At 40.1% G+C, this 259,406-nt stretch overlaps 3 protein-coding genes and 1 non-coding gene across 14 annotated transcripts; 3 read left to right on the plus strand and 1 right to left on the minus strand.

The window, feature by feature from the left end:
- The first annotated feature begins 30,733 nt into the window (after positions 1 to 30,733).
- Positions 30,734 to 145,720, plus strand: Lrrfip2 (LRR binding FLII interacting protein 2). 8 transcript variants are annotated; one of them, XM_042666459.1, is made up of 30 exons: positions 30,734 to 30,983; positions 32,292 to 32,350; positions 56,459 to 56,603; positions 69,864 to 69,950; positions 72,943 to 72,993; positions 77,550 to 77,606; positions 77,707 to 77,751; positions 84,486 to 84,524; positions 86,791 to 86,856; positions 88,648 to 88,722; positions 90,057 to 90,059; positions 90,437 to 90,484; positions 90,563 to 90,607; positions 91,692 to 91,739; positions 92,002 to 92,058; positions 94,438 to 94,506; positions 96,412 to 96,501; positions 102,100 to 102,144; positions 103,487 to 103,603; positions 105,622 to 105,693; positions 109,021 to 109,191; positions 118,960 to 119,052; positions 122,041 to 122,133; positions 128,718 to 128,819; positions 129,082 to 129,214; positions 131,621 to 131,670; positions 138,968 to 139,088; positions 142,033 to 142,112; positions 143,973 to 144,077; positions 144,478 to 145,720. In XM_042666459.1, the coding sequence occupies exons 3-30, from the start codon at positions 56,514 to 56,516 to the stop codon at positions 144,586 to 144,588; spliced, it is 2,163 nt and encodes a 720-aa protein (XP_042522393.1). In that variant the 5' UTR covers positions 30,734 to 30,983; positions 32,292 to 32,350; positions 56,459 to 56,513; the 3' UTR covers positions 144,589 to 145,720. The 8 variants fall into 8 exon arrangements, with proteins under 8 accessions (XP_042522393.1, XP_042522394.1, XP_042522395.1 ...); XM_042666460.1 differs by lacking the exons at positions 72,943 to 72,993; positions 84,486 to 84,524; positions 86,791 to 86,856; ... (7 more) ...; positions 122,041 to 122,133; positions 128,718 to 128,819 and having other exon boundaries at positions 30,749 to 30,983; XM_042666461.1 differs by lacking the exons at positions 72,943 to 72,993; positions 84,486 to 84,524; positions 86,791 to 86,856; ... (8 more) ...; positions 122,041 to 122,133; positions 128,718 to 128,819 and having other exon boundaries at positions 30,750 to 30,983.
- Positions 76,421 to 76,552, plus strand: LOC122096162. The gene has a single exon (XR_006145257.1). It is a non-coding gene; the product is annotated as a small nucleolar RNA SNORA44 (small nucleolar RNA).
- Positions 145,721 to 147,405: 1,685 nt separating the features above from the next.
- Mlh1 (mutL homolog 1) lies at positions 147,406 to 199,098 on the minus strand. 4 transcript variants are annotated; one of them, XM_042666518.1, is made up of 19 exons: positions 198,930 to 199,098; positions 196,416 to 196,506; positions 192,335 to 192,433; positions 189,633 to 189,706; positions 185,966 to 186,038; positions 183,953 to 184,044; positions 182,268 to 182,310; positions 182,058 to 182,146; positions 180,804 to 180,916; positions 178,119 to 178,212; positions 173,967 to 174,120; positions 165,432 to 165,811; positions 161,991 to 162,139; positions 155,630 to 155,738; positions 153,481 to 153,544; positions 150,405 to 150,569; positions 149,835 to 149,927; positions 149,439 to 149,552; positions 147,406 to 147,719 (listed from the first exon to the last, which is right to left on the minus strand). In XM_042666518.1, exons 1-19 carry the CDS (start codon positions 199,043 to 199,045, stop codon positions 147,552 to 147,554), a joined length of 2,280 nt encoding a protein of 759 aa, XP_042522452.1. In that variant the 5' UTR covers positions 199,046 to 199,098; the 3' UTR covers positions 147,406 to 147,551. The 4 variants fall into 4 exon arrangements, with proteins under 4 accessions (XP_042522452.1, XP_042522453.1, XP_042522454.1 ...); XM_042666519.1 differs by lacking the exons at positions 189,633 to 189,706; positions 196,416 to 196,506; positions 198,930 to 199,098 and having other exon boundaries at positions 192,335 to 192,428; XM_042666520.1 differs by lacking the exons at positions 183,953 to 184,044; positions 196,416 to 196,506; positions 198,930 to 199,098 and having other exon boundaries at positions 192,335 to 192,423.
- Positions 199,099 to 199,426: 328 nt separating this feature from the next.
- Positions 199,427 to 206,668, plus strand: Epm2aip1 (EPM2A interacting protein 1). The gene has a single exon (XM_042666396.1). The coding sequence runs from the start codon at positions 199,525 to 199,527 to the stop codon at positions 201,349 to 201,351; it is 1,827 nt and encodes a 608-aa protein (XP_042522330.1). The 5' UTR covers positions 199,427 to 199,524; the 3' UTR covers positions 201,352 to 206,668.
- Positions 206,669 to 259,406: the final 52,738 nt, after the last annotated feature.

Raw genomic sequence — 259,406 nt, forward strand, 5'->3', positions numbered from 1 at the left:
AAGAAAATGTGGTACATGGGCTGGGAAGTTGGCTCAGTGGTAGAGTGCTTGCCTTGCATGCATGAGGCCCTGGGTTTGATTCCTCAGCACCACATAAGCAGAAAAAAAAAGCCGAAAGTGGCACTGTGGCTCAAGTAGTAGAGCATTAACCTTGAGCTGAAGAGCTGAGGGATAGTGCCCAGGTCCAGAGTTCAGGCCCCATGACTGGACCAAAAAAAAAAAAATAATAAAATAAAATAAAAAAAATAAATATGGGAGGGGCGGGGGGAGGATGGGAAGGGATGGGAAGGGGAAACAAAGGAGGAGGCTACAATGCTTGATAAGAAATGTACTCATTATCTTGCCCATGTAATTGTAACCCCTCTGTACAGTATTTTCACAATACAAAAAGAAAATAAATAAAAAAGAAAACATGGTACATGTACACAGTGGAATTCTATGCTTCCATTAGAAAGAATAACATTGTTCCACTCATAAGGAAATGGAAAGACTTGGAAAAATTATATTAAGTGAAGTAAGCCAGACCCAAAGAAGAGTAGGTCACATTTGTAAGAACTAGAATATGTATATGATATTCTTTTTTTTTTTTTTTTTTTGGTTGGTCATGGGGCTTGAACTCTGGGCCTGGGCGCTGTCCTTCAGCTCTTCAGCTCAAGCGCTCTACCACTTGAGCCACAGCACCACTTTCAGTTTTCTGGTAGTTTTTATTGGAGATAAGCGTCTCACAGCCTTTCTTGCCCGGGCTATCTTTGAACCACAATCCTCAGATCTCAGCCTCCTGAGTAGCTAGGATTACAGGTATGAGCCACTGGCACCCAGCTGTATATGATATTCTTATCAGGGGTTCTCAATAACCCCTGCTTATTGCTTAGTGCATAGGACTATATATAATGAAGTACATTAACCTGAACTCCAACTTATGGAAACAAGAGGGTTCTTATTAAACCATATATGTAGGTTGTTCTTTTTTCTCTATTTTTTCTTCATTTCTCTTAGTTTTTTGTACCTCGTGTTTTGCGTATTAGATAATACAATATGTAGAAGGGAAAGGGAATAATAGAAACAGCAGGACAATGGATGAACCACTGCAACATTTATACCTATTTAACACTATGTTGGATATGAACATACAACTTGGGGGGGGTTGGGCAGGGTAGGTAAGTGAGAGATAATGAAGGATTGGGGTAACAATGATTAAAAATGAATGTACTATTGCCTTACTTAAGTAATTGTAATCCCCCCCCCCCATTACCTTTTCAATTTAAAAAAAATTGAGATTTTAGACTTAAGCAACTTAGAAGGACTGGGTTACCATCAACTGAAGTTTAGAAGACAGGTCAGGTCTGGAAGATTTGGAGGGAGGAATGCTTTTTTTGGACACATTGAGTTTGAGATGCCTGTTAGACATTTAAACAGAGAAGTCAAGTAGGCAATTGAATATGCAAGTCAGTATTTCAGAGGAAATATCTAGGTAGGAAATACAAATACATGAATCTACCTAAAAATTAGGTTTAGAATACAATATTACTACCTTGAGATTTAAGATGGAAATACGCAGTTGAATCGATAGCCTGTTATTCATGCTTTTGTTCAGGCTGGTTTTGTTTGTAGACAGCTACCAGTTACTTAATATACAGTCAGATCTTATGTAAACTTTACTGTTTACAGTTCATTTGTGTTCTAAAATGTTTTTATATTTTAATTTTATTTTAAAGGGTATTATTTAACTCATCACTTTGCACTTACTAAAGCACTTACTACTGGAGCTGCCTGCCACAAGAAGAAAAAAAAGTAGAAGGAGAAAGAGGAAGAGGAGGAGGAGGAGAAGAAGGAAGAAGAGGAGAATTATTATTTCAGTACAATTCCAATTCCATGTACAATACTAATTTTTTCTCCCCTAGAATCAGACTGCCAGAAATTTAGCTGTTATCATATGTGAATGTCACCAAATAAAAATACATCAATATAAATTTTAACGAGCTGGAAAGATCAGTGCTTTAGCTCATCACTTTCCAGGGCACTCCCACTAGGTATTGCAGGTTGTTTCTTGTTCTTGTAATTCTTTCCTACAGTCAGTTTTCCTGAAACCTATTCATTTGCCCCCATGCCCGGGGGCAGGGTGGCTATAAGAGGCTTGGGAAACCACTACAGAAGCAAAACACAGTGAATCAGCTTCTGCTAGAACCCAGACACAGAGCCCAATCCTGAAAATGCACTTATAGATTTGTGTTTTCACTTGTTTCACTATTACCTTTTTATACTAATATGTTGTTTTCTTCACATATTAGACCTACCTCATATAGCATTATAGTTTAAAAATTTGCTGCAGGATGTATAACATATGTGTAAAGAGAATGCTGACTCCATAACTCTGGAATTTGGGATGGTTTCCTTAGTTTACTGCTTCCTTGGACACCAAACATAAAGGTTCTCTGTTCTAGGATATGCTTCAAATCATAAGTCATTTGACTGGCAGAATGTTAGGCCAAAATAAATAGTTGTTATAGTTACTCTCATGTCCTGGAACTGGACATGTCCTGGATATTTTCCATAGACAAGCACAATTCTGATCAGGATTACTGATTCTAGATCAGTTCACCAGAATTTTGTGTTGTGGAACTTAGGTTTGGGTCTGTAAAATATATAAAATAGTGCAATAATCATTAAGTTTTCTAGAATAGGAGAAAGTGATACGGGAAAGTTTACCATGTATTTAATGTAAAAGGAAGGTTACTGAACAATGTGCTTTAGATGATCCCACTTTTTTTTTTTTTTTTTTTTGCCATTCCTGGGGCTTGAACTCAGGGCCTGGGCACCGTCCCTGAGCTTCTTTTGCTCAAGTCTAGCACTCTACCACTTGAGCCACAGCACCACTTCTGGATTTTTCTGTTTATGTGGTATTGAGAAATCGAACTCAGGGCTTCATGCATGTTTAGGCAAACATTCTACCACTAAGCCACCTTCCCAGCCCTACTCCCAGTTTTGTTTAATATATGAACCAAAATGCTAAAATAAAAGATACCCAACTTGTTAAACTTAAAAGTAGAATTTCCAGCAATTTTAATTGTCTAAATATTTCAAAATGAAATGTGTCTATAATCAGATAGATTTGTTTTTTTGTTTGGGTCCGGTCATGAGGCCTGAACTCTGGGCCTGGGCGCTGTCCCTCAGCTATTCAGCTCAAGGCTAGCGCTCTACCACTTGAGCCACAGCGCCACTTCTGGCTTTTTTCTTTTTGCATATGTGGTGCTGAGGAATCGAACCCAGGTCCTCAGGCATGCTCAAGGCAAGTGCTCTACCACTGAGCCACCTTCCCAGCCCAGATAAATTTGTTTTTAAAAATAAAATAGTTGATAGTGCAATAATGGTGTAAATATTTGTGGCCTTTCAAAACTCTTACATTGAAATCTTGATCTCCAAGGAGATGGTAACATACTATGGAACATCTGAAAGGAGATCATATCATGGGGGCAAAGCATTTATTAAAAGATTTTAGCCAGGTGTTGGTGGCTCATGCCTGTAATCCCAGCTACTCAAGAGGATGAGATGTGAGGATCACGGTTCAAAGCCAGCACATGCAGGAAAGTCTGTGAGACTCTTATTTCCAATTAGCTACCAGAAAACCAGAAGTGGTGCTGTGGCTCAAGTGGTAGAGTGCTAACCTTGAGCTGAATTGCTGAGAGATAGCGCCCAGGCTCAGAGTTCAAGACCCACGACCTACCAAAAAAAAAAAAAAAGCTTTTATAGTTGAGTGCCCATGGCTCACACCTGTAATCCTAGCTATTTAGGGGGCTGAGATTTGAGGATTATGGTTCAAAGCCAGCCTTGGCAGGAAAGTACATGAGACTCTTATCTCCAATTAACCACCAGGCCCTGAGTTCAGGCTCCATGACTGAAAAAAAAAAAAGTCTTTATAGAAGAGACCTAGGAAACACCTATTACCCTTCCACCAGGTAAGATTACAGTAAGGAAATAATGGGAAATGGATCCTTCCCAGACACAAAATCCTACTATGCCTTAGACTGAGACTATTTAGCCTTTAGAATTTTGAGATTTATTTATTTTTTTGTGGGGGAGGTCATTTGTGGGGCTTGAACTCAGGGCATGGGTGCTGCCCCTGAGCTCTTTTGCTCAAGGCTAGGTGCTCTATTACTTTGAAGCACATTGCTACTTCCAGTTTCCTGGTGGTTAACTGGAGATCTCAGCTACTTGAATAGCTAGGATTACAGGCATGAGCCACTGGCGCCCGGCTGGGAGGTTAATTTTTTGAGCTCTAAGTATATTTTAGGTATGAGACCCTTGTCTGATACATAGCTAGTAACAACCTTCTCCCAATTTGTGGGCTTTCTATTTATCTTGCTACCTACATCCTTTGCCAAGCAGAAACTCTTTCAGGCAGTCCCATTTATCCAATCTTTCTTTGATTTGTTGGGATTCTAGATCTTTACTCAGGAAATTTTGACCTGTGCCTAGGAGCCCTAGTGTTTCCCCTACCCCTTCCTGTAATATTTTCATGGTATCTGGCCTTATATTGAGGTCTTTGATCCATTTAGGATTGATTCTGGTGCAGGGTGATATATAAGGATGTAGCTAAACATTCACATAGTGAGACCAAAGGAGTATATCCTTAGGAAAGAATCACAAAGGCTCAATAGCTATGTTCATATGATCATTTCCAATGATGTTTATTGAAACAGACTTCAAGAAATGGACACAAGAGGTCTTTTGTTACTTTGCTTTTATTTTCCTCCTTTGTTACTGTTACTGATTTCTGTGCCTTCTGTATGTAAGTTTATTTTTTGAAGAAGGTAAGGGAGAACACAGAAATGGTGGGACAAAGGGTAAATAAATGCAGCAGTGATACTCACTAGACATGTTAAAAATGAACTATACAACTTGTCGGTTGTGGGGGATTGGGAGGGAAAAACTGGGAGAAAATGAGGGAAGGGGTGATGTTCTAAAAGAAATACACACATTACCTGACATATGTAACAGTAACCCCTCTGTACATCACCTTTCTAATAACAACAAAAAAAAAAATTCTCAGATCATAGCCTCTTGAGTAGCTAGGATTACAGCACCACCAGGGCCCAGCTAGTAAATTTCTTTTATTTATAAGCCACACAGTCAATGGTATTTTGTTACAGTAGCTCAAAAACATGGAGACAAGGGGCTGGGAAGGTGGCTCAGTGGTAGAGCTCTTGCCTTGAATGCTCAAGGCCCTGGGTTCGATTCGTCGGCACCACATAAGTAGAAAAAAAAAGCCGAAAGTGGCGCTGTGGCTCAAGTGGTACAGTGCTAGCCTTGAGCTGAAGAGCTGAGGGACAGTGCCCAGGCCCAGAGTTAGGCCCCACGACTGGACCCCAAAAAAACAAAAAACAAAACATGGAGACAAATATCGATAGTCAAAATAAGTAATAAATACCAGAGTCAAAATAAGTTAAAAAAAAAAAGGTCTAATTATGATTTTCTTGTTTTTTTGCATGCATTCATCTCAGTTAAAATCATGTACTAGATGAGAGGAATAAATGAATATATATTACTCCTGACCTCTACAAACTAGCTAATATCTAATAAGCGGACAGAAACAATCCATCATGTCACAGTTGACAGCAGTTTCATTGATTCTCAATCAAAGTACCTAAACCCCTTCTACACATGATGCTAGTAGCTTTGTGGTCCACACACGGATCACTTGTTGAACTCTCGCACAGTGGTGCTGGTTGTTAGGCATTGCCTTAGTTTTAACAGCATCTCATTGCTGTTCACATAGTAGCCTTTAATTATCTGAGCAGTGTTTAAATATTTCTTTGCTCTTGAGTTATGAAAATACTTATATGAGTTTCAGGAAAGATTAGTCTCAATTTGAATAATACAGGATGGAAATCTTTACTGGGTGTGCCAGAAGGAGTGAATCTTTAGCCACAATCAGACAACCAGACATTTATGAAGTGAAATCAAGGAAACTAAATGAAAAAAAAAAAGAACAAGTACAGAACACTGGAAATACTAATTTTTAGAGGTCATGGCTTTAAAGTATAGGTATGTTTGAATTTTTGTTGTTGTTGTTGTTCATGGGGCCTGAACTCTGTCTCTTAGCTCTTCTGCTCAAGGCTGGCGCACTCTACCACTTGAGCCACAGCACCATTTCCGGTTTTTTGGTGGTTTATCAGTGATAGTTTCATGGACTTTCCTGCCCGGGCTGGCTTTAACCTTGATCCTCAGATCTCAGCCTCCTGAGTAGCTAGGATTATAGGCATGAGCCACCAGCGCCCGGCAAAGATGACTCTTTTTAAAACAATTAATATATTGTTAGACTTTTAGGCACAATTTTTAGGTACACTTTTTGAAATTTTGATGGTACTGGGGATTTGAAACAGGTTTTCACATTTACCACTTAAACCACACCTCTAGTTCTTTTAGTCTGGTTTTCAGATACGGTCTAACTCTTTTGCCTAGGCCAACCTCATACCCTGATCTATCTGCCTCCATCTCCCAAGTATATAAGATAATAGGTATGTGCCATTACACACCTTGTTTTTTTCTTTTGTTTCGTGCCGCTACTGGGGCTTGACCTCTGAGACCTTAAAATCTCATGGGGCTTTTTCTACTCATGGCTGGTGCTCTAACACTTGAACCAAACTCTATTTCTGGCCTTTTTTGCTGGTTAATTGGAGACAAGAGTCTCTTAGATTTGTTTGCTTGGGCTATCTTCAAACCTCAACCCTCAGAACTTAGTCTCATAAATAACTAGGCTTATCAGTGTGAGCCACCAGCATTCAGATCAACATTTTTGTTGTTGTTTTTGCTATTGTATTGTTCCTTATTGTTGTTTCTGCAGCACTGAGGATTGCTAGACATGTACTCTACCACTTGAGGTACTCCTTCAGCTTCTGCCTTAGTTTTTGGAAAGGAATGTAATTGGAGTTTAAATTTAGTTTCCTGCTTGTTAGACAGGCACTCTAACTTTGCCTCTAATCCCATTTTTGCCAGTCTTTTTTTTTTTTTTTTTAAATTCAGTCTCACTTTGTGTCTAGGTGCACCTGGACTGTGATCCTTCTGTCATAGGCTTCCTATTTTAACTGGGATGACAGGTAAGAACCACCTTGTGAAGCTACCTTCTATGCTGATATAATCTCTCTCTGACATTTTGGCCTGGGCTCGCCTGGAACCACAATCTTCCAAATTTTAGCTTTCCACATAGCTTGTTGTACCCTCCCCTACATCCAGCTAATGGGTTGAAAAGAGGTCATGAGAACTTTTCTGCCTGGGATAGCCTCGAACTATGATTCTTCCATTCTCACCCTCTCAGGTGTGGGGACTGGTGCCTGGCTTACTTTATTTTTCAAATAGAGTCTTGTGGTCCCCCAGCCCCCCAAAAAAAGGCTGGCATTGGCCCACTGGTTCCTACTTCTACATCTTTCATAGCTGGAATTATAGACAATCATTACTAATGTCTAGCATTTTTTTTTTTTTTTTTTTGTCGGTTGTGGAGCCTGAACTCTGGGCATTGTCCCTCAGCTCTTCAGCTCAAGGCTGGCACTCTACCACTTGAGTCACAGCACCACTTCTGCTTTTTTTGCTTCTGTGGTGCTGAGGAATCAAACCCAGGGCCTCAGGCATACAAGGCAAGCGCTCTACCTCTGAGCCACCTTCCCAGCCCCCCCCCGCCTTTTTTTGGTCAATCGTGGGGCTTGAACTCTAGGCCTGAACACTGTCCCTCAGCATGTCAGCTTAAGACTAGTACTCTACTACTTAAGCCACAGCAGCACTTCTGGCTTTTTCCTGTTTATGTTGTACTATGGAATAGAATCCAGGGCCTCATGCATACGAGGCAAGCACTCTACCACTGAGCCACCGTCGCAGCCCTGGTTATATTTTCTAAAAATTTGTAAATATATACTGAATTAATTCTGAATTATTTAAGGGTGGAATTATGTACATGACCTTTAGTATTTCCTTCACAATATTTCACAATGGAGAGGGATGTGGTGGGCATAAGAAGCTAGATTAAATGAGAGTTGGTAAGTAAAGGTATATACTGAGAGGAGATAAGTGGGGTATAAAATCATATTTTCTACTTTTCTGTATTCTTGAAAATGTCTATTAAGTAAATAGTAAATTAAATTTTCATACAGTGCTCTGGGAAGAATCCAAGGGAATAAACTGGAAGAAGATAACACTGGAATCCCTGAGCTAGTGGGTCTTGAGTGTACTTGTCTAATTGTACAAGACTGAGCAAAGTTTAGGCATCTCTCTTTCTATTTTGCGGAACCACTGAGGGGAAATGCACTAAATTATCCATGGTGAGGGAATAAAGCTCAATCCAATCCTGACTTTTCTACATCACTTCCTTCAAATAGACTGCAGCAAGTGAGTTATTCAAGTAGTGATAGCTGCAACTTGGGTCAGAATTGGGCAGCAATTATTTCAGACTGAGGCATTATAAGATTTAAGATCACTAAGCTCAAATCCTGTGGGCAGCAGTGAAATTGGTAAGAGCATCTCATTTCTCAATGGCATAGTTTTGACAAGTGTATTGTTCTAGGATGTTCTGAACTCAGTAGTGACACCAGATTCCCAGCTTCTACAACATTTAGGATAACATCTTCTAGAGCTATCAGCCAATCGTGGTTGAAATCACTCAGATTTGTAGATATATGGAGAAAGAAGAAGAGAAGAAAATATCTGGATTTCCCCTAATTAGGTACATGGAGCTTGGCAGAGATGTCCCTAACAGACATTGGTGTGCTCCTCAACATGTACTCACTTCTCCGGTTTTTGAATTGTTAACTGTCCCATATATATACATATATATTTATTTATTTATTTTTGGTCAGTCATGGGGCTTGAACTCTGGACCTGGGCACTGTCCTTCAGCTCTTCATCTCAAGGCTAGCATTCTTACCACTTGAGCCACAGAGGCACTTCTGGTTTTCTGGTGGTTTATTGGAGATAAGAGTCTCATGGGCTTTCCTGTCTAGGCTGGCTTTGAACCACGATCCTCAGATCTCAGCCTCCCGAGTAGCTAGGATTATAGGAGTGAGCCACCGGCACCCAGCTATACCATGTATTTTATGGAAACAACTCTATGATTCAGTGGTATTCCCACTGCCTTGTCCCTTGTGTAATCAATTGTGGGTAGGTTTCTTCTTGTTAAATTAAGATAATAATACCTTGCCTGTCTATCTCCCAGGTTGTTATAAAGATCTGAGATAATATATGGACCTATAATTTTGTGAGCTATCAAAAGCTATGCAAATATAAGGGATCATTATTACTGCAAGCAACTAAATTATGTGCATTATAAAGCCCCTTATTTTCCTTGATTGTATATTAACAATAAGTGTTCAATTAGAATTTAATAAAACTAGATAAGAAATGACTACAGAAGTTTAAGGTATAGTACATTCTGAATTCTCGTTATATAGGAATTCCTGGGAATAAGAAAAATCTTACCTACTTTATATTTGATAACTATATCCTTGGATGTATACTCATCAATTTAGGAGATAATAGTTACTCTATACTCCATTAATGAAGTAGGGTGTTGGTGGATCAGTTTTATAATCCTAGCTACTCAGGAAGCTGAGATCTGAGAATCACAGTGCAAAGCCAGCACATGAAGTACAAATGTGATCATTTATGTAAATTACTTAATATAGTAAGAAGAACATAGTTAATGCTCTGCCCTGACAGAAAAATCTGAAATTACTATTGTTGTACTCGGACTCGAGATCTCCCTCCCCCCCAAGACCACCAGAGACCAAAATCAATGTAAATGACAAAAGAGTCATTTATTACAAGCTTGAGCTTGGTGCACTCGGTAACTGGTGACTGTAAGAGGCCCTGAGCATAGAATCAGCACAGTTTTTATTCTTTTAAAAAATTTTTATTTTATTGTAAAGATGCTGTACAGAGGGGTTAGTTACATGAGTAAGGTAATGAGTACATTACTTGTCAAACATTGGTACCTCCTCTTTTGTTTTACTCCTACTATCCCTTCCCTCCCCACTTCCTCCACCCCCACATCCCAAGTTGTAAAGTTCATTTCCAGCATAATGTCTTTTTTTTTTTTTGTCGGTCGTGGGACTTGATCCAACATAATGTCTTATGAGTATCATTGTTGCAAAGGGTCATCCTGTGTCCTTGTTTCATCATTTGTTATTCCCCTTTCCCTCGCCAAATTAGATAAATGTATATACAAAATGCAGGGTACCAAAATCAAATACAGTGACAACAGGGGATATACCATAGGGGCAAGAACGTATAAGAAACCAAAAGTATGTCGAAAACAAACTTTACAACTTTGGTGGGGGGGGGGGGGGAGGGTTGGGTGGGGGGCAAGGGAGGAGGATGGGATGGGAAGGGGAAACAAAGGCTACAATGCTTGATAAGAAATGTACTCATTATCTTTTTTTTTTTTTTTTTGGTCTATCGTGGGGCCTGAACTCTGGGCCTGGGCGCTGTCCCTCAGCTCTTCAGCTCAAGGTGAGCGCTCTACCACTTGAGCTACAGCGCCACTTCCAGTTTTCTGGTGGTTTATTGGAGATAGGAGTCTCACGGTCTCTCCTGCCCGGGCTGGCTTTGAACCGCGATCCTCAGATCTCAGCCTCCTGAGTAGCTAGGATTACAGGCATGAGCCACCAGCGCCCAGCTTGTACTCATTATCTTGCCCATGTAATTGTAACCCCTCTGTACAGTATTTTCACAATAAAAAACACATAAACACACACACACCACATACACAGATTTGGAATATTATCATATTAAACAGAGGAAATTATCACAAATAGTAAAAGTAGGTTAATGTATTAAATCATAATATTGCTTGAACTATTTAAAAGTTTAGTCGAAATAAAATAGTCACGATATACTTGGATTCTTTTTTTTTTTTTTTTGGGTCCGGTCATGGGGCCTGAACTCTAGGCCTGGGCGCTGTCCCTCAGCTCTTCAGCTCAAGGCTAGTGCTCTACCACTTGAGCCACAGTGCCACTTCCGGCTTTTTGCTTTTTGCTTATGTGGTGCTGAGGAACTGAACCCAGGGCCTCATGCATGCAAGACAAGTGCTCTACCACTGAGCCACCTTCCCAGCCCCTACTTGGATTCTTATAGATGAAGTAAATTGAAAATTAAGAAATAGAAGACATGAGAACCTTTGCAAAGAGTTTTACATAATAAACATTTTGAAACATGAAAAAAAAAAGAAACCAAAAATATCGCATAGTACATTAAAAACAACGAAAAACCTCTTGTGTCCGTATCTTGGGCTTCATTTTGCTTATGAAATTCTTACTGCTATTTAAAAAAATTTTTTTTAATTGTGAAAATACCATACAGACGGCTGGGAAGGTGGCTCAGTGGTAGAGCACTTGCCTTGCATGCCTGAGGGTCTGGGTTCGATTCCTTAGCACCACATAAGCAAAAAGAAAAAAGCTAGAAGTGGCGCTGTGGCTCAAGTGGTAGAGTGCTAGCCTTGAGCTGAAAAGCTGAGGGACAGTGCCCAGGCCCAGAGTTCAGGCCCCATGACCGGACCCCCTCCCCCCCCAAAAAAGAAAATACTGTACAGAGTGGTTACAATTACATGGGTAAGGTAATAAGTACATTTCTTACCAAGCATTGTTGCCTCCTCCTTTGTTTTCCCTTCCCATCCCTTCCCATTTCCCCCCCTCCCTATTTCCCCCTTCCCCCCAAAGTTGTAAAGTTTGTTTTTCGACATAACGTCTTGTACATCTCATTGTTTCAATGGGTCCACCTTTATCCCTATTTAAACAATTTTGAACAAACAACTTTAAGGAACCTTTACATGAGAAATTATGATTGGTTAACACTGCTATTGATGTGCTATTGACGGGAACTGTCTGACTACTGGGGCACCGTGTCCTGCATGGTCACCCAGTGTCTGATTGATGTATCTGTAGGAAATTCCTGAGGTTTTTCCAAGGATTATTTATGTCCCTAGTTGCCCGGGAATTGTTTTCCTTTTTGTCTCATTCTTAGGTCAGGCCCATGGTTATTTTCATGATTCATACCTCACAAGGTGGTTACTAGCGTGATATGGAGTCACTCGAGGCCTTCGGCTCTTTAGTCCCCCCTTTCTGACATGTACCTTAAGGGCCAATCATGGTCCTTATGAGCGCACAGCACATTTTCCATCGGGAACCAGTTGATATTTTTTTTTTTTTTTTTTTTTGGGTCCAGTTGTAGGGCCTGAACTCTGGGCCTGGGCGCTGTCCCTCAGCTCTTCAGCTCAAGGCTAGCACTGCCACAGCGCCACTTCCGGCTTTTTTCTTTTGCTTATGTGGTGCTGAGGAATCGAACCCAAGGCCTCATGCATGCAAGGAAAGCGCTCTACCACTGAGCTACCTTCCCAGCCCTGATACTGAGTTTTTAAGACCATCAGCTGTATGGTGTTAATGCATTCTCTAACAAACATCACTAGTTGGTTTACAACACAAGGTCCGACTGTGAATACAAGCACCGGTATGATGATGGGGCCCAGTAAGGTGAATATTAAAGTGGTTAACCAAGGAGAATAATTGAACCATGACTCAAACCAACCTTCCTGTTGTTTTTTGTTTTGCTAGTCCCTCTCTTACTTTAGCTAAGGATTCCTTTACCATTCCAGAATGATTAACATAGAAGCAACATTCTTCCCCAAGGGCAGTGCATAAGCTTCCTTGTTGTAAGAATATTAGGTCTAGCCCGCGCCTGTTTTGTAATACTACCTCCACTAAGGAGTCATGCGACTTCTGAAGGTAGGCTATGGAGCTTTCTAAATTTCTGATATCCTCATCTATGGCAGCTCGGAGGCCAGTGTAAGAGGTCTTTTGGGTGATTAGGGACGCCACTCCAGTTCCCAATCTAGCCAAGCCCACTAGGGCTCCAATTGTTACTGCTGTTATTATCTTTTAGTTTTTCGGGGCCAATAGATTGCTGCAGACATTTTTATCATCGTCTTCCTGTGAATGATAGATCAGTCGTGGGATAAGCTGTACTATAACACAAAAGCCGTTAGTCCTATTTAAGACTTCTAGATGGACACAGCGGGTGAGGCCAGTTGAGCATGCCCACCATGCATCTTGGGGAAGTAATAGATACCCTTCCTTTGAGGTCCACTCTTGGGTTTGGTTGCATAAGTGAATGTATTTAGTAGGTACTCGTCACACGCATAACCCTTGTACTATAATTGCCTGTGGTGAGTTTTACTTCTTTTTGTTCCCATCTACATGATTTACTTGTTTTAAGAGTTAGTCACATTCTGTACTACTGCAATTCCCTTGTAAAATGGAGGCCTTATATCATACCACATCCAACAAGATTTTGTAATGTCAGGACCAGACTATTGATCACATCATAAGTTTGGACTAACAACTGCCACCGGGAATCTTCTGGAAGGGGGATGCCTTCCCTGAGGGGGTCTGGCTCAGTTAATGGAGGAGAAATGGTTACTGTGTCCTCTGGCTGAAGAGGCTTTTCCTTCTTCTCTGCCTTGGGTTTTATGCTGGGGACTGGTTTTAAAAACGTGTTTGGGCCCACAGCTGAGGGAGCATAACTAGCAGTGGCCATTGCTTGTAGAGTTAAGAGAATACCATCATGTGTCTCCCCTGGTCTGTGCAACCTCAGTCCCCTGTTTTTCCCAATTCCCATCCAAAGCTTGTTTTCCCTTATCTGTGAAGCGGACCTCCACTTGGGCCTCGGATTCCTGGGGTGCTCTAATTCCCCTTTGATGGACCAGTAGGCCCCTGACTAGTATGCCTCTGGATACTGGTTTTGTGAATGTAATAAGGTCTCCTCCGTTTCCTTCCCAATTCTCCGAGGTACTAGTTTCACAACCCCAATTTTTACAATAGAAATTTTCTGGTCCCCCACAGTTATGGGTCCTTTCTTCCCCCAGGCACACATACCAATGCCTCCATCTACATTCTACAAGCTTGTTTTTTTTTTTGGGTCTGGTCGTGGGGCTTGAACCCTGGGCCTGGGCACTGTTCCTGAGCTCTTCAGCTCAAGGCTAGCACTCTACCACTTGAGCCATAGCACCACTTCTGGCTTTTTCTCTTTTTGCTTATGTGGTGGCGCAGGAATTGAACCCAGGGCCTCATGCATGCAAGGCAAGCGCTCTACCACTGAGCCACCTTCCCAGCCCTACAAGCTTCGATCCTCCCCATACTCCGTCAGCAAGCTGGCATAAGTTAAAAGTAAGTTTGCCTGGGAATCATAGGGATGGCCCCTCTTTCATGGCCAAGGGGAAACATTTGCCCGTTACTTGATTGCTAACAGTCCAGGTCCAATTATATGGACCTATACTAACTACTATACTAACTAACTACTATACTAATATAACTTCCAAGTAAGGCATGCAACCAATTCATAATTAAGTCTTTTTGAGGCTCAGTCTGAGCTTTAAAAAACTGTCTTTGGAGCAAGACTTGCCACTCTGGGTCCTTGTTTGGTTCCACGAAGTTGCTATGGGGTATGCAGGTTTTGCATGTGAATGGTGGATCCAAGTGGCGATGCTGTCGATTTTGAGGGCAGTTGGAGTTGTCAAGATGACCATATAAGGTCCTTTCCACTGTGGCTCCAAGTTTTCCTGTTGGTGTCTTTTTACCAGGACCCAGTCCCCGGGGCAGAAGTGATGTGGAATTGGTGGAGGGCTTGACTCGTACAGCACCCTCAGTCTAGGCCAGAAAACAAGATGGGCCCTCTGCAGGGCCCTGAGGGAGAACAAAAGTTCAGAACCATCATCCTCTCTAAGTAATTGTTCTGACAGGTTAGGAATTATGGGTGGTGACACTCCAAACAGAATTTCATAAGGAGTGAGACCAATTTTAAAAGGGGAGTTGCGTACCCTATACAAGGCAAAGGGAAGGAGAGTTACCCAGTCACTGCCAGTCTCCATGGCCAATTTGGTCAGGGTCTCTTTTAGAGTTCTATTCATTCTTTCTACCTGTCCTGAACTTTGGGGTCTATAAGCACAATGTAATTTCCAATCTGCCCCAAGAACAGTTGCAAGTCCTTGACTCACCTTGGACACGAAGTCTGGTCCATTATCTGATCCTATTATAATGGGAAAGCCAGACCTGGGTAAGATGTCCTCCAGTAACTTCTTAGCTACCACCTCTGCCATTTCACACTTTGTAGGAAAAGCTTCTACCCATCCTGAAAAGGTATCTATAAAAACTGGCAAATATTTATATCTGAACTTGCCAGGTTTTACTTCAGAAAATCCACTTCCCAGTAGGTTCCTGGTCTATCCCCCTTACCTGACTGCTGGTCCTATCTGGTTTTTTCCTGCATTGGTTAGCTGACATGCCTTACAGTCTCAGTCTCTGACAATCTGTTCTCTTTTAGCATGAGCATTTCTGATTTTGAGTCCGTATGTTTTACCAGATCTTGCATCTTCTTTGCACCCATGTGGGTGCTTAGCTGTAGCTTGAGCAATATTTTCTTCCCAATTGCTCTGGTAAGATTATGTTGCTCTTAGAGTCTTTCTACCAATCATCTAGGCACTGTGCCATTGGCAGTTGGTTGATCCACTTTAAGTCCTCCTTGCTGTACATAGGATTATCTGGGAAGGTTCTCACACCACGGTCTGGGAGGTCAATCATTATCTGTTTCTTTGCAATGCTACTTCTCCGGTGGCCAGGATATTGCCTCGAGTCACTGTATCTTTAGGCTTTTGATGTCCAGGGCAATGAACAATGACTAATTTCTTAGGCAACCAGGGCGGTGATCAAGGCGAAGATTTCATCCTTATTTTTAATAGTTTTTCCTTCAGTTGTCAACAGTCCCCTCTCCTTGTAAATAGCCCCCTGCACATGAGCCATTGCAAATGCTATCAGTTATCGGTATACACGGTCAGCTTTTTTGTCCTTTCCCAGTGTTAGAGCTTGGGTCAGGGCAACTAATTTGGCTCTCTGGGCCGGCATACCTACTGGTAGAGGTTCGGACTAGATTACATCAGTCTCAGTCACTACCGCCGTGCCCGCATACCTCTGTCCTTGGTGAACAAAGCTACTTCCACCTGTAAACCACACAAGTTCAGCGTCCGGTAGTAGCTGGTCTTTTAAGTCGTCTTGGATACTATGGACTTGTGCCAGAATCTCTGAACAATCATGCAGTGGTGTTTCCAGGTCCGGATCTGGTAGCAGGGTCGTGGGATTGAGAGCTGAAGGAGTCTGAAAGTTGATTCTAAGAGGGTTGAATAGCAGGCCTTGGTAATGGTTAAGTCGGGCATTGCTGAGCCATCGATCTGGTGGTTAACACACCTTCAATAGTGTGAGGAGTGGTCACATACAGCTCCTGACCCACTGTCAGTTTGTCTGCATCTTTTACCATTAGGGCAGTGGCGGCTATCATCCTTAGGCACGGTGGCCATCCTGCTGCCACTGGGTTTAACTTTTTTGACAGATAGGGCACTGGCCTTCTCCATGGGCCCAAATATTGGGTTAGGACTCCTTTCGCTACTCCCTTGTGCTCATCTACATACAGATAAAAAGGTTTAGTGACATCAGAGAGTCCCAATGCTGGAGCTGTTAACAAGGCAGTTTTTATCTGGTCGAATGATCACTCAGCTTCTTCTGTCCATAAGAATGGTTGTTTTTCCTTGGTGGCCTCATAAAGGGGTTTAGCCAACTCAGCAAACCCAGGGATCCACAGATGGCAAAAGCCGGCTGACCCCAAAAACTTGATGCTGGGATTGGGGTCTCGGGATTTTGAGGACAGTTTCTTTTCTTGCCCTCGTGAGCCACCACTGCCCCCCCTTTTAGTAGATAGCCCAAACAGGTTACCTCCGATTTGCAGATTTGAGTTTTCTTGGCTGATGCTCGGTAGTCGAGGCTGCCTAAAGTCTGGAGCAAGTCCTCTGTTCCTCAAATACATTCTTTTTTAGTTTTAGCTGCAATTAATAAGTCATCCACGTATTGTAGCAGAGTCAAGCCAGGGTGGCTCCCCTAAAGTCACCCAAGTCCTCATGGAGAGCTTCATCAAAGAATGTGAGTTTTTAAATTTTTGAGGAAGTCTTGTCCAGGTTAGCTGTCTGTTGATGCCCTTTTTGATGTCTGTCCATTTGAAGGCGAAGAGATTCTGACTCTTAGCACTAAGGGAAGGCTGAAGAAGACATCTTTTAAATCCAAGACCGTATACCACTGTCTATTGGGAGGTAGGGTGCTCAGGAGTGTGTAAGGGTTAGGTACGGTAGGATGAATATCCATTATTCTTTTGTTGACCTCCCTTAAGTCTTGTACTGGCCTATATTCATCGGAGTGGGGCTTGAGGACTGGTAGCAGGAGAGTGTTCCATGCCGATTGGCAAGGTCGCAGTATACCTAGTTCCAACAGGTGCCTGCTGTGGGGTGTTATCTCCACCCGAGCTTCCATGGACATAGGGTACTGACGGACCCTGACTGGGTCAGCCCCTGGCTTTACCTCGGAGAACAGAGCTAGTCAATGCTATGGTAGTCCCACTCCTCCAGTCTCCACCCATGCCTCCGGATACCTTTCCAGCCAATATGTGATTTCTTGATCAGGGCTGGGGCTGTTGATGTAACCAACATTCTTCTTCCAAAGCCAAGGTCAGCACTTGTATCGGTTTTCCTTGGGTATCTAACACCTGGGGGCCTTCTGGGTAAAAATGAATCTGGGCCCTGACCTTAGTTAACAAGTCTCTTCCCAATAGGGGGTAGGGGTTTTCTGGAACGACTGAGTGAGACACTCGTCCCGTCCCAAGGTTCACTGTCCTTTCAGTAGTCCATGGGTATTGTTTGATCCCTGTGACCCCTTGTACCCAGGAGGTTTTGGCTGAAAGTTTTCCTTGAGGTTTCATTAAGACCGAATACTGGGAACTTTACTGGAATCCCCTCCACCTTAAGAGTTACCCTGGGTTCAGGGAGGGGAGCCAAACCCTGACATCCCTATTCATTACCAGCGGGACTGCCAGCCATTAGTGTTGAGGACCTCCTGGACTGCCACTGCTTTGACTGTTGCTCCCTTCTCTTAGGGCATTCCTTGGCCTAATGGCCTGCTTCTTGGCAGTAAGCACACTGATCTCTGCATAGACCTCGATCATTGGGACGCCGTAAGGTTTTCCCTTTTCTTTCTGGTCCTGCCCCGCTTCCTTCCATGGCTGCAGTTAACACCCTGGTCAGTTCCTTGGTTGCCCTCAGCTGCCTCTCCTCTGGGGCATCTCTGTTATTGTAGAGCTATTCTTAGTAACTCTTGAATGTTTTTCCTTTCCAAATCCTCTAACTTTTGTAACTTTTTCTTGGTGTCGGGTGCTGCCTGATTTACAAAAGCCATTACTACTGTTGTCTGATTTTCTGGTGCTTCTGGATTCATAGGAGTATATTGTCTAAATGCTTAGTCTTTCTAAATAACTGGAGGGTGACTCATCCTTTCCTTGTAAGACCATGTATACCTTAGCCAAATTGGTAGGTTTGTGGGCTGCTGCCCTGAGACCCGCCATTAGAGTCTGGCGATAGAACTGTAGCCTCCCCCTACCTTCTGCTGTGTTGTAATCCCAGCTGTCACCCAAAGTTCTGGTCAGTGGAAACCACGCATTAATTAAATTGGATTAACAGTGGTCTGCCCATCGTCCCCCGGGACCAACTTTCTAGCCTCTGTATGAATCCTTTCTCTTTCTTCTGTGGTAAACAAGACCTGGAGTAACTGTTGACAATCGTCCCAGGTTGGCTGGTGTGTGAACATCACACTGTCTAGGAGAGAAATCAAATCTTTGGGATTATCAGAAAACTTGGCATTTTGTGTTTTCCAATTATATAAGTCACTCGTGGAGAAGGGCCAAGACTGAAGTCGGGGGTCTCCCGTTTTATCCGGTGGTCCAATTTCTCGGAGTGGCAGCGTTAGGGTTGTGTCAGGGAGTTGCGGGCAGGCAGCTCTCTGAATACGGCCACGAGTTCTCCCTGCTGGTCCTTCCAAGTTATTGCTGAATACTCCAGGCTCTTTGTCCCCTGCCCCTCCACCGCTTCCCCTTCTTCTAGGTCCAGAGAGGGTGGAGAAGGTGGCAGTGAAGGGTAGGGAGGGAGGTCAGAGTCTAACGAAAGGAGATCCTCATTCCCTTCCTGCAGAAGGGGGTACGGGGGAGCTGAGGGATCAGCCCACTTAGGCTTTCTTAATGCTAAAATCCTGTTTTTATAGACAGGAGGGGGCAAAAAAGGGGACAGCCAAGATGGGGGTTCCTGCACCAAATTCTGCCATACCAGAATATAGGGAATCTGATCAGGGTGTCCCGCTCTGTCTGGGAGAAAGACACTATGTTTAATTTTCTAAATGGTATTTAAGTCAAAGGTTCCTTCGGGGGCCATCCAACATGGAAAGTAGGCCACTCTGATCTACAAAAAGTAATTTGTTTTTCTTTTTAACATCAATACCTAAATTGTTGGCTCTTTCCTTAACATCTTTGAAATTAGTTGTCAGAAGGGTAAGAGGGGTGCTCTGGGTCTGACCCATTTCAGCGTACAACGATCCACACACAAAACAGAGAACAAGGAGAGAAACAATTACAAAAGTCACAGAACGAAACAATCAGTGTTTTCAGGGATTAAGAATGCAACTACAACCTAGAGTGTTCCAAGGAGAAAAGTATGGGTTGGCGGCCTACCTAAAATCCCAAAGGGGTGAATAGAGACACACGGTGAAGGTGTTTTGGCAGTGTCATCCAGCAAAAGACTACCAGACTCCAGCTTTGCCAGAGTCCTAAATCAAATTTTGCCCAGGTGGCGGAAGACAAGAGCACCTAAGGAAAAAATAATTCTTGTTAGACAAAAATGGCAATTTTTAAAGTGAAAGTAAGGATTTTAAGGGTGTCGGCCAGTTTCCTCCAGGCATTCGCATCAGGATGATTCTGAGAAGAGAAATGTTCCAAGAATTCCAAAATACGTACACACAAACATTGAGACCAAACACATTTACAGCATGCGCATTGTAGACTGTTGGACAGAAAGTGCCGGACAGGTGTACAAGTGTGGAGACTGCATCTGTCGGAGATGGTTACAAGACTAAGCCTTTGTGTCTGTTTACAAAAATATCTGGTTAGTAAAAAAGTTGTCATTTTGGTAAACTGTCCTGGGCTATTGTCTATATAGTCTTAAAAAACCAATGGGGCCAAAGCCTGCCAAGCCTATGTAATGTATCCTTAAGAAGTCTGTGTAGGAATTTGCAGCCCAGCACGAGGTGTGACAGTCCCTTGGAACCACTGAAAAGACCCTGCTGCTGCTACAGCCTGACAGTCACCTGGAGGAAATCTACATCGTTACTCTGACCACCTCCACTGCGGAAAAGTAGACCGAACTGCCTGATTCCATCACCTAAGACTGCTTCCCGGTGGAAAGCTGCTAAAACTAAGATCTTGTGGAACATTCTTTTGGTGATATCCAGTAACCCTCTCTACTTCCATAGTGGATATTGGGGGCAAAGATATCACTGGCCTGCCTTAGGGACTTCAGGGTCACAGGCTAGTTTGGCTCTGGTATGGTAACAACCTGCTTCCTCCCAGAGCAGGTTAAAGATAAAGGAGAGTTTTATTTTATTTTATCAATGGAAGTAGTAAGAGAAATGAGACCTAGCCCTTCTCTCTCTCTCTCTTTTTTTTTTTTTTGGGGTCCAGTCGTGGGGCCTGAACTCTGGGCCTGGGCACTGTCCCTCAGCTCTTCAGCTCAAAGCTAGCGCTCTACCACTTAAGCCACAGCACTTCCGGCTTTTTTTCCTTTTTGCTTATGTGGTGCTGAGGAATCGAACCCAGGGCCTCATGCATGCAAGGCAAGTGCTCTACCACTGAGCCACCTTCCCAGCCCCCTAGCCCTACTCTTATCCTTAAAATCTAGCAAGCTTCTGCATCTCAGTGGTGCCTTGCGGCTGATCTGAGATAACTTGGTTCTGCAAGCCAAAGGAAAAATGGGCAGTTTTAAACTCTAGCCACAAAGAAGCTTAAGGAATTGTAAAGAGGAGGGTAGTAAAGAAAGCCTTGGGAAAGGAATTGGGGAAAAATTGGTATCCTCTGGATAAAAAATGATTTAAAAAGTAAGGATTGTCTTAAAATGTTTGTAAAGAAGACAAACCTCAGAAAGTTTAAGTATATAGCAATAGCATGAGTATGTCTTAAAATTGGAGCTTACGAGTACAGCTGGTATAAAATTAAGTTAGCTGTGATATATGGAGTCAGGACTGGTGGAAGAAAATATAAGGGCCTTTGGTACTGTTAATTTTGTTACTCACAATCAGACCTTGTATACTCAACAGACTGGTGTCCTTCCTAAAAGAGAGAATCAACACAGTCCAACTATTAGTACAGAAATCCCAATACCAAACTATAAATATAGAAGACTGTGCTAATTAGGAACCATGATTGGTTCCTTAGTTACCAGAGAAAGGGGGGAATGAGAGACCAAAAATAAGTTTAGCAGTAATTTCAGACAAAACTAAAACATCTGTCATCTGTTACTAGAAAGTAAGTGTTAGATCCTGCACCAAGGCAAGATAACAGTAAGAATTATCAAGGGATCAGTCGGCCTGGACCAGTCCAGGAATTTGGGCAGTCTCTCCCCAAAACTCTGTTGAGAAAACATTTAGGACAAGACATAATTCAGCATTCCTGTGGTTAGCCCCACTTATCCAACCAATGATGTATGATTTAACCTATCCTGTAACTGCTAAGCTAGAAAGTCCCTGCCCTTACTGGAAATGATAATACCCCTAACCAATGAGCTTGAGACATCCTTCCTCCTGCTACATATTCAATAAAATCCCTGCTGGATAAGGGATGGGGCTCACAACTCTGACTCACTGCATCGGAAACACTGTGAGTCCAAGCTCGAGCTTACAAATAAATGACTCTTTTGCTGTTTACATTGGTCATGGTCTCTGGGGGTCGCTCGGGGGTCTCGAGTTCGAGTCTAACACTATTTCCAATTAACAAGCAAAAAGCCAGAAGTAGAGGGATGGCTCAAGTGGTAGAGTCCCAGATATAAGCAGAAAAAGCTGAGCAAAACTGTGAGGCCCTCAGTTTAAACCTCAGTATTGGCACGCACACGCGTGCACACACGCACACTCACACACACACTCATCTTTTTATAATCTCAATTTCATAATGATAGAAATTCAGTTTAATAAAACATAACTAATTGGAAGATTAGACAGAAGTCTGCATACTAAAGCCCACAGAACAAACCTTCTACCACTTACTTTTTTCTGGTCTACAAACTAAGAATCATTTTGACATTTTTAATTTTTTTTTTTTAAATGTAAAGGAGCAGGGAATATAGTTCAGGGGTAGAGCCCTTTCCTTTCATGTGTGAGGCCCAAGATTCAATTACCAGCACCACAAATAATAAGGTAAGTTAACATAAAAAGAATATTTTATGATGTGATAATTATAGCATTCAAATTTCAGCATTCACTTATTGTAACACAGCCACACCTTTGTTTATGTACTGTTATGGTTACAACAGCAATTGTGGGAGAGTCCATATAGTCAAAAAGAAAACTTTGCCTCACCCTAGGCTAGATGATTCAAAGGGATAGGAAAGGGCTGGGGAGGTGGCTCAGTGGTAGAGTGCTTGCCTACCATGCATGAGGCCCTGGGTTCGATTCCTCAGTACCACATAAGCAGAAAAAGCCGGAAGTGGTACTGTGGCTCAAATGGTAGAGTGCTAGCCTTGAGCTGAAGTGCTGAGGGACAGCTTCCAGGCCCAGAGTTCAGGCCTCATGACTGACAAAAACAAAAACAAAAACAAAAAGAAAAAAAAGCGATAGGAAAACAAAAACTCTAATTTCTATCTATCTTTTAGGATAAATAAACTTGTATTATAGACTCAAGTGATACAATATAGTAAGAAAAAGTCAGGTAGGATTTTAGCATGCAATGACTTATTTTAAGCCAATTAAAAGCTTATTTATAAAATGAATAAATTAGAAGATTAAAATAGAATAAACAGAACTGAATCCTTTACAAATGTTCCACTTTGCTCAATGATAGCAGCAGGGAAAAGAGAATAGGGTATAAAATCTCTCTCTGGTTGACATACAATAGAAATTAACTCTGTGTAGAGGGGAAAAGGGAATTTATTGGAAAGAGGGTTTTTGAGTTGTTTCATAATTGAAGAACAAAGGATAGTGACCTTTTGAAATGAAAGAAAAGTGGGGAGCTTCTATCAGAAGGAGATTCTTAGCTTTCTTTCAGGATACTGCAAGACAGTAGTAGTCTTCCATTTGTTTCCAATTTTGGACAAAAAAAAATGGATAGACTCAGTACTGTGACCAGAATCCCACCACTGAAATAGAAAAGGAACAAAAAACAGGTAAGAAGGAAGAGAGTAGGACACTGTTGGCTTATGTCTGTAATCTTAGCTACTCAAGAGGCTGAGATCTGAGGATCATGATTCGAAGCCAGCCTGGGCAGGAAAGTCTTTTATCTCCAATTAACTACCAAAAAGCTGGAAGTGGAGCTGTGGCTCAAGTGGTAGAGCACTAGCCTTGAACAAAAAAGTTCAGGGATAACACTCCGACGCTGAGTTCAAGCCCCAGGACCAGCAAAAAAAGAAAAAAGAGGCTAAGGATCCTGGTTCAAAACCTGGGCTCAGTGAGAATCTTATCTTCAGTTAGCCAGCAAAAAGACAAAAGTGGTGTAGTAGTTCAGGTATGACCCAGCCCTGAGTGAAAAAACCAAGTGAGATCACAAGGCCATGAGTTTGTCTCAGTGCCTGCATGTGCATACACACACACATACACACACACACACACAAGATTCAAGGATATCAGGGAAACAAAAACCAATAGATGTGTTCACAGGGATCTTGTCCAGAAAAATGGGCTAAAATTCCAACTTCAGCACCAGATGGTTGAATGTCAATGCACTGTGCTTCATTTAGAGATACTTCCTCTGCATATTACATAAAAGAACAATTAGCTCCATCTGCCATGAAATTATTCACTGATGTACAGTGCTTAAGCTTTACTTCCTGAATGACTGTGTGTGTGTGTGTATGTTGGTATTAGTGTTTGAATTCAGGGCCTAGATGCTGTGTCTGAGCTCTTTAACTCAAGGCTAGAACTTTACCACTTGAGCTACATCTTCACTTCTAGCTTTTTTTTTTTTGGAGTAGTTTATTAGAGACAAGAGTCTCACAGAGTTTCCTGCCCAAGCTGGCTTTGAACTGTTATCTTCAGATCTCAGACAAAAAGAAAAAAAAAAGAAAAAAGAAAAAGAAAGAAAAAATAAAGATACAGGTTTAAACCGCAGTACCACCAAATAAGCTGAGGAAAGAACTGCATCCACTGGATGAGGGGTTTGCAATATATAATTCAGGTGGGTACTATGGACATTATTTGGCATAGCTTCTCTGTCACTGTTTTGTTTACTTGTCACTGGAAACAGCTTGTGCTGTCATGTCTGGAGTTAAAGGCTCTGCCACTCTCTCTCAATGGCTATTTGTGTTTGGACACCTTAGCCAAGCCATGTGCAGCAGGTGTGGCTGGAGTTCTGCCTGGATCTCCTTGACTACTACTATCAGTGTTGACTGCTAAAGTGACAAAATACTGAAGAATTTATGCCCTCCCCCTAAAGGCGGCCTCCAGCCACTACTGATTGATGAATATGGGGATACATCTTTGCTTCTTGGGGGGGTGGCAGATAACTCCATAGGCCTCTTACTTGGCATATCCTACCAGGGGACCACACTGAAAGTAGGCTTGCTTAGCTCTGTCTCCTGCTCCACCTTGTTTCTCTTGTTCCCTTACAGATTTCTTCTGAGAGCACAACTCTAATAAATTGCTTGAACCAGAATCTATCCATAAAATCCTCTTATCCAAATTGGAGAGCTTAATCACACTGAAACAGAATCATGTCTGTGATACTACTACTATGAACTTAAGTACCACTTAATATTTTACCATTGTTCAAAACCTGAAATGGCTTAGATTATTCAAAGAGGAAAAGCCAGTTTCTTTTTTTGTGGTCAGTACTGGGGTATGATCTGAGAGCCTCCCATTTGACCACTTTGACAGCTCATTCCCCACCCCCCCTCCCAATCCTGGGGCTTGAACTCATGGCCAGAGTGCTGTTCCTGAGCTTTTTTTTTTTTTTTTTTTTGTTGGTTGTGGGGCTTGAACTCTGGGCCTGGGCGCTGTTCCTCAGCTATTCAGCTCAAGGTAAGCGCTCTACTACTTGAGCCACATCACTACTTCTGGTTTTCTAGTGTGAGATAAGAGTCTCATAGACTTTCCTGCCCGGGCTGGCAATCCTCCTGAGTAGCCTCCTGAGTAGCTAGGATTACAGTGTTAGCCACTGGTGCCTGGCTTCCCTGAGGTTTTTTGCTCAAGGCTAGCACTCTACCATTTGAGCCACAATTCTACTTTCAGACTTGTGCTCATTAATTGGAGATGAGTGTCACAAACTTCTTGGTTTGGCTGGGTTAAAACTGTGATCTTCAGATCTTAGTCTCCTGAGTAGGTAGGCTTATAGGCATGAATCACTGAGGCCCAGCTAGGGGTTTCGTTTTGTTTTGCTCAAAGTTGGTCTGATGCCTACACTTGAATTGTAATTCTCTGATCACTGTTGCTCAAGTAGCCAGAAATACAGCTTGAACCACTATGCCTCCCATGGAAAAGGTAACTTCTTATTATGGTCTACAGTACATAGTACAGTCCCTCATTCTTTCCTTGTCCTTTATCATTTTATTTTGTGTGTAATTGCCACATTGATCTCCTTGAATGACCTGCCTTAGGGCCTTCACACTTGCTGTTGCTGTGTTTGGGATACTCTTCCTCCTGGTAATCATGTCTTCTTTCTTTAAATCACCTCCCTAGGGGTCTTCTATGACTCTTCTAAGTAGTAAGTAGTACGTGTTATGTGACCTCATGTCATGCAATGAGTTCAATAATATAAATCTAATGTCATAAATAAGCTGGGCACAGTGACATGCACCTGTAGTCCCAACTACTTGGGAAGCTGAGGCAGAAGGATTACTTAAGCCCAGGTATTTGAGATCAGTTGGGGCAACACAGTGAGACCTTGTTTCAAAAACAAACAAAAAATAAGTAATTTCATGTTAATCAAGCTAATGAAATAGCAAGCCCAAAGCTGGGCTCTGGTGGCTCACACCTGTAATCCTAGCTATTCAGGAGGCTGAGATCTGAGGATTGTGGTTCTAAGCCAGCCCAGGCAGAAAAGTCCATGAGACCCTGATCTTCAATAAAACCACTATAAAACCGGAAGTGGCACTGTGGCTCAAGAGGTAGAGCGCTTGCCTTGAGCTGAAGAAAGCAGGGACAGCACCCAGGCCCAGAGTTCAAGCCCCACAACCAACAAAAAAAAACCCCAAAACAAACCTCTCCCCCCAAAAAAACACAATAGCAAGCCCACTCCACTTTCATTCTTATGCTGTTCCAACTTTCTTTTTAGTACTATTATGTACACTTCCTATAGCATCTGTACACTGATGCTTCAAAAGTAAGAAATTCATTGTATACTAATGTGTTAAGAACAGAACTTGTTCCATAGTAGGTCCTCAGTAAATATTTAAAAACTGAATTCTTTGCACTGAAGCCAGTGATATTTTGAAACACACATCTGGCCAGATCACTCGTTTAAAACTCTTAAATTGTTGATTTGCATTATTTTCATAAGTTAAGAATCTTAGCTGGGTGCTGCTGGCTCTGGCTTGTAATCCTCAGGAGGCTGATACTTGGGGATCATGTTTCAAAGCCATCCAAGGCAAGAAACTCTGTGTGAGAACAACCAAAACACCAGAAATGGAGCTGTGGCTCAAAGTGGCAGAGTGCTAGCCTTGAATACAGAAGCTCAAGGACAGTGCCTAGACCCTTAGTTCAAGCCCCAGCTGACTGGCAAGAAAAAAAAAATCCTTACCACAGCCTCTAACACCATGCTTGGTGGTTTTGATTTAGCTCTTTAGACTTATCTCATAGTTCCTTCTTGTTTCAGTCCCTAGGATTCTGTTAGTTCCATCTCAAGGTCTGTATATGCTTTGCCTTGCTTTTCTTTCATTTCTGGGACTTTCCTGCCTGGCTGGCTTTAAACTGCAATCCTCAGACCTTAGCCACCTGAGTAGCTAGGATTATAGGCATGAGCTACCAGTGCTCAGCCATTTTTTAATCTTGGTACCTGTATTAGGTTAGGTCTCATATATTTTGTGCTTTTATGGTAGAACTTTGGTATCATCAGTAATACTTTTTGGATCATGAAATTATTTTTTTGTGACTGTCTCCCTAACCAGACAATCTCATAAAACAAAATGAACCCCCCAGCTCTCTAATTTTTTCCCATTAAATCCCTAGCACTTAAGACTCTGGCATACAGGGCTGGGAAGGCGGCTCAGTGGTAGAGTGCTCTTTTCCCTACTGGGGCTTAGGACTTCTGGCTTTTCTTTATCTGTTTTGCTCCAGATTGACACTCTACCACTTAAGCCATGCCTCCACTTCCAGCTTTTTGCTGGTTAATTGGAGGTAAGTCTTGAGGATTTATCTGGCCTGAGCTGGATCCAAATTAAGAGTCTCAGATCTCAGTTTCCTGAATAGCTAGGAGTATAGCTGCAAGTAACTAGAGTCTCGCTAATTTCCTAGTTTTAATTATTCATTATAAGTAAAATGATAGCAATCAGTAAAAGCAAGTGATTGATAATACAGAAGAAAAATAATATATTACAATATATTTAACACATCATATGCATAATATAAAATAAATATATATGTAGCCTAATGCAAAAAGCAAGTGATTGATAATACAGGAGAAGAAAAATAACATATATTACAATATATTTAACACATCATGTGTATAATATAAAATAAATATATATGTAGCCTAATGCAATTATATGTGCATAACATATATTCATACACATATATACTTATTCTACATGGGCACATTTCTATAGGTTTGAAAGTTAACCAAAAATTTAAAAAATGCTAACATCACACACACACACACACACACACACACACACACACACACACACACCACCCCATTACTAATAAAACTATTTGACTGGAAAGTAATAGCCTATTTTAAATGGTTGAACTAATATTTCCAGAGATCTGTAGAAAATGAAACAAAAACAACTGGATTTTGTATAAACCAAAGCAATGAGTCTTAGCTATTAAGAATTTTTTTATTTATTAATACCATTAAACTATGAAAGATTTGTTATGAAAAGACCAAAGATGTAGAAATTTACCTCATTTCCCTGAGTAAATATTTACAAAATTTTCGTTCAGCTATTAATATGTCCCCAGAGTTGCCAATGCACAGACCTGGGGGCATCCACGTGTCAGAATATTCCATAAAGATCTGAGAACACAAATTTTTGACAAGAAGAAACTTTTAATAAGCAGGGAAAGATTGCTCACAAGATAAGTCAGGGTGACATCTTTTTTTTTTTTTTGGCCATGGGGCTTGAACTCTGAGCTTGGGTGCTGTCCCTGCCCTCTTCAGCTCAAGTCGAGCACTCTATCGCTTGAGCCACAGTGCCATTTCTGGTTTTCTAGTGGTTTTATTGGAGATAAGAGTCTCACGGACTTTCCTGTCTGGGCAGGCTTTGAAGCTCGATCCTCAGATCTCAGCCTCCTGAGTAGCTAGGATTACAGGCTGAGCCACCGGCGCCCAGCTATCAGGGTGACATCTTAAGTTAGGAACTCTTTGTAATGACAAATGTCATGACATACTTTGCAACATTCTTGGCAGCATTCAAATCACCTATGACATTATGGACAAGTGGAATAGTTCCTCCCCACCCCCAAAGAGATGGCAAATTATGAGAGGAAGTTAAAATTCAGAGTTCTAAAATGGTTCTATACTGCTCTGTGTTAAAGTATATCTTCATACTAAAAACCCAAAAGCCAATATAGAAATTGGCTTGGTTGGATACTGGACACTTCACCTATACTTTTCTTGAAATATCAAAGGAAGCTGGGTGTAGTGGGTCTTGTGTATAGTTTCAACACTAGGCTGAGGCATGATGGTTATTTGAGCTCACTTTGAGCCAGCCTGAGCCCCATTCTCAAAAAAGAAAAAAAAAAAAAAGTAAAGCAGCCTAGTATTAACAAAATGTAGAATGCAGGGTCAGAAAAATCTGAGGTCAGGTTTTAGTTTCTCCAGCTACTAGTTTTATTACCTTGGGCAGGTCACACTCTTCATGAACTTCAATGCCTTTTTCAGGTAAATGGGCATAATAATATCTGGTATGTCTAATAATATCTGCTGTGTAAAAAGTAGATAATAACTGTTAGTTTCCTTACATTCCCCCCACCCCAAATAAATACTGCAAAATATGTTTGGCTGCATGAGCCAAAATAATTTAGTTAAGTAGTAAACTGAAAAGGGCAAGAGAGTCTAGTATTTTTCAGATAATCTTACATATTAAACAATTAGTATATAATAACCATTGGGTTTACTAGCATAATTCAGGCACCACATAAATAGCTAAACAGATCCTCTCTTCAAATAGGTCTTTAATTTTGTCTTGAGGTGATTGAGCAGAATATGTCGTTAATTCTTGTCTTCAGAGCATAACACCGTATAATCCGTTAGGAAGATCAAGCTTTTCCTGGGCTCAAGTAAAAGTGTTAATGTTTACTCTGGGTCCAGGAAAAAACAGTGATACAGGCAGAGATATAGTGAAATGTTAAAGAATGTCTCTTAAGGCTGATGAGTATACTTCTTGTCTCTTGAACAACCAGTACTAGTGCCAAATCACCGCTTTCCATGAACTAGTAATGTCGAGCACGTCTTTGATATCTTAGAGGGTGTGTGCATCGTGCTAACTACCATAGAGGACTTTAAAGATAGGATCTTAACGTGGAATCTGTGGGCTTCATCAGAGGTTTCCGGAACCTACAGTCTGTATATGGAATTGCGTTTAAGTGCATCTTGTGCGTTTTTCTCAAGAGGCTGCTTAATTTTCTCTCATTAGTCTTCTCTAGCCTTGTTATGCAGTTTTGAGGTCTAGCCTACAAAATACGTATCTACCACTGTTTCCTGTAGAGCCTTACTTCAATCTTTCATTACCTGGTGTCTATTTGAGTCCATCTACCGCACTTAAGAAGGCAAGGCAGCTTGGGAAGAGCAGGCTTTAGAATTTTCCAGCGCCTCGAACCTGGTGGGTCTGGGACAGATACTTTGGGATGATACTGCCCATCGGTCTTTAATTTTTTTTTAATTTAAATTAAAGTTTGAGACTGGTGTCTGTGTTGTGCAGGCTTGGAACCCTGGGGCTCTGGCGATCCCCCTGACTCACCCTGCCGAGTGGCGGGGATTCCACTGTGCGCGACCACCTGCCAGATAAAACCCTTTCGTCCCACCCAAGTATCCCCAGGAAGTCACTTCCAAGGTCCGACTTGGGGCGACTCACTCGGGCTCACCTTTTCCCCCACAGCCGGCGCGAACCCTGGCCCACTCACCCAAGACCACCCGCAGGACGGCTCCCAGACCCCGCTGCGGGCGAAGCCACCAAGGCCTCGCGCACGGAACTCACCGTTCCTGCTCGACCAGGAAAGGAAGCGCGAGGCGGGTCCGAGCGCCGGAGCTGGCCGTCTCGGGCTAGCCGGGGTAGGGCAAGCCTGGCCGAACGTCTCGCAGGGAAGCCCGCCAGAGTGCGGCCGCAGCTCGCGCGGCAGCCCCGCCGGCGGCCACAACTGCTTCCGGGTGAGGGGTCACCGGCCCGGAGCCCCGCCCCCTCACCCTCCGCCCCTGTGCCGCCGCCGCCCGGACTGAGGCTCATCCCGGGTAGCGTTTGTGCGGTCTCGCCCGCGCCGCGGAGAGCATACCGGTGTGACTGACTAGCCCTCTGAGGGTGCGGGGACTCACTGTCTCCATTCAGCACCCCCTGGTTGGCGGCCTGGAACCGCGTCTGCCCGACGCCGCGCCCCTCTTCCCTCTTCCGAAGCTTCCCCTCCCGGCGGGCCGGCGGCGGGCCGGCCCTTCCCGGGCGGCGCTGCTGCCACCGACCGCCTCAGAGACAGGTGAGGGCCGCGCCTCGGTCTGCCGGCGGGAGTCGGGAACTGGGGCCTTGGCTCAGCTTGCGCGGTCCGGGAGACCCCTGCGGTCTCCGACCTGGCTGCGCTGGGGTTGCCCCGAGCCGGACCCCCCCCTCCCCCGACCCCCCGGCGGACTCCTGGCCCGGGTCGCCTCGGCCTGCTGCATTCTCGGACCTCTTCTGTCCGCACTCGTCCTCCGCCCAGGGGAAGGTGTTGCTCCCGTTGTGGGGCACCTAGTTGTCCCTCGGTCCCCGAGTCTCGCGGTATTCCTGGCAGCACCCTCCTTGGGTTTGGGAGGAGCACCCCGGGGGATAGAGTGAGACCCTTGGAAGGAGTAGCTGGGGAATCCTTCCCCCCTCGTCCCCCGGTCTCGCTGCCTTCTGCACCCAAACTGAAGCGCGGGCTTCACCCGCTTGCTTGGAAGGTCGGGTTCATCCTTGACTAACACGGAGCTTTATTCCCACCCTTGTCAGGCCTGCTCTCCCTTTGCTCTGTGTACCCAGCAGGAAACAGGAGGATCTAAGGAGGACCCGAGGGGAAAAAAAGTTTGCTTTATTTGATGTCCATCTAGGAGATGCACATATCATCTTGCTAAGACCCTGGTTAGGGTAACACTCTCTATCCTGCACTTTTATCTGTTTGTATAATTCCCTTTCTTTGCTTTTCTTCCCATTTAGTGACTCAGCGTTTCTGTCATAAACAGAAAAAGTGTAGATTGATTGACTTATGACACTATGTAAAGAAACAGAGTGGCTAGAGTGGGAAGAGATGTAATATAGGATGAGGAGATGGAGAGCAAGGTATAGATAAGTAAATTCTTAAATTGTGTTTAGTATTCTTTTCAATGTAACGTCTTATATATTTGAATGGGGACGTGCAATTTTTTTTTTTTTTTGAGAAAGCAATGTGTGGCAGGTAGAGTTTACTCTACCTAGACTCAAGTATTGAAGAATTCTACCTATTTAATCAACATCATGCTTATTTTAACAAATACAGAGATGATGACCTAGTGTTATACAAAGTAAGAAATTTGGAAAGTGTGATTCATTTAGGAAGTTAGATCATTCACTTTGTGAATCATTGATTTGGATCTTTAAAACTGTGGTAATGAAAGCTGTTTCTGTCTGTATAATTAAATGCCCATACTCATAGAAGTGGTGCAAGTTTTGTTGTATTTGTTGCTTGAAGGTTAAGTATGGTAAAGAAATAAAAATTGGCAATTTTAATACTGATTGGATTTATAATAGTTACAAGTGGATTGTTGTGATTTTAACCACCCCTTTTTGTTACTAGATGTTGGAGATTAGAAGCAAAATAAATGTCAGTGGAAAAGGAGAACTACCATCACTAAGGTATGAAAAAGCTTACTGAAAGAATTGGTCCTATAAAAATAGTCTTCAGAATTTTGCCTGTCTATCCTTAAAAATGTAGAATGAGGTTGGGAGAGGTAGAAAATGCCAGTCTGTAATTCTAGCTTCTTGGGAGGCTGGGATTGCAGTTCAAGGCCAGTCTAGACCAAAAATTCCCAAGACTCCATCTCAGACAGTAAAAGCTGGGTACTGTGGTATGCACCTGTTGTCCCAGCTATGTGGGAAGCATAAATAGCAGGATCATGGTCCAGGTGGGCCTGAGCCTACATTTGAAACCCTTTTAGAAAAAGTTGAAAAAAAAAAGTTTCTGGTGTGGCTCAAGTAGTAGAACACCTGCCTAGCAAGTGTAAAGACCTCAAGTTCAAATGGAATGATACTTCTATGGAGGTTATGATTTACTTTTGCAATGGGCTAATTTTAAGCTAGTAATGATTTTTTTTATTGCTAAAATATAATTCGATCACTTTTGGCTTTCAAAATGCTAGGCAAAATGACGTTGCAACAGAGTTCTTTATACTCAGTTTGATTTTTTTCTTTCAGTATCTAGCTTGTTTTATCTTGATTTATAGTCATAAAGCACTTTAGTTGGTTAATTAAAAAATGATAGCAAATTTATCCTATATATCTTGCTTATGATATTCCTTTGATTCTTTGACTAAATTTTGGGATTTCTTTTTTTTTACTTTGCATATTCCCTTTTTTTTTTTTTTTTAAAGTTGGTTGTGGCACTTGAACTCTGGACCTGAGTGCTTTCCCTGCGCTCTTCAGCTCAAAGCTAGTGCTCTACCTCTTGAGCCACAGCACCACTTCCAGCTTTTTCTGTTTATGTGGTATTGAGGAATCGAACCTGGGGCTTTTGCATGCTAGGCAAGCACTCCACCACTAAGCCACATTTGCAGCCCTGCATATCCGCTTTAATATTCAGAGTGTTCCTTAATGTTTCTTTTGATTTTAGTCCCCCTGATAGGAAACTTAAGTAACTTGATCCAGGCACTTGTGGCTCATGCCTATAATTCTAGCTACTCAGGAAGCTGAGATCTGAGGATCTCCGTTCAAAGCCAGCCCTGGCAGGAAAGTCGGTGAGATTCTAATCTCCAATGAACCACCAGAAGACTGGAAGTGGCGCTGTGGCTCAAGTGGTAGAGTGCTAGCCTTGAGCTGAAGAGCTGAGGGACAGCACCCAGGCCCAGAGTTCAAACCTCACGATCAGAGAGGGGAACAAAAAAAAGAAACTTGAGGTTTAGTTTTCTGTGAACAGAGATCCCTTTTGGAAAATCCTGTATGGAAAACACCATGACTAATAGTCTTAATAGGTAAATATGAAAGGGAAACCTTAGGCCAGCACTTAATCATTTCCATACAAAGAAAAAAAGAGATGCAGAAAATATATTTGGCACAGTATCTCTTCACAAGCAAAAACAAGTTTTTTACTAGAAATGAATTTAGTAGGAGAGGAAGCAATTTCTTGCAACGCTGTAGGTGAATTGTTTACCTTGTTTCTAAGAGTGAAAAAACAGAGTTGATGAGGTATAAGAAAAAAAAAGTTCTCCTTGCTGCCTTTTGGGAATGTTGATGAAGATTAACTTAAAAGAAAAGAAAATTTTTCTTTTTCTTTTTATCTAAGGAGCACTATCCATTGTACCTACAAAATAGAGGCCATTTCATAGTCTTTTCCTTTTAGGTAGTTGCTTTCTCTCTGGAGAATCTGAAAAAAGAAATGATCATAACTGGGGAAATGTACTACCTTATCCAGTTTGCCAATAACCTTTATTTAAAACCCAGTATTTAAAATTTCAAAAGAATTGAGCAAAATTTAACTTGAGAGTAAAATAATTTAGTACTTCATTTTTCCTTCTAAGACAATAGCTAGATATCTTTGGACTTTGAGCACTGTTTGGAGGGTCTAGCCAAGGAACACAGCTCTTCTAAGAACTTTAAAGAACCATTCTCCACTATTTGAGAAGGTTGTTCTTTTTTACTGAGTTTGCAGTTTTAGGAGGGACATATGTCGAATGGTGAGAGGACACCCACTTAGCCAGCCAGATCAGCTGAATCAACTTTGGTGGTGGTCAAGAGGGTTACAGATGTCACAGCTGGATCACCCTCACATCTTTGTGAAGAAATATTTTGGAGATTCTTTTTTTTTGTCTTGGCATGGTCCTTTGCATTTTGACTTTTAAACCTTTTGCCTACAATGAATTAAACTAGATTTGGAAGGAGTCAGACATTAGACTAAAAACTGAGTTCATCATATGCTGTTTTCAATAGATATTTGTGAGACTTTTTTTTTTTTTTTTGGTTAGTTGTAGGGTTTGAACTCAGGGCCAGGGCACTATCCCTGAGCTCTTTTGTTCAAGGCTGGTGCTCTACCACTTAGAGCTACAGCTCCATTTCTAGTTTTCTGGTGGTTAATTGGAGGTAAGAGTCTCATGGACTTTCCTACCCAGGCTGATTTTGAACCATGATCCTTAGATCTCAGCTTCCTATTGAATAGCTAGGATTCAAGCATGAGCCACTAGTGTCTGGTATTTGTGGGACATTTTTTTTTTTTTTTAAATTTAATTTTATTTTATTTGAGAACATACTGTTGTGGGACATTTTAAGATGTTAAAGCACTGAAAAAGAGAATAATATATGAAGAAAGATCTTTCCATCACAAACTTGTAGCTTTCTTTACCCCCAGCTCCTAATTCAGTCAATCATTATTATTTCTTGTGTATCTTTCTCCAGTTATTGTACGGTCGTATATGTTTAGAAGTATCCCTTACCTTTCATTCTTTTTTATTTATTTTATTTTTTATTTTATTTTATTTTTTTTTGGTCGATCATGGGGCTTGAACTCGGTTTGGGTGCTGTCCCTGCGCTCTTCAGCTCAAGGCGAGCGCTCTTCAGCTCAAGGCGAGCACTCTACCACCTGAGCCACAGCGCCTCTTCCGGTTTTCTATTGGTTTATTGGAGATAAGAGTCTCTCGGACTTGGCTGCGCGGTCTGGCTTTGAACCTTGATTCTCAGATCTCTGCCTCCTGAGTAGCTAGGATTACAGGCGTGCGCCACCGGTGCCCGGCTCATTCTTTTTTTGTTGTTGTTGTTGGTTCTAGGATTTGAACTCAGTATGTTGAGTGTTAGGTTGACTTATTTGTTCTGGGCTGGCCTGTATCACTTTAGCAATGCCTCCAGCCCAGATGCTACTACTTAGACACTAGCCTAGCTGGAGTTGCTAGTTAATTGGAGTCTCCTCAACTTTTTGCCTTGGCTGTCTTTAGATCTCAGCCTCCAAAGTACCTAGGATTACAGGCTTGAGCCTCTGAGAGATATTTCTATTATTAGTGTTTGTTTTTTTTTAAACATTCTGGATATTCTACCTGGTGTAGAATATTTATTTTTCATGATCTACCATTCTGTATTAACAGACATTTAGATTATTTCCAGCTTTCTGCAAATACTGTTTGCATTGAATACAAAACTTGTCTACAGTAGTTTATAAGAATGTATATGGAGTGTGTGTGTGTGTGTGTATGTGTGTATGTGTGTATGCACTGGTCCTGGGGCTTGACTCAGGGCCTAGGTGCTGTCCTTGACCTTTTTTTGCTTAAAGCTAGCACTCTACCACTTGAGTCACAGCTCCACTTGGAGCTTTTGTGGTGCTGAATTGGAGATAAGAGGGTCATAGACTTTCCTGCTTGGGCTACTTTCTCAGCCTCCTGAATAGCTAGGATTATAGGCATGAGCCACCAATGACCAGCCTGGAGTTGGTTTTTGAATATGTGACTCAGATGGAATATAAGTTAAGTATAAAGATTTATTTCAGTTCTATAAAGAACTTTATTTTATAATAGAAGCTAACTTTCTTAGGCTTATATAACAATAAATTCTATTTATTTGTTTATTTGTTTGTTTATTTGTTTATAATACTGGCTTTGACCTCAGCCTGTGCCTCCTAGCCAGGTGCTCTCTCATTTGAGCTCTCCTTCTCAGCTTAATTGCCTTAGTTTTTTTTTTTCCAAGTAGGGATCTCCTTTTTGCCTGGGCCAGTTTAGACCTTGATCCTCTCATTTTTACATCTTGTGTAGCTAAAATGACAGGTTTGTACCACCACACCATATTTTTATTGGTTGAGATGACAAGTTTCTGTCTGAACTGGCCCCAAACCACAATCCTCCCAATTTTACCTTCCCATCCAGCTAGGATTGCAAATGTAAGCCATTGTGTCCCCACTTATTTTTGTCTGTCTATTCATCTTTTTATTAAAAATATTGTGAGTTGGATGTGGAGGTATATAGCTGTAATCCCAGTACTTGGGAGGCATTAGGATAGAGAATTCAAGGCCAGTTTGGGCTATATAGCACATAGTGCTATGAGCATGAGCCACTAAATTTTAATTTTGATGTTACAGAGATTCATCATGGCCGAGAGGAGGTTTGGGATTCTTCTTTCTTTTGAAATGAGAGACTAGAAAAAATAAATGCTGACAGGCTCAAGTATGATGAAGCTGTAACTGTGAGTGGCAGTTTCCCTGGCTGGTGCCCACGATCTATTTTTGAGGCCTTGTCAGAAGCTTGCCTTACAAAACCTACCACATAACCATAATCTGGCCTGGCCCTGCTGGAAGTCAGGAAGCTCTGTGGTTTAGGGAAAGTGGCAGCCACAGAAGAAGGAATTTATAAAGACCATTTGCCTTCAGAAAATTAAGTTTTTAGAAGAAAAAAAAAATCTGTTTAGTGTGTTTATATCTTGGCATCCAGGTCGTCTTATTTGTTTAACATTGAGGCTTTTGTTTTCCTTTAGCAGGATAATTAAGGCAAACTTAGAAGGAAAGTTGTTTTTTTTTTTTTTTTGAAAATGCCAACAAGGAGTATCATAGGATTGTGCCAATATTGATACTGTGTTCTGGTTACATGAAAGTGCTTGGCAAGAGTCAAACATTTATTTTTCACTGTTTGCTAGTGGCTCATGCCTGTGATCCTAACTGCTCAGGAGGCTGAGATCTGAGGATTGCAGTTCAAAGCCAGCCTGGGCAGGAAAGTATGGCGCTGTGGCTTAAGTGGTAGAATGCTCACCTTGAGCAGAAGAGCTCAGGGACAGTGCCCAGGCCCAGAGTTCAAGCCCCATGACCAACAAACAACAACAACAACACCCCCCCCCCAAAAAAAAAACAACAAAAAACAAACATTTATTTTTCAATGGGGGAAAACATTCCTGTTGTCATAGGGAGGTCATGCTTATAGTTGATATGATGCAATTCAGAGACCTTCATACTTACACTGAGATCTTGAAATGATAGGCTCTTTTTCAGAATTATTTGGAATTTAGAAAAAAATAATTTAAGGCTAGTGGAGTTGCTGAAGTAGTAGCATGTGTACCTAGGAAGCACAAGGCCTTGAGTTCAAATTCCAGTACTGCCCCTAAAAAGATAATTTCATTTCCTCCCAAATTCTCATTCTGCTTTTCCCATAGAAGTATGTATCATGTACAGTGTCGTGAAGTTGTATCTTTAAACTGTTGGGTTATTATCAGCTGCTATCTCCGAGCATTGTCATCTCCCTGGATCATGTGGAGCCTCATGAAAACCATGTTTTCTATATTTAGTGAATGAAACACTTGAGTTTAAAGTTCTTTGGCTTATCTCAGGCTAGAAAGCTGTTAAAGAATTTAGTGTCTTTCCCTTTGACCAAGGTTCATGTCACCTCATTTAATTACAGCTGTGTGTTATAGTTCTGTTTTTTCTTTGCCTTTCTTTTCTTTTCTTCTTTAATTCAGCATGCAGAGTTAACTTATAGACACAAGCCTGCAGATAGTTTTTCTGTCTTTTGGTTTAGAATAGTTTGTTATCCCAGAGAATTTAGTTGTCTTTGACTTCCTTAGAAAGTGGGATTGTTATTTTATGATGCTAACAATATGAGGAGAAATTTTTCTCCTCATGCTAGGAGTCAATGTGAGGAGAAAAACAGTATTTTTTAAATTTCTTCTTGCATGTCTTTATCTATTTATTCCTATTATACCTTAGCAATCTCAGCTTTTCCCTCCTAGAAAAACAAAACAAAAACAAGGGTAGTCAGGGAATGGTTAAAAGGTTAGGAAGAACTTTATAATACATATCAAGTTGTTTCTGTTTTCTGAAAAGTAGAATATTAAGCCTTCTGTTAAAGGATTATAAATTATCTTTTTCTTTTTTCCTCTTAGAATCCTGTATGTAGCTTGGTGCTGCTTTATTATTTTTTTAAGTAGTATTAATATAACAGATACTTTACTGTTTAGGAAACATAATTAAAAATTTTATTGAGATTTAGTGATTACGTAAGTTTCACAATATTGTGGAATAGTGATCGTTAGCTAAAGTCACAAAACACTTTAACCTTCACAAGGCGAATTGTCATTATCATGGTCTATAAAGCTTATGAACTCTACAAACTTTGACAGTACAACTGTTTCTTCCAAATTGGGTGATACATACATTTCTTTCCTTTTGCTTAGTGTAAGCTGTTTCCTCTTTCTCTCTCATTCCCTCCCTCCCATCTCTGCCCTTGAGTTGCTTAGTTCAGTTTCATCAATGTCCATTGCAGCTGATGGACCCCTCTTTTGTCCCTCTTCTGTATTTCATCACCTTAAGAAACATAATTTTTAAGCTACTTGTTCTGAGCATTTTGTAATTTGACCTCACTTTTCAAGTAGGAACACTACAGATTAGAGTATATTGTCTATAGAGGATCAGGATCTTAATATGCTAATTTTCTTGTTAAATAATTTATTTCTAACAACAGAGTGAGTACAATAAGTAAGCATACATATTGTGGCTACTTTTATTCATTTATTTTAATTTTATTATTGTTTGTTAACACTAGTGTTTTGAACTTAATCTCACGCTTGCTTCTTATTACTGGTCACTAGTGCTCAACAACTTAAGCCATGGCTCCAGCTTTGCTTTTTGTGAGATAATTGGAAATGGGAGCTTTTCCTCTAGATCTCAGCTTTCCTAATGGTTAGGATTATAGGCATGAGCCTGTGCATATGTCTGTACTATAGGACTTGAACTCAGGGCTGATCTTTGTCTCTTAGCTTATTCTGATTCAAGACTGGCATTCTTCCACTTAAGCCATACCTCCACTTCTTTTTGGTGTTTAATTGGAGCTAAGAGTCTCACAGACTTTTTTGCCTGGGCTGGCTTTGAACTGCCAACCTCAGATTTCAGCCTCCTAAGTAATTAAAATTATAGGTGTCAGCTATTGGTGCCCAGCTATTCATTTAGTTAAATTAAGAAGGCCATATAAATGGCTGGGAACATGACTTAGTGGCAGAGTGCTTGCTTAGCATGTATGAAGCCCTAGGTTTGATTCCTCAGTACCACATAAACAGAAAAAGCTGGAAATGGCGCTGTGGTTAAAGTGGTAGAGTGCTAGCCTTGAGCAAAAGACACTCAGGCTGCTTAGGCCCTGAGTTCAAGTTCCAGGACTGGAAAAAAAAATCTAGATAACTGACCCAAAGATTGTAAGACTAAAAAACTTCTGCGTGTGTGTGTGTGTGTGTGTGTGTGTGTGTGTGTGTGTGTGTGCATGCCAGTCCTGCCTGGAGCTTGAACTCAGGGTCTGGTGCTGTCCCTGTGCTTTTTTGCTTGTACTCTACCACTTGAGCCACAATTCCACTTTTGGCTTTTTGGCAATTACTTGGAGATAGGAGTTTTCATGGGCTTTCCTGCCCAGGCTGGTTTTGAACTGAGATACTCAAATGACAGTCTCCTGAGTAGCTAGGATTATATGTATGAGCCACCAACAACCTGCACGAATTTCAGTTTAAATTAGATTTTCTCTCCTCCTCTTCTTGGTGATGTTATATGTAAATGGTTAAAGAGGTCATTATCTTGTTGTTTTGCTAAATTCATCTTTTGCAGTCCACTCAGAGGTGTGTGTGTGTGTGTGTGTGTGTATGTGTGTGTGTGTGTGTGTGTGTGTGTGGTGTTGGGGATTTATAACTTGGGAGCCTTGTGTTTCTAGGCAAGTGCTCTCCTTTGAGACATACCTCCATGACCCCTTGGCAGTACCAGAGTTTGAACTCAGAGTCTTGAGTCTTCAGCTTGCTACACAAGCATTCTACCTCTTGAGCCATTCCCCTAACCCCTTTTACTTTATTTGCTAGATAGAGTCTTCTGGTTTTTGCCTGGGTAAGTCTTGGACTGTGATTCTTTTGTCTACAACTTCTTTGTAGCTGAGATTACATATGACCACCATCCCTAGCTTGTGATTGAGATGGATTACCACTAACTTTTTGCTGATGCTGTCCGCAAACCAAAATCCTCCTGAGCTCTACCTACTAAATAGCTGGGATTATAGAAATGAGCATTGTGTGTAGTTGCCTACCACTTATCTTTTTAAATTCTGGTAAAATTTAGACATTTGCCATGTTGACTTTTTTTTTTTCTTTTTGAGATATATACCCAGACTGACTTTGAACTTGCAATCTTCCTTCTTCCACCTCCCTAGTGCTGGGGTTACAGGTGTCACGTGTGTATTACCCTGCCCAGCTATTTTTTTTAACTGTGATAAAATTTATACAAATAAAATTATAATTTAAATCCTTTTTATTTATATCTGATGCTGGAGTTCAACCTGGGGCCTGGTACATCCTAGGCAAGCCACTGTGCTATACTTTATTTTAACTAAGTTTAATAACAGTAAGTTTATTCACACTGTTCTGCTGGGCAACTATTACTACCATCTAACTCCAGAATTTTTTTTTGTGTATATTCTGGTGTTGGGGCTTGAACTCAGGGCCTTGAACTCTCACTTGACTTTCTATTGCCTACCTGTGGGTCTCCCCCTTGCTCAGGTGTTCTTCCACTTGAGCCAAACCTCTAGTTCTGCTTTTTTGTTGTTTTATTGGAATCTCTTGGATTTGTCTGCCTGGACTGGCTTTGAACTGTTGATCCTCAGAGCTCAGCCTCCTAAGATTATAGATATGAACCACTGGTGCTTAGCTTTCAGAACTTTTTCATCCCTTTAAATTGAAACTGCCAATTGAACAATAATTCTTCCTAAGTCCTTGATAGTCACTTAATTTTTTTTTTTTAAATTTTGTCTCTCTGATTTTAACTATTCTAGATACTGCATTTGGAAATTTTAATTAAGCAATTGGTGTTTTCTTTCTTTTTTTGCAGTTGTGGGGCTTGAACTCAGGGCCTGGACTCTGTCCCTGAGCTCTTCAGCTCAAGGGTACTACCAGTTGAGCCACAGTGCCACTTCTGGTTTTCTGGTGGTTTATTAAGAGTCTCACAGACTTTCCTGCCCAGGTTGGCTTTGAACCTCTATCCTCACATCTCAGCCTCCTGAGTAGCTAGGATTACAGGCCTGAATCACTGGTGCTGGGCTTAGTTCTGGCTTTTTGTTGGTTAACTGTAGGTAAGTCACTCAGATTTGTCTACACTGGCTGGCTTTGAACCTCAGTCCTCAGATGTCATCCTCCTGAGTAGCTATAGATATGAACCACTGATTTTTGTGTGTGTGTGTGTAACTTAGCACTTAGTAAACAGATGTTCTTTTGCTTGAGCCATACTGTCCTTTTTACTCTGGTTATATTTAAGGTAGGTTCTCAGTATTTGCCTGGGTAATTTTGGATCATGATCCTCCTATTTATGCTTCCACTGTAGCTAGGATGTTACATCCAGCCTTTAATGTTGAGATAGGACTTTTGTACATTTGTGAAGTCTGGCTTCAAATCACAATCCTCCCAATCTCTGCTTCCCTCAGTAGCTAGGATTACAAGTGTAAGGCAGTACTACCTGGTTCCAGCAGATTTTTCAAGTTCTTTTTTTCAGATTTTTATTTTTAACCAATTCATAATATAAATTAATATGTCAGTTAGCTTATTTTGAGCAAAATAGTTTGTGAGATATAGAAAAACATAAAAATAGTTGTGAGAATAAAATGAGCCCCAGTATTCTCTCTACTAGGCCAGGAAGTTGCACATTACAGTTACAACTTTCCTCAAAAAAATCCTTAATGACAATTCCTCTCCTCCAGATAATCATATTTCCAAGTTACATACTACTCTCATTTGGAGCCATTCCCCTCATAATCAGTGTAAGTCTTCTTTTTTCTTTTCTTTTCTTTTTTTTTTGCCAGTCCTGGGGCCTCAACTCAGGACCTGGGCACTGTCCCTGAGCTTCTTTTGCTCAAGGCAAGCACTCTGCCACTTGAGCCGCTGTACCACTTCTGGCCTTTTTCGTTTATGTGGTACTGAGGAATCAAACCCAGGGCTTCATGCATGCTAGTTAAGCACTCTACCACTAAACTGCATTCCTAGCCCAATGTAAATATTCTTAATCAATATGTTGTTTACTTTTGAAAAAATAGGACTATCAACTTTTTGTGTTAGGATTGCTTTATATTTGTTTCTATATCATACATACATTATTTTTATTTTTGTGATGCTTGGAGATTGAACCCTGGGTATATGTATGCTAGGCAAGTACTGTACTGTTGAGCTACATCCCCAGCCTAGGCTATTATAAAAGAATTCCTACATCTCAGTATTTTAATACAAGTGAAGTGTTGTTTTTTTTTTTACCCCTCACATTCATGTCTGCTGTCAATTGGAAAGCAGTGATGGAGACTGGTCTATTCCACAGGACTCCAGTTTATTTCACCTAGTGATTCTGTCAGCCCCTGAATACTCAGTCTTTCACTGAGTCCTTTGTGTATAGCTGTTAGATGTTAGGGCACAGAGAGAGTGTGGTAGATAGTTGGAAGATGTGATGACCACTTTTGCCCACATTCTTATGATCAGGACTCTAATGAGATGGCCGCACTTAACTGCAAGGAAGGATGTGAAAATAGAATAGCTATGGGGTTTAGACAGAAAAGGGGAACATCTTGGTGAACTATAAGTCAGTCTCTGCTCAAGTTTGGGTAAATTCAGATTGAAACCTGAACAAGCACATCTCATGAAAGAAAGTCCCAAAGGCTTAGGGATTTTGGCAACAACAAAAAGTTTTTCTATTATGTCTTGAATTATAATTTACAGCTTCAAACCTATATCCCTCTCACAGTCTTGGAAATCAGCAGCTTGCTGGGAACTACTTTGCCCCCTTTTTGTGTTAGACTTAGTTTTTGTATGCTCAGTTCCTCTCTCCTTTGATTTTTTCCCCTTTATTTGATGAAGCATGTCTTCTGTTAGTGTATTGACAAAAGTTATAAAATTGGTAAAATTTTGAGGCCTTTATCCCTTGAAATGGGATTGTTGTCAAGTATGAAAATGGAATGGTTGATTGGGCATAGGTCACTTAAAAGTTATCAATAATTTTCCTTCATGAATTTTCTTTCTGTTTTCAGAATTACTTCTGTTTCCAGCATTTTTGTAAATTTTTTTTTTTTTTTTTGTCGGTCATGGGGGCTAAACTCTGGGCCTAGGTGCTGTCCCTCAGCTCTTCAGCTCAAGGCTAGCGCTCTACCACTTGAGCCACAGCACCACTGCCGGCTTTTTTCTTTTTGCTTATGTGGAGCTGAGGAATCGAACCCAGGGCCTCATGCATGCAAGGCAAGCACTCCACCACTGAGCCACCTTCCCAGCCCCTGTAAATTCTTTCATGTGACTTAACTTTCTCACTTTTGGAAAATCCTCTTTGTTCCCAGTGTTTGAAATTCATTGTGTTAACTCAGTATGATATAGCTTGGTGTGAACTCAAGACTTTTGTTGAATACTTTGTGCCTATTCAGTCCAGCAATTCATTTCTTTAAGTTAAGATTTCTTTTTTTTTGTCGGTCGTGGGGCCTGAACTCAGGGCCTGTGCACTATCCATCTGCGTTCTTCAGCTCAAGGTGAGCGCTCTACCGCTTGAGCCACTGTGCCATTTCCTGTTTTCTAGTGGTTTATTGGAGATAAGAGTCTCATGGACTTTCCTGCCCGGGCTGGCTTTGAACCGTGATCCTCAGATCTCAGCCTCCTAAGTAGCTAGGATTATAGGTGTGAGCCACTGGTGCCTGGTTTTCTTTATCAAGAAGTTAATTGGATTTCCTTTTCTTCTCTCACCTTTCTTATACCTTCCTCTTTTTGAGACAGGGTCCTGGGTAACCAAGGCCAGCTTCAAACTTGGATTTTTCTTGCTTCATCAGACTCCTGAGTTCTGGGATTATAGCCATGTGCCATTGTACCTTGCCCTGGATTTCTTTTTTTTTTTTAGTTACTGAATCTTTACCCAGTCTTGATCCTTCTAGACTGATAACTTTTATACTTATCTTTCTGTCTTATTTCCATCTATATTTTTGTTTCTTCTGCTAAAATTGACTTGTACATGCTTGGCAAGTACTCTACTCATAGCCCCTCTTTGTTTTTTGTGTTCTATGGTATTTCAACTTTTCTGAGTTCCTTAAAATTACTTTTTAAGGGGGCTGGGAAGGTGGCTCAGTGGTAGAGTGCTTGCCTTGCATGTCTGAGGCCCTGGGTTCGATTCCTCAGCACCACATAAGCAAAAAGAAAAAAGCCGGAAGTGGCGCTGTGGCTCAAGTGTGGTAGGGTGCTAGCCTTGAGCTGAAGAGCTGAGGGACAGCGTCCAGGCCCAGAGTTCAGGCCCCATGACCGGACCCCCCCCCCAAAAAAAATTACTTTTTAATACTTGAGGTAGAATTTACTTACCATGAAATTTACTCCTTTTAAGTCACAATTACTAATATGGTTTTTAGTATATTCACAGAGTTGTACATCCAATACCACTATCTAATTCCAGAACATTCTTATTGTTCCCGAAGAAACCTCAATGTTTTTTACCCTTTTCCTCTCCCTTCCTAGCTGCTGGAAAGCACTAATTCACTTTCCTGTCTCTATGGATATTTCACATAAATGTAATTGCATGATATGTAGCCTTTGTTTCTGGCTCTATTTTGTTAACATAATATTTTCAAGGTTTATCTTTATAACATGAGTTACTGTATTACTCCTTTTTTGGCTGAATGTATATTCCTTTGTCTAGATATAGTATGTCTGTTTATTTGCTCATCAGTTTGTGGACATTTGGATTGTTTCTACTTTTGGCTGTTTTGAGTAATGCTGCTGGGAACATTCATGTACAGATTTTAGTATGGACATAAGTTTTCATTTTTCCTGAGTTTATTCTTTGGAGTAGAATTCCTGAATTCTGTAATCCGAATGTTTATAAGCCTACCATTGTGTGTGTGTGTGTGTGTGTGTGTGTGTGTGTGTGTGTGTGTGTGTGTGTGTGTGTGTGTGTGTGTGTGTAGTAGAATTCCTGAATTCTGTAATCTGAATGTTTATACCATTCTGTGTGTGTGTGTGTGTGTGTGTAGTAGAATTCCTGAATTCTGTAATCTGAATGTTTATAAGCCTACCATTCTGTGTGTGTGTGTGTAGTAGAATTCCTGAATTCTGTAATCCGAATGTTTATAAGCCTACCATTCTGTGTGTGTGTGTGTGTGTGTGTGTGTGTGTGTGTGTGTGTGCGCGCGTGCGCGTGCTCACGCGCGCACTCGCGCGCTGGTGTGTGTGCACTGGTTTGTGTGCGCTGGTACTGGGATTTGAACTCAGAGCCTGTATGCTGTCCCTGAGTTTCTTTTTGCTCAGTGCTAGTGCTCAACCACTTGAGCCACAGGTCCACTTTGCTTTTGGTGGTTAATTGGGGATAAGAGTCTCGTAGACTTTACTGCCCCAGCTCGCTTCAAATCTGGTGGTGCATGTTTGATTTATTCCAGCTGTTTTGGTAGATCAAGGTCTAGTTGCATGCTAGGACAGGAAGTCAGCCCTGTTTAAAAAATAACCAGCTCTAAAAAGGGCTGAAGGCACAGCTCAGTGGTAGAGGTCTTGTCTGTTAAGTATGAGTTCAAACCCCAGTACTGCCAAAAGCTTAAAAATATAAATAAATAATCTCATAGAGCTCCTTAGTGTTCATTTATGAAATAATTTAGTTAGCAAGGAGGGAAATACAAACATTGGCATACCATCTCATGAAGAAAGGAAATGGAAAGATGATCAGTTGTTCTGGGTATATTAGAATAGTGTGTTCAAAATATGAGGTTTTGTTTTTGTGTTGGTACTGGGTCTTGAATTCAGAGCCTTGTGTTCTTGCTTGGCTTTTTTGCTCAACGCTCTTGCACCACACCTCCATTTCTAGTTTTTTTTTTCCTTCCTGCTAGTTAATTGGAGAGAATAGTCTCAGATTTGTCTGCCTAGGCTGCTTTGAACTGCTATCCTCAGATGTCAGCCTCCTGAGTAGCTAGAATTATAGGTGTGAATCCCTAGTACCTGGCAATATAAGACTTTAAAAAGTTTTATCAGTTTTTAGGATAATAATGTGGAAGTAGAAGGATGATAATGTAGTAATATCTTTTATAGGCATTATACTTCATACAATATGAGTTGGTTAATAGACATTATAGGTTCTAACATTTTTCAATAAGTGTTTTGTGTCTACCTTTCAAAGACCTGCAGTTTTGTCTCATACATTTTTTTTTTCATTTTAGAGTTTATGTCACTTCTTGTGTTCTTTTTGGTAGGTTTAAAAAAAAGAACGATTCATCCATTTTATGTAATAGTCTCATTTGCAGAGTTGATGTCTTCAGGTGTAAGCTATTCTTTCTTCCTTTTCACTTCTTTTCCTTTTTTTTTTTTGGTCAGTCATGGGGCTTGGGTGCTATCCCTTAGCTCTTCAGCTCTAGGTGAGCGCACTACCGCTTGAGCCACAGCGCCACTTCTGGATTTCTAGTGGTTTATTGGAGATAAGAGTCTCATGGGCTGGCTTTGAATCGTGATCCTCAGATCTCAGCCTCCTGAGTAGCTAGGATTACAGGCGTGAGCCACCTGTGCCTGGCTTTTTTTTTTTGTTGATTGGTCATGGGGCTTGAACTTTGGCCTAAGTGTTAGCTGTTCCTTCAGCTCTTCAGCTCAACACTAGCGCTTCACTTGAGCCACAGCGCCACTTCTGGTTTTCTGGTGGTTTATTGAAGATAAAGAGTTTCATGGCATTTCCTGCTTGGGCTGGCTCTGAACTGTGATCCTCATATCTCAGCCTCTTGAGTGGCTAGGATTACAGGTGTGATCCACTGGTACCTAGCTCCTTTTTCATTTTGACTCAGATTTGGGCCATTCTTTCTTTTGCCCACAATATTTGAATGTATACGTAAATTACATGTCTTAGTTGTTTGTGATTATTTGTGTGTGTATGCATATATGTATGTATGCATTTTTATGGTGTTAGGGATCAAACCTAGGGCTTTAAACAATGCTAGGCAAGCATTCTACCATTGAGTTGCATCCTCAGCCTTTTTTTTTTCCTTTTAGTATTGAGTTTTTTGTTTTTTTTTTTTTAGTATTGAGGTTTTGTAATTACAATTCCCATACCTTTGTTCATCTACTCATCTATGTTTTTCATATTGTTACTTTTCCTCATATACAAGCTTTCAAACATAAAGAAAATTTTATTAAATGAAGCTTTCAAATATATAGAAACATTTAAAGAGATGTACTATTGTGAACACCTGTGAACCTTCTAGAATCCACATGGAATTTTATCTTCATTATTGCCTTAATTTTTGATGGGGGCGGGGAGTAGGTGGTCCATCATGGAGCTTGAACTCAGGGCCTGGCACTGTCCCTGAGTTCTTTTGCTCAAGGTTAGTGCTCTACCATTTTGAGCCACTTTTGATTTCTCTGGTGGTTAGTTGGAAATAAGAATCTTAAGGACTTACCTGCCCAGGCGGGCTTCAGGTCTCAGTCTCCTGATCTGGGATTATAGGCGTAAGCCACTGGCGCCTGGCTCACTTGGAATTTTTGGTAGTTAATTGAAGAGTCTCAGAGACTTTCCTGAGTGGACTGGCTTTTAACTTCAGCCTCAGATCTCAGACCCCTGAGATTACTTGCATGTGCTACTGGCACTCATCTTGTTGCTTTCTTGTGTTTTTATTTTTGTTATTGTTGTTGTTGTTTGGTGCTAGTCCTGGTACTTGAACTCAGAACCTAGGCATTGTCCCCAAGCTTTTGTGCTTAAGGCTAGTGCTTTATTACTTTGAGCCACAGCTCCATTTGCCTTTTTGCTGTTAATTGGAAGTAAGAGTCTCATGGACTTTCTTGTTTGGGCTGGCTTTGAACCACATTCCTGAGATCTCAGTCAATTAATAGGATTACAGGTATAATTGTTACTGCATTTTTAAGCTTTTTTTTTTTTTTGTGGGGGAAGGGGGTCAGTTGTGGACTTGAAATTGGGCCTGGGCACTGTCTGTGAGCTTTTTTTCTCAAGGTTAGCACTCTACTACTTTGAGCCACAGCACCACTTCTGGTTTTCTGGTAATTAATGGACTTTCCATTCTGGGCTGGCTTCAAACTTTAACCTTCAGATATCTCAGCCTTGTGAGTAGCTAGTAGTATAGGTGTGAGCCACCAGCACCCAACTGGTTACTGCATTTTTAGTAGCAAGTATCAGTAATTCCTGCCTTAAGTGTTTCAACATGCACATCATTGAGTAGAGTTTAATGTTTATGTAGATAACTTTTTTCTTTGGGGAAAAATTCACATTTTAGATTTCTTTGAACTGTTTTTCCTTCAGAGTCAGTTGTGTTCTCTTGCGGGGACTGAAAACCATGGTTAGATTACAGTCTCTAAACTTGTTTATTTATTTGTATTTTCTTTGAATGCCATAAATAGCTTATAGATTACCCCCCCCCCCTTTTTTTTTTCCAGAGGAGAGAGCATTACTGGAGTTTGTACTCAATTTCTTGAATGTGGTGGCTAAACATCCACTCTATCCATATGCCATACCTCCAGCTCTAAATCTTTGCTTTCTGTTTTTGTATTTATTATGTAAATCCTTTATAGTAAGATGATCATCATCAAAAACATTTTAATTTTTTCCAGATTGTTTCAGGCTTCAGTAAAAATTCTCAGCATGTCTATTGATAACATGCAGTACATGTAGAAGGAAGTAATCTGAAGATATGTTTGTTTAGTTAAAAAACATTAAATTGTTTCTGGGGTCGATTGTGATGGTATGTAACTATAATCCCAGCTACTTGAAAGGTAGAGACTAAAGGATCATGATTCAAGGCCAGTCTGGTTAAAAAATAGGTTAGCAAGATATTATCTCAAAAAATCAAATCGGAGGCAAAAGTAGAAGATGCGTGGTTCAAGGTCATCCAGTAAGAGTGCAGAATCCTACCTAAATAAACCCCTAAAACAATAAGAAATGTAGCTCAAATTTGGCTCTGATTTAAATCGCAGTAAATGTGTCCACCCCCCATTTTTTTTTCTTCTTCTGGGCATGGTGGTATAAATGGCTCTAAAATAGAATGAAAGAAAAAGGAAAGAAAGAAAGGACTAGGCATGTAGCTCAGTGATAAGCCCTTGCTTTCCTTAGCTTGCCAAAATCCTGAGTTCAATAAGTAAGACGGTATTACTTCTCCATAGATGAAAAAACTAAGGCTTGTGGGAAGGGCAACACAGCAAGATATATGTAATTAATTGAACTAAAATCTTTTCACTTTAAATTTTGCCCAGTGATGACAACTTCAGTCACATTAAGCCTATAGTTAGGTGCTATTCTAGATGCTGGGATTTGTTTATGAGTACTTATCAAATGTTTATTATACAGACCAGCATTAACTATATTAACAGCTTTAATGCAAAAACACAGTATTTTGGACTCTCCATGATATAAAGGACCTGTGTCTGTCAGAGTTCAGGATAAGCAAAGAAGTACGTGTGTTATATTTAGAATATGACATACTGATAACTGCATGCACATTCAGTTCTTACAAAAGTGAACAGTATGGTGATGTCACTTTCAATGTGGAAAGGGCTTATATACCATCTGAGGAGCTCATTATAGAAGAGAAAGCCGAGTGTGTGTGTGTGTGTGTGTGTGTGTGTGTGTGTTTGTATATATTATAGAAGGCTTATTTATGTTCCATACAATCCTGAAAGTACTTCCTGTTTTTTCTTAAGTACACAATTAATAACAAAAACATCTGGAAAAATTAGCTTGTTACTGAGCTTTTGGACTTGATGAAAAAAATGCAGGCAGTTTTCCCCCCTTTTGAAGTGATTGGATTTATTACTTAGTTATGCCAGTGTTGGGCTTGACCACTTTCAGAATGCAGGCAGTTATGTTTTCGTCAGTTCATGTACAGTTTAGCTCTTGATTGTTTCTACTAAAGAATAGATAAGAGAGAGTAAGATATTCCTGAAGAACATATTGGTGAGGAAACCTCTATGAGGCAGAAACTTACTATAAGTCCTTTATGACCAGAAACTGGGAATAATCTATTCAGTGTTGCCTTTGAGTGTCTGTGTCTTTGTTTTTTGTTATTTTGTTGAAAAGTGGTTTTCATTTGGCTGTGCTAGGAATCTTATATGCTTTAAGTTTCTCCTGGCACTGCTAGAAAATGTTCTGGTTACTAGAAAATAGGTTACCTAGAAACTGGAAATTTTTTCTAATATTGAAAAAAATGACTGCCTATAAAGTGCAAATAATTATTTTAAAAGCACTGTATTGTTCTTTGGGTGCTGGTAGCTCACGTCTGTGATCCTAGCTACTTGGGAGGCTGCATTCTGAGGAACATTGTTCTAAGCCAGCCCAGGCATGAGTGTTTGTGAGACTTTTTTTTTTTTTTTGCCAGTCATGGGGCCTGAACTCTAGGTCTGGGTGTTGTCCCTCATCTCTTCAGCTCAAGGCTAGTGCTCTACCACTTGAGCCACAGCTCCACTTCTGGCTTTTTCTGCTTATGTGGTGCTGAGGAATTGAACCCAGGGCCTCATGTATGCAAAGCAAGCACTCTACCACTGAGCCACCTTCCCAGCCTGAGACTCTTACTTTTAATTAACCACTGAAAAGTCAGAAGAGAAGCTGTGACTCAACTGGTAGAACACTATCCTTGAGCACAAAAGCTCAAGGACAATAAGTGGCTCTGTGGCTCAAGTGGTAGAACGTTTACCTTGAGCTGAAGAGCTGAGGGACAGCGCCCAGGCCCAGAGTTCAAGCCCCACGACTAGCAAAAAAAACCTAAAAAAACGGTCAAGGACAGCACCCAGACTCTGAGTTCAACCCCAGGACTAGCACCAAAGGAAAACAAAAGCATAAACAACAACAAAATTGGTATTGTTCTTTGGATATTCTTCATATGCCACTGGGGAAGGGGAAGGACATGACCAGTCTATCATGTAAATACCTCAGTGTCTTTGGTAGGTTGGGCAGAAAGGACAAGGAAGAGGTACAGGAAAGTATTCCTCTGTCCTTTTCCTATCACCATTCTGTTAAGGGTGACTACTCTAGAGCTTGTTGGAATGGTTTTGTTTTAAGGCAGTTTTAAGAGAGGCTATTTTTTTTTACATATATTTGTTGGCTTGGGGTATCCTGTAAAGTCTAAGGCTTAGGCAGTGTTAATTGAGGAAGAAGAGGAATGAATTATGGGGTAAAGAGAAAAAGAAAAGAATTGCATTCAGAAGAATGTCATCAGCAGTGATTTCAGATAGCATTTCCTATTTGAATAGCATATTGTTCATAATTGAATGTGATTCACTTTAAGTCCTGTTTTTTTTTTGTGTTAGATCTGATATTTTTTGCATTTTAAAATTTCTCTTAATGAAGGAACTATGAAAGGAAATGTACCTACATGATGTATGTAAATGTAATCCCACTGTATAGCACTTTTTTTTGTTTTTTTGGGTCAGTTGTGGGGCTTGAATTCTGGGCTTGGGCACTGTCTCTGTACACTTCAGCTCAATGTGAGTGTCTACTGCTTGAGCCACAGCACCACTTCTGGTTTTCTAGTACTTAATTGGAGATAAGAGTCTCACAGACTTTCTTGCTGGGGCTGGCTTTGAACCATGATCCTCAGATCTCAGCCTCCTAAGTAGCTAGAATTATAGGCATGAGCCACCAGTGCCCTGCTACATAGCACTTCTGAAACAACAGTAAAGTAAATTTTAAAAAATTGTCTCTCTTCAGTGCCATCAAAATTTTAGAAAATCAAGAAGAAACAAATCTTATCCTATCAAAACACTATTTTAACTACTGACATTTTTCTAGCCAAATCTGTTTTTTTTTTTTCTTTCCTTTGTTTTTGCATGACCACAATTTTGTCTTCTATTTCTGTGAAATGTCTTTCAGCATGTTCTTTTTTTTGGGGGGGGGGGGGGTCCGGTCTTGGGGCCTGAACTCTGGGCCTGGGCGCTGTCCCTCAGCTCTGCAGCTCAAGGCTAGCGCTCTACCACTTGAGCCACAGTGCCACTTCCGGCTTTTTTCTTTTTGCTTATGTGGTGCTGAGGAATCGAACCCAGGGCCTCAGGCATGCAAGGCAGGCGCTCTACCACTGAGCCATCTTCCCAGCCCCTCAGCATGTTCTTGAAAAGCCAAAGGACAAATACTGGATGACATCATTGACTAATTTAACACTCTAGTCCAAAAAGGAATTTTTTATCACATGTTGTTCTTTTTCTCAATGTATGGATAATATTTGTATACATCATTACTATTAAGAAAGCGAATAATTTAATAGTTGTACAGAAGCCCAGGAGTATTCAAGACTTCTGAGAAACCTCTTCTGTACTTTTGGAGAAACTGAGCTGATTTGTGACAGGGACTTAGAAGTTGATGCTTTTACATGTGCATTTTCTTTTGTTCGCTTCCATTTAAATGAGTTCATTAAAATTTTAAAATTATTATTATAAAGGTGATGTACAGAGGGGTTAGTTATAGTTACATAAGTCAGGTAAAGAGTACCTTTTTCATGTTTTTTTTTGTACTTTTTTATTGTAAAAATACTGTACAGAGGGGTTACAGTTACATGAGCAAGGTAATGAGTACATTTCCTATCAAGCATTGTTGCCTCCTCCTTCGTTTTCCTCCTACCATCCCTTCCCTCACCACCCTTCCTCCGCCCCACCAAAGTTGTAAAGTTCATTTTCAACATAGTGTCTTGTACATCTCATTGTTACAATGGGTCAAACTGTATCCCTATTTAAGCATTTTGTTTTTCCTTTTCCCCTCCCCAAATTAGAGAAGTGTATATACAAGATGCAGGGCACTGACATCAAATACAGTGAAAAATGGGTTATACTGTGGGGGAGGAACATACAAAGAAACAAAAAAAAAAAAATCACCTGGTACATTATAAATACGTTAGAAACAATAGCAAGAAAGAAAAAAATATTTGTGACCCTATTTTAGTGTTCATTTCACTTAACATCATCTTATATGGTCATATGTACATAGTTTTTGACCTTTTCTGCTTGTCCTAGACATGTACTAGTTATTGCAAATAAGGGAAACCATGGGACCTATGTTTCTTTGGGCCTGGCTTACTTCACTTAATATAATTTTTTCCAAGTCTTTCCATTTCCTAACAAATGTGATGTCATTCTTTCTGATGGAGGCATAGAATTCCATTGTATATAGATATGCCAGATTTTCTTGATCCATTCATCTACTGAGGCGCATCTGGGTTGGTTCCATATCTTAGCTATGGTGAATAATGCTGTGATAAACATAGTTGTGCTGGTAACTCTAGTATGGTCTTTTTATGATCATTCGGGTAAATGCCCCAAAGTGGGATTGCTGGGTCATAAATCTTTTGAGGAACCTCCATACTTTCCATAGTGGTTGAACAAGTTTATACTCCCACCAACAATGCAGTAGGGTTCCCTTCTGGCCACATCCCCTTCAGTATCTAAGGATACTTTTTTTTTTTGGACAATGTCACCCCAAATAGGTTCTTTTTTTTTTTTTTAGGTCCGGTCGTGGGGCCTGAACTCTGGGCCTGGGCACTGTCCCTCAGCTCTTCAGCTCAAGGCTAGTGCTCTACACTTGAGCCACAGCGCCACTTCTGGCTTTTTTTTCTTTTTGCTTATGTGGTGCTGAGGAATCGAACCCAGGGCCTCAGGCATGCAAGGCAAGCGCTCTACCACTGAGCCCCCTTCCCAGCCCCAAATAGGTTCATTTTTAAATGATGGTATCCAAATATATTTTCTGAGGTGAAAAGTGATAAACCATGGTTAATAAACATAATAAACTATCTCTGGGTAATTAAGAAATGTTGGGTAGATGGGAATGGCCTGAATTTTCACTGGGTTAAACAAACATTTTGGTGGAGTGATGATTTTATTTGCTTGAACTGAATAAATTCCAGTACAAAAAATCACTTACAGTTTTAATGTACTTTTAAAGTTTTAATATACTTTTAAAGTTTTACAGTTTTAAAGTTTTACAGTTTTAATATACCACTTAGCAATATTCCAGCCCAGTTATAGGAATCTTTAATCTCAGGTACCATATGTTGTCACATAATCTTTTATCATCCTCTTTGTTTTATCGTCACAAACGAGTTTGTCCTCTTTTATAAAAATGTATCATTTTGATAAAATAGTAATTATTGTAATAGATCCACACAGAGATGTTCTTTTTTTTTTTGTTGTTGTTGTTGTTGGTCATGGGGCTTGAACTCTGGTCCTGGGTGCTGTCCTTCAGCTCAAGGTTAGCATTCTACCACTTGAACCAAAGTGCCACCTCTGGTTTTCTGGTGGTTAATTGGAGACAACAGTCTCACAGACTTTCCTGCCCGGGCTGGCCTTTAACTGTGATCCTCAGCTCTCAGCCTCCTGAGTATCGAGGCTTACAAGTGTGAGCCACCGGTGCTGACTTACAGATATGTTCTTAATCATTTGATTAAATCACTTTTGTTCATCCCTCTATCTGGTAATAGCAGGCACTCATATTTATTACATAGACATGATTGGTTATTATTAGGCATTGAATAACAAACTTTTATTTATTTTTTTTATGTGGTTGTGATTTATTTATTTTGTTGCTTGTCCTGGCCACTGTTCCTGAGCTTTTTTTGCTTAAGGCTAGCACTCTACCATTTGACCCACAGTTCCACTTTTAGCATTTTGATAGTTTATTGGAGACAAGAGTCTTACAGAGGGGCTGGGAAGGTGGCTCAATGGTAGAGTGCTTGCTTTACACGCATGAGGCCCTGGTTTCAATTCTTCAGCACCACCACATAAGCAGAAAAAGCCGGAAGTGGCACCGTGGCTCAAGTGGGAGAGCGCCAGCCTTGAGCTGAAGAGCCCAGAGTTCAGGCCCCACGACCGGTTTAAAAAAAAAGTCTTACAGACTTTCTGCCAGAGCTGGCTTCAAACTGAGATTCTCAGATGTCAGCTTCCTGAGCAATTAGGATTACAGTCACTGGAGACTTTGTAGAGTAGTTTTTTAAAGATGACACTAAAAATCAATTAGCATGTTTAATTTTAAAGCTCAGTATTAAAAAATGAATGTGTTTTTCTAAAACTTTAGGCTAAGTAACTTTTTTGATGTTTCTTTTACTCAAATTGAAATAGATTTTAGAAATAACTATTAATTTTAGTTACTGACTGCAATAACTGCTAACTTCAGTTTTCTAAGGCTAATATACTCATAGATTGCTGTGGATGAAATAATGAAGTTTTTAGGAGGCGTACTAATTATTGTAGTTAAATATTAATTTTGTTGTTGTTGTTGGTTGTAGGGCTAGAAATCAGGGCTTAAGTGCTGAGCTCTTTTGCTCAAGGCTAGTGCTTTCCCACTTTGAACCATAGCTCCACTTCCAGTTTTTTGAATGGTTAATTAGAGGTAAGAGTCTCTTGGGATCTTTTCTGCCCAGGCTGGCTTTGAGCCATGATCCTCAGATCCCAGCCTCCTGAGTAGGTAGGATTAGAGGCATGAGCCACCAGTGCCTGACAATATTTAAAAATTTACTGGAAAATTTGATAGTGGGAAATGATATTTGGTCACTAATTTCTCTAAGAAAAAATATAGGTGAATGTATAAAAAAGCCTTAAAATGCTACAAAAACAGCTGGGCACCCATAATCCTTCCTACTCAGGAGGCTGAGATCTGAAGATCATAATTTGAAGCTAGCCTAGATAGGAAAGTCCATGAGATACTTACATCTCCAATTAACCTCTGAAATACCAAGAAATGGAGCTGTGACTTTAGTGGTAGAGCAGTGGCCTAGAGCACAAAAGCTCAGGTTCAGCTCTCAAGCCCCGAGTTTAAGCCCCATTGTGAGTACACACAAAAAAAGCCAAAAAGAGAAACATCCTAAATTACAGTATTTCTTTTCATTTCAGGGTTGAACACAGAGTGAAATCATTTTCAGAGGTAAAAGACTGTTAAGAATACAAGATGGGGACTCCTGGTTCTGGAAGGAAAAGAACACCCATGAAAGATCGATTTTCTGCAGAAGATGAAGCTTTGAGTAACATTGCCAGAGAGGTATGTCTGGTAAACTCCCTATTATTGCACAGTGAGATTATCATATAAATGTGGGAGTGGCAGAGATAGATATTCATACATTTTGAGCTAGCTTTAGAATGCTTACTGTGAACCAGATGCTAGGGCTGACCTCTTTCATACTGTGTTAAAATAAAATACATAGATAAGTATTGAACTAAGCTGAAATTAATTTGCATTACAGTTTTGTCCATTCAGTTCAAGTATTGTTCATATGTACTGAAATGTCTAATTCCTCTTCAAAATTTAAGTGTAAGATAATTAGAATGTTGGAGATACAATAAACTATATTGCAGAAACGGTCATTTTATGATTTGAAGTCCCCTGAGGATCTGTGTAAATATTGACAGTCTTACTTTGTTCAGCCTGACTTTGCTCATGGCTGTTTTGTTCCTTGCTGGCACTTTACCACTTGAGTAGTATTACCAGTTCTGATTTTTTGTTGTGGAATTAGAGATGAGGATTTGTCTTCCCCAGGCTTACTTCAAACCTAGAACCTCATGTCTTACCTCTTGATTAGCTAGGATTATAGTTGTGAGCCACCAGATTTTTTTTGTTGTTGTTGTCGGTCATGGAGCTTGAATTCTAGTCCTGGGCACTGTAGCACCAGATTTTTTTTTTTTTTTGAGGAAAAAAAATGCTAGCATCTCCTAGGCTCTTTTTGTACTGTCATTAAGTATGTAGTTCTTCCCCCTTTTAATATAATGCTTCTTTTACAAAACTGGATAGGATTCCAACCTGCTGCTTCATTGAGTATTTACTTGTGCATGCTAAGCAAGAACTCTTTTGATACTGAGCTATCTCTCCAGCCTATTGTTCTAAACATTTTACCTAAGGTAATTTAGTTTTGTAAAATTCTGAGATTTATTTTATTATTATCTCCATCTCACAGATGAAGCAACTGTTACACAGACAACTTCCCCTAGGTTACTTAATGAGGAAGTATCAAAGCTTGGGTTCAAACACATAAAGTCTGGCTCTATAGAATGTGCATTGAACTGCTTATTATGCCACACTGTTTAAACACTCAGTCTTCTATAATTCAAGTCCTCTAATAGTTTGCTTTTTGGTAATTTTTCATGACTTTTTCCATCTTCATTCTAACAAGAATCTTGAGTTAGGTAGAGCAGATATTATTAACCTTATGTACAGTTGAGAGAGAACAAATGAAGCTAAGACATAATTATCTACAAGGTATCAGAACCCAGACTCAAAGTCAGCCATTTTTGAGACACACACTCACACAGACACACACACACACACATATTTTTTTTTGGTGCCAGTTTTGGTGCTTCAACTCAGGGCCTGGGGGGCTGTCTCTGAATTTTTTTTGCTCAAGGCTAGTGTTCTACCACTTGAGCTACAACTCCACTTTTTTTTTTTTTTTTTGTCAGTTATAATGTTTGAACTCTGTCTGGGAGCACTGTCCCTGAACACTTTTTGCTCAAGGCTAGATCTCTACCACTTTGATCCACAGCTCTACATCTGGTTTTCTGGTGGTTAGTTAGAGATAAGAGTCTCACAGACTTTCTTAAGACCCTTCTGGCTTTGAACCATGGTCCTCTTATCTCAGATTCCTGAGTAGCTAGGATTATAGTGTGAGCCACCAGGACCTGGCTAAGACTATTTTTATCCCACTTTGCCATACTGCTTCCAGACCCTTTGGACTCTGGAGACAAACAAGTATGATTTGAATTACAGCTCTGCTAGTTACTAGTAGAGTAATTTTGTTAAGTGATTTTTCTGGATGTCAGTATCTATATCTGTAAATCTCCCTACCTCACAAGCTTATTTGATGATTAAAGGGTGGTAATGCAAATGGGTCTCTACAGTTAGGTTTACAGCAGACTGTTTATTGCTTATTAAAAAGTAAACATGGAAGATGGGTATGAGGCACATACTTTGGAAGCTAAGGGAGGAGATTTTGAGTTTGAGGACAACCTGGGTTACAACCTGTGTCAAAACAAAAACCAGAAAGTAGAAATAGAAAGAGGTGGTGGAAAGGTAACTAGATCTTTTCTTTTCTTTCTTTCTTTTTTAATTTTTTGTTGGTTGTGGGGCCTGAACTCAGGGCTTTGGCACTATCCCTCAGCTCTTCAGCTGAAGGCTAGTGCTCTACCACTTAAGCTACAGCACTACTTCCGGCTTTTTCTGCTTTTGTGGTGCTGAGGAATTGAACCCAGGGCCTCATGCATGCAAGGCAAGCACTGTACCACTGAGCCACCTTCCCAGCCCCTAACTAGATCTTTTCTTTTCTTTTTTTTTTTTTAAACTATATCTTTTCTAAAATAAGTTTTTTCTTTTCTTTTCCTTCCTTCCTTCCTTCCTTCCTTCCTTCCTTCCTTCCTTCCTTCTTTCTTTCCTTTCTTTCCTTCTTTCTTTCTTTCTTCCTTTCTTTCTTCCTTTTGTGCTTGGATTTGGACTCAGAGCTTTGCATTTCCTAGGTAGGTGCTTTAGCTCTTGAGCCATGCCTTTAACTCTTTGCTCTGCTTATTTTTGAGTTAGGGTCTTGCTTTTTGCCCAGGTTGGCCTGGACTGTGGTGTCCTCTATTTATGTTTCACATCTAGCTAAGATGACAAATATGTGCTGTCATGTCCAACTATTAGTTGAGATGGGATATTGCGAACGTACGTGTGTGTGTGTGTGTGTGTGTGTGTGTGTGTGTGTGTGTGTGTGTGTGTGTGTGTGTGTGTGTGTGTGTGTGTGTATTCTGACACTGGGCTTGAACTTGGGGCCTTAGTGCTGACCTTGAGTCTTTTTTGTTAAGGCTAGTGCTTTAATATTTGAGGCATAGCTCTACTGGGGAGTATTGCAAACTTTATGCCTGGGTTAATCTCTACTTGCAATCCCCCTACTCTAGCTCCTAAGCTAGGATTCTAGGCTTAAGTCACCAGCACCAAGCTTAAAAACCCAGTTTTTTAATATATATTGTTCTCAAACACCAAAATCTCTCAGGGATCTCAATCAATATACAAATTCTGAGATCTTATTCCATATTTGCATAACTGAATCTGGACTGAGCTCAGAAAATTAAATTTCCTTCTTTCACTCTTTCTTTCTGTCTCTTTCCTGGAATTTTGGTGGCCAGTCAGGTTTGGGAATCATAAATCAAAATATATAGATGATCCTATCCTGGATGGTAAATTTGAGGCCTCACACTTGCAAGGCAGGAACTTTTGCTGCTGATTCATGCCTCCACCCATATTTTTGCTGTTGTTTGTTTGTTTGTTTTTTTGGGTCCGGTCATGGGTGCTGTCCCTCAGCTCTTCAGCTAGCACTCTGCCACTTGAGCCACAGCACCACTTCTGGCTTTTTTTTTTTTTTTTTTCTGCTTTTGTGGTGCTGAGGAATGAACTCAGGGCCTCATGCATGCGAGGCAAGCACTCTACCACTGAGCCACCTTCCCAGCCTTGCTGGTTGTTTTTGAGATAGGGTTTGATTCCTACCTGGGGTGTGAGTCTGGGTGTGATCCCCTTCTGTCATAACTAGAATAACAGGTCTGTGCCACTGCATCCAGCTCTCAGTTGAGAAAGAGTCTTGAAAATTTTTCTTCCTGACCTTGCCTTGAACTGCCTTCCTCCAAATCTCAGCCACTAGTGCCTGATTATTGTTAGATTTCACTTTTTCTTTTCTTTTCTTTTTTTTTGTCGGTCGTAGGGTTTGAACTCTGGGCCTGGACACCGTCCCTCAACTCTTCAGCTCAAGGCTAGCACTCTACCACTTGAGCTATAGCACCACTTCTGGTTTTCTGGGGGTTTATTGGAGATGAGAGTTTCGCAGACTTTTCTGCCTGGGCTGGCTTTGAACTGCGCTTCTCAGATCTCAGCCTCCTGAGTAGCTAGGATTACAGGCGTGAGCCACCGGCGCCCGACTCTTTTTTGTTTTGGTGGTACTGGAGTTTGAATTCAGGCCTCATGCTTTCAAGACAGGCATTTTTACTGATTGAGCAGTAATTTTTTGCTGTCCTCTCCTTCGCCCGAGATAGGGTATCAGTGCTTGTCTATGGATAGTTTTTTTATAGTTACAGATTAGTTCCCCCCATTTGTAACTACTATGCTATGTTTCCTCCCTGTTTATTACTAACTAGTTAGTTGTGGTATAACTACGTTTAATTAGTTATGTTTGCAGCATTAGTTCTAGCTAGAACTAATCAGTTCTAGCATTAGTATACTAGAAGCTATACAATAACAAAACAATTATAACAATGATATGAAAAACCAATATTTCTAATTTTTATTTCTATTTTCAGAGTTTGAGTAAGCATACTAACTTTCATCACAAACTCAGAAAAGCTCAACTTTTATTTGAAACTTGAAAGGGCTGATTTTTATTGTTAAGATTTTGTTATATGATATGTGCCTAGTATGAATCAATAGTTTTAAAACATAAGAGGAAATAAGTTCAGTAATTTTAATTATTCCTTCTGATTCCTTCTCTTTTCTTTAATGTTTTTTAACCATTGACATACCATCTGGTGGATTAGTTAATGTTTTCTTGATAATAATAAATACTTGATAAATACTTAGGAGAAACAATTTAAAAGAGAAAGAATTTTTGCTCATGATTTCAGAAATCTTAGTCAGTGTTGTCAGGCTTCATTCCTTTTAGGCCCATGGCAAGGCAGAACTTTATGGATGAAGAGCATGGCTGAGGGAAGCTATTTACCTTGGTGCCAGCCACGAAGCCAGAGTGAGGATGGGGCCAGTGACAAACTGTATCTTTCCAGGGTGTAGCTTCTGTGATCCACTCCTCTTGACTAGACCATACCACCTAGCCTCTGCCACTTTCCAGTAGTGCCATCATATTACAGATCTGTTAAGGAATAATCTGTTGATTAAATTCATACCCTCAGAATCAAATCACTTTGCAAAACCCAGTTGTTATGTGTTAGCCAAGCCTTCAATACGGGAGTCTTCTCAGAGTCAAACCATATACTGTCCACTCACTGTATGTTAGGCATTCATTGTGGGGCCATCATTTTTGCCAAAACATACTGCTTTATGTCAGAAACAAAAATGGACAAAACCTCCTGTAATGATGAAGATGACAAACAGCTTAATATATAAAAACTTTTTTCTTTAGTTAAATCTCAAGAATTTTTTGGTCTTTCCTTACTTCATGTTGCTTTTTGAAGTGGACAAAATATACCACAGTGTTTCTTTTGCTTTTTGTTGAGTGTTTGGTTTCCATGCTTTTCAAGTTAGCTCAAAAGGAAACAATCAGATGGCTGCTGGTGGCTCACCAGTAATCCTAACTATTTAGGAGACTGAGATCTGAGAATTGTGGTTTGAAGTCAGTTTGGGCAGACAAATTTGAGAGACTTTTGTGGAGGTATGGCTCAAATGATAGAGTGCCAGCTATCATGAGAAAACTGAGAGTAGGAAGCCTTGAGTTCAAGCCCCAGTATGGGCAAAACAAACAGAATAAGGGAAAGAAACAAAAGATAAATATATTCCACAAACTTGATAATTTGCATGCAAAATCACGGATTAGAGCACATTTTTTAGATTGTTGTAGGATATACATAAAATTTGCCATCTTATGAATGAATTAAGAAAATAAGATGTATGTATACCATGGAATATTACTCAGCCATAAGAATTAAATTATTTAATTTGCAGAAAAATGAATGGAACTGGAGATCATCATGTTTAGCAAGATTAGCCAAGCTCAAAAAGGAAAATATGCATGTTTTTGCTAATCTGTGGAATCTAGAACTAACATAGCTATATTCATGTATGTGTGTGTATATATATATGTATCAATATATATTTATACTTATATATCGATAGATATATCTATAGAAAGCAGTCTTTAGAGATATATATCAATATATAAAGTATATTTATATCTCGATATATACTGAGGCTATAGATCTATAAATAGAAAGAAAAAGTGATTATAATAGAGATTGGAGGTCAAGGAGGAGAGGAGAAAGAATGATGGAGCATGTATATATAAAAATATATTCTGGCCGGGCGCCGGTGGCTCACGCCTGTAATCCTAGCTACTCAGGAGGCTGAGATCTGAGGATCGAGGTTCAAAGCCAGTCCGGGCAGGAAAGTCCGTGAGACTCTTATCTCCAATAAACCATTAGAAAACTCGAAGTGGCGCTGTGGGTCAAGTGGTAGAGTGCTTGCCTTGAGCTGAAGAGCACAGGGTTAGCGCCCAAGCCCAGAGTACAAGCCCCTCTACCGACCAAAAAAAAAAAAAAAAAAATATATATATATATATATATATGTATATGTATATATATTCTGTTTAAAAATGGTATAAGGAAAAACTTTGAAGGATGTTAATATGAGTATGGGATAACAGGGAAAAAGCATGAGAGGATTTATAAGAATAAAAAAGAATATGCATTTCATTGTGAAACCCCTTTGTAGAATTAATATAAACAAACAAAAAGACAGGAAAGTAAAACAGGCCCAGTTCAGGGGCAGGTATGTGAGAGGGCCAATGGAGTGGATGAATAAGGGTAAACATGGTTGAAGAACTTTATACGCATGTATGAAAACAGAATAATGAAACATTTTGAAATTATTTATGATGGAGAAAGGGTCAATGAGGGAGAGTGGTGGAGGGAGTGAGATTGATTAAACATGTTATCCACATAAATGTAAACGTCACAATGTAAACCCTTTGTACAACAAATATAAGCTAATAAAAATGCTTAGAGAAAAAATTACTATTTTAACCAGTAAGTAATACTGTTCTGTGGCATTTAGTTGTACATATGTTGTGCAACCATTACTACCATCCATCTCCAGAGTTCTTTTCATCTTGCAAAACTCTAGTGCATTTTTAAACAGTGTTGAAATATTTGAAGGATGCTTGGTGAAGGCTGGAATGTGGGTGGATTTAGAAACCCTCCACATCTGTAATAGGCATGCTGCTGCTTTGATAGGAGTGCTGAAGGTTTCACAACTTTTGGAAGGGTAGTGGGTGTTAGAATTATCAGTAAATACACTAGCATGTGAAAAGACCAGTTTGAAGACTCGTTGAATTTCAGTAAAAATTATCTGAAAATAAATATATGGTGTGTCAAATTGGGCACATTAAGGCAGTTAGCCTCTCTGTCAGAGACGTAAGATGAGGAAGAATGAAAGCCAGTCATGCTGCCTTACCACAGTCACTTTGGTGAATATTATTTATGCTGAGTAGTCCTATGAAAAGAAATCAAACCTTTTGAAGGGCAAATGGTCTTCATTGAAGCCTGCATTATTACAGCTTTTTGTGTTAGAGCTGAAATTGGGAATAAACATGTTTTATGCACATTACTTCAAATGGAAGTCATTGAAATGTTGAGTTTGGACAATTATCTTAAATCTAAAGAATGAATGTCTGACATAAAGCTGATCATCTTTTTTTTTGGGGGGGGTGGTGTCTGGTCGTGGGGCCTGAACTCTGGGCCTGGGCGCTGTCCCTCAGCTCTTCAGCTCAAGGCTAGCGCTCTACCACTTGAGTCACAGTGCCACTTCCGGCTTTTTTTTTTTTCCTGCTTATGTGGTGCTGAGGCATTGAACCCAGGGCCTCATGCATGCAAGGCAAGAGCTCTACCACTGAGCCACCTTCCCAGCCCCTGATCAACTTTTTTAAGTGTATAATTCATTGGCTTTAATTACATTCATATTGTTGTGTTATCATCATCACTGTTGGGTTCAAAAATCTTTTTATCTCACCCAGAAATTCCAGCCATTTAGCATAGCTTCTCCTTGTTCCCTCTCAACCCCTTGTAAACTTTCATCTAGTATACCCTAGATGTTTAATGTAAATAATATTGTACAATATTTATCTTTCAAGTGAGGCTTATTTCACTTAGTGTAATGACCTCAAGAGTCATCCATGCTGTACCATGAGTACTTCTTTTGTCAGCATTGGGGTTTGAACTTAGGGCACAATGCTTGCTAGGCAGATATTCTACCACATGATGTGCTTCTAGTACTCTTTTTTTCTTTTAAATTATTATTTTTTATAGCTTAATGATATTCCATATTTGGGTATGTGTATATGTGTGGCTTGAACTCAGGAACTTGAGTTCTTGCTCAGCTTTTTCCACTTGGATCTGGTGTTCTACCACTTAAGCCATACTTCTAGTTATGGTTTTTTTGCTTTGGGATTTGTCTACCCCAGTTGGTTTTGAACCTAGATTATCAGTTCTAGCCTTTGAGTAGCTAGGATTATAGATTTGAGCCATCAGCTAACAGTCCATTTTTTGTTGTTCATATGTCCATATATTAGTATGAACTAATATATTGGTGGATTTCAGTTTGTTTTCTCAGAAAATAATAGCCATTCTAGTCATCTAAGACAATCAAAATTTTAACAGGCTGAGGAGAGAATTGTACTTATTTTAAAAGATGTTTCCCCTTACAGCTTTATGAAGCAATAATCATAAGTTTGTCGGGGCTAATGGTATTCCCATAGTAATTTCACTAGTCTGAGTAGTTCATTTTTTAGGTTGTGATAAATTAAGAATAAAAATTTGACAAGGGTAAGAGTTTTTAAAAATACAAAGAATAAACAGCAATAATTATGAATACTAATACCATCTTTCATTTTAGAATATAGTTTTTATAAAAAAATTTAAATTTCATTAGCTCAACAACTACTGTTTTGTGCAGTGCTTTGCTACATATGAAGGATACAGAGTGAACAAGATTAGCATAGTCATTGTCTTTGTGGAACTTAGATTTCGAAGGGGAAATAGCCACCAAACAAATAATTACACAATGGACAAGTTCCTCAAATTTTGAATACATTTAATAAAGTAATTTCTTTTTGTTTTGAAAATGTCACAGTCACTAACATTCTTAGAATCGAGGAAATACAGATATGCTTATTTATAACTGTTAAGTATTTTGGGAGACAAGTACAAAGTTTTATTAAAGAGTATGCCACAGGAACTTGATATATTTGAGGGGTTTGGAAAGGCATCTTTGAGTACCCTTTGATGTGCTCTTGAAAGATGAATGAACTACTTAAGGAAATGGAGTTTATTAATATAGGGAAGAGCTTTCCAGCCAGAGGATAAAACTTTTTGAGAAGAGCTTTCCAGCTAGAGAATACAAATTTTTGATAAGCTTTTGAGGCTGAAGAAGTACGGAAAGCTAAAGGACCACAATAGCTAGTATTTTATATAGTTCTTACTATGTATCCACTTCAAATGAATTTAATCTTTATGTAGACCCTATTTAGGGTTTTGACCTGTGTACTAAAAGCAATGAGGAAACGTTAAGGTTTTATGTAGGCGTGACATGGTCTGATTTGTAGTTTAGAAGGAACTTAATATAGGTTGTATGAGTATATTGCATTAGTAGTTGCAAGGAAGTGAGTCATGGATCATAGATGATTGAGGCTTGTGTAGGGTGCTGGCAATAATGGTGATTAGATTAGAGAGGTAAGAAGTTGATAGTGGAGGGTTGATAGCAAAGGAGGGATGGCTTATACATCTAAATGAATAAGAGGGAACATTAGAATGGAGGAGGGAATACTATCAATGTATGTTGGCATATATCTATGTATGGTGCCTATGAGATATCTAAATGAAGATTTTGAAAATGGGGTTTGCGAGCTCAAAGGAGACGTTTAGGCTGTCGGTAAGCATTTGAAACTTGTTAACATGTAAAAATAATGCAGCTCATTTTGGTAAGTATGGATGTAATCAACTAGAGAGGAAAATGGTAGAGTTAGAGGAAACCATTTCTTGGAGGAGTCCTAAAGAGCTCCAGGATTTCAGTGTCAAATCTAGAATATTTTGTACTTCTAACATTTTTTGAATATTTTACATATTTAGTTCAGCTTGTTCTGTGGACATTGGATTTGTCTATAAAAGTTAGTTCCACAAGAGACAGAATTACCCTTATTTAAAATTTAAAAGTGCTCTCCCTGCTGGTACTTTAAACTTCATTAACAGGAGACAGGGGTCATTGTTTTCAGTTATGAAAAAAATGTATGTAGCACTTGTGTGTATTTCTGCTTAACTTGTTGACAAGGTCTTATAGATCAGTGCAATAAAAAAATCCTCTTTTGCAATCCAGAACTTATTTTATATATATATATATATATATATATATATATATATATATATATATAATTTGTTTATTTATTTATTTGTCTGTCATGGGGCTTGAACTCAGGGCTTGGGTGCTGTCCCTGCGCTCTTCAGCTCAAGGCGAGTGCTCTACTGCTTGAGCCACAGCAGTACTTCCTGTATTCTAGTGGTTTATTGGAGATAAGAGTCTCATAGACTTTCCTGCCCGGGCTGGCTTTGAACCACGATCCTCAGATCTCAACCTCCTGAGTAGCTAGGATTACAGGCGTGAAATATGTATGTGTGTGTGTGTGTGTGTATATATATATATATATATATATATATATATATATATATATATATATATAAAATTGTAAAGATACTATACAGAGGAGTTACATGAGTACATTAATGAGTACATTTCCTATCGAGCATTGTTACCCCCTCCTTTGTTTCTCCACCTACTATCCCTTCCCTCCCCACCTCCCCAACTCCTCCCTCCCCTGCCCCTGAAGTTGTAAAGTTCGTTTTCAACATAGTGACTTGTACTTCTCATTGTTAGTGGGTCAACCTGTATCCTGTTTCAACATTTTGATATTTCAATATTTACTATCTGACTTTTTTTTTTTTTTTGCCAATCCTGGGGCTTGAACATAGGGCCAGGGCTCTATTCCTGAGCCTCTCTGTGCTCAAGGTTAGCACAATCTTACCACTTGAGCCACAGTGCTACTTCTGGCTTTTTTCTATATATGTGGTACTGAGGAATCTAACCCAGGGTTTCTTGCATGCTAGGCAAGCATTCTACCACTAAGCCACATTCCCAGCCCTCCAGAACTTATTGTTCAGTATGAGTTTTGATAAATGAAGCCAGGAATATGGTGATACCTAAAATGGTTAAAGAGATGGGGATTATGATAGCCACTAGGTTTGTTTCTAGGAGTTGGTCAACTCTTTTAAAGACAAAAAAGAAAAAGAATTTTTCCATTTCTATCTAGTTAAATTTTTTTCCTCATGGTAGTTATTAGCCAAATCCTCTGAAAGAAAATCTATATTTGTTCTAGTTTTAGTCACTTATATTTTCTTCAAATGTTATTAGTTTAGGACCTTAGCCAACTCCTGTTGAGTACAGGACTTTTCCATGACTTTTCCTTTTGCCCACTCAATCTAAGGTAGAGCAAGTGGGAGATGTGGCTGAGACACAACTCCATCTCCTGTCCTCTGGAACCCTGAACAGCCTGGCTCTGGTCACTAGTTTGAGGTAGCCAAAGTAACTCCTGTTATTTCACTGTTTCTTGATTTTTTTTTTTTCTATCTGGAATGAAGGAAGGAATATTGTGTTCCAAGACTTGGTTTTGTCTGTTTGACTAAAGCTTTTGCTGTTATGATTATTGCTATAACTATGACTGTTTGGAAAGGCATTCGGATAGCAGACTATCTTTAACATAAATGTGATGTCATTGCTGACAGAGTGCTTTTGCTACCAAAAAAGACATCATTATTATATTTATTTTACTAAAACTATGACTTACATTTTTCCCTTTGGTTTGATATTATTTGCTTGTGTTCAGACCTCAGTTTTTAACTTTACATTTCCTTTCTCATCCCAAAAGACTATTTTTTGCTGTCAAAAAGTCTTTGAATAGAAGGAAGATCTAATTGTCTGGCATCATGAAATGACTAGTCAAAATTTCTACATTTTATCTACTAACATGTTGGCATTTATGTTCAGAAAAATTTAAATATTTGTTTTCAAGTACTGAAAGCTTTAAACAAGAAGTAAACAGTAAGTTACAAGATTTAATAAAAGAAAAATGGTATCTGAGATTTTTTTTTTATTAAAGGAAGTTGTTAGGAAATGAAGCAATAATTTTTGTTAATTTGGAAATCATGGTAACAAAATAAATATTATGTTAGTCTTTCTCTTGGCCTGAGAGTTATAGAAAGATGAACAAAATTAAACATAGTAAATTCGGAGTCCTAGCTACTCGAATTAGTGTTTTTCTTGAGTGTTTCGGGGTGGGGGGAGCTGGGGCTTGAACTCGGGGCCTCATATTCTCACTTGGCTTATTTGCTCAAGGCTGACATTCTACCACTTGAGCCACACCTCCACTTATTAGTGATTCAGTTAAAAAAATTTTGATTTCAAATTTCTTGAAGTTAAAACATAATCTAATCTAGGCACTGGTGGCTCATGCCTATAATTCTAGCTATTGCAGAATATTAAGAGATGAAAATCTAGAAGGAATGAGTGTTTAGTGGTTTTAGAAATTCAGAAAAGAGAAAAGAGATAAATGTAGAAAATGTGTTTTTTCTATCATGTGAGCTGCTTTGGAGCAGAGATATAATACCTTACTCTGTATTTTTAGCTCCTAAGTAATTGATTACATATAGACTCTTGTAAACATTGCCTGATTCTTTTGTTATAAGATTTAGGCATAAATGTAACAATGTGGAAAAAAAGCAATATTGTTGTTATCAGAGGGTAATCTGAATTAGAGTTAGAAGATTTTTACGTTTTATGTGATGCATCATGTTATTTCCTCATTTTATTTATTTGATACTCTGCTCATGGCCTGAAATTCATTTGTTGTTTTTTAGTACACACTAAAGCATGAAAGTTGTGAGATGGCAGAAGGATTTTCTTTTTTTTTTTTTTTTTTTGCCAGTCTTGGGGCTTGAACTCAGGGACTGGGCACTGTCCCTGAGCTGGTTCTAACATATATTTGATTGTTTATTTTTTTGGTCCAGTCGTGGGGCCTGTACTCTGGGCCTGGATGCTGTTCCTCAGCTCTTCAGCTCAAGGCTAGCACTCTACAGCACCACTTCTGTTTTTTTCTTTTTTGCTTATATAGTGCTGAGGAATCGAACCCAGGGCCTCATGCATGCAAGGCAAGCGCTCTACCACTGAGCCACCTTCCCAGCCCCTAACTTATATATTTGAATAGATTGGCAAAGAAATGCCGGAGAAAGAACAGTGTGTAATGAGCTAAGTAAATCTGTAAAATGTATAATTAAGGCAAGCAGTTAGAGATAATGGCTAGATTTGAGATTTTGTTGTAGAAGTTGACTGACAAAGTCAGTCAAACTTAGTAATATATGATATCTTTTCTCTTTATCCCCCTTTGGAAGTTATGTTTTGTTTTCTTATCCTTAAATCTAGTATATAGATTGTTTTGTTTTGTAAAGCTGAGTTTTATATTACTTTCAGGCGGAGGCAAGGCTAGCAGCAAAACGGGCTGCCCGAGCAGAAGCAAGAGATATACGTATGAGAGAACTGGAACGACAACAAAAAGAGGTAATGTGGAGGAATAACTGTGATCCCATATATGTCTCCCTCTAACCATACTGTCTACAAGGTGAATCTGGTTCTTTTGAAACACCTTCATAGGTGGCTTTTAACAAACCACTGTAGGAAAGCAAAATAAATGTAATGCTTGTTTTTATTTTTTGTTTTTTTCTGAGTAGGGTTTAGAGCTTGAACTCAGGGTCTGGGCACTGTCCCTGAGCTCTTTTTGCTCAAGGCTAGCATTCTACCACTTTGAGCCACAGTGCTACTTCTGGTTTTCTGAGGGTTAATTAGAGATAAGAGTCTCAAGACTTTCCTGCCTGGACTGGCTTTTAACGGTGATCCTCAGATCTCAGCCTCCTGAGTAGCTAGGATTATAGGTGTGACCCACCAGTGCCTGGCGCGTAATGCTTATTTTAAATAACAGTGAACACATATATAAAACTCTTCCTATATATTTTGTTATAAATTGTTACATTGTTATAAATGCTTTACTTATATTAGCTAAAGTAGTTTTAGCTAATATAACTACTTAGCATAACCCTAAATTTCCTAGATTTGGATTATACTACTGATATGGCAAAATATTGTAAAGATATATACTATATATATACATATATATATATAGATATATATATACACATCTATATCTATATCTATATATCTATCTATATATACTATAAGATATATACTATAAGGCTTTGGTGGCTCATGCATGTTATCCTAGCTACTCAAGAAACAGATCTAAGGATTGTGGGTGGAAGCCAGACTAGGCAGAAAAGTCACTGTGAGACTCTTATGTCCAATTAACTACTTAAAAACTGGAAGTGGTGCTGTAGCTCAAAGTGGTAGAACCTTGAGCAAAAAGAGTTCAGGGGCAGAGCTGAGGCCCTGAGTTCAAACCCCACAACTGACAAAAAAGAAAAAGAAAAAAAAGCTCAAGGACAGTGCCCAGGGCCCGAGTTCAGGCCTCATGACTGGCACAAGAAATAAAAATAAAAATAAAAATTAAAAAATGTATACTATAAAATTACATATAATATACACATGGAATATAAACTACATAAGTAGATATTTATATAATATGATATGTATTCTATTTAAATTTATATTGAATACAGCTTATTGAATTTGTATGTATGCGTATGTATGTTTGCATCAGGGAGATAGACTGACAGACAGTGGGAATGGGAAGGAAATCCCCAGAATGAACTGAGTCTTTTTTTCAGAGCACCATCTATTTCTACTCTGAAAGTCATTGGATCTATATGGGATCCAGTATGTGCTTACTCACTCGCCCTCCCTCCCTTCCTTCCGTCTCTTTTTTCTTTCTCTCTCTTTCTCTCTTTCTCTGTTTCTCTCTTTCTTTCTTGTTGGTTATGGGGCTTGAATTCTGGGCCTGGATGCTGTTCCTCAGCTCTTCAGCTCAAGGCTAGCACTACCACTTGAGCCACAGCACCACTTCTGGTTTTCTGGTGGTTTGTTGGAGGTAAGAGTCTCATGGACTTTCCTGCCTGGACTGGCTTTGAACTGCAATCCTCAGATCTCAGCCTCCTGAGTAGTTAGGATTAAAGGTGTGAGCCACCAGCACCTGGCTGCTTTTTCTTTTTAAATATTCTAGTTTTTATGAAGACAGGAGAGGAAGGAATTAAAAAATGTTATATGAAAAGAATGAAATATTAAATAATATAGAAAGATTGAACAAGGGCACAAAAACTAAAGTCCTCAACTTGTAATCTTGAGTTCCAGCTGTCCTCCTTCAAAATGATCAACTTGAGGTTTTTTTTTTATTTTGTTTTGTTTTGTTTGCTGGTCTGGGCTGGAATTCAGGGCCTGGGCACTCTCCCTGAGTGTTTTCAGCTTGAGGCTAGTGCTCTACCACTGGAACCACAGCCCACTTCTGATACACATGTGTGCGTGCGTGCGTGCGTGCGTGTGTGTGTGTGTGTGTGTGTGTGTGTGTGTGTGTGAGAGAGAGAGAGAGAGAGAGAGAGAGATTGAGATTACTTGGAGATTAAGATTATTTGGAGATAAGATTCTCACATACTTTCCTGCCCAGGCTGGCTTTGAACCCCAATCGTCAGGTTCAGCCTCCTCAGTAGCTAGGATTACAGGTGTGAGCCACTGGTGCCCAGGTTAACAATTTGGTAAGTGTTGTTGTGAATACTTTGTATACTGTCATGTTTATGATATGAACATGAATTCCACTTGCAATATTACATTCCCCACTGTAAATCCTTCATTCCTGTGTGGCAATATATATTGTGACTCTTCTGGCTTGAGTGAAGCAGAACTGGATTTTTGAATGGGAAATCTTGATAGGATATGTTCAAATCAAGGCAGGAACATCACAATGAACTGCAGTTTAGCTGAAACTTATTATAATTTTGAAGCATATTTAGTAATGTAGAAAAATATTTATGTAAGAAAATGGAAGACAAAATCCTATTTTATGTTTACAAATTTAAAAAAGGATCAAAAACTACTAGAAAGAAGTGATTACTACTAATACTTTTGTTGGTTTTAATTTCCTCATGCTTTTCTGTGGTTTATTGATTTTTATTATATTTTATTATCAGAAAGCAGCAAAAGCGTTAAGTAGTAGACATATGGAAATTGGACTGATAAAAATGAAATACTCTCTTTTACCCCTTCTTTCCAACATTAACTTGGCCTGAAACTTCTCATTAAAGTACTTACCTTAAATATAGTTTCAAATATTTAATTTAGTTCTTGGCTTATAATGTAAATGTTGCCATCCATTGTCTTTAACTCATAAAAAGTAAATGAGATGGTTCTATTTGTGGTCTTCTAAATTTCAGAGAATAATGTATCTTTTTATTATTGAACATATTTAGCCCAGTCTTTCCCTACATTTTAGAAGTGTGGCTTTGAGTGACCTACCCTTGTTCTCTAGAGCAAATGTGTATTACTAAATTTAAGAATTTTTTATAATGTATAATAGGTTGAAAACCATTTTCTGAAACCTTTGCATTTATAGACCTCTCATCCTTCCTTTGACCGGAAATGGGGGCAGATTCAGAAGTGGCTGGTAGGCCAGGAATGCCTATCTTGCATGTTGTGATAAGTTGCTGAAATAATGCAATTTTGAAGTAAATATTGACTAACAGTTTGTGAACTAGGAGTGTTTGGCTTGTGTGAACTTAAAGTTCAGAGTGTATCTATCTTGTATTGTACAAATGTGTACTTGGAGTCCATCCATTTGGACTCCAAATTTGGATCCATCCCATCTGTTGGGATCAGAAGCCCTTGCTGATAGAGATTGAGTAAATAAATATGTTGTTTTCTTTTTATAGATTTATTCTTTTGTTCTTCAATTCCTACCTTCCCCTTCATCCTTCCTCCTTTGTATTTTTTTGATAGTACTCATGTTTGAACTCAGCCTTTTGTTTTTTGGCAAGATGCTCTACTGCTGAGTCAGAAGAGCCCTTTTTGTGCTGCTTATTTTTGAGATAGGTCTCACTCCTGCCTGAGTGTATGTCTGCCTATTTTTGGACTCATAGCTAGGATGACAGGCATGTTTCGCCATGCCCTCTTGTAGAGGGAATTACAGGCACATTTTACCTTTCCTGGTCTATTTTATTGAATTAACATCTTGAGGACTTTTCTGTGTAGGCTGGCCTAGAATCACAGTCCTCCAGTTCTCAGCCTCTCATGAAGCACGGGTAACAGGTTCATTTCCCTGTGGCTGGCTATGGGTTGAGAAGGCCTTAGGATCTTTTCTGCCCCATCAGGCTTCAAACTTGAATTCTTCTGTTTTTCAGAATTACAGTTGTGAGCCACAGGGTACCTAGCCTTTCTTTCCATTAAGAAAAAAAAGAGAGAGGGAAGGGAGAGGGAGAGGAGAGAGAGAGAGACCTCCAAGGAACAGAGACCACAGAGATGATCTAAGTTATCCATTTCTCTTACTATTTCAACTCTATCAACTCCTTCATAAGTCCTTTACTAGCACAACCTAATTTTTAGCTACAAAAGCAAATTGTAAACTAATAGAATGTTATTGTGGATAAATCTTAAATTTGACTTTCTTTTTCAAAGTTGATAAGTTCTTTAACTTCCTAATTGCAGGATTTTGAACTTAGTATGTGACTAGATGTAGGAAGTAGAGTATGAAACCTTAAAATCTGTGCAAACATTTGAAATTATCTATTTTTTAGGGGAAATCTCCACTAGTATTTTTATTACCAGATTCCCAAAAGGTTAAGAACCATTTGTCTTAATTGCTGTTGAACAAGCAGCTCATGGGCTACTCTAGGAAGGGAATAACCAGGGTTAAGATATTTATGACTGGGGCTGGGAAGGTGGCTCAGTGGTAGAGCGCTTGCCTTGCATGCCTGAGGCCCTGGGTTCAATTCCTCAGCACCACATAAGAAAAAAGCCGGAAGTGGCTCTGTGGCTCAAGAGGTAGAGCGCTAGCCTTTAGCTGAAGAGCTGAGGGACAGCGCCCAGGCCCAGAGTTCAGGCCCTACGATTGGACCCAAAAAAAAAAAAAGAGATATTTATGACAGTGGTAATGCTTAAAATTTGAGATTTTGTCATAGTTGTCATAATGATAACATTTTAGGAAAGAGAAAAAGATGCTTGGTAACTTAAAATTAAGTGATTCTTCATGTAAATGTTGCTTTGGAGTAAAATTTGTTTTATGTAACTGGATTATATTATTGATGATACATTAAGAGTATTTTCTGTGAGTAAGAGAAATTACTTGAAACCTAGTGGTGGTTCAGTTACTCCTCTTATTAGCCACATAGAAGGATTAGATTGGGAGGATTTTAATTTGAGGCCAGCCTGGATAGAAATGAGACCCCCTTTTCAACAAAAGGTATAGTAGTGCACATCCGTTATCCTAGAAATGATGGGAGCCTGAAATAGGCAGATAGCAGCTTCAGCATGAACCCAGCTAGGACTGGAGACCTTTAATAAAGTATTTTTTTGAGTGTTTCTAACATAATAAAAATTTGTTTTGAGCTTGATTTACTATTTTGCATGAACATATATTTTTCAAATTTCTGTTCAGAATGGTAGACATTAACATGTGTAGATAATTAAATGAAAATTGACTAAAATTAAATATAATTTAGTTTCTCAGTTGCACCTCCAGCATTGCAAGTGCTCAATAGCCGTATGTGGTTAGTGGAGCACCATATTAGAGAGAGCGCATATAAGGGATATTTCTGTTGTCACAGAAAGTGCTATTGGACAGCTTATTTATGACTTGTTTCAGCTAGGTGACTCACATGGAATTTACATTTTACTGCCGTAGTCTACTGAAGTCTTCTTAGGCCAAATACTCACATTGAATTTAAAAGCTGTTTAAGGTATATCAGCATTTAATAAAGTATTTTAATTTAGAATTTTTTTTTTTTTTTGGGTCCGGTCGTGGGGCCTGAACTCTGGGCCTGGACGCTGTCCCTCAGCTCTGCAGCTCAAGGCTAGCACTCTACCACTTGAGCCACAGCACCACTTCCGGCTTTTTCCTTTTTGCTTATGTGATGCTGAGGAATCGAACCCAGGGCCTCAGGCATGCAAGGCAAGCGCTGTACCACTGAGCCACCTTCCCAGCCCTAGGATTTTTTTTTTTAAACACAAGATTTTTTTTTTAGTGGTATTGGGGCTTGAATTCAGGGTTTTGTACTTACTAGTTAAGCCCTCAGTCTTTTTTTTTTTTTGTCAGTCGTGGGGCTTGAACTCTGGGCCTGGGCCTGGGCCTGGGCACTGTCCCTGAGCTCTTCAGCTCAAGGTGAGCACTCTACCACTTGAGCCACAGTGCCACTTTTGGTTTTCTGGTGGTTTATTGGAGACAAGAGTTTCATGGACTTTCCTGCTGGGGCTGGCTTTGAACTGTGATCCTCAGATCTAGCCTCCTGAGTAACTAGGATTTTAGGTGTGAGCCACTAGCACTCGGCTCAGTCTTTGTTTTTTAAACAAACTTACATAACTTTTTACATATATATATGTATATATATATATATATATACATATATATATAAAAATTATGTTCTTTTTCTTTCTTTTTTTTGGCTTGAACTCAGGATCGGGGTGCTGTCCCTGAGCTTCTTTTGCTTAAGGCTAGCACTCTACCAGCGCCAGTTGGAGCTTTTTCTGAGTAGTTTATTGAAGATAAGAGTTTCACACTTTCCTGCCCAGGCTGGTTTTGAACTGCGATCCTCAGATCTCAGCCTCTTGAGTAGCTAGGATTACAAGTGTGAGCCACAGGCGCCCAACTCAAAATATGTATTTCTTCTTAGTAGTTTTGTTATATTAACAACAGTTAAGTCTCATTCCTTAGTAGTTCTATTAACTTCCTAGAACGGTGGGACAAAAAAAGTTTTTTTTTAATGAGCACAAAATTTTAACTTTTTTTGTAGCAATATATAATTTCCTTAAATACATCTATTACATTTCCTGCCTTGCATAAATTAACATTCACAGAGAAAGGAAGACATATGCATCATAGATAGCATGTTGCTAAGGACTGTGGCTGGTTGTTGCCATGGGATCTCTAATGGCTTGTGAGAACAAAATTGAAGACTTTGACAGCTCAGATAAGCACAACACCTGTAGCAGCTAAACATGACTTTTCTATAATGTATTATTAGCACTTGGACTAGAAGCCTTTAGTTAGAGTACTGGTTTCTCTTAAGATTCCTGGTAGTGTGATAATAAAGAGTATCTGTGTATGTCTGGAGCTTTATTTCAGACTAAGATCTAATATATATAATTGGTAAAACAATCTTATCTAAGTATCAGTCTGTGGTGTTGGGAGAGAAACATCACATGAAGGAAGAGGCAGGCAAAAAGACAAGTTATTTTAATTGAAAACAGCTCGGCAAGTAGAAATTTCTTTGCTAATGTTATATCTAGTGTTCAGCTATAATGATAGATAATCAATAAAAAGCTGAAAATGGTTTTTTTTTTTTTTTTTTTTTTTTACAAAATAAGCATTTACCTTTTATTTTGTCTGTATTGGGGTTTGAACTTGGCCTTGTGTTTGCTAGGCAGGCAGTCTACAAATGTACCAAGCATCTACATTTAATGTGGAGCTCAATATCTGTTAAGCATAGTGGTTTATTTTTATTTTTATTTTTTTAGTGGTTTATTTTTATCTTGGTATATTGTACCTTCTTGGATGGAGATATATATATATATATATAAAATACAATCATTGCTCAGCCATACATACAACTGATAAAATAAAAACATTGTGAGGGTCTGGGAAGGTGGCTCAGTGGTAGAGTGCTTGCCTTGGATGCATGAGGCCCTGGGTTCGATTCCTCAGCTCCACATAAGCAGAAAAAGCCGGAAGTGGTGCTGTGGCTCATGTGGTAGAGCACTAGTCTTGAGCTGAAGAGCTGAGGGGTAGTGTCCAGACCCAGAGTTTAGGCCCCACAACTGCCAAAAAACAAAACGTGAAGATTATTTCTACTTTCTTTCTAACCAAAGCATGCAAGTGCTTTTTGAAGCTGTCTGTACATACTTGTTCTAAAAAATGTATATTGCCATGCTGCTGAGTGTTCTTGTTTCCTTGTTCAGAGGAGTAGCTGTCTGTTCATTGATTAACTTTGCGTGAATTTTCTCCTTTCTCAGGAAGAATCGGAAAGGGCCAGGTATTCCCACCGGTCTAGTCATCATCGTCCTTATCTGGTTTGTAATAACGTATAAACTTGCCCCTACTATTTTTCCTCATTGACTTAGTGAAACCACTCACAAACTTTTACTATTGTTTTATTTTTATTTTTATCAGGGAGTTCAGGATACATTGTCGATTCGAAGTCTTGGCAGCCACTGGGTTGGTATTTGTTTAAAAACTTCAATAGCAAAGCTTATATGTGTGAGCTTTCTTCAGAATCAACAGTACCTGAACAATTGGACAGTGCTTATTTTTTGGCTTTATGAAAAATGTAGAAAATAGTCCCAAAGATATTTATTTGGGAAGTGATGATTTTTCTCTAATTATTAAAATCTTGAATATTTTCATTTATTATGTTCATTCTCTTTTTTTATTGAAGGACCTTTGATTTCAGAACAATCACAAAATAATAAGATTGATTTTATAGAATAACAGCTGCTTGGTTCTAATTTAGATTTACACTATATTAATATCTTTAAAAACTTAATAAGTAATTTTGGGGCTTTCTGGATGAATTACAATTTTATTACATGGAAAGATTGAATTATTGATTTGAAAAATTCATTGCTTGTTATATGCATTGGAATTATGCCTTGATGTTTTGAGTAACATTTTATTGAATATTCTAGTTTTTAGCATAGCTTGTTATTTAATGATAAAAGAGAATTTGCTTTTTAAAGGCTTACATATTGTGATTTCTCTCTGTCTCTTTCTCTCTCACACTCTTTTTCTCTCTTTCTCTTTTTCTCTTTTTGGTGCCAGTCCTGGGGTTTGAACTTAGGGGTTGAGCATTCTCCCTGAGCCTTTTTGCTCAAAATTAGTACTCTACCACTTAACCCACTACTCCACTTCTAGCTTTTTGGCCCTTAATTGGAGATAAGAATCTCACAGACTTTACTGCTTAGGCTGGCTTCAAAACCATGATTCTTAGAACTCAGCCTCGAGTAGCTAGGATTACAGAAGTGAGCCATCACACTTGGTGATTTCTCATTTCTTAAAAAAATCATTCAGTAAACTTTAAAACAATATTTTTTTTTTCCGACCATGGGACTTGAACTCAGGGCTGGAGCATCGTCCCTGAGCTTTTTGCTCAAGGTTAGTACTCTACCACTTTGAGCCATGACTCCACTTCCATTCTTTTTTTTTTTTTGGTCTGTCGGTCGTGGGGCTTGAACTCTGGACTTGGGCACTATCCCTCAGCTCTTCAGCACAAGGCAAGCGCTCTACCACTTGAGCCACAGCGCCACTTCTGGTTTTCTGGTGGTTTATTGGAGGTAAGATTCTCACTGACTTTCCTCCCAGGGCTGGCTTTGAACTGTAATCCTCAGATCTCAGCCACCTGAGTATGTAGGATTAATTACAGGTGTGAGTCGCTGATGCCTGGCTGTGTGGAGTCTTTTGAGGAACCTCCATACTGCATTCCAGAGTGGTTGAACAAGTTTAGTCCCACCAACAATGCAGTAGGGTTCCCTTTTGGCCACATCCCCGCCAACATCTATTGTTATTAGATTTCTTGATTATAGCCATTCTAACTGCTGGGGTGAGGTGGAATCTCAATGTTGTTTTGATTTCCATTTCTTTTATGGCTAGAGAAGTTGAGCATTTCTTCATGTGTCTATTGACCATTCTTATTTCCTCTTCAAAGAAATTTCTCTTTAAGTCTTTAGCCCACTTATCAATCAGGCAGTTGTTTCTTTGAGGATTAGCTAAAGAAGTGAAGGGCCTCTATGATGAAAACTTTAAAATCCTGAAAAAGGAAATTAAAGCAGAACTAAGGAAGTGGAAAACCTCCCAGGCTCTTGGATTAGGAGGATTAACATCGTGAAAATGGCAATATTGCCAAAGGCTATCTACAAATTCAATGTGATACCTATCAATATCCCAACCTCATTCTTCAATGAAATAGAAGAAGCAACCTCAAAATTCATATGGAACAATAAAAGACCCCCAAATAGCAAAAACAATCCTTAGCAGAAAGAACAGTGCTGGAGGAATATCAGTACCAAACTTCAAACTCTACTACAAAGCCATAGTAATCAAAACAGCTTGATACTGGTACAAGAGCAGACCTGAGGACCCAGAAATAAATCCACAGACCTATAGCCACCTAATCTTCGATAAGGGAGCCAAAAAAATAGAATGGAAGAAAGACAGCCTCTTCAGTAAATGGTGCTGGCAAAATTGGTTAAACACTTGTAGAAAACTAAAGCTAGATTCTTATGTATCACCCTACACCAGAATCAACTCCAAATGGATCAAAGACCTCGAAGTCAAAGCAGACACCCTGAAAATATTATAAGGATTAGGAGAAATTCTAGGGCTCCTTGGCACAGGCCAGAATTTTCGAAATTTTCTTAATAAAGACCCAGAAACAACAAATCAAAGAAAGGTTGGACAAATTGGATTGCATGAAACTGCAGAGCTTATGCATGGCAAAGGACATAGCTAGCAAGATCAATAGAAAGCCCCACGGATTGGGAGAGGATCTTCACTAGCCATACAATGGACAAGGGCCTCATCTAAAATATTCTTAGAACTCAATAAATTAAATCCCCCATCTTTGCCTCTTAGCCTCCTGAGTATTGTGTTTCTCTTTCTGTCTCTCTCCCCATCTTTCTCCTCCCGCTCTTCCTCTCCCTCTCCCCCTCTTCCCTTCTCCCTCTCTCCCTCTTCCTCCCTGTCTTCCTCTCTCCATCTCTCTCTCTCCCTCCCTCACCCTTCCCTCTCTCTCCCTTATTCTCCTCCCCTCCCTCTACCCTCCTTCGCCTTTCCCCCTTTTCCTCTTACCCCGCTCTTGTTAGGATGTCAAAGGCTTAAGATGTAGCCAGTATAGAACACTTGTCTTGTATGTGCCTTGCCCAGGGTCCATCCCTGTACTACAAAAAGAAAAAGATGAGTATGAGAACTTGAAGATTAATAAGTTTTACACCCTATAAGATAGTATTTTACTACCTGTGAGTTTATGTATTAAATATACTAAAGATGTTTAGGCTTTGCTAGAAGTAAAGCTGAAAGCTTACTGTTAACATTATTTCAAAGAAATACTGTTGTTAATTTTTAAGTACTTACCAGACTCTTTGTTTGTGTACCAGGGGTTGGACTTGAATAGGCTAAACATACTCTACCACTGAATTATATCCTTAGCCCCTGATTAATTGCTTTTTGAAATAATATTATCATTTCCATTAAGCTGAATTTTAAGTCAACTTTTATCCTCAGTAAAAATGATGGACTATTATATTGTTCTAAAATTTTTTACATTTAAACATGTAATTATAAGGTTCTATTATTTGCTAGTTATTTTTAATTTAATTTTTTTGTGCTCTTGGTTGGCTGTTTTTGCTCAAGGCTGGCACTCTACCACTTGAGCCATACTTTCACTTCCTGTATTAAAATTTTTTTATGAGCTATGTATTAAAAGTTATTAAACAAGCTGGGTGTTAGTGGCTTACACCTGTAATCATAGCTATTCAGAAAGCTGAGCTCTGAGGATCACAGTTTGAAGCCAGTCCTGGCAGGAAAGTCCATAAGGCTCTTAACTCCAATTAACCACCAGGAAACTGGAAATGGATCTGTAGCTCAAAGTGGTAGAGCATCAACCTTGAGCAAAAAGAAAAGCTCAGGGACAGCTCCCAGGCCCAGTTCAAGCCCCATGACTAACTAAAAAAAAAGTCCTTAAATATTCAGAACATTTATTTGGTATATGAGCAATAGTGGTATCTGGCTATTAATCAGATACATTTATGGTTTTATGACTTATTTTTAGTGTGTTGAATTTTCCTTTTGTCTAGTTAGCATTCAGATATTACTTTGTTGAAAGTAACTTGCCAGACACTATTTGGGCTACAAACATTTCCTTAAAGAATAAAATGCTATACTTAACCTCAAGTGATTTTACAGCTGGGTAAGAAAAGAGTGAGGAGTATAAGAAAAATGTCAAAGTCACTATCTGCCTATTTGTAGGTGACTATAGAGGTGAGATTGATCCCTGCTCTATTGACAAAGCCTCTTAACTCAAAAGAATATGATGAGCCGTGCACTCGTGGCTCATGCCTGTAATTCTAGCTATTCAGGAGACTGAGATCTAAAGAGCACAGTTTGAAGCCAGCCAGAAAAGTCTGTGAGACTTACTCCCGAAAAAGCTGGAAGTGGAGCTGTAGCTCAAATGGTAGAGTGCCCAGCCTTAAGCTAAAACAAAAACAAAAACAAAACCACACAAAAAACTAAGAGACAGCACTCAGGCCCTGAGTTCAAGCCCCAGCCCTAGTATTTTAAAAACAACAACAAAAGACTTATGAATTGGTATAAAGAATAAATTGATTTTCTGCGAGGAAAGTGCAGCAATAATAACAGAATGGGGTCTTATCAATATCAAGTTTTAATACTTATATTGGTTGTGTGAATTTTTTGGGTAATTTTACCAGGAACTATACACCAAGTAACTACACCAAGAAAATAAGAAGGTGGTGGTCGGGGATGCTCAGTGGGAATAAGTGAGGTGAATTTGATCAGAGTATATTATATGCATGTGTGGAACTATGATAATGTAACCCAGTTGTGCAGCAAATATATACAAATAAAAATGTACAACAAAAGAAATAGCTTTTTTTTTGAGAAACATCTTACAAATGCTTGGTCACTGGTTTGTATACTGAAAGAGAAGACATTAAGGTAGAGTACTAAAATTAGAAAATAATGAAATGGTTTTGAATCACAGTGAGGACAATTTTTCTTTTTGGCCAGTCCTGGGGCTTGAATCCTGCCTGGGCTGAGGCGCTATCCCTGAGCTTCGTTTGCTCAAGGCAAGTACTCTACCACCTGAGGCACAGTGCCACTTCTGGCTTTTTTTGAGTAGTTTATTGGAGATAAGGGTCTCATGGAGCTTCCTGCCCGGGTTGGCTTTGAACTGTGATCCTCAGATCTCAACCTCCTGAGTAGCTAGGATAATAGGCATGAGCCACCAGCTGTTTCTTTTTGGCAGAGATTTTTAAAAACTGATTGTCTATCTATCTATCTATCTATCTATCTATCTATCTATCTATCTATCTATCTATCTATCTATCTATCTCTATTTTGTCTGTTTCCATCCATCAATCTAGTTGCTACTTATGTGGTATTTCTATCTATCTCCATCCATCAATATAGTTGCTATTTATATGGTATTAATATAATTATATTAATATAATTTTGACATGTAATTTTTAAAACATACTTATAATTTTTATTTTGTTATCTACTATACTGTTTTAATTTCTGAAGAGCTCATCAAAGGATATTCCTGGGACACATTGGAGCAGAGCCAGTATACCCAAAAGGAGAGATGTGATGGTGTGTAGTGAAGAAAAATGTATTGAGTTTTATGCACTTATTGTTGATTTTCAGTGTCCTTGATGATTGTTTAACAGGCACAGTCTACTAAAAACTGACACTTTCTAGACTTTATAGCTTGCATGTTGTACTTTACTTTTTTTTCTTCATATTCTAGGGCTTTCACAGAAAGCTTCATGTTTGTTAGTTAGGTGCTCAACCACTTGAGCCATTCAGTCAACTACTTTTTTTTTTCCTGTTTTGTTTCCCTGTGAATACCTTTAGGCAAGTTTGTTAGAGTTAACTTTTTTTTTTTTTTTTTTCCATGTCTTTCTTTTTCGTTGCCAGTATTGGGGCTTGAACTCAGGGCATAGGTGCTGGTCCCGAGCTTTTTTGCTCAAGACTGAGACTATACCACTGTGATCTTTCTAGTTGTGCTTCCCTGTATTGCTGGGAATGACAGCTGTGTATCACTGTGCCTAGTCTTTATGCTTCTTTAGTAGCTGTTCTACCATGCCTAGCCATTGAGATAGATTGAGTTTTGTCCCATCACACCCCTTTACTAGCCTGCAATTCCTTTTCCTCTTCCAAGGAAGTGTCCCTATTTTGATTCTGCAATTATTCTCTTTAAAGTTTTATTGTGTTATTTGTTCTTGCCTCATTGGCTGTGTATTCCTTGCTTTTCTCTTTTTTTTAATTGTGGAAAGTGATGATGCAGAATAACATCTAGTGACATCTTTGATTATAGAATATTTAGAGTGTTTTGTGCTACAGTGTACTAAGATGTTACAGTAATCTTTTAATTTTTAAGTTTTTTTGTTGATACTACATTTGAACTCAGGATCCTACATTTAGTAGGCAAGTGTTTTACTACTTAGGCAGTACTTCCAGTTCATATTAGTACTGGAAAAAAAAAAAGGAGGGGGAAGATTGGAGACATACCAGTGTTTTTTTAGAGGATTCTTGCTATGATGCTCAGGCTGGTCTCAAACTTGAAAATTTTTCTCTCAGCCTCCAGAGTAGCAGGAACTATAGGTATAGACCACCATGTCCGACACTCTGTGTAAAGTTCTATTTATTCATCTCATTCATTCATTTCATTCATTTACTTATTCAGTATTGGGGCTGCAACCCAGGACCTATGCAGGTGCTTTACCACTTGAGCCATGCCCCCAGCCCTCACATGCAGGTTTTTTTTGTTGTTGGTGGTGGTGGTGGCCATGGGGCCTGAACTCTGGGCCTGGGCATTGTCCCTCAGCTCTACAGCTCAAGGCTAGTGCTCTACCACTAGAGCCACAGCTCTACTTCCTGCTTTTTCTGCTTATGTGGTGCTGAGGAATCGAACCCAAGGCAAGCACTGAATCACCTTCCCAGCCCCCTCACACGCAGTTTAAACATACAGTTTAGTAATAATTAATAATAGGAAGGAGTGGGAAGAAGCATTTTTATTTCAAATTTAATAGCTTTTGTGATTAATGGTTTTTGCATTTAAAGTAGTGCTATATTTTTAATAATTGCAAATGTTCTTTTTATTTGTATCCTGACTTTGGAAATAAAATCAACTTTTGCATTTTTCTGAATTCCAGTATGATAATCTCAAGGATAGATCAAGAGTTTCATCATTTGTATGTAGTGCATGACTTTAAGCATGGACTTTTACCTATTGTTGCTAATCAGATTATGACTAACTTTATTCATGGGTTTTGTTACAGTTTTTGGAGGTAAATGTGTGGCTAATAAGGCAACAACTATTGTTTTGTAATTTTTTTCTTGTGATTAAGTGATTACATAAATTTGACAGTATTGTGAGATAGTGATACTTAAAGTCAAACACATTCTAACCTTCATGGGGCAGATTGTCTTTAATCGCGGTCTATAAAGTTTGTGAATTCTGTGAGCTTTGACAATACAGTTATTTCTTCCACATAGGGTGGTGATATCTACAATTCTTTCCTTTTACTCAGTGTCAGCTGTACCCTCTTTTCCTCTCATTCTTGTTTTGCAATTTTGGCGTAATTTATGATTTGGATAATTTCCCTATAGAATTTTAGAATCAGAGCTGAAGATGTGTCTTAGTGGTAGAATGCTTTACCTGTGTGTGGCTGCAGGTTTGATCCCCAGCACTAGTAGTGAAAATCCCCAAAAATCCCCAGCAAAACTTTAAAATGGATAGAAGTCTAATGTAAGAGCTAGAACTTCAGGGTTAGATGAATTATTTGCTTACCTGTTCCCAAAGTTTGGTAGTAATATCTTTTCCTGTGGTGCTGAGCCACCCAGCTGACATATGCCCGCCCCTTCCCTCTCTTCTCTTCTCTTTCCCTATCTCTCTTGTCTCTCCTTTTTTTTTTTTTTGCTACTATTGAGGTTGAACTCAGGGTATGGGTGCTGTCCCTAACCTTCTTTTTGCTCAAGGCTGGTACTCAACCATTTGAGCTACAACTCCACTTCTAGGCTTTTGCTGCTTAATTGGAGAGTTGTCTTTTGAACTTTGCTGCCTGGGCTGGCTTCGAACTTCAATCTTCAGATCTCAGTTTCCTTGGTAGCTAGGATTAGAGTCATGAGTCACCAACACGTAGTTCTTTTCTTTTTTGAGAGCCATATTTCTGCTACAGCAGCACATGTGGTTTCATGTTATATGTTACAAGCTAGCAGGTGTGAGGTGGCTAGACAAAATATGTATGGTGACATGTACAGCGATAGCTGACACTTGAGACATCATTGATGTCTCAACATTTTGGCTTGATTTGTCATGTTATATTTATGAAGAAAGTTAAGCAGTAGCCTGTGTTTTTTGTGTGTGTGAATATTATATTAGTATATTGCCACTGTTTGTAAAATGTTTACAGTTATTTATGAAATGAAACACATATTGGACTAGGTGTAGTAGTGCACACATGTGTGTAATCAGGAGTGATAGAAGGGCCAGCCCTGAGGAAAAATATGAGACCTTATCTGAAAAAAACTAAAGCAAAAAGGAGGGTTGAAGGTGTAACTCAGTGGTAAAGTACCTGCCTAGTAAGTGCAGAGTCCTGAGTTCAAACTTCAATACTTAAAAAATATAAAAGGAAAAAAAGAAAAACAAATTTTAAGGAACAGCAAATGTTAATTTTCATGATTTAGCTATGCATGTGTGATGGTTTTTCTAGAACAGAGAGTCTGTTATTGCTTGGGCTATTGATAGGCTACTTTTATAGGTATATATTCTCTTCAGGTGAGCATTACATACCCATTTTGGATCTCTTGCATACCAGTTAATCTGTTTAGCAGTATTACTACTTTTTGTCTTTTTATACTCATGACTTTCTACTCCTAGAACTTAGGCATTTAGACAATCTTTAAAAGACCCTTCTAGAAGATATTATTCAGTAATTCTACTGCTACACTTGACAGACCATACCATGTCTTATGATTTCTTCCGCATCAGAACATACTGTAGGACCTCTAACTTGAGGAGTATCATCTTAGATAGTAAAATGCTCTATGTTCATGTTCTTTATTTTCTCAATCTTGCTTTTGACATGTAGATAAGAAGACTATAGGAGATACAGACTCACTTATCTGAAACTTCATAAAGGAGATAAGGGATTTTAGTAGGATATAGGGCAAAGGTCCACACAAACATCATCTGGTTCTAAGTCCAAATGAGTTTTTTTGTTTTGTTTTTTGTTTTTAAGCTGTCCAGACACTAAGCTGGCATGGGGAGGCAGGGGAGAATGATGTGTAGAGAGCTCACATAAATTGGCTATGCAAGTGCAATGAATTACTTACTAAACAGTGGGAAATGGATCGCATGTAGACTATCTCAAACAATCCTGTATGTGTAATTTTAAGATGAATTTTATTTTAAAAAATTGCACTGTGTGATCATTAACTTAAACTATTTACTTCTAGAATCATTCCTCTTACAGTTCCTCTTATGGGAAGAAGAGATATTCTGGTTCACCTAAAGACCCATTGGTTAGTTCTGTTGTGTCTTGTATCATAGTTGTTACTTTTAGGTAACTTAATAAATTATGACTGCTTCAGTGTACTTTTAAGGCATCATTGAAACTCTCTATGCTGAAAATGACTGATAAGAACCTTACTAAAATAATTTGGTTCTATTTGCAGATTCAATAGCAAATTAACATATGCTAACCCTAAAAGCTAGTTAAATTAGTAAGGTCTCTTGAAAAGCTCATCATTTATGAACTGTCCTTGATTGAATAGATTCAGTGAAATTTTTTATTTAGGACCATGGAATGTATTTTCTGATAGAAACAATAAAGTATATAAGGGTAGAATTGTATGGGATAGAACACAGAGCCTTGTGCTTGCAAGGCAGCACTTTGCCATTTGAGATTCCCTCCCCCCCCCCCCCCCCCTGCCCCCCAGCCCCTTAAACTCCTTAAACTCCTGGCTCTTCCTTCTGAGTTACAGTTGGGATTCCTGGTGTGAATCACCTCCACCACTGGCCACTTAACAGCAAACTCAATATAATGTAATGAACGGTTGAATAATATGCTTTTTATTCCAGTCACCTTGCTGTTTACTTCTGTGGGAGACAAATGCTATGAAATACTGTGGACACTAGCAATACCTTCTTCCTGCTCTATTGCCACAGTACTGGCAGTATAGTCCCAAGGTCCCTATTAATTCAGGATTTCTGTGAGAGAAATGTGTAGGGGGTGATGGAAGCGGGGGGGTGACTGTTAGTAGAAGGGATGAGGGAAGAAGGGATATAACTGAAGGAAGAGGTCTTGGCAGATGAGGTATTAGGAATTGTGAAGAAAGATGAATCATGGTACCTAGCTGAGAGTGTGAATGGGCAATTCTGTAGGAAGTCAAGGCCAAGAGTAGAAGAAGGGTAGTAGTTAGGAGTATCCTTGATTACAGTGTCAGTAGTGGAGACTTACATTTTTAATCTTGAATGAAAAAAGGATGGCAGAGAAGCTGGGAAGAAGTTTTATAGGTGATTGATTTTATTCAGGTAACCACATTTATTCAGGTAACCACATTTATATGGAATGGTCTGCCTTAGTTTATAGCTCAAACTGTATTTAATGCCTTCCTTTTTTCCTCTTCTCATAATCTAATTTGACCAATTTCTTTTGACAATAGTACTGAGAAAGTTGGTAACAAATAATTCTAATCATTTTTTGCCAAATGGATTATAAAAATAGTAATTCTTTAGTTGTCTTAGATTCTTAATTAGAGCATGAGAATAAATCACCTATTTCCATTTCATTTTATCTGAATGCTTGTCTTATTTAGTTTGTCAGTCGTGGGCTTGAACTCTGGGCCTGGGTGCTGTTCTTGAGCTCTTCAGCTCAAGGCAAGTGCTCTACCACTTGAGCCATAGCGCCACTTTTGATTTTCTGGTGGTTAATTGGAGATAAGAGTCTCACAGACTTTCCTGTCCGGGCTGGTTTTGAACCACGATCATCAGATCTCAGCCTACTGAGTAGCTAGGGTTATAGGTATGAATCCCCAGTGCCTGGTTGGCTTGTCTTATTTTTTAAAGTAGTAAAAATTAGTAATGACTTGATTTGAATCATTTTAATTTTAATTCAAGTCTTTCTTAACTTGAAAGAGTGGTTACTTTTAACTTTTTGTTTAGTATGATCCCATTGCTTTAAAAACATTGTTTTGAAGTTCAAGGTCCTTGGTCATTCTAATATTTGAATTAGTATATTCAAATTTCACTTTGTATGCTGCTAGGTCAAAACCATTTAATCTGAGAAAACTATTTATTTTTGCTTTTTGCAGAGTGGCCTCTACTATGACCAGAGAAACTATAGCAGTCTTAAACATAGTAAACCTACCTCTACCTACTTCACTCGGGTTTGTCAGAAGTTTTTTGACTTCATGTGTCTTACCCACTTTTTAGCACATTTCTAATCCCTCGTTTGACATTTTGACTGCTTGTAACTAATCTGTGAATGATGGTGTGTATGTTGGTTTTAGGTAACTGAATTCATGTAGTCTATGTGAGTAGGCCTCTAGACAGTGGCAACTGTTGAATAACCATGTTTGTAAATGAGTATTTTAAAAACAAAATCTATTTTTTTGCCAGTCCCCGGGCTTGAACTCAGGGGCTGGGCACTGACCTGAGCTTCTTTTGTTCCAGGCAAGTACTCTACCACTTGAGCCACAGTGCCACTTGTGGCCTTTTCTGTTTATGTGGTGCTGAGGAATCAAACCCAAAGCTTAATGCATGCAAAGCAAGCACTCTACCACATTCCTAGCCCCTAAAAACAAAATCTTAATGAAAAGATTTAAGCATAAAAAACCTGGGGTTTGAGGTAGGGCTCGGTTATAGAACATCAGCCAATGAGTGGAAGTAAGCATTAGATACCCAGTTGAGTCCAGATTGGGACCAAAAAAACCCAGAAAACAAAACCCCAAAAAACACTCAAAGAATTTCATAGTTAACATCATAACATCACATCTGCATTTTCTTTATCACATAATTATTTGTCTGTTCCTTTAGCCATTAATCTATCTTTTAATAAAAAAAAAAGACTAATTATTATTAGAGATGTTTTACTCTGTAGCCCAAGCTGGCCTCAAATTTGTGATCCTCCAGCCTCTGCCTCCCAAGTGCTGAGAGGCATGTGCCAACATACCTGGCTTTCATCTTTTTTTTTTTTTTTTAATGTATTTCAAAATAAGTTGTAGGAATCGATCAATACACTTCATGACCAGTGCCCTTTAATTATAGAAACTTGTTTTTTCAAGGCATTTAACATACATTTGAAGCATAATTATAGTTATTCTAATTACTTAATAAGTTAGGGCTTAGGGTATAATACAAAGTGATAGTACTTATTTATGTACCTCATGTTAGGTCATGGGTTCAATCTCCAGCACTGGAAATAAAGATTACACTTCTCTTTTTAATTTTTATTTTTCATGGTTAGTGTTTTACTACTACCATACCTTTACTTTCAGCTTTTTTGGTGGTTAATTGGATATAAGAGTCTCATGGACTTTTCCTGTTTGGTCTGGTTGCTAACCATGAGCCTGAGTAGTAGCTAGGGCTACAGATGTGAGCCACCAATGTGCTCGGCTGCCATGGTGCTTTAAAAAAAATTTTTTTTTTCAGACAAAAAAATACAGTTAAAGAAAACCCAAACAGGGCTGGGATGTAGCTCAGTGGCAAAGCGCTTGCCTAGCAAGTGCAACGTCCTGGGTTCGATCCCCAATACCCAAAAAAAAAAAAAAAAAGACAAAAAAAATACAGTTAAAAAAATAAAAAATATATTAGGTTCACACTTCACATTCTAACAATAATCTTCAAGGACTATACTATACTATAGACACATTGCTAGAAGACTGTTCCAAGTGTTTTTCTCCCTTACACAAGTCATTTAAGAAAGTTTCTGACTTTTTTTTTTAATTCCTGTGTTAACTACCTGAAGACCTAAAAACTATAGGAAGCCCTTAGAAGTTGCTCATGAATTATGGTCTTTCACCTTCATGATGAGACCAGGGTTTTTTTTTTTTTTTTTTCTTTTTTTGCTTATTTATTTTGTTTTGCCTTTTTTCTTTCCAGTCTTCTTCCTTGTATAGTGATCCTTTGGCGACATCTAAGAGTAACAGGGTTAGTATATTTTGAGAAGTTGGCTTCAGATTTGTCTTCGGAGTACCACTTTTTCTTAATAATTCACTTTTTTCATAGGCTTCCCCAACTACAAATTCTGGTCTGCTGAGAAGTACCAGTCTGGTTTGTATTTTCCTCTTTCAGTGTATGTACTGCTGATGGGATAACTGTCATAGTGCTAATAACACTGTGGCTTGACAGCTTTCCTTCAGAATAGGCCTTTAATGTCATGTAAATTGCAGAATGTGCTACCTATATTCAAAATACAAAATTTCAGGGCATTAAAAATAAGCATGTTTTTTTGCACTAAGGTGGCAACTGCTGACTATTGATAGTCTTTGTTTAGAATCTATTTGGAAACCTACAGAAAAGGTAGAATGCCTTCACATTCACTTACTCACCATGAAAGAGATGTCATATTTTTTTGGAGGGTCAGCTAATGATCTTGATCATGTGCCGTCTAGAAAAGCAAAAGCAATAGCTTGTGCAATGTGTGAGTTGTTAGTTGCTTTCAAGGTCTTTGTTGTGTTGTACCTATGCCATTAGACTAGAACTCTGAAGTTATATAACTTGATTTCATTGCAACAATGGGCAAAAAATGTGTTCTGTACCTGTTTCCATTCCTGTTCTTTTTCTTCTTTGAAAAGAATAAATTGTTCTCCTAGTTTTATAACACAGTTTTAAGAAAATTCTGTAATAAGTAATGAAGCTGATACAGCAATTTGTGTCAGTGTTACAGCCTCAGAATCTTTACATGGGAAGCTTAAAAAATATAGCTCTTTCCTATAATCCTAGCTACTCAGGAGGCTGAGCTCTGAGGATTGAGATTCAAAGTCAGCCCAGGCGGAAAAATTTGAGAGACTTTTTTTTTGTGTGCTGTTTCTGAAGTATGAACTAGGGCCTTGTGCTCTCCCTTGACTTTTTCAGTCAAGGCTGGCGCTCTACCACTTGATCCATAGCCTCACTTTTGACTTGTTGCTTGTTAATTGGAGATAAGAGTCTCATAGACTTTCTGCCCTGGCTTAATTTGAACTTCAGTCCTCAGATTTTATCCTTTTGAGTAGCTAGGATTATACACAAGTTACTGGTCCTTGGGGATTTTTAAAAAAAAAATATAACTGTGTACTGCAAAAAAAAAAAATGTTAAGGGTATTTTCCAAACACTCTTGATACTGAATAGGTAAATGGTATTTCTTTTGTTCTTCAGGCGTCATTGTATGATGGTGGATTATATAAACCTTATGGTTCTCGAACTGTAAGTCTACTTCGGGATGTTGCGAAAAGTGGGGAGATGTAAGGGTAACAGCTTACTGACAAAAATAAATGATAACACCATGCTTCAGGGTATCCCCTTACTCTCCCTCTTGTCAGGGACTGGTGAATCTTGAGTGATATCAGGGAGATCACATAGAGGTAGTTAACTACATTTTGAGAGTCGGGGTCATTAGGTGTGGAGTCATTAATGTGTTCCCAAAAAGGGAATTGTTATAAATCCTTTCTTCTTGGAAATTTTATAGCCATCTGAATACAGTTATTATTCATCAAGAACAAGTTCAGCACGAAGCAGTCCCGTGGTGAGCTGTCTACTTTCTTTGCATCCTTAATAGAAGCTTTTAGTTGTTCTCATTGATTTGTACTCACAGTTTAGAATATTCAAGATGTGGTGTTTTCTCACTGTATTGTGCATGGAGTATGATGCTTTTTAACGCACAAAATCAAGTACTAATTTGTTTTAACTGATAGTTCTTGTATGAATGCAACTTAGTACATATTTTTTTTCCTTGCTGGTCCTGGGATTTGAATTCAGGGCCTGAGTCCTGTTCCTGAGCTGCTTTTGCTCAGGGTTAACACAGTATTCTACCATTTGAGCCGCAGCTCCACTTCGCACTTTTGGTATTTTATCGGAGATAAGAGTCTCATGGACTTGAATCCTGCCTGGGCTGGATTCAATCCATGATTTTCAGATCTCACCCTCCTGAGTAGCCAGGATTATAGGTAAGTCACTGGTGCCTGGCTACATAATTTCTCAAATACATCTTGAGCTGAAATGACAAGTTTATACCCGTGTATCCAGCTATTGGTTAAGAAAGAATTCTCCCTAGGCTGACCTTGAAGTATGATTCTCCCAATAGCTTCTGAAGTAGCTAGATTTATAGGTACAAGCCACTGGCAACTAGCTCCAGCTTATTTTTTAATTAAGATAAGGGTCTCATGGGTGTCTTGATCACCACATCTATCAATTGTTTTTTCTGTATATCAGTACATGGAGATCTATTTCATTCTTTTTTTTTTTTTTTTACATTAAAGTAATTTTTTTTTGTTTTTGTTTTTTGTTTGGTCGTGGAGCTTGAACTCTGGCCTGGGCGCTGTCCCTCAGCTCTTCAGCTCAAGGCTAGTGCTCTACCACTTGAGCCACAGCACCACTTCCAGCTTTTTTTCCCCTGCTTATGTGGTACTGAGGAATCGAACCCAGGGTCTCATGCATGCAAGGCAAGTACTCTACCACTAAGCCACCTTCCCAGCTCCTAAAATAATTTTTAACTTTCCTTCTTTCTTTCTTTCTTTCTTTCTTTCTTTCTTTCTTTCTTTCTTTCTTTCTTTCTTTCTTTCTTTCTTCCTTCCTTCCTTCCTTCCTTCCTTCCTTCCTTCCTTCCTTCCTTCCTTCCTTCCTTCCTTCCTTTCTTTCTTCCTTCCTTCCTTCCTTCCTTCCTTCCTTCCTTCCTTCCTTCCTTCCTTCCTTCCTTCCTCCCTTCCTCCCTCTCCCTCTCCCTCTCTCTCTCTCTCTCTCTCTCTTACACACACACACACACACACACACACACACACACATCTTTGGGGGGCTAGGCAGTACTGGGACTTAAATTCTGGGTCTTACTCTTGCTAGGCAGGAGCTCTAGCCACTTCAGTCACACCGTCAGGATTTTTTTTTTTAAATTTTAATTTTTTGCTTTTATTTTCAACTAGGGTGTTGTGCTTTTTGCCTATGCTGTCTTCAGTCTGAAACCCACCTCTGCCTTCCATTTAGGGATTACAGGTGTATGCCATCACTCTTGACTAATGATATGTTTTTAGTCAAGTATAATTCCTTGTTCTTTTGAACTAGCTAGATCCTATTTCATTTGCACATTGGGGCTACTGTCTTAGTGATGCCAGAATGGTTTCTTAGTGATGTCAGAATGGAGATAAACTACATCTACCAAAGATGAGACTTCTGCTTGTAAAATAGGAAGAAATCTGCTCAATATAGGGTGATACTAGAAACATTTCCACTAGCTGCATAGGAATGAATAAAGGGATATCCAGATCATCACTTCAGTGTCTTGCTGGTAGGAAATTCTATCTTTAATTCATACTATTTCATTTAAATTTTTAAAGAAAAATATTTCCCCAAATGAAGCATTAAATGTATTTATTGACTCCTCATGGGATTCCAAAGATCTGGAGATCTGAAAAGCATAACCTTGATAGACAGTTTTGGTTTATTCATGCTCTCCCCTTGTATTTAACTTAAAAAATAAAGGTCTGCTTTATTCTTCGTGCATTTTGGAAATGCCTTTTGATATTTAATGTTAGTTTGTTCTACTTTGTAGTAGCTTTTTAATTAATTAATTTTTGGGGGGTCTGGTGGTGGGGCCTGAACTCTGGGCCTGGGCACTGTCCCTTAGCTCTTCGCTCAAGGCTAGTGCTCTACCACTTGAGCCACAGCGCCACTTCCGGCTTTTTTTCTTTTTTCTTATGTGGTGCTGAGAAATTGAACCCAGGGCCTCATGCATGCAAGGCAAGCACTCCACCACTGAGCCACCTTCCCAGCCCAGCTTTTTAATTTAATAGTACATAGCACATTGGGCCAATCATAATGCTTGTATAGAGTGTTTTGTTTTAGGTGCTTACAGTCAGATAAGACCTAAAGTGAAATTGAATCATTTTTTGTTATCTGCATTTAATATCTATAGTTTATCGACGATGACACTGAAAGCATTGTGTCTTCAGATCGTGCCAGCCATGGGCGAAGGGAGAGTGTGGTGAGCGTAGTTTGCATGCAAACAAATATGACAACTTTTAAAGTGACAACAATGAAATCTACTGGAAAATAAAATTTGTTCTTGATAAAATGAGCATTTTCCTTAAATTTATATGAATATTTTGCTTTATAATGTTACGTTGAGACTATGGGTCTTATTCTTGTAGATGTCTCATATACAAGTCATTTATTGAAACTTGTCTATGTTTTGTTCTCCATAGCTGTTATGCAATGCATTTTAGTGTGTATTTCATTAAACAAAAATATCTCAAGCAAAAATACTTTATCATTAATTCATAATTATGGAATGCAAATCATGTTGCCAGATACTTCTGTATGTGGTATTTAATCAATATTTAACTGTTAAGATCAGTGAACTTTTTAAGTTACTGAGGGCTAAATTAAACAAATCTAGTTCATTCATCCAATTTTTATTCCTCATTTCTTTTATGAAGCTGGAACTTTCACATTGGCTTGATGACATCTATTATAAATGATCTGAAAATAACATTGTAAAGCTTACATGTGTCAACTTGGAGCTAGACAAAGCATTCTTTCTGTGAGGTGGTAATTACATTCAGAAAAATGATCTATTTAATACGGTTCTTGTTACTAGGAAGATTGTAAAGAGAAATGGAACACCAAATGCTTGTGTGGGATTTATTGGCAAATTTCACTAATTTTATTAAAGCAGATGTGGTCCCTCAGTCAGCCAATTGGTGTTCATGCTTCTGGAGGAAAGAGAATAAGCCATAACACCTGAAAGCATTTAGAAAAGTAAATTGGTGCTTGGGCTTGCATCCACTTCTATATTTACCATGGAGATGTTAAGGCTATCTAATTTGTAGGTAGGCCTAATAGATGAATTCAGTGAATTATAGAAAATACCTATAGCAGTTCTGACATATTAGCCCCATATGCATGTGTATATATATATATATATATATATATATATATATATATATTGGTATGTAGATATCTGTTATAGTATTATTGTGAATAAAAATGATTGCTTGATTTTATTAGTCATTAACAAAACTTCATAGGTCTACTTTGTCTTTACTTATGAGTTTCTAAATCACCCTCTCCTCCAGGAGAAGCAAGGTAAACAGTCAACTGAGTGAAATAAAGAATAATTGGTTGATGAGATAAAACAAATTTACTTTATTAATTTGCTAGGTACTGTGTTTAGTATTTTGAGGCACTGAGTGCTAGGAATAGTGTGTTATACCAGAGAGAGCAAACTGTTTGTGTGCGCATGTGCCCCTTTGGGTGGAGTAGTCGGGGCCAGAAATCTCTGAGCTGCTCCCTAAAATATGAGGAGCCAGCTGGTTTTTGTTGTTGTTGTTGTTATTTGTTTGTTTGGTAGTTGTGGAGGGGAAGGTATAAAAAAAGAGCTTTCCAGAGCAGTGTCCACGTCTGAGTCAGGAAATAGCTGGCAAGTTGGGTGAACCAAAAAGAGATGAGTAGGTTTTTTTTTCCTTTGTATTTTGTATATTTCCTGATCTTGAGGAATATAAAAAAGGGTGGAAATTAGCTATCACTAGAATTGATAGCTATAATGAATAAACTTTATGAAATATAGTAGAGGTATTAGTTAGCTACAATCTTGGAAACTGCCAGTGGAGAATGTGTGAGATTTGCTTGCCCTTAGCCAGTAAGTTACCTCTATTGTGTGGAATTGTAGTTTACATAAACAAGTGCTTTAAGGAACTGTGATTTCACTTAAGAAACTTTTTTTTTTTTTTTGGTAACTTTTGAGTAGATTAATTATAAAGTTTCTTTGTTTCATAATGCTTTTATCATATATGAAATTAAAACATTTTTTTCTGTTTGGGCCAATGTTCTTTTCTTCTTTTATTAACTTTTAAAGTGGTTTTTTATTTTTGTTTTTTCTGACTAGAAGGTTTCTGCTGCTGACTATTTTAGTCGTTCGAATCGTAGGGGGAGTGTTGTCTCTGAGGTGGATGATGCCAGTATCCCAGACTTGACCAGTGTGAGTCCATTGCATGGAGTGATTATGTTGTCTTAGGCTGTGACTAACAACTAATAGAGTAGCTGTTAAAATTCAGGCACTGAATTTACTCCCTAGGAAAGCTGTTTTTCAAATCTAATATCTTGTCATGGATTGAATTAAGGGCTCTGTTTACTTATTAAATTGGAAGGCTGATTCTCTAATCATTCTTTTGAAATACTGCCTGTTTATCCTGCTTATCTTCTTTTTAGCATGTATATAGACAATTGAATTTATTCTATATGTCCAGCATATATATTATATAAATATATATAAGATTATATGTTATATAAATACATATATTTATTCTATAAACAGTCTCTATTTTAATATATATGTTCTATCCATGATGTCTGAATTAATAGATGTTCTGTTTATAATTATTTCTTAGAAATTAAGTAAGTTACACAGAAATTAAAATGTTGACTGTTCTTTTAGTTTCTTCTTGTCTCTACTAAGTAAATATAACTCTTTAGTGTAAGCAAAAGATTCTTTAGGACAGGGCTTCAAAAATCTTCGTGTTATTTTATAGCCCGTATGACACTCACTGGCTTTTATATTTTTGGGGGGGTCTGGTCGTAGGGCCTGAACTCTGGGCCTGGGCGCTGTCCCTCAGCTCTTCAGCTCAAGGCTAGCACTCTACCACTTGAGCCACAATGCCACTTCTGGCTTTTTTTTTTTTTTTTCTGCTTATATGGTGCTGAGGAATGGAACCCAGGGCCTCAAGCATGCAAGGCAAGCGCTGTACCACTGAGCCACCTTCCCAGCCCCTGGCTTTTATATTTTTAAGTGGCTGTACAAGTGCATATGTAATATCCTTTTTTTTGCCTCTTGGCAAAGTTTAAAAATATTTGCTAGAACCCTTTCTAAAGCAAATTAAAAAAAATAAAAAACAAACGTGTTTCTTGGGATTAGAGGCATGGCTCAGGTAGTAGAGTGCCAGCCAGTGAGTGAAACCATCATATACCGGTTCAAGTCCTGGTCTCGGACAAAAAAAAAAAAAAAACAACCCAAAACCCAGGTATATGTTTTGTAGAGTATGCTATAATTCAGCTCACTATAGACATGTTAAAAGGAGATGCGAGCCAGGCACTGGTAACTGACGCCTTCAATCCTAGCTACTTATGAAGCTGAGATCTGAAGGTTGTGGTTCAAAGCCAGTCCAGGCAGGAAAGTTTGTGAAACTTTTACCCCCAGTTAACAACCAAAAAGCTGGAAGTGAAACTAGCTCAAGTGGTAGGGCCCCAACCTTGAGCAAAAACGTTCAGGGCCCAGGCCCTAAGTTCAAGCCCCAGGACTGGTACAAAAAATATTGGTAGAAGCCGGGTGCTGGTGGCTCACACGTGTAATCCTAGCTACTCAGGAGGCTGAGATCTGAGGATCTCGTTCAAAGCCAGGCTAGGCAAGAAAGTCTGTGAGACTCTTTATTTCCAATGGACCACCAGAAAACTGGAAGTGGCACTGTAGCTCAAAGTGGTAGAGTGCTAGTCTTGAACTGAAGAGCTGAGGGACAGAGCCCAGGCCCAGAGTTCAAGCCCCATGACCCATCTCTCTGTCTTAACAATTTTTAATTGTTATGTAAAAGGTGATGTACAGAAGGATCTCTATCTTTTAAACATATGTTAGAAATCTGTTTTTTTATGTAAAACATTCTGATTTTAAATTACTGACAGTAAATTTCTTTTTGGTGGGGCACAGTTCTACTTCCTGCTTTTTTGGTCATTCAAAAGTCTCATAGAAGAGCCGGGCACAGGTAGCTTACAGCTATAATCCTAGCTACTCAGGAGGCTGAGATCTGAGGATCATAGTTCAAAGCCAGCCCAAGCAGGAAAGTCCACGAAACTCTTATCTCCAATAAACCACTAGAAAACTGGAAGTTGCACTGTGGCTCAAGTGGTAGAATGCTGGCCTTGAGCTGAAGGGTGCAGGGACAGCACTCAAGACCAGAGTTCAAGACTGACGACTGACCAAAAAAAAAAAAATGAGTCTCATAGACTTTTTTGTCCTGGCTGGCTTCAAATCATGATCTTCAAATTTCAGCCTCCTAAGTAGGTAGGATTACAGGCCTAAACTAAAATTTAGAGGTTTTGTTCTACCACATTGTAGACCAAATATATATTTATAGTCTTGATAGTTAATAACTTCTGAGCTAGTAGGTGTTAAAAACGATGCTCTGATTCTGCAAACAGTCCAGAATTTATAGTTTTCTTTTTTTTTTTTTTTCCTTTTTTGTTGGTTGTGGGGCTTGAAATCTGGGTCTGGGTGCTGTCCCTGCTCTCTTCAGCTCAAGGCAAGCACTCTACCACTTGAGCCACAACGCCACTTCCGGTTTTCTATTGGTTTATTGGAGAGAAGAATCTCACAGACTTTGCTGCCCAGATCCTCAGATCTCAGCCTCCTGAGTAGCTAGTATTACAGGCATGAGCCACCGGTACCCGGCTTATAATTTTCTTAGTCACTTAATTTTTTCTTTATTAGTTATATATGTATACTTGGTGTCCAACTAGAATAAAGAAAAAGAATGTAAGTATGCTAATAAAATTTGCTGATTAATAATAATTGATTTTTGGATAGAATCATCAGCCAGTTTTTCTTTAGGCAGTTATTAAATTGATTATTCTCATCCCTCTGTGACTAGATAATCAGTTTTTCTATTTTTCTGTTTTTTCAAAAAATTGTTTTTGAATAACTTTGCCATGCCATCACTGACTGAACATCCTTAATCAAAAAATCCAAAACCTGACATGATGTAAAATCTGGAAAATTTGAGCACTGACATGATGTCACAGTGGAAAATCCCAACAGTTGTCATGTGATAGGTTCCTGTAAAAACTCAGACACACTAAAAATTAACATAGAAAATTAACCTTTAGCCTATGTGGATTGGGTGTGTATATGAAATATAAATTTCATGTTAGACTTGAATCTCATTTGCAAGGTATTTTATTTATGTATATTATAGTATCTTTAAATCTTAAAATGTCTGAAATCTGAAACTCATCTGGTCCCAAGCATTTCAGATAAGGGATCTGTCTGTCTGTCTGTCTGTCTGTCTGTCTATCTGTCTATCTATCTATCTATCTATCTATCTATCTATCTATCTATCTATCTATCTATCTATCTATCTATCTTATCTTTCTATCAAGTAATTGCTAGAGTAGGATTTAATGACTGCCTTGAACAGACTACATCGCAAATACTACACTATAAATACTTTTGGTATACAAAAGTACACTTTTATACTCTAAACATAGTTGAATTTTAATAAGCTTTATCACAATCTCCCACAAACTTTTTCAGTCATTATGAACATTAGTTTGTTACCTTAATTCACCTTTGTCAATCTCTTGGATTCCTTGGACTGTTTACAGTATAGCGTTTTACTTTACAAAGCTGTTCAAAAGTGACAACTGAAGAAGTCTCTGGCCAAGTCACTGCAACCAAAATAACTGTACTGCGGCATACTGCTGCTGTAGGCTTTTTTTTTTCTCTCCTGTCTTAACAATCCTGAGGTTTGGCGCATGATCAGTTTGAGTTGCGACAATTGGGCCATGTCAAAATATAGCGAAACAAGATAGAATCAACATTGTCACATCTGACTTCACTGGTGTAACCTTGGGAATACAAGATTATTCCATGGTGATGGTCTACTAGTACATGGGTGAGTTGGAAGTTCAGTTTTATAAGAGTCAGGTATGAAGAAAGATTTTAAATAGACTTAGAAGAATATTTTAACTTTGAATATTTCTTGCTTTTCTTTTTTAGGTTTTTTAATTTTATTTTTTATTTTTAATTATTATAAAGATTATAATTGTTAATTATAAATTTTATTATAAATAGTTGTTATAAATTTCATAATTGCTATTTTAAAAGGGTTCCTTGGAAAATATGAGGAAAATAAGCCAGTTCATTAAGATATTTCTTTTATTATAAAATATAACAGATTACATAAAGACAATGCATTTTACTAGTAGAAATTTGAGGGAGAACTATTACCTTTTATAATGATAATTGCCATATTAAAAACATATTTTTGGTTGATAGTTGTAAAACATTTCATATATTATTAAAAAATCCAAATAGAGTGATTTCTTTTAGGGAGGGTATAGCAAGAAAGCAAAAACAAAAGTTAAAATCTAAAATTAGTGTTTATATTACTGATATAGTATTTAACAGATGTTTTAAAAAGATTATCTGGATGATGAATATGGGTGATAAGATCACTACAAAGTTTCAAATACAAGGAAGTTAGGATCAAGTGATGATCAGAACAGAGCCAGAAGTAATGACATTTCATGTTTTATCTATTAATTACACATTTCCTCATCTCTTCTCTAGGTTGGGTTGGGAAAGCAGGTCTAGTAATTGGAACCTGGATATGTATTTTTATTTAGTTAAATCTCTTTATAGCTATTGAGATACCTACAAATACTAGAGTTCATAAAACTGATGTTTCGATTCATCTGAGGCATTTAGTAATTGTTCAACCTTCAGCAAAGTCTTTTCACCTCTGAGTTTTCCCCTTATTTATAATAAAGTCAGAAGAGTTTTGGAGCAAATTTTTAATATATCCTTTTCTTTCTTGATAAACTATCTGAAAAAAAAAACAATTAAAAAAAAAACCAAGACCTATTAGCAAGAGATAAATTAACTATAGCATGTCAAGATACCATGTTACTATGAAGCTATAAAAATAAATTAGGTAGCAGATTCATTTTTTCATTTATCTAATAGAGTTTTAAGTCCTATATGGTAGGTGTGCTATACTTGGCACTAGGAATATAGAAAAGAGCCCATATACATACATAGGGCTTATATTAGACCAGACAGTAAGCAAATGAATAAATACTATATTGTAAGGGAATAATACATGATAGGACCAAATCGCAAATACTTTCTTAAAACTTTGAGACTTTGAATGTACGTAGGTTCCTAGTGTTTAGGATATTTTAAAGACTTTGGAGTTGGTTGCCTTTGGTGATTGGAGGAAACAGTATGGCATGGTAGGGAAAGAGGCCTATTTTTAATAAACTTTTTGTGTTGTTTGCATTTTTTTTTTTGTTCTTGCTAGGGAGACCATGTGTGTGTATACCCCTTAACAAAAAACAAAAATCCTTTAATGATGTCAGGAAAAAATGATTTGTATCTTGTAGTATAATCTGAACTTGGCTATAAAAAGTACTAACTCGTTTTATTGATGTGTTTTATGTCCTAGTAATGTTAAAAATGTATTTTTTGGCTTTTGGTTTATTTTTATTAGATTTTTCCTTTGATATGTGCATGCTTTTTTGTATTGACATTTGCAGTGTTGAAACTGAAGCTTATATACAGTATTCTTTAATGTATTTTAAAACCATGAAATAAAAATCTGAAAGTGCTTAGTGCTTATCTTCCTTAGAATATAAATTCCTGACATTTTCTCTTTGTGTCTTAACTTTTATTTCAGTTTTACTGTTTACTTTTAGGTTTCAAACATCATTGAACTTGGAGAACTCAAATGAGATTTTTTTCAACCCTTACAAAAAATGAACATGCTAATAAATATTTTTGCTAATTTTTTAAATCTCTATTCCTTTCTAGTTGGATGAAAAATCTGACAAACAGTATGCTGAAAATTACACAAGGGTGAGTATATAAATTCCTGAGGAAATTAAGTTCTTAAGGCCACTTAAGCTTACATTTTGTTCATTCTTTTATTTTACTGCAATTGGTCTGATACAGCTACTCTTCATCTATTTCCTGTCCTTGACCCCTCAAAATTCCTTGGAAGTTAAATCACATGAAGCCCTGGGAAGAGAAATGGTTGCATTTTATTTCACTGAATGTCACTTTTTTAGCTTTTGATTACTTTTTTCTTTCATTTTCATTCCTCTAAAAGTTGATCTTGACAAGTCGTATGACACTGAAAATTAAATGTCTGTGATTACAATCTCAGGTGTTTGTTTTTCCTTTTATAAATAAATTATTTCTTGAGATCAAATGTCTCCTGGGAGTGACGTTATTTTATTTTCATTTTATTGGCAGTACTTGAGTTTGAACTCAGAGCCTTGAGCTCAGGCAGGTGCTGTACTGCTCAGCCATGCCTCTGGCTAGGAATTGCTTTTATGGTAGTGGTCATTTTTTTTCTAAAAGTAGCCTTAGGGAAGTCAGGAAAATGATTTGTCTTAATTAGTTTTATACTCTAGAACATGCAACTAAAATATAATGCAAGACAACACTGTAAACATATGTAAGTTTAAATTTTCTGGTAGCAACACTAAAAACTAAATTTAAATAATATTTTACCCAGATGTCCAAATATTTCAACATAAAACCAATGTGAGAAATTATTAGTGAGATTTTTCAATTTTTTTCCGCACTAAGCCTTTGATATATATTTTATACTTAAATCTCAATTTGGACTAGCCACATTACAATTGCTCAGTAGCACTAGTTCATTGGAAGCACAGATCTCTGTTGTCTATTAACAATTAGCATGATTTAGTGATGAGTAGTCTAAATTCACAGTGGTATGCAGAGTTGTTGCTCTTAGCTGCAACCAGAATCTCTAAAGGATTAAAAAAAGAATTTAGGAATTTTTATGAACTAGAGACATCTGATTTTAAAGTTGTAAAACTTTTCTAGGCTAATCTGATGTGCTCATTAGAGTACTGTTGGAAATAGCAATGATAAACTTAGAAAATAAACTCCCACAGAAATTCTCCTTGGTTATTTTGAATTCTAGCTTCTAATAAAACATTTGAGTTAATGAAATTCTGCTTCTTTGCATGGGCTTTTCTCTGAATGCTTCCAACCCCCAAACCAATCTAATTGTCCATCAATTGCATTTGGTGGCTTCTTGATCACACTGTTTATTAGTTTCTATATTGAAATTTTACATCTGGTCCTAACAACCTGCCCTTATTTTTAGTTTTATAGCAAACATTTTTAATGAAACAAAATCTCAGAAGTGTCTTATTTCTTCTAGCCATCATCTCGAAATTCTGCCTCAGCAACAACCCCGCTAAGTGGAAATTCATCCAGACGAGGAAGTGGGGACACCAGCAGCTTAATAGACCCAGACACCTCATTAAGTGAATTGAGGGTAAACCTGAGTTTTTCATTTGTGTTTAAAAGTCCTCTGGTCTCTTTGTAGTTTATAAGGAGATTCTTAACAAATGAGACTTCCTAGGAACAAGGAGTATGATTGCTTCAAAGAAATGGTCAATGTAGCTCATCAATTACTCTCAGGTGTTTTAGAACCTGAAAGAAATTAAGTAATTCTTTTTATTTTCCCTTAAAAATATGATGGTATTGGAACGAGTTTTGCCAAAGCCAAAATGTTTTTGTTATGTAAGTAAAAGAACTCAGAATTAATTTGCTGTATTTTAAATGGAAAATACAGAGATTTACATATAGAGACTCTAGGAATTATTAGCCTTTGAGCCATTACAATATTATTTACCTGTATACAGTTTTCAGTTTTTCATAATAATAGTAGAAGAATATTTGAGGTAAGAGAGACACCTGAGATAGTGAAAAGACTTATTGGTTTTAGTTGAGTCACTATCCTTCTTAACTCCTTCATCTGGGAGCTAAAAATGTAAAAAATATTCTTTGATGTCTTTAATTGCTGAAGCCTGCTAAGGAATTGGGTGAAGGGTAATAGAGAAACTGCATTCCTTTCTTCCTCTATTCTTGTTTATTGAAAACTTGCCATCTAGAGAGATAGGTAGCAAAACATACTCTGGCCTTTAGAAGACCACTATCTCATAGAAAAGACATTGTTTCAGTATTAAAACCAAGTGATTTTATATGATGTTAGGACCAAGAATAAAACTGAGTTAATTGGATGGGGATTTGAAAAAGTGACAGAGAAGGAGAGTTGACTTAAGCCAGCATGGCCATAGCTTTGAAAATGTCAGTAACCATTGTGTTATTGTGTACCAGGCATAAGTGCTGGAGGTACAGAGTTGGGTAAGACAAAATCTTGCCTTTAGGTGCTACATTCTTTTTGGGGTGGGGTGGGGGAGCAGAGAGGAATCATGGGTTTTGAACTCAGGGCTTGGGCACTGTTCTTGAGCTCTTTTGTTGAAGGCTAGAGCTCTACCACTTTGAGCCACAGTGCCACTTCCAGTTTTCTGGTGGTTAGTTGGAGATAAGAGTCTCACACATGCCTTCTTTCCTGGGCTGACTTTGAATCTTGATCCTCAGGTCTCAGCCTCCTGTGTAGCTAGGATTACAGGCGTGAGGCACCAGCGCCTACCTTAGGTGCTACATTCTTGTGGAACAAAAGGACATCATTCCTTGAAAGAAGTGAAGTTTTTGTGATCCAGCATCTGGCTCCTGATAGGTCCTTTGAAAATATCTTTTACTGAAATCAATGTGTAAAAGACAAATTTAACAGAGTGGGATAGGGAAGACACAGTGCCAGAAATATATGTGATTTACTTTTAATAATTGATATTCAGGGCCACATAGCAGTTACATTTCCACCTACAGTAAAGATCCAGAATTGACCTTCCATAACTGTGATGGGCACCAGGGAAACAATATTTTCCATTTAAAATCTGATTTCTTCCACTTTTCTTAGGATTATGGTAACATATGGTTTTATCACATTTAAATGGTGTCATCTGGATAAAATATCTTATTGACATTATATTCAAAATTTTTGTATTTGGCTTCTCTTTCCCAAATTGTGGTCAGTAACAGAAGATTAACTTGCTGCATATATGTGTATTACAGCTTTTGCCACTTATATATGGATCAGCAAAATTTTCTTCTAACTTGCAATGTATTTTACTAGTTGTAGAGGGTGAAGTATTATGCTAGATTTTTAAAAAATTTTTCAAGTAATATGTTAAAATATGTTATTTACCATTTTTCAGTATTTAGCCCTGCTCTCATTTGCTAATGCTGTTTTCGACAGAATTTAATGGCAAAAAAAAGATTGACATTAGGTTGTTTACCTTCTTCAATCCCACTATGATCTACTCTATTCCTTGATGTATCATCAAGTCTGGAGTTTACGAAAGCATGTCTTATTTTCATCTGAATCTTTTAAGTCTTAACTTATGTTTATGCATTGTTTATGCAATGGTTCGTTCCTATGTCCTGCAGGATATCTATGACCTGAAGGACCAGATACAGGATGTAGAAGGGAGATACATGCAGGGGCTTAAAGAATTAAAGGTACAGGGCCCATCTTGCAACTCACGCATGCTGTGTATGCAGAACTGTTGGTAATGGTGGTTTCACGAGTTTTATTAATGTACTGCACATAGCTTTACTAACAGCATTTGTCTTTCAAGCATGTGCTTAACCTGCAAAACATAGGAAAGATGAACTTTCAATATCTGCTTATGTTTAAATGTTTAGTATTATCCTTTTTTTTTTTTTTGTCCCTGTCCTGGGGCTTGAACTCAGGGACTGGACATTATCCCTTAGCTATTTTGCTCAATGATAGCACTCTACCACATGAGTCACAGCACCAACTTCTGGCTTTTTGGTAGTTAATTGGAGATAAATGTCTCATGGACTTTCCTGTCCAGGCTGGCTTTGAGCTGTAATTCTCAGATCTTAGCCTCCTCAGTAATTACAATTATAGGTGTGAGCCACCATCGTCTGGCTTTATTTTTAATGAAGAATTTTCAATGAAGGATGTTGATAACTTCTCTTTTTTATGCAAACCCAGGCTGAATTTGTTTTCTTTAGTACATGCTCTGTTCTTTCTTCCCATCATTTAAAGAAAAGTTTATAGCGAAACATTAAGAATTTTTAAAGGACACTTTAGTACAGTCACTTAGAAACCAGAGATAGAATGAGGTTGAAATAATGGTGAAATTAGTTGAGAAAAGACTAATAAAGAGATGTGTTAAAAGAATGCTACTTTCTTTGTTTTTTTCTTTTGTGCCAGTACTGGGGCTTGAACTCAGGTACTCATACCCTTCCTTGGCTTTTTTACTCAAGGCTGGCACTCTTAACTCTTGAGCTGCACTTGAGCCACTTCCAGCCATTTCTAGTTAATTAGATATGAGTCTCATAGATTTGTTTTTCCTAGGCTGGCTTCATACCACAGTCCTCAGTTCTCAGCTACTGAGTATAGGGTGAGCCACCAGTTCCCAGCATGATTTTTGTTTTTAATACTCAGTAGAACATAATGATAGGTTACCAATCCTTCCTGTCCCTGAGTTGAAAGTAGCTCAGTTACCAGTCACTTGATGTACAGTGTAAGTGCTGGTATCTCATTCTTTACATGTACAGTTAACTCAGCTAGGGTTTGAGATGTTGAGAACAAGAACAATATTTTATCCATCTACAAAGTAAATGATCACAAAACTACAAAGTAGATGACTAGCTTTAGTCATCTACAAAGTCAGTTTTGTACTGACTAGTTTTAGTTAAAACCTTCCAGACAATGTTCTTTTTAAATATTGCCATTTCTTTAATTCTAGAACACTAGGAGTAAGAAAATGGCTTTAAGTAATCCCAGGAAGAATTGTTGAGAGAAGAGAAGAGGTTATGGACTATGAGTGTAAATCTTATGAGTTGTCTAATAGATGAAGTGACCGTGGTGTGTGTGTGTGTGTGTGTGTGTGTGGACTATGAGTGTAAATCTTATGAGTTGTCTAATAGATGAAGTGACTGTGGTGTGTGTGTGTGTGTGCACGCATGAGCGTGCATGCCAGTCCTGGGCTTGAATTTAGGGCCTGACTGCTGTCCTGCAGCAGTTTTGCTCAAGGCTAGCACTCTGCCACTTGAGCCACAGGTTTACTTCCAGCTTTTTGATGGTTAGTTGGTGATAAGAGGCTCAATAGGCTTTCCTGCCTGGACTAGCTTTGAATTGCAGTCCTCAGATTTCAGCCTCCTGAGTAGCTAGGATTATAGGTTTGAGTCAGTGGTACCCAGTGAAGTATCTACCCTTTACAACGTGCCAAGAATAAAGTAAGGATGCTTATGAGCTACTAGCTTATGAACTAAGAGAGAATTTCACCCCAGTATTGTGAAGGTATTTTTTGAATATATGGCACTATACACAGCTTAAACTAACTCAGTGGTTTCAAAACTTTGGTGTGTACCAGGATCATTTGGAGCTTTTCAGAATAGAGATTACTGGGTTCTACCTCCAGATTTTCTGACTGAGGGAGTCATTGAGGGGATTGAAAATTTGCATGTCTACCCAGTTCACAATTAATGTTCTTGGCTGCTGATCCATAACCCACACTGAAAATCAGTGCCTTACTAGAACTTAAATAAAACTGATTATATATGGATATCAATACATGATCTTCCCACCTATAACCTTCTGTGAACTGTGAAGCTGATTACAGGTATGAGTCATTTGCACCCAGCTAATGTCTCCCTTAAAAAAAAAAATCAATTGTGAGGCTTGAAGTCAGGGCCTCAGCACTTTCTCTGAGCTTTTTGCTCAAGGCTAGCGCTCTACCACTTTGTGCCACAGCTCCATTTCTGGCATTCAAGTGGCTAATTAGAGGTAAGAGTCTCATGGACTGTCCTGCCTGAGCTGACTTTGGACTAACTAGGATTACAGTGTAAGCCAACCAGAACCTGACAGTAGCTCCCTTTTTTAATAGTCTTTTTTTAAAAATTGCTTACTTTTTCTTTTCTTTTCTCTTCTCTTCTTTTCTTTTCTTGGTGGTACTGGGTTTGAAACCACAGCCTTTCACTTATTAGGCATGTGCTCTACCATTTTAGCCCTTTTTGGTTTTGTTTTCTGTCTCTCTGTTTCTTTCTCTCTCTGTTTCTGTTTTTCTCCATTTCTGTCTCTCTTTCACACCCACACCAACACATTTGAACTTGTAGCCTTGCTTGGCAGACACTCTACCACTTTCAACTATGTTTATGCCCAGACTGGCCCAGAGCACAGTCCTCCTATTTCCCCTATGGCTGGGATGACAAGTATGTGCCAGCATGCCCATCTTTCCTTAAATTGGTTGAAATGGGGAACTTTGTGTCTGATAGTTTGGCTTCAAACCACAGTCCTCCCAATTTTTGCTTTCCAAATAGCTAGGATTATATAGGTGAGCCACCATGTCTAACCTGTATTGATCACTTACTAAAAAATGGCTAAAATTTGAATAAAATTAGAAGACACGTTTACACATTGACATTAGCATATACTGAAAACAGAAACCTAGGAAGTAGCAAAATTCAAATGACTATTTTTGTGTAGTAAGAGGCCCCGTTTTGTTGCATCATTACATATAAACACCAGGTGTTTTGTTGTTACAAACAATGAATGTAGATTTTCTGACACTTAGAAGTGGTTTTCTCTTCATCTTTCAGAGCTACATTACTGCTTGATTTTGTTTTCTTGGGAGCAAAGAGGGAATGTATTTTGTCTCTCTGTTTTATGTGCATGTAACTAAACAAGGAATTCTTAAAACACCTATATTTTGTGAATGCAATATTAATGTGTTTGTGCCAATGCTATGATTTTCTGTTATATGTACACAATGAACATATCTTAGATTTCAAGCTAATGATTTTGTCATTTAGGAGTCCTTGTCTGAAGTGGAAGAGAAATACAAGAAAGCCATGGTTTCTAATGCACAGTTGGACAATGAAAAGAACAATCTGATCTACCAGGTAGACACCCTCAAGGATGTTATTGAAGAACAAGAGGAACAGATGGCAGAATTTTATAGAGAAAATGAGGAAAAATCAAAGGTAATTAATTGCTTATTATGTACCATGCCATTTTCTTAGGTCAGAAAAATAAAAGCCTGCCATGTAAATAGTGATGTGGTTAATGAAAGATTGCTACTTTTGGAGGATATTCCAGTAAAATTTTTATTTTCTGAAGAAAGCTTATATTCTTTTCAGTTTTGCGGGGAGTAGAGTAGAGTGCAATTCAAGTTTTATCTTTTATTTTCTGATCAAATTGGGATAATTTCCTTGAATAGCTTACCTTTTCTTCTTATAAGTGCATGGAGCTACAACACAACTCCAGAAATACTTAATGAGTCTAAGCTGATTTATTTTTTCTGTGAACTTCTAAATGGTTCAAAAGACTCACTTTCTAAATAACTGGACAGAAGCTTTAAACATTTACTTAAAAATAACAGTTTATATTCATTGGTCAGAAATTGACAGATTTTCTTTAGAGGTTAAAAAGCTTTGTTAAAATGCACAGTTCAAAAATAAAAGCCACTGCTAAGGTCCTGATTTTGCTACTGGACAACTGTAGAAAACGAACTGGGTTCTTAAAAGTTTCTTGAGGGCAGAAGTGGTGCTGTAGCTCAAGCAGTAGAGTGCTCGCCTTGAGCTGAAGAGCACAAGGACAGCGCCCAAGCCCAGAGTTCAAGCTCCAGGACAAAAAAAAAAAAAGTTTCTTGAGGGCTGCATATGTGGCTTAAGACATAAAGTACTAGTCCTAAGGGAAAAATCCACATGAGTGCATGAGGCCCTGTGTTCAAACCCTGACGCTGTTCCAAAAATAAAATAATTAAAGTTGACAATTAAAAATTGTTAATATCAGTCTAAAGAGAGGACAAATGTATTGCTTCTATAATGCCACTATAAAAGCAAAAAATAATTGAGGTACTATGTATTGATAAATTGCTAGAAACAATTGGCACTTGTACATAATAAAGGGAGAAAGATGTCATTTATACAGTCTCCCTCAGGCATTAATACTCTTTAGTAGTCATAGTGATTTCTTTCTTTATGGACTAAATGGACTGAAATGCTCATTCTAGTTTTGATCATTCCAAGAAGTATTAGAAAGTATTTGATGGGAGTTTGGAGGAGGAATAAATAGGCAAAACATAGATAAACTTTAGCAAAGTAAAATTATTCTGTAGCATACAATAATGGAAGAAACATGTTACACATTTGTTGAAACCCTTAGAATATGCACAAGGAGAGTAAACCATAAGGTAAACTGACCTTTCGGTGATAATGATGTCACTGTAGCTTCACTGATTGAAACCAATGTACCACTCTGTTATGGGGTATTGGTAGTAGGAAAAACTGCATGTGTGGGAGTTCAGGAGGCATATGGGAACTCTGTACCATCTACCTAGTTTTTCAGTGAATTTAAAACTGCTTTTTATTTTATTTTTAAATTTTTTATTGAGATTAGGTGATTACATAAATTTCACATATTTCACAGTAGTGTGGAATAGTGATACTTAAAGTCACAAACATATTTTAACCTTCTAAAACTGCGTTTTGAAAAGCATATTTTTAAGCGTTAGGTTAAGAGGACTTGGGTCTAGATAGATAAAAACAAGGCCTCTTCAGTGTTTTTATGTTGGATCCTTAGGTAATCCATTGAAGAAGGCCATGATTTTTGGTAAGTTATTCTTGCATTCCATCGGTAATTTTTGAGGATTTTGAGCCATTATACTTTGCTTCTCTCAAGGATTTTTTTCTGTCTAGCCACATACATTTCATAGCTATTTCAGAAAATGTCATGTTAATTTATGGTCAGAATTAAAATGAGTTATCTTCCTGCTTCTCAAATACCCTTTTTATTGTCCTGGAACTCAGGCTCTGGACACTGTCCTTTAGCTTGTTTGCTAAAAGCTGTTGCTCTACTACTTGAGCCACAGTTCCATGTCTAGCTTTTTGGTGGTTAATTGGAAATAAAGATTTTCATAGACTTTCTGCCTGAGCTGCCATTGAACCACTACTCTCAGAGTTAAGCCTCCTGAGTAGCTAGGATTACAGGCATGAGTGACCAGCACCTAGTTGCATTTTAAAAAATAGATACCTTTGATTAGCTCTTTTACTGAATTAATTCTTCTTTTTCATCATTTGCTAAAATATAGAGAAATATTAGTATGTCTAGGTATTTTTTTCCTTTTCAGTAAGCTTTTAAAACTCTCTGGAAATATAGTTCATGTACTATATAGTACCTATTGATAAAATAGTGGGTCTAGCCAGCCTACTTTTACCTTGTAGTCTCTTGTTTGAAACTTCATGTTCATTGTCACAGATATACAAAGATGTCAGGCACTTGATGTTTTTCATTGTAGCAGTAGATGGTAAGAGTAGAGAACTAGGTCCATTCAGTAACATCAACAATACTAATTTTGTTCAAAATATCTTTAGTGCTTCTTACTGGAATTATAATAACTGCAATTTTGGGAGTGAGGGGAGCAGTCCTAGGGCTTGAACTCAGGGCCTGGGCACTGTCCTCTCTTTTGCTCAAGGCTAGTAGTACTCTTATCACTTGAGCCACAGCACCACTTCTGGCTTTTTCTGTTTATGTGGTACTAAGGAATGGAACCCAGGGCTTCATGCATGCTAGGCAAGCACTCTACCACTAAGCCACATCCCCAGCCCTAATAATTGCATTTTTAAACATTGTTTTCATTCCTACTTCAGGGACTGGGAATGCCTTAAACATACTATTCTTTCTTAATAGTTACTCGTATGGATAGGGAACTAGCTTATCTAGCATTTAAAATACTTTATTATGGGCTTTACACATACAAAAAGTATACAAAGGAATATAATGGATCCTCATAAACTCATCACTTGCCTCCAACTGTTGTCAACCCATAGTCAATTTTGAGATGACAACTGCATGCTGCCATACCTAGCCATTGATTGAGTTGGCCTCCAACAGTGATCCCCCAGTCTCTGCTTCTCAGATAGAAGCAGAGCCATTGTACCTGACTTCTCTTTTTAGAAGTTCAGTCAAATGATCATTTTACACCTGAAGAATTAGGACTGACTTCTTCATATTACATATTTAGTCACTGTTAAATTTCTGATAGCTTTGGAATGTTATAGACCAGTTTTCTTTTTGTATTTGTTTTTGTTTTTGCCAGTCTGGGGCTTGAACTCAGGACCTGGGCACTGTCTCTGAGCTTCTTTTGCTCATGGCTAGCACTCTACCGTTTGAGCTGCAGCACCACTTCTGGCCTTTTCTGTTTATGTGGTACTGAGTAATTGAATCCAGGACTTCATCCATGCTAAGCAAGCACTCCTTCCACTAAGCTACATTCCCATTCCTGTTTTGTTTTTTTTTTTTAAATGAAATCAGAACTTGTCCTGATGGCATATATTATAATCCTAGCACTCAGGATGGCAGAGGCAGGCACATTATGAGTCTGAGGCCAGCCTGAGCTACACAGTGAGACCTTGTCTATAAATAAGCAAGTATAAGTATGTATCAAATAAATAATCAAATCAGGTAAATTCCCTACTTTGAGATTAGATGCTATGTCTTTTAAGACCTCTCAATTGACAGGTACTTTTTTGTCTTGCGATTTATATGTATTAATGATTCTGAATTACTTGTATCAACAGGTATGCAGTCTTAGAGATTTTGTTATTTTCATCCTCATGACATCTTTCTGATGTTCCTTTGTCGTCTTTAGTTGCTGCAAATAGGCTATCATGTACAGAGGTTTGATCAAATGTAACTGTAGCCTTTTGGGCAAGTCTGCTTATGAGGTGCTGTCTTCTTTTGAGAGGCTCATGTGCCTGGCATTTCTTTGTTTCAGTAGCTGGATAGGTCCTGTAATTGGTTAGAGATCACAGAATAGGATGTTCTGATTTTTACTATTACTGATTTATTTAACCTTATTTTAATATCTTAAAGTGTTTATTAAGATGCAGTTATATATCATACAACTTAGCCATTTAGTTTTAGCATATTCACTGAAGTGCCCATCTTTCACCACCACAGACACCTTTAGAATATTTTCCTTACCTCAGAAGGGAAACCAAATAATCTTTAGCTAGCATCTTCCTATACTTTTGTCTCTTATTCACAAGTAACCACTGATGTATTGTGACTGAGTAGATTTCCTTATTCTAGACATCCGTATCAATGGAATTATATGTAGTCTTTTGTGATCACTGTGTTTCACTTAACGTAGTGATTTCAAGGTTCATAATGTGCTCGCACTATCAGTACTACATTCCCTCTTGTAATGTATTAATATACTATGGTTTAGATCTCCATATTTGTACTGATGGGCATCTGGTTTATGTCTTCCTTTTGGCTACTATGAATATTGCCATAAACAGGTGCACAATTTTTTAATATAAATACAGTGTTGTCCTTTTTCTTAAGTATGTACTTGTTACAAGTTCATATGTTTAACACATGTTAGGTTTAGGTCAGATGTTTAAGGTTTAGATTGTGTTTAGGTCACATGTTTAACTTTGTTACTAGTAGTGTATGTGGGTTCTGATTTCTCCACACTTAATTCTACTCATTCTAGTGGATATGGTTTTGATTTGCATCTTACTGATAAACTAATGATTTTGAGTATCTTTTGGGCTTTTGGGTAAAATTTGTGCAACATCTATTTGGATCTTTTGCCTATTATTAATTGGATTATTTGTCTTCATTATTGAGTAGTAAGACTATATATTCTATATGTAAGTCCCTTATTAAATACATAATTTACAGTATTTTTCCATCTTCTAGGTTGTCTTTCTTACCTTCCTATGCTTTGTTTTTTTAGTCCATCTTTATTGAGAAACTTCCTCATCTCTTATTACTCACATAGTTTACATAGAAAAGGCAAAATAAAGACTTGATTCTTTGATTTTAAGTTTCAAAATAAGGAGTTGTTTAGTATCCTTTCATAATGACTAATTATTTTATTCTCTTATACATACATGGAATTGTAGCCTCTTTGTACAACTCCTTAGTAGTAATAATTTTTAAAATGTGCTGAAACACCAAATGTTTGAATCCATGTGTCAGGTAATGAGTACAGTGCATCTTGATCAATGCCATACCTTCTGTTGTTCTCCCTCAGTTTCCCTCTTTCATCCCAACCCACAGGTTCAGTGCATTTTTAATGCTCAAATTGTCTCATATCTGTCAAATTTGAGCCTCTTTAGGATGGTTCTCAATTATTTTGAACCAGTAATTAATAGCTTTCTTACAGAAGGAAATTTTCTGCTTCAGACCTTTAATTGGTCATTTGTACAAGGAAGCCCTTTCTCTTAGTAAGGCATTGTGTGTGCCAGGGATGTTCTTTGTTGCTGAGTTGGTCATGTTATAGATCTTTTCAGTGGATATACCTAGGAAACACATATTTTTAATGACAAAGTATTATGATAGTTGCAGTTCCTGTTAGGACTCTAGGGATTTTACTTAACCTCCTCTGTGTTAAATCTGTATCTTTTTTCCCCACACTGTAATTCTTAGTTCTCAGAGTCAGTAGGGATGATAGCAATTACATTCTATTCTCACTTCTTTTTTCTACAGCACTTAAAATAACAATACCAGGATTGGCATCGATATAATTACTGAACATAGTTGAAAGGGTTTGGTTTGGCTTATTTTTTTCTTTCACCACTGGCTCTGTATAGCCAAACTATTGTTTAAAAAAGTTACTTGAAATAGTTTCTTTGTGTTTATGCCACTAACTGGATATATAGCTAGCTTCACTGCATTTTATCTCCAATATGTAGGAATTACTTTTAAATTTTTTGTTTTTATTTTTTATTGTGGTAAAAATTGTACAATATAAAATTTACATTTTAAAGGGAACAGTTCAGTAGTGATAATCTGTGTCTTTGTGTTATTTTGCATCAAATCTCTAGAACTTTTTATTTTGCAAAACGAAGCTTTAAGCTGTGCACTGGTGATGTATGCCTATAATCCTAGGTACTAAGGAGAATGAGATCTGAGGATCATAGTTCAAAGCCAGCCCAGGCAGGAAAGTCCATGAGACTCTTAATCTCCAATTTACCACCGAAAAGCTGGAAGTGGAACTGTTGCTCATGTGGCATCGCACAAGCCTTGAGCAAAGAAGCTCAAGGACGGTACCCAGGCCCTGAATTGAAGCCCTAGGACTGGGACCAAAAAACTAAAACAAAATGAAAACTAGTTTCTATTAAAATGTTCACTGTTTGTCTCTTTCCTTCTTCCCAGTACCCTGTTCTAGATATTCTACTTTTTGTCTGAATTTGTCTACTACAAGTACTTAATAAGTAGAATTACATAATATTTTCATTTTGTCACTGGCTCATTTTACTTAGCATAATATCCTTAAGCATGGTCATCCACGGGGAAGCATGTGACAAGAATTCTTTCCTGTCTAAGGCTGAATAATATTTCAATATACAATACTCCATTTTCTTCACTATTTTTTCCTTGTTTTAGTTTAGGGCCTTGGGCTTGTTGGGCATGTTAGGTGGTGCTCCATTGCTGAGCCAGCCCTTTTTGCAGTGGTTCTTTTTCAAGCCCTTTGCAGTGGTTGTTTTGAGATAAGATCTAGCTTTTTGCCAAGGCCCATGTTTGGATAATGATCTGACTATTTTATACTTCCTGCAGTAGCTGGGATGACATGGCCAGCTTCTTCCACTGAGATAGAATCTCACAGACATTTCTGCTCAGGTTGGCGTGGAACCATGATTGTCTCCCTCTCAGCTTCCTTTGTAACTGGAATGATAGATTTGCACCAGTGTGCACAGACATGGGTTGAAGAAGTGTCTCATATGTATGCCCAGGCTGGTTTCAACCCAAAATCTTTTTCATCTCAACTTCCCAAATAGCTAGGATCACAGGTAGAAGCCACATGGCTATTTGTTTTGTTGAGAGTCTCTTGTTGTGTATCTCACTTGGGCTTTAGTCTTCAGAGAGCTAGGATTACAGGTGTGTACCATCATACTCTGCACTCCATTCTTTTTTTTTTTAATTTTATTTTAAATGTAGGTTCTCATTCTATAGCCCTAGCTGGACTTGAACTCACTCAAGAGGCCTTTTGTTGTTGTTGTTGTTGTTGTGGGGCTTGAACTCTGGACCTGCGCACTGTCCCTCAGCTCCTCAGCTCAAGGCGAGTGCTCTACCACTTTGAGCCACAGCACCACATTTGTTTTTCTGGTGGTTAATTGGAGATAAGAGTCTCACAGACTTTCCTGCCCAGGCTGGTTTTGAACAGCGATCCTCAACTTCCTAAGTAGTTAGGATTGCAGGCGTGAGCCACTGGCACCCAGTCCTTTCTTTTGATAGACATTAGATTTGTTTTAAAATCTAACTTTGTCTTAAAATTATGTAAAATAGGTAGATCTTAAATCAGCAGAGAAATATATGAAAAATCCTTATTTCTTCCTTTCTTCTGAAAATGATCTTTTAGTTGTACAAAGATGTCATTTACCAAAGCAGTTTATGAATATAGTACATATTGACCAATGTCACCCCCTTCAATATTCTCACACTCCTTTGACCCTCTCCTTCCATTACTTTTCTCAATTTTGTGAATTCTTCCCCACCTCTTCCCTTCATTTATCTGCCCCTCTCTCCTTGTCCCCACTCCCCTTCTTGCATCTACGCATTTCTTGATGTTGATTTTGTTGAGCTTTAACCTAGTCCTTCTAAAGGATGATACTATTTGAGCTTTCCATAGTCTATTATACTTCAGTTAATTCATTTGTAACAATTTGATTACCACCTAACGTTTTAGTGTATAGGTACATTTCATCTACCACAAATGAGGGAAACCATGCAGCCTTTATTTCTGTGGGTCTGGCTATATTTTTTTTTCTATTTTTTAAATCTAAGAAGATATATTAGCCATCTTAATTAACATGTAGAGAGCACTTAATGTACATCTATAGTATTTATAGCTCTTCTTTCTTAGAAAATAGTAGTCCTGGGGCTTGAACTCAGGGTTTGGTGCTGTCCCTGAGCTGCTTTCACTTAAGGCAAGTGTTCTTTCATTTGAGCCACATCACTACTTCCAGCTTTTTTGAGTAGTTTATTGGAGACAGGAATCTCACAGAGTTTCTTGCCCAGGCTGGCACCCAGCTCTCCACCTTGATTTTTATTATCTTCAGATTGTATAGTACATATGATGTAAGACATTTTTGTCATTTCTTTTTTTTTTTTTTGGGTCCAGTCGTGGGGCCTGAACTCTGGGTCTGGGCGCTGTCTCTCAGCTCTTCAGCTCAAGGCTAGCGCTCTACCACTTGAGCCACACCACCACTTCCAGCTTTTTTCTTTTTGCTTACGTGGTGCTGAGGAATCGAACCCAGGGCCTCATGCATGGAGGCAAGCGCTCTACCACTGAGCCACCGTCCCAGCCCCTTTTGTCATTTCTTTTAACCACTGCATAGTTAATCACTGTCATCTTGTGGACGCTTTGTTGTTCTAATTTCAATTCATAAACATTAAAATAATTTGTTTTTTTTTATTGTGAAAATACTGTACAGAGGGGTTACAATTACATGGGCAAGATAATGAGTACATTTCTTATCAAGCATTGTAGCCTCCTCCTTTGTTTCCATCCTCCCCCACTCAACCCTCCTCCTCCCTCCCCCCACCAAAGTTGTAAAGTTTGTTTTCAACATACGACTTGTATGTCTTATTGTTGCAATGGGTCCACCTGTATCCCTATTTAAACAATTTGTTTTTTCCCTTCCCCCTTAAAAGTACTTTTAACAATAAATTCTAGCTACTTGGCAGGTGGATATGAGAGTATCACAGTTCAAGGCCAAACTGTACTTAAAAGTTTATGAGATTCCTTCTCAACCAGTGGCCAATCCTGGTCTCATGTGCCTATGTTTTCAGATACTGGAGAGGCACAATGGTTATGTGCAGTAGTTCATAGCTGTCATTCCCAGCAACACAGCAAAACACAGTGGGAAGGTCATACATAGCTCAGGCTGGCCCAGGCATAAAACAAGATCCTACCTTGCAAGTAACCATTACATTTTTCATTACATTTTTCTGTTAACTGTCTATTTCTTTAGGTGGTTTTTTCATGTAGCACATTTTTTTTTTGTTTCCAATTTTAAAGGATTCTCCATATGGATAAGTAGTGACCTTTTGTTTATGAAAATAAATTTAAACTTTTAGCAAATTGTCATCTCTATTTTTACTTTGTGCTGTCTTTTGCTATTCAAAAGCTTTAATTTTTATGTAGTTTAACTATTGCCTCAATTCTTTGTCTTGCTTGTAGAGTTTTGAGTCATTTCAAATACCTCCCCCTACTCTTTGGCTACTCTTTTTTTTTTTAAGTGCCTGTAGAGTTTGTTTTCCCTTCCCTTGCTGTTTCTTATCTTCACCATATGAGATGAAACCTTTAAAGCTTTTTTGTTTTTTGTTTTGTTTTTGGTCATGGAGCTTGAACTCTGGGCCTGAGTGCTGTCCCTCAGCTCTTCGGCTCAAGGTGAATGCTCTACCACTTGAGCCACAGCACTACTTCTGGTTTTCTGGTCGTTTATTGGAGATAAGAGTCCTACAGACTTTCCTGCCCAGGCTGGCTTTGAGCTGTGATCTCAGATCTCAGCCTCCTGAGTAGCTAGGATTACAGGCATGAGCCACTGGTTCCCTACGAAAACTTTATATAAAATTTTTTAATCTTCCTATTGGATGTTTAGTTTTAGGTTATTCTAAGTCAGCAGTCTAGGCATATTTCTGAAAGTCATTCTTGATCTCTGTGTTTTATTGCAAATACTCAAATTTGTTGTATGCTGTGAACTGTATAAAAGATGTCATTTCTTTAACAGGAGTTGGAAAGGCAGAAACACATGTGTAGTGTGCTGCAGCACAAGATGGATGAACTTAAAGAAGGCCTTCGGCAAAGAGACGAACTTATTGAGGTATGTGAACTGAAGGAATACTTAGTTCTGAAAATAAATTAGTTGGATAGGATGAAGGCATATGTCTTAGGAGAAGAAAGGTAAAGTGCTGCAAAGATTGCTTATGTTCACATTTGGCTGCCTCCTAAAATTTTTCCAACAAATCTAAAGTCAGATTTTAAAAATTCATACTTATACAAAGCCAGAGGTGGTGCTGTGGCTCAAGTGGTAGAGCGCTTGCCTTGAGCTGAACAGCTGAAGGATAGCACCCAGGCCCAGCGTTCAGGCCCCACAACCGACAAAAAAAAAATGAATAAGTAAAATAAAAATGAAAATTTATACTTATAAACCCTATGAACAGTTCTTCCTTTAATAGTAGAAATAAGCTCACTCTTTCCAAAAGAAATCTTAAAATTTAGACAAATGGAAAATGCCAGAAAAGCATTCTTTAGAACCTAATGAATTCTGTTTTTGGGGAGAATTCTGGAGAAGTAAGAATTCTGATCTTCTCAGGCAAAAACATTTCTGAAGTCAAGGGAGAGATCCTGAGTTAAAACTGTGATAGTGGTATAAACACATGCATGTACACACGCACACACACACATTCTTCCAAAAAAGAAACATTTCTGAGGTAGCTAATCTATAAAAGAAGAAATTGTCCAGGTCCATCCCTTGTATATAGAAGTTGCAAGTTTCTACTATGGAGGAACTCCATGTGGGACAATATTGGCAACATCTTAGTAGGTAGAGGCACAGTCCAGCAAGAACTTTGAAAACACTTGTCCTTTCAGACTTAACACTTTCTGTGTATGTGTTCTTTAAATGTGGCTTTTCCTCTTGAAGTGTTTTATAGATAAGAGGTCCAGGGGTATCCTGCCCAGTATTTAATATTGATTATAGGATAGTAATATCAGGAAGATCAGCTCTTAGTTATCCAGGAGAGATACCACACTTACTACACTTGTTCTCATTTCTGGTGATTCAGACTCTTGGCTTTCCTTCTCTCCATCCTATTCCCTTCTCTTCCTCTTTCTTTCTTTCCCCTCAGACTTTCCTTAATCTGTGCCTGTAAATGACTTTGAGAATTACTTAGTAGAGGAAAAGAAATTGAAGGCCATCTTCTTTTGTGGATTTTTCTCCTCTTCTTCTTCCTCTTTGTTTTTTTTGGCAGTACTAAGGTTTGAACTCAGCCTGTGCTTTCTAAGCAGGTGCTGTATCATGTGAGTCATGCCTTCAACCCTTTTTGCTTTATTTTATATATTTTGGTTGGACCTGTACCATGATCTTCCTATTTATATTTCTAGTGTAGCTGGGGTAACAGATGTGTACCACTATACCCATACTTTATTGTTGAAATATGGGGTCTTGTAAACATCTTGCCTGAATTGGTTTGGAACTACAGTCTCTGCCCCCTGAGTAGCTAAGATAACAGGCATGAACTATACCATGCCCAACCATTTGTGCCATTTTTAAAAGGAATATAGCTACAACTTGTGGATTCTAAATGCAGATATAGATAAGATTATGGATTTGCGAGATTATAAATGAATTAGTTCTCCTAGTTTTTGCATGTTGTTTGGGAGCATATTATCCAGATAAATTCTGTATTCTGTTGCTATTTAATAACAATGTGAAATAATTTTTTTTGTCCTTTAATTTTTTTTGTGTCAATTTCCAATCAGAATTAAGGTATATACCTTCCCACTTTTATGATTTCAAAAATAATAAAAATGCTCTGGGAGCTGCTTCTCAAATTCAATAGCTTATTTCAAGCTGGTTAGCTGTTTTTAATTGCATATTACATTTAGAGGATAATAATGTTGTTTTCTATAATTTATTTTTCTTTTTTGCCAATCATGGGGCGTGGCCTGTCCCTGAGCCTCTCTGTGCTCAAGGCTAGCACTCTACCATTTGAGCCATAGCACCACTTCTGGCTATTTATGTTTATGTGGTACGGAGGAATTGAACCCAGGGCTTCATGCAGGCTAGGCAAGCACTCTCCCACTAAGCCACATTCCCAGCCCTGTTTTCTATAATTTGTCACTGTGGTTTCTGTGGTTTTAGGCCTTTTTTGGCCTGAATTTGCAACGAATATCTTTTCAGATGTTATTATCTGTAAAACCTTGAGTGTGACAAGTAATGCTTTTGGTCTCTAGAAGATTTGTGTGGGAAGGCAGACAAAGTAATGTATTGGGAGGGAACCTATTACACAGGTATAAATTAATCAGCATTACTTCATCAGAAGAGTTGAGAATTACTGAAAGTTAAGTTCTGGTTTTTCTAAAAAGTGATGTTTCCTTTATAATTCATGATGTTCTTGCTTCTGTTAACAAAATCAAAAGTTCTCAAGCTGAGCTGTATCTATTTTATTTCTGATTTAGAGAAATAAAAACTATTACTACTTCACTGTGGTAAAAGATCATTTGTTTATATATTTAGAAAGAAAAAAAAAAATCAACCATTGGGTTGGAGACAAGGTTCAGCCAGTGAGCAGAAGTTTCAGGTACCTAATTCAAGACCTGGTGTCAGACATAAAAAGGAAAGAAAACAAAGTTATCTGGCTGCCTTGTTGCCACATAACTGTGATTGGAGCAATCATTTATTCCCAACTTTCTGCCCTGCCCTCTCCTCCCTTCTACTCCTCCCTTTCTCCCTTTCTCCCTTTCTCCCTTTCTTCCCCTCCTCTCTTACCTCCTTTTTAGTTTTTTTTTTTTAATTTTGTTGTGATGCTGAGGATCAAATTCAAGGCCTTTTCATATACCTAGCACACATTCTGCAAATGCACCATGTCTCCTGGCCCACTTTTGACTACTTTTATGCTGGGGCAAGTGAAGAAGTTTCAAATAGATAATATCTTTCCTTTAGCATACCACTCTTATCCTTTCTGTTTGTCAATGATTTTTCCTTTTTTTAAGAGTTTATCACCTTTATTTTTGCTCTGTTTTCCTCCCTCTAACTTCCTCCGTGTTTTCTTTTGCTTTCAATTACTTTTCCTCCCGTCTTCTGCAGGAGAATCAGCATATGCAGCAGAAAATAGACACCATGACAAAAGAGGTGTTTGACCTCCAGGAGACACTTCTTTGGAAAGATAAAAAAATTGGGGTATGAGATAAATTGAGCTTTTGTTTGAAGCTTATTCATGAGGAATAAGGAATAGACCAATAAAATTTGACTCACAGATTCCCAAAAATTTGTTCTTGAGTATACAATATAAATATGACCAAAAGCAAAGATACTTTGATGGGAAAACAGACATCATGCTGGGAAATAGTTTTTCTTTCTATCTGAGAGGGCTTATGAAACCTACAAGTAGGAACTTTTAAAAGAAGTTGTTTTTTATGATATTGACTTAAAAAAGCAGCTTCAGGCATCTAATTCAAACTCTTTGGGTTTGATATTCTTATAAGAATTTGGATAAAAAGCAAGAAAATTATGAATATAGAGATGGAGAAAGTGTTATTAGCATCCTGAGAATCCTTGGTGAAGGGATTAAAAATCAGTTAATTATGGAAGTGGTTAGGAAAGGAAGACTACTAAGTTTCCAAATTGTTTTGTAATCTAATTACAACTCCAGACTCCTCAAATCAGGGGCCTAGATAAGGACAAATTCTATTGCTATTTTGCTTAGCCTTGCAGGTAGATTCCAAGTAAACTGGAAGCTGAAAAATATCCACCAATTCAACTTAAGTGGCCTGTGGCTGGCAGTCCCTTCTCTTGGCATGAGCTCTTTTCCATAGTAGGGGAACCACTCAGATGAAGCTACCAAGACACTATCAGGGAAGGGGTGTGGCTTATTTGGTTCAATGTTGTGTGGAGTAGAGAATTACAGGCAAAGCTCCCTCAGACCACCTGTGAGAGATAGATGGCTGAATGTGAACCCTAAGTCATATCCTCCAGTATAAGCAATGTTGCAAAGCCCATGCTGTCAGCAATGTCTATTACCTTATTTATTTATTTATTTATTTTATTTGTTTAGTCGGTCATGAGGCTTGAACTCTGGGCCTGGGCACTGGCCCTCAGCTCTTCAGCTCAAAGCTAGCGCTCTACCACTTGAGCCACAGCACTACTTCTGGTTTTCTGGTAGTTTATTGGAGATAAGAGTCTCATAGACTTTCCTGCCCGGGCTGGCTTTGAACCGTGATCCTCAGATCTCAGCTTCCTGAGAAGCTAGGATTACAGGCGTGAGCCACTGGCGCCTAGCTCTAATATTTTCTATCCTATAAACCCCCATTACTAAAATATCAGGAGACCCCATTGCTTCCAAGATAGACCAAAAAATTAAAGAACCAAAGGTAATTTTGCATAATTTTCTGATGCTTCTCTCTGGGAGATAATTTAACAACTTCATTAAGTCTTTTAATCATAATTGTGAATAACTGGTTTTATTCGATTTTTTTACTTGGAAATCTTAAAATGAAAAATGTGTCCAATGAAATAAGCAAGGTATAGTTAAAAATTTAATCACTATCTAGAATGAGCTTTTTGTAGGACCTTAGATAATTTCCCTCGGCACAAATCTGTGGGTCCAGGGTTTCTAATTTGTATAGTTGTCTCTATATTTCAAACGGATTGTCTTAGCCTAGCTGTAACTGTATTAAACCAGGACACTGTACATGCTGTATGTGATACAGTCAATATATAGAACATTTCTATCACCATAAGGAATTTTTCCCCATCCCCCTGTCTCCTCTCTCTCCCCGTCTCTCATCCTCTCTCCTCCCTCCTTCCCTTCCTTCCTCCTTTCTCTCTCTTCCCTCGCTTCTCCTTCCCTCCTTTCTCTCCATTCTCCCCTTTCTCTCCTTCCCCCTTCTTTCTCCCTCTTTCTTCTCCCCCCCTCCCTTTCTCCTTACTCTCTTGCCCCTCCTCCTCTTTCTCCTCCCTCCATCCTTCTCTGTTCCCCTCCCCTCCCCTTCCTCCTCTGTCCATCCCTTTCCCTCTCTCGTCTTTCCCTCTTCCTCTTTACTCTCTCTGGTGGCATAAAGTTTCAACTCAGGCATTCCCCCAATTGAATCACAGCCCTTGCCCTTTTTAGTTGGTCATCTCACATTTATACCCCCGCTGGCTTAGATGACATGATCACCCTGTTTATGCTTCCTGTGTCTGAAATGACGGAGAATACCACTACACTCAGTCTTTTTGCTTAAGATGGGAGTTCAAGAACTTTTTGCCTATGGGCTGGGAAGATGGCTCAGTGGTAGAACGCTTGCCTTGCATGCTTGAAGCCCTGGGTTCGATTCCTCAGCACCACATAAGCAAAAAGAAAAAAAGCCGGAAGTGGCGCTGTGGCTCAGGTGGTAGAGCTCTAGCCTTGAGCTGAAGAGCTGAGGGACAGCGCCCAGGCCCAGAGGCCAGGCCCCACGACCGGACCCCCCCCCCCCCAAAAAAAAAAAAAAAAAAAAAACGAACTTTTTGCCTAGGTTAAGTTTAACTGTAATCTTCCTAATCTCAGCATCCTGAGTAGCTAATTTTTTTTTTTTTTTTTTGCCAGTTGTGGGGCCTGAACTCTGGGCCTGGACACTGTCCCTCAGCTCTTCAGCTCAAGGCTAGTGCTCTAGGTACTTGAGCCACAGCGCCACTTCTGGCTTTTTCTGCTTATGTGGTGCTGAGGAATTGAACCCAGGGCCTCATGCATGCAAGGCAAGCGCTCTACCACTGAGCCACCTTCCCAACCCATGAGTAGCTAATATTGTAAGCATAAGACAACATGTCCAACCATACTCGTCTGGTTTTATAATTTTACCATTTAAAAAATGTTATAGCCAAGAATCTGTGGCTCATGACTGTAATTGTAGCAATTCAGAAGGTTGAGATCTGAGGATCTTAGTTTGCAACCAGCCTAGGAAAGGAAAGTCTCCACCCAAAAGCTAGAAGTATAACTGTGGCTCAAGTTGGTAGAGCACTAACCTTGAGGGAGGGGAAAAAAAGGCTCAGGGATGGTCCCAGGCCCTTGAGTTCAAACTCCTGGACCAGCACACACACAATAAAGTTAAAATACAAATACAGTTCATTATTGTAGCTATTTTAAGGGCACAGTTAATGGAGTTAAGTCAGTTCCCATTGCTGTACTAGCTGTTACCATCACCATCCATCTTAGGATGTTTTCATTTCTAGTTAATACTCTATACCCACTGAGCATGTTACCCACCTCATTTCCTACCCCGGCAGCCTTCTTTCTTCTGTCTAAATCGATGTGTCTAATTATTCTAGGTATCTGATATTAATGGAATCAAACAGTATTTCTTTTTTTGTGCAGCATATGACAGACTGAATGACAGACTTTTTTTTTTTGAGTCAAGATCTTGCTTTTTAGCATAGGCCAAGTTAAATCCTCCGGCCTCCACCTCCCAAGTGCTGTGATTACAGAAAAGTGCCCCAATATCTGGTAGCGGCTCTTGATTTTTGTTGTTTTTTTGTTTTTTTTTGCCAATCCTGGGGCTTGAACTCAGGACCTGACCACTGTCCCTGATTCTCTGTGTTCAAGGCTAGCACTCTACTACTGGAGCCACAGTGCCACTTCTGGCCTTTTCTGTTTATGTGGTACTGAGGAATTGAGCTCAAGGCTTCATGCATGCTAGGCAAGCACTCTACCACTAAGCTATGTTCCCAGCTCTTCTCTCAACTTTTAAGTCGAGAGATACCTGATGTATCACAAGCTTCATTTTCAAGAATTATATTAGTAACTTAATGAAGAAACATGTCAATATTACCCAGGTAGAACTTTTTCCCATTCTTTTTCATTGAGATTAGTCATTTTACTTTTGGTTCCACTGCTATTCTTCTCAAGTGCCCATGTGTAACATAGGTATATACAAAGGCCAAGATCTCCATTCTGGCTAGATCTGTTTATGCTATAGTGCAATTGCATCTGTTACTCAAAAGTTCAGCCCAGTAGTTCAGCCTAATATGTTTGGCGGGGAAGCAGTATGGGATTTGAACTCAGCCTTGTGCTTGCTAGGCAGGTACTCTATTTGAACTATCTCCCCAGCCCTTTTGCTTTACCTTTTATTTTTTTGCTTTAGTTATTTTTAAAAATATGGTCTGGTATTTATGCTTGGTGTTTCTTGACAGAATTGTGCTACTGAGTCCAGCTTTATGGTGGGGAGGAGGTCTTAGAAACTTTTTATCTGTTCTTGAGAACAGCCCTGATCCTTCTGAAATCTGCTTCTTACTAGAGTAACAGGGGTGAGCCACCATGCCCAGCCGTATTTGGCTTCTTGATTGTACAATTTGAGGTTAGCTCAGGAAAAAGGAATTGTTTATATTTCTACAAATGTATACTTTTACTCTAAAAAAAAAATCTGTGGAAACAATTATTGGTACATGGAAACCCAAGGATGGTGATTATATGGTCAGGTAATACAGAGGATTTCAGATTCAGCATGGCTATATTTGGTTTAAATATAAGGTATTTCAGTAGTTTCTGAAGTTTTTGGTCAAATGGGAAAATATAAAATATGTATTTTATTTTCCCATATATAATTGTGAGAAGATAAAATTAAAAACTGTAAAAAAATAAAACCTAGTACTATAAATGTGGAATGAGGAGCAAATGTCAAACATTTGCTAGAATTCCTAGTTTCAAATTGGTCTGTTCCTAAGAGGTCTTTTCTGTTTATTAGTATTCCTGTGGAGCATGTTGTAAAGGTGATCACTCAGTTATATGTCGTGATGCATGGCACATGTATGCATGTAGATATACCTGTAACCAAGATTTCTAACCCAACATCAGTTAAAAGGATGGTGTTGCTTGCAAATATAGCTTAATTCTTTTAATGTTTCATTTGTTATTAATGAAATAGAATGTCAGTACTAGCTTCAAATGTTATAGGCCCTGTGGTGCTAGAAACTCAAAGTGATTAATTTGCAGACTAACTTGAGACACACCACTTCTTTTGAATTTCCAAAGTTTGTGGAAAGGAAATTAGATATTGATACTGCAATTTGGATAAGTAAAGAGAAGACTTACTCTATAGACTTCTTTTTCAGACATTACATGAACAGAATGCTGTCTAGGTTGTGATATTCATTTTCAGGCCTTGCTACTTATTGTGATTTGGACAAAAATAAAATAAACCACCTTTCTGTGGGCCTTAATTTTCTGATCTTTAAAATGAGGCTAAGACAAATAGTATGTTTCAGAATATGTAAGGGAGACATTTTACATATAAAATAATGTATAATGGGGAAATTATATAAATTAGTAACTTTTGTTCTGATATGTAATGGTAGTGGCTACCATCGTGTGGTGCTGACCATTGCTTATTAACAATTTGGTTGCAAAATAGGATTGTAATGAAATTTTAAAGTTGCCCAATATGCGGCCATCAATAACTAAGCAGTTAACCCACTTTCAGAGTTCACAAATTGCAGTAAAAGTTACCTGTTGTAATTTTTTTGGGTTATGGGAATGCTGTTAGAAAAATATGTAGAGAAACAATATGTAGAGAAAGCCTTTTTTAAGTAGCTCAACTGGTACATACTACTTATTATAGTAGTGCTTTAAAGTTTGATTTATTTTATTACGTAATATAACTATGTTCCTGCTTCTGCACTACCCTCCCAAGTTGACAGTTATGATTTAAGAAAAAGTGGGAAATGCTCAGTAAAGACATAAGACTGCTTTTCCTGAACCTCTGTTGTCTGACACTGCCACTGAGCCTCCACCTGGGGGGTGTGGGAACTGCAATTATCCCTTCCTATTTTCACATGAGAAGATTGAGGCTTAGGTATGTGCCAGAACCTCTAAGCTTGATTTTGAAACTCCTACTCTGCCATACATTGCTTTTTTTTTTTAAATAATGTTTTTTGTTTGGTTGTGGGGCTTGAACTCAGGGCCTAGACACTGTCCCTGTTTTTTTTTTTTTGTTGTTGTTGTTGGTCATGGGACTTGAACTCTGGACCTGGGTGCCTGTTGTCCCTGCACTCTTCAGCTCAAGGAGAGTGCTCTACCTTGAACCACAGTGCCACTTCTGGTTTTCTAGTGGTTTATTGGAGATAAGAGTCTCAGACTTTTCTGGCTGGGCTGGCTTTGCAACGTTATCCTCAGATCTCAGCCTCCTGAGTAGCTAGGATTACAGGCATGAGCCACCACTGCCAGCCTTGTTTTTTATATTTTGAAAGTATTCAGAAAACCAGAGTCTTATTTGTACTTGTTAAATTAACAGAAAAAAAGATCTTTTAGAATCCTTTTGAATGTTTTGTCATAAAGATCACATGGCTAATTTTTTAAGTCAAATAAGTTACATATACCAATTGTTTTTCAAGCCATGTTTTTAGTTAAAAAAAACAGTATTTAAAAAAAATATAAACTGTTTTAATTAAACATAAGAAGTATTACTTTACCAAATGAAAATGTACCGAGGAGGTCAGTAAGGAAAATTTAACTTGTGCTGCTGTCTTCATCTTCTGTTTCTTGTTTTCTTGACCATTGACTGTAAAAGAAAGATTTGTTTTGATGTTTGATGTGAGAAGCATGTTTTGCCAAATTTATGCATGAGAACTAGTTTCTACTAGGACTCTGTGGAAACTTTGTATCTGGACACTATTCTTCCTCTGTCTGCTTGTTCCCAAACTCCTTAACTGCTCTTTTGCTTCATAGGCCTTTAACTTTGCTTATTTGAATTAGTTACCTTTCACTTGCTCTTTATCTATGCTATTCTTTCCATTGCTACCTTGCCTAAAACCAGGCCCTAGAGAAACAGAGAGAACATATTGCCTGCCTTAGGAATGAGCGAGATGTGCTTAGAGAGGAGCTTGCTGACTTGCAGAAGACAGCGAACACAACAGAGGTATGTTTAACTCGGGCCTAGGGCTCCGGCTCTCACTGCTATGCTGTTTTCTTTCCCTCCTTCCCAATATCTTTGTTCACCTGAATGCAAAAGGAGTTTCAATTCAGAGGAATAAATCATTTCCTCTACAGAGGCATAATCCATGTAACTAATTCTAACTAGGTTTTACCTATGTCACTCATACATTCTTACAGCGTTATCTCTCAGAGCTTGCTGCTTCAGTGTGGACCATCTTTGCTGATGATTGTTTTCTTCCCCACAGAAACATGGCTTAGTTATAATCCCTGATGGTACTCCCAATGGTGATGTTAATCATGAACCCATGGTTGGAGCCATTGCTGTTGTGTCTCAGGAAGCTGCTCAGGTCTTGGAATCAGCAGGAGAAGGACCACTAGGTAAGATACTGTTTTTGCTTTGTTTTGGATTAATGTTGTTAGGCTTCCAGCTTGTTCATATCCCATCTTGGAAAATAAAAACAATGTAAGAGACTATTTGAGATTTGTCTAAATCCTCTAACAGGATCAGAATCTGGACATTTCTAATAGACATTCTTGACCTTGGGAAACTAGCATTTAAATCATTGTCAGGTTTTGGTTTAGCCACAAAAGCTCCTGGATAGAAGTGCCCCAGATAAAAACACATTACCTTTCATTTAAAGCAGAGTCAGCATGCGAATTGCAAGGACATTGGGTGGGCAGGAGACTTATCAGTATGTTTTTTGTTTCTTCTTCCTGGAAGATCTGGTTTTTTGTTCTACTGTTTAGTTGTTCAGCCTTTTGCTTACCACCCACCCTTCCTTTAGTTTTACTTTTACTTTTCCTTCCTTCCTTCCTTCCTCCCTTCCTTCCTTCCTTCCTTCCTTCCTTCCTTCCTTCCTTCCCTTCTTCTCTCCCTCCCTTCCTCCCTCCTCATCCTGGTACTTGAACTTGGGGTCAGGGCAATTGTCCCTGAGTTCTTTTGCTCAAGGCTAATACTCTACCACTTTGAGCTACAGCTCCATTTCTGGTTTTCTGGTGGTTAATAAGAGTGTAGTGGTGAGATAAGAATCTCATAACTTTCTTGCCAGGGCTGTCTTTGAACCATAATCCTCTGATCTCAGCCTCCTTAGTAACTAGGATTACAGACATGTAGAGCCAGCCTGGCTCTACTGCAGAAATAGATCATTGAGAAGACAGGTATTAGAAGACATGACATGTAAATCAGGGTTTTCAAGCCTCTTAAAACCTAAGCCTCTGAAGTGTGATCCTTTGCTGGGTGCTGCTGGCTCACATTTGTAATCCTAACTACTCAGGAGGCTGAGATCAGATCACTGTTTGTAGCCAGCTCAGGCAGGAGAGTCCATGAGACTCTTATCTCCTACTAACCACCAAAAAAGCTGGAGTAACTATGGCTCAAGTGGTAGAGTGCTAGCATTGATCAGAAAAGCTCAGGAGCATCACCTAGGCCCCGAGTTCAAGCCTCAGGACTGGAACAAAAACAAAAAAATGTGATTTCTTCAAGAATCTAATGACATGTCTCTCCAGAAAAACACACAGAGACCTGTTCATTACGCCTACTAAGAATCCTACTCTAGAGGAAGAAAAATAGCTCAGATAGATAGTGTGCTATGAGCTTACTTTCATTTATTGGGGGGAAAGCCTTTTTTCCCCTTTTCCATCACCTTATTTTAGTTATTCACAGGTTTTCTGCAGGAATGGGAGGTACTGTTAAGGTACAGTAGCACAGTTGAAAGCATTTTAAAAGTTAGTTAAGCTGGGTACAGGTGGCACACGCCTATAATCATAGCTACTCAGGATGCTGAGATCTGAGGATCACGGTTCAAAGCCAGCCAGGGCAGGAAAGTCCAATTAACCAATCTCTAATTAACCACCAGAAAACTGTAAGCGGCACTGTGGTTCAAGTGCTAGCCTTGAGCTGAAGAGCTGAGGGACACTGGCCAGGCCCAGAATTCAAGCCCCACGACTGTCCCCCCCCCCAAAAAAAGAAAAAGTTAAGCATATCCTGTAATGTACAGGATTCCAGAAATTTAATCAATTGTAGAGCAGGTTGATAAGGCAGAGAAAGGTAGCCCATGAGCAAGAGGGAAGAGATAGAGAGTTGAAGGTATCGATGGCAACAGACAGCTCAAGTGCCTGCCTACCTGTCTGGAGGGCTGAGGAAATCAGAACATAGGCTATCGCCAGGTTGACCAGGTTCAAATAAACTATAAGTCTTTCCTCATCTCCAGAGGGGAAAAGCAATCCTGTCTACCAGCTGTAGGTGGGCCCTGGTGACTGCATCCCAGTCTCAGACTTGCCGTAGGGTGTCCCATCTTAAGAGTGTGTGTCCTTCCCTCTGCCCACCAGTTTTTGTGGGGCTTTGCTTTCTTCCACCATTGTGCTCCTCTGTTACCTTTCCTCAAGCTTGCCTCACAGTCCCACTCTCACATCATCACCTCTCCCATAGTTGGTTATCTCTCTTGCTATAGGCTTAAGCCTTCAACGCCATAGGTGTTTGAGTTGTCTAGATCCTGATGAAAGCTCGTCAGTTTTTGAAACAAGTAAATGGTTCCTTTTTGTACTTCAGTTTCTTTCTATTCTGGGAACAAGTGTATTTTTTGCCCTGATGAAAAGCAGTGTATGGCAATATATTTAGTATAATTAAATGCTCTTCTATAATATGATTAAAGCCTTTGTTTCTTTTCATGTTCAGATCTGTAATGATCAGATTATGTTTGCTATGTATGAACTTGGAAGAACGTCTAGTTGTTCACAGATTTCACCATTACAAATTTAGTTTAAAGCCCTTTCCATTTGTTTTAGATGTAAGGCTACGAAAACTTGCTGGAGAAAAGGAAGAGTTACTATCGCAGGTAAAATATTCTTCTCAATGGAGGTATTGTTTTTATTTTAGTTGTTTATATAGTAAAATATTAAAATGTGCATTAGAAATTGGAAAATTTAAACCAATAAGATTATTTTAAACTTACTACATGTATTTAAATTTTAGTATGATTTTAAGGATAAAAAGATGATTCATATTTTTATTTCTTTATTCTTTTAAAAAAATTATAGGTACACACACTTTAATGAGTCATTTTGTTCTCCAAATCTTGTGAAAGATAACCATCTTCTGTCTGACCCTCCTGTCCTCCCTCTTTTTCCTTGTCTGTCTCTCTGTGTCTCTTCGTGTGTGTGTTTCTGTCACTCTTGATACAAGGGCTTGAACTTATCCTTACTCGTAGGCAGGAGTTATGCCTCTTTAGTCATAGCCCTTATTCTTATGTCATCATTTCTTTCAAATGAGGATGTATATGTGTGTCCAGAATTTGGCCTGGACTGCAGTGTGCCTATTTATACTTCCCATGTAGCCAGTATAAAAGATGTATGCTGGGGCTGGGAAGGTGGCTCAGTGGTAGCGTGCTTACCTTGCATGCATGAGGCCCTGGGTTTGATTCCTCAGCACCACATAAACAAAAAGAAAAAAGACGGAAGTATTGCTGTGGCTCAAGTGGTAGAGCACTAGCCTTGAGCTGAAGAGCTGAGGGACAGCGCCCAGGCCCTGAGTTCAAGCCCCACGACCGGACCACCCCCCCCCCCCCCCAAAAAAAAAAAAAAAAAAGATGTATGCTACTGCGTTCAGCTGCTGATTGAGATAGTTGTGTTTATGCTTGGGATGGCCATGAACTGCAATCCTCCTAGTCTCCCCCTCCCAAATAGCTAGAGTTTACAGGCATAAGCCACCACTCTTGGCTTCTCTGTGACCATTTCTATCCAGTTCTTTTTCTGACTCTGGTATGCACTCTCTCCATGTAACGTGTTTGCATTACTTCATGGTTGTTTGGTTTTAAACAATCTCTGTTGAAATTCCTCTGTGACAGATGAATCTCTGCTATACACATGCACATATCCCATTCCCATAGCCTCTTAACATTTAATCTATTTATGTCATCAGGGCTCTGTACACTGCTCACTGGGGAGATGTGTTACATTCTAGGACTGCTTTTCATCTCCTTTACAACTATTTGTTCCACTGTAGTTAATATTACAATTTTTTCTCTTCATATCATGTGTCTGATTTTTGTGTTTTTCAATAATTTAGTCACAGTTTTAAACTGTAGCTTAAAGGCAGGGTTTCTTGATATATCATATTTCTTTCAAAAGACCATCTTGATAAATGTTAGAGCATCTGATTCAACACATTCTGAACTAATGGCTCATCCTTTCCATTCAGGGATATAATCTTCCTTCATAAGCATGTGGGGACTTTGTCTGCCTGTGATTTGGGTTGGGATTCCTTTTCCTAGTCTCTCCTACCTTCTTACTTCTTCCTTTTATTTTGATTTAAACTTAAGTAACTTCTTGAGGAAAGTGTTTGTAGGCTGTTCATTTTACATGATCTTTGAGGCCTGAAAGTGTCTTTCCTTCTTACTTAATTACTACTTTGGATGAATATCTATTTCTGGGTTGCAATAATTTTGCTTCAGATTTTTAAAAAAGGCATTCTTCATTGTCTTTTGTCTTTCAGGGTGGTTGTTGAGAATTCTGAGGACACTTGGACTTTTAATCTTTATATGTGGCATATTTCCCCCCCTACTTCTGAAAGCTTGTACCCTATTCTCTTTATTCTTAGTGTTTTGTAATTTCAAGTTGATGTATTTTGATGGGCCCCTGGCAATTCTAGAAACTCCTTTAGTTCTGAGGCAATTTCTTGGAAACTTCATTGATTTTCTCCATTATTCCTGTTCAGCCATTCAACAAATATTGTCATATTTCACTGTTTAACAGATACTATTCTTGTCATTGGGATATTTAAGTGAATAAATAAGTAAAAAGCATTCCTGCCCCAGTAGACCTTATATTCTAGTAGAAAGAGACTTATGACAATAAACAACAATAATTAAGTAGTAAATCATAATGTTAAAAAGGTTGTGAACACATTTATTCTATGTACTTCTCTGGCTACATTTAGTTGTATAGGTATGGGCATACAGTAAATACTTTTATTACGCATGTATTATGAGGTAGGAGAATGAGGACTATATAGGAGAGTGATGATAATGATGGACCTAGAAATTATACTGGGTAAGGATTGAGAAGACATCTGGGAAGACATCAAGACACTGTGGAAAGAAGATGGATTAGTGGGTTAGAAGTGCTACTGCGTTTGAAGGATGTTAAGAGTTAGAATCTAGAGTGAATGAGCTGGAAGGATTGTGGTTCAATAGAGGATAGATGGACCTAATCAGATGCAGAGAGTATGGCTATCTAAAGTTGAGCTCTAATATATGACTATGGGCAGGAGAGGCTGAGATCAAGAATTGATAGAGATGGTAAGAAATGTGTTGAGGAGATATTCCAGAAACTGAGAGGTTAGTTCTGGAAGAAAGCTTCCACTTAGGTGTAAATTGAAATTTCTAGGAATTAAGATAAGTGCTGAGGGCATGTAAGTCAAGAAAGAGTAGGGTAACAAAGTCGTGGGATGATGGCAATATGAGAGGATTTGTGTGATTTGAAGAGATGAGATTTGAAGAAATATGAGTTGAAGAGATGAAATTAAGAACAGGGACTTCTCAGGAGAATGGAGGGAGAATATTGTTCAGCAGCAGCAAGGGGAACCTCCATTTCTAGGAAGATGTACAAGATGAAAACAGCAGTGTGTGGTAAGGTTTCAGGAATAACAGGTTTCTGTGAGTGTGTTATGTTAGAGGGCACTCAAACAAGAGGCTGAGGAAGGGGTTTGCTGATGGAGGGCTAATTCTAGAAGGCACAGTGGAAGCATGTCTGACCTGGTGAAAGGTTAGGAAATGAATGTTATGCATGTTAAAGGGCCTTGTGAGGAAGAGTGCAGGAAAGGATGGATGACCCTTTTAGAGATGGACATAAGTAGGAATGATGGGAATGATAACCCATAATTCCCTCCAGACAGATAGCAATGACAACCCATGCATGTTGAAAGGGCAAGAGGTCTCTGAGAAGTATGAATTTCAGTTCCAGTTTAGTGCAAACCTGATGCCTAGTTTCCTCTTGATCCCTGTTAATAGAGTTAAGGACAGTTTAGAAAGCCACTTATATATTTCCAGTTATCTTTGTATATAGAAAGTTTTCTAAAAGAGTATTTAACTTTTCTAAAAGTAAACAAAATTGCTTGCTTGCTTATTAAATTTTCTATTTTTAATAAAAGTTATAGGAATTACCCAAATGATGGACTATTTCATAAACACATACTATCTGGAAAACCTGGCCTTGGGGATTACTTCTCTTCCTATTTGCTCAAATGATCTTGAATACCTAGATCCATGTATCCCATTGTTGGGACCCAAGAAAGTAGTTTTTAAATTAGCATATATTGTACAAATTCATTGTGTACATAATGCACATACATATAATACGTACTTTGGTCAAATTTACCTTTCCTGTTACTTATCCTTCTTTCCTGCCCCTTTTAAACATTTTTAATAGGCTTACTTCATTTCTTTAACTCAGAGCCTTGACCTTCTTTGACTTTCATGCTCACAGCTAGCACTTTGCCCCTTGAACCATGCCTCTAGCCTGGCCTTTTTATGGTTAGTTAGAGATGGAGGCTCATGGACTTGTATGCCCAGGCTGGCTTCAAACCATGAATCTCCAGGTGCAGGCCTTCTGAATAACTAGGATTATAAGATGAGCCACCAGTGCCTAGATCATTATTTTCATACATGCTTGTAAAGTACGTTGGTCATATTTATCTTCCCTCATTCTCTTTCTTCCTCTACCCTCTCACTTGTTTCCACCCTCAGTGTACCTGTTTTATACTTCTGACTTTTTTTTAAGACTCAGATGTAACATATGAGAGATGACATGTACCACTATTTTGTCCATCTATTGTGACTGAGATTGTTTTCCTGATCTTTCTCAGAATATTTATTATTGGTATATTGAAAAACTACTGATTCTTGAATGTTGGTTTTATAACCTGATACTTTCCTGAAAAGTACTTTCCAGATCTAAGAAATTTTTATGTTTAGAAATTTTTGTTAAAAAGCCGGGCACTGGTGGCTCACGCCTGTAATCCTAGCTACTCAGGAGGCCAAGATCTGAGGATCGTGGTTCAAAGCCAGCCCAGGCAGGAAAGTCTGTGAGACTTATCTCCAATAAACCACTAGAAAACAGGAAGTGGCGCTGTGGCTCAAGCGGTAGAGCACTGGCCTTGAGCTGAAGAGCACAGGGACAGCACCCAAGCCTAGAGTTCAAGTCCCACGACTGACCAAAAAAAAAAAATAAATAAATTTTTTTTGTTAAAATCTTCAATGTTTAGGATGATTAGCCAATAATGTGATTTCTTCCTTTCCTCTGTATCCATTTCTCCCTCTCTCCCTCCCTCCCTCTCTCTCTCTCTCTCTCTCCCCCTTTTTCTAGTTTATTGCTCTGGCTAGTAATTGCTTGGATCATATATCAAGTAAAAGTGAAGGAAATGAACATCCTTATCTCAGTTCCTGACTTCAGAGGAAATATTTTCAGTTTTTTTTTCCATTTAGGGTTATATTGGCTCTATGTTTATCATATAGAGCCTTTATATTGAAGTGCATTCCTTATTATTCCTAATTTCTTCACGGCTTTGTTTGGGGAGAGGGGATAGAAATACTTGGGTTTGAATTTTGAGCCTTGTACTTACTAAACAGACACTCTACCACTTGAATTATGCCCCTACTCCTTTTTTTGCTTTTGTTCTTTTTTAGATAGTATCTTGTGTTTTGCCTTGATCCTTCTACTTATGCCTCCTGAGTAGCTGGGTTCATATGTTTGTACCACTATAGCTAGCTTGTTAATTCACATTGGTGTTCACTAACGTTTTGCTGGCTCAAACTGCTATCCTACTGTTTTCTCTGCCTCTTGAATAACTGGGATTACATGCTTGGTTTCTCCAGGGCTTTTATCTTGAAGAGATAATGGATTTTTATCCAAAGCTTTTTCTGCATCGAGATGATAGTGTGATTTTTGCCCTTTATTATATTTATGCACTGTACCAGATTTATTTATTTACAAATATTTAACTGTCTTTGCACCCCTGGAATGAAACCAACTCAGTATGGTATATGATCTTTTTAATATATTGTTGTATTTAGTATTCACATATTACTGAGAATTTTTATGTCAGTGTTCATTAAGGTAATTAAATCTATAATTTCCTTTTTTTGTATGTTGTTGTGTCCTATAGTTTTTATAGCAGGGTAATACTGTTTATAAAATAAGTTTGGTTAGTATTCCTTTTACTTTTTTCTATTTTATGGAATAGTTTGAGGAGCATTGGTATTCTTAAAAAGTATGGTAAAATTTGTCAGTGAAGCAATCCAATTATGAACTTTTCTTTGCTGGGAGACTATTACCACTTTAGTTTCATTACTTGTTAAAGTTTTGGAGGTTTTTATGTTGTTGGCTCAATTTTAGTTAAGTCATACATCCAGATTTTTCCAGTCCATTAGAAGGTATGTGTGTGTGTGTGTGTGTATGTGTGTGTGTGTGTGTGTGTGAGAGAGAGAGAGAGAGAGAGTGTGTGTGTGAATGTGAGTGTGCGCACACATGCCATCAAGGGCTTGAACTCAGGGCTGAGCATTGTTCCTGAGTTTTTGTGTTCAAGTCTAGGGCTGGTTGATTGGAGATAAGAGTCTCAAAGACTTCCCTACCTTGGCTGGCTTCAAACTATGATCCTCAGATCTCACCCTTCTGAATAGCTAGATGTGAACCACTGGTGTCTACAAGAACACATATTTTGAAGTATTCTCTACTGAATTTTCATTATTTGTTGAGATCCCCTTTCATAAAATCTCCATTTTATTCAGTGTTCTCCTTTCTTTGGTTTGGATAAGAGTTTGTCAATTTTGTTTATCTTTTCAAAGAATCAGGTTTTTTCTTTGATTCTTTGTGTGTGTGTGTGTTATTGTGGGCTGAACTTGGGGCCTTGACCTTGTTAGGCAAGCTCTGCGTCACTTTAATCCCATTTCTTCCTCTTAGTTATTTTGGGGATGGAGTCTTTCTCATTTTTGCCCAGGTTGGCATGGACCACATCTTATTTATGAGCTCCGCATAACTGGGCGACAGGCACATGCCCAGGCCCTGCCGTTAGCTCTATCTACCTCCTGATTAGCTGATTTAGACATCTATCACTGTGACTAGCTTTTTTGATTTGTCTTGTTTCCCTAATAGCTTATGGTACATAGATTATTCACTTGAGATCTGAGTTCATAATGTAGACATTCAGCTATAAACTTTCCTCTTTGCTCTGCACCAAAAGTTCTGGTAGGTTGTATTTTCATTTGACGCTACAGATTTTTATTTCAGTGACTCGTTAATCCTTCAAAAGTTAATTGTTCATTTTCTTTATAGTTGAATTTTTTTTATGGTTTCTTGTGTTTCCACAGTGGTGAGTAGAGGATACATTGTGCTGTGGGACAGGTCTAGGGATATAGCTGGTATCCTCAAGCCCACCTTTTGTTGTGGACAAGTGATCTAAGTGTCTGCTGGAACAAGGCTCAAGGCCCTGATCAGTCTGTCTGACAGAGACATGAAGTTTTATATACATATATATGCTGGCTTCAACAGCAGGTTTAAGGATATTGTTGGCTGGTGGGATAATTCTTCAGGGCTTCCTAGCTAAGATGGAATACACACATAATTGCTGGGTAGCTTTCATCAGGCTGGATATAAGGCTTCACAGTATACACTTAGGTGGCTCTTGCCACAAATACAATGTTAAGGGTGGAACAGATTGGATCCTACTTGAGGTCACTCTGAACTCTTCCTGAGCTGTTTTCTTTTTTTTAAGTAGATCTGCAGTTTCTTTTTTTTTTTTCATTTAAAAAATTATTATAAAGGTGAAGTACAGAGGGGTTACAGTTACATAAGACAGGTAATGAATACATTTCTTAATTTTCTTTATTTACTAGCTGTCTATTCTTTTACTGGTGCCCTCGCTTGGTTTACTACACTGCTTACTTTTCCTTGTAGCTACATACCTTAAGTTTTATTTCTAGTTCATGGAAATACAGGAATGTGGTGGGTATCTACTCTTATCTTCTTGAGACCAGGAGAAAATAGTTCCAATATGTATGATCTGTTGATACAGTGTTCTACAGTGTGGCCACTGGGCTATTAAGAAACTGATCTGACTGGTGCCTTTTATTTCCATCTCAGATTAGAAAACTGAAGCTACAGTTAGAGGAAGAACGGCAAAAATGCTCCAGGAATGATGGCATAGCTGGTGACTTGGTAGGACTGCAGAACGGTTCAGACTTGCAGTTTATCGAGATGCAGAGTAGGTACCAGGGGATATCAGTCTCTGCTAGTATGTAAGCCTTGTCTTTGGGGCAGGATTATGAGTAATCTGCTTTCATAGTATGCTTATCTCTGCAAAAATTCTGTTTACAATGGTTGGTACAGACGAATACAAGAGTCAAATAGAGGCTCTTCTCTATTTGAATGTAAAAGGGTAAGTTATTTTTCTTTCCTGGACACTGTCCTTTTCTATACCTGCATGTCATCTTTGAGCTACCATTTATGTGCAGTTTATCTTGGATAATTGAGATTTGAGACTAACACAATGTTGAGTAGCTTCAGAATTTTCCTAGAAGTTTGTAACACAAACCTGATTCTTTCCACATAACCAAGATTAGAACTACCTGTATAACCTCAATGCTCAATGTAAAGTTTTGTTGGTCAGTTACCGATACTCTGGAACTTAAGCATGGTAGTAAACATTTGCAACCCCAGCATTCTAGAGGCTTAAGCAGGAGGACCCAGCCTGCACTACAGATGGAATTTAGAACACAGCCACAAAATAGTCTAGTATTCTCAAGTTTATACAAATAGAGTTTTTTTTCTTCCCTTTTCTACTTTTGGCTCCTGATTATTTTTAAGTGCCTACATAAAAAAATTTCCAGATAACTCCTATTTATGGTCTTTTCATTTAGGCCAAATTTTGTAGGCCTTTATGAATTAAGGGATATTATTACTGACTTACTTTGGGTAGTACTGAGGTATGAACTCAGGGCCTTGCCAGGCAGGTACTCATTCTACCACTTGAGCCAAGCCTCCAGCCCACTTGGCTCTTTTATTGGTTAGGGTCTTTTTGCTTGGGGCTGACACTACAGCCCATGCTTCCTGCCATAGCTGAGATGACAGATTCATGCCACCATACCCAGCATTTTTTGTTGGGCTCTCGTGAACTTTTTGCCTAGGTTGGTCTCAAATCATGATCCTCTCAATTTCAGCCTTTTAAGTAGCTAGGATTATGGGTATCCAGCTAGTCTTTTTTTTTTTTTTTGCCAGTACTGGGGCTTGAGCTTTTCTGTGCTCAAGGCTAGCACTCTATCACTTGAGCCACTGCACCACTTCTGGCCTTTTCTGTTTATGTGGTACTGAGGAATTGAACCGAGTTTTATGCATGCTAGGCAAGCACTCTACCACAAGCCACATTCCCAGCCCTAATCCTAATTTTTGAGGGCAGCATTACTTCCTTTTTTGGGTGTCAGCTTGCAGCCTCCTGATGTTTCCTGTTGAATAATCTGTCATTTTGGTGTGGAGAGTTGCGACTGCAGGAACGTTGTAGAAAGATCAGCCAGTTAGGATGCTATGATGGAATAGTACAATGGCTGCTGCAGTCCTAGAGAGGCAGGGCCCAGTTTGGAGTGATTGGCTCAAAGGAACAAATTCAAAAGAAATCAAATAGAAGAGGGATGGGCTGGCATTTATGTGTGAATTCTTACTAGATACAGCATTGTAGGTGAGGGAAAGTATACAAGTATAGGTATGGAATAAAGTGAGCTGAGGAACACTGGGAAGGCTGGGTCTACTGGTGAAGATAAAATACATAGCTCTCCTGGACCAGAAGGCCAGGAACGGGCCTGAGCCATTCCTGACTGTAGATAGTGCCCTTGGGTGTTTTACATACAAGATGGTTTGAGTAAAGGGGCTTTTAAATACAGGAAGAAATGAGTGACTTGCAGTGAGAAAGAAGGAAGCCATACATTTTGATAATTAGTAGACTACTGGAGGTAAGAATTTTGAAATAAGACTTTCTAGCTGCTGTTTTAGGGCTGATGACTGGAATGTTCGTTCCACTACCAAAGGTAGCCTTGGAGGAGGTCATGTATTACCACCTTGTTTTATTTTACTTATTTATTTATTTATTTTTAGGCAAGATCTTACCATGTAGCTCCAGCTAGCCTTGAACTCAGGATCTTCCTGCTTGAACCGCTTTAGTGCTGAGATTACAGATGTTTACCACCATCCTGGCTCCCATTACTTCCAGAGTATCAGTAACTGACCAATAATACATGTTACATTGAGTTATATAGCTAATTCCAATCTTGGTAATATGGAAATGTAGAAAAGTTATTGTTAGGTTGTTGAGTATTTCCTTAGTAGGTTAGAGTTGACATAAATCTTTTGTAATCCTTAGGAGTATACTCATTTCAGAAGATGATTTGTGTTCCCAGAATGAAATTTTACCTAGTGCCTGCGCACATCCCCCACCTCCCCCCGAATATCTTAACTTATTACTTTAAGTAGTTTCTTAGGTCAAGTAAATTATCTTACAGCTCTATCCATAACATTACAACCTGTTATTGGAAGCATTTGTTTTCAGTTTACTAAAGCATACATTATTTTCAAAGCATTTGCTCAGGTATAAACACAGATTTAGTAAGAAAGCAAAGCTCCACTTTTTATACACTCATTGTATTTAGAAGAACACAGATATATGTCATAAAAAGGATGCAAGTAAAAGTCATTTATGGAGGGTAAAAGAGATGAAAATGAGCATGGTCTTGAAAGTTGAGATTTGAATCAGAGGTGGGGTAACAGTACCCTAGTGGTATGGGAGAGCAGAAACAAACTTTAGAGGTAGAGGTTGCAGGGCTGGTTCCAAGAACCAGAAGACCCAGTCCAGGGAATACAGAGGCATTTTGGGCCACAGGGTTGCAGTTAAAGATCAGGTATGGACAACTGCTTCCTTGGCAAGGATCCTTTTCTCGGAGCTTGCTCACGTATGAGAGATAAAGGAGGATCTGTCTGCTAATTCTTGCTTCTAGGAATACTGATACAGTGTAAATAATAGTTTCTTGCAGTCTAGAATCTGGACTGTTGTAGAATCTCTGTGCATGTATGTGCTTTGTGTATTACAGAGAACATTATTGCTTGATGCCTGATACTTCCATCTCTGGGAGATGAAGTTAATTCATTATTATCTTCTGTTCTAGGAGATGCTAATAGACAAATTAGTGAGTACAAATTTAAGCTTTCAAAAGCAGAACAGGACATAACCACGTTGGAACAAAGTGTAAGTACTTCTTTGAGGTACTAAATGAGTTAAATGTTTATTATTTCTTTAATTTAAATTTTATTGTAAAGGTGATGAAAGAGGTGTTACATAAGTCAGGTAATGAGTACATTTCTTTTTGAAGTGTCCTTCCTCATTTTCTTCCATCCCCCCGCACTCCACTCTCTGCAAGTTGTAAAATTCATTTCTAACATTGTGTCTAGTGAGTATCACTGTTGAATTGGTTCACCCTTTGTCCCACTATTTCTGTGACTCCCTTTCCCTTCCCCAAATCAGGTAAACTTATATATAAGACAAAGGGTACAAAAATCAAAAAGAGTGACATAAAGGAATAAACCAAACAAGAAAAAAGAAATAATTTTTAAAATAAAACCTTGGGTTGGGAATGTGGCTTAGTGGTAGAGTGTTTGCCTAGCATGCATGAAGCCCTGGGTTTGATTTCTCAGTACCACATAAACAGAAAAAGCCAGAAGTGGTGCTTTGTGGTAGGGTGCTAGGCTTGAGCAAAAGAAGCTCAGGGACAGAGCTCAGGCCCTGAATTCAAGCCCCAGGACTGGCAAAACAAAGCAAAACAAACAATCTCATTTCCTTTTCTTGGAGTTCATTTTGATAAGTATCATTTTGTATCTGCTTCTTGCATTTTAAGTGGATAATCCTGGGAGTTCTGTGGCAGCCTTTGCAGCCTATATTCTATATTTATTATATATAGTATTAGTATAAAAAGATATATTTATACTATAAAAATATATTATAAATATATTCTAAAAAATATTCTATATTCTTTATGCTATAATAGAAAACTAGCAGAGAATATCTAACAGGGCACTTCAACTTCATTTTTTTTTGGTCCGGTCGTGGAGCCTGAACTCTGGGCCTGGGCGCTGTCCCTCAGTTCTTCAGCTCAAGGCTAGCGCTCTACCACTTGAGCCACAGTGCCACTTCCAGCTTTTTTCTTATGTGGTGCTCAGGAATCAAACCCAGGGCCTCAGGCATGCAAGGCAAACACTCTACCACTGAGCCACCTTCCCAGCCCCTCAACTTCATATTTTCTTAAAAATATATAAATATGGCCACGTGCCAGTGGCTCATGCCTATAATGCTAGCTACTCAGGAGGCTGAGATCTGAGGATCACGGTTCAAAGCTAGCCCCAGGCAGGAAAAGTCTGTGAGACTGTTATCTCCAATTAACTACCAGAAAACCAGAAGTGGCACTGTGGCTCAAGTGGTAGAGTGCGAGCCTTGAGCAAGCTCAGGGTCCCCATGACTGACCCCCCCCCCCAAAAAAAAAAATTACACACACACACACACACACACACACACACACACACACACACACACACACACACACACACACACACACACACACACACACACACACACACACACACACGAACTTGTCATTCTTTTTGTAGCTGCTTCAAGAGATTCAAGATCAGAGCTTTTTTTTTTTTCTCTCTTAGTCCTGGGGCTTGAACTCAAGAGCCCCAGGGCACTATGCCTGAGCTTTTTTTTGCTTAAGGCTAGCACTCTACCATCTGAACCACAACAACACTTTTGGCCTTTTCTGATTATGTGGTGCTGAGGAACCAAACCCAGGGCTTCATGCATGCTAGGCAGCACTCTTAACACTAAGCCACATCCCCGCCCAAGATCGGTGCTTTTTAACAGATTATTTTATTTACAGATTAGCCGGCTTGAAGGCTAGGTGCTAATTATTTCATAGAAATTATATTTCTTATATTTATTCTTATATTTACTGTATTTCTTAAAAATATATAGGAATATGAACTTGTAATTCTTTTTGTAGCTGCTTCAAGAAAATTCAAGACTGGAGCTTTTAACAGATTATCATATTTACAGATTAACCGTCTTGAAGGCCAGGTGCTAAGATATAAAACTGCTGCTGAGAATGCTGAGAAAGTTGAAGATGAGCTCAAAGCAGAAAAGAGGAAGCTACAACGAGAGGTATGTATGCTCTTGGAGATCTCATTCCTAAACAGAAAAAAAGTTATTGAAATTCTTCACTGTTTAAGAAATTTAATTCTGGGTAGAATATTTAAGGGAACAGCAGTGGAGTCACTTGTTTTTGTATCGGCTTTATATATCTGCACAGTGACGGCCGCCTTACTTGTAGGTTTTAATTTTTACTTTATAGACCAAGTCTGTTTCTGCAAATTCTGTGTATCTTCTCTGTGATGTCAATAATGTCAGTATGATGTTTAATACCTCTAACGCTTAGGGGAAAAAAAGGAGTTTATCTGGGGACTCTGTAAGGGCATCACCATTAGTAATGCCTTCAGTTTACTAGAAGGTACTAACTGCTGTTTCTGATCACCTAAAGTGACTATGCTCTCTCTGTCTCCAGTTACGAACAGCACTGGACAAGATTGAGGAGATGGAGATGACTAATAGCCATCTGGCCAAGAGGCTGGAGAAGATGAAGGCCAACAGGACAGCACTTCTGGCCCAGCAGTAGAGAAGCTACTCTTCAAACTGGGTGTTGCTCTGAGAGCTCTGCCCAGAAGGACTTTTTGTATATTGACACAAACCCCTTTCAGTACTGTTTTGAGTCATTATTAAAACAGCCACCTGTATTTTATAATTTATGAGAGTGAAGCAGGTTTGAATCTTCATGAATTATTACTCTGGATTTTGTTTATAGCTTGATTCTAGACTCAAATTGTTTGTGCTGTTTTTATTTCCATAATTTCTGAAAATCAAGTATAGTCATCATTTTTCCCCAGCTGCCTCAGACTGAACACTGTAGGACAGCGATTCTGAGCTCACTGACACTTGCTGGAGTTATCACAAAACACAAGTGCCTTCTCCACAGTACAGTTCAGACTTCAGGATCTCGAGTAGGCAAAAGATATTTACTCTTCCTATCAGATAGCATTTATATTTTAGTGAGGAAGTAAGTTCACAGGTTGGGAGTCTGTATTTCAATGTTTGGAGGAAAAAGCCTTTGTAAAATATTTAAATTTATATGAGAAAATGATAGGAAAAATGGGGAGTGTATATAAAACTTGCTTTATTGCATGGGGCAAGGGGAGTATAAGGCCTGTATTCTTAAAGAATAGGGTCTTTATTCTTCCAAATCAACTGTGCTGTACCTTGTAAAGTATTTTCATCTGCTGCTTATTGGTGGAATGAAGTTTCAAACAAATCCAAAATGGGGAGGGAGGGCAGAGCAAGCAGGAGGGGAATCTGCCAAAGATTCTATTAAATACAACCTTCTGCCCAAACAACTGGCTACTGACATGTTCATTTTGATACAGAACAAACTGTGGTCACCATATCCATCTTGCTTTTTTTTTTTTTTTTCTCCTTTTTTCTCCTCCAGGACAAATAATCTGGAATACAGATTTCTTAAGTCTGATTTTCATCACTAAAGTTCAAGTTGCTTAAAATCAAGTGTAGCTACTTTGCAGCAGTTGGGACTCTTGTCAGAATTGATCCTGTAGAAATGGAAATGATTACACTAGCTTCAAAGTGTTCATGCAGAAAATATACTGGGAAAAAATCTAATGAATAAAGGCCATATATACTTGAAACTAGATAATAAAGTTAACCAAGAAGTGAATAAAATCTCTAATAGTTGTTCCCTTTTTTAGAGCCATTCAGTTTTTTTTAAGGTTTTAGTTTCCAATCTGGAAACTGAAAATGAATTGGGGAACCAACATATTCTAATTATACTAGCTGTGTAGTTGATGGTGGGAAGAATATTCTGAAATGCAATTTCTTCTATAATGCATAGAATGGTCCAGCCTGAGACCAGGGTGACACCTTTCCCTCCTCTCTCAAAATTGTTTGGCATGTGTCCCTCCTGCTTCATTGAAGGAACCTTACCTCGGAGATGCCCCAGTTGGTCTGCTGCTTAGAGTTTGAAACTATCAGGAGCTGATTTTGCTCCTTTTATGGTTTAACAAATGTGTCCTCCATTGTGTTGTCCCTAGGTATTTGGTTCTTTCCCACTGAACTTCACTGAGGTCCTCTGTTATATGGATTTTACCTTAACATCACAGGTTAAGTTCTGTGCTGACTGGTCTGTTTCTTACAGTTTATATTTTTGTTACCAGAGTCTTAGAACAAAAGCCTGGCTCCAGAAGTCTCAAGGGACTATGCTTGACCATCTCTTGCAATATGCTCATCAAAGAGATGAGTATTAAGTGATGAAGGACAGAAAGGAAATTTAATCAATGTGGCCATATTGGGTATAGTGACTTCTAACAACATAGTGAAGGGCTCACAGGAGCTCTGATATTTTCTAGAACAGGAAAATGAAGGAAGGGGGATGCGGTAAGTATAGCCAACAGAGCAAGTAATCTTGATCTGAGTGATCATCTCAGTTCTGGTTTCCCTAAGGTGATCTCCCTTTCTGGGGTGCCCCTTCAACATCATAGGTCCTCATCTAGGAGTAGGTCTATCCTTTTAAGATTTTCTCTTCCTTGAGAATAGTTTTTTCCCATTCCTGAAATTAAAGGTTTTAACTACAATAGGGCAATTCAATAGGGCAATTCTGAAGGAAAAAAGTTAAAGGGGTTAAACATGACACAAACAGAAGTTAGGCCAGTGAAAATGGCACCTTTTTTACAATGGCACCTCAGTTTTACATTATACTTCAAATAAGAATACTTAGAAGCTTCAGTTACAAACTTCAGTGACAAGTACTCATGGCCATTAGCAACATGGATTTACATTACAACTCCTGCCTGTTAAACACTGGATAAGAACTGATTTCTTCCCTCAAGTTTTTCCCTTAAGAAAAAATTAGATTGGCTTACTGAAGATATTAATAAGATTTTTACTTCAAGGCCTTCTTTTTTTTTTGGGTCCGGTTGTGGGGCCTGAACTCTGGGCCTGGGCGCTGTCCTTCAGCTCTTCAGCTCAAGGCTAGCGCTCTACCACTTGAGCCACAGCGCCACTTCCAGCTTTTTTCTTTTTGCTTATGTGGCGCTGGGGAATTGAACCCAGGGCCCCATGCACGCAAGGCAAGCACTCTACCACTGAGCCACCTTCCCAGCCCCTTCAAGGCCTTCTTTATGGTCAATATCAGCAGTCTCTTACATGTTCAAGATTCTTTCAAAAGACATCTGAACTGACATATAGTACATGAAACCTGATAAATTTCCCGGAGCGGAAAAATCTGGAAAATCCTCAAGACCTTAGGATTCTTAATTTAACACCTTGTCAGATGCCAAACTTCTTTGGGATTTTTTTTTAACAAGAGTGAATTAGGGAAAATTGATGTAGAAGTTTTCAATTGTGAAGTAAATAAGAAATTACATTAAAACACATTTGACAATTTATTTGTAGTCAATTAAGACATGAAAGGGTGCTAGAAGGCAATTGAAAATCTTGTATCTTAAGTCTCTTCACCAACAACATTGGGATACAGAGGAAGAATAAAAGACCCTAGAGTCCATTAATGAACCACACTTAACACCTCTCAAAGACTTTGTATAGATCTGGCAGGTTGGCAAGCTGCAGGACATTACCATCTTCTGTGAAATGCTTAGGTGGCAGAAGGTGTGAGCGGAGAGCTTTATAGACAATGTGTTCTACAGTCCACTTCCAGGATTTTGGGATGGAGCCGGGCACTTCACTCTGGGAAACACAAGCAATATATGTCATCTTCCTATACAAACTGGCTTCCTGTATACTGAGCTGGGCACTGGGCTTACAGTGGGTTATGTTGTTGTAGGCTAGTCTCTGAGCAAATAGAGGGAGAAAAGCCACTGCTCTGTAGGACTGTCTCCAATTGAACTTCCATATAAGGAGGTTGTGTTTCTTGTAGCAGGATCTATCAATGTCTGATCACAACATCTGGATGGCAACAGTTGGAAGTACCTACTCACTACAAATTTGGGAGCCTAAAAGCGGCTGGGAAGGTGGCTTAGTGGTAGAGTGCTTGCCTAGCATGCATGAAGCCCTGGGTTCGATTCCTCAGTACCACATACACAGGGGGAAAAAAGTGAATAAATGAAAGAAATAAAATTAAAAGAGAAAAAATATTTTAAAAAATGTTGCTGGGTGCTGGTGGCTCACGCTTGTAATCCTAGCTACTACTCAGAAGGCTGAGATCTGAGGACTGCAGTTCTAAGACAGCCTAGGCAGAAAAGTCCATGAGACTTTTATACTTTACCATGTATACCTCCAGTATACATACTACCAGAAAACTGGAAGTGGAGCTGTGGCTCAAAATGATAAAACACTAGCCTTGAGCGAAAGAGCTCAGAAAAATAAAGATAAATATCATTATCATTCCTCTGCTACTTCTAAGTCTTAGTTGTCTTGTGTACAAGATGCTCTTTTTTTTTTTTTAATCTATCCTTCCTGTTATTGAAGTAGATTTTCCCAACCAGGAAGTTCAGCTTAGTTAATTGCTGAGTACGTCTCTTGCCTTCTCAAAGCACTGGAGTGAAAATTTCTTAGGGGTTTGAGCAAACAGGACCTATAACTAAATCTCTGCTCTACCATCTAAAGGCTCTGGGAGTCCTTGTGAGCACACCCAATTGTCCTTACTACTGCTGAAACAAGAATACCACCACCTGTGGGGGTGGATGGGCCAATCATTTTAAGATGGTTAGAAATCATAGTGGCTATCCTTTGATTCCCATCCTACTTTGGCCCCTTCTTTCCTCTCCCCATGTGACACATTAGGAACCCAGGGCTCTCTGTGTCCAGATGATCTGTAAAAGGAATTGTAGAGCTTGCTTCCTGGCTAAGCAGTTAAGAGAGAAAGAACTAAGAGTCACTGTGGAAACTGATCCAGAATGTGAAGACTTGGGGTTAAGTGGGAGATGTGAGAGATAACAGACCCACCAGTGTAGGACAGTCTTAAACTGCACCCCTGTCACTGTGATGCCTTGTACTTGTTTCTACACTTGATAGTTTCTGAGATCACTGGAAGTACCTAGTCTAGAATAGAAGGAAATAAAACTCAAGAGGATCATGCCTATAATCCTAGCTACTCAGAGAACTGCAGTTGGGGGCCGAAAAGTTCACTAGATGCCATCTCCAAATAATCAGCAAGCAGGTGTGGCCTAAGTATTAAAGTACCAGGCCAGCAAGTGCAAGGCCTTGAGGTCAAACCCCACTCACGAATAAACCAGAAGAGGTAATACATACCTGTAATCCCAGCACTCAGGATTCACAGAGAGAAGGACCTTAAGTTTGAGGGAAGCCTAAGCTAATCCTAAGGTCTACTAGAAAAACTGACGACTATTTGAATCTTACTCCACACAGTAGCGTTTTAGAGACTGACAAGTCTCACCGTCTAAAGGTGTGTGAAAGTCTGTCCCAAGGGGTGCACCACCATAGTACCTGCTGGCCTGAGAGGACTGTCTCTTCCGATATATACTGCTTGCGGATGGAGTAAAATACAGCGCATTCCTTACTGAGGCTTTCAAAACATTCTTTTTCTTCATCCCAATTCACCTGGTTCAAAAAATTCAATACCTCAAGATGAGTACATGCTTTAAACACTGTCATTTCTAAATGGAGGTTGTAAATCACAGCTTACAAATGTGACTTTCCACAGATTAAAACTGTCAGTTGGCCTGCTAAGTACTCTGGGATGAATATTGGGGGGAGAGGGTGGCCCTTGGTGGTTTTATCTAGTTATCTTTACAATTCCAAATGAAGAATGGGTGGTATGTTCTTTCCCTCCCAAACATGCGAGAACAAGCCCCCATGCTTAGCACCTGCCTGACCACTTACCTCTGTAGCCAGTCGAAGAATGAAGATAGGCAGTCCTTCCAAAGGGGGCACATAGTTGTCAATCAGAAGGGGTAATCCAATCAGGTTCCCTTCCTGATTGTGAGAAAAAGGCCAAAAAAATTGGGTAAGAAATAACGTTGATAAATTTCAAAAATATTTCATTTCTCTTAAGTGCTTCTCTAAGTCTTGTTCTCACACCTGCCATGTTGGGTGACCAGGTACTGAGCAGGACTTGGGGACAAGTTAAAAGAATTTTAATCTTGACATGTAGTAGAACCACCTTTTCTTGGGTCTGCTCATTGGTCAAAGAACACATCAAGATAGAGCACCAAACACTAACGGGTAAGAGGGAGAGAAGGGAGCAAGTGGCAGAGCCTCCCTTCGGTCTTGATCCTTCACTCCTGGGAAAAGAAGTGGCAAGAATGGATGACAACACAGCTAAGCTAACATATAAATAAAAACCTACCAATGCAAATAAGGAGTGGTGAGGATATCACACGTAATGAATGAAACTTTTAATTCTTATCTGAAGAATGTAAGAACCTAATACCTCAAGAATAGCCACCCCACCTCATCAATTTCCAAAGAGAAGTAGTCTGCAAGCATCTCTGCCTTCTTCTTCAAAAACTCAACAATGTATTCAGCAAGTCCTTCCTTGGGGCCATCTTCCTCTGTCCAGCCACTCTCAGGACTGTCTAAGGCAAGCATAGCGAGGTCAAAGAGTGGGGCTGGTTCCTAGGAAGAACAAAACATCAGGGAACAGGTGTAAAGCCCGAGCCCCATAAACAACCATCGGTTCAGAGCCCCATAAACCACCATCGGTTCAGGCACAAAAGCATCAATCCACAAATTCAACACTTACTCCTGATTACTTTCAAAGGAAATCATAAATAACTACACAAATCCTCCTGTCCTGTCAGTGGGCATCTCCAGAGACAAGATTGAGCAAAGTCTCTCTACAGCTAGGAAGTTTACTTTCTTCTCAGCAGTCTTAGGAGTCAAACCTGTTTTCACATTTCACAGGCAGAACATTTCTTTCTATTGCCTAAAAACTAAAGCAGGAAGAAGGAAGAATAAGTTGATGTTTCAGATAAACTGGTGAGGAACAAGGCTGAAATCTCTAGTTTAAAAGATATCGATCTTGTATTTCCCTTCTGAAAATGTTCCTGTTGAGCTTTTTTGTGTTACAAACCCTTAATATGCTGTTACTATATATACATATTTTTTTATGAAAGTAGTCAAATCAGAAGGACATAACATAGTTAACGTGGGAGGGCGAGAGATCAGGAGACAACAACGGCAGGAAGCACAGATAGGAAGATCATGGCCCAGTCCCTCTCTGGGCAAAAAGTGAGAAGCTGTTTCAAAAGCAACCAGAGTAAAAAGTGCCAGAGGTGTGGTTCAAGCAGTAGAGCACAGGAGCAGAGCTGAGTTCAAATCCCAATATTGCAAAAACCCAAAAATGTCTACTTCATTCCTCTCTCCCTCTTTTGGCCAGTACTAGGGTTTGAACACAGGTCTTGCATTTGCTAAGTAGGCACTCTACCACTTGAGCCACATCCCTATTTCTCAAGTACAGCCTTTTTTTTTTTCTTTCCTTCCTTGGCCTTGGCTAGCCTGGCCTGCAATCCTGTTTATGCTTCTGGCATGGTAGGCATATCCAGCTTTTCATTTGTTGAGATTGAGATCTGTGGAATTTTCTACCCGGGCTGTCCTTGTACTGCAATTCTCCCGATCTTTGCTTAGTCTCTCAAGTAGCTAGGATAACAGGAGTATACCATAATACCAGGCTAATGAAATAATCTTAAAATATTTATACATCCAACAAAAGAACTTTAAATAAGTAAAATAAATACAAATAAGAGAAATTCACAACTATGGCTAGGGGTTCCAATACTCTCAACTAATATAACAAGTAGAAAAATAATTAAGGATATACAAAAGATTTGGGCATCAATATCAATTTAAATTTAATATACATGATGTTAATTAACCAGCAAAAAGCCAAAGTAGAGCTATGGCTCTGGTGCTAGCTTTGAGTGAAAAAGCTATGGGATGATGTCCAGGTCCTGAGTTCAAGCCCTAGTACTGGCGAACGCACACACAGAAAAAAAAAAAAAATCAGTGAAATAATAAAAATAGTTCTTTGAGAAATCAGTAACACTGATAAATCTGTAGTCGCTGGGGAGGTAGTACTACGCGGTACATGGTATGTCATGTATGGAAGTTTATTGCATTACATGTTTATGGTATACACATGGAATGACAACATTTTGGGGTGTACTATTTGAAAAAATGAAACAAAAAATAATAGACTGATGAAGTTAAAAAGAGAAGGCAGCCAGGCATCATAGGTCAGGCCTGATTTCCTTTCATAAATATGGAAATTAGCTCTAAAATGCAAGCATACAGGGTTTTATGTACATACACAAACTGACTAAAGAATGGTATACTCAGGGGAGGAGTCCAAAGCTATAACGACTCTGAACAATTAATGAACTGCTTTAAAAAATGATCATGTTCTGGGAAGGGGGAGTAATGAGGAGGCAGGGTGAGCAATGCGGTCATTATAGTGGAACATTACTTAAGAAGAAAACTATGTAACTTGAGGGGAGGGACAGGAAGGAGGAGAAGTGGGGGGGAATGATGGAAGGGGTGACACTGATCAAGATAATTATACGCATAACCCAAACATAAGGAATTGTAACCTCTTTGTACAACTACTTAAAAGATTATAGCTCATTAAAAATTCAAAAAAGAAATGTGAAATGCTAATGATTAACCTGACAAAAACTTCTCTCCCCAAATTGATGTATAGATTCAATGCATTTCTAATCAAAATAACTGCACAATTTTTGTAGAATCCATCAAATATAAAATGAACTACAAGATAGTATGACTTTAAATCTAAATTAAAATTAGGCACTGACAAAGTCTTGGTATAAGCTGACTAAATTGTTAGTGAGGGGACAGTGGCATAGCTCTTCTCTCCATGGTGGCGCACTTGCTTGGCCTGCATGAGGTCCGGCAATGAACCACCAGCATATTTTTAAAAAGGGTTACCAGAGGTTATATTTTGATCATGGTTTCAAAGAATATTTCTATTTTTTTTCTCTTGCCAGTTTTCCTGAGTGGATACATATTAATATCTCTCCTACCTCCTTCCCTCTCTCTCCCTCCCTCCCCTCCCCCTTTCTCCTTCCTTCCTTCCTTCCTTCCTTTCTTCCTTTTTTGCCAGTCCTGGGGCTTGAGCTCAGGGCCTAAGCACGTCCCTGAGCTTCTTTGGCCCAAGGCTAGCACTCTACCACTTGAGCCACAGCACCATTTCTGGCCTTTTCTTTTTATGTGGTACTGAGGAATTGAATCCAGGGCTTCACTCATGCTAGGCACGCACTCTAGTGCTAAGCCACCTTCCCAGGCCACATATTAATTTCTACACTAATAGTTGTTTAAGTTGGCAACTCCAAATGACTATTCAGCTAATGAGCATAAAACTACTGAGATTAGATGCCCCTACATGCAACTCATACAATTCAAAAACTACTAAGTACATTTAAGAAAACAATTAAACTACAAATAAGATAATGTAGAGCTCCTATTTTGAAAAATGACCAGTTTCATTTCAGAAGTGAGGATAAAAACTTACCGATAACCTCAGAACACCAAAGTTGGCAAAGTCGTAGATGAGAATCTGGTAGAATAGCTCCTCGCTGGAAATAAAAATGCAGTGATATTAGGGAAAAGCTAAGTCTGCTTGAGAGTCAAGCAGCAGGTACAACATAGAAGAAGTCCTGAAACAATCGGGGACAAAAAGACTGGTGGAGGGCCTGGGTTAACAGTCTAACAGCATCTCTATCCTTCAAAGAGCTGGAACATTTACTCCACAGCTGGATCTGTGGCTGGCCAGCCCCCCAAACAGGCTGTCTTTACCCCCTTGGTGCTATAAATGGTTTCTGGCATCTTCAGTGAAATTTAATAAAAGTTATGTTTGCATACTTTCCCCTGCTTAACAAAGAATGCTATAAATCTGACAACTAACATTAAAAATTATATGGAAGTTGGGTGAAGGTAGTTCACCTATGTCCTAGCTACTCAAGAGGTTGAGATCTGAGAACCAAAGTTTGAAGCTGACTGAGACAGAAAAAAAACCTGTAGGACTCCAATTAACCAGCGAAACGCCAGACTGGAGGTGTGGCTCAATTGGTAGAGCTCCAGAAGTGAGTGAAAAAGCTGTGGGAAAGGGCTGGGCAGGTGGCTCAGTGGTAGAGCGCATGCCTTGCATGCCAGAGGCCCTGGGTTCGATTCCTAAGCACCACATAAGCAAAAAGAAAAAAGCCGGAAGTGGCACTGTGGCTGAAGAGCTGAGGGACAGCGCCCAGGCCCAGAGTTCAGGCCCCATGAACGGACCCAAAAAACAAAAACAAAAACAAAAAGCTGTGGGAAAGTGCAAGGCCCTGACTGAAAGACATAGTACTGGCACACGCACGCACACGCACACACACACACAAAACAAAAACCTATGTGGGAGAGTCTGGGTGTCACTAAGTGGTAGAGAGCTTGTCTAATATAGGTGAAGCCTTGAGCTCAATCCTCACCTGAGAAAAAAATTACATAGGGAGGAAGTCTTTCTAAATAATCAAAAGTAAACGAAAGACAGAATTACACCATACTGATAAGTTTTAACTTTTGAGACAGTGTCTTGCGCTATAGCTCAGGCTACCTATGAAGTAGAAATCTTCCTGCCTCAGCTTCCTGAGTCTGGGATTATAGACATGTGACTCATAGATACTTGGTTTAAGATGACAGACTGCTAACAACAATCCAAAAGCAGCTGTTAAGTATACAATCAATTATTTATAAAGACACAGAATTGTAATAAATGCCACATTTATATGGTATTTTACAGTTTTTCAATTGAACCTTATTGGTCTTGCTTAAACACATCATTATCAAACATGTAGTACATGCCTATAATCTCAAATAGTTGGCCCGCAAAATAGGAGGATTATCTTTAAGGTAAAAGCTAGTGAGACCCTATCTCAAAAACAAACTGAGTAGAGTGGTTCCTCCTATAACACCAGCTACTCGGGATGTGGAAATGTAGGAGGACTATTGTCTGAAACTAGCCTGGACCAAAGTGTGAGTTCCTATGCTATATAACAAAGGCTTAGTCTAACCACCCTTACTGTGTTTGATGAACCCCCCTAGCTTGCTTGGTGGTTAGTCTAAGCCTTTGTTATACTCCCCAAACTAGAAAAAGGCACTAAGAATTCTCCAATAACATCAAGTCCTCAACACCTAGTCCACAGCCAATAAGCATCCAGCAAGGACTAGGCTTCTCAGCCATTATCCTTACCAGAAAAATGCAAGTTAAGTAGTAGTATCCTGCAGGGAACTAGTGGCTCATGCCTATCATTCTAGCTACTCAGGAGGCTGCTATCTGAGGATCATGGTTCAAAGCCAGCCTAGGCAGAGAAGTCTGTGAGACTCTCATCTCCACTAAACTACCAAAAAAGATGGAAATGGAGCTATGGTAGAGAGCAAAGTATCAGGGACAGGCCCTGAATTCAAGTCCCAAGACCAGCACCAATAAACACACAAATAATAGTATTATCCTAATTTACAGATGAAAAAACTGAGACATATTTAGGAAAGTAACGGATGGTCATAGGAATAGTAAATGGTCCCATCTATCTGACTCGAGCCTGTGTCAGCCACCTTTCCTGCTCTCAACCTCTGTGCCCACGAACCCTGGACCATTCCAGTGGCTCACTGCTTTCCACACACTGATTTACCTAAGTTTGGTGGTGTTGAGAAGATATAGCTTGGTCTGATGCTGAGCCAACGCCCACTGAGGATTCACACAACCCACAAAGGAGTGGTTACAGAGCATTTCTCGTAGAGCTGGAAAACAAAAACAAACACAGTGTTTGTTAATGGAATCTTAAATACCTCTTCTCACTGGCAATGATCTGGCGTAAGAACTAGCGACATCAAGCAAAGATACCTGAACTGAACCAAACCTCCTGAAAACAAACTACATGAGGCAGGAGAATCCCTTGAGTCCAGTCCAGAAGTTCAAGATCAGCCTCAGCAACATAGTAAGACCCATCTCATTTAAAAAAAAAATCCAGAAGGCCAGTCTGTAAAGAACAACCAATAAATGTGTCTACCGTAAACAAAAGAATTTCTATTTCTATTAAAAACAAGTGTTCCAAACAAGAAGTTACTAGATAAGCTCTAAACTAGAGCAAGATATTTTCATCTAAATGATCACCACTTAGAATATATGAAGAACTTCTAAAATTAGAAAAAAATGAAAAGATTAACATTAGTTAGGGGCTGGGAAGGTGACTCAGTGGTAGAGTGCTTGCCTCGAGATCCTGGGTTCGATTCCTCAGCACCACATAAGCAGAAAAAGGCGCTGTGGCTCTAGTGGTAGAGCGCTAGCCTAGAGCTGAAGAGCTGAGGGACAGCGCCCAGGCCCAGAGTTCAGGCCCCACGACCGACCAAAAAAAAAAAAAACCTGACAGAAAAATGGACAAAAATGTTGAACAGACACTTAACAAATGAGGAAATACACTTCCTAAAATGTATTAGTCAGCAAGGAAGTACAAATAAAAACCATCAGATATGGCTTAGTATTCATCAAACTAGCAAAATGTTGGATAATATCAGCAGTAGAAAGAAAGGGTCCATTGCTGGTCGGAGTGTAAGTAAACACAGCCCCTCTGAAAAGCAGCACACCATTCTGTGACCTAGCAGTAACGTTCCTAAGCAAATATCTCCATAGATCTTCATATCTAGTGTGTAACACTGGCTGGAAAGCAGGATGAGATGCAACGAGACATGCCCTTCAACAGAATGAATCAACTTATGAGTGCTTATGAAATGGAATCCATTACATACAAAAGGTAAACCACAGCCGTATGTGTGAAGATGGTTGCACCTAAAGAGCATAAATTCATATAAAATCATTACATTTATAACGTTCAAAGTTTACAAAAGTAAATGGTTTTTATTACAAATACAAGCAGTAATATATAACAACAAGGAAGAAAATATGAAGCACACAGCAGGGGAGCAAGCAGCTGTAGGAAGGAAAGAAGGTATCAGGACGGGAAAGATGCACGTTAAGAACTTCGCTGGTGGTGGCAGTGCTCTTGAGATTCTCATAGGCATTCACTCTCCTTTCTGTGGAGGTTACACAGATTTGAAAAATACAGTTTTATATTTACTGATACAACTGGTAGAGCGCCTGCCTCCCAAGCATGGGCCCTGAGTTCAAACTCCGCTATTATCGAAGCAGAAAAAAGTATATACTCCTATTTTGGCAGTGCTTCAGACTGAATCTAGGGCCTCACAAGTAGCAAGCAAAAATTCTACCACTAAACTTCCTCTCCCAGGCCCCCAAAATTATTTTTAATGAAAGAAGAAAATGCACCACTACCAAAGAGGAGAAAGCGGATGCAGAGTTGAAGGAAACAAGAAAGGGTGTGGGCACAGTCACGAGCCTGTGTGTCATGTTTTACAGGACCTTTTCCTTAAGCTTGGACATTACAAGTTGATTCTTGTTGTTACGTAAATTTTGCGATGAATCCTCCATCCCCTCCCCCACCAAGAGGCTTATTTCCTTCATTTTTAGAGCTCGGTTCCCACTGGAAACTCAATGTCTTTACAGGATGTTATGCGTGGGTGGAAAATAATTATTTTAAAAGCTGGAGAACGTCAAGTAATCATGAATAATGAGACACTGGAGGAAAGGGAAAGCAGTGCAATACAATAAATCAGGGCCAGAAGTTTCCATGCAGAGTGCTCATGGAGATATACCCTGACACATTCCTAGCTACTGAGGTAGCCTGCCCTCCTCAGCCCCCGACACAAGGCTCTTCTCAACTAGGCCTCGGCATGGATTTTTCAGGATTTAAAGGGCATATACTTCGTTCCCACCCTAAATTTCCCTACAGCCCCTACAGGTCTGTATTCATTTCCTGAAATTCTACAAAAAGCAAAATGGGAGTCCTTCTGGGTTCCCGAAGCCCAAATACACGTCCTGTTTCACAGCAGGCCTTCTTTGTCTTGGCCTGATGTTCTCAGCAGCAGCAAGGAAAGCTACACCGAAGGAGAGGTCCTGAGCCCCAGCGCTCTGATTTCTAACGTCTTCTTGCAGGGCAGAGGCCCCATTCCCTGATGGACACCTTCCAGGGCCTCTGTCTGCCAATGACTCTGTGGTTGAGATGATCAAGAAGCCCTCCCTGCACTCTCCTGGGGATTTCAGTGCAGTTCCTGCTGACCTGGCCTCTTCTCTGGTACAATTCATTTAATTCTAATTCTATAGCCAGTTGTCTACTTAATAATCTATGTACACCACCACAGTATCCTTGAAGGCCAGGGTCATGTCTTGTTCATCTGACCTTCTACCCCAAGTATGGCAGTGTGGCACATTTTATAAGATGTTTCTCAAATGTTGGCTGCATTAAGTTCATGTATCAAAACAGTTTCCTGGAAGTGGCTCTGTGGCTCAAGTGGTAGAGCACTAGCCTTGAGCTGAAGAGCTGAGGGATAGCCCCCAGGCCCAGAGTTCAAACCCCACAACCAACCAAAAAAAAAAAAAAAAGAAAAGTTTCCTGTGACAAATCATGTTAAGAGTATGTCCATTTAGACCCAAGAATGCTATCAAAAGATCAAAAAACTATGAATTTTATAATGGTTATCTGGAGGCAAAAAAAAAGATGTTAACATTTTTACATTCAAATCATCACAAATAATTTATGACATTCCTTATTCCAGTTTAATCAGGTCACAATGAAGGGACCAGTAGTAAGTTCAGTCATTACTTGTCCCTAACTCTATAGTGTGACAAGATGCTGAGTCTTCCAAAATTAGCCCCATTTGAAGACAGGTCAGTACATATCTATCAGGCCCAAGAGAGTTGCTTAACTGAGTGTTCAGCTTTGACACCGATTCTAGGGCTTCTGCTGCCAGGCTGCTCCCTACCACAGTAGTCACGTGCCAGGCTCCATGCTGGGCAACCTCAACAGACACCTCCCAGCACAGGTGGCACCTAAGTAAGGAACCACAGGTGCAAGTGAGCGTAAGGGAAGTGCAAGTAAGGGAAGTGCTTCTCATTTCTTTCCAGGTGCAGGAAAACAACATCAGGGAGTAGGAAGGCTGGTGCTTGCAAGTTTCCTCACTCAGTCTGAGCCTGAGAACCCCAACATGGCCTTCAACTCAAAGACAGTTTTCTTGAGCTTATGTGGACAAGATGCCAGCAGAAGAGGGTTCATGGCAGAGGTCACTAACAGGAACGGAGCCTTGGAGTTTACTAAACATTTACAAGGTACCTAAAGTGTTTATGAGAGTCCAGTGAGGGCTTCGGGAGTGAGCACATTTTACAGAGCAGGGCAGTCATAAGCTTCGGCAGAATCCTTCTTAGGCTGCACTCCTCCCATCACAGTGGCCTCCTCTTTGTGACTGTTAAGTGCCACAGACTTCCCCTGTCTAATGGCAGTATTGGCCTAAGCAGAGGTGGGGAATGTCTGGCTTGCGGGACACATAAGGCCCCTCAATTATCATTTGACCTGATCCTGCCTAAGCATTGGCAGGTGGGACTGGAAATTCAACAAACGAGGACAACACAAACATCAACGCCAGCTGAAGGTCCCCCCCTGGCTAACGGATCAGAATCATGTACATACTCGCCTTGCGTGAGCCACTGGCCTGGACGCTGACAATAACTGCCATCTACAAAGCCTCTCCTCTGGCTTTTCTTTGTCTGTTTTCTTTTTCTTTGTTTTAGTTTGAGACGTAGTCTTATTAAGTTGTGCAAACTGGCCTGGAACTTTTTTTTGTTGGTCGTGGGCTTGAACTCAGGGCCTGGGCGCTGTCCCTACGCTATTCAGCAAGTGCTCTACCTCTTTGAGCCACAGCACCACTTCTAGTTTTCTGGTGATAAAAATCTCACAGACTTTCCTGCCAGGGCTGGCTTTGAACCAGGATCCTAAGATCTCAGCCTCCTGAGTAGCTAGGATTATACCTATGAGCCACTGGCACCCGGCTAGCCTGGAACTTTTGAACTCAAGTCATCTTCCTGGCTCCACCCCAAGAAGCTGGCATTGTATTGTGTGCACAGTGCCCGGCTCTGGGCTTGTTCTGGGATGTTCCATCTAATCTGACTTCTTCACCTACTGTTACCTTGTTTTTAAAAAAGGACAGCAGCATGTAGTCTGCCTTTCACAAGACTGCTTGGGAATGATGTGAGATAGTTCGCAGGAATTTACAATTTTAAGCCACTTATGACCCATCATTTTGGCTTCAGTAAAACTCCAAACCTGTAAACACCAGATACAGGTGTTTGTTTCACTTCACTGAAAACAGAAAAAAAAGTGATCTTTAATAGATTGCCTCGTGCATTTCAAGTCTAGGGGAAGTCTGTCATTTAAAACTACCAAGATGGCCGGGCGCTGGTGGCTCATGCCTGTAATCCTAGCTACTCAGGAGGCTGAGATCTGAGGATCGCAGTTCAAAGCCAGCCCGGGCAGGAAAGTCCGTGAAACTCTAATCTCCAATAAACCACCAGAAAACCGGAAGCGGAGCTGTAGCTCAAGTGGTAGAGCACTAGCCTTGAACTGTAGAGCTGAGGGACAGCGTTCAGGACCAGAGTTCAAGCCCCACGACTAACAAAACAAAAAACAAAAACAAAACAAAACAAAAAAACTACTGAGATGAAGACTGCTAAGTAAATCACACATTAGCCTACCTTTCTTTTTTTTTGTCAGTCATGGGGCTTGAACTCTGGGCTTGAGCACTGTCCCTCAGCTTTTTAGTTCAAGGTGAGCACTCTACCACTTGAGCTACAGCGCCACTTCCAGCTTTCTGGTGGTTTATTGGAGATGAGAGTTTCACGGACTTTCCTGCCTGGGCTGGCTTTGAACCTCAGATCTCAGCCTCCTGAGTAGCTAGGATTACAGGCGTGAGCCACGGGCGCCAGGCTAGCCTATCTTTCTTATATGACTGAAAATTGCTTTCAGAGGTCCCATCTTGAAGGCGAATGATAACGTGAAAAAGTAACTGGAGCAAGTCTTCATGGAAATCATTGGAAACCAGACAGGAAGTTTACTCAAGGCAAGGTTTTTACCTTGAGTTAAAAACACAAACCCAGAGTGCTACGAGTGAATAGAGAAAGGAAAACTGAGGTCTTCCTGCATTGGTTTAGACACGTAACTAAGGCAAACTTAAGAGGTCAATGAGTCTTAGCAACTGTTGTAAAAGGCTGAGGATGAGTGGGAAAGGTACTGACTTGCTCCTGATCTACTCATCATTCTTAAAAATACAGATGGGTCATAGTTTAAGATACATTTTTAAAGATAATACTATTGAAATGTTTGAAAAATGGAAAGATCTTAGCTAATCCATGTGTGCAGACCTGCCACCCCGAGCCCTGCCCAGTGAAGTCTATTTAGAGTGTTAGTGACTCACTCATAAGGTGGGGTCAGAATGGCTGGTGACACTGATTGCTATCACATACCTAATCCCTGGGTCTCCTCCATGTAAACCATGTAACACCTTCTGAAGTAAGAGGGAGCAGGATGGAATTCTACAGTCAGTATTCTCAAAAGCTATTTTTGAGGGTGACAAAGATGACTTTGTTTCTACAATATAAAAGTATGCAGTCTTTCATGAATGTGTCACAGCTGGTCTCTAATTAGGGTAAAAGTCTAGGGCAAAGTTAATCTCAGGTTTTGATGAGGAACAGCAGGCACAGAAAGGCTAAGTCCCAAGGGTGGCGACACAACTGAAGTGGCTGCAGCCAGGATCCGAGGCCAGGCTCTCTCCAAAGCCCATGAGCGTCCAGCAATAGCACATCGCATTTAGGCTGAAGAGTTTTGTTGATCATCATGATGCTTTTAGCAAAGTAGAAATTACGGCAATAAATGTTTTTACCTGGCTCCTATGATTTAATAATACAACAAATGCTAATTAAAATGGACTGATACTCTTTTTTTCCTCTTGCGAATTGTTATCTGATGTCTCTGTGGGTTACTTTCGGAAGCCAGGCTTGTCCAGTGGACAACAAAATGCTTTCTGCATTTCCCAAACATTACTGGAAACAGTTTAGGCCCTCTGAGTCCGAAGCAGTGCTCTGCACTTACTTACTCTCATGTCCCCGATCACTAATTTCTTCTTGGAGACTTAAAATACTGGTGAGGTTAATGATCCTTCTCCGAGGGGTAGAAGCTGCTGTTATGTCCTTCTGGGAATCATCTTCCATCATTTCCACATCAGAATCTTCCCGATGCCTCTTTCTGCAATTAAGAAAAAGAATGGCAAGGCTAGAGTCGTGGCTCAGTTGGCAGAGTGTTATCCAATGAGCAAAAGTGGCAGGTATCAAGTTTGACTCCCAGTCTTGGATTTAAAAAAGAAATACAAAAAGAAAAGAAGGAAAGAAGGAAGGAAGGAAGGAAGGAAGGAAGGAAGGAAGGAAGGAAGGAAGGAAGGAAGGAAGGAAAGGAAAGAAGGAAAGAAAGGAAAGGAAGAAAAAGAAAGGAAGGAAGGAAAGAAGAAAAAAAGAAAGAAGAATGTGCATATCACAACTTTCCCCTAGCTTTTTTGCTTAAGGCTAGCAAAAGGTAGTAGCTATAGCTACCACTTGAGCTCTAGCTCTACTTCCAACATTTTGGTGGTTCATTAGTTAAGAGTCTCTTGGATTTACCTGGGCTAGCTTTGAATCTCAATCCTCATATCTCAGCCTCCAGAGCAGCTAGAAGTACAGGCATGAGCCACCATTGCCCAACTCCTTTTTATTTTTAAACTCCACCAAACTTTGTTACAGGGAGAAGGGAACGGCTTCTCCATGCTGATGGCCACCTCTGTCGTATAGCTGCAAAACGATTCCTGTGCTATGACAGGTCAGCAAGCTGTTCTCTAGCACGTCGCTCACCCCAGAGCCCTCAGAAGCCAGCAGCCAGGACCAAACTCTCTAGCTTTGCCCATAGAGTTGCAGGTTCCTTGAGCAAGTGAAGTGACCTTGACTTTATCAAGCTTTTTTATTATTCACTTCTCTGTCTATCCATCAACAGTAATGACTGTATGGGACAATGTGCTAGTCTCCATGATTATTACTTTCTAGGAGAGTCAAACTGCAGCAGAAAAATATTTTTTTTGAATATGACAAAGTTTATTTGAAAGCAAAAAAAAAAAAAAAGTAGCAAAAACTCTCCATCTGGAGAGGAGACTCAAGGAATCACAAGATAGTTTGTTTTTGGGGTTGTGGGTACTGTCCCTGAGCTCAAGGCTAGCTCTCTACCACTTTGAACCACAGCTCTACGACCTGTTTTCTTTTCTTTTTTTGGTCTGGTAGTGGGGCCTGAACTCTGGGCCTGGGCGCTGTCCCTCAGCTCTTCAGCTCAAGGCTAGCGCTCTACCGCTTTAGCCACAGCACAACTTCTGGCTTTTTTCTTTTTGCTTATGTGGTGCTGAGGAATCGAACCCAGGGCCTCATGCATGCAAGGCAAGCACTCTACCACTGAGCCACCTTCCCAGCCCCTACTTCCTGTTTTCTAATGTTTAATTGGAGACAAGTCTCATGGGCTTTTCTGCCTGGGCTGGCTTCAAACTTCAATCCTTAGATTTCAGCCTCCTGAGAAGTGAAGATTATAGGAATGAGCAACCAGCACCCAGCCCAAGATGGGTTTTTTTAATACCAATAAATGTTAGTTAAAAAGTCCTATGACAGAATGATAGGAGGTGAAAGGAGAGAGAACTTTAGTCTAAATGGAAAAGAAGGCCTCTAGCAAGAGCTGACATCTGAGCTGAGACCCAAGTGACAAGAAGCCAGAGCTTTCTAGGCTGAAGTAAGAACAAGGGTTAAGAATTAGCTCAGGCAATCCAGGTCAGCCACCTGGCTAAAGCAACATGAACAGGAGGAAAGGTAGAAGGCTTGAGGAAGACTGGTGAGAGATTTAGGTTTATTTATTGGTTCCCCAATAGATAAAACTTCCCTAGAAGTTAAAAGCATTAAATGAAATATGATAAAGTATCTGACACAAATAGATACTTAATACCAACATCCTTTATATTCTTCACTGGGAAAAAATCCTTAAAAGCTGTCTTACTAGGATGACTCGGGAATAAGAAATTAGAGTTAAATGTCTCATCCAAGGTCAGATGGCCATTTCAGCACCAGGACTCTATGTGGCCAGCCACAAAGTGAATCTGCAGCCTTGGGCAAGTAACTTTAGCTTGCTTTCCAAGTATGCTTACTAAAGAAGAAATATCTGGGCTGGGAAGGTAGCTCAGTGGTAGAGCGCTTGCCTTGCATGCCTGAGGCCCTGGGTTCGATTCCTCAGCATCACATAAGCAAAAAGAAAAAAGCTGGAAGTGGCGCTGTGGCTAGCCTTGAGCTGAAGAGCTGAGGGACAGTGCCCAGGCCCAGAGTTCAGGTCCCACAATCGGACCCAAAAAAAAAAAAAGAAGAAGAAATGTCCACTTCATAGACTTCAGGGAGACACAAACTTTAAGAACAAATCTGCAACAAATCTGCAGAATAGGATCTGAAATGTTCAAAACTAAGTGACATTCTTTTTTTATTTTTGTAGTTGCTAAATGACATTCTTTGTTACTATCATTCCTGCTCCTTTTCTAGCTCTCTCTCTTTTTTTTTTTTTTTTTGCTTATGTGGTGTTGAGGAATTGAACTCAGGGCCTCATGCATGCAAGGCAAGCACTCTACCACTGAGCCACCTTCCCAGCCCTATTCCTTTTCTAGCTCTCTTACCACGAACTTCAGAACTGGACTGACAAAATGCTTCTTTGAAATGAGTTATAGTATCTTTGGGTAGGATAGAAGAGCCATTTTAGGTTTCTTTTCCTACATACCTATAATGTTGAAGCTTTATCAAAATACTTCATTAAAATAAAAGGATTCAAGCCAGGTGCCACTGGCTCATGCCTGTAATCCTAGCTAATCAGAAGGCTGAGATTGAAGGTTGCAGTTCAAAACCAGCCCAGGCAAGAAAGTCCATGAAACTCTTATCTCCAATTAAACACCAAAACAAGTTGTAAGTGGAGCTTTGGCTTAAGTGGTAGAGCATAGCCTTGAGCAAAAAAGTTCAGGGGCAGTACCTAGGCCTTAAGTTCAAGCCTTAGGACCAGTACAAAAACAACAACAAACAAAACAAAACCACCAAAGGATTCACCTGCTTTCTTTCTGATGTTTGGGTTGTGTGTGTGCACACACACACACTCATGCACACACACTTGTCAGTTCTGGGGCTTGAACTCAGAGCTTGAGTACTGTCTCTGTCTAGACTAGGCTTCTATCTATGATCCTCAGATCTTAACATTCTGAGTAGTGAGGATTACAAGCATGAGCCACGAATGCCTGGCTTCTTTCTAATGTACTTTAAACTCATATTTGGAATCATGGGTATTTAATATGTTTAGAAGAAACTATGGTGGTTGGCTTTTAAGCCATGGTTAAAGGCCGACAGTGGATGAAGCCACAAACTGTCCTTATTGGAGGCAGAGAGCAAGTCAGGTAAGAAAAAGGGCAAACATTACTTTAAAGAACAAAGAGAGTACTTCACACAGCTCATACCTGGGGTTGCCTGGGCTGGTTGGTGGTACTCCTTTTTGTGCTGTATCTGAAGAAGCCCCCTCTAGTGCTTTACCCTCCAAGGTCTGATTCTTGGCAGCCACTTCAGCAGGGGCTGGGAGTTCAAGCATCTCCTCGTCTTGCTGCCTGGCCTCACCACTACAGCTGTTCTTCCTATCCCCTGCAACAGTGGCCAGGGGCTGACTGGCTTGGGCCTTGCTCACAGGCTGCAGAAAGGCATCCAGCTTCTGTTCCCGGGAATCTGTACGGACAATCTGGTAAGCATGGACCTTGTCACCACTTCCAGATGTAGATGAAGAGGTCACACCAGATGTGCACTTAACTACCTCCCCAGAAGGGCCAGCAAGTCCCGGTAGCAAAGTCTGTTTCAAAAGAGAAGATACCACAAGACTCAGAATGTGAAGAGTATAAGTCCAGGTCTCAAAATGGAGTAGTATTAGAGAAAGGAGATACAAGCAGGTAATAATTACCATTACAAAACTACATAATAGGAAATTAGACCAAAATTTGGAGTATAAGGTCTATAATTTTAAAATTTAAGAATTAAGCAAAGTCTGTATAATCTTAAAATTATCTTGAAATGGAAATTGTATAAAGTTCTCATATTTTGTCTAATTTTTCCTGCAATAAGGATTTTCTTTTTTTTTTCTTTTTCTTTTTTTCCAGGGCTGAGAACCGAACCCAGGGCCTTGCAGGCGCCAGGTGGGCGCCCTTCCGCTGGGCTAAACCCCCAGCCCCAAGGATTTTCTTTTTGTGTTAAAATATGTATAACACAACTTTTTACTATTTTAATCCTTTTTAGTGATAATTTCATGGCATTAAGTGCATTTCCACTGTTGTGCAACCATCTGTACCACCTAGAACATTCTCATCCTTCTAAATTGAAACTCTGCATCTACTAAACAATAATTTCCCATTCCCTCCTCCTCCTAGCTTACCTAATAACTACCTCACTACTATTTTTGTTTTTTCCCAATCCTAGGGCTTGATCTCAGGGCCTGGGCACTGTCCCTGAGCCTCTTCGTGTTCAAGGATGGTGCTCTAACACTTGAGCCACAAGTGCCACTTCTGGCCTTTTCTCAGCCTTCTGAGTACCTAGGATTACAGGCCTGAGCCACCAGTACCTGGCATTACTGTGTATTTATAAATGTACATGTTTCTAAGATCTGACCATTGCAAGGCCTAAAAGCAATGATGACCCATAAGCAAAAAGAATCTTAGATCCTAGATTATAGTCATTAATTATGAACCCCAACTGAAATGAACCAGGGCTCCTTAGAAAAGGCCAATCAATCCAGGGCTTGGGTTAAGTAAGCTGACAGGGCCTGCAGTATCTTTTTTTTATTTAAATTGTAAAGGGGTTACAGTTACATAAGTCAGGTAATAAGTACATTTCTTGTTGACAGTGTCACTTTTTCCCTCATTTTCTCTTGTCTTTATAGACACAGAGGAATTATAAAAGGTGGCTAGAATGGGGTCAAAAGATGAACATACCACATGGAAGGGGTTTCCACTGGACTAAGATGGATAACTTGTGCATCAAAAAGATAAATGGAACTAAGTGCCAATGGCTTGTCTATGTAATCCTAGCTACTTGGAGGCTGAGATCTGAAGGTTGTGGTTGAAGCCAGCCCAGGCAAGAAAGTCTGTGAGACTCTTATTTCCAATTAACCACCAAAAAGCTGAAAGTGAAACTGTAGCTTAAGTGGTAAGATGCCAGTCTTGAGCAAAAAAACTGAGGGACAGTGCTCTGGCTCTGAGTTCAAGCCTCAGTACTGGCACCAGTGTGTGCACCTACACACACACACACACACACACACACACACACAGACACACACACACACACACAAAGGCTAGTGATTAAAATGGTTTCTCTGTGTGGGGGGGGGGGGGTGAGAGAGAGAGAAAAACAGAGAAAGTGAAGGATAAGGGAGACACAGAAGGATGGGAAAAACTGTGAAATCCTATTAGAAGTCCTGGAGACATAGCTTATTCCTTTGAAAACTGATCATTAATGGGGCAGAATTCCAATTTTGGCCTTACTTTCTAGTATAAACTTTATTTCAGAATAACCAAATAGCTCTAATAAACGAGAAAGTTTGTTTACACAGATTTATGGCTAATTAACATGGAAAAATAATACAAAGGAGAAAATCACCATCTTACAATCTAATGACATAACTGATGAGTATTTGGCCATCAATAGATGGTAAAACTGAAGTAAAATGATGAAGAGCAACCTTACCACCTTACTTCTGAATGATCTGACAAGTCGCTATGTCCCTTCCTGCTGAGATGCACTAGGAAGTGTAAGGCACCACTTATCCAAAATCCTTAACAAAAGGCTCTTCTCTATTCCCTACTCTTCTTGGGCTGCAACTTCCAAACTCTAGAGGAATATGTGAGAAACGATCAGGGTTGCAAAAATCATTCTCCTACTTTTCCTGCCTGAGAAACTCCACTGAAGTCTCTGAGAACCACTGTCATGGATGCTGACATCTTATTTGATGTTTTCCCTGGGGAAGGTTAATCAAAGGGGAAAGCGCTATAGATTCTCTTGGTATCATGGAGTTCACAGTTCAAATACAGGAGTGGAGTAACAAGGACCAAGGTCTTGTAAGAGATGGTTTTGATCCAACCATCCAGATTACACCCTAGCACATTCCTACTGCAGCACTACTAGACATGTGAGAGTTGTCATTTATCTTCATTTTACTATGTGTTCACTTCTCACTTCTCCACTTGCTTCCCACAGAAAACTTTCAGCCTCATTCCACATAGCCACAGTAAGCAGTCTTATCAAGTGATTTCATGTGTATTCTTGCTACAAAAAAGATGGACTAACATGAATGAACCCCACAAGAGGACATCTTCAAATGAATGGCTGGTGTGACCAATGAAAGGGAGGGTAGGGTGGATGTGACTATCATTTGGTAAACTATGACTCTAGATTACAATTCAGGGTTGTTTTGAAAACCAGACTAAGAGTAAACATGACAATCGTGTAAATATATTTAAATGGTATGGAACTGCATGATCAAAAACACTTCAAACAAAATTTCATCGTGAGAGCCAGGCACTGGAGGCTCACGCCTGTAATCCTAGATACTCAGGAGGCTGAGATCTGAAGATCATGGTTCCAAGACAGCCCACTCAAGACCTTCCTGACTGTTCCTGCCCCAGCCTGCCATCCAAGCCAGCATACTCAGAGGAAGTAACCAGGAGCGACTGGGAGATAGATTTAACTGAAGTCAGGCCTCTCCCCCACCCCCCACACTCCTCCACCCCTGCCTTAGGTTACTTAATAATGTTTCCACACTTAAGTCTCTGCAGAACTTACAGGGAATTTAGCAGGAGGCATATAAACAGGCCCAGCTCAGATCAAACCCACCCCTTCCAACCTGGAGATTCTGTTTAAGAACTTCATCAAATGGAACTAGAAGAAATCATGTTGAGAGAGGTAAGCCAAGAACAAAGAGACAAACAGCACATGGTCTCCCTGATAAGTGGATGTTAAATCCAAACGTAAGGTGATACGACAAAGTAAACAAGACTCAAGAAACAAAGGACCTCCATTCATCTGGTCGAATCACTACTAAATAACCCTACGCTGCTGACCACATAAATGGTATATAACTGTATTGTCAAAGCTCATAAAAACTTTATAGACAATTTGCCCCATGAAAGTTAGAATGTCTTTGTGACTTTAAGCATCACTATCCCACAGTACTGTGAAATTTGTGAAATTATGTAATCACTCAATCACAATAAAGAATTTGCAAGGCGCCCCCCCCCCCCCCAAAAAAGAAGTTCATCGAAGATGGTTTCACTGCACCTGAAAGGGAGCCTACATCATCTACCTGACCAACCCTACTGTAAAAACCAGCCGGGACCTGGCCTGGCTCTATCACAGGCAGCTAACACCTGCTGATTCTGGATGGAAGGCACATGCCATTTCAGATCTGCTGAAGCTAAGCCTTTGTGTCACCCTGTCACTCAACTCCTTTCCCAGAGCCTTCTTTATGGGATACTCTTTCTGTGTTACATAGATTTGTAAACCATACCCAGCTTGACCTGGGAACAGATTGCTGGTTATTTTTAAGTTCAAAGCCTCCTGACTATAAGGGCATCAGTTATACTGAGCCAACTTTTTTTTAAAAAAATATTTGATTGTAAAGATGCTGTACAGAGGGTTGCAGTTACGTGAGTGAGGCAACGAGCACATTACTTGTCGACCATTGTTACCCCTTCCCTTATTGTTGTTCCACTATCCCTTCCCTCCCCTACCTCCTACACTCCTTCTCACCCCCCCAACACCCCCCCGCCCCGAAGTTGTAAAGTTCGTTTCCAATATACTGTGCTGTTGGTATCCTTGTTGCAATGGGTCATCCTGTGTCCTTGTTTCAGCGTTTTGTTATTCCCCTTCCCCTCCCAAATTAGACAAATGTATATACAAGATGCAGGGTACCAAAATCAAGTACAGTGATGACAGGGGATGTACCACATACAAAGGAAACAAAAAAATTACATAGTACATTAAAAACAACAACAAAGAAAGACCTCTGTGTCTATCTCTTGGGATATGTACATAGATGTACATAGATTTTGAGCTTCTACTCATCTGATAAATTATCCTACATGTCTACTAATTATAGCAAATGAGGGAAACCACAGGACCTACATTTCTTTGGGTCTGCCTTACTTCACTTTTTTCCAAGTCTTTCCATGCTTTCTGATGGAGGCATAGAATTCCTAGATATATATATATATATATATATATATATATATTTTTTTTTTTTTTCCTTGATCCATTCATCTACTGAGGGCATCTGGATTGGTCCATATCTTAGCTATGGTAAATATACTGAGCCAGCTTTGACTGCTGGAGGGTCCTTAGATTGCAGTTGGGAACAGCCCAGGCAAAAACCTAAGGGGAACTGTGCAACCTTAGAAAAAACATGTTATTTTTATGCTAATGAAAGAAGTCTAGTACACGATAGCCTCTTTTGTAAACCTTGTTTAAAGTAACTTGGTTAAGCTCGTTGGGCCCTGACGCCCTTTCACTAAAAATCAATGATTTGATTTCACATACATACAACCAGTGGGGAAATGAAATAAGGATAGCTTGTCTAAGTAACAGTGTCTTGTCCTCACCGCCATCTTGGCTCTTAATGGGTGGTGGGGGCTTTTCACCCAGTTCCAAAAAGCCTAGAGGTGAAACAAATCATTCTTTGAATTTTGATCTATCATGCTGTTTAGCCCTAGGAAAGGTGTGCTTCAGAGAATGCTTGCCCACGATTGTTCACCTATATGGTTTGCTTTGCTTGACTCTTTTGTTGGGTTTGGAACCTACCCCATCGTGTGGTTTTTGCTTTTATAAGCTTTGTGCTAACAGCATTTGAGGCTGCAGGTCTTTGAGACTGGAGTCTACCTGCAGTGCCAACTTTCTAAGAAGGACTCCCAATCTGACCTCTCAAAAAAAAAAAAGAGAGAGATAGAGGGGATGAAATTGATTAGAACCTATTGCAAACATGGGTGGGAATGGAAGAATAAAATCTCTCTCTGCAAAACTTTTTTGTCAGTCATAGGATTTGAACTCAGGGCCTGGGCACTGTCCCTGAGCTCTTTTGCTCAAGGCTAGCACTCTACCACTTTGAGCCACAGAGCCACTTCGGGTTTTCTGATGGTTAACTGGAGATAAGAGTCTCATGGACTTTCCTAAATGGGCTGGCTTTGAACAGATCCTCAGATCTCAGTGTAAGTAACCAGGATTACAGGCATGAGCTACTGGCGCTCAGCTCCCTCTGTATAACTAATGCAAACTAAACAAAAGAAAAAAAAAAAAACCTTTGTAATACCTTCACTTAATATACATAGGTAAGATCCACAGGTAGTCTTCAGGAAGTAGAAATCAACATATATACTTTACAGATAGTAATTTTAAAGTCTAAACCTACAAGAGACCCTAGAGATCCAAATTCATAAATCAAAAGGCTTCTGCAAACCAGAGCTTTTGATGTACTGGCCCTGGGAATGGGTAGAGGCACAGGGGGCACCAGAAGTATGGTGGCTACCCAGCCAAAAAGTCAAAAGCCAGTGTGAGCTGCTATTGGCAGAAAAGGTCTCCTGCCCACCCATGAGTAATGGAGAATCCATATTCCATGGTGAGGAGCTCAAAAGGTTGGTATACTGTAACACCAGAGACAAGCTCTCTGATCCAGTCTTTCTCTGAAGACATACCACTCAGGACTCTGTAGAGTTTTACCCCAAAATAAAATGTAAGCTGACTAAATACATTAGACTGATCCAGGATGAGACAAAAGAAGCAAGCTGAGAAGTTCTTTTCCCTGTGGAGCTATAGAACTCACTTCATTTCTCTGGCAAGTGTCTTCCTTATCTGTCTCTCAAACATGGCAATGGACAACCAATCACCCTATGAAAAAATATACTCTGCATCTTCAACTCTCTTCTGACCAACCAACCTACTTCAAGGTCTAGCAATCTGAAACCCTCATCTATTAGTGAATAAAACCACTTCCTATATCACACTTGTCACTTCCTCAAATCACTGTGGGTTTCTGTTACTCCTCTTCAACCTATTTCTGACACTGTGGTCAGAGAGCTCTTTATAAAATGCAAATCAGAATCTACAATTCCCCATCATGTTGAAATCTGAACTCTTTATCCTGATGGAAGTCACTCAATTCGGCCTCAATATCAACAGGCCCATACCCACACACACACTGCTGTCCCTGGCTGCATATGATGGTGGTTTGGAAAGTTTTAGATGCCCAGATCTCACCACTCAAGAATGACCTCCTGCTTTGAGGAGGACTCAGATACAGGAAATTCTATGGCAACTGTGCTGAACCCCAGACCTACCACACTCAACTCTCAGATCCTCAAACATGTTTTTGTGTTTGTTTGCTTGTACCCCAGGCCTTTTTCGTGGCTGGTCCCCTGCTGGAAACACTATTCCATCAGTCCTGCACCTTTGGCCCAGGTAATTCCTAGTAAGTCTTTAGGCCCTATCCTCTATGTCCCTTCTCTCTCTTCCCTAACCGCCCAAGTTCAGGACAAGATTCCTATATGCTCCCAAATCTGTTTTCTCTCCATTAGGATGCGCTCTCTAGGTGACTATGAGCATTTCTGAGAAGGCAGGAACCCATGTGGGGGGCAGTCAGCGCACTCATTAAATAATACCTTTCACAGAGAGGAGTCTCAATGCATATTTGAGACAGAGGCAGAGTAAGAAGAAGAAAGGGACAGACACGGAGACAAAGTGGGCAATAACAGCAACAAGTAGAAAACCAAATGACAGTGGGTGCTTCTGACCTAAAAGATACTGCTCTAAGAGCTTGCTCTTACTAGACACATTGGCCATCCTAAGGGAATGGGTGTCCTGTCTCATCTATACATACTGCAAAATTTGTGCATTTATTACCTCTACAATACCTGAGGGTCATGATACTATCAGAGGCCCAGCCAAAATAACAAGAAATGAGTACTGGTGTCCAGATAGAATTTCTTCTGACTGCTTCCTGCTTGTCCCTTTCAGGTGTTACCAGCAGCAGCATGTGAATGTCCACGTCGTCTATGCTCCAATCATCTCTAGGTTGATGAGTCTCAGGATGATATAGCTGCACCCACCCAGATGACTTCCAGGTAGATAACTATGAATGTTCTTAAAGGAGGATGGAGGCATGGTTCAAATAATAGAGTACCTATCTAGAAAATGTCAAGGCTTAGTGGTAGAGTGCTTGCCTAGTATTCATGAAGCCCTGAGGTTGATTCCTCAGTACCACATAAACAGAAAAAGCCAGAGGTGGTGCTGTGCCTCTAGTGGTACAATGCTAGCCTTGAGCAAAGGAAGTTCAGGGACAGTGCCCAGGCCCTGAGTTCAAGTCCGAGAACTGGCACAAAAAAAAAAAAGAAAAAGAAAAAGAAAGCCTCACAAAAGCCCACTTCTATCTGTAGAAATAGTGCACTTTATTGGGGACAATATTTCCATTTTTATAGCTCCAGGGTTGCCTTTTTAATTTTAATTTTTGGTAGTACTAGGCCTCACACTTAGAAGCACTCTACCACTAAGCCACATCTCTAGCCCTGTCTCACCATGGTTATTTTTGAGACATCTTGCTTCCTATTCAGGCTTATGTCTGGACTATAATCTAGCTATTTTAGGCTTCCAGATGTAGCTAGGGTGACAGGTGTACACCACTAGGCTCAGTTTCTTTCACTAAGATGTAGTCTTATGAACTTTTCTATACAAGCTAGCCTTTAACTGTAGTGCCATTTTTAATGACAGTATCCTCTCACTGTGGATCCCAGAATTGGAATGGACACTAGGGAACATGTTCTCCAACTTGCTTACTTTACAGATGAAAAAAAAAAACTATCAAAGTAATACAAAGAAAGCTCTAAAGCACAAAACAAAGGTCTGGGCTGTCATGTCTGATAGGGCACATTTCCAAGTGGCAAAAGTCCAGAGAGAAAGCAGAGATGATGTGTTCTTACTTGGGTGAAGTACATCCTGGAAGAGTTGGAACCCAAGAGTTTGCCTTCAATGTGCTGCTGTACCCGCTCCAGGATGCTCTCCTCATGTAGGAAGTGAACTTCATGCTTTGTGGGGTGCACATTGACATCCACATTCTGGGGGCTAATTTCTAAACTGCAGGAATAAAGGGAAAAGGTAATTCCTCAGATCACGAAGGATGGGAGGAAAAAACCCCACAAACCTCCATTTGGGGAGGGGCCAAGTGCCAGTGGGTAAAACACAACTTGGGAAGTAAGTAACATGACTTTTCTTTGCTTCAATTTCATGTGTATTGTAAAGTGGACATAATACACTATCTACTTCACAGATTTATAATGGGATTAAACTCTGTAAAGTACTTAGCATGCATGTGGCACACTTATTGTGTGGTAGTTGTTAGTATCATCATTCGACAATTTCTTATGATGTAACCTCAAGCAAGTCACTTAACTTCTTTGGATGTTTTCTCATCTCTAATGATTAGGAAACCATGATTCTATCCCCTACTTACTTTTCAGAATTATACAAGGCCCCAAACAAAAACAGATACAAAAGATCTTTCCTCCATTTAAATATAAGAGTCAATTCAGAACCCATACTAGCTATCCGCTTATTGCCGCCCCCCCCCCCCCCCACACACACACATACCAAGTTCATCTTTCATTCCTTGCTCTACAGTAAAGGAATTTTGTGATGTGAAACTAAGCCAGCAGAGGGCGCAGGAGGGACAAAAAGAAGGAAGAGGTTTCTATGCCATTTTTGATACATGTGGGTCACAATTTTTATGCAGCCTACCAGCATTTGGGGCTTCATTATGGATGGCTGTCCCCTAAAGGTAATAGTTCTGGGGACATTTTGTTCATTTTTATCTATGCAGTGAGCTAGAGAATGAGCTTCATTCATTCTCTTTACCAAGGGCTACAACTGTTTTTTGTCTGTTTTTTTTTTTGGGGGGGGGGGGGGTTCCAATCGTGGGGCCTGAACGCTGGGCCTGGGCGCTGTCCCTCAGCTCTTCAGCTCAAGGCTAGCACTCTACCACTTGAGCCACAGCGCCACCTCCGGCTTTTTTTTTTCTGCTTATGTGGTGCTGAGGAATCAAACCTAGGGTCTCATGCATGCAAGGCAAGCTCTCTACCACTGAGCCACCTTCCCAGCCCCTACAATTTTTTTTAAAATAAGTTTTTTATTGTGAAAATACTGTACAGAGGGGTTACAGTTACATGAGCAAGGTAATGAGGACATTTCTTATCAAGCAATTGTTGCCTCCTCCTTTGTTTTTCCCCTACCATCCCTTCCCTTCCACCTCAACCTCCTCAACTACACTCCCCCCTCCTCCTGCCTCCCCACCCCATGCCCCCTACCCCCCACCTAATTTGTAAAGTTTGTTTTTCAACATAGCATCTTGTACATCTCATTGCTGCAATGGGTCAACCTGTATCCCTATTTAAACAATTTGTTTTTTCCCTTCCCCCGCCCAAATTATAGCAACATCAAATACAGTGAAAACGGGGGAAGGACATACAAAGCAACAAAAAAAATCACATGGTACCTTATAAATATGTTAGAAACAGAAGCAAGAAAGAAAAAACCACTTGTGTCCCTATCTTGGGGTTCATTTAGCTTAACATCATCTTATCTGAACTTTTCTGCTTGTCCCAGACATATAGTAGTTATTGCAAATAAGGGAACCATGGGACCTATGTTTCTTTGGGCCTGGCTTACTTCACTTACTATAATTTTAGCCTGAGGATGAGGTGGACAGTAGAGTGGCAAGGGACTGCTCCCACACCTGTTCGTCCCATCACTTACCTCTTACTACACAATTCCCTATTAATCAAATGTTTGTTTACAATTCTTTTATTAAACTTCTCTTGTTCTAACTATGGTCTTCTATCTCCTATTTAGATCTTAACTAGTACAAACTGGAATGAGCTAATGTGACCAGTTTACTACCCAAGGGAATACATAAGGGAGTCAATAATTCTATTAGAATCTGAAAACTACTCTGAGCCATGTTTTTTACCCATCCTCCCATTTCAATCAAAACTGGAGCAAAAAGAAATTAACTTTCTTTCTGACACAGTTTCTGCTGAGAGGGCTAAGGTTGCAGTGGAAGGAGGGCTAAGGTTGCAGTGGAAGGAGGGCTAAGGTTTCAGCGGAAGGAGAGCTAAGGTTTCAGCATAAGGCATTTTTGTATGAACCATGCCCTGCACAAGTAAATATAGCTCTGTTACTAAGAGAATGGTATTTTGTTATGCTGTGATAACAAAAGTGAAGGGTTTTTAAAGACAAGCTAGTAGCAGAATAGCAACAATGGAAAGAGACTTCCTATAAATCGATCCCTAGATTGAAATTCTTTTAGGGCAGGGCATCTTAATTTTTTTTAAACACCTCCTATGGTTATTTATGACTACTAAATTATTTAAAACAGACTACTGAGCAATCAGTGAACAGGCTAAGACACGGAACGAAAGACTTCATGCTGGGAAAACCGTAGCTGTTCCAGCCTTCTCACTGGCTCCAGCACAAAGAATATTCAGAGCCTTCTGAGCACATCTCTCTACTATACCCACAAGCTGTTCTGAAGGGGTGGGGCCTGTTATTCACTTTCCTATCATCCACATAGTGGAGGCTCTCTGTGAAGTTTTACTAAGTTAGTGAGTAAATGAAGGGAAATTGTGCTTTTTACCTGTGAGAAGAGACAGAATATTCCTTTGCCAGTAATACATACGATTCCCTCTGACTGGGTTATCAGCAAGCCCATCTCTTTCATGGAGGAGAGACTGACATAATTTCTGTTTTGTGCATCTTCTTTCCTCCCTCCTCTTTTCCCTCTTCTTCCTTTCTCTTTCCTTCCTTTTTTTTTTTTTAATCAGTCTTGGGGCTCAAACTAAGGAATAAGGCATTGTCCCTGAGCTTCTTGTACCCAAGGCTAGTGCTCTACCACTTGAGCCACAGCTCCACTTCTAGCTTTTTCTGAGTAGTTTGACATAAGTAAGAGTCTCAGATCCTGAGTCTCAGATCCTCAGATCTCAACTTCCTGCCAGCACCCAGACTATTTTCTTTTGTTCTTTCTTTTTAAATAAACAATAGTAAAAGAGGGGCTTATTTAAATTAAGAAAATAACAGAATTTTATTAACATCTAGAATGTTTTTGCATTTAGTGATTTTTTTATACAATCACAAAATATAATTTAAAAATGGAAATTAAAAAGCCAACAAGTTGTTCTTTAAATTTCATATTCAGCCCAATTTTTCTGAATCACTCTAATTAGGGTTCTTAATAAAATCAAAGCAGCTTGTAAGGTCTCAGAAGACATTACATAGAAGGAAGGAGAGTTGAGAACTAGCTAGAGGAATAAATCTTTTTTCTTTCTTTCTTTTGTTGGTCATGGGGCTTGAACTCTGGGCCTGGGCACTGTCCCTTAGCTCTTAAGCTCAAGCCAAGTACTCTACCACTTGAACCACAATGTCACTTCAGGTTTTCAGGTAGCTAATTGGAGATAAGAGTTTCATGGACTTTCCTGCCTGTGCTGGCTTTATGTCTTAAATAATTTAAGAAATGACAGCTGGTCAACTGTCCAGCCCAGAGTGTGAAAGCAGGAAGAATCAGGCTTGTGCTGCTCCACCTGTTTCCAGAGGATTGTATTGCTATTGTACTCTGTAGCTGTGTCCTGACTACATAGACTGGCACAAGTATAAGTACCTGACAAGACAGCTGGCTTTGAACTGCAATCCTCAGACCCCAGTCTCCTGAGGTAGCTAGGCTTACAGGCCTGAGCCACGGGCACTCAATAGGAATAAATCTTTCATGCATTTAAAACAGAGACATGGGGCTGGGAAGGTGGCTCAGTGGTAGAGTACTAGTCTTGAGCTGAAGAGCTGAGGGACAGCACCCAGGCCTAGAGTTCAAGCTCCATGACCGACAAAAAAAAAAAACAACAGAGACATTCAAAGATGCCAACTTTGGAAGCAACTATGTTAGTAGGGAGGAGGAACCTACTATACTTAAGCAACTAATAACTTATAAGATGCTATGGGACTTGAAAAGCATTATGTGCCTCTACAGATGGAGAGAAGAAAGAGTCCTATCTTATGAGTCTTAGAGGGTAAACAGTTTGATGCTACATTACCTGAGGTACAGGAATGGGTGTGTGTGTTTGGGCAAATATGCTGCATATACTGTTTCTATGGCCTTTTTCAAGGAAGTTGATTCTACCAGACGATCTAAAAAAAAGCAAAGTAATCAGCTCAAAACTATTGTTAGGGGTGAGCCATGACATCATCTATGGAAGAAGTCCTCCAGGGGGACTGCCGCAGAGCTCTGAGGATAAACATCCTCTTCACTTAATACCATGGTTCAGCATCTCTTATAACTGTGGAACTCTTATCACACAAGAAGAAAAGGGGCAATAATTTCTATCCTTCAAGTAGCCCAAATGGATTAGTTTTATCTTCACCAAGCTCCAAGTATGACCTCAGCTCTCAAATTTTTCATTCTGAAGAGACACATATGCCTACCATACATGCCAATTGCTAGAAGATACCATGAGGGTGAATAAACTGATTCCAGCCCCGAGTGGTTGGCACTATTACAGAAATGTGTGTTAAACTGGCAGAGAAGAGAGCAGTTAACTTTGCTCAGGGAGTTGCAACAAGAGGGTACCATACTGAGTAATGAAGGGTAGGAGTGAGATTTCCAGAATTTGGGGCAGTATAAATATTTGAATTTTATGTATTAGGTAATTTAGGAAATGACCCAGCTGGTCAACTGTCCAGCCCAGAGTATGAAGTAGGCAGGAAGAATCAGGCTTGTGCTGCCCCACCTCTTTCCAGAGGATTGTATTGATGTTGTACTCTCTAACTGTGTCCTGACTACATAAACTGCCACAAGTATAAGTACCCGCAAGACAGCTGAAGTCTGCCTCTCCTAAGTCGTTTATGGGCCCTACACCTAGGTGAGCCTACACTTTGTGTAACTGAGTGGCATGCATAAGAATCTGGTTATTCTGTGCATTGTCAATTAGAATTTGTACTATACAGCTCCACCAAAAAGAGATACAGGCCAGTCAGATGACATGCTGACTTTTGCTTGTCTGCTCTGTCAGCCAAAATGTGTGTTTCAAAGCAGTTATCCTTCACAGTTAGGAAAAAAGTAATGAAAAACCATTTTTTCTTTTCCCTCCCTCCTTCCCACTCCCTTCCTTTTCTCCTTCCCTCCCTTTCTCTCTTGTTCTTCTTTTCCTTTTTTTTCCTTTCTTTTTCTTCTAGCACCTTGCTCAGTTTGCCCTGAACTGGTGCTCTACCACTGAGCCATGACTCAGGTCTGGTGTCCTGCTGGTTAACTGGAAATGGGAATCTTGAGGACTTTTCTACTCTGGCTGGCTTCGAGTCCCTATAATTCTATCTCAGCCTTTTGAGTAGCTGGGATTATAGGTGTGAGTCACCAGCACCATACTATAAAAACATTTTCTGAGAGGCTGGGAAGGTGGTTCAGTGGCATAGTGCTTGCCTTGCATGCATGAAGCCTGGGTTTGATTCCTCAGCATCACATAAGCAGAAAAAAAAATTTTTTTTCTGAGTCATATATGAAACAAGTTTTATTTTATATTAGCTATAAATCATTCCTAATAGAGCAGGAAAAAAAGCTCTGCTAAGATAAGTAAAATGAACAGAACCTTGCTCTTTCCTTACAATTCTTATATTACTTTGAACATCTGCTCTAAAACATGTGTAATCTGAGATACTTAAAGTCACTTATTGCTATAAATGGAAGAGCAGAATATGCCATTTTCAATAGCAAACAAAACAAAAACCATAAAATTATTATGACATGTTCGAAAGCAATAAAGAATATATAAGACAAAGATGAAGCCAGGTTCTCATGGCTCATGCCTGTAATCCTAGCTACTCAGGAGGCTGAGCTCTGAGAATTGTAGTGCAAAGCCAGCCCAGGCAATTAAACATCAGAAAACTGGATGTGGAGCTGTGGCTCAAGCGGTAGGGTGCTCGCTTTGAGCTGAAGAGTGCAGGGACAGCACCCAAGCCCAGAGTTCAAGCCCCACGACCAACCAAAATAAATAAATAAATAAATAAAAATTTAAAAAATTAAAAAAGGAAAATCTCAAGGGAGATCTCAAGGGCCTCAGTATTCAATTTCTTTAATGACGATGCCTAATGCCAACGATCTCTTCCTGTTGTGCAATGTCCAAGGGTAGTTCTTGATCTCTGAAGAACTGCTTAGGCCCTGCTTGTAAAGACTCTAATGCCAACAGGTACCCTTTTCTGAGAATCAGACTGTAAAAGAATAAGCACAGATCATAGGGCTGAAACAGAGATTTAGAACAAAAATTATAGATGCTTCCAAATCAAACTTTGGCAAAAGTTTCAATGTGTGTAATCAACCTGTGAATTAGAAGTGGGGTACAATGACTCCTATCTTTAATCTCACTTACTTTGGAGGCAAAGATCAGGAGGATAGAAATTTGAGGCCAGCCTGCACAAAAAGTTAGCAAGACAGCAAAAAAAAAAAAAAAAAAAAAAAAAATGGGCATGGTGGTGTGCATCTGTCACCCTAGTTATGCAGGAGGATCACAGTCCAAAGCCAATCTCATAAAAAACAGGAGACTAACTGAAACAAATAAGGCTAAAAAGGGCGAAGGCCATGGCTCAAGTGGTAGACAACCTGCCTAGTAAGTGTAGGGCCATGAGTTCAAACCTCGGTATCACCCAAACCAAATCTCTCAATTAGAAATTTTTCCAGGGTGCTATAAAATTCGGTATGTATATATTTCTCCACCTAATTTGTTTTCACTTACGGTTGATGAAGAGTAAGAAAATGCACTTCTTCACAGAGTAATTTGCATTGGATATGTAGCCATTCATCTTGAAAGCTAGAGTTTTATCCTCACACTCAACTTCTATCAGCTCTCTGGTTAGAAAAAAGAAATTTTGGGGTTTTTGAGAGCATAGGAAAATTCAAATGATATGAGAATACAGCATAAGGAGCTCTTTCCTATAAACTAAATTTGGCAAACAAGGAACACAACAATTAGGTTCATTGAGATCCTCTGAATGTATTCATCTGTCTGTCTGTCTATCCAACTGTCCATCCATCCATCCACTCATCCACTCAGCCTCCCACCTGCCTTCCCATTCAATCAGTGTTTGCCAAAGTTAGTCTAAGCTCTGAAACCTTACTCTTGTGAAAGTTTTGTATATTTCTACTAATTAAATCCCAAAGATTTAATTCCTTACTATACTCAATAGCACCATAGTTGGGGTGCAATATAGTGTTCCCCAGAGTATGTTTATTGGGGAGGAAGAGTTAATAGATAAAGAACTAATTCTCAGATGAGCCACAATTATTTCTGCCTGAAGGTGGCAGAATAAATTTATTGGCAGTAAGTTAATCCCTATTTATCTTAAACATGTCAAGGGTTTCGTTCTTCAAAGAACCTTTTCTGAATATTCCTTTCTTTGACCCTAGAGTTTCTCCCATCACGCCCGGTATTTTCCTTTTGAGGCATCAATCGCCATCTGCTAAATAATGGGGTTTCACTTTTCTTGCCCAGGCAGACTGGAGCTGGGACACAGGTATATACCACTAAGACTAGTTTGTTTTCATTGAGATAGGAGTTAGTTTGCCTAGGTTTGTCTTTCTCCGAGTAGCTATGATTACAGGAGTGGGCCTCTGGCTGATAACTAATTTTGAGTCCAAAAAATTTAGTTTAAAAAACGTTTAAAGTTACTAGGTAAAATGGAGCTCCAATTAAATACCAAAAAAGCCAGAAGTGGATCTAGGATTAAAATGGTAAACATTGAGCAAAAAAGCTCAGGGGTAGTTGCCTAGGCCTTAAGTTCAAACCCCAGGCCCAATGTGTGTGCGTGCACTTGCGCGTGAACACGCACACACAGCCCTCCCACAAATCTGATACATGAAAACAAGCCCACATATTGAACTAAAACAATCTCTTAAGTACTATTTTGATAGATTCCAAAGCAATGCAATGGGATGATAAATCAAGGCAGGCAATACAAAAATCTTTTTTGTATGTAGGTTATCAACATACCGACTAACTGCATTCCCAAAGATGGAGCGAATATTGTCCACAGTTGTGGCATTGGGTAGTGTTCTGATGTCAGCTACTGTTTCACCTTGCTGATAAAGGGAAAAGAAGACACAGTGACTTACTGTCTCACAGCCATGACAGGCAAACCATTCATGTCCTTCTTTTTTCATTTAACAATACAAAAACATCCCCCATAAGTCAAGAACTTACTTTTTTAACTGAAAAGCTAATGCCTGAATTGTGTATTGAATATCTGGGGAAAAAAAAAAAAAGAGGTAAGCAAAGATTGGCCAAATGAGCAGTAGTCTCAGACTTCCCCTTTTAGTTAAATAAACTAGTGAACTTATAAGAAAAAGTGATTTAACCAGATATACAAACAAAAACATCTTGGCTCATTCTATTTTACCTATGGAAAGACATGTGGATGTATCAGTGTTAAATGTGACTTGGTCAAAGCACAGGTTCCTCTCTGCCTAACAGGCTGATGGCTAGACTCAAGTCTCTCACCATCATCTTTTTGTTTCATGGTGTCTCAAACAGCCCAAGCAGACCTAACCTCTGCACTGTTCTACTTTCTCTTAGAGCCATCACTATACACTCTTCCTTCCTGCTTTTCCCTGGCCCCAATGTCCTGTTCCAGTATCTCGAGTTTTTTCATGGTTGGTAATTTATGTATTACTCCTTTGTCTACCAAATGTATTTATTAAATAATTTTCCACTTACCACACTTAGAACCAGAATAGCCACCTCAAACTTGACACATAAACCTGTGACATATTACTATGGGCAAATGTGGAAAGGTTAATATGTTCTCATTGAAATTCAAAACTGAGGGCTAGGAATGTGGCTTATTGGTAGAGTGCTTGCCTAGCATTCATGAAGCCCCAAGTTCGATTCCTCAGTACCATATAAAAAGAAAAAGCCAGAAGTAGCACTATGGCTCAAGTGATAGTGCCAGTCTTGAGCAAAAGAAGCTCAGACACAAGGTCCAGGCTGAATTTAAGCCCCAGGACTGGCATAAAAAAAAAATTCAAAACTGTGGGTTCAGAGTCCATGTTGAAGCCATTCATAGGAATAAATTCAGTCTACTCTGGCTATAATAATGCTGCTTTTATCTGCTATGAATCCTCTTTCCTTCCAGTAGTAACCTCTAAGCTTCTGGGAAAATATATTTATCCCATTCCATCTGACATGTACTTTAAGTCTGACATCCAGGAAATCTCCCAGAGCTCCTAACACATGATCTTATGACACAAGCACACAAGCTAGACCAATTAGATACTCTCTCCAGAGCAGTCAGGAAAAAATAAAAACAGTAAGTGTCATGAACTTAAATCTTGGAAGTCACCCTAGTTCTTGCAATTATTCGTACTTCTTCCTCTTTGGGAACTCTTACCCTTCCAATAAATTTCCTTTCCATTCAAGCTACTGGAGATCAGTTTATTGCTTGTTACCAAAGAACCTTGCTGACGACTGACTGTTCCTTTCTAGGGATGAGAACAATTCAGGATTGATGACTGAACCTTGAATGGATCAGTATACATAAAGCTAGTTTTGCTATCTGAATCTAGGTCACAACTTTGTGTGTGTGTGTGTGTGTGTTTGTGTGTGTATGTGTGTGTGCGCGCGCATGTGCTGGTACTAAGACTTGGAATCAGGACCTAAACTAAAGGCATGCTCCATTTTGGCTTTTTGATGGTTAATGGGAGATTAAAAGTTTCACAGACTTTTCTGCTCTGGCTGCTTCAAACCACAATCCTCAGATCTCAGCCTCCTGAGCGGTTAGGACTATAGGTAGAAGGCACTGCTGCCTAGCTTTTCTTAATTCTTGAGTGCTAGAATACTTTCCTTTGGTAACAGAGCTCAGAGGTCCACTCCCAGAGTTTTAACAGTACCTGCCAACAACTTCCAAAATTTTGCCGTATTCTTCACTTGGATTTTTTAAAGCTTTCCTTCTTGTGGTTATGTTGTAAAACAGATCTTCCACCTGAAGAGAAGATTGATTTTCTTGTAAACCTATGGCTCATACTATCCGCCCACTGTTGGTCTTAGGGTTGTAAATCTAACACAGCTAAGTACTTACACTTTTAAGTACTAAATGGAGGAGGGGCAAAAGACACAGCAGCATTAACAAATGAGTTGAAAGATACTGCCTCTTGTAGTCATTCACTGATTTCTCAAACAGGTAACAGGCTACCTTTTGTGTCATGCTCTCTGCTTTGTGTTAAGAATATGAGGATAGATGTTAAGACATAATCTTGCAAGACAATTATAGTTTAATGAGACACACAAAATTAAAGTAATAGTAATAAAGTACTAATTACAATGTAATCTGGTATTCAAAGATTTTGGGGGGATTTTTTTTTTTTTTTGGTCTTAATTCAGGGCCTCATGCTTGCTATACAGTTGCTCTACCAATTAAGCTACTACACTAGTCCCGTTCTGGGTTTGGTTATTTCCAATACAGAGTTTTGCATTATGCTTAGTCTGCCTGGACTGGAACAAGGCACTATACCCAGCCACTGTGCTTCCTCTGTAACTTGGGAATAAAAACTGAGTGCCACCACACCGAGCCACTGGATGAAGTGGAGTCTTTCAAACTTTTTTTGTTTGTTTGTTTTTTTTTTGGGGGGGGGGGGTACGGTCGTGGGGCCTGAACTCTGGGCCTGGGCGCTGTCCCTCAGCTCTTCAGCTCAAGGCTAGTGCTCTATCACTTGAGCCACAGCGCCACTGCCGGCTTTTTTCTTTTTGCTTATGTGGTGCTGAGGAATCGAACCTAGGGCCTCATGCATACAAGGCAAGCACTCTACCACTGGGCCACCTTCCCAGCCCCATGTATGTTTTTTAAACTAAGGATAAAGTAAGGACAACTGTAAAATACAAAATAATTTGGACTTCTTAGAAATTACACTGTGGTCACCCTGAGGTGACCCTAAGGTTCCCTCCCAACAAGCACTGGGAAATACACAGGTATTGCTATCTCTTGCTTACCTAGCATGCCTGGGTCTTAAAAAGGTTAAAGTGGGGCCAGACACAGTGAGTTCAATCTCTAGCACCCCTGCCCCCCAAAAAGAAAAGAAGCTAAACTACACTAAGCTAAGCTAGTTTGTATTCCAGCTGGGGTAGATGAGGGCAGGGTCCAAAATGTGACACTAGAGCACTTTGTGGGATAACAGAATGTAAAGATAACAAGGCACTATAGAAATAAAGTAGCATAAGAGCGTTCCTACAGCTAATGAATAATACACTCCATACCCTTTGGGGTAGGTGAATAGGTTGTCTTTGTTCCATTTAGATGGGAAACTGCCCTGGACATGCAACTACTGAGTGAAAAGACTGGGACTCCACTACTCCTCTGGATCAATCTTGTATTTTTAGTGCCACCAACTATTCTGCCAGTAATTAGCCACACCAGTAAAGAATCTTTCAGCCCCTTATAAAACACAAGGAGCTGGACAGGCTACCATACCACAAGACCCAATCATCACTTTTCTTGCTCACAGGCTGGTGTCTTAGGGCTTCTATTAACTAGTAAAAATTCTTTGTGTGTGACTGTGTATGTGTGTGCATGCACATATTTGTACTGGGGCTTGAACTCAGGGCCTAAGTTCTGGCCCTTAGCTGTTTTGCTCAAGGATAATGTGCTACCACCATTTAAGCCATAACTTCACTTCCAGCTTTCTGGTAGCTAACTGGAGATTAAAATCTCATGGATTTTTCTTTCCAGGCTGGCTTCAAGCCATGACCCTCAGATTTTAGCTTCCTGAGTAGCTAGGATTACGGGTATAAGCCACCAGTACCTGGCAAAAGCTAATTTTATTAATACCCCAGAGCTAATTTTGTTTTTCTGTTTTAATATTTATACAAAGCTCCTTTTCAAGTTTCACATTCCCATGTACTCCTCTTACCGTGATCTGGGTACCCTGGTTGCCTGCACATGGTTTAGGAGGCGCCTGCAGCTTTCCATCTGAGTAACTTGCTCTAGTCAGAAAACATACAAGGATTTATTAATAACAGGAACAGATACACACTTATCAAAAAATAAATAAGAAGACTATACCATTATTGGCCCAACTGAAATAAACCATTATAGATAGTCTTATTTATCATTTTACTTTTCTACTACACTTCCATAATCATCCTATTTGGACTAAAGTAAAAAATACCAATTTAAACAACAAAATTTAAAAAAAAACTGCTCTTCTAGCAAATCTTGCTTTTTAGTTGCTGATTTCTGAGCTAATAAGTTTTGCCATTGCCTGATATAAAAGTAAATGTTTCTGTAATTCTGCAATAATTTGTTGAGGTGTTACCACATACCAGGCCTATAGAGGCTCTGGTAATAAAGAATGGTATTAGAAAGCTCTTGACATGGCTAGGGAATAAAATGTTATCTACAGTGTAATGTGCCAAGTATTCTAGTAAAGAAACCCGTTCAACTTGTGTTTGTGACTGGGGCTTTGGGGAGTTTCTGGTAGAGACAGCAGGAAGGACCATTTAATAATGAAAGAAAACAGTGTTGGACAACAAGGCTTGGAATGTGTAGAGAAGGGGATGGGAGGGCTGGGGCACATGGAGAGGTCCCTGTATTCTAAGATGATGGCTCTAGACTTCACCCTGCCACTCAGGCAGACAGCAGAGGCTCTGGGGAGTCAGAGAGCATGACCCCCAAAGCCACAAGATATCCCAGGCTATCTTGGACGCCATTAGCTCACAACTGTTTGCTTGGTTGTGGTCCCGAGTCTCGGGATCGATGGGGCGTACTCTGAAGTGGCCCCCTGAATTCGGCCACTTCCTCGAGCCTGAGGGCTGGGCAGGCGGAACTGAACTTACAATGTATATGGTAACGAACTGTTCTCTAGGAGCCCGCCGTCCCCGGCGGCGGCGGGACCGGCAGCGGTAGGAGAAGCGGCGGCGGTAGGACCTGCGGCGGTAGGACCTGCGGTGGCTGCACTGCAGGGAAGGGTCGGGGGCCGGGGCCGGGGCTGGGCACGGGGCTGGGGTCCGGGCCCGGGCCCGGGCCCGGGACGGGGCTGGGCACGGGGCCGGGGCTGGGCACGGGGCTGGGCACGGGGCCGGGCACGGGGCTGGGCACGGGGCTGGGCACGGGGCCGGGGCTGGGCACGGGGCCGGGGCCGGGCACGGGGCCGGGCATGGGGCTGGGCACGGGGCCGGGGCTGGGCACGGGGCCGGGGCTGGGCACGGGGCCGGGCACGGGGCTGGGCACGGGGCCGGGGCCGGGCATGGGGCTGGGCACGGGGCCGGGCACGGGGCGGGGGGCGGGAGCAGGGGCAGGAGCAGGAGCATGGCCAGGACATGGCGTCCACTGCAAGGTGAGAACCCGGTGGCAGCAGGTTATGTCACAGGCCGGCAGCCCAAACTCGGGCTCCGGTAGCTCCAATGACGGCTCCAACGCGGCCCCTCGCCCAGTCGGGCGGTAGAGGCCGGGGGGCGGCCCAGCGGCCCGGAGGTGGCGGGCACTAAGCAAGCTCTGGGGGGGCAGTTCCCGCGCGGGGTCACCCTTGGTATCCCATTCTATGACGAAATGGGGATCTGGGTCATGAGTTCTATGAGGACACAATCCTCACCAAGAATGCGCGGCCAAGCTGAGGTGGTAAGATCCCTCCGCCTTCCCTCGAACCCTCCTGGAGGCTGGTGGGTGGCAGACTCCAGCACCCACTGTCCCAGCAAGGCAGCCCAGGCTCCAGGCCTGGCTTCCACTGAGGAGGTCCAGGCTGTGGCCACAATCCTGAATAAATTCGCTTGGCCTAGAACCTTCAGCTGTGAGCCAGGCAGTCCTCTGGTGTTAACAGGGCAATGGGCTATTTGTAGGCAAGGAGTGGGTTGGTGGCTGTGGAAAGTTAATCAGTTACCAGTCCACCCTCCCAGCTACTTCTTCAAGAAGCATGGCAGGCCATATGTTGCTCAGGAATGCCTGGCCCTTGCCTGGCTTGCATTCTTCCAAGCCTGCCGGCGGCCCTGCCCCATTAGCAGTTACTGGGAGAGCAAGAGAAGCTGAACTCAGTGGAAACTTTTCCCTCACTTTTCTTACTCCCCTAAATGGGAGCATTTCAGCTGTTTGCTACTGGATTCCTCCTGTATAGGACAGAAGTGGGGCCAGCATCAGCTTGCTTCTTCCGGCCTACTTGCCATTTGTTCGCATTCTGGGCTGAACAGCTGACCAGCTGTTAAAAGGAATGAAGACTGGTGTGGGAGGCTTCTCCCTTCAGGCAGGGCTGGGCTGATCCGTTCCCACCACAACCATTTGTTGACCTCCCCTCAGATAAGAGAGGACAGGCCAGGGCCAGGACAGGATGTGGATGCCTGTGCCCATGGTGGAGCTGTCTCAAGCCACCTATTCTAATTCTTACATTTGCACCAGCCCCTTCTCTCCAGTTTGGGAAGGACCATTTTATGGTAAGAAACCACACACTAGAGCTGCAGTCTTGAGAAGTAAGGAACCAATCACCTTTCCCTTATAGTATTCTCCCCCTGCAAGACTGGTCAAGGAAAAGCACTAGAGCTCCCCACTTGGCAGAGAAGAAAGGAGGAAAAAAACGATAAAAGAATTATTTTCTTCTTTTAATTACTGTGCAAGCTTTGTGCTTCTAGATAGTGGAAAATGGATTGAGGAGGGTGGGCCTCAGTACAGAAATACATTATTAGTTACTCAATTTCAATAAAATCATTTGCAAAAAAAAAAAAAAAAAAGCCAGGTGCCAGTGGGTCACACCTGTAATACTAACTACTCAGGGGGCTGAGTCTAAAGCCAGCCAGGGGAGAAAAGTCTGCAAAAATCTTATCTCCAATAAACTCAGAAAAGGCTGGAAGTGGTGCTGTGGCTCAAGAGGTAGAGTGCTAGCCTTGAGCGCAAAGAGGCCCAGGAACAGTACCTAGACCATTAGTTCAAGCCCCAGAACTGGCAAAAATAAAATTTAATTTAAATAAATCCTTTGTATGCTTGTGTGTATGCTTTTTTTTTCCTTTTTGTTCTTGTTTTGTTTTGGCCTGAATTAGGTATTACCTGACTTCAACTAGTGAACAGCCAATGCTTATAAAAACAAAGGTATGATTTTGACTTTAAATCTTATTTTTGCTCCACTCCAAAGCTATTCATCAGTCTCTAGAAAAAGTGCCAGCACAGCTGCCAGCGAGCAGCCATTTACTGAAAAGCAAGCAGCCCAGATATGCAGAAGCTGGGGTAGGAATTGGAGGGGACTGGTAGCTTAGGGGACAGTTGATGGTGAGTCTTCAGTGAATTACTCACAGTTCTATAATCAGCCCAAAGGGATAACCTACTGAAGGGCAAAGGGGTAGAAGTAACACCAGTTGTTACCATTTACTCAGACTACCTACATATAATAAGCACCTGGCTAGATTCTAGGCATGTTGCATCTTATCATTTCAGAAGCCATGAAGTAAAAGTACAACCTAATAGTCATCCCTGTGGATTATCAATTTATCTATAGGAAGGAAAGAAAACTCCATCAAAATCTCAACCAAAAACAGATTACACCAATATTTAGGTAGGATTACATTGAGAACAAGCATAGGTACCTTTCAGAAGTACTATACCTGTATGCACACTTCCCATCAGCTGTTTTGGTTGTAATTGTAACATGTGCTACATGGCTTATGCTGGCCAATGCCTGGGATAAAAAAGGAAATGGGATGAAAGAAAATTATGGGTTGGGTCCCCCACTGTTGTCATCTCATCAATGGGTTATCCAAACTACCTCTCTCTCTATGTTAACCTGTGTCAACAACGAGCACTTAGATGATTTTTTTTTTAAAAAAGGATATAAAATGAAATCTGTAGCATCAACACGAATAAAATCAAAATATACATAAAAATATCAAAGGGGGGCTGGGAAGGTGGCTCAGTGGTAGAGCGCTTGCCTTGCATGCCTGTGGCACTGGGTTCGATTCCTCAGCACCACATAAGCAGAAAAAAAAAAAAGCCGGAAGTGGCGTGTGGCTCAAGTGGTAGAGTGCTAGCCTTGAGCTGAAGAGCTGAGGGACAGCACCCAGGCCCAGAGTTCAGGCCCCACGATCGGACCCAAAATAAATAAATGAATAAATAAATAAAAATATCAAAGGAAGCACACCAAACAGTGTATTAACAGCAACTCTAATTCATGTGGTAGAAAGGAAGATACTGTGTTAGGGAGCTTTCCTTTACTATAACAAATACCTAAAATGATAAACTTACTACAACAAAAAGTTTATTTTGGCTTCTCTCTAAAAAAAAAAAACTAGATAGGGCAAGTGAGACACCTTTATTTCAAATCTCAGTAAAATATTTCCAAACCAGTGACCATATTTTCAGTTTACCTCTGAAACTGGTTTTCTTTGGGATCTGTTATGTCTTTCATCTCACACAAAGGATACTACACATAGTATGCAAAGATGCAACTTTACAGCTGAGCTAGGATGCCATCTGTGTGATGGCATGCAAACACCAAGGCAGGTTCACTGTATAAAAAAGGAACATTGCTGTTTGGGAGGCAGAATTGCCTGAACCTAGGAATTTGAAATCAGCCTGCACTATATAATAAGATCCTGTCTCAAACAAAAAAAGGAATGACTTGGGTTTAGAGATTACTTGCTCATAGCTCAATTTCCTCCAGTTATATAATTTTCATCATTGAAATATAAATAATCTGGGTGCTGGTGGCTCATGCCTGTAATCCTAGCTACTCAAGAGGTTGAGATTGGAGGATTGTGGTTAGAAGCCAGCCTAGGCAGCCTAGGTAGTTTATCTCCAATAAACTACTCAGAAAAAGCTGGAAATGGCGCCAGGGCTCAAGTGGTAGAGTGCTAGCTTTGAGTTAAAGAAGCTCGGGCCCTGAGTTCAAGCTCCAAGACTGCCTTCCCCCCCTCCCCCCCACCAAATATACATGCCTTAGCAACTCATATGAGGAAGAACATAAAGTATGCAGAGGACAATACTACACCATGGCAGGAGGAGAGAATATCATATCACATGACACAGCAGATGGTCCTACTGCTTCAGGGATGATTTCACTGGTAGAATAAGTATAAAGGAACACAGACTTTTGAGTAAAAGTGCCTGGGTTCATTTCCTTCTGCCCATTATCACATTTCTCCCTCTCCCTCCCTCCCTCCCTCCCTCCCTCCCTCTCTCTCTCTCTCTCTCTCTCTTTCTCTCAGTTGTGGGGCTTGAACTCTGGGCCTGGGTGCTGTCTTTTAGCTCTTCAGCTCAAGGCGAGTGCTCTACTTCTGATTTTGTGGTGGTTAATTGGAAATAAAAGTCTCATGGACTTTCCTGCCCAGGCTGGTAGTGAGTTGCAATCCTCAGCTCTCAGCCTCCTGAGTAGCTAGGATTACAGGCATGTGCCACTTGTGCCCAGCTATTGCCCGCCCCGCCCACCCCCCCGCTATTACCAAAAGAAATAACTAATATATAGTGCTGAGAACTCTAGCTAGCACAAAGAAATCTCTTAATAAATCTTCCTTGTCAAGCTGGGTGATATTCTCTTTATCTATAGCTCCTATTCCCTTCCCTTGCAGCTTACAGGTTCAAAGCCTTGTCAGGTAGTTTTTGCTTTTGTTTTTTAAACCAGGGCTTGACTTGGCTGCCTTGACCTCTCTGGGCTTTTTTCTCTCAGCTGGTGCTCTACCACTTCAGTTGGCATTTTGCTGGTTATTTTGCTAATGGAGCATCACCAACTTTTCTGCCTGGACTGGCTTTGAACCTTGATCCTCTGAGATCCTCAGCCCTCTGAGATAGCTAGTATTATAGCCACCTGGCTTGTCATATAGTTTTTTAATCTCTGTATCATTTACTATGCTTTCCTGTCCTTTGTATTTTCTATAATTAAGACTTAATCTAATCATATTTGATTTTTCTCTTCTTTTTTTTTTTTTTTTTGTCAGTTGTGGGGCTTGAACTCTGGGCCTGGGCGCTGTCCCTCAGCTCTTCAGCTCAAGGCTAGCACACTACCACTTGAGCCACAGCACCATTTCCCATATTTGACTTTTTATAAGAAAGCTTCATAGTTGATTTTCAGTACTTCTATCAAGAGACACATAATACCTAAGATCTCACAAAATAGTTTATGATAACGCATAAAGAATTTATGAACAATTTTCAGTTTATAAACTAGAAAGCTAAATTTAATGAAGTTCATTCAAATCTGGATATATTTAGCAAGTAAAGAATGGCTAATCTCATTTACCTCTGTTGAGAAATACATGCTAACAGATGATAGTGTAATCGCAATGTTTATACATTCCTTTAAGCTTTAGCTTACCTCACCCCGGAAACCATAGGTAGAAATACTAGCTAAATCCTCAAAAGACTGTAGTTTACTTGTTGTGAATCTCTCACACACAATATCCAGATCTTCTTTCTATAGGGTACAAAAAAAGAGTAATAACTATGTTATTCATTTCGCCAAATCTTTCTGAATTTCCATTTCACTGATTTAATCTAACATGAAATTCTCCTTCGGAGAAGGATTTACAAATTAGTAGTAATTTCTCACTTGGTATCCAGAATTACTACACTGTCACACTGTCCTTGTTTTCTTCCTTTACCAAAAAAAAAAAAAAATTGGCTTATATTAGTTATGAGGGGAAAGTGTTTCATTGTTACATCTCTACATATTTATACTATATTCTAATCAATTTTACTCCCTCTACCACATTCTCTTGTCCACACTCCACCATAAAAAATAGTATCTTCAACAAGTTTCCTTGTTTTGTTTTCATAGTTGCAAATAATCTATTTCAACAATATTCAACCTCCTTTTCCCTTTTATTAGCAACACCCTTCCTGCTATTCTCTACCTACCTACAAAGTCTATTTTCCCTGCTTCTCCTTTGGTCATAAGCTTTGATTGTTTTTCTATGCTGCTTTCATATAGACTTACCATGTGTTACAAAGTTATTCACTCTCTTTTTCCATTCTCTCCTCTTCTTTCCTTTCTTTTACTGGGGCGTGAACTGAGGGCCGGCCCCCTATTCTCACTCAATTTTTTCACTCATAGCTGGCACTCTACCCCTTGGGCCACACCTCCAGTTCCATGTCTTCCCTTTCCTTTCCAGTGCCATTTGCTGTTTCTACCTCATATCTCCACTCCTGACGCTGGAGTAACTCAGGACTTCATCCTTACACCTTTTCTCTGTCCACATTCTCTTCAACATCTCATTTAGCCATATGCAAGGCCTGGCTTATGGCCTTTTCTAAAATTAGAAAACCTGGGCTGGGGGCTAACGGTGAGGCTCAGTAATATCACATCAGCCTAGCAAGTGGGAGGCCCTGATATCAACTGCTAGTACTGCCAAAACAAAAAACCTGGGCTGTGGCATGACTCAAGTAGTAGAACACCTGCCTAGCAAGCACAAGGCCATGAGTTTAAACCCCAGCATCTCCAAAACAAACAAAACAAAAAAATGCAAAGCCAGTCCAGGCAGACAAATCTTAGTTCCTGAAGTAGAGCTGGAAGATCAAGTGGGAGAGGGCCAGCCTGGAGTGAAAAAGCTTGGGGGGGGGGGGGGGGAGGGAGAGGCGGGGTATTAAAAAAAAAAAAAGCTGAGGGGAAGCATGATGCCTGAGTTCAAAGCTCAATACCAGCACGCACACGCGCATGCGCGCACACACACAATCTCCAGGTAACTTTTTAAAGTTTAGTAAAATTTATGAAACAAAACTTGCATCGTAACCCACATTGAATTTTTGTACTCATTACACAATAACTCTAGACACTGAATTTTTGAACTTATTATACAATAACTCTAGATTCTCCCTCTTTCCCCCCACTCCATGACAGTCTACTTTTTGTCTCTGAATTTTGGCTATTTTAGGAGCTTCGTATAGTATTTGTACTTTTGTGACTGATTTATTTCACTTAGTATGTCTTCAAAGTTAAACCATGTTGAAGCAAGTATCAAAATTTCATTCTTGGGCTGGGAAGATGGCTCAGTGGTAGAGTGCTTGCCTTATGTGCACTGGGTTCAATTCCTCAGCACCACATAAGCAGAAAAAGCTAGAAGTGGTAAAGCACCAGCCTTGAGCTGAAGAGCTCAGGGACAGCAACCAGGCCCAGAGTTCAGGCCCCATGACTGACAAAAAAAAAAAAAGAAGAGGAAAAATTTCATTCTTACTTAAGGCTCAATATTGTTCTGTGTGTGTGTGTGTGTGTGTATTACATTTTGTTTATTCATCCGCTGATTGACCATGGTTGGTTTTACCTTTAGACTACTATACGTAATACTGTTATGAATATGAAGCACAAATGTCCACTTAAGTCTTTTCTTCCATTTTTTGGCACTGATAGAAATGGAATTGTTGGACTATATAATAATTCTAAATTTTGAGGCATCACCATACTATTTGCTATAATAGTTAACTCTATTTTACATTGCCATCAGTTCTTTACTTTCTCAACACCACCTGTTATTTTATTTTATTGATAACAGCTATCTTTTTTTCTGGAAGAATCATAAAAGATTTTATTGGGCTGGGAAGGTGGCTCAGTGGTAGAGCGTTTGCCTTGCATGCATGAGGCCCTAGGTTCGATTCCTCAGCACCACATAAGCAAAAAGAAAAAAGCCTGAAGTGGCGCTGTGGCACAAGTGGTAGAGCGCTAGTCTTGAGCTGAAGAGCTGAGGGACAGCACCCAGGCCCAGAGTTCAGGCCCCACGACCGGACCCCCCCAAAAAAAAAAAAAAAAAAGAAAAGAAAGAAGAAGAAAAAAAGAAGAAAAAGAAAAAGAAAAAAAGAAGAGAAAAAAAGAAAAAAAAGAGAAAAAAAGATTTTATTAAATGCATGGTTTCCAATAAATGAGATTTTAACAAAAATTTGAAGATTATATAGCACTATATCATGTCGAGATGTTTTTCTCTTAGTAGTTTTTGATAACAGCTATCTTAATGGATGTGAAGTAGTATCTTATTGTGGCTTATATTTGCATTTCCCATGATTTTTTATAGTATTAAAATGTGGCAAGTCTGAGATTTTTGCCTTTAAGTCTCTCCACTGCACTCCAGACTCAAGCACATCTTAAAAGGCATCTTAGATTTACATACCCATACATACCCACAAATAAACTTCTCACTCTTCCACTAAACTGATTTCTTCCATAGTATTTCCCATCTTGGCAAATGGCAATTCTTTTCATAATTTACATAGGGGAAAAGTTTGAAATCATTGATTTCTCCTTTTACACCCTATACCAGCAAATTCTGAAAAGTACTTGCTGCCTTCAGATTTAACTCAGAGTCTCAGTGCTTATTGCATCTATACTGCAATCAAACTAGTCCTAGGCATCATCATCATCTACTCTGACCTTTGGGAGTCTATTTTTCACATAGAAGACAAAAGGTCACTTTATAAAACTCACCCAATATGTACTATTTTGCTTAAAACACTCTAGTTGACCAAGGGCCAGTGGCTTGGGAGATTGAGCTTGGAAGGACTGTGGTTTGAGGCCAGCCTGGGTAGAAAAGACCCTCTTCTCAATTGAGTGTTGAGTACAATGCCATGCACCTGTTATCTAATGACAGGAAGTCTAAAATAGGCAAATCACCTTCTGGGCACACACCTGGCCAGAAGAGAGAACCTACACTTAGGCCAGAAGCAAGAATTTATCTAAAAAATAACCAGTCAAAAAAAGCTAGCAGTGTGGCTCAGCAGTAGAGTACCTCCCTAGCCAGCACAAGGCCCAAACTTCAACATCCTAGAGATGGGAGGGGAAAAAAAGCCCTCTAGCAGTATCCTCAAGTGGTATCTCAGTGCAATCACAGTTAAAGCTAAAGATTTTACTAATTCCAAAGATTATCCATGAGGTCTAATATGTTCTCTCTGAGACTTTATCTTGTTACTCTTTTTTTGCTCTTCTCGCTGGCCTCCTTGCTGATCTTTAAACATCTTAGATATGATTCTATTTCATGGCTTTTGCCTTTATTGTTCTCCCTGCCTGGGACACTCTTCCTTTAATAGTCTCATGACTGGTTCCTTATCTGCATCAGTACTCCCCTTACATAACATATCCATATTAAAGCATTCCAAGCATTGAGACTGCATCCCATCCCACTCCCCATGCTAATTGACATGCTATTTATGTTCTGCCTGTTTATTGTTTTTATCCCATTATTAAAATGGAAGCACCATCCATTTTATTTACTACTATCCCATAAAATGTCCAGCATAGAATATGTACACAATATATAATGACTGTTGGTGTTGAATTTTTCAGTCAGCAATTCCCATATACAAAAATCTACAGTTATCAGAATAGTAAAAGGTCTGCCTTTTCCTACAGAACACACAAACATCGTACTTTCTTCCTGAAGCACACAAATATCCTGTTCCTCTGAAGTTTTACTTACCCTAATCCCAGTGCCATTGTCTTGGATCTGAATCAACTTCAGGCCTCCTTCTTTAACAACCACTTGAATATTTGTGGATTTTGCATCTAAACTAGCAAACAGAGAAAATATTTTATCAGTCTATACCTATTCTAGTATACAGTTAATTAATAAAGAGCTAAGGAATAATAACAAACTACACATGGATGAGTTTATGATTAATTTGTGCTCCTTTTTCTTATAGGCTCAATGTCATAATTGTATGAATTTAAATATTATATGAAAGGGGCAGAACAATGATCATTTCCAGCAGGACACTCAGCATTATTTCTGTTCTACTAGGCTGGGCATTGATAGCTCATGCCTCTACTCCTCGCTATTCAGAAGGCTGAGAATAGAGGATGGAGGTTTGAAGGCAGCCCAGGCAGTAGTCTGTGAGACCAAAAAAAGACAGAATTTGGAGTTCAAGTGTTAGAGCACTAGCCTTGAGCACCAAAGTTCAGGGACTATGCCCAGGCCTTGAGTTCAAGCCCCAGAACTGCACCCCCCAAAAAAACTAAAGTTAGAGTAGGATCTAAGCCAGAGGCTGGTGGCTTGCACCTGTAATCCTAGGAACTCAAGAGACTGAGATCTGAGGATTTTGGTTTGAGGCCAGCCTCTTATCTCTAATTTGGTAGCAAAAAGCTAGAAGTGGTCAGGTGCAGGTGGCTCATGCCTGTAATTCTAGCTAACTACTCAGGAGGTTGAGAACTAAGGATTGGGGCTCAAAGCCAGCCTGGGCAGGAAAGTCTTTGAGACTTATCTCCAAGAAACTACTCAGGAGAATCTGGAAGTGGAACTGTGGCTCAAGTGGTAGAGCACTAGCCTTGAGCACAAGAGGCTCAGGGACAGAGCCCAGGCCCTGAGTTCAAGCCCCAGGACCAGGGGGGAAAAAAAAAGTTACAAGTGGCTCAAGTGCAGCTCAAGTGGTAGGGCACCAGTCTTGAGCAAAAAAAGCCAAGCAAGAGCATGAAAACCTGAGTTCAAGGCCATGTACTGGCACCCCCCCCCCCCCAAAAAAAAAGGAAGTAGGAAGTAGGTTCCTTCCTTTTAGCACACCTCTTTATTACCGTTTTTCAAACTAATTTTACTGTTATTTCAACTTTATTCAGTCTCTGGTTTCTACATGACTCTGATAAATGTACTTTTAAAAAATCACTATTACCTTTTCTTTAAATGATGAAGGAAAAAAAAAAAAACATCAGTGCAAAAAGTTTGTTAGGAGACCAATAAATCTTTTGTGATTTCCTGGAATACTATAAGCATAGTGCATATTCTGGAGAGAACAAATTCAGCCTGGGCCTGCATGAACAAGAAGTTATGGACATTCCTCACAGACAAGGGGCTGGGAAGGTGGCTTAGTGGCTGGAATCGTACTGTGATCCTTAGATCTCAGCCTCCTGAGTAACTAGGATTACAGGCATGAGCCACCGGCGCCCAGTCTAACTAGCTCTTTAGATTCATGTTCTGTTTATCCATATGTGAGTGTTAGAGTTATTGTCAAGTTAATTCCAAATACTGTATACACAGAAGCCAGCCTATGACAGTTACGTCAAATGGAGAAAAATGTCCCTCAGGTTCCCTGCTTGTTCTTTTGTCTACGCTTTATATCATTTTCTGTCCATCTGTGGTCTGACACTCGGTTCTTTCAATCCTATTACTCTGAATGGTCTGTTTTCCCAACAAACCTCTCAACCTGAAACTCTTCTATTGGAAGGTTTTTCTTTTCTTCTAACAATGTACCGACTACCTTAACATAAACCAATTTTAATCCAAAAAACGGACATACTTTTTAGGCATCTGGGTATTTTTCCCCCCTGAGGTTTGCAATCCACACCCTTTTTTTTTTTCTTTTCACCGTCACCCTTTTTTTTTTCTTTTCACGTTTCTGCGTTCCTCCACGTGACAGTCCTAAGCTTCAGAATCACGCAGGCCCCATGACGTCAGGGGCGTTTCAGTGCCCCAAAGTAAGGTGCTTGAAAACACTTAGTCACTAAATTGGCCTTAATGGGCATCAGAAATTAAATCCCCAATACCATTCACCTGTCTTAAAACTCAAACGATTTATTTGAATATAAAGGAACTGTGCCTTTATGCGTGGATTATTTCTGGAGCGAATAAGCGAGAACCTGATTAGCATGGTATTCGCTGAAAAAGATGGTTCCCCACACACACCAACGTTTATACGTGCTTCATCTCACATCTTCTGCACAGTTTTTAAGTTAAGAAGCTTCCTTCGCTAAGGGCACCATTCAAGCAATACCAAGTCCACCCTTTTACGTGCACTCGGAACTCGGAATAATCTAGAAAGTGCGCGGAAAATCGGCACAGGGCAGGGAAAGGGTGCGGGGAGGAGGACGCCCGGAGTCCCTGCGGCCTCCGCCCCTGCGAGCATGCGCCGTACCCGCCGGCAAGAGGGCGTGGTCGCGCCACGCCGAGCAGCGGCCCGTTAAGTCGTAGCCTTTAAAGCGATCCTCAGCTCTACTCTCTCCGTACCAGTTTTCAATCATCTCCTTTATGGCATTAGCCGGCCGCTGGATAACTTCCCCCGCCGCGATGCGGTTTACCACAGTCTCGTCCAAACGCCGGATAATTCCCGTAACAAGCGCCATTTTGGCGCGGGAGGCGCTGAAGTCACGGCTGCCTTTTCGCCAGGAAGGCCGTCAGCCAATCACTTCAGTCCTTCGTGCTCACGTTCTTCCTTCAGTCCTGGTTTACGCTATCCTGCGCCACCCTCCAGTGGCAGCTATTGATTGGATGACTGGAATATCACTCAAGTTTCTGGGCTTTTACGACAACCGACTTCCTGGGGTTCCTTGTCCCGCCTTAAAGGGGCTGCAGTCCACTAAGCTATAAGACTGTGCGCTTGCGCGGTACAGTTCCCCGATCGCTCTTTCTATTGGCTTACGCCTACGAGTTTCAGTGAATACGAAATCTCCAGCCAATAGGAAGGGAGTTGCTGTGGCAGGGGCTGGTGTTCGGAGCTCGGGTGATCTGGCGCAGAGCAGAGGAGGTGCTTGGCGCTGGTCCGGCTCCTCCCTTCGTCTTGCGGCCTGCTCGAGGTCGGTCTGCTGTTGTGGCCTCCCGCAGAATGTGGATGACGCCCAAAAGGGTTAGAATGGAAGTCGACGAAGCTCTCGTTTTCCGGCCCGAGTGGACCCAGCGTTACTTGGTGGTGGAACCCCCGGAGGGAGACGGAGCCCTGTGCCTGGTATGTCACCGCCTTGTCGCTTCCACCCGAGAACGCGACGTCAGGCGCCACTACGAGGCCGAGCACGAATTCTACGAGCGGTTTGTGGGGGAGGAGGAGCGTGCGGCCCTAGTGGAGCGTCTGCGTCAGGGTGATTTGTCGGTGGCAGCTGCGTTTACTGCCGAGGAGAGAGCTATACGTGCAGGCCTCGGGCTCTGCCGCCTGCTAGCCTTGAGGGGTCGCGGCTGGACGGAGGGAGACTTTGTATACCAGTGCATGGAGGTGTTGCTGAGAGAGATGCTGCCGGATCACATAGGCGTTCTGGAAGGCATTGATTTGTCTCCGGAGATTACCAGGCAGAGGATTCTGAGCATTGACAGCAACCTACGCAGTCAGCTTTATAGCCGAGCCAGAAACTTCAAAGCCTATTCTCTTGCACTGGACGATCAGGCTTTTGTGGCCTATGAGAATTACCTCCTGGTCTTTATTCGTGGTGTGGACCACGACTTGGAGGTGCAAGAAGATCTTCTGACCATGATCAATCTGACTCATCACTTCAGTGTTGGGGCGCTCATGGCGGCAATTCTAGAGGCCCTGCAGACAGCAGGGCTCAGCTTGCAGCGAATGGTTGGACTGACCACCACCCATACCTTAAGAATGATTGGTGAGAACTCAGGACTGGTCTCATACATGAGAGAAAAGGCTGTAAGCCCCAACTGTTGGAATGTTATCCACTATTCAGGATTTCTTCACTTGGAACTGTTGAGTTCTTACGATGTAGATGTTAATCAGATCATAAATACCATATCTGAGTGGATAGTGATGATCAAGACCAGAGGAGTGAGGCGACCCGAGTTTCAGCCTTTACTAACTGAGTCTGAATCTGAGCATGGCGAAAGGGTTAATGGACGATGTCTGAACAATTGGCTCAGAAGAGGGAAAACTTTAAAACTAGTATTTGCACTGAGAAGAGAAATAGAAGCATTCTTGGTTTCAGTCGGAGCCACAACAGTCCATTTCTCAGACAAGCAGTGGCTTTGTGACTTTGGCTTCTTGGTGGATATTATGGACTACCTTCGAGAACTGAGTGAAGAATTGCAACTTACTAAAGTCTTTGCTGCTGCTGCCTTTGACCGCATTTGTGCATTTGAGGGTAAACTGAATTTATTGCACCGGCACATGGAGGAAGATAATCTAACAGACTTTCCTGCCTTCAGCAAAGTTGTTGATGAGCTTAGACATCAGTTCAAGGAAGATCACAGAATATTTGATCCCGACCGGTATCAAATGGTGATTTGCCGTCTACAAAAAGATTTTGAGAGACATTTTAAGGACCTCAGATTCATTAAAAAGGACTTAGAACTGTTTTCAAATCCATTTAACTTCAAGCCTGAATATGCACCCATTTCAGTAAGAGTGGAGTTAACCAAGCTTCAGGCAAACACTGATCTTTGGAATGAATACAGAGTCAAAGACTTGGGGCAGTTCTATGCTGGACTGTCTGCTGAATCTTACCCAATTATCAAAGGCGTTGCCTATAAGGTGGCATCCTTGTTTGATAGTAGCCAAATATGTGAAAAGGCTTTCTCATATTTGACGAGAAACCAACACACACTGAGCCAGCCATTGACAGATGAGCATCTCCAAGCCCTGTTTCGAGTCGCCACAACTGAAATGGATCCCGGCTGGGATGACCTTGTGAGAGAAAGAAGTGAAGCAAGTCCATAAACCTTTGTAGTACAACAGTGAAACAAGAATTCAATTTTAAAAGCAAAAATTTGATTTTTTTTCAAGATACTAATTTGGACTGTTGGAAAACACTGAGTTTACTACAAGATGTCCAAATAGATCACAATTCAAGTCCTTCTGAAAGTTGCCTTTTTCCATCTTATCTGGCAGCGTGGGACTGAAACATGAGAATTCCACCTTTTTTAAAAACTTAGTTTAATGGCAAAGTCCTTGTTTTTATGGTATAATTGATTTTCAGTAAGTTTAGTATTGATACTGTGAGTTAGAAGCGTAGTTTTAAGGTGTTCAGAAGATACATGCCAAAAATTTTAGCTCTTAACAAAGTGTTAAAAATTCTGATATAGTCTGAAACGATCAACTCCATAAGTGTGTGTTTGAACCAATTTGCAGATATTCATGTAGCAAGTTCGTGTGTTTTCTGAAAAGGAACAACTTAGATACAGTGGAGGTATTTTAACAAAATGTTTTGAGACTATTTTTTTAAAACATATATATCTGAGTCTGAGGTAAATATTGACCAGTTTTCTCCCTCTTAGCTTCTCCTATCCCAGTGATATTACTAATGGAGGAGGTAATCAAAACTTAGCCAGGGGAGCAAGAATTATTTTTAAATTGCTGATTTAGGAGGCTTCCTACAATTTGGAGATAAGAATAACCAACTATTGGGGCTTTCCCCTGGATTTTTCACAACTGGAGGCTGTTTTATCAGCCAATATATTATCAAAGAACTATGGTAAGTATAGAATCTTGATTGGCAGTTAGTAATTCTTTTTTTTCATTCTAGACAGAAGATTGGCCTAATCAAAGGGTGAGGAAAAGATTGTTGTACTTGAGGAGTTGTGAGATACTTTTCTATTTGTTTTATCTGCATGAGTGTTAATACTTTATTTAAAAAATGTGTTTAATGGAGACCATTTATTTTAAAATGATACAATGTCAGATTTTGTTAGCTGCTGGAAATGGATTTATTCTAGAATTTAGAACTTTGCTACACATTCAGTAATTAAGACAGTGCATCAAGTATGAATATTCACATCCCAAGATGCAGCCTTATTCACAGATTTCAGTAATTCTTTATTTCTAGCAAGATATCTACAACAGTACTTCTCAGATTTATTCTGTGAAAAGGCAATCTTACAGTAAAGCCCAATATCTAAAACTGATGTAAAAACAGACCCAATTTGTAACTCAAAGATCCTCATGCACAATTTGAAACTCTTGTGCTACTAAATCCTCTTGAGTAGTACAGCTTATTCTGTTTTCACATATCAAGCAAATTCAAGGAACCAGGATTCAAACAGGAATTTAGAAGGAACTGGCATGTCTTAAGTAGACTAAGTAAATGCTGTCTGTAAGAACCTAAGCCAAAGTTGGATCAGTGGTTCTCAACCAGAAGCAGTACCCTTCCAGAGGATTCTGGAAAATGTATAGGGTCACCTTTTTGGTTGTCATATTTACTAGAGGGTTCTGCTGGCACTTAAGATCCTTTCCTACTGCAGTGCACAGGATATCCTGGTACTATGAAGAATTATCCCTCCCAAAGTGCCAGTAGACTCCCTCCATTGTACATTATCTTATTTCAAGGGACAGGGCAAATTACCGGTAGAAGCTGATGGTATATTTGGTAGGCATTCCCCATTTGGCTGATGGAGTGCATTAAAGATATTTATAAGTTCCAGTAGCTCACAAAAGCATTAATAAGTCAGTAATTGATACTGAATCAGATTAAAAGGTTCTGTCCTGTTCAACATAATTAAGGCAGAAAAAGAAGTGGTTTTGACCAGCTATCATGGTTAGCAAAGAGTAAACTTAAATGTCTGCACAGTGAAAACTGAACAGAAAAGTCTACCGGTAATTTTCCAATAGCTTTGTGTATTGTCTTTTGCAGCAAATGCTTTATTACTTGAGAGAAAAATTGGAAGAACTGAAAGCTGCTTCTGCTTTCTAATCTTAGTTCCCCAAATATTGAAATTGTGTATATTTTGTGAAGTTGTAGTATGTTTTGCTTAAGGTGATAATAAAATTAGTTCGCATTATATAGTCACTGAGTGGGGTGGGGGAAGATATAAACCAAGGATTTTAAAAACTGACCCTCAGTAATCGAGAATTTGCTATAACTAGTCTTGTTTGTAAAAAAAAAAAAAATGTGTTTTACTGTTTCCTGTATTAAGTAATTCTGTAGCTGCATGGCAGTCTCTTTTTCTTTTTCTTTTTTATAAATATATAGTTGTTACTGGTCCTGTGGTATTGGTGAATACAGTTAAGTGCCACTTTTTAAAATCTGTGTCCTTACCAGTTACTTTCCTGTATCTCCCATTCTCATCAGTTTTCTTGAAAAATGGCTTTCTCACTCTTCCATAGTGCCATTACACTGTTCTACCAAGCTCATACAATTTTGTCAATATTCTTATGCTTCTTCAAATACTTAATTACTTTAGCTTTGAGGATATTCTTGCTGCAGTTGGACTTTCTCAGTCTTATTTTCTGGAACCTCTTCTTTTATGTATATCTTAGAAGAGTTGTTTTAACTTTTGTCTTTTTTTTTCTGGGTGCCTGATTAATCTTCCTTGCTTTGTCTCCCATTGCCTTTCTAGCTGATCTCTTCTCCTTCCACGGCTTGAGTTACTGTCTGTATGAAGATGCTCCCAAATTCATATCTCCTTTTGAGATTTTTGCTAAATCCTATGTCTAATTGCTAACCTAAATCCACTTTGTTGTCTTATACTCACCATAACACATCAATATCTTGTCCCCAAAACTACTCTCCCTCTAATTTTCCTTTTCTTCAGTAAAATGGCATCACTGCCAGCCATCTAGTTGCCCTGACCCAAGCTAAAAATTTGAGTCACTCTGGTCATACTACTGTGCTGCTTTCACCATTATCTTAGAATACAATACAAATTGCTGTTCATCTTTCAGATCTCAGTTTACATTCTATTTGATCACAGAAGCTTCTAGGTTACATGTCCTGACCATACACTCCCTAAGTCCCCTGTGCTTCCCCAGCCATACTTTTAACACTTGTTACTGCTAATTGATTACTGTTAGGTGTAAGCTTTATAAGAGCAGGGGACCAATGTAAGCCTTGCTCACTATTATATATCTAGTGCTTAGCACAATGCCTGGCATTCCAGTAAATGTTGGGCAGATAAATATTTGTGTAGTGTTTTCTAATCTTTGAATCTCTTTTCACAGACTCATTTGACCTTCACAGTCATTCTGCCTATTGGCTGATAGATGTTAGCTACATATTTGCAATTAAAAATGAAGCTTCTTTGTGACTAGGGACCTCATTGTTGTATTTCCAGAATTTTGTGCAGTACTTAGCATGTGGTTTAAATATGTGAACGTTGTTAAGAAACAAACTGAGATTGCAATTTTCCCTAGTAACCATAATGAGTAGTCAGCATTCAAACCAGGTGTACTCACATAAATCTACACTGTAATATTAAGTATATCCATGACATAAAGTCTTAATTTTTTTCCAAAGGCACCTACATATAGAGGTGAAACACTGGACAACTACTTAGATTGAACTAAGAAAATACTTGAGTATTAGAAAAAGACAGTACCTCATAAGAGCTAACATCCGTTTTTCCTTTTGTAGGCATCAACCCTAGGAGAAAATGCCTTGCTATTTACTTTCTACTTTCCTTTACAGATGATTTTTGGCTCTTCTGGAATTTAAAAGTAAGTAAATTTAACAAAATATTAGAAGAACAACAGCCCTTCTGGTCAGTTCTCTTATTTTCCTACCTGCAGAATGCCCTCATCACCTCACACAGGAGACAACCCCAAAATAGTATCTATTTAACATGCATTTTTAGATTTGCTTATTTCTTTGCTTTTTTTGTTCCCATGTCTCTCTGAACTTAATATCTGGGTCAGTGGAACCTTTCAGTCTTAAGTAGGAGAACCAGACTCTGTTTCTTTCCTGAAGCCTTTTTCCCACATTACGGGATTTAACTGGTGTCACAGCCTTAACTCAGAGATCTTGACAGAGGTATCTTAGTCATCCATTGATTTTATTCTTGTTGCAAAGCTAGGTTTTAGTGAACCTTGGAGTTAAAGGATTTCTCATTTTTGTCTTGTAAGTGAAAAGTTGCCTCCTTTTGAGTCAGTACTTGACTTTATAAATTCTCTATTCTTTTTTGTTTCTATTTGTAAACTGACCCATTCCTATCTGGGTTCATCTCTTCATATTATCTAATGCAGCCAACAGCAAAATTGATTTTCTTTAATAAAGGGTAGATTACCTGCTTTCATCATCTCAAATAACAGTTTAACCTCTCCTTAATGAATTGCCCTATGTAAGTTATTTCTTTATCCTCCAGTGGCATTTTCATGAATGCCTGTCAGCTGATCACTGAGACAGTAGATTCTGTTATTTTACTTCTTTTATGGATGGAAAACTAATTTATCATGTTGTGATGGGATAACTACAAATTTTTAGTGTGCAAACACTTTGCAGCTTGACTACAGATTTTGTTCTAGGAAGGGGTTGCCTGACAACTCCATCCTGCTTCACATTTCTCCAAATCAAGTTCACTGGAATATAGTATTGTGTATTTATGAACTGTTTTTGGCTGCTTTTGCCCCATAGTGGCAAAGTTGATTAGTTTTGACAGTGTTTTGTCCCACCTAAAATTTACTTTGTGACCCTTCTGCAGAAAAAAGACTTCACTAATCTAAATTGTCCTTCTGGGGCTCAGACTGACAAGCAGATACCATCAAAGTATGCTGCTTACCTTGAGAAATAAAAAAATTAGGGAAATAACTTCTAGACCCTTAAAGCACATGGCCACACCCAAAGTTCAAGGGCAGAAAAACCCAGACAATACTGATTGACATGATTTTATCGCCCTATTTATATAATTTCCTTATATTTAATTTTGGTTTGTTTTTCCATTGAGATTAAAGTTTAGAGACATTGCATGTGTACTCTGGATTTTTATGTACACCCATGAATGCATCAACCAGACCAAGGTAGAAGATAATTCTGTTGCCCCAGTAGGTGCCCTTATGCCTCTCATACAAAGATAACTATTCTGACTTCTATCACCATAAGTTTTGCCTGTTTTAAAACTGTAAGTAAAATAATTACATGCACTCTTTTGTGTCTTGTTCAACATATGTCTACAAGAGTAATCCATGTTGTAGCAGCAGTTCATTTTTTGACTCTGTGTCATATTCCATTGTATGACTGTACCACAGTTTATCCATTCTAATGTTGATGGAAATTTGGATTGTTTCCAGTTTGTGGTCATTATGAATAAAGTTACTATAAAAAGTTTTGTGTCTGTCTTTTAGTAAACACATGTACCTCCCTTCTGTTAAACTGTGTAGTAGGTATCCTGTTTCCATGTTTATTCCTATTGCTTATTCACAGAACAACCAGAGGGATCCTTATTTTAAAATATGTTAGATAATACAGCTTCTCTTTTTAAAACTAATGACTTTGTTCATGACCTTCAAGAGCCTGTATAATCTGCACCCGCACATACTCTGTTTCTCCCTACCTCATCATGTGTTTTTTTTTGTTGTTTTTTTTTTTTGGGTCCGGTCGTGGGGCCTGAATTCTGGGCCTGGGCGCAGTCCCTCAGCTCTTCAGCTCAAGGCTAGTGCTCTACCCTTTGAGCCACAGCGCCACTTCCGGCTTTTTTCTTTTTACTTATGTGGTGCTGAGGAATCGAACCCAGGGCCTCAGGCATGCAAGGCAAGTGCTCTACCACTGAGCCACCTTCCCAGCCCCTCGTCATATGTTCTTTATCTCTTTCCCTCTCCCTTCTAAGTTCTGTGATGATTGTAAATTTGAAAAATCACATAGATAAGTTTTTTTTTTTTGGGGGGGGGGATGAGCAGGAGAGCTGGGGATAAATCTAAACACTCAGGCATGCAAAATACATGCTATACCACTGAACACCTCTAGACCTAGTGATTTTATCCTTTAAGGGGCAACTAGTCCAGGTGCAAATGGTTCCTTTTTTTATAATCCTAGCTACTTGGGAGGTTGAGACTGGGAGGATTGCAGTGTGAGGGCAGTCTGGGCATAACATGCAAAAGTTTCTCAACCAATAGCTGAGTTACAGTAGCTTCAACCTGTCATGTCAGTCATGTAGAAGGCTTAGATTTGGCGGATCACAGTTCCAAGCCAACCAGTCCACAAGATTCTATAAGGAAGAAAGTGGGCATAGTGATGCATACTTGTCCTCACAACTGCCATTTTTAGCAAAAGAAAAATAGCCTGATTCTAGTCCAGAAGCATGTCTAAGTCAGGAAATGAGACTATCTCAAACATGGCACGGTAGATCAACTTCCTAGAAAGGCCCTCAGGACTGTCCCAAAAGAGGAAGGGGACTTTTATTGAAAGAAAGTGTCTTAGTTCAGATCTAATAGTTTCTATTGACTGTGTGGCTTAGAAATGTATTTCTCACATTTCTATAGACTAGAAGTTCAAGATCAAAGGCCTTTAGGGTCTTCTGGTTTAAGGTGGCCATCTTATATCTTCACATGGTAAACAGCAGGAGGAGAAAAAATAGCTCTTTAAAAAAAAATAAGGCCATCATTAAAAAATTTCTACCTCTAGAGCCAAACTGCTCTGTGTGTGTGTGTGTGTGTGTGTGTGTGTGTGTGTGTTTGCATGATAAGGCCATCATTAAAAAATTTCTACCTCTAGAGCCAAACTGCTGTGTGTGTGTGTGTGTGTGTGTGTGTGTGTGTGTGTGTGTGTGTGTGTGTGTGTGTGTGTGTGTGTGTGTGTGTGTGTGTGTGTGTGTGTTTGCGTGTTTACTCATCCTGGAGCTTGAACTCAGGGCTTGGGCACTGCTCCTGAGTTATTTTGCTCACAGCTAGCACTCTACCATTTGAACTACAGCTCCACTTGGCTTTGTGTGTGTGTGTGGTTAATTGGAGATAAGAGTCTTCACCTTTCCTACCTGAACTGGCTTCAAACTGTGATCCTCAGATCTCAAGGTTTCTGAAGAGCTAGGGTTACAAGTGTGAGCCACTGGCACCTGACTAAGACCCTACTTCTTAATAACACATTGAAGATAAGGATTTCAACATGTTGGTGAGGGACATATACTGTCCATAGCAACAAGGATATTTCAGAGCCATTGCCTGCTTCCTTCCTTCTCTGTATCTGTTTTTCTCCAACCATTCTGCCTTTGTATTCCTCTCTGGCTTCTACCACCAATCCACTCCAGTGCCACTGACTCATTCCCATGTGTCAGTCTTATGAGGGAATTCAGCAATCAACAATCATTTACTGAAGATCTGCTAGAGCTAGGCACTCAATCTTGTCTGTGACCTCTGCATATCTGCATGTTTCCTCTGAACACTAGTTTCAGCTGCCCATTTTTCTTCATAGGGGAATACAGTTGTAACTAGAAGGATATTTTTCTCTAAAGGGATTCATAATACATAGCTATAGGCCTCCAGACCTTTTTTTTTTTTTTGAGGGAGGTTGTTAGAGAGGGAAGACTATTAGGTTTTGGATTGGTCAGGTATACCATGAGTTTATTGACTTCTCTTAGAGTTCTCATGAACTCTCAAAGTTGAAATTTATGGAACTGTTAAAAAGTCCATAGATAAGTAGTGGAGGTGTGCTCAAATGTTAGAGCACCAGCCTTGAGTGAAAAAGCTAAGGAAGAACACAGGCTGTCAGTTAAAGTCCCAGTACCAGCACAAGGAAAAAGAAAATTGATTTATTCTAACTCCTTTATTGTGTGTATCTGTGTGTGTGTGTGTGTGTGTGTGTGTGTGTGTGTGTGTGTGTGTGGTGTGCATGTGGGTGCCCATCTTGGGGCCTGAACTTGGGTTAAGCGCTATCCTTTAACTTTTTTTTTTTTGTTATTGTTCAAGACTAGCATTCTACTTCTTGATTGACAGCTCTACTTCCAGCTTTTTGGTGGTTGGTTAGAGATAAGGGTCACTAGGATTTGACTGCCTGGGCTGGCGTCCAACTGTCATCCTCAGATCTCAGCCTCCCAAGTAGCTAGGATTACAGGTATGAGCCAAGGGCACCTGCCTGGCCTAACTTTTTTTTTTTTTTTTTTGTGCCAATCCTGGAGCTTGAACCTCAGGGCCTGGGCACTGTCCCTGAGCTGCTTTTTGCTCAAGGCCAGGAATCTACCACTTGAGCCACAGCATCATTTCCAGCTTTTACTGTTTATGTAGTGCTGAGGAATCGAACCCAGGGCTTCATGCATGTTAGGCAAGCACTCTACCAGTAAGCCATATCCTAGCCCCCTAACTCCTTTATAATGTAAAGAAATCAGGTCTACCTGGTTCCATAGGAAAACAATACTTGTCAAAACTCACCAAACTAAGCAGGTGCTGGTGGCTCATGCCTATAGTCAGGAGACTGATATTGGATGATTACTGTTTGAAGCTAGCCTATGCAGAAAAGACTGTAAGATTCTTATCTCCAGTTAACGACCAGAAAACTGGAAGTGAAAATGTTGCATAAAGTGGTAGAGTGCTAGCCTTGAGCAAAAGAACTCAAGGATACCATCCAGGCCGTGAGTTTAAGCCCCATGAAAAACAACAAATACAAAAAACCCAACAACTCAAACTATATGCAACATTTGTGAATTTTACTAGTTTGTGAATTAGTATTATGTCTCAATGTAATTAGTAATTTTTTTAAAGTGCATGGGATATAACTCAGTGATACACCACTTGCCTAACGTGTAAGACATGCCTATTTCATTCCAAGAGCATCAAAACAAAAAAAATTCTCACTACCCTGCTTCCTCCCTCTAGAATCAATGAAGCAAGTATGAAAAAAATAGCGTAATTTTTGTCTGTGCTTCCTGAGACTGAGTCTTGTTATGTGGTTCAGGGTAACCTCAAACTCCTGATCTACCTGCTTCTTCCTCCAGGGTGCTGGAATTAGACATGCACCTCCATACATGCTTAGTGTTATAATGTTTATAAAATAACTATTAAAACTGCTCTTGCTATGCTTACAAAACAGAGCAATTTTTGCTCATGAGAAATGGAAAAAAAAAAAAAAAACACCAAAAGCCCCATAGCTGGGCACTGGTGGCTCACACCTGTCATCCTAGCTACTCAGGAGGTTGAGATCTGAGGATTGCAGTTTGAAGCCAGCTCAGGCAGGAAAGTCCATGAGACTCTTATCTCTAATTAACCATCAGAAAACCAGAAGTGGCACTATGGCTCAAGTGGTAGAGTGCTAGCCTTGAACACAAAGAGGTTCAGGGACAGTGCCCAGTCTCTGAGTTCAATCCTAACAACAGATAAAACAACAAAACAAAACCAACAAGCAAGGATACGTGTAGATCCGTGAAGCTAAAGTCAATGAAAGAGACAAAAAGCCATTTTGGAAGTAAATTAATCCTAACCATTGTGAAGCCCTTTACCTAAAGAACATCTCAACAACTAGGTCAGCTGCAATTCTTCTCAGCAAGATGAGAGAAAAGGGGAAATGGAGAAACAAGTGTTCACACTCAGTCTGCCCCCATAGAGAGTGACCCTCATCCGTAGAAATGTGGGTAGAGACAGGAGCTCCTCCCTAAAAAGGGGGCAATGCTTCCTACACTTATCCACTGGACATTAAGCAATCTAAGTATGTCAGATGAAAATGATCATACCCAAGAGGAATGTGCCTTACATGTTAACGTGGATGTTATTTGAAAGAAAAAAAAAAGCACTTTTACATAATCCAAGATGGAGATGAGGTGGAACAGAAGAGTAGAAACAGTGACCAAATATACTAAGTGGCTCAGGATTGAGGGCATGCCCACAATGTAGAAGTTTTCAGTGTTAAAACAGGACAGTCCCAGCTGGTCACCTCATATGACAGATTTCAGTGCAAATAAAGGAAGACTTAAGAGTCAGAGCTATCCAAAAGCAATTTCCCTACCATTGCAGATAATAAAAAAGAGATGGCCCTTGCCTAGAAGCTGCTTATAAAGGGGCATCTATATTAAAAGGTGAAAGATTTATATGATTTAATGAGAAACCAGAAAAAATGAGGAAGGGGGATAATGTTGTAAGGTAAATTATCAGAGAAGCCACACTTTGGAAGATGGAATCCTGGAGTCTTTTTTGGGGGGTCCGGTCGTGGGCCCTAAACTCTGGGCCTGGGCGCTATCCCTCAGCTCTTCAGCTCAAGGGTAGCGCTCTACCACTTCCGGCTTTTTTTCTTTTTGCTTATGTAGTGCTGAGGAATCGAACCCAGGGCCCCATGCATGCAAGGCAAGCACTCTACCACTGAGCCACCTTCCCAGCCCCTTGGAGTCTTTTTTTGTTTTGTAAGCTGAATATTTTTTTATTGTCAAGGTGATATACAGAGGGGTTTCAGTTATGTAAGTAATGAGTACATTTCTTGTATCTTGGAGTCTTTATTACATAGTAGGCTGCAGGCAGCCCATTGTAGCAAAGGCCTACAGCCCCCAAATACAGATAACACAGCTAGGAAGCAGGCCAGAGAGGAAAGAAAGAACAAAAACAATACCAACAAACCAGTGCTGATGGCACACTGAATTGGGATGCCATGATGACCGGAGATGAGCCAGGAGGCAGGACACAGGACAAGATCACAGAGACACACATGGGCATGGCATTCTGGTGCCTATGCTCCTCCAGGCCTAAAGAGGGTCTAAGCACAGGACAGGTTCACCCGGCATTTCTAGTCCCAGGCACTGGACTGACAAGTTCAGCAAACTATCAGCCATGTGCCTGCTCCTGTCTCCAGGGGTCCAGGTATGCCCATCACTTGAGGGGGGCGGTCACCCTCTCCCACCATCAAGACAAGGTAACATCTGCATTTCTCTGAAGCAGAGCCCTCCTAGCTCACCCCCATTGAGCCAGGCACTTCAAAGGATGGCTTGTCTCACCTCTAGGTCTTGGAGCTGGGTAGATAGCCCCCCATCTTCTGCCTAGGCACCAGGATGGCTGCAAGGAATTTAGGCTCAGCCACCTTACTTGAGTAACACTGCTCAAAAAAGAAATGTACTCACTCATTACTAAAGTAACTGCAAAGTCTCTGTGCATTACCTTTATAATAAAATTCAAATTTAAAAAAGGACATCGATAAGCACATGTGAAAATGAGAAGATAAAATTCATAAGCCACCAAGGAAATGAGTCTTCCAAACATGCTTGTGTTTCCAGTATTTGTAGCTATTGTCCCCATAGTTGACTGGCCACACCTTAAAGCTACTTCAGAAAGCAGTGTTGATACTCTTCCTTGGGACTATATTAGGGTCTCCGTTAAAGAGATATAACCAGTATCAGCTCACAGAAGTTGCCCAAGATGGAGAGCCATATGGTGCCCTGGCTGTTCCTAAAAAAAGAAAATGAGGGGGTAAGCTCCTTATGACTAATGTAAGCTAATTTTAAAAAGCCAACACTGAGCTTTGTAATAAGCTTAATGTAAGCTAATTTTAAAATAGGGGGTTAAATATAAGGATATACATCTATATGAAAATGTCAAAATGAAACTTAGTGTGTGCAATTAATATATACTAATAAAAATAGGAGCTTGACCAATGTATTTTTGTAAACCAAGGAGTACAGATCACTGTGAACTGGCATAATCCACCATCCCCCAGTCAGTGTCACAGGTTGACTCTATTTTGTGTCTGGACAGCATCACTCAGGCAAGAGATAATTCAGGAAGGAATCATAGCTCATGAGGAAGGTTGCTTGATGAACAGCAAACCTCTGTTTCTGTGCTATCAGTGAAGAGCTGGCTTCCTTGGCAACAGGAGCTTGCTTAATGAGTGGGAAGAGGCAGCAGGCATGAAAATGTGCACACAGAGAAACAAATCCTCTTCACCAAATATTTCCTTTGTCTGTGTACTCAGGTCTGTTGATGGTTTTGAAAATTAAAAAATCAGCCAGGAGTAATAGCTCAAGCCGATTATTCTAGCTACTTTGTGAAAATGGGGGAGAGAGGCTGTGGTTTGAGGTCTAAAAAAACAAATAAAGCAGGGGAAGTGGGGCGAAAGAAGGGGAGAGGAGATGATGTAACTCCATCTTGAGCAATAGGTGGTTTCCATGGCACATGCTGTTGTCCCAGTGATGCACAAATAGGAGGATGGCAATCAAGACCAGTCAGGGCATAAAGCAAGTACCTATTTATCTATATACTAACCAATATAAAAAAGGGCTGGCAGATTGGCTTTGTGGTAGGCTGCTTGCTTAGCAAGTATGAGGCCCTGAGTTCAAATCCAGTACCACAAAAAAAAAAAAAGGTAAAACTCAGGATTCTTAGCGATATAGTAAAAAAGGCTTGGGTGCTCTTAATTCCTTGTCTGTCTCATTCTTATGATCTAGAAATAACTACTTGTAACCTTTTAAAAATATTATTTCTGGGGCTGGGTAGGTGACTCAGTGGTAGAGTGCTTGCCTTGCGTGCATGAGGCCCTGGGTTTGATTCCTCAGCACCACATAAGCAGAAAAAAAAAAAGCTGGACCTCCCCCCCCCCCCCCAAAAATGATTTCTTTGGCTTCATATGTATCTACATATTGCTGAATCTTTTTGTTTGTTTGTTTGTTTTTGGTTGGTCTTGGGACTTGAAATCAGGGCGTAGGCCTCTGTCCCTCAGCTCTTCAGCTCAAGGATAGCTCTCTATCACTTGAACCACAGCGCCCCTTCCGGTTTTCTGGTGGTTTATTGGAGATAAGAGTCTCATGGACTTTCTTGCCTGGGCTGGCTTTGAATCACAATCCTCAGATCTCAGCCTCCTGAATAGCTAGGATTATAAGTGTGAGCCACTGGCACCTGGTTATATTGCTGATTCTTAATTTACCAAGTATAGACATTATCTGATAACTACTATGATTAATAAGAACTTAGCTACTTTATGTAATTTCTTTAAAAAAAAGAAATTGTTTGATCATGTATTAATTGGATTAGCTGTTCTCTGACATTAAAAATTTGAATTATTTATACACCCTGGACATTAATCTCCTATCTGATGAATAACACAAAAGATTTTCTCCCATTGTGTAAAGTTATTTATTTACTCTGTTTCCTTTGATACACTGGTTTTTGAACTTTTTTTTTTTTCCCCTCAAGGCAGGCACTCTATTACTTGAGCCACAGCTCCACTTCCAGTTCTTTGTTGGTTAATTGGAGATAAGGTCTCCTGGACTTTTCTGCCTGGGCTGGCTTTGAACCTCAGGTCTCAGCCTTCTAAGTAGTTAGGATTACAGGTATGAGCCATAGGCACCCAGCTTCCTTTTCTTCTTTGTACAAATATTTGTTCATTGTATCATTGGTCTCTCTTCTCTCCTTTCCTCCCTTCCCCTTTCCTTATTTTTCTTTCCTGTCATTTTTCCTGACAAGCTAGAAGATACAATTTTCATATAAATTCACTAAGCAGAGGCTTTATTTTGTTTTGTTTTTACTGTTCCCAAGTTATTCAACTTCATTTAAAAATTATTAGCTGGGTGATGGTGGCTCATGCTGGTAATCCTAGCTACTTAGGAGGCTGAGATCTGAGGATGACAATTCAAAGCCAGCCTGGGCAGACTTGTATCTCCAAGTAACTATCAGAAAACTGGAAGTGGTACTGTGGCTTAAATTGGTACAGCCTAAGCCTTGAGCACAAAAGCTCAGGAAAAGTGCCCAGGCCCTGAGTTCAAGTCCTATAAATGACAAAATAACATTATTAGCATACAATAGCTGTAAATGTTCAACATAATATTTCCATACAAGCATATAATAGCTTGGATTCAATCTCATCTCCCTAACCACTCTCCCTTATCCTTCCTCCCCCTTCTTAGAAAAATTTTAACCAATTTCATTGTTCTATTTTCATCGGTTATATTTTCCCTTATTTACCTATTTCCCCATCCCTTTGGTATCTACCAAAACCTCTCACAGGGCTTGTTTACTTTCTTGTCATTCTTTTTTTTTTACTTTATAATTAATTGTGCCAATGGGATTCACCATGGTATTTCACATGTGCAGGAACTATATTTATATCTGAATAACTCCTTCTATTATTCTTTCCCCATCCCCTACCTATTGTTCAACCGCATTCCACGGGATTCTTTTGGGATCTTCATACTTGCATACTATGTACTTGGGATACTACTCATTCTCCAAGCAATGTGCAAGGCTTTGTGGTGGGATGAATGAAATTTTGAGTCTAATAGGTTTAAAACTAAAAGGAGGAAAACAGACCACAAGTATTGAACAGCAGAAAGGGAGAGCTTGGTTGACTGAAATGAGTTGTAGGTCTGTCACTAGACTTGAGCTGGGGTAAAGGGAAATCTGTAAAGAACATTTAAACCTAGCAACATGAAAGCTCCAGCCCTTTCTACCTCTAGTATTGAGGTGAGGCATCCTAAGGCCAGCAGTTCAGTATATGCTCCAACCTCATGGGGGCGGCAGATATTGGAAAGAAGCCATCAGGGCTGATAGCAAGGTAGACACAAAGCCATTGCCAATATGGCTGCTCCAGGAGGCCATTAGCAGCACATTCTAGTTCTTTTGCCATTCCTGTTGTCCCACCCATCCCCCACTCCCTGCCATTTGAACGAAGCCTGCTATAATCGTATATCCAATGTAGAATTTCTATCCTTTTGAGCCCTCAGTTGTTCCCTGAGCTTTTTCCTTTGTTTCCATCCCTCCCTCCCAGGAGAATCAGTTTCCTAGCTCAAATGCAAATTCAAAATTCCTTAGCCATCCTGCTAAGTGTTGTTTTACCACAGCCCCAATTTACATGATGATGAATTTACTGTCATGAATACTAACTTGGAATTATATCTAGTAGTTTTTTGACACTGGTTTCATGATTGATACACACTACTTATCAGCAAGGTATTTATTTATGAGCAGGAAATGGTACAATGGAAAAGCTGAGCTGGGTAGTTTGGTCAGTCTAGCTTTTATCATGGGAGGTGATGATAGAAAGAAATTATACAGGGACATTCAACAATTGTCAGAATGAACAGGGTGGGAAGGCTTCATTCCCACTGCAAAAATAACAACACAGGAGCTGGGAGGTGGCTCAAGCCTGTAATCCTAGCTGCTTGAGAGGTGGAAATTCAAAGCCAGTCTGGACAACAAGAGGTTCGTGAGACTCTATCTCAATAGATGGCATGCATGTTTCATTCCAAGCAATAAAGGAAAGCACACAGAAGGATGGTTTTCAGACTGTTTGGCATAAAGCAAAATCCTGTCTTGAAAATAACAAGGCCGAGTTCAATTCCTCATGCCATCTAAATAAATAGAGAAGGGAAAAAAGAAAGAAAGAAAAAAGTTAAGAAGGAAGGGAGGAAGGAAGGAAGGAAGGAGAGGGAGGGAATCAATTGGTTCCTCAAACCCTAAAGAGATCTCAAGAATAGGGTAAACCAAGGTGGTGTCAGTTTATAGGCTAGAACTGATTTAGTGTTTATTTTTATTAGTGCTAATAAACTTGACAACCTGTTAGGTTGGTTTGGGGAATGGGTTTTCCTTGGTGCACATTGGATAAAAAATCTTGAATTAGTCTAACAGGAATTCACATAATAAAACCAAGGCCTTGTCAAAAAGTAAAATAAGAATTTATTTTGACATCATTTTCCCACCTCCTGGCTCATGTGTTATTTTTAGTATCTCCATGCCAACAATTAGCCACAGCCACTTTAGAAGGAGTCTCGCTGACTGAGACTTTGCCTCTCCCTGGTACCTTCACTTGGCCAGATAGACTCGGCTATGATCCTTGCTATTGTAGGCAACTAAATTTGTGGCTTCTGTTTTGACCCATGTGGGTCATAGTGGTTGTCTGGGCTTAAGAAGCCTGGTAAAATTCCTTTCCTCGGATAATGAGGAAGGAAAGGGAGGGCCAGGCAGCTGAAGCTAGCCCAGCTGTAGAGTTTGGTTGGGTAGAGTGCCACCTAGAGGTGGAGTCAGAGCACAGGTGAAAAATAAAGGTAGGCAGTGAGGAACACAATTGTTCAGAACCTCTTCTATAGACATTCATTAATCCTGGTCTGTGTGGGTGAAAGTTTAGGTCCACACATGACTATCACATGGGCTCAGACAAGAGTATAAACAATAATCCACAGTCCATTGCCTGCTCCTATTGTCTTCTATCTTCACCTCTGTATCATAGAATAAGGTGCACATGTGTGTGGACCCTGCAGCCCAAGTTCTGTCTCCTGTGTAACAAATACTCCGTAGTCATTTCTTTGTTCCAAGGGTGTCCCATTGGTTCTTGGTCCACTTTCAACAGGGCAGATTCAAGAACCATACAAGGCTAGACTCAAGATCCAGACTAAGCCAGACTTGTACAGTCAGACAAGTTACTTTGTCAGGGAAATAAGGGATTCTGAGTACTGAAGAAAGGTCTGGAAGACAAGTGTAGACTCTGAATGGGATACTTTCATAGGCCAGTAGATTCCTCACCTCCTATGGAAAGGCATGAAGAAAGGAAAGCTACAGTACTGGGATCTCATGAAGTCCACGGCTAAAGTACTGACAGGAACAACAATGTATTTGGATTACTGTAGTGAAGTGGGTCTGAATTAATTTTCTAGGTCTGCTATACCAAAGTACTACAGATGCATGGTTTAAAAGAACAAAAGCCCAAACTAAGACATTAGTAGGATTGGTAGTCCGAGGAATCAGGGAGAATCTACTCCCTGCCTCTTTCCTACTTTCTGGTATTCTTTGGCATGCACATACATCACTGTAATTTCTGTCTTTATCTGACATTTTCTGAGTATATCTGTGTTGTCATATGGCCATCTTTTTAAAAAGGATACCAATCAGCTAAATGCTGGTGGCTCATGTCTGTAGTCCCAGCTACTCAGGTGAATGGGATCAGAGGATCAAGGTTTGAAGCCATCCCACAACTCCATCTTCAATTAATCAGTAAAAAGTCCAGCTGGAGCCATAGCTTAAGCAGTAGAGCACCAACCATGAGCAAGCAAGCAAAGTAGGCATAAGGCCCTGAGTTCAAACCCTAGGATTGCCTAAATAAAAAAAATAAAAGGATACCATCATACTGGATTAGCCTACCCTAGATCTATAATCTTATCCTAATCAATTATACAATACAACCTTGCATGCATAACAACATTTTGGTCAACAATGGACTGCATATTCAATAATGGCCCGATAAGATCATAATGGAGCTGAAAAGTTCTAACCACCTGGTGAAATTGTAGCTGTTGTAATGTCATAATACAAGGTATTACACACATGTTTGTGGTGATGTTAGTATAAACCAATCTATTGTTCTGCCTGTAATAGAAAAGTATAGCACACTATTATGTACAGTACATAATACTTGAAAATGATAAGTTAATATGTTACTGGCTGAAGTCTCTCTTAAAACAGTATACTGGCCAGGAGCCAGTGACTCATGCTTGTAATCCTCAGGAGGCTGAGATCTGAGGATTGTGGTTTGAAGCCAGCCTGGGCAGAAAAGTCCATGAGACTCTTATCTCTAATTAGCCACCAGAAAACCAGAAGGGGTTCTGTGGCACAAAGTGGTAGAGTAAAAAAATTCAGATTCAGCACCCAGGCCCTGAGTTTAAGCCCCCACAACTGACAAAAAGAACAAAACCAAAAACCAGTATGTTAGGAATCGCCTCACAAATTTTGTGTCTACTACATGTCTTGATTACATCATACCACATACATACATATAGCTTTATGTATACCTATACATATATAACATCTAACACATTTAACATATATATATACCTATATATCGTACATCTTAGGTATGTAGTAGGCTGCACCATCAAGTTTGTGTAAGCATAGGCTATGGTGTTCAAAAACAATAGAAATTGCCTAATGTTGTATTTCTCAGAACATATCTCTAGTATCAAGTGTCTTGTGAATGTGAATGTATTTCCAAGCAAGAGCACATTATAAGCTGCTGAGGTGAAGGCTTCAATATATCTTTATTGAAGCATAAAATTCAATCCATGTCAGTCTATATTAGGTCACACAAATAATGACAAAGGAGGTAGAACTCACAGGTTCATGGAAACCCCTTTTGAGCTAGGCCTCCTGGCTAAATTGGGAACAAAGTGGAAGTTTCCTCAGGGTAATTTGATCAATAGTCTACTAGTTATTATAATATCTTAATGACTCAGTCACTCTACATTCATTCCAATCACTACCAATCATCAGTATTCCCAATTATTTGTGTTCACTCTGTGAGTCTCTTTCTCTATCTGGTCACTTCTGCTAACTCTGGTTTTATTGTTACCTGTAGCTATTCTCTCAGTATTTTTCATGTTTTGCTTCCCTTTACCACTTTCCCTAGCTTTCTATTCTTTCAGTTCAGATCTCTCAGAGATGGTCTGGCCCAGCAAATTACTCCATTCCCTGCAAGGAGATTTCTTGCCAATTTTCCTTTGCTACAACTAGCTGATCTATACACTGGCTGTCCTGAGATAGTTGGCTTCCCACCTTGGGGAAATAGCTGTGTCCAGGATTTAGTTCGCATCATATAAACCAAGGCTGGTTATCTTGAAGGAAGCATCTACAGGTAGTTTATTAGCAGATAGTTGCTAGTAGGATAATTTTGCATTGCTTATTCAAGGATGATTCCCAAATCTGGCACTACTGATATCTTGGGCTGGATGATTATTTGCTATAGGATAATCACCTGTACACCTGTGCATTATAGGGTGCTTAGCAGCAACACTGATATTTACCAAGCAGACACCTGTAGACAAGGTTAGGACAAATGTCCACTTGAGCCCTGGTGAGAATCACTGTTGTAATGGCATTGGAGGCATGAAATTATCTCATCCACGTGGGTGTAGTAATTAATGAGAGAAGTATGAAGGATTCTGAGATATATATTTCAGACAGACATATATGTATACACATGCATACATGTATATGCATGTACACATATGTCCATGTATATAAACATATACACATATGCGCATATACATGTATACGTATATATAAATACATGTACATATATGTATATATATGTCTGTCAGGGCTAACTTGGAGGTCATTATGGTTTGAATATGAAGTGCCCACTAAAAGGCTCATGGTCCCTTTGGTGGATACAATCATAGAGAAGGGATTTGATCAGGAGAACCCTGAATTCATCAATATATTTATCCATTAATAGACTCATAATTTGATGGTTATTGGGAAGTGGTGGGAAGTGAGAAAGGTTAGAGGGAGTTACTCACTGGGGTGTACCCTGAAAAGATATACATCATTCTTGGTCCTTTCTCCTTCTCTGTTTCCTTGCCACCATGAGGTGAGCAATTTTGTTCCTCAGTGTCCTTCTGCTATGATACTCTGCCTCACCATGGCCTAGAAGCAACAGGAACTGCCTACCATGGACAAAACCTCTGAAACTCTGAGCCCAAATAACCTTTTTCTCCTTTAAATTGTTTCTTTCAGGTATGTGTCAGAGCAAAGAAAAGCCTGACTAACACAGAAGCTGTGTGGGGTAGTTCCTGCTAGGTGCAATGGTTTGGATAGGCTTGATATGAAAAGATATGATCATTCAAAAGAAGGAAACAAAGTGTGTGTGTGTGTGTGAGTGTGCTTGTGTGTGTACTATATTCAAACAAGCATTTTCATTGGTTTACTTACTGTGTATACTTTTTTTTAAATATTCAACTCTCTGTATATAGATGTTTCTGTTTCAGAAAAAAAGCCAAGTCTGGTGCATAAGCACTAGCCACCAAAGGCTTAATGGCTGGAGATAGATGCAAACATATCTAGCAATGCATACAGTGCAACTTATTAGGGACTGATGGACCAAACTGTCTGGGTTGCAGGATAACAGCATCCTGAAGCAGGAGGAAGGGCTAAGCTAAACAAAGGTGGCCCACAGCCAACCAGAATGTACCTCAGGCTTTTCTCAAAACCAATTAATGTGTCAAATGTCAGCGAAGAAATGCTGTAGGCATCAGTGACTAGCACAGCATGCTTGGCTGACTATCTTAATAAATTTCATATTTTATAGGATTTGAGACATGTCCAGGTCACCTGACAGCAAGATCATTATAGTCATTTCAAGTTGAATCCCTAAGAGATCTATATGAGAGCATGTATGTCTATGTGTCTTTGAAGTTAGACTGTAAATAATCCTTGGTGCTCCTTCTATGTTATTAGGACAGATGAATATCATCTATGACACTAGTATTATCTGAATGTTACAAAATGTAAGAATCAGCTCTATGGAAGTTGAAATGAAAGCAGAATTTATATTAAGAGTAGTTTTCACTGGGTGCTGGTAGCTCATACCTGTAATCCTAGCTACTCAGGAAGCTGAGAGCTGAGGATCATGGTTCAAAGCCAGCCTGGGCAGGAAAGTCGTGATATTCTTATCTCTAATTAACCAACTAAAAACTGGAGATAGAGCTATGGCTCAAGTGGCAGAACACTAACCTTGACCAAAAAAAGCTCAAGACAGTGCCTAGGCACTGAGTTCAAGCCCCATGACTGATAACAAGAACAAAAAAGAAAAAAAAGTGTTTTTCTCTTTATACAGGCCCATCTATGTCTAGGCATATGTAATGTATAATGTCATATTCAAAGTCCCTAGAGATCTCCAATGACATTGTTCTTCAGCGTCAGAGTCTAGGGGTATTAAGTTCAGAATCTACGGAACCCATCTAAGGAAGTCCATTTGTTTTTTGTTTGTATGTTTTCGGTGCCAGTCCTGGGGCTGTCCTTAAACTTTTGTGCTCAAGACTAGTTCTCTATCACTTGAGCACTTGGTGGTAAGAGTTTCACAGACTTTCCTACCTGGGCTGGCTTTGAACCTCAATCCTCTAATCTCAGCTTCCTGAGTAGCTAGAATTATAGGTGTGAACTACTGGCACCTGGAAATTTTTGTTTTTAGGCTCAGCTCTTTTTACCAATGAGTCTATAGGAAACTACTTGGCCTTTCTTTAGTTTTCCTTTCTGCTAAATGAGATAATTAATACTTTTGGTAGAGAACTGTTCTTAGAAAAACTTGTACTGTCGCAGCAAATAGTGCTAGGGAGTGGCTGGGAATGTGGTTTAGTGGTAGAGTGCTTGCCTAGCATGCATGAAGCCCTGGGTTCAATTCCTTAGTACCACATAAACAGAAAAAGCCAAAAGTGGCACCGTGGATCAAGTGATAGAGTGTTAGCTTTGAGTACAGAGAGGCTCAGGGACAGTGCCCAGGCCCTGAGTTCAAGCCCCTGGCAAAAAAAACATAGTGCTATGTAAAGGCTGAATAAGTAGAAATGCTACTTCTTCCTGTACATGGCAATATGTAAGATTTTTTGCCTTTAAAGAAGCTCAGCTAGGGCTGGCTCAGTGGTAGATCACTTGCCTCGCATGCATGAGGCCCTGGGTTCCATTCCTCAGCACCACATAAGCAGAAAAATCTGGAAGTGAGCACTGTGTCTCTAGTGGTAGAATGCTAGTCTACAGCTGAAGAGCTGAGGGACAGCGCCCAGGCCCAGAGTTTAGGTCCCATGACCAACAAATAAATAAATAAAAATAAAGAAGCTCAACTGATTTATGTAATGCTATGTGTTCCTTAATGATGGGACATGTTCTAAGAAATGCATTGCTAGTGAACAAATGTAGTCATTACAGTCAATGTACATTATATTTAAAAATGAACTACATAACTCAATGGTAGGAACAGGAAGGGAAAAATGGAGGAGAAGAAAAGGAAAGGATGACACTGACCAAGAAGTATTGTACTCATAACCTGACGGAATTGTAACCCCTTTGTATAACTATTTAATGATAAATAAAATTTTTAAAAAAAGAAATGCATTGTTAGATAATTTTGTCATTCTTCAATCAGAGATCGTACTTAAACCTTGATGGTATAAGTCAGATATATGATCATTAGGCAATTAGAATATTTTTGGACAATTACAAACTTAATAAATCATTACTGTAAATGTGACATATTGTTGACTTCATTATATGCTATATGTTAAGACATACTATATATTCCTGATTATGTATCTAATTCTCTTTTTTTTCTTACCTGGTAAACTATCCAGGCATGTAGTATTATGGTCACTGTGGCATAGTTCAGCATCTATTTGTTTTCAATAGTGTTGTGTGTGTGTGTGTGTGTGTGTGTATGCTTTGTGTTCTTGCTCAGCCTTTGCACTTACTCTACCACTTGAGCTATACTCTACTTTCTTACTTTTGCTGATAAATTGCAACTAAGTTTGGATTTGTTTGCTCAGGCTGGCCTTGAACTACAACTACTCATTCTCCTCAGTAGCTAGAATTAGAGGCATAAGTCTCTAGTACCTGCCTTTATTAGTGATTCAGTAAAGGCAGGTACTAGTGACGTATGCCTACCCAACCACATGTGAAAAGCAGAAGGATATGTGGGCGGGACTGGTGATCCCAAAGATAGTAGGTAGTAAGGGGTGAGCCACTGACTCGAGATAGAGACCTATGAACATCTGGTTTGGTGACTTTCCTGCTTTCCAAATCCATATTCTTTAAATTTGTGTTCAGTCTGTTCACAGAGAAAAGACAGAGTAGTGGCAGCGGCAGAAGAGGAAGACACTGGGCTGGGAAGGTGGCTCAGTGGTAGAGCGCTTGCCTTGCATGCATGAGGCCCTGAGTTCGATTCCTCAGCACCACATAAGCAAAATGAGAAAAGCCGGAAGTGGTGCTGTGGCTCAAGTGGTAGAGCGTTAGCCTTGAGCTGGAGAGCTGAGGGACAGTGCCCAGGCCCAGAGTTCAGGCCCCACGACTGGACCCAAAAAAAAAAAAAAGAGGAAGACACTGCTGGAATGGATGCCTTTCTACAGTGAGCTGAGCTTTGACTTTGAGCTGAGCTTACATGTTTTCCATAGGCAAGCAGAGCCTAATAGGACTATCTTCCTTATGGAACAGTTGGATAAACAGCTGGTGTGAACTTGTGCTTTGAAATGATTCTTCACCCTTTTTCCATTGTCCCCCAAACCAACTAGTGCTCCAAAATATATTTTCCATACTAAACTCTCCCAGAATTTTGGTAGACACAACCTTCTCCATCTTGTTAGCTTTCTAGTAAGCTTTTGGTGACATGGCAGTTACCCTATGAATCACCCCTTGATCTGGCTCTGAAATGTAAGATCATGAGGGAAGGATATTTGTTATCACAGGTTAGACACATAGGTGGACAGAGTAGTGGGAGTGTGGAATGGGGAGGAGCAGCATTACTTACCATATTCTCCCATCATAGACCTTTCAACCACTTAAAAAGAAATTGGGGGCCAGGTTGCTGATGGTTCATGCCTGTAATCTTAGCTACTTAGGCAGCTGAGATATAAGAATCTCAGTTCAAAGCCAGCCTGGGCAGGAAAGTCTGTGAGACTCTTATCTGTAACTTCCAAAAAGCTGGAAGTGGAGCTATGGCTCAAATGGTAGAGTTCTAGCCTTGAGCCAAAAAGCTCAGGATTAGTGCTCAGGCCCTTAGTTCAAGCACTACTACCAGCCCCCCTCCCCCATGCACGCACACATATGCACACGCACACACACACATATGGCATGCACACTAAAATAAATAAAAAAGGAAGAAAGAGAGAAATTGGAGCACAATAGTAGGCGGAACATAGTTCAATTTGTGGTTTTTCCGTCTTGAAACCACTAAAGCTATGGGAGAGGAATTTTTAAAATTTAATTTATTGTTCTTATAAAGGTGATGTATAGAGGAATTACAGTTAAATAAGTCAGGAAATGAGTACATTTCCTTTCATACAGTGTCATCTCTTCCAGGAAAGGAAAGGAAAAATTTAAGGACATCTAGAAGGGAAAATAGGAAAGAAGACAACAGCAACCAACTCTTAGGTGTCAGAAATCTACTAGAAGGGTTGAGAATGTGACTCAAGCATTAGAGCACTTGCCTAGTATATACAAGGCTCTAAAATCAATTTCTAGTATGTGGGAAGGAGTAAGTGGAAAGCAAGTTATTAGAAGAGTAGGAAATGACTAAGCTGGTGTAACTGAACTGGCAGTAAGTTGGCAGAGGGAAAAACTGAGGGCTAGCCCATTTGCACAGTCAAATCACTAAAAATTTCAAGAACTATTAGCACTTCTGAAGGAGGGTTTAAGACAGTACTTAAAGAAAAGAAATTTTTACTGAGAGCACTGGGGGCTCACGCCTGTAATCCTAGCTACTCAGGAGGCTAAGATCTGAGGATTGCAATTTAAAGCCAGCTGGGGCAGGAAAGTCTGTGAGACTCTTATCTCCAATAAACCATTCAGAAAACCAGAAGTGGTACTGTGGCTCAGTGGTAGAGTGCTAGCCTTGAGCTGAAGAGCTGAGGGACAGTGTCCAGGCCCAGAGTTCAAGCTCCATGACCACCACCACCACTAACAAAAAGAGTTTTTTTGCCATGTGCTGGTAGTTCACATTTTAATCCTAGCTAGGCTGAGATCTGAAGATCACGGTTCGAAGTAAGCACAGAAAAGTCCATGAAATTCTTACTTCCACTTAATCACCAAAAAGCTGGATGTGAGCTGTAGTCCAAAGTGTGGGAGCACTAGCCTTTAGCAGAAAATCTCAGAGACAGTGACCAGGCCCAGAGTTTAAGCCCTAGGATTGGCACAAAAGAAAATAAACATAAAAAGGGAAGGTTTGGTTCAAAGTTCATTTTAGAAGTGTAGAATCCCTAGATCCTATCCCAACTTAGCTTGCCACCACCACTTTAGTCCCTTGAGGATTTAAATAAGTGGATCTCAGTATTGGGGAACATCAGACACAGTAAAAGGTAAAGATTCTTTATTGAAAAACGTTCAATGTTGTGTACTAGAGGCCCTAATTTCTTTACATATGATTGGTTCCTAAGCTATTTGTATTACAGTGTTTCAACAGGCCCAGAAAAAGGCCTAAAATGGATGTTAGAGGTTCCTTCCTTATCCTAGTAGCCCATTGGTGGTTTTCAGACTATTAATTCAGAACTCATGTGTTCTGAATTTACAATTACCTTTTAACCTATCATCTTCTACAAAACAAAAACAAAACAATTCATGGCTAGGCATGGTTGTTCATACCTTGTAACCTTGCTACTTGAGAGGGAGAGATTGGAAGAATAACAGTTAGAGCTCAGTCTCAGCCAAATGTCAGGAAGACACTTTCTCAATCAATAAGCCAGGTGAAGTGGCATGTGCCTGTCATTGCAACTATATAGGATGCATAAATGGGAGCACAGCGTTCCAGGCAGGCCTAAGCAAAAGTCCAAGACCCTATCTGAAACATAACTAAAACAAAAAGGGCTGGGGGATTGGCTTCAGTGGGAGAGCTCCTGCCTAGCTAGGATGAGGCCAAGCTCAAACCCCAATAATGTTTTTTTAAAAACCCAACCAAAACAACAACAACAACAAAAACCTAACAAACTCCGAAACCAAATCAACATTAAAATCTTTTTTATGAAAAGTTTCAATCTTCATCAAAGATGAAAGAATAGAGTGAAATAGAAAATACAACAGAAAATTAGAATATGATAGAATAGGATAGGATAGGTTAGGATAGGATAGAATAGAATGCTCCTTTACCCACAAGAATGTTTCAGGAAGCTCAATGAATGCCTAAAACAACAGATTGTGCTAGCATATTTATGAACTATGTGTTTTTCCCCTGTACATTCATACAACAATTTAACACCTTTCTACTTTAACTAATCATTTATCATATACTGCTGTCCATAACTCTGTGTGTGTGTGTGTGTGTGTGTGTGTGTGCGTGTGTGTGTGTGTGTGTGCATGCATGCTGGTTCTGGGGCTTAAACTCAGGGCACGGGATCTGTCCGAGTCTTTTTGCTCAAGGCTAGCACTCTACCATTTGAGCCACAGCCCTGGATTTTTGGTGGTTAATTGGAAATGATAATATTCACATGAACTTTCCTATCTGGGGTGGCTTCAAAACATAATCCTTAGATCTCAGCCTTCTGACTAGATAGAAGTTTGAGATGTAGCTACTGCAAAACTAGCATGGATTTTCTTTTCCATCTTCACAGTTTCACTCACTGATAAGAATTTTTGTCCTTACTGGTTATCTTAGCAACCTGAGCATACATATTTTTTTCTCAAATAAAAATTTCAACCTTTTATTTAATGGAAGTACTCTGTGATTTCTATGGTATATCAGGATTACTGGCATCCCCATTCTTGTGCTTTGAGGTCATTATTAAGTAAAATAAGCATTACTTGAGCACAACACTGAATAGCATGACAGCTAAATAAGTTTGTAGTGTACACAGTGTTTCTGCGTTGGCTGGAGAATGATGGTCTGAAATCACACACCTGATGCACAATCTGGTATACAATTTAAAACTTATAAACTGTTTGTTTCTGAAATAATTTCAGTACTTCCAGACCATGGCTCATTGTGGATAACAGAGACTGTAATCAGAGGAGTCCACTGTATAAACCTCTGTGGACCTATTATTATCCAACTTGAACAATGATCAATAATTTGTTAATCTGTGTCATCAACCTTTTTTCTTTTTTTGGTTTGTTTTGCTTAAGTATTTTAAAGCAAATATTAGCCATCACATCATTTCATTGTCTAAATAAAAGGGAGGTACACAGTGCATGTATTAGATAGAAAACCTCTTAAAAATATTACTCAATCATACTCATTAAAACCAATGGCATTTCCTTAATATGATCTAAACATCATTTGTTCAGATTTTTATGTTGTCTTAAAATTTATTTTTAAGCCAAGCACTGGTGGCTCACATCTGTAATCCTAGCTACTCAGGAGGCTCAGATTTGAGGACTGCAGTTTGAAGCCAGCTTGGGGAGGAAAGCCCATGACTCTTTTCTTGTTTGTTGGTCATGGGCTTGAACTTGCAGCCTGGGTGCTGTCCCAATCAATTTTGCGCAAGGCTGACTCTGAGCCACAGCTCTACTTTCGTTTTTTCTGGTGGGTAATTGGACATAAGAGTCTCATGGCCGGGGCTGGGAAGGTGGCTCAGTGGAAGAGCGCTTGCCTTGCATGCTCAAGGCCCTGGGTTCGATTTCTCAGCACCACATAAGCAAAAAGAAAAAAGCCAGAAGTGGCGCTATGGCTCAAGTGGTAGAGCGCTAGCCTTGAGCTGAAGAGCTGAGGGACAGCACCCAGGCCCAGTGTTCAGGCCCTACGACCGGAAAAAAAAAAAAAAAGAATCTCATGGCCCAGCCCAGTGGCTCACATCTGTAATTATAGCTAGTCAGGAGGCTGAGATCTGAGGATTGTGATTTGAAGCCAGCCCAGGGAGGATAGCCCATGAGACTCTTATCTCGAATTAACCACCAGAAAACTGGGAGTGGTGCTGTGGCTCAAAGTGGTAGAGTGCTAACATTTATTGAAATAGCCCAAGGACAGCATTGAGGCAAAAAGAAGGAGGAAGAGGAGGAGGAGGAAGAGGAGGAGGAGGAGGAAGAGAAGGAGGAGGAGGAAGAAGAAGAGGAGGTAAGGAGGAGGAAGAGGAAGAGGGGGGAGGAGGAAGAGGAGGAGAGGAGGATGAAGAGGAGGAGGGGGAGGAGGAGGAGGAAGAAAAAGAAGTAGGAGGAGGAGATGAGGAGGAGGAAGAGGAGGATGAAGAGAAGCAGCCGCAGCAGCAGCAGCAGCAGCAGCAGCAGCAGCAATGAGGGTGTCTCATGGACTTTGCTGACTCAGCTGGCTCTGAATTACAATCCTCAGATTTAAGCCTCTTGAATGTGAAGCTCTTATCTCCAAGAAAGTATTCAGAAAAAAAATCAAAAGCAGCCGGGCCCTGGTGGCTCACACCTGTAATCCTAGCTACTCAGGAGGCTGAGACCTGAGGATCACGGTTCAAAGCCAGCCCGGGCAGGAAAGTCTGTGATACTCTTATCTCCAATAAACCACCAGAAAACCAGAAGTAGTGCTGTGGCTCAAGTGGTAGAGTGCTTGCCTTTAGCTGAAGAGCTGAGGGACAGCAACCAGGCCCAGAGTTCAAGCCACACAACCACCACCACCACCATCAAAAAAACCCAACAAAAGTAGTGCTGTGGTTCAAGTGGTAGAGCACTAGCATTGAGCAAAAGAAGCTTAAGGAAAGCACCTAGGCCCTGAGTTCAAGTCCTAGAATTGGCATACATTAAAAATAATTTTTAAGAGCTGGTTAAATCTCTATATACAAATGAAGAGAACAAAATTTTATTTTATTTATTTTATTTTTTGCTGGTCATGGAGCTTGAACTCTGGGCCTGGGTTCTGAGCTCTTCAGCTCAAGGCTAGCACTCTACCACTTGAGCTATAGCACCCACTTCCAGCTTTTTCTGTGTATGTGGTGCTGAGGAATCGAACCCAGGGCTTCATGCATGCAAGGCAAGCACTCTACCACTGAGCCACCTTCCCAGCCCATGAGAATAAAATTTTAAAGTAGAAAAAAGTTGGTTTATTAAAAATAAATTTTAGGGAAGTGGTGCTGTGGCTCAAGTGGTAGAGCTCTAGACTTGAGCTGAAGAGCTGAGAGATAGTGCCCAGGGCCAGAGTTCAAGCCCTATAACCGACTAAAAAAAAATTTAGGGGCTAGGAATGTGGCTTAGTGGTAGAGTGCTTGCCTAGCATGCATGAAGCCCTGGGTTCGATTCCTCAGTACCAGATAAACAGAAAAAGCTGGAGGTGGTACTGTGGCTCAAGTGGTAGTGTTCTAGTTTTGAGCACAGAGAGACAAGGACAAAGCTCAGGCCCTGAGTTCAAACCCCAGGATTGACAAAAAATAAAATAAAATTTAAAATTGTTAAGTTTCTTAAAATTTTTATTTTATTTTTTATATTACTTGAACGTATACACCTTTCAATTTAGTTTCTTAAACATTAGATGCTAAGTTCCATTTTCACAGTACATACTTGTTTTCATGAGTCAAGAATTAATTAAACTTATATGTCATGTTGAAATTATAGAATACTGGAGAGTAGACAAGTAAAATGACACCACACTGAAGAATAATTTCATCACATCAATAACCAATGTGTATGTGTTGGTCATTTTCTGTTACTGTGACAAAATATCCAAAGTAATAAACATAAATAGGGAAGTCTTAATTTGGCTCACAGTTTTGGAAAAATCTAAATTTTAGATTATAAAATTTAAAAATCCAGATTTATGAACAATCAGGATTCAAAGATAATGCATTATATTTTATAGGCTACTTATATCTCTTTTTAACTCTATTATAGCTACTCTTTCCCTCTCTTCCCCTATTTTTCTTTAAACTGGTAGTATGCAGGCCACATGCTTATTAGGCAAGGACTCTACCATTTGAATCTAGTCCTTTTTTTTTTTTAATTTCAGATAAGAGTCTTGAATTTTTGACCCAGCCAGCCTGGGTCTGTTTTCCTATCTATGTCTCAAGTGTATTTTAGGCTTTGAAGCCATTATTCTTGGCTTATTGGTTGCAATGACATCTAAATAACTTACTTTTTTATGGGCTATCCTTGAATCTCCATCATCCAAATAACTAGGATTACATGTGTACTGCCATACCTGACCTTTTATTTTCTAAATGCCATTAACATGATGAAGAAACAAAGTCATTTGTGAATTCCTTACATTGTAAATTTCATTGATTGCATCTTCATTTTCTCTTTTAACTATGCTTTTCTCTATCTTCTTTGCATACTGTGGATTGATATGTAAGGCTGAACTACAGACGGTTTCATTGCATTCAGCTTGTCTTATAAAATAACAAGACCTATAAGCAGGAAGGAAAAAAGTGAAGCTAATAAATGAAGAAAGCATGAAATAATTTTTTCCTCTGTTTTTGGAAAAAGGTCTTATTATGTACTCTATGCTGGTCTGGAACTCAAGTTCCTCCTGACTCATTCTTCTGCTTATTGAGATTACAGGTTTGTACCACCATGCCTGGTTAATTTTCTTTGTTGTTGTTAGGCTTTTTTGCTGATGACTGTTAGTCTTACCACTTGAGCCATACCTTCAATTCTGTCTTTTTGCTGGTTAATTGGCAATAAACATCTCTTGGATTTATCTGTCTGGGTTGGCTTTGAACTTCTCAGATCTCAACCTTTTGTTTAGCTAAATTTATAGGCATGAATTAGCACCTGGCTTAGAATTTTTCTTTTTAATGCTTAAATTACCCATGTTTGAACAATGGAAGCCCTTTCAAGTTGGTAGTGAGATCTTCTGACACAACCCCATTTCTCTTTGGCTTCTTTGTTTTCCAGAAAAACAAAATGTCCTAGGTTCAACTGGTAGATTTCCGCTCTTGATTTGGAATCACTGACTTACAGAGTACTAGTTTCTTGTAGACAGAAATTGTAATTGGGATTACATCTTGGATGCCACAGTGTATAATATTATTGAACTTAGTAATATGGTGTCATATCTAAAATGGACAGAATGAATAGAGTTAGAAAATAAACTAAGTTCATATTGGTATTTTCAATCCAGTTTTCAGATGACACAATGTTTTCCTTCCGATTTATATTTGTATTTTTTCTTTTATATTGAAACTGTCATGCATCCTGAATGGCATTATTACAATTATATTCCTAGTCTAGTTTATATATATTGCTGGAAAATTAAAATATTAATTAGTAATTTTTAGGCAAATGTTTAAAAATAACATACCAATATTACTTAGTAACAGTGACTGTTAACTCAAGATTTTTGTTTGTTTTTTGTTGGTCATTGGGCTTGAAGTCTGGGCCTGGGCATTGTCCCTGAGCTTTTCAGCTTAAGGTGAGTGCTCTACCACTTGAGCCACAGTGCCACTTCTGGTTTTCTGGTGGTTTATTGGAGATAAGAGTCTCATGGACTTTCCTTCCCTGGCTAGCTTTGAACCATGATCCTCAGATCTCAGCCTCCTGAGTAGCTAGGATTATATGCATGAGCTATGAGTGCCAGCTTATTCAAGATTTTTTTTGATGGTTCTTGTTTTATTTTGCTTTCCTCAGGTATATCTCATTAATCAAAATACTGTGCTTGGGAATAGAAGTGTAGTTCAAGTGGTAGAGAGCCAACCTGGAGCAAAAAAGCTCCCAGGCCTGGGATTCAAGCACCTAGAACTAGCACACCCACACAGACACACAGACATACACATATACTATGTTTTAAAATTACATGAAATAATTTTTGTGGGATTATGCTACCAAACTGATATACTGTTTAGTTTATTTATCCCCAGTTTTAAAATACTGATTTTATTTTATTTTTGTGACCAAGTCTTGCTATGTAGCCCATGCTGGCATAAAACTCGCAATCTTCCTTCTTGTGAATCTTACGTGAAAGGAATACAGGCCTGTACCACACCCAGCTTTTTGGAAATACTGTTTAAGATTTAAATTTAACTTTTTGATTTTTGTTAAGCTTTCACGGTTCCAAAGTTAAAACTACAAGATATACTTAAAGAAGCTGAGTTTCCTCTGTTTTCTCTACCCCATTCCTCTTTATAAGTAGCCATGTGTCTTGGTTTCTTTCCATTCTTTCTTTTCAGAAAACAATAAGCAAATACATGAAAGTATCCATCTCTCCATCGAGTGTGTGTGTGTGTGTGTGTGTGTGTGTGTGTGTGTGTGTGTGTGTGTGTGTCACTTGAGCCATATTTCCACTTCTAATTTTTTACTGGTTAATTGAAGAAGTGTCTCATGAGCTTTTTGCCCAGGCAGGCTTTGAATCACAATCCTCAGATTTCAGCTTCCTGAGTAGCAAGGATTATAGGAGTGATCCACTAGTTCCTGGCTCCATCTCTGCATCTTACTCCACAGGTAACATTCTATAAACACAGTTCCACTGACATTGTTCCCATGTAGTATTTCCTGGACACCAGTTCATAGTATTGTATAGAGATAATTCTAGTATACCTGCATTGTTTTTTCATAATGCGATGTATCATAATTTATTAATCAGTTCTCTATAGGCTCCTCAGTCTTAGTCATAAGCTAATACACATCTGAAGAAAATCCATAACAAAGAAAACAGAATATAAAACACACAAAAAAGGGATTCTGAAAATAGGGCATATGCAGGAGAAATTTTTAAAAATCACCATTGATTTTTGTGTGATGACAGGAAAAGCAGTAATCATGAAAAAGAGAATGAAGTACTTCAAGAACATAGATTAAAAATTAAAAGATTGAATTAAGAAAAAATTGAAGAAAAATTGTTGAGGGAATATCCCAGAAAGTACACCAAAAAAGAAAACAAGATGTTAAACAGAACAGTAGCAGTGATTAAGGAACTAGGGTAAGACTGGTACCTCATGCCTGCAAACCCAGCTACACAGGAGGCAGAAGCAGGAGGATTAGGGCTGCAGCAAAAACTTTGGAGACCTGCTTTGAAAAATCAACAAAAGCAAAAAAGGCTGAAGGTATGGCTCAATTAATAGAGCAGGACAAGCCCTTGAGCTTAAACCTCAGTACGAGGGAAGGAGGGGAAGAAAAGAAGAAAAAAGAGGAGAAGAAAAGGAAGAAATTTAGAGAACCAATCCTGAAGCTCAATATCTAAATAGGGTGTCCAAGAAGAAGAATATAGGGGAAATAGAGAAGAAATAATCAACAAAATAATTCTGAGCCGAAGAGCTAAGGGTTGGAGGTGTGGTTCAGTTGGTAGAGCACTAGGCAATGAGCAAAACATCTTGGACTACACACATAGTGGAATGGACTACTGATCCTACATCCAATCAAATCAAGTGTAACTTCAAAACACTGAGGAGAAAAAATAAATCCTCCTCAGTTGTCCACAGATTAAGTAAATAGATAAGGAAGTTTAACAACAGCATCAAAAAAGAGGTCAGTAAGAATTCTTTGGAATTCTCAATAGTTCCCCATACCCCAACAGTTATGGAAGTTTAGAGATCATAGAGCAAGAGTTTCAAAAATTTGAAGGAAAGTGATTCCCAGCCTAGAATTATACCCAGACAAGTCACATAAGGAGCCCCTTACAAGAAATAGCAATCAAAACAGTGATTTACAGGCATGAATATAGCTATTAAAATAACCAGCTTAAAAATAAAGTTAAGCCAGGTGCCAGTGGCTCACACTTGCAATCCTAGTACTCAGGAGGCTGAGATCTGAGGATAGAGGTTCAAAGCCAGCCTGGGCAGGTAGTCCAATAAGCCACCAGAAAACTGGAAGTGACACTGGAGCTCAAGTGGTAGAGTGCTAGCCTTGAGCTGAAGAGCTGAGGGATAGCACCCAGGCCCAGAATTCAAGTCCCATGACTGACAAACAAACAAACAACAACAACAACAAAAAACCCAAAGCTGATTGTTTTTGGAAGATAAGAGTCAAGTGGGAGTGAGATAGGGGATTGCTCCTTTAACTGTACCCATGTAAAAGTTGGATGAGAACATAACAATAGGGCTGGAAGAGTGCTTGTCTAGCTTAAATGAAGCCCTGGGTTCAATTCCTCAGTATCATAGAAACAGAAAAAGCCAGAAGTGGTGTTGTGGCTTAAGTGGTGGAGTGCTAGCCTTGAGCAAAAGAAGCTCAGGACAGTGCCCAGGCCCTAAGTTCAAGACCCATGACTGGAAAGGAAGAAAGAAAGAAAGGGTGAAAGAAAGAAAAAAAAGAGAGACAGAGAAAGAAGGAAAGAAAAAAGAAAGACACAAAAAAATAAACCTGTTTTTAAAGAAAGATTTAGTTGTGTGATTATTTTGAGGACTATGATGACAGATATGAGAGGGGAAAGTGTGATAAGATTGTAAGAGGCAGTATGGAAACCAATGAAAAAGAGGTCACAGTGTAAAGGCACTTTTAACTTCCTGTTCCTTCCCAAATCTTCTGTGACAAGAGAACTGGCAAAGCCTTCTGGAAATGGAAACCCTGAAGTTGGTATACTATAAGTGATAGGCATCTTCTCTAAATACAAGTGAGAGACAGGAGAAAAGTATTGAAAGAATATGCAAAGTCTCTTTAAAAAATGAAAAGGAGGGCTGGAAAAGTGGCTAAGTGGCACAGTGCTTGCTTAGCATGCATGAAGCCCTGGGTTTGATTCCTCAGTATACCACATAAACAGAAAAAGACAGAAGTGGCGCTGTGGCTCAAGTGGTCGAGTGCTAGCCTTGATCAAAAGAAGCTCAAGGACTGGAAAAAAAGAAAAGAAAAGGAAGGACATCAGGGCAATAGTGGCTAGTCTCAACTAGGTAGAGATTGGCAATGGCTTCCAAACTTTGCTTTGGGATCTGATCATCTGGGGAGCTTTTAAAGAATCTGATTCTCAGCCAGTGCAGGGGGCAGCAACTCACACCTATAATCCTAGCTATACACAGGAGGGTAAGAGCTGAGGATTGCGATTCAAAGCAAATCCAGGCAGAAAAGTCCCTACGACTCTTATCTCCAATGAATTACCCCCCAAAGCGGGAAGCGAACCGGGCGCTGGTGGTTCAATGCTTGTCATCTCAGCTATTCAGGAGGCTGAGATTTGAGGATTGCCCTTGGAACTCAGCCAGGGCAGAAAAGCCCAGGAGAAGCTCATCTCCAATAAATTACTCAGAAAAGCCAGAAGTGGTGCTGTGGCTCAAGTCGGAGCACGCAAGCCTTGAGCAAAAAAGCTGAGGGACAGTGCTCAAGTCCTGAGGTCCAGCCCCAGGACACACACACACACACACACACACACACACACACACACACACACACACACACACACACACACACACACACACACACACACACACACACACACACACACACACACACACACACCCCATGCCAATTAAACCGTAGTAGGCACCAGATACCAGAGGGGGAAAGGAAGGTAAAGTTATGAAAAGTCCCAAAGGCCCAGCGACTTAATCTGGTCCCTAAGGGCAAAGGATGGCATGGATGGGGTTTGAGCGGGAAATGGAGTACCCTCTGGGCTCGGGCCTACAAGACCTGAGCCGGGCAGACCAGTCGGTTCTGGACTCACGCTGTGGAGAGCTTGCATGACGTGTGCAGCCTTGCGTCCGGGGCCGGCCGGGCCCATACTACCTCAGGATCCTCCGCCCCACGAGGCACCTCGCCGCTCAGGTGGCCCCGGGGAGAGCCCTAGCTCGGGCAGGAGGCAAGTGTAGGCGGCCCCCTCGCACCAGCCTTGCCCTCTGATTGGGCCAGGCCCCGGGAGGGCAGGCACGCGATCCCTGCCCTCCTCCGCGCCCCCCCCCAGGTCGCCAGGACCCCCGGGGAAGTGGGCGGGCACGCAGCTGGGTGGCTGAGGGCAGTGGGAGGTGACTCTCTGCGGACGTCTCGAGCCGTCCCGGACCGGCCCGCACTCCACGTTCTTCTCAACGAGGAGTAAGGTCGCGTCGTCGTGGGGCTCTTGCCTGAGGCCACAAGTAGAGGAGACATGAAGGCGGCCGCGAGCGTCGCCGAGCCGGGGGACTCCGTGTCCCGACCGGTTGCTACCACAGAGCAGGGCGCCGGGGCGGACGCACAGTAAGTACGACGGTCGCGGCTGAGGGCACCTGAGGGGGTGGGCATGGGGGGATGGGGCACGGGGTGGGGGCGGCCGGGCTGAGGGCACCTGAGGGGGTGGGCATGGGGGGATGGGGCACGGGGTGGGGGCTGAGGGCACCTGAGGGGGTGGGCATGGGGGGATGGGGCACGGGGTGGGGGCTGAGGGCACCTGAGGGGGTGGGCATGGGGGAATGGGGCACGGGGTGGGGGCGGCCGGGCTGAGGGCACCTGAGGGCGTGGGCATGGGGGAATGGGGCACGGGGTGGGGGCTGAGGGCACCTGAGGGGGTGGGCATGGGGGGATGGGGCACGGGGTGGGGGCTGAGGGCACCTGAGGGGGTGGGCATGGGGGGATGGGGCACGGGGTGGGGGCTGAGGGCACCTGAGGGGGTGGGCATGGGGGGATGGGGCACGGGGTGGGGGCGGCCGGGCTGAGGGCACCTGAGGGGGTGGGCATGGGGGGAATGGGGCACGGGGTGGGGGCTGAGGGCACCTGAGGGGGTGGGCATGGGGGGGATGGGGCACGGGGTGGGGGGGGTCGGGCTGAGGGCACCTGAGGGGGTGGGCATGGGGGGATGGGGCACGGGGTGGGGGCGGCCGGGCTGAGGGCACCTGAGGGGGTGGGCATGGGGGGGATGGGGCACGGGGTGGGGGCTGAGGGCACCTGAGGGGGTGGGCAGGGGGGGACGAGGCGTGTGGGGGGCGGGGCCTGGAGGGTGACCGCAGGCTGAGGGGACCTGAATGGGAGGGTATGGGGGGGGACGGGACATGGGAGGGCGGCAGGGCCGAGGGGACCTGAATGGGAGGGTTGAAGGGGACGAGACATGGGGGGCGGCAGGGCTGAGGGCACCTGAGGGGGGGGCATGGGGGGGACGAGGCGTGGGGGGGCGGGGCCCGGAGGGCGACCGCAGGCTGAGGGGACCTGAATGGGAGGGTATGGGGGGGGGATGAGGCAGGGAGGGGAGACGGCAGGGCTGAGGGGTGGGTTGGGGGGTAACGGGGCACGGGACTGGACGGCAGGGCTGAGGAGGCTAGAGGGTGGGCATGGCGGGGGGGCGTCGCTGCTGAGAGCACGGAGAGGGGGGCGGGGGGGTGGATCTGAGGGGACGGGCGCGGGTGGGGGTTTGGGGGGTCAATGGCTGCAAGGCCGCCGCGGCCCACTGAGGAAAAAGGGAGTCTTGAGAACGCAGACGGGGCAGATGTCCGTGGGACGGCATGCCGCGTTCCCGCCCTCCCCGCCGCGCGGGGCCCGGGACTTGAAGCTCGTGTCGGTGTGGCGGCGGCCCTCACACCGCGTGCGAGACGCGACCCCCCCCCCCCGCAACGCAGCTTCCGACGCCCCCCTTCCCGCCGCCCGCCCGCCCGGCGGCTGCACGTGACAGGTTTTGATCTCTCGGGACCGCGTGGGCGCTCGGCTATTGCCGCGTTCGCCGGCGGGGCGTGGGGGGGGGGGCGGTGCGTGGTAAAGATTCTCGTCCAGGCTTGGAGCGGGAGGCGCCCCGCGCCGCCTGTGTTCTCCGCGCCCGAGGCGGCGGCGGCGGCGGCGGCGGCTCCCGTCATGTGGGACCCGCGGGCTGCGAGGTGCGTAGGACGTGGGGGCGCCTCGGGCCTTGTGGGCCGCGCGTCTCACCCGGTGGTGAGGTGACAGGCCCACAGGTATGCTGGCCGCTCGCTCACCCGCAGACCCTGGGCGGGATGCGGGAACGACGTCGGCGCGGGATGAGAGCGCTCGCGCGGCAGGCCCGGGCTCCTCCACTTCTCCTCCGGGTCCCGGACCTCAAACCCACCTCCCCGGCCGCCAGCTGCATCCGGAGGGACCGGGCCGCCAGACCACTGTTGCATTGACGCACCCCGGGGCGCGCTCTGGGCGCGGGAGGGCAGGCTTTCAGGCGGGACTCCGGGGTGCGTGGACCGACCGCGCCAGGTTGGAAGTGCGGGGTTTCCGGGGATCTCAGAGCGCTGGTGTCTCTTCGCGGGGAGGGAAGGGCTTCTTTTTCTTGTCTGTGCGGACTACGCTGAGGGCCATCTAGGGGAGGCGTGGCGGCGGTCTGAGTCCGCAGAACTCTAAGCTTCACAAGCATGGGGGGTGGGGGGGCGCTGGAGTCGGCTGCCTCAGTGGGGCGTTCCTCCCCTCTCCAGGTTTGCTCCCCGACCTCTGTCCTCCGTTCCTGCCCGCGGAAGCAATGCATGCACCTCTACCCAGACAAACCAAGAGCTAAACAAGCTGCTTCTGTTCCCCGTTGGGGGCGTTTTGGGACTGCCACAGGCTTCGGTGATTCCTAGGGAGATATTTTAGGGAGGTGTATTATTCGAAAAAAAAAAATAAGCTTCTCCCCCCCCCCCCCCCCCCCCGCGTCCTGAGATTTGAACTCAGGGCATGGGCACTGAGTTTCTTTTGCTCAAGGATAGCACCCTACCACTTGTGCCACAACACCACTTCCAGCTTTTTTTTTTGTTTATGTGATACTGAGGAATCGAAGCTTCATGCATGCTAGGCAGGCACTCTACCACTAAGCCACATTCCCAGCCCAAAGAAACAAATTTTTAAATTGAGAAGGTAAAAGGGGCAGTGAGATCTCCAGTTCCCTCAACCTGTCCAACCCTGTTGCAGTGGTCCCAAACCAATGCCTTCCCCAAATATGCGTTCCCTGTGCCAAGCCTGCATTTTCTCCTGCTGTCTAGAATTGTGGGGCCTTTCTCCTGTCAAACATCTTTTGGGGATCAGGTTGTTGACTGGATTGCATAAGCTTTTGTTGAACATCCTGTTTGGTGCTTTCTAGAAAGTGCTTTGTGTGTGTGCGTGTGCACGCACGTGCACATGCAAGTTCTTGCTTGAACACTTGGGCCTGGTTGCTGTCTCTGGGCTTTTTTTTTGCTATAGGCTAGTTAATTGGAGATGAGAATCCCACAGACTTTACTGCTGGACCTGGCTTAGAACCACAAACTTCAGATCTGAGCCTCCTGAGTAGTTAGGATTCCAGGTGTGAACCACTGGCGCCTTGTTTGAAAGTATTGTCTTGTAAAGGACTCAGAAGTTTGTTTGAACTGTTTTGCACTCAGTTCTGTAAGATTCCAAAATGAGTTCTTGGACCTTACATTTGCTGCCTCTGGCATCCTGTAGAGAGGTAAAGGTGAAATAGATGTATGTGTATTCCCAGAGTCAGGCCTAGGGGTTTATTTATTTTTTTTGACAAGACTCATATAAGCTATGAACATAGATGAGCATAAAACTGTATTAAGAGCTTCAGTAACATGATATGTTCTATTCTATTTGGCTTAATTTAAAAAAAAGCTGAATAGTTTATTAGCTTAATTTTTACGACTGACAAAGCAGTTTTAGGTGACAGCTGCTGGATTACAGATGCTTCTGATTACTCTAGTTCAGGCTTCCCGTCCACAAAGAACTGGCCTTATACTGGTATCCAGTGGGATGGTATTTGTGTGCTGGAGTAGGGGCACAGTAAATAGCTTCTAATTTTTTTTTATTCACTTACTTATTTTGAAGGCAGAAGAAAGGACAGTGTACAAGGCTGTCTCAGAGTACAATTCTAACTTCCAAATGGGATTCTTTAGGGCTTGGCTCTGGATTTCACCTCTATAGTGACAAGAACCAGACCATAATAATTTTATAGGTGAAGAAGTTGAAGCTAAGGGAAAAACATTACTTATTAGTCATTATCTGCTAGGTAGTAGTGATCTGGGTTTAGACACTTGCCTTCTTGACTTATTCTTAGACTTCTATTAGCTGGTTGGTCCTATTTTCCTGTTGTTGCTACCAAAGATCCATTTGGTGCATACCCTCTTATGTTATCTTTGCTTTTCTGGGTGTAGATTCTTTTATCAGCCCAAATAGAGCCTATTCCATGTTTAGAGAAGGTAATGTGATCCTAAAGACATTTAAGAACTGAAGTGGTGTGGGCTTTCTGGCCATTCTTTTTTATTGACCTTGAGAAATGATCCCTCCTCTGCTTTTCCAGATGGGAAAGTGGAGCTGACAAGTCAGGATTCTACTCTAGAATAAATGGGGGTTCATGATTTTGTAACAAGTTTCTCTGTAGTTCTGGATGAGATTCTCAAGGCCAAAAGCACTCTTTGTAAGGTATCTTTATAAACAGGAAGAATGAAGACTCTCCAATAAAAATGATACTTTTAAAAACAGAGAATTGAGTGGGAGTAGTGGTGGAGAGAATTGTTGAATTTAAACCTTAAAAACAAAAGTATTAAACCAGGTAAACAGGCACCTCTGGATTCCAAAAATGTCACAGTGCTAAAACAAAGAACATTTTTTTTGTTTCTTTGTGTGTGTGTGTGTGTGTAGCTATTTCTTCTCCCTGACTAGACAATTTCTTGGTCTCAAATTGTACAAGTAACTATTACTTCATTCTTTTGTTGAAAATCTGGAAGGGTGAATATTTTTTATCTGTGATATCATGGATTCAGTTTACCTGAATCAACTGGAGATACTGAACTCTGTTGTAGTGTATTATTATTGTAAATACTTAACTAAAGATCTAGCCTTAGTGAGTACGTGGGACTCTGTCTTTTGGAACCAAGCCAAGTCTGGGTTTAGCTCTGTCTGAAGTTTGAATGATATTTAGGTTGGGGCTTGAACTCTGGGCCTGGGCACTGTCCCTTAGCTCTTCAGCTTGAGGTAAGCGCTCTACTACTTGAGCCACAGTACCACTTCCGGTTTTCTGGTGTTTTTTTGGAGATAAGAGTCTCACAGACATTCCTGCATGAGCTGGCTTTGAACTGTAATGTTCAGATCTCAGCCTCCTGAATAGCTAGGATTACAGGCATGAGCCCCTAGTGCCTGGCTAGGTTAGGATGTTTTAAGCACTGGGTCTTCCTGGAAGTGGGGGCAGCACTTGGAAAGAGGACAGGATTGTTAGCCCTGAAAAACACTGATGGTAGTTTGGAAAAAACAAAGTCAGTAGTGTGCAGGCACGTGCGTTCTCTCTCTCTCTCTCTCTCTCTCTCTCTCTCACACACACACACACACACAGAATTATAGCAGATGAGTGTTTCCATAGAAGTTTTTTTTTTCTTTTTTCTTTTGTGCGAGTCCTGGGGCTTGAACTCAGGGCTTGGGCACTGTCCTTGAGCTTTGTTGCTCAAGGTTAGTGCTCCACCACTTGAGCCACAGTTCCACTTTCAGCTTTTTTGGTGCTTATTTGGAGATAAGAGTCTTATGGACTTTCTGCCTGGGCTTGCTTTGAACCACGATCTCAGCTTTATCAGTAGCTAGGATTACAGGCCTGAACCACAGCACTTGGTGACACATAGTAGCTTTGAACAGTGATGGGCTCATCTTTCATATCCAGCTGTGGCTTCTAGAGTCAAAGTCTTTGGTCAGCCTTGAACTAGCTCAGGGTCTACTCTGCTTGTGGTAAGGAACACAGAAATTGGTAGCATCCTTAGCTTAGTTAAGCCTGAATACATTGACCAGGTAGTTAGTGTCCTTGTAATTTGGCTCTCAAACTTTCTAATATGCCTTTGTTCTCACTTCCCTTTGCTTTTTGTGTTTCAGGTCAGTTTTCCTCAGATATTACTTAGGGCTCTATGTTGGGCTGAGGAGGCAGTGATATCAGTAATTAAACAATAGTCAGTGCCCAGTGAAGTGTGAAAGCTGGGTGCCAGTGGCTCATGCCTGTAATCCTAGCTACTCAGGAGTCTGAGATCTGAGGATCTTGGTTCAAAGCCAGTCCGGGCAGGAAAGTCTGTGAGACTCCTATCTCCAATAAACCATTCAGAAAACTGGAAGTGACACTGTGGCTCAGATGTAGAGCGGTAGCCTTGAGCTGAAGAGCTGAGGGACAGCAACCAGGCCCAGAGTTCAAGCCCCACAGCTGACAAAAAAAAGAAAATCACACTTAATCATTCCCACAAGAAAGTATGGGAGGTCAGTATTGGTCAGTACCTAGACAGACAAAGAGAACTTCAAGCAGGAAGTAAGAGGTACCAGGAAGAAAAGGAGGATATAATATATAAAAGTAGATTTTTAAGAATGGCAAACCAAAGGGTTTATATGTATCAATACAATAATAATAACAATAGATTTTTCCATATCAGGCTTTAATTAAAATATGTATATGTATGTGTGTGTGTATTTTTTTCCTTTGGCAATACTAGAGCTTGAACTCAGGGCCTCATGCTTGCTCAGTGGCTGGTACCCTACCACTTGAGCCAGACCTCCAACATGGCTTTTTTTCTCATTAATTGGAGATATAGTTTCTTGGACTTTTCAGTCCTAACTGGCTTTGAATCATGATTTTCCCAGATCTCAACCTCCTGAGTAGCTAAGATTATAGGTATGATACACCAGCTTTTTATACGTTATTTAACTCCCACAGAAGTGTTATGAATAGCCCCCATTTTATAGATCTGCCTGCACCAGAATGTGAGCTTCCTGAAGGAAATAATTTTTTGTCTTGTTTTTTCACATATTCTAAGCATCCAGAAGAGTGCATGAACACACTGGTCACTCAGTATTTATTAACTGGCTGAGGAAATGAGTCAGGCCATTGTTTAAGGGGATTTCGGGCCCTCCTACCCCCAAATCTCTGCAGCAATAGTTGGTGTCTTGGTTTCTCCTCAGGTTTGATTTGCCCTTCATATTGAAAGAGAAGCAGATTGCTGTGATCTTGGGAGTAGGAGGTGGAAAGGAGACCAGTAATTAGCATTTAACATACAAGGGGGATTGGGGATATGGCTCAAGTGGTAGAGAATCTGCCTGACAAGTGCCCTGAGTTCAAATTCTAATACTGCAAATAAAATAGACAACAAGCATCCTTTGATTAATGGATTTCTGAGAAATGCATCCTTAAGCAATGTTGCCAGTGTGTGAACATCATAACATGTACTTACAGAGATTGAGAAAACTGAAATGTCACTAAGTAATGCAGTCTGATACTACCAACCTCATCTATGCTGTCTGCCCTTAATAGAAATGTATAGTACTTGACTGGGTGAGATGATTGAGGCAAGATCCAGAGGAGGAGATATCTGGGTACTTACTCAAATTCAAGCTCTCTTTAAATGAGAAAGTGCCTTTGTTCAAGGCTGTAATGGAGTACTTTCTGTTCTTGTGGCTTCTTCTAAGTGCACAATCATCTATAGCTTCTAGGTGTTCCAAGGGAAGCTGAAGCCCTAATAAAGGGAATAGGATGAGTATCCTGTATTTAACACAATGTTTAGAAGTATGAGTACCTGTGGCTGGTCAGTGCCTAACTTTCTCCTTTATTTTGAGGTAGATCAGGTTTTGGTTATTCTTCTGATTCCATTTTTTTCAGTGATTTGATTTTAATTTAAAGTCCAGACTTTGCTTTTCCTAGTCATGCTTTGTGCACCCCATATCTTCTGGGGATTGTGAGCACAGGTTTGGTTTCAAACTTGAATTTCTGCCTTTCTTGGAGAGATCCCTTCACCTTGAAAAACCTGTTTCCTGATCTGTAAAACTGGGGAAGTTGTACCTTGCTTGCACTGAGTGTTTTTGTCTATATTCAATAAAAATCTATGTAAAGGGTTTAACATAGAAGTGCTGTCACAGTGAGCGCTGGGTGGATTGTGCCTGTAATCCTAGCTACTCAGGAGGCTGAGGTCTGCCAGCTCCGGCAGGAGAAAGTCCAGGAGATTCCTATCTCCAATGAAGCACCAGAAAATCGGAAGTGACTCTGTGGCTCAAGTAGTAGAGTGCTCACTTGGAGCTGCACCCAGAGATAGCACCCAGGCCCAGAGTTCAAGCCCCAGAACAGACAAAAAAAAAGTGCTGCCACATAGTAAGTGCTCAGTATATTTTTCCTGTTACCACGCAGGTATCTTGGATTACTCTCGTTCATATAGCAGCCTGTGGCACACAAGGAGTATTGTAGTTTCACCATTGGCCATAAACTGCGAGAGAAGCCTCTTTTGGGTCTTCTCATTAGAAGTCAAATGTAACAGAAATGGAAACATGCAATTTTTCCTATTAGTGATATCTGCATGTGTACATGTGTGTGTATGTATGTGTGTGCATGCAAGGTCTCAGTGTGTGCTTGCTTGGCATTTTTGCTTATGATTGATGCTCTACTGCAGTTCCAGAGTTCTGTTGATTGATATGAATCTCATTTGTCTTCCTGGATTGGCTTGAAGCTTGATCCTCAGATCTCAGCCTCCAGAGTATCTAGGGTTATAGTGTGAGCCACTAGCATCAGGTTTTAGTGATATTTCTTAAGGATTTGAGGACTGGGCGTGTCTTTCAAAGCCCAAATTATCTGCACACTTCCCAACATTAAAATTTTGATGTAGATTGTCCTTGCTTGATAATGGCTGTGTTAAGTCTGCATTTACATTCTCCTTCCTTTCTTTGGAGTTGAAATACTCCTTTTGTGAAATGATGGTAATAATTAAAAACTGTTCTTGGGAAAATAAAGAGTTGGAAAATCTATTTTAGGTTCTCTTTGACTTCTTTATTTGTATGTACAAATGTTATTGTTCATCACTTCCAACTGTCTAGATGCTGCTGATCTCCAGGATTATTCTTTGCTTTTAACAGTTTTGAATCACCAGAACTATAATTATACATAGAGATATGTGGCTTTGTCTGTTGACCAATATAAATTACAAACAAGTACTTATTAATTTGCAGACATCTTCATTTTTCTGCTGTGTAACTAACAGCTTTAGTGATTTTCTTTTGATTCGACTTGCATAGTTGTTTCTGATTTGTACTTAGCTTAGTTTGTGCCTTAACACAAGGGAACAGCTGATAGTTTCAGGAAATGAATAGAAATCCAATATTACCAGTGAATCATCTTGTCCAAATTACTCCTTCCTACACACAACCTTTCTTTTTTACCCATTTCTTTGGCTCTGTCATCTGTCTACTAAAGAAGTAGCCAGAGAATAATTTGTCCAATAATTCTGAGCTCCTAGGTTGCAGAAATAATTATTCCTGTGTTAGGAGTGCAGACTGCTGGGGAAAGCATTTAAAAAAGTGTCTAGTACAGAGCTTCTGAGACCTAGCATAATGTCTAAAATGTGGAGGCCGTGTATAATTTATGTCAAAAGAATGACTATAAAGCCATACCCTGGTCCTTATAAGAGGTATGAAGAGCAGTAGCTGTGACTGTGGCCAGAGAATCTGAAAGCTCCTTGAAGAAGTGCTACTGTGTATGAATATTGTGCTTGGGACAAGTGGAATGGAAGCATGGGTGATCTGGATGCATTTTTTTTAAAAAAATTCTGGTTACAGAAGTTTATTTAGGGACTGATTTGTCCATGAAGGCCTGGAGCTGGCTGAAGCTGCAGAACAATGAAAAGACATTGATGAAGGCTGGTGAGGAAGATGCTGGTGGAAGGTGTACGGACCAACTCTGGGACAGACATTTTGGGGCCTGCATTCCTCCAGTGGGAAGCAAAACAAGGTGACCTGGGGATCAGTTGATTTCTCATTTTGGTTTTGTTGATTACATACCTTTGGGCTTGATACATAGTTGCTTCTCAGTCCAAGTCGTTGTTACCATACAAACTGGAAATGGTACATAGGATTTATTTAAGTTAGGAACATATATGGCCACCTGGAAGGAATGTGGCACAAAAAATTCTGAAGCCTTGTCAGGCTGTGCATGAAGGGAAGGAATGACATGACCAGGGACTCCAGACTTTGATAGACACTACTAATATAGACCCTTATCTAATGTCAAGTTGTAGAGAGAGTGAATTTTTGCCTGTCTACTTTCTTTCCTTCCTTCCTTGGCAAAAGAGGAAAGATCTCAGAGTGTGTCAGTAACTAGGGAAAGAAGAGGAGAAGGGCTGGGTCTCAGAAACAATGGAATGTGGAATTATGAGGCTCCAGAGGCCCCTTTTTCTGACTTTCTTCTTTCTGAGTAGAGGTATCATATTCTTTTGTCCCAGAATGGCTTCTCAAGGTAGGAAATAAGCCTGTACCTTGTGGTGCCCCCATCCTTGTTTTCATTCCTAAAACCCCGTCCCAAAGTTATAGTTTAAAAACTCTCAGAGGAGAGCTTTGCTCAAGCAGGTCTAGCATACAAAGATTACATAAGGCCCTGAAGTTTGCCTTTGCACATCTTAGCTTTCCTCTGAGGAAGTCTTTGTGTGTGTGTGTGTGTGTGTGTGTGCGTGCGTGCGCGCCTTTGCCTTTGCCTTTGCTTGATTTCAGGGCCTCATGCTCTTACTTAGCTTGCTTACTCACAGCTGATACTCTACCATTTGAGCCATGCCTCCAGTATGGTTTTTTGCTGGTTAATTGAAGTTAGAGCCTCAAGATTTTTTTTTTGTCAGTCATGGACTTTGAACTCTGGGCCTGGGCACTATCCCTGAGCTCTTCACCTCACGGCTAGGGCTCTATTACTTGAGCCACAGCGCCCACTTCCGGCTTTTTCTATGTATGTGGTGCTGAGGAATCAAATCCAGGGCCTCATGCATGCAAGGCAAGCACTCTACCACTGAGCCACCTTCCCAGCCCCTTCAAGATTTTTTTTTTGGTCTGGACTGGCTTTGAAATGTGATCCTCAGGTCTCAGCCTCCTGAGTACTTGAGATTATAAGCATGAATCGCCAGCACTAGACTTCAGGAAATTTTTGTAGTTACAACTGCTGAGCAGCCAAATCTACCTTCAGTGGTGACACTGTCCATTGGCCAAAAATGCTTTCTTACTCCTGTGAGGAGATGCTTTTCTTACCAGAGGAACAATGAGGTAGAAAAGGCTTTGGGACCATTTATAGTTTTCTCAGTGCTGATCTTGCTGATCTCATCATCATAGTCTCACCTGTCCTGGGAAGCAGAGCAAAGCCTTGGGTCTCACAGATTTTGTCAGCTATAGCAGCATGCCTACTGATACTGACTGGTAATTTCAGCAATCCCTTTGAAATGCAAGGGCTGTGTTTTCATCAAATATTTTATTTCCACTTGTAAATAAAAAGCAAAGGTTCTGAAAATGTTGCAGGGATTATACTCAAACAACATATAAGATAACAGCAACTGTGCAAGTAGTATGGATCATTATAGACCAGTGGGAAGAAAACTGGTTCTAATCCTGGTTTTCCTGCTATAGGTGATAGGGATCAGGTGCTGGTATGGAGGTCAGGAGGTGAGACTAGGTTTCATGTCTGGTGCTCATTACTGTGTCACGTTACTAAAGCTCTGCGCCAAGCCTTGGGTTACTTGCTCTAGAAATGATAGTCTAGCCATCTCAGGTTATGTCCTTTATATTTATAAATATGAGCAAAGTGTTATTTATATTGGTTTCTAGAGCTGTGAATAACAACTTACCAGAATGGTACAACTTAACAGAAATTTACTTTCTTATAGTTCAGAAACATTCTCCCTTTTCCTAAGTCTATTCCCCAAATTGGATCACCACTCAATAATTTCTTATGTGTTCCTCCAGAAATCCTCTCAGTAGATCAATTGTACACACACTCTCTCTCTCTCAGTCAAGCTTTCTAATTTATTGCTGTATAGTTTGTTCTCCGATTTGTGTTATTTACTTCAGTTCTATATTTTGACTTTTACCTTTTTGAGACAGAAGCTCATTATCATTTTAGGCTGGCCTGGAACTCAGTATATAGCCCATGTTAGCCTTGGACTCTTGATCTTCCTGTCTTAGTCTCTGATGTGCACCATCAAATCTGTTGTGTGTGTGTGTGTGTGTGTGTGTGTGTGCGTGCCAGTTGTGAAGCTTGAACTTAGGACTTGAGCACTGTTCCTGAGCTACACTTTGAGCTTTTTGTAGTTAGAGTTAAGAGTCTCACAGAATTTTCTGCCTGGGCTGGCTATGAATATGATCCTTGGATCTCAGCCTCCCAAGTAGATAGGATTAAAGGTGTGAGCCACTGGTGCGTGGTAAAATCTGGCTTTTTATATTTTATTAATATGGTCTAACTCAGTGTGTGTGTGTGTGTGTGTGTGTGTGTGTGTGTGTGTGTGTGTGTGTTCTAGGGCTTGAACTCAGGGCCTGGGCACTGTTCCTTAGATTTTTTACCCCCCGTGGGAACACTTCCAGCTTTTTGGTGGTTAATTGGATGAGTCTTACAGGCTTTTTTGGCTGATGTCTTCTAACCAACATCCTCAGATCTCAGCCTCCTGAATAGCTAGGATTACAGACATGAGCCACCAGTGCCTGGCTTAGCTCATATTTTTAAACAACTTTATATAATGTTCTGTTCTAAATAGTATGACACTTTATATAAACTTCAGTTGTTGAGCTTTTCAGTTTGTTTTTCTTTGCTTTTTTTTGGGGGGGGGGGAGGTCCGGTTGTGGGGCCTGAACTCTGGGCCTGGGTGCTGTCCCTCAGCTCTTCAGCTCAAGGCTAGCACTCTACCACTAGAGCCACAGCGCCACTTCCGGCTTTTTTCTTTTTGCTCATGTGGTGCTGAGGAATCGAACCCAGGGCCTCATGCATGCAAGGCAAGCACTCTACCACTGAGCTACCTTCCCAGCCCCATGCTTTTTTTTTTTTGATTGACTGTGGGCCTTGAACTCTGGGCCTGGTGCTGTCCCTCAGCTATTCAACTCAAGGCTAGCACTCTACCATTTAAGCCACAGTGCCACTTCTGGTTTTCTGGTGGTTTATTGGAGATAGAAGTCTCACGGTCTTTCCTATCCAGGCTGTCTTTGAACCATGATTCTCAGATCTCAGCCTCCTGAGTAGCTAGGATTACAGGAATGTGAGCCACTGGCGCCCAGCTGACTATCCTTATGTACTTGAACAGAGTATGTCTGTAGAATATATACATATATATTGCATTTATAAACACAATAATGATGTTGTAGAATATATTCTTAGCAGTTAAAATGCTGGACCAGATTATGTATTTAACAGTTATGGGACCAGATACTCTAACACTTTATCCTGCTATCAGCTGTATGCTACAGTAGTAGGCTTCTTACTATTCCACTCTTTTCAGGACCCTTTGATGTATAGGAGTTTGTAATTTTTGTGAATTCATATCTATTGCTGTCTTCCTTAATGGGTTATATTTTTAGTATCATTAGAGTAGCCGTTTCACAAGTATATATATATATAATATATATTATATAATAATATATATAATAAATATACAATATTTATTATATATATAATTTCCCTTAAAGGGAAACTACCTAAAATTAATTTTCATTGTACCAAAATGTTTTTGAATTGATGTAATTTGTGATTGCAAAAAGATTTTGAAGTGTCAGGGTTCTGGTAGCACACACCAGTAATCCAATTTGGGAGATGAAGATCAGGGATTAAGATTCAAGGCCAGCTCAAGCAAAAAGTTTATGACATTCCATCTTAATTAATAGGTAGGCCCAGTGATGTGCACCTGTCATGACAGCAGAGGCTTGGAATGTAAATAGGAGAATCAAGGTCCAGGTTGGCCTAAACAAAATATGAAATCCTATCTCAAAAATTACTAGAACAAAAAGGGCTGGAGGCAGTGACTGACTAGCAAACACAAGGTTCTGAATTCAAACTCCAGAGCTGAAAATTAAAAAAGATTTGGAAGAAAAGTCTCATGCCCTCTGTTTTGTTTTCAATAATGGTAAATAATTTTATTTCTGTTGGTTCCTTCCATAATTTCTTTACGTATGACAAACAAATACAGATGATATTCTTAGCCTTACCTATTTATTTGTATTTACACAAAGGGGGGATATGTGCACAGTAGTCTACACAGGCCTTTTCAAATATATTTTGGAAATTATTCCAGATAAAGTGTGTTCATTCTTTTAAAATATTTTTATTATATTCTGTTGTGAGGGGCCTACTTTATCATTTTGTCAGGTATTGGCAATTTGCTTCTTAGAGTATGTGAAGATAATCTAAAATGACATTTCTCAGTACTTTTTATTTTTCCAGTTTTTTTAATGGGTTATTTATATACAATAACAGGCACAAATATTTTGAGTGTACTTGGCCAGTGGGTTTTAGTAAAATAGTATATCCATGCAGCCAATAACTATGGTCAAAATATAGAAAATTTTCTTCCCCTAGAAAGTTTACTCTGCCTCTTTCCAGTTAGCATACATCTCTCTTGGTTATGAGTTTATTTCTTTTTTTTTTTTTAATTTTATTTTATTTGTGAACATACTGTACAGAGGGGTTACAATTACATGGGCAAGATAATGCATACATTTCTTACCAAGCATTGCAGCCTCCTCCTTTGTTTACCCTTCACCTCCCTTCCCAGCCTCCCCCCCCCAATCCTTCTGCCCCACCCCCGCTCCCCCCCCACCGACATCATAAAGCTCCTTTTTGACATGACAATTTGTACTTCTCATTGTTGCAACAGGTCCACCTGAATCCTTAAATGACTTGTTTTTCCCTATCTCCTCCATAAGTTATACTGACATCAAATATATTGAAAGCGGGGGTTATACTGTGGGGGAGGGACATACAAAGCAACAAAGAAATGAAGTTATAAATGCGTTAGAAACACATGCATGAAAGAAAAAAAAAACATTAAAATACCTATCTAAGGATTCATTTTCCTAACATCACATTATCTGACTTTTTCCGCTTGACGCATACATATACTAGATATTGCAAATAAGGGAAACCATGGGACCTATGTTTCTTTGGGCCTGGCTTACTTCACTTAATATAATTTTTTCCAAGCCTTTCCATCTCCTAACAAATGGGGGCAATGTCATTCTTTCTGATGGAGGCATAGAATTCCATTGTGTATATATACCACATTTTCTTGATCCATTCATCTACTGAAGGGCATCTGGGTTGGTTCCATATCTTAGCTATGGTAAATAATGCTGCAATAAACATAGTTGTGCTGGTAGCTTTAGTGTGGTCTTGTTTGTAAACATTTGGGTAAATGCCCAAAAGTAGAATTGCTGGGTCATAGGGGAGCTCTATGTGAAGTCTTGAGTTTATTTCTTATATTTGCATGGTTTAGAACTTTGCTTAAATAGAATATCCTCTTTGAATCTGTGCTCTTATTTAGCACAGTACTTTTGCAATTCTTCATGCTTCTACAGATAGGAAAAGTTTATTACTTTTTATAGTAGTGGTATCTTTCCCTGGCTATTCTGGCTTGCATATTCTTAAAAAAATTTTATTTTCAAGCTGGTGGCTTACGCCTGTAATCCTACCTACTCAAGAGGCTGAGATCTGAGGATTGTGGTTCAAAGCCAGCCTAGGCAGGGAAAGTCTGTGAGACTCTTATCTCCAATAAACTACTCAGAAAACTGGAAGTGGCTCTGTGGCTCAAGTGGTAGAGCACTAGCCTTGAGCTGAAGAGCTGAGGGACAGTACCCAGGCCCAGAGTTCAAGCCCCATGACTGACAAAAAAAAAAAAAATTATCTTTCAGTAGTTGTACGAAGGAGTTACCATTCGACAAACTGGTTTGTATGTTCTTTTAGATGAGCCTTGTTAATTTCTTACAATTTTATTTTCAGGTGATAATTTTTTAAAAATTCATTCATTAATATAGAAATAACTGGTAATAGTGAATTTGCCCATACAAAAACAAGTATTTTCAAAATTTGAGGTTGTGTTTTTGAGTAAAATTTTGTTTTGTCTTTAAATAACTCTTGCAAGCTTAAGGGTATTCATATTATATACATACATACATATGTATGTATGTATGTATGTATACATATATATATTTTTTGGTTGGTGGTGAGGCTTGAACTTTGGGCCTGGGCGCTGTCCCTGAGTGCATCAGCTCAAGGCGAGTGTCTTACCACTTGAGCCACAGTGCCATTTCTGGTTTTCTGGTGGTTAATTGGAGATAAGAGTCTCATGGACTTTCCTGCCCAGGCTGGCTTTGAACCATAATCCTCAGATCTCAGCCTCCTGAGTAGCTAGTATTACAGGCATGAGACCAGCACTCAGTTTTCATAAATATTTTATAGGGCGCTTTTAAAAAATGCTCTTATAAAAACTGCATATATGCTTTTTTTTTTTGGGTAGTGCTAGGTTTGAATTCAAGCTTCATGCTTGCTAAGTAGGTGCACTACCATTGTAGCCTTTTTTGCTTTAGAAAATTTTCAGACATGGTCCTGTGGAATACTCCTACCTATGCCTTCTATGTAACTGGTATTATAGGTCTGAACCACCACACCTGGATTATTTGTTGTGATAGGGGTCTCACTATATCTTTGCTGATTTCAAACCCATCCTCCCAATCTTCACCTCCCAAGTGGCTGTGGTTGCAGGCATGCACCACGATGCCTGGCCACATATATACATTTTTTTTCAATTAAATTTTCTTACTATACTACTGTAGTTTTTCTTTGAAATTTGTTTACTTTCTCAAGGCTATTTTAGTCCTGTGTTAATTTAAGCCTGTAAGCATCAAATCATAAAGCAGTATTAGATAATTAGCCTCCCCAGGAGCATTGCTTCTGCTTTTCTCACATAGTGAACTGTTCCATTTGTAATTTAAAATTTAATGAAAAACATGTTTTGAAGTAATGTTTAATCAAGGAGCAGAGTGAGTCAGTTTGAGGTGAGTCAAGTCCTATATGCACACCAAGGAAATTTAAGACTTAAACTTAGTTGTATTGCAAATTCTGAACAGCTGTTAGGCACTTTGAGATCAAACCAGTAGACAGTATGTTTTATATCCCTTTCAAGCAGAAAACAAGCTGTTTCATATAGTCATATCAGAATAATTTCTCTCACTTTGCCAAGGTCATTTGTAGTTTTATTGAGTTGTGCCTTTATTTCCCAAGTGTTGCGCTGTATGTTTAAAGCAACAAATAGGAAAGAAACATAAAATTCTATATTCATAGGGAAGCTATGGAACAATGAGCTCATTAGTTTCCAATTATAATTGCAGGCCAGTAAACATAGGATGCTTGGAGTAGATGTTCCAAGTTTACCCATCATAATCCAAAGTATAGCACAGAAGTACTTCCAAGAGAACTTAGTCCAGGTTTATAGTTATTATTTGTCCTCTTGCAGTAAATGTTTTGCAAGATAGACAGCATGATGCTCAGGGATAGCAATAGAATAGTGCATGGAACATGGAAATACCCATCCCTGAGGTTCAGATCCTGTACATCAGTCTTTTGGGAAACTGCTTTCATACATCTGTCATTCTTACATATCAGGGACCAAGGGCTAAATTTCACATTGAGCAGAAAAATAACATTCCAGATGTTGCACTTGCTTTAGATATACTGTTCTGTTCAGAACTACATTCTTCTAATACAACTTTCTGTAGTGATGAAGATGTCTAGCTCTTCATTTGCAAATGTAGTAGTCACTAACCCCCCAGCAAGCTATGGAGCCCTTGAGATGTGGCTAGCGATTGAGGAATTGAAGCTTTAATTGTATTTTAGTTCATTTAAAAACATCAATATCTATATGTGCCTCATGGCTGCCAAATGGACAGAATGATCTAGACAGAACTGTAATAAAAGAGTAATAGTAACTACATCGAATGTTAATACAGTTAAGTCTGTGCTTTTAATTCTTATTCTGACTCATTCAATAAGGATATTTACTGGATCATTTTGGGACACTTCATTATTTGATAAACCTAACATCTTTGTCAATCTCTACTTTCCTGGCCACCAGCAATTACAGAGCTAGATACCCCCCACCCCAACCCCATGGTTCTATTTTTCATCAGTAGAACATAACAAGTCTACTTGGGAGCTTTGGAAAACATTTTTCTTTTTTCTTTTTACTTTATTTTTGGTGCCAGTCCTAAGGCTTGAACTCAGGGCCTGTGCTCTGTCCCTGAACTTGTGTTGCTAATAAGACCAGCACATTACCACTACTTCTACTTGGGCTTTTTTGGTGTTTATTTGGAGATAAGAGTTTCATGGACTTTCCTTCTTGGCTGGCATTGAACCTCAATCCTCAGATCTCAGCCTCTTGAGTAGCTAGGATTAAAGGCATGAGCCACTGGTGCCCAGCTTCAAGTTTTTTCTTTTATAAGAGTCAAGTGGTGCCAGTGATCCAGGTGGCTCTGCTCTTCTCCCTCTTCCTGCATTGAAGGTAGTGTCTGGAGGTTTAGCAACTTTCTTCTACCCTTATAGGGTAAGCATGAGAACTAGTGTGCCTAGAATGGTGTTACTAAAATATACAGAGTACTTAACTGTTTTTGCTTCCCAGGTTATGTGAGAATATTAGTCTTCTTGGTTCAAGTCACTGCTACATACTCTGTTTCTGGGAGCTAGACTCATCCTTACCGATAACATAAGTGATATTTTCTCACATAAGTAAAAGTCCAGAGATAGGGTGGATTTCAGTATTTTTCAGGTCAATAGTTCCCATCAAGTTTTCTGTGATTACCTATGAGTTTTTGCTTTACTTAGATCAGAAGCAAAATGCAGCTGAAATTGAGAATACCTCACCTACATATCTCAATGCTTAGATTCATAGCCTCACTTCTACTTTGGATAGTACTACCCAAGTAACAAATCCTCTTCTTCAAGCATATTCAGTAAAAGTGATAGAATAGTGCCTCTGAGTTTTCCAACGAACATCTTTTTAAGTTTCAGAGACCAGAATTGTGCTCCATACTGATGCACAGCTTCTGGAAAAGAGATGGGCTTTAATCATCAGATTCCTAGGGATCAAGTGGTATGGTTGGTCAGCTTCCCCAAATGCTGAGAAGCTTTTGAGTTGGGAAAGGCAGTTCAGGGCTCAGTGAGTCAGGAGTGGCTACTTTAAAGAGCACAAGAATGGTTTATTATAGCAAAGGAGGTATACGTTCAATTTCCTAAGTTATAAATATCATTGATTATTATGAGGGGACAGCTTTCAAGTTTTTGCCAGAGAAGTTTAACCTATTTTTAGTTTTTAATCACAAAACTATGTTGTTAGTACCATGTTATTACTAGACTCTAATAGAACCTCCTTACTTACTGATAATTGGTGTCTTAGAAAATTTATTTCCTGAGGTTATTATAATTTGTACATTGCATAGTTGAATAACAAATGTAAGTTGTCTAGATCAGAGTGCACTTTGCTCCTAGCTGTCTACTAGTATATTTTTGCTGCTATAGAACTAACATTTGTCTGACATAATGTTATCTGGTAACAACTTAATAGAAGCAATATAAACTCTGATTGGGTCAATTTAGAACTTCATATGGAGAGTCATATGCCCAAATAAACTTATGACAAAGCAATATTATTATTAGTCATAAGGAAAATGCTAATTAAAACTGCAATGAGATACTACTCCAGCTAAAATTTAAAAAGACTGTCAGTAACTAGCATTGTAAAGTGTTGGCAATTTACACTTCCAGTATATTGCTATTGGGAATGTAAACTAAGTCAACCATTTGGAAACCTGGCAGTATCCACTAAAACAAAACAGTGCATATCATCTGAGACCCAATGATTCTACTTATGGGAATGACCCCCAACCTCCCAAAATGCAAACAATATCCATTCAGAGACATGTGTAAGAACATTTATAACAACTTCACTCATAGTTATCTAAGACTAGAAAAAACCCAAACTCTCATCAAAGGAATAAGTAACTTATGGTATATTTGTATAATCCCACAATGTATCACAACAAGAAAAGTGAACTATTGATACCTGCCACAATAGAGGACGATCATACATAAGTAATATTTAAGGAAAGAAACCCACCACAGAGGGAATCCACTGTGATTCTGAGGTTCCGGAACAGGCAAAACTCATTTATAACTGAGAGCTCAAAATGGTAGTGGAATTGGGTTTAGATTTAGACTGGGGGGAGGTTGGGAAGGGGAACGTAGGAAAAAATTGAGGGAAGGAGTAACAAGGTTGACAAGAGATGTACTCATTACCTTACTTTTGTAACTGAAACCCCTCTGTACATCATCTTGACAATAAAAAAAAATTAGACCAGTGGGAACCTTTGGGAGACTTGGCAATGTTCAAATACAGATCTTGGGTAAGAATTATATAAATACAAAAATTAAATAAACTGAACACTTAAGATTAGTGCATGTTATTACACATTATTGTTTTTTTTGCCCCCAAAATATTTTTTAACTTGTACCTATTCAAGATAATGAGATATGACAGATCCTTATCGTGAATTATTCATTATCATTGTGTGGTGGTTATTTGTCTGGCTATTGGACTGTAGTCTCAGATTCATTTAGTACAGAATTTGGCCCTACTGTGAGTGGTGTAAACCACCTGCATGTGAGGCCTGTTAGGGAGTTAATTTCAGTTGCTTTCTTGTTAGTTCGGCAAAGACCTTACTGTGGCTTTGAGGCAGGCTAGGCTAGGGACAAGGTGGCATGGGAAACAAACCAAGCCAAAATCAGGAGCTAGGATGGCAAAATTAAATATTTTATTAAATATTAAGAACTGTCACACATTCATTTCTTCCAGCTCACATTTTCCCATTAGTTACAATGTATAGTAAAGAAGCAGCTTCTGTACAATTCCTCTGACCTTGTCCAAGTAATGATAATGAATGCCAGGAACAAAAATTCCTTTGATAACACTGATTATAAAAACTACAAGAAACAAGTGGTCCTGACACAAGACTTTTTTTTTTTTGGTCTGGTTGTGGGGCCTGAACTCTGGGCCTGAGCACTGTCTCTCAGCTCTTCAGCTCAAGGCTAGTGCCCTACCACTTGAGCCACAGGGCCACTTCCGGCTTTTTTCTTTTTGCTTATGTGGTGCTCAGGAATCGAACCCAGGGTCTCAGGCATGCTAGGCAAGCGCTCTACCACTGAGCCAACTTCCCAACCCCTGACACAAGACTTTTTGATTGGTAAGAGCATTCCAATCTGTTCTTGAGTGATCAAGTCAAACATTGAAACAACAAAATGATAGGAAATAGCCAAGTACCTAACAAAGAAACTGGAAGAAAATTACAGCTAACCTACTTTAGCTAATATAAAGAGCTCTGATGTAAGAACTACCTGTTGCATTTATATCTCCACACTCTAAGCTGTAGGACTATACTTTCCTTTTTTAATACTGTTGTGTCATATTTGCCTAATAAAAATATTGATAGCCTCTTACCTTTTCTCCAACTTATTCAGGATGCTGAGTTTCCCCCCTCTAAAAACTCAGGGCACGATGACTCAGGCCTTGGGAAGCAGTGATGTGGGAATGTGGTTTGAGACCATACCTGAGTCAAAGAAGAATTCATAAGAATTCATGTCAACCAAAAGCTGGACATGGTGGTGCTTGCTTGTTATCCCAAATTATAAGGGCTGGGTGCTATGAGGTGTACCTATCATTTTAATCATATAAGGAAGCACAAATAGAAGGATCCCAATCCAGTCCAGCCTGGGCATAGAGTGATGTTCTATCTTGAAAATAACTAAGACAAACGGGAGCTGTTGGTGTACACCTGCCTAGCAAGCAAGCATGAGGCCTTGAATTCAAACTCCAGTACTTGTCAAAAGCAAAAAAGTATGAATAAATGAAGTCATTTTGACTGCTCTCTGATAGTTAACATCTTGCTGCCTTTGCTTTCCCTGAAGTGCATGTAAATATAAATAGCACTACTAGAGATGGGAGGAGAGGCTCTTTTTCCTACTTTTTAAAAAATTATGTTGGTAGTGTTCAGTATGGATTATTTTTCTGTTAAACATGGAATAGAAATATAAATCCAGTAAATATTCTTATACATTGTTTTGTTTTCTTCTTCTTTAAAACTTTAAGTCTGATACGGTAGCCTAGGCTTGTAATCCCAGCATTTGGGAGGTAGAAGCAGGAAGATCTCTGTTCAAGACCATTCTGGAGGGTACATTGCAAGTTTGGGGCCAGCTCGGTTATACAGTGTGATTCCATCTGTTGGACTAGGGATATCGCTCAGTGGTAGAATAACTTTGCTAGCATGTACAAGGCTGAAAGTTTAATCCATAGCGCTGCCAAGAAAAAAATAACTTAAAAATCCCCATGGATTTTAGTACACTCTTTGTGTTATTGTTTGTGACAAAATCATAAACCTGCTGTCCAGGTTTGTTTTGAACTAGATCCTCCTGCCTCAGCCTCCCAAGTAATGGGGCTCCAGTTATATACCACCATGTTTGGCTAATCCATTCTTGCATATAAAATAGTAGTATTGTCTATTCCCATTGTTATCTAACTCATGTCTGTATTTTTTATTTGCAAGACTAGAATTTTGTTCCATTTTCTTTGCACCTCTCAACAATCACCATTTTGCTTCTCTGTCCATGAATTTCACTACTAAAGTTACCCCAAAGAAGGAGAATTATATCCTATTTGTCTTTTTGTACCTAGTTTATTTTGCTTAACACATTGTCCTCAAGGTACATGTTATAACATATGGCAGCTAATATTCCACTGTATCTGTTTGTCACATTTTGTTTATCTGTATTTATCATTAAAGAAAACTTTAGTTTACTCATAACACCTCTTCATTTTTCCTTTAATTTTCTTTAAGGCAGTGTTTTTGAATACTTTTATTTCATTGTAGTCTTCTCATTTTTTTCCCCCAATACTGGGCTTGAACTCAGGGCCTGGGTTCTGTCCCTGAGCCTCTCTGTGCTCAGGCTAGCACTCTACCTCTTGAATTACAGTGCTACTTCTAGCATTTTCTAAGTAGTGTATTGGAGATGAGAGTCTCAAGTTCTCCAGCCTAGACTGGCTTTGAACCATGATCCTAAGATCCTAGCCTCCTGAGTAGCTAGGATTATAGGTGTGAGCCACTGGCTACTAGTTCCTCACCTTATATTTTAAAGATTGGTTTTCTAATATAACTTTCCATTTCCCATGAAATTTAAATACCGAAGACAGTCCTGTATATATGTTTCTGTAGTATATATATGT

This window comes from Dipodomys spectabilis, unplaced genomic scaffold (genome assembly GCF_019054845.1).
Source record: "Dipodomys spectabilis isolate Male_0828 unplaced genomic scaffold, ASM1905484v1 ptg000365l, whole genome shotgun sequence".
Classification (NCBI taxonomy): domain Eukaryota; kingdom Metazoa; phylum Chordata; class Mammalia; order Rodentia; family Heteromyidae; genus Dipodomys; species Dipodomys spectabilis.

Excerpts from the sequence above, each read along its gene's own strand:
- Lrrfip2 (XM_042666459.1), top strand. The coding sequence starts at position 56,514 with ATGGGGACTCCTGGTTCTGGAAGGAAAAGAACACCCATGAAAGATCGA. Across the intron at positions 56,604-69,863 it reads TGAGTAACATTGCCAGAGAG|GCGGAGGCAAGGCTAGCAGC; the intron begins GTATGTCTGGTA and ends TATTACTTTCAG. Across the intron at positions 129,215-131,620 it reads AGCAGGAGAAGGACCACTAG|ATGTAAGGCTACGAAAACTT; the intron begins GTAAGATACTGT and ends CATTTGTTTTAG.
- Mlh1 (XM_042666518.1), bottom strand. The coding sequence starts at position 199,045 with ATGGCGCTTGTTACGGGAATTATCCGGCGTTTGGACGAGACTGTGGTA. Across the intron at positions 162,140-165,431 it reads ACCAGCCCAGGCAACCCCAG|AAAGAGGCATCGGGAAGATT; the intron begins GTATGAGCTGTG and ends TCTTAATTGCAG. Across the intron at positions 149,553-149,834 it reads TTCTTCGACTGGCTACAGAG|GTGAATTGGGATGAAGAAAA; the intron begins GTAAGTGGTCAG and ends TTTTTGAACCAG.
- Epm2aip1 (XM_042666396.1), top strand. The coding sequence starts at position 199,525 with ATGTGGATGACGCCCAAAAGGGTTAGAATGGAAGTCGACGAAGCTCTC.